Source organism: Drosophila sechellia, chromosome 2R, assembly GCF_004382195.2.
Source record: "Drosophila sechellia strain sech25 chromosome 2R, ASM438219v1, whole genome shotgun sequence".
Lineage (NCBI taxonomy): Eukaryota > Metazoa > Arthropoda > Insecta > Diptera > Drosophilidae > Drosophila > Drosophila sechellia.
In genome coordinates, this window is record NC_045950.1 from 7109970 (window position 1) to 7353762 (window position 243793).

At 42.8% G+C, this 243793-nt stretch overlaps 10 protein-coding genes, 1 long non-coding RNA gene and 1 pseudogene across 13 annotated transcripts; 4 read left to right on the plus strand and 8 right to left on the minus strand.

Moving 5' to 3' along the window:
- Positions 1–25721: 25721 nt before the first annotated feature.
- LOC6608586 (serine protease inhibitor 42Dd) lies at positions 25722–27581 on the minus strand. The gene is made up of 4 exons (XM_002033284.2): positions 27222–27581; positions 26245–27149; positions 26046–26190; positions 25722–25980 (listed from the first exon to the last, which is right to left on the minus strand). The coding sequence occupies exons 1-4, from the start codon at positions 27235–27237 to the stop codon at positions 25856–25858; spliced, it is 1191 nt and encodes a 396-aa protein (XP_002033320.2). The 5' UTR covers positions 27238–27581; the 3' UTR covers positions 25722–25855.
- A 32269-nt stretch (positions 27582–59850) lies between these two features.
- On the minus strand, positions 59851–173161 carry LOC6608587 (Krueppel-like factor luna). 2 transcript variants are annotated; one of them, XM_002033285.2, is made up of 5 exons: positions 172271–173161; positions 166037–166609; positions 66985–68272; positions 66777–66923; positions 59851–60718 (listed from the first exon to the last, which is right to left on the minus strand). In XM_002033285.2, the coding sequence occupies exons 2-5, from the start codon at positions 166136–166138 to the stop codon at positions 60543–60545; spliced, it is 1713 nt and encodes a 570-aa protein (XP_002033321.1). In that variant the 5' UTR covers positions 166139–166609; positions 172271–173161; the 3' UTR covers positions 59851–60542. The 2 variants fall into 2 exon arrangements, with proteins under 2 accessions (XP_002033321.1, XP_032570057.1); XM_032714166.1 differs by lacking the exon at positions 172271–173161 and adding an exon at positions 171916–172244.
- On the minus strand, positions 112971–130988 carry LOC116800288. The gene is made up of 2 exons (XR_004361219.1): positions 130584–130988; positions 112971–114902 (listed from the first exon to the last, which is right to left on the minus strand). It is a non-coding gene; the product is annotated as an uncharacterized LOC116800288 (long non-coding RNA).
- Positions 152360–152681, plus strand: LOC116800287. Its single transcript, XM_032714168.1, has one exon. The coding sequence runs from the start codon at positions 152417–152419 to the stop codon at positions 152549–152551; it is 135 nt and encodes a 44-aa protein (XP_032570059.1). The 5' UTR covers positions 152360–152416; the 3' UTR covers positions 152552–152681.
- LOC116800286 lies at positions 153244–153420 on the minus strand. Its single transcript, XM_032714167.1, has one exon. It carries the CDS (start codon positions 153418–153420, stop codon positions 153244–153246), a length of 177 nt encoding a protein of 58 aa, XP_032570058.1.
- Positions 173162–186345: 13184 nt separating the features above from the next.
- Positions 186346–188201, minus strand: LOC6608590 (probable cytochrome P450 12d1 proximal, mitochondrial). Its single transcript, XM_002033288.2, has 4 exons — positions 188076–188201; positions 187697–188022; positions 187520–187636; positions 186346–187457 (listed from the first exon to the last, which is right to left on the minus strand). The coding sequence occupies exons 1-4, from the start codon at positions 188175–188177 to the stop codon at positions 186437–186439; spliced, it is 1566 nt and encodes a 521-aa protein (XP_002033324.1). The 5' UTR covers positions 188178–188201; the 3' UTR covers positions 186346–186436.
- Positions 188202–188998: 797 nt separating this feature from the next.
- Positions 188999–191640, minus strand: LOC6608591 (annotated as a pseudogene).
- Positions 191641–204044: 12404 nt separating this feature from the next.
- On the plus strand, positions 204045–208329 carry LOC6608592 (Bardet-Biedl syndrome 4 protein homolog). Its single transcript, XM_002033290.2, has 10 exons — positions 204045–204654; positions 204732–204871; positions 204956–205068; positions 205485–205775; positions 205835–205991; positions 206075–206197; positions 206260–206344; positions 207386–207472; positions 207702–207913; positions 208095–208329. The coding sequence occupies exons 1-10, from the start codon at positions 204576–204578 to the stop codon at positions 208266–208268; spliced, it is 1461 nt and encodes a 486-aa protein (XP_002033326.1). The 5' UTR covers positions 204045–204575; the 3' UTR covers positions 208269–208329.
- A 283-nt stretch (positions 208330–208612) lies between these two features.
- LOC6608593 (sex peptide receptor) lies at positions 208613–241296 on the minus strand. Of its 2 annotated transcripts, XM_032714370.1 has the most exons (8): positions 241051–241296; positions 228558–228646; positions 211833–212127; positions 210844–211015; positions 210369–210495; positions 209959–210153; positions 209680–209862; positions 208613–209367 (listed from the first exon to the last, which is right to left on the minus strand). In XM_032714370.1, exons 3-8 carry the CDS (start codon positions 212076–212078, stop codon positions 209046–209048), a joined length of 1245 nt encoding a protein of 414 aa, XP_032570261.1. In that variant the 5' UTR covers positions 212079–212127; positions 228558–228646; positions 241051–241296; the 3' UTR covers positions 208613–209045. The 2 variants fall into 2 exon arrangements, with proteins under 2 accessions (XP_032570261.1, XP_002033327.1); XM_002033291.2 differs by lacking the exon at positions 228558–228646.
- LOC6608594 lies at positions 215286–215939 on the plus strand. Its single transcript, XM_002033292.2, has 2 exons — positions 215286–215366; positions 215499–215939. The coding sequence occupies exons 1-2, from the start codon at positions 215355–215357 to the stop codon at positions 215784–215786; spliced, it is 300 nt and encodes a 99-aa protein (XP_002033328.1). The 5' UTR covers positions 215286–215354; the 3' UTR covers positions 215787–215939.
- On the minus strand, positions 216685–219036 carry LOC6608595 (otolith matrix protein OMM-64). The gene is made up of 2 exons (XM_002033293.2): positions 218583–219036; positions 216685–218498 (listed from the first exon to the last, which is right to left on the minus strand). The coding sequence occupies exons 1-2, from the start codon at positions 218757–218759 to the stop codon at positions 216918–216920; spliced, it is 1758 nt and encodes a 585-aa protein (XP_002033329.1). The 5' UTR covers positions 218760–219036; the 3' UTR covers positions 216685–216917.
- LOC116800311 lies at positions 223800–224242 on the plus strand. Its single transcript, XM_032714371.1, has 2 exons — positions 223800–223962; positions 224043–224242. The coding sequence occupies exons 1-2, from the start codon at positions 223842–223844 to the stop codon at positions 224132–224134; spliced, it is 213 nt and encodes a 70-aa protein (XP_032570262.1). The 5' UTR covers positions 223800–223841; the 3' UTR covers positions 224135–224242.
- Positions 241297–243793: the final 2497 nt, after the last annotated feature.

Below are 243793 nucleotides of genomic sequence, written 5' to 3' on the forward strand. Positions count from 1 at the left end.
TGATGCAGCGGCAGCCAGACAGGAATGTGCAGCATTCCGGAATGCGAGAGACCTTATTCCCTATGCCGTATTCCTTATTCCCAAGAAGCTGCATTCCCAGTGCCGTTGCCTCGTCTCCGATGGTTAATGAGTTATGTCAAAGGAAAACAATGTTTGTTACTTCATTTATATGCCATTATTATTTGTGTTGTGGTCGTCCTGCTGCTGCTGCTCCTTCTGCTGCTCCACTGCTGCCACTCCCTGCCTCTCCTGCCACTTCGTCATCATCTTCATGGCCATGGTATCTTAGTTTTTCTTTCAGCTCCAGCTTCAGCTGCCTGGCAGCCATGCTCCATTATGCTCCTTGTTATTCGCCATCTCTCTCTGGCGGCAGCTAGCCATCTCGCTCGGCTGGTTGTTTATGGCAAAAGTTTTCCTCCATATTGCTTTTTATTCTCGGGTAGTTTGTTGTTGTTGTGCGGTCGTATTGTGCCATGATTATGATTGTATTTCGTCATGTCACTATTATTTGCTATTTTTCGCTTCAACTTTCGCCCCTCCAGCGTTCTCATTTGTCTTAGTTCTTTTGCTTGGATTTAATTTGCTACTCGCAAATCCATTTAAAGTTGAATTTAATGCCCGACCCACTTGGATGATTCTTTTTGGAGGGCTTCAATTAAATTATGCTGATTTGTTACGCATTGGTGTTGAGCTTAAAATATATTGCGCATACGCCGTGTATGCAGAGTGCAACTGCCGAAGGCCTAAGTACCAACAATTAAAACTAATTAATTGCGCAAATATTTGGCTTTGCTAATGAGTTTAATGAAATGTTATTGTTGGCTGCCACTTGTCCCAGACCAGTTCGCCAAACAAAAGATGAATTTACTTGGTTAATTATGCCAGGAGTGAGCATAAAGTGCTGCCATTTGAGGTTTGTCTAATATGATTTTAATTAAAGTAACCTAAGGTTGAGTTTCCTTATTTGGCCCGAGTGCGAGTTCATTTTTGTGTGTGAGAAGTAATTGAATTATGACTGGAATTAACTTAGGCTTTACATAATTAGAGCATTTAAATATGCACAAAATCAGCGGAACTCATAATTGATTGAAAATCTCGTAAGGTGATTTTTTTTTTTTTAATTTCATCTACATATCAAGATAATAATAGTTCCACTATCTCTGCCCATACAAATATTGATTCCAGTTGCCATATGCTAGGGAAAACTTAACAAATTGGGTACTAAACAAGAGTACACATGGAAAGAGATGGCAGTAGGAGGCGGGAGAGAGACGGCAGTAGACACCTGGCCTTCTTCCCACACGACTTCCTGACTGAGCTCCTTTAACTGTGATAAAGCTATCTCTCCTTGCCAAGGATCTTGGGGAGTTGCACGAACGTGTGGAGGCCCGTCGGTGGTGGTTGTGGCAACTGCGACATGTTGTGCACAACAAATAATAAAAGCAGCAACAAGGGCAGTCAGGCAACAACAATAGCAACAACAACAACAGCCATCAGGAGCAGTTAATAGAGGGAAGCGCAGTTTATCAACTTAACATGTTGGCGGGGAAAAGGCTAGCGGGGGAATGGAATGGAGTTTTTTTTCGGGGGAAATGCGGACTTGTAACGAGTTGTAAATGTGTGCGTGAGCGTATCTGTATCTGGATGTGTGTGTCTGTCTGAGTGGCTGTGTGTGCGTGCGTGCGCTCAATGATTAATTGCAATAAAACACTCATGATCCAGAAACTGGGAAAACTGGGGAAGCGAAAACCGAATACGAATATGATAAATGGTATTTTGTATTGCCCACACTCGGTGCAAGCACATACAACGGTGCAGAGAGAGAAAATAATGGTACTGTTTGTGTAATTCGATTGATAAATTATGCTAATTAAATTGCCTATTTTTTATATAACTTAAAATAAATTTGTTGTTCCGAGTCAAAAACACTGAAGCCTTGAAAGTATTTATAAATGGTGTATAAAAGTAGACAACAATATATTTTCTATCTGAAAACGTAGCCTTTTCTTTATTAGATAGATATTATTAGATACTTAGATACTTTTTTTCTGTGTACTAAGAAATTGTCTCTTCGGCTTGTTGGCACTTGGATCCGCATAACCGCGAGCGTCTTTGCTTTTTGGTTATTTTTCATTTTTCTGGCCGGCTCAAGCCCCATTTTTAGTTCGCATTCGTAGACGCTCAAATTTATGCTACGCTTTTGTCTGCCTCCCTGGTAGCTCATTCCTCAAAAGGGGTTGTGCGGAAAATTCGGAAAAGGCGGAAAAATAAGGTGGGGAAAGGGAGGGGAGAGGGGAGGGGCTTGACTTGTCTTGCCTTGCCTGCTTTCCTTACAATGGGAACACGTACATTTCTCGGGCGTACGTGATGTCGAGTATTCATCAACAATATTCGTTTGTTTGCCACGCCAACACATCTACTCGCACGCTCATATATAATGAAAACATTGTCGTGGCAGTTCATAGACATCTCAAACTCTCCAAGTGGATGTTTGTTGTTGATTATTATTTCCGGTTTGTGCGTTTGCGTTGCGTTGCCTTCTTCAAGTTTTCCAGCCGAGCGTAAGGGAAAAAGGAGCCAACTTCCCTGCCACTTGGCACGCTCATTTGCCAAGTTGTAAGTTAAAGTTGTTCGGCGGGAAAAACGAAACGAAAGAATATCGAATCTGATTTGGGCATGTTTGTTGTTTTTAATTAACGTTAAGTATGCAAATTTGCCATCAGGGACATGTCGGAAAAAGTGTGGGCAAACAAATTGAAAATGTTTTCTTGGTTTTCTCAAAGCGGAACTAAAAAATTTCCCGGCTGTTAGCAGTGGACAGCTATGTTAACTCTGCGAAACTGTTATATCCTGAGAATACCGTAAGTTCCCTCATACTTTATAGCACGAAATCAAGAGCTTTTCGGGGGACTCTCTTAGCTTTTCGCTGCCCTCTCTTGTGCATTCTCTTATACGGAAATTCCGATTTTCCGCTTCGTGTCGTCATCCCGGAAAGTCCATTAATTTCGCTTAAATATGCCGGCTAAAGGCGACATAAAACGAAATCAGTTCTGCAATTTGCACGACAGTATTATTTCAATTAGATGCGAAGAGAAAGCTTCGGGTTTCCCTCTCTTCCGGCTGCATTTGCCACTCGCCAATCGACGCCATGTTGTCTTGGCTGCCATTGGAACAGGCGTTCAGGACCAGAAGGACCCATCGATGACGCTCGAAGCGCCTAAAAACTTAACCCAGTTCCCGGCGACGTCGTCATGGCCAGAAAGCGAGCGATGGTGGCTGCAAAATCCATACAGTGGGATGAATGTTCGCATAGTGTGCATATGCATTGTGCGAATTCGTTTGCATTTAATGCAATCTCTCTCGCTCACAGGACATTAGCATGCACGTCCGCCGGCCACATAATTCCAGAAAAGTGTCCAGCTAATGTGTCCTTAATAGCGACATCATCCGCTTCTCGTGTGAGCCGCATCCTCCTCCTCCTCCTCCTCCTCCTCGTCGTCGTGGCCCCAAATGGAATTAAGTCCACTAAAAGCGAGCGGAAGCGAAAGAAATTAACGCTCTGGGATTTTTCCGAGTTCCATTACAATGTTACGCCAGCCATTTTATTTTTTTTGGATCTTTGCGCAGTCTGTTCTATGCAAATTTCGGTGCATTAGACAAAGGGTGTGGAAAAATGGGCTGGAACTGGACATTAAAGATTTCGATGGTGATAAATCTTCGCTAAGGCATATATTTACTATTCGTGCTCGCATGCGAATATATGTATCTTCCACATTTAATGGCCGACATGGAGCGGGTGTACGAACCGCAAGTGACTTTAGTGAAATTTACAAGCTGTCAATAATTTATAGGCGCTGAGGCAAAAACTTTACTGCCAAAGTGCCGTAAATTGGCAGCTCGCAGTTGCTTTTGTGGTTCTATGTAAGTGTGTGTGTGTTGCGTGCGTGTGTGAACGTATGTGTTAGCCATGTTCGGTGAGCGCGAGTGTGTGTAGTTAGCGGTAACGGTAATTGTAGCGGCATCAATTTCGCCAACATAAATATTCATATGCGCCACTTTGTCAGTCGCTGGGATTTTTGGGGCGCGTGTCGGCGAAATCGGCGCAACAGAGGAAGTTCTACTTGGCTAACACACACACTTAGGCTCTCAACCACACACTCACACACAGCACTATGGGGCATTTGGCCTGTTTATTTTGCAAAAATGTGTTTTTCACAAGTATGCAAAATTGAAGTATTTTAGTATTAATACATTGGAAATATGTTAAACTATTATGTGCGCAAAATTTAGCTTAACTTTCAAAGTGTTAAAATTTTAAAAGAAGATCGTAAAAGAGTAAAATTTGAAATGGATAATCAATATTCAGGTTTGTATTATGTATATATATTAATATATTGTTTATTGTGTGCGTCTATTTCTAACAATTTGTACATTTAGCAAGTGGTGTCAACATGTAGCTGTTAGAAAAAAATTTCAACTTTGAATAGAGCTATAACAATTTGTTCAAATTTGTTCAGTATGTGTTTATATCCATGTTGTAGTGTGTTCAATTCCTAACTCATATCAGGTAGTCTCAAGCAAAAGGGTGTTCGTCAAAAGGAAAATTCTTTTTGCACTTTTATTAGTGGGCATTTTTCTGATAGCAAGCTAGACTTTAATGAATGATTAACGAATAGTAATAATAACGAATGTTTTCAGTCAATCTTTTGCGAAATTGGAGAAAATGCAATCGAAAAATATATGAACTTTCGAAAGTTTTTTCAAAGTGGTTAGAAGAACACCTGAAGGTAAAAGAGAAAAATAAAAAGGAAAAGAAATTAGCTGGATGCCCGAAAACGTCATATTATTTTAAAAGTTTGAGTGACCGAAGACAGCAAGTAGATGAACTCGTATGGGCGCAGAACCACAACGAACGTCTTTTGGGTCAAGCTGCAATGCTAGCTGCACGGAAGCGCGGCCTGCTGGATCTTGCAGACATACTTAAAATTCTTTTTTTGAACCCAGCCAAGGCAAATATAAATAATATCCCATAATATCATCAATAAATATAAAAAAGCGCGTTCGAAAACATAAGCGACTATCTCTTCCACCAGAAGTCATTCAAAATTATAATTTCAAATGTTAGCTTGCGAATTTGAACCTGACACCGATTCTTCAGACTCTATTGATTGTACAGACGAAGACGATTATGAATTTGTATACAATATTCAAATTAAAAATTAACTTTAAAAAAAAATAAAAAATTGGGGTTGGAATTGGGGGCACGCCCACTTTTCCAAAATATTCCTGGGGGCATATGTAACACATAAAAAAAAATTCATCCAAATATCTACCATAGTTTAGGAGTTATTAATTTTTGTAAAAAAAACAGGCCAAATGCCCCATAGTGCACAGGCAGTAAGTTCTTCAGCTTGCGTGCGCTAATTTGACGGCACAGGATTTATTTAATTTTCGGTTTTGCGTGGAGGCTCAGCTCAAAAAATAATACAAGTCCTTGAGACAATCGAGTTGCTATATATGTACATATATATGTATATGTGCGGGAAAGTCTGCGGCCAATTTATTAAAATTAATTAGCTGCTATACATCTATGCATGTTCATGTGTGCGATTTCCCATAGACGCCAGTTAGAGTTAATGAGATGCCGAAATTGAGCAAATTTCAAATATTTGCCAAAGGAAAGAGTCTTCCAGAGAGCCAGAAGCCACAAATGCACATCTGTACCCAAGATGGGATAAAAGTGGTATTACTCCCAGTAGCAAATTAATAATTTCCTTTTTTAATATTTGCAAAAATAAGTCTTGCAACAATAAAATCTAGTTAAATATGTTTTTTAAAACAAAGAAACAAGTTTAAATAAATACACTTTAAACAGTTGAAAAAGCGCCAGAGCATCAAATAATAATTAATGAACCCTGCTTGCAAACTTTAAATGTTTTGGAAAGCAGTGAATGTGATGTGACGATAAAATAATGAGGATTAAAATATAAAAAGGGGGGTTAAAACACAAATTGGCATATAAGAGGTAAGCATTTAAGGCACTTAAAAGCCGATGAATATTTAATATTTGAACAAATACATTTAGCCCGAAACGAGGCCCCAAAATCAAACTACATTTTTGGCCGACCTAGAGCTAAACTTTTGCCTGCCGGAATGTTTGCCGTGCGATAAGGAGAGTGGGTGCCAATCCAGACTACATATATACCCCTTCTTAAAGTTTGTTTAAGTAATTTGCCCAAAAATGTTGCACAAAATGCTCCACACAAAATGGGAATAAACAAACAAATTTCGGTACGATGGTATGGGGAGCAGGAGCAGCTTACGATGGAGCAAAGAATGTAATGTCAAGGGGAGACTATTGGACACTCCCTATATAGACATGGTGCTGCACAAGTTTGGGAAATTCCTTGCTGCAAGGACAAACAAGGCTCCGTTGCTGGACCATTAGTCGATGTTGCTGTTGCTCTCGGTGCGGCTTCATTGCCCTTATTGGCTGTTCAAAATAATTACAATAGTTTCGCCCTAGTACCCGAGCTGGGGGAAGCGAGGAGAAAAAATTCTAAAAATTAAATTCATGTAGTGTCGAAAGTTGCTGCCTTGATGGGCGATGAGAGCAAGTTGCACTCGATGTTGCTACATATATATTGCACTTCATGTTTCCAGCTATTTAACTGGTTATTTTTTCGTAGTTTTTGATGTTTTCATAGTACCATTCATTTGGAAACTTTTCGAAGTATCACAAATGAAAAGTGCCCTAACGTGTTTTCTAGCTGGCATCTAATGGGCATAGCTCTAAAGGGATATAATAGGGCATTTAATTTTTATATTATTATGTCAATTTACTCAAAAGTTTCGCTTTATTCTATGTGTTGAATGCCTAATGAATATGAATATATATATATTTATAATATATCTCTTTGTATTGAAAGCGATACTGTTGACCCCCATCGAAGTTTGGTTTATCCATATAGAATTAAGCACAACACCTATGTACTTAACTAATTAAAAATGGAATGCAAAATAGGAACGCATTGGTTTTTAATACTAAACTAAAATCCTAATTAATCCCATCAAGGGGCAAGGTGCTTAATTCAATATAAAAATGGTTTGGTGCTTAGTAAATATCTGTATAGATAGAGTGGGTATTTGATTCGCTTTCGTAGCTTTTGAAACATTCACAGATTGAGCTGTAAACTGAGATCCAATTGATCCCCATCGAAGAATCGCTTTTGCTCTGTGTAGAATACCCAAAGAGCTACGGCAATCTACTTAACTTCAAACAGACAAATGTCCAGCACTCAGGTGTCCGATGGCAGAAGACGCATTGCTATAATTACAAAAGTTTTTTAATAAATACACAACCAGAGCAGAGCAGTGGGAGCCAAAAAGAAAAATCAACACTGCGGATGAAAGTTCTCCACGCTTTTCAGTTGTTTGCCAGCTTTTATATTTTCTTTTTCTTTTTATTTTTTTTTTTTGTTTGTTTTCTGTTTGTGTTGTGTCATCGACAGCGACAACAATGAAAAGAAGCTTCGTTGTCATTTTGATTTGAAACTGAGACTGGGTTTTGGGGGCGGCTGGCGATGGGGGGTTGGGTTTTTGGCGGCTGGGGCTACCAAGTCGTAAGGTTTAACTGGCAGACATTGCCTGGACATTTTCCGGTAATAAACAATTTGTGCGACAAGGCATTGTCAATATGGCCGATCAACTTGAGCCTTTTGTCCACTGCCACTGGCTGCTCCTTCGGCGTGCTCCATTCCCTCTTGGCAAAACTGAATGTCCAGTGGAGTGGGGAATGGCTTGGAGGGGGTGGGGGGTTGGTGGCAGCTGCACTACTGCATTTGCATGCTAAATGGATGGGCGTGGCCGTGCCTGGGGCGCTCCTCGCTTGTTTTTCGCCATTTGTCAAATGTCAGTGCTCATGAGCTGTTATTATTATTAGCTGCAGCACCCCAGGATGATGATGGCTTTTTCCCCTCCATTCGCCATTTTCCCCGCTTTTTCCCGCATTTTCCCTAGCTTTTCGCACGATCTTACTCCATGGCCATTGCTGTTAGACAACCGACATAATTGCGTTTTGAGAAATGTGCATCATTTTTTATGCAGCACTTTGCATTTTCTATTACTTCATTAGAGGAGCAGGCACGAAATTGCAGTTGCAGCACGACAATCCTGTTTTCTCTCATTCTAAAACATACATCTTCAGTTTCCACAGGAATATATTTTAAGAGTTCAAGTCGGTGGATATTGAGACATTATTTGAGAAACTATATTGCAGTTCAACATCTTTGAAAAGAGATTTAACATCATTACTGATTAGAAATTATTTTTATGAATATCTTAGGAATTTGCTAAATATTTGAACGTTTTCGAAAGCATTTTTCAATAATATTCCAATTGAAATTAATCTGGGCTTAAAGTCACTGACCTTTTGGAAAACCCTGACTCCCGTAAGTAGGCAAAGATTGATGTCAACGGTGGGTGGTTGGGTGGTTGATGCACTTGTGCCTTGTGTGCTTGGCAATTGAAACTCAGAATTTACCAGTTAATTTCAAGCGTAAAGAAAAACAACGGCTAAAAAGCGGTAAAGCTGTAAAAAGGCTAAGAGGGCAAAAAAGTTTCATTGCGTTGATGCTGGCAACGTTTTAAATTTTCATAATTCATGGCTCCTTCCGTTTCCTCTACCTCTCTCTTTCTTCTAGCCCCTCGCTTTCTTCTTCTACTTTTGGCGTTTGTTTGGCCCACACATACATATAGTCACAAACATACATACACACTCAAGGTGGAGTCAAAAAAATAGGAAAAGCAAAAAGCAGGAGCAAAAAAATCTGCGCTGCGCTCTGCGTTTCTAATACCGCAAAGAGTTTATAGTTTAGACCGCCCGTCTCTTTCTTTGCCCAATACCCGTCTCTTTCTTTCCAGCCAATGCAGTGGTTATTGCGCCGCTTTGTAGGCGTTAAAGTTGAGCGTTGCAGCGCTGAAAGTTGGGCAAAAACTTTTGTTTTATGGTCTTTTATATGCGCTGTCAAAACTCCACCACATAGGAAAAAGACAGAGAAAGAAGGCGAAAGAGACGGAGGAGGGAGGCTCTCCGGAGCGAAAGAGAAGACTATAGCCAGACAGAATTTAGCCGCTCACAATCCCACATACACTTGTCGAGATAAATAGTCGAACATGAGCGTCCAAATAGTCGCCAATGTTTTGGCTCCCAGCGAATCCCACACTGCACTTCTTGCAGCCAAAGCGAAAGTTTTGCCACCAAAGTTATGAGTTATGTGTGAAAGTGCCAACTTTACACACGCTGTCACACAATTTGCGCAATTTTCTCGCGCGCCATCTAGCGGGCGGAAAACAAAACCGCGAATCGCCGCCAACGGACTTAAAGTGCGCCATTTGTGTGCGAGTGAGTGGAAAAGGCGACTTGAAGCTGCCTCGCCACTTGCTGGAAAACTAATTGACAAGCAAAAAACCGAAAGCGAGCTTTCGATTTTTAAGACCCACCCGACTTTGTCTGACCAGCAGCGCTGACATGCCGTTAAGCACTTAACACTGAGCGCAAACAGCAAACATCCAGCTTGGAGCATCAGCATCGAAAACAGGCAGCAGCCAGCGGAAAACCGAAAACAGAGCACAGCAACAGTGGCGGCCAGAACGGCGACATCAGGGGGAGGGGGGATTTTATGCAAACGCAAACAGGAGCTGAAAATTGAATGGACCAGTGGCCACTGCCCACACACATCCGTCGCAAATAGAAAAGAAAGGCAGCTGGAAGTTGTGGGGAGCACCAGTGCGATATTCGAGTCTAATAATACCCTAACTTTAGTATAGGTTAACTTTTAATTTTTTGTGATTTGCTTTGGCAGCTCTGTTATTATATTATTATTATATTATTATTGTTAATAACAAGTTAAATCTTTAAAACCTAAGCGCATCTTTAGAACCTATGGCATATTAAAAATGTATTAATCAAGTGCTGAGCTTGTGAAGCGCGTACTGCGCATATACCTTGATGTTCCAGGGTATTATGACAGGGTATCAAACCCCGCCCCGCCGCTCAGCTCCCTGTACTGGCTGTTGCCACGTTGTTGGCATTTTTAATACCGCACGCTTTGTCGTGTTTGACATTTTAATCGCCTTAAATTTTATGTTGAGGTGCGCACCCGCTCTCCGTTTTGGCCGCACAGATAACGATATTCCTTTGGGCCCCTCGATGTGGCAACTTTGCTGTGCAACGGTCCACAAGTAAAATTTCCGTTCGAATTACTTTCTAATTCTATAATGAATTGTTTTTTCCCCTAGCGCGGAGTGGGGGAGGCGTTAGCTAACGAGCCAAATTTACATTGAGCGGCATCAAAAGTTGCGTATACGCCATGCATCACCGCCAGACTTTTTCGGGCGGCGTTGGTGGGAAAATGCGCGATGCAAAGTTCCGTAAGCGCCTCATATAATTTTGCTGCTTTGTTTTCGGCTTTCTTCCTTTTTTTCGAATTTTTTTTTTACATTTTTCCCTCTTAGCTGCTACTGGCATAATTTGGGGCATCTTTCGTCCGTTCAGCATGGCCACCACGGATTTTTCCGCCTTTCCACCCCGCCCACTCAGTCAGCCCGTTGGCCAGTCGGGAAACCCAGGCCATTTATTTATGATGGCCACCCGGGTGCGGGATGCTGGATTCTGGATGCTGGATGCTGGATGCTGGGTGCTTTGTATTTGTCGCATTCCATACCTATATCTCTATCTGCTGAGGGTGTGTTTGTAGTTTGCCCCAAGCCACTAAGTTTGTTTAAGCAGCTGTGGTCCAGCTGTCGAAATCCCTTGCATAAATTGCCGGATTAGTATTGTTAACCGAAAGTTTTGTTTTGCATTTTAAAAAGGTGGCCCCGGCATATGGCTAAAATGAAGTTGCCACAGAGTTTGGCTCGTATATATGAGTTTGTATGAATCTGGTTCGGGCATTTCTGATTATAGTAACCCGAAACGATTGCTCTGCTTTGCTCTTCCGCAATTTGTTTGCCACACCGCGGGGCACAGAACCTTCGATATGCAAAAGCATTCATATATCTATATAGTGTGGGTGCTTGTGCTTTATAACTTCTTGATTGTTGCTGCTGTTTTGCCGCTTCTGCCAGACAGGTGGAGGGAAAACAGCTTGCGGCAATTATGGCGAATGCGAGAACTATTTGCACTCTCTGCGGAGTTGGAATTTCCACCAGCGAGGTTCAGTTTTCAGCGCTCTCGTTCGCTAGGTGTACGGCAACAATGAGGCAGCGGAAGTACTTAAGCGCAACGCAGAGCACTTCCTGTTTTTGTTTTGCCAATACAAGAAGCGACGAAGCACCTTCGACTACCCTGTCGAGTTGAATTTGCAACGCTTCAACTTGTCGGCGAACCCATTGGATGCAATTTTGCAAGGGTATATTGGGTGTATGAGAAAGTAGCAGGCATTTGGAAAATCAGGACTTCGTATTTAAAACTTTTCAACATGATTATAACATTATTGAAACACCTATAAGATGTTTATAAATTTCCTTTAAAGTTTGCAATACCCTTTCTTATAGATTGCATCAAACCCAAGACATCCATTAACCTTAAGCAAAGTTGGGTGGTGATCTGCCCTGCCAAACCTTGCATTCTTAAGTGAAGCAAATTGAAAAGTTTTCCTCGTGTTCCAGGGTATCCCCAAGACGTTTCTCATTTCCTGGGGGGTCCCGTTTTTTGTTTTTGTTGTGCAGCTTGTTTTTAGCATTTCTCCTTTGGCTCGCATTTGTATTTCTTTATGCAGGCGTCTTGGACCGACTTATTCCGCTCCTTTCGCGCTTGGCAGCGACTTTAATGCGCATAGCCGGCATTTTCGTTGGTTTTTGGCGCTGAAAGCGGCACATCGGTGCGCGCCAAGGATCTTGCTTTCCAAGACCAGTGTCCAGTTGGCGCAACCCGTTTTGCAGGCGGGCTATGGCCAAACCAAACTGACAGTCCGACTGGCAGCTTCTGATGGAGCTTCCACGGGAGCTGCAGCTCCTGCACAGATCCTTGTTGGCAACCAGCAAACATACAAAGCATTTTAATTTCTTTTATCCTTCATTACAGCTGCTTCCTTTTGGCTATTTCATTGCGTTCCACTTCGCTACCCCGACGAGTCCTGCCGTCATCGCAGTCGCCGGAGTCCTTGGAGTTTCCTCGTCGTCTGCTGTGTCAGATTACATACACTCCATTAACATTTTATGCGCTTGTATTATCGCAATTAAATTTTTAATGTTTTCATTTCGAGCACATTGCATTTTCATGTTCCGCCCCCGTCCCGCTCCTTTTTCCTTTTGGCCAACACCCCTGCCAACCGCCGTTGGCATTGGCAGGAGCCAAGCAATCAGCACACGCAGCACCGCAGACAAACACCTCAGTCACACACACACATACACACAACCTGGAGTGCCCCTCACATACCTTGTAACGCCGCCATCATATACACTGAAAAAAAACTGCAAGAAGACAGCTGGGTAAGGAAATAAACTAGGCAAACATAGAGTTGTTAGAAGATATGAAAAAATGTAGGAATTACTTATATATTTTTATGATTTATACTTTAATAACAATTTATGGATTATATACTTCTATTACAATTACATATGCTAGCGAATATTCCATTTAGTACTTTTTGTTTCATAATCTGCTATGCAAAATTACAAAATGAATTACAAAGCTTATTACAAATATATATTTTAAATACATATTTACTATTCAATTACAAAGATTTGTTTCCGAATTAGAAACTCTGTTTTTTTAGCCCAGTGTGCCGATGGATATTCAGTTTGCCGCCTTCGGCCGACAGTAACAACAAGCGGCAACAATGCAGGCAACGCAGTGAGCCAAATGTAAATGTTGGGGCCGGGGCGCAGAATGGGGCAACTGTTATGGGTGCAACTTCAGGTTCAGCGCGAGACGAGTGGCAGCAATTGCAAACAGCAAAAAGCATTTTGTGCCGTAATAACTTTAATGAAAGTGTTGGCAGTAATCGCACACTGTGCGCGACTTTCCCGGCTCCCAATTTTCCGTCCAGCCCGCAGGTTGGTGCGTGGAAATTGGCGCTGCAACTGAAGCTGCTAATGCGCACGTGTCGGATTGACGAGTCTTTTAATTAATTTAAATTGCATAATTTAAGCACTTTAAGCGCGAACGCTGAAAAGAGACAGAGAGAGAGCTGCCAAAGAGCAGTCCACGCAGTTGGCCAAAAGACAATGGATGCTCATCAGTGCAGATTCTGTCTAGCCCCCCAAATTTCCAACCTCCGGTCAATTCTCGGTTACATGCATGACTGGGCCGGAAATGAAGCTTTAACGACTTTGGCCACGCTGCCAAAGTGAACACAACTTCCGCTGGAAAACCTCCGTCTGTTTCCAGTGTAATCAGCGAAAGTCCGAAAAAAGGTCGTCGGGAAATAAATTTGCTTAAAACAATCGAACTATCCATACTATTACTGCATTAAAGTTAATGGTCGCATACCCAGTTGCTTGTATTAAATAGTTTAAATTTCACCTCATTCGTTGTCTCTCCCTTAACAAATATTGTTTTAATTGCTAGATTTGTAATTTATAACTCAATAATAAGTTCCTAATGCCTTGGTCACACAAGCCGCATTCAAACTGAAAATTCATTTTGTGAAAACAGCAGCCATTTGAATGGAAAATGTAAGTTTCCATTCAGCAAACTTTCCCGTTTATCCCACTGCACACGCACACTGCCAAGCTGGCGGCTAAATCAAAGATATTTCAATTACGCCACCCCTTCATCAGGCGAATAAATCAAAGTCAGTTGTAAAGTTGACACTTTGTGACCGCTGTTCTTGCACTTATTAGACCTGCTTTTGTGGCAAAAGTGGCTCTATGGCTCTGTGACTCTGTGGCAGTGGCACAGTCTCAGAAATAGAAATAGATGCTGATGCTGATGCGGCTCCTTACAATCAATTCCAATGATAATAAATTCAATTTTTGCTGCGCACGCGACTCCGTCGGACTAAATTGAAACGTTCCACACGTACGCCTAAAACTATCACTAGCCAAGTGTGACCATGACTATGGATTAGCAGTCGGCAGGAGCAGGAAGTGCGATGCACTCTACATCTATCGCTGTCTCACTCGCAGCCCATCTTGCCTCACCCTCTCTCTCTTTGGCCGGGCTGTCTGCTTCACACTTTTGTATGGCCTGCTAAACACAATCCTCGTTGCGGTGTCGAAGGCAAAACTTTTGCTTTTTCCGTTACAAAAAGTTTTTCTTTAGAAAATTGTTCGCCTTTGTATTCGATCAGCAGCAGTGGAAGAAGAAGCAGAGGCGATAGCAGCTGCGGTGGGAAAAGTGCACTCAAAAAAATCTATAGGTATATATGTTATGTGGGTTTCATCAATAAACAGTGTGGGAAATGTGGGAAATATCAAAGCAGGTGTGACCATTTACACCTATATAGGTGTAATATAGTTTCCTATCCAATATACATATATGTATAAGTTTAGGGTAATTGTTTTTCTAAGTGTCCTGGCAACATCAGCTTCGTTCGTCGGCGACGTCAGCACGTGTGGTTTGTGGTGGTTCCACCCACTGGACCGCCGCCCATCAACACTTGGTCTGCTCATGAGCCCTGAAACGTGTTTGACATCGCCGAGTAGTTCCCACTCTTTGCGAGACGGCTCTTAGTGCTCGCAGATCCCACAGGTCAATGGCTAAACTAACCTCAATTATTTGTCATTCAATATGATTATGGCCGAGAATCTGGCGCTGACTGCGATTGCGAATTGCGTTGCGGCTTGCATATTGAATAAGGCTAAGAAGGATGGCAGGAATTTCAGCTGCGGGCCTTTCGCTGCTACCCCCTTCCCAACTTGCCACCACCACCAGCTCCTTGGCTAGTGGATAACCGGAACAATAGTCTTGGCACAAAGACTAAGAAAGCAAACTTGGCCATTGTGCTGGGCAAACATGCTTAATTATTCCATTAAAGTAATATTGCCTGCTACCTGGCTGCATCCCATTTTCATTTCCATTTTTTAGCGCTGCCCGGTGAGTCTCGTTCTTTCCGCTTTCTGTCCCTGTCTCTGTGCTTGTTCATTGCTTTTGTGGCTTTGCTGTTGCGAAGTTGGCGCTTTGGAACTCACTAAAGTTCAATTAAAACTTAGTCAGCTGCTCGTCTGGTTTTGATCCCGACGATGACGATGGCGATGGCGATGGCGATGACTGTGGTGCGGTGCAACCAACTCCGCAACTCCGATTTGCCGCCTTTTCCGAGTGCATTGACCATTAAATGAATTTTAATGTCTGCCCTTATTGGCTTCTGATGCGACTGTCGCCCGGTCTCCGTACCCAGCACAGTTTTCTCCCGGAAAATCTCCATCCACCCCTTGGGAAAGTTTTCACCTTCCTTTTTTGGCACGTGAGGATGTCGTCAGTCAGCTTGACGCGCCAACTGTCTTTCACGTGAAAAGCGGATGAAAGGAGGGGGCGGGCCAACGAGGGTCGCTTGATGGCAAACTTTAAGCACAACTTAATCAACATCAATGCGAGAAAATTATGATTCGTTGTTGTCGTGTGTGAAATTATCGTTTCCCGCAGCCCAACTGCTAGAAAAGTTTGTCTTGCCAAATTCGCATTATACACATTAGTGTATCTACAGGAACAGTCAGTTTCGAAATCGTAAAACGATTAAGAGGAATATATAGTGCTTGCAAAATCTCCTATTAAAATGTATATGTTAAAATATTTTAGCATAATCATCTTGCAGCTCGCAAACGATAAATTAATTTAAAAATTCAAGCGCAAAGTCCCACGTTGGGCGCCATTAAAAATAATGGCGTGACATGAATCCACGTTGGACGCCATTTTGTGCATGAATATGCATTAGGTGAGTTACTTAAGAGTTTGCAATCTAATAGTCTTTTGGTTAAATTAGTTAGAGAGCCGTTGCTCAATTGAGTCGCCATATTACGCTGTGTGACACCGTACATGTGTATGCTTATCAGTCATATTCGCATGGATTCAAGCGCAAAGTCCCACGTTGGGCGCCATTAAAAATAATGGCGTGACATGAATCCACGTTGGACGCCATTTTGTGCATGAATATGCATTAGGTGAGTTACTTAAGAGTTTGCAATCTAATAGTCTTTTGGTTAAATTAGTTAGAGAGCCGTTGCTCAATTGAGTCGCCATATTACGCTGTGTGACACCGTACATGTGTATGCTTATCAGTCATATTCGCATGGATTTGGCTTTGACAAAGTCGGAAAAAACGTGGTAGATGTCGCAGGATATAAACTTGCACACAGACACTAGAGCACAACGGCGACGGGCCAAAAAGCTTAAGCCAACAACTTCCCTAAGTAGATCCACACAACTTTTGCAGCATCTCAAGACGTGGGGGAGTGTGTGTGTGCTGGTGTCTAAGTGCTGGGTAAGGAGCTACAATTTTGACAGCCATTAATGCGAAGCCATCATTAAAACTGCACGAGATACGCGCTCACCGTGAAGTTGGGAGTGATGCAGCCGAATTTGATGGTTTTTGATTCATTAGAAAATCACTTCTCGACATTTAATATGCAAATCAGCGTACTGTGATGGGGATGGGATGGGCTTAGTGTCGCTCGTCCGCATTTCTAATGCTGCTCTTTCGACTTGCGCGCATAATTTTCTAATTAAGTTTTCCTTTGCAGCTGCATCTTCACTTCCCCACTTTGTGCTCTTCCTGTTGCTGCTTTTGTTGCTGCAATGACTTTTAAGTAGCTTGCCGGGATTAACTGGAAGTCAAGTGCAGGCAGCCGAGTGGAGAGTCTCAGGCTCAGGCTCAGTCTCAGTCTCAGTCTCAGTTCCAGTGTCTCAGCGCCGTGCAAATGTCGTGAATAATTTCTATAAATTTTTTTGCCCGCTCCAAACGCTCCTTTTTTTTTTGTCTTCGGTGTCTGCGCCTTTTGCACTTTTAACAAGATTTTAATTTGAGCTCATTATGTTAAGCTCTGTTCAAAGAGAAGAAACTTGGACTTGACTGGGTACTCAACTATTCCGTATACACATCCGTGAAATAGAAAATCCCGGCCTTCACGTGCCATAATATTGCCATCAAGTTGAAGCGATAAGTTGCCGATTGATGTTTCTGACAGCTCGAAAGGAATGCCGGCAGTAGGCGTGTCCATCACCGCCTGCACTTTACGCATAGCTTTATAGATTTTCCCCTGGCAGTGGCGTATGTACATACAGACATACTGCCATACTTTTTTGGATCGTCCGCACTCATTAATTGCAAACCGTTTGTGAAATGTTCACAGCTCTCATTGCAGCTCGTTGGCTGCGTTTTTGCGGCTCTAACGAATTCATTTCATTTCCGCTGCATTCATTTGCACGACGTGCGAAAGAGATTCCAAGTGGGAGGATGGTGCGGTCGCCATTTCATTGCATTGCGGCCACAAGTCCTGGCCAGAAACCGAGCCAGTATAAGGACCATTCCCGGATCCTGTGCCACTGCCACTGCCACATTGTGCACGCGAACTTGAGCGTTGATGATGACATTCCCGAACGCAAAGTCCACATAGCACCGAGTGTCCGATTTGGAAGGTGCACTGGGAGAAATAAGCAATCGCTTGTAACAAACGCTTCCAACAATCAAGAGAATAATATTTGGTATTCAACATAGTGGGGCCTTGCTAGTAGCAAGTCTACTATTATTAAAGCAAAGAAGTTTGGAGTTAGGAAAAATGTTTCTAACTTATACATATGCCTATGAATATACCCATTTTCTCTCAGTGCATTTTGCTCTCTGTTCTCGCTGCTCTGGGCATTTCCGTGTGCCGTTCCATTTCGCTGCGCGTTGTTAACCAAGCAACTTCCGAGGGTAATTAATTCGAGTACTCCAGCGTTCGTCCAGCTCCTGCCACGCCCCCCTAACCGTCCGAGCCGCCCACCGCCCGCCGCCCACTTAGAGCAACGTTCGTTGTCTGTTTTAAACGACTTACAACTCGGATTACAATTAGACATGCTGTTCGTTCGCTTGTTCTGTTTGCACAAATAGTTGCCGCTGCTTCTTGCTCCGCTTTTTGTGCAGTCTTCACCACAAAATTTGCATGTTACATTGTCCCCATACAAGGCGAAAAAGTGGGAAATGGCGAAAATGGCCCAAGGAGAGTGGGTGGATTTTCGCATTTATTTGCGCAACGGTTTCGTTCTGCAAAATTTAGCTAAAATATTCACACTCACTTTTCCCATTTCCTCTGCTCGCGCGCTTTTCTTTTTAAACTAATTGCCATCGCTGGCAGTCTTCTTTTCGCCCCCCTACCACCGTTCAGAAATATGACAACAATCAAAAGCAAATCACAACACATCAAACTTCCCGCATTATATCAAAATGAGCGTAAACCAAAAAAAAAAAAAAAACAACAAAGAAACCGAAAAAGTTCGTCCACGCAAATCTCATCAAAATTTCCGGGGCAGCGGGTAAATCATAAAAATATATTACCCACTTTAAAGCTAGCCGGCACTTCATCAACGGAGATTCGGTCCCTGGGAAGACAAACATGTAACTAAACACCGAAATCAGGAAAACTGAGCCGTGGGCACAGGACGCACAAAATGTCAAATTGTAAAGACTACAAAAACTTTAAGTCGTACACAGTGAGAAAAAACTAGGACAAAATATAACGAATGCTACAAATTAAATATTGCACCCCTTCTATTTATTGTTCACAGCAAAACGGGTAGTGACGAAGCACACCGTTCGAGTGACCAAAAGCGACAACTATTTACTATTTAATTTTTAAAACATTTTCTATAATGCTTAGTTATATAAAAATTCATATAAATATTAGTTCAATAGTTTCTATACTTAAATCACACATTAGTTGATTATAGCTGGTCTGTATATTGTACATTTTGCTACATCTATGAATTTTGTGAAACATTTTCGAAAGTGTATTTTCCTTTGTTCTATCTGCCCTTCTCAGGTTTATAGGGTCTGGACACAGGCTGTCATAAAAAATGGCCCCGAGTATTAGTTTTGTGTGACATTTGCTCAGAGTGGCTTTCCCCCTCCTCGCCCCCAGTGGCTGCACTTCTTATCGGAAGGACCAAGCAGTTTCGACTTTTGGTCCCACAGCTCGACTGTCAGCGGGCAGCTGAGATATTTTCCAGCTCGTTGTGGCACAATCTACGGTCCTGGCCAGTGGACGCCCACCACCCACCTCTAATGACAACACAAAAATCAACAGTATTGCAAAAGGTGGACGCTGCGAATCTAAAATGCAAATCCGCTTTTTATTTCATGCAATTATTCTTGGCCATTGTTTTTGTTGTCGTTCATCTTTGCCGCGAGTGCTTAGAGACATAAAACAAAAAGCGACTGGAAACTTTATGGTTTTACGGAATGACTACTGAGATACTCTGAAAAATATTCATAAATGTCTGCTGATTTCAGATTATTCATTGTGGCGAATTAACTCAGGTTGTGTACAGGTACCAGTGCGCAGAAAATGCTTAGGGTGCTTTAACTTATAAATTTAAGTTTATTATTATAAAGGTGTATAAATGAATCTATCGGTCTATTCTTTCTAAATATATAAATATTGTTATTTGATTCCATGTTTGTGTAAGATCTCAAACATTTGGGATATAATCCTGAATTTCTTTACTGCACATATAGTGTACCGGAATATAAAATACATTCTGTGGTCATTTATCTCTTGTTTCTGAGTTTCGTCAGTTAAATTGCCCAACGCAAAAAGGTGCGTTTCGTCCTTTTTGGTCCTTTTTGGAGGAGGCTGATCCTGGTAGCCTGGCTCTGGAACGCATTCATCATCTGTTCCGCTGACGTTTGCCAAATGTCAAAATGTTTTGTGTTCTGTTGTCGGCGAAACTTGTCTGCTGATTGACAGCGCGAAATGTTGGCCCATGTGTTGCAACTTGAATGCCAGCGAGTGACTTTCAGAATGTTATGTTAATGAGTTATTGTCTTCAAGTGGCAAAGTGCAGCGAGCTGCAGTTGCTTACAGTTTCTGCAGGCCAAACAGTCTGATCCCCCGCCCCCCCACAGTCCCCCCAATTTTTCCTCGCCACCGACAGTCTGTAATGAAAAAACAATTTTGAGAATTTGCCAGCATGCTGGCAAAGCAAACAAGAGGCGACATCACTTGTCATAACATTTGCGACCCGGACGTGCCACCTCCATACCCATACTCATCACCATCTCCATTCGCATCCGCATCCCCACCAGCTCCTTGTGTTTTGTATATTCTGTATGTTTTTAGTCATTTACCAGACCCGGGCTGCATCGAGTCCTTTTCAATTAGCACCAAAGCGTGCAGGTACACTGCGAAAAATTGAACTTGAATAAATGGGAACAAAAAATCAGATCCATATCAAAGTCAAATCAACAGTGTGCAACTTGTTGCAATATAATTAAGCTGCCAAGGTGATGGTATGATTTTATTGTATTTAACTTGTATAAAAGCAGCTTACTATTTTTCTCAGTGTGCACACGTATATTTATATTTGTCATTGTTATCAAATCGGACAGTTAATTGCTTTTGTGTGTGCTCAGACAATGGGCCACAGCAATTTTAATTGTTGCCATATTTTTGCAACAGCTTTAAGTTGAGGGCCTCCTCCAATCAACGCAGGTCAGGATCGAGGCCCATTACCAGAATCCAGCCAGGCAATTTTCTTTCGCTACTCCATGCTGGGCACTGTTATTAATCAATGGACGGGCAACTTGGCTAGGTGGGGTCCTTTCATTGGGCCTGGAAATCCGGTGGCTTATGAGTGGTACACACAACCATGCGTTTGGTTTGGGTTGATTAAATAGGCGCGTTAGGACAGCTGCCACGCACACACATACACACGCACAAAGGCACAGCGTTGCATGTGTTATGTAATCAATGAATCAAATGATTTGATTTATGATTGCTTTTGATTTGCTCCACTCACAACCACAACTTCCCGCTGCTAAATGAATTATGTGCGCGACTGCGGATAAGAAATGCGGCCCCCTTCGGTTAATGATAAGATTTTGATAAATAGTTGGGCCCATGCAGTGCCAATCATATTTTATTTTAAACTACACAGGAAACCAAATAATTTAAAGGCTAAAAGAGGTAACTGCAAAGTTAAGTATTCAAACAGCTGCAAACAATAACTGAAATGAAACCAATTAATCAATAAGGACATGAAACAAAAGTTGACTTTTGGCGACTTAAAGACCCATTCTTTAACTTTCACTGAAAATTTAAGAATTTGTGGCAGAACTTATGTTACATTTAAAAATACACCTGGCGGCGGCGAATGAACATCAAATCCTGAAATGATAAGTAAGAAATGATTGATTGCCTTTGGAGAGCGGAATTATAAGCTGATTGAAAATTGTGATGGGTCAAGGTTGCAGAATTATGATTTCCGTTTCGTTTTCCATTTTGCGAGATTAGTAAGAGGCCACGCCAAGTGGGACCACGCCCCTTTCTGGAAAGCTGTTTATTTGCCCGTCTGCGTCTGGGTCTGCATTTCGGTGACATTTTCGCCATTAGCCAAATGTCAATGCTCGTCGGCGAGTGGTAAGCACTTATAATAGATGGGATATCCAGTCGGTTGCCAGCGGCGACAACAAATGGGGCCCACGGCCCACGACTCATGGGTTCTGGGTTCTGGATGCTGGCTACTGGTGCCTGGCTGTTGTCAACTGTCAACTGGAGGATTGCGTGGAGTGCAGACGCGGATGCGGATGCGGATGGGCGATAAAAGAATGCCACTAAGGCCATTTGATTGCCGCCCCCAAACAACTGCAGTCGTCTGCCAGAACCTGACAGCGAAATCTTCTCAGGGATAATTTGAATAATTTCACTGACCCAAGCCAATCACCCGGACCCAGACCCAGACTCCCCCCCTCCCTGTTCGGCTGACAAATGGCTTTTAAATCACCTGTCCAGACTTGAGTTAAGAGTTCAGCGTTCCGTTCGCCGCCCGCGCTCTGCAGATTTTCTTTTTGCATACTTAAGACACTTGGCGTTGACTCGCAATTCGTTGCAAGTGGAATGGATGAGCCCTGCCATTTCCACTTCACTTCAGACTCGCTCCCGCCATCCGCTATTTATGGCACGCACGTCGGCCAGCGGGACAACGCGGCGTATGCGTAACCGCAATGAAAGGCCATGCGCCGTATTCAACTATGAACATTTACACAGAGAGAAATAATAAGATAAACTATGATTGAGCAACTGAATATTTCGTTTGTTATCTCCAGATAAATAAATATATAGAAAGCAAAAATTATTCAATACGGATGACTTCATTTTTGAAACTTCGAATAGGTAAATACCATATCATTTATACTGTTACAATTATCATTATTGATTCTTAAAGATGGAGTGTTGTATATCCTTGTGCTGTTTTTTTCGGTGCCGCTTTAGTTTGGCCGCAGTTGCTGCTCATCAGGAGTTTTGCCTGGATGACGGCTTATTATCAGCAACGGCAGCACTTTGCACGGCCCGCAGCACATGGAAATTGTGGGGGTTGCGAGGTGAAGTCGAGTGGAGTGGCGTGAAGTGGAGTGGAGACGAGAGGATAGGGGATAGGGGAAAAGGGGTGAGGAGGGGAGGATGCGGTGCTTGCCAGAGGAATGTATGCACTTTTGTGATGGATTAACCGGCGCTTAAGCTGCAGTCGAGCGATAAGTGCCGCTCATGGCAGGCCATTTTGTGTGATGCCGTTCCCTTTCCGAATCACCTGCCCCGAAATGGCACGCCTGCCGCATCTGCCGCACCTGCCACACCTGCCACACTACTTGCCACACGGCCACCTGCCGCGATGGGCAAATGGAGGTGAGCAACTGTAACGGAAGCTGGCAATGAGAGTCGTTTTAAAATTGAAATGTAATTTCCTGCAGCATGTGGCACGGGCGCAGATCGAAGGACTCGGGTCCTGGGAAATGGTAATACCCACACGAACCCAACAGGACAGAGCTCATATGAATATGATTCGCAAGGAGCGAAACTTCATTCGAATGGCAGGCACGTAAGTCAAAGTCAGGGATACCCATAAATAAGTTAGTTTTAGCCCCCCAAGAGATGCGCCCTATTTTGCAGGGGCGGTCAGGAGGAGTGGCTGCAGAACAGTTAGTTGATTAACTTCGCCCAGAGTCGATGGCAAAGGATGTCCTAAAGACATCTTGCATATTGATTTAGGTGGTCTTTCTAAGGTTACAAATAGCCGGTAGGTAAATATTATAAAGTTCGTAATATGTAACGGCATATTTAACAATGACATTTGTAACATTTTCAACCTATGTATGTATTTTACTTTAAAATGCGGCAATGTTTAAATGGGAGTTTGCTGAAAATTCTTTAAATTGTAGCAACTATTTAAATGTTAAGAGCTATTAAAGTAATTCATTTTAGGCGGAGCTGGTGTTTAATTTCGATAAGAGTAGCTGGTCTGCTTGCAGATTGCATTTGAGATATTCCAGCCAAATTTCTTGCTTATTAACATACAATATCCTTTATAATTGGAACAGTAGAGGCTATTGGCTCCATTGTTCAGCCTTATAAGTTAAGTTAACCCTATTTTACACATGGTCAAGTGATTGTTTCATAATGCAGATCCGCTTACCCCCATTGTTGCAACTATTAAATGGATTGCTTGCCCCATTGTGAGGCAATTGCCTCCACCTACATACGATACGGGTTATGTATAGATAATAGTGATGCCCCAGTCCACCACCCACCCACCACAACTCATCATTGCGAAGCCAACAAGGATGCTTAATACATTTTCTGACCGCCGGCACTTGCCGCTCGTTGTTGCATGTGGATGCGTTTGATTGGTTTTAAATTACATTCCGAAATGGGTCCTAGCTTCGAATTTGTTGCAAGCGACCGCCGTTGCATTGCCCCACAATATTCATATTCAAATTAATTATGCACAGAAAAAGCGAGGTCAGTTTTTTCCCATAGATTATGCATCTGCGCAACTGTGGCCATTAGATATTGGCATTTCGAGTAAATCAAACACGAGCGTATGCATAGCAATTAAATTAATTGGATTGTATTTGTGTGTGTGTCCTGACCAAGTATTGGCTATATGAAATTCCACATTTATTTGTAATTATTCATGGCCCTGGCCTGCAATCGAATTAATTTCGCTGTGCCCAGTTTAGGTAATTTGATTATGGTGACATTTCGCATTAGCATTTGACGGAGATGTCATGGCCAGAAACAGTTCGATACCAACAGCACTTTCCCCCAGGGTCTTTTCAAAGTTTGTGCAGCTGCACTTCCGCTGCGCTGACGGAAGAGCTCCAACTTCGCTTCCATTGGGGCAAAAATTGGGGGAAAGATAAACAATTGTGCCAAGCCGGCTGCTGCTGTTGTTGCTCCCGCCAATGGTCATCAATGGCAGACGACGGTGCCGTACTCAGAATCAGCATCAGAATCAGAAACAGATTCACAACCAGAATCGCATCGCGTTGCACGACAATCATCGATGAATTGGACGGGCAAAGTTTTCGTTTCCCAACCGGACGAGCGACTCCATCTCCTGCGATTCCGATTCCGATTCCGATTCCTGTTCCTATTCCGATGCTCCAGCTCGGACTTTGGCTGCTTGTTTCAGCTGCTGCTCCACCCACTCCAGCACGTCCTATTCCTCCTCCTGATGCTCCTCCGATTCTTCGGCGAAGTTCACTACAGTTGAGAAATTACTTATTTTTCAATTGTTGGCCCTCTGCTGGCCGGAATGGCATTTGGCATTGTTGTAGCTGCGCCGGCATTGCCGTGCAATCTTGATTACTGTCAGTGGCAGCAGTTGTATTTAAAATTGGCTAACAAGTTGGCTTCCCTGGCCGGCAAAAGAATCCCGGCGATGCTCGTTTGCTGCCGCTTTTCTCTACTCTCACGGGGGGTAAACATATTTCTGGTGTCCTTTTTGGTCCTGCCGGGCGGCTTTAAGCTTGGATTGCACTACAGAGATATGCTTATTAAATTGTTTTCTTTTTTATTGCGCTTAATTCAACTTAAAGTGCAGGCTACACGATTTGCTAAGTATCTATTTGTTTTATAATTGCATTTACTTGTTTTATTGGATTTCAAAATGCGAAAGAGTATTTAAAGTCTTGCTCAGCTGCTCACATTTTCCAAGCTACTTTCCATTTGGTTTTGGCCAGCCGCCGTTTCTTTGTTGCCTTTCCCCCATTTTCCCTACTCCTTCTGATCCACCTCCACCCACTCTCCTCCCACTCCCATCTGCGAATTTTTGCAATGATCTGTCCGCGACGGTCATGTTGCCCTTTATTTTGCACCCCAAAAATCTTCCCACCGCACAAATGTTAGCCTGCGCCTGCTGTTTTTATACCCGTTACTCGTTTAGTAAAAGGGTATACTAGTTTCGTCGAATGGAATGTAACAGGTGGAAGGAAACATTGTAAAGTATATGTAATCTCAATCGACAAGACTTCTAGTCTAGTCTATCTGGCCATGTCCGTTTATCAGACGAACGTCTGTCCGTATGAACGCTTCGATCTCAGAAACTATATTTGCAATTCCAATTCTCCTTTCTCTAATTACATTAGGACAGGTCAAGGTACTTTCAGTACCCTGCAAGCTTCAGGACTTCCTGGGTGTCCGTGGCATCCTTGGTATCACGCCCAAAATCGTACCTATTTCAAACCAAATTTTTAAATATCCCATTAGCTGAGTTAAGGGGTATCTGATAGTCGAGGAAATTAACAATATCGTTTTCTCTTGTTGTATTTCGCATTCATTGTGTACATTTGTTTGGCAATAATTTGAAGTTCATTGGGATAATGCCCATTTTGGCGTGATTGCCTGTGGGCCATCACCATCAAAATACATGCAATTAGGGCTTAATGAAATGGCCAACGAAGTAAACGTTTTTCTTGTCGCGTATGGCAAAAACGAAGGGGCGGTCGGCCTTGAAGAACTTGCGATCGGGATTCTTCTTGAGGACTTCAGGTTGGACCTCTGATAGTAATTTAATTTTGGATATATTAGAAGTAAAATAAAATAAGGCATTTCTGTTTCCTCACCTGCTTCTGGTGCTACTTCGCACCCAAATTCAGTAACATTTAGAAACACTTTGTGTCTGGCCTCCGAAATCTTTTGTGGTGTTTTCATTTCGAAAAGATCGCTCAAATCCGCTTGTCCAGTCTCAAAAACACTATTTATACCCAACTTAAATATAGAATGGTTAGAGGTGTAATTCAAAGTAATTAGATAGCGACCTACCTTTTGTAGTGGAACCTTAAGATCAACGGCGCACTCGATCCTGAATTTTGGAATAGTTACATCCACTTCCTTCATAAGACTTTTGGCGGCTACCTCGTTCATGTCCAGTTGACCAAGTTTTTCCTCCAATTCGGGCAAGCCATCGATAGCAGTCGGTAAAATAATAATCATGGTCAAGTTGGATCTCTCAAAGGGCAACTGCAGGATCTGTGACTTCAGTTTCTTGGACTCCCCATAGCGGAACTGACCAATCTGCCTCATCATGGAAACTTCCATTCGCTGGAGAAGATTGATCCAGAAGTCATCGACCTGGGTAAGTTGCTGGGGGAATATCTTGTCCCATTTGGCTCGGAAGAACAGTGAGTTTACAAGGATTACACTGGACTCGGAATTGAAAACCTCGGGCGTAAAAAGATTTCGTACAGTGTAAAACGTTTGTTTTTCTAGCCATTTGTTAACTTTTTTGACTGAATCTTCCGGGTTCAAGTAGTTAAGAGAATAAGCCTCAGCATTGAAGAACTCCAAGGCCATGTCATTAAAGTCAGTCCGGATTTTCTCCTCTTCATTGACGTACAATCGGGTGACCAATCGCAGCGCTACTCCTTTTTTTGCACAGGAGCACTCATCTGTCCATGACTCCGCATGTTGTTTGGCCACTTCCGATTTATTCGACACACCCAGGATCAATTTGGAGCGCAGTTCTTCTGCACTCTTCCCGCTGGCCCCCATGAACACCAAGGTCATGGCACTGCGGGCACCAGCCGGAGATACCATCATATTCACGGGCGGAACTTCATCGTTGAGCGCCCGAAACAGATTCCGGGCGAAGACTATGGGACTGGCACTCAGCGATGGTGCCGTAGTGCCCCCGGCGGCCATTGGGATCAGACAGAAGATCAGAAATACTGTGGAAAGCAGGAAAAGCCACTTGTGACTTTTAAAAAATACAACAATCTGTAGATTACAAAATAACTTACCCCATTCGCTTGGCATGTTGCGATCCAACTAAAGCTCATTGATGCTCTGTAAAGAATTGAACAATGGATTGTGCGAGCTGAGTCACCAACTTGTTCGAGATCATCTCTAAAGATTGAGTCGCATCTAAACCGGTTGCTGTAGGTCAGCAGTTAATCAAAATATGGAAGCCCTTCAATCTTACGAAGTTCATTATTCGTTAAAACAGAAAAATGAATTATTGGGTTTATTTTAATGTCCTAAAAGCTTTCAAATGTTAATATTCTCTTATAATTCACATAATTTAGTACGTTTGGTTTTATAAAGTTAACGTAAAGTTTGCTCGACTTAAAGCAATCTGCTAGTGGAATTGAACGTTTGTTTTGGATATCAGTAATATGGTTATGGAATTGTTTATTGTTGGCTGTTGACGCTGTTATTGATGTCAATAGCTTTTGTTATTTCGTTATTGTTTAGCTAGTTTTGTTGTACCGATTCGCATCGCTGCCAATTTTTTATCTCGACTGGCAAATATTTTTGCAGCCCTCGAGATGAGAGTGTAGAATTGTGAGGCGATGGTGGAAAATCGGCGGGAAATAGGGGGAAAATGCATTGGGGCTTGGCATTGTTATTTGCATGCCACGACAGCAAGTCAATAATGTCAATGTATTGGCAGTTGCCTTGGCGGTTCACCCACCGGCCATCTCTTTCTATTGGCAGCTGTGTGTGCTTAACCCTCTCTTTCTAATAGCCCAACTCTATCCCCTACTTTGTCTGCTTATGTGGGTGGGTGCCTGTGCTGATGCGGGAGTGACTTAAATGATGTCTACAGTGTAGACTCTACACATTCCTAGTTGACAGTGAATGTGAATGTGAATGTGAATGGCGCCCTCCCTTTTGTGCCCATTCTACCCGTCTCCTCGGCATTGTTCTACCCGTCCCTTTCTCATAAAGAGACTGCAGTTATGCATTGCTGTGCACAGATTTCGCGCTTGATTGCTCTGCTTATGCGCCTGATGCGTTTTGTATTTATATTTCAATTTCATTTCGTTCACCTTTTGACGTCACGCTTTCTACATGTCTAGGCACCTGATTTCTGTGTGTGCCTCTGCGTGTGTGGGTGAGTATCTGTGTGACACGGCTCTGTCCCCGTGTAAGTATGTGTGTGCTTTTCATTCAATCAAGCATTTGTTCATGCACTCGGCTGGCGCAAATGAACAAATTTCACGTCTGATTGAGCCATTTAAGTGCGACGACTCGCCTGCCTAATCGAGCCCCATTCCCCAATTTTCCATTTCCATATTCCATATTCCTTTTCCCATTTTCCATTTACCCAATAGCGATGGCAATTTCAATGGATTTTCAAATGCGTTTAATTTGCAATATTTTGATCGCATTATGAGCCGAAACTTTTAGCCATAATGCAATTATAATTGAATTCTTTTGTCTCTTGCGAAGGAAGGCAACTTCGGCCTGCCGCTCTCTGTTCAAGTGCGAATTCGCTTGGGTATCAAATTCAAATCGCGCACTAATTGCATTTTCATCAAGTAGCAAGTACCAAGTGGCAAGTACCCAAAGCGCCCCAAGGTAGGCAACATATTCGACATGGCTTCGAAATTTTCTGTATTATGCGGCTTTGATGGCTTAGGCATTGCCAGCGAAATGAAACAATTCGCCAAATGGCAAGAGGCATACGGGCTGGCAGTGGGATGAATTTCCCGGCAGCCGGGTGGGGGTTTTTCGCAGCAACAGCAGCTGCTGCATTGGAAACTCACACAAATTTTCTCGGCTGCCCCCTTCAGGCTATCATTTTCGATTGCAAAAGTTTCTGTGTGCTGTGTTGCGGTTGCCGCGCATCGAGAAGTACTCAGCCAACTAGTTTGCGGCTCAGAAAATCCCACTCGACCCGTCCCAAAAACCTCTTTCGAGTTCCTTAGAGCAGACCGCAATAAATACGAAATTTTCGCTAGAATATTGAGCAGCAGCAGCAGCAGTGAAAACCGACAATGGCGAGTTGATTGGCTCAACTATGAAGGGAATTAACCCTTTTTAGCCCGGTTTTTAGCATATGGTAATTCGATTTGATGGCCGAATCAATGTTGCAAGGCAAATGTAACTGATACAGAAACTGGGTCTTATTCACTTTGCCTGCGACTAACGTATTCTATTTGACCAATTCTCAATCGCTCTGGCCATCCGATGTGTGACTTTGCAGCTTTGTCCATTTGATTTGTGGTCCATTTTGCAGTTGAAATCAAACAGCAGGCGGAATCTGGAAAACAGTAAACAACCGACTAAATGGCATAGTGGGTCGAAAGCTGAAAGCTTCGACAGCAAACGGCAAACTGAATCTGCCAAATGCAAACTGCCATCGACAATCGGCAATCGACAAATGTGTTGCAACACGTTGTCACGCATACGCACCGTTGCACCAGTGAAGGGAGTTTGAGAACAAGACGCACAACGGGCTCAATAATTAATTGTTGTGCCACACTTGTGCTGCAATTGAAATTTCGCTTCGTACACCGATAGTGAGACACGTATTTATTTATTAATTAAATCATTCATTGTGTTCGATCAAACTTCTGGGAATTCTATTTGTTGAGCTCAGTCGTTGAGGTGAGTTTAAGTCTCTGAGCTATTGTACCAGGCATTCATCATTTAATTAGTTGTACGGTTTGTGCGCGAATTGTCTGATTTGTGGTATATGATTTCAATAAATCAAGAGCAACAGTTTTGTGTCATTTCGTACTGGGGTTTTGTGTGTGTGGGTCCTGCGATTGGTTTTCGCTTTGGGTTTGAGAGCTGTCTGAGCTGAATTCAATTGATTTTCCTCTGTTTTCACAGAGTTTGCTCATTCTATTCCCGTGGTTTTTCCCCATTGGACTGCTGATTTCTGTTTATATTTTTTCGACATTTTTACAATTTGTTTTTGCAGCAATGCCCTGCTCTTGTTGGCTGTACTAGTGTTTCCGCTCCTCTCGTGAGTTCCCTTTTTTATTTCTGTTGAGGCAAAATTGTTTGTATTTGTTTAGGCTTATGGCCAAGACGATAAAAACGTCTCAAGCGCAGACAAATGCCCAGAGAAAACAAGTGAATGACGCTGACTTGGCGCAATCGAAGTTCGGTTACTCTTCAGAAAATGAAACAAAATCGACTTGAATCCTAAGGAGCTATTGTTGGGCAGAAGCATTTTGCTAACAAGAGTCATATTAAGCTATGAATTTCGGGGATAATGATCTAAAGCTCAATGCTTAAACGAAATGTTATTGAACTTTTTTTAATTACAAGTTCTTAAGCGATTAAACGAGTTTATTCAATAAGGTATTGTATATTTAAAGCTTGCAATGTCTTACATTCTTACTGAGGCCTGATTTTATCCTGGAGGATTCCTTCATAATACAATGAAATGTAGAATGTATAGATGCTAGTATTTTTTATAATCTTACTTAGAAGAGTATCGAAAGGCACGTTGGAAAAACAATGAAAACACAATTTAATGTCTAAGCTTGACTCCGACTGGGAGTGGGATCTACCTACCTATAGCCATAGGTATTGCGAACGACACACTGACATGTGTGCTAGTACTAGCAAGCACATACAAGGAGCCACGTGGAGCGGCAAGGACATTTACAAATACATTTACAGATCCAGACGGAGAGAGTTTTGTAATAGACAGTGGAGAGGCTCTCCAGCAGTCACTTCTATAGGCATTGGCTAAATTTAAACAGCACACACACACACAAACACATACACACAGCGTTGAAGTGAAAAGCGAAGAGCTACATTTCCTGTGCCTTTCTTCGATTTGATTTTTCATTTCCGCTGCAAATGGTGACAAAGTTGGAAATCTCTCAAAGGTGAGTGGACCGGGGAAAAAGGTGGCAAGGAAGCCTGTGCTTGACTATTTGTATGTTGTGTTGATTTCTCGTGAAATATCAATACAAGCCAAGCAGCAAAGCAAACATACCCGCTTCAGTGGCAGTGGAAGGCGGGGGACAACCATACTATACAGCCCGGACTTCGTCCACTTGAGATTTCCAAGTTGCAGCCGCTCAAGTGAGCCGGCAAGAATTGTCCTTGGGCTTCGTGGCAGAGAGAAAAATCACCTTCAGCATGATATTGAGTTGAGTTCCAATTTTTTCTAATAACCCAGCAACTTAAAGACCTTTTCTATACTTAAATACTTAAACTAGGCGCTCTATTACTCACACACGGGATAACTAATATAGCCTAAATAATAAAAAAGGAGCTTATTAAGCAAAGATATACAATTATAATTATTATCATTAACAATTTAATCCCATTTGCCTTTGTGGTCACCTATTTTTATAACGACACCTATAATTTTCCGCACTGTGGCGGAAATGCGAGGGTCCCAGCTTTTGTGGCCAGCTGAAAATTTAAACAAAGCCCAAACTGAATTTAGCACCTCAGCTGGCAGCTGTTGTGGTCTTTCATAAAATTTGGCTCCCAGCGACCAGGGACGGGAACCGTAGACCAAAGGCCAAAGACCAGTGACCGCAGTGACCGGATCCGGAAACGGCTCCCGATTGGTGGCGGGGGGTAGCGAAACGGTGGCGAGGTCAAGGGAGGAGAAGCAGGCCCATGGACATGGGTTCCACAAACAGTTCTGTCAACAGTGTCAATGACAATCATTAACACAAATCAATGGGATTAACAATATTTGGGTCCCAAACGCAAGCACACACACGAAGCAGGAAAATCGGCTGGGGAAGTGGAGGGTAGAAAGGTTGAGTAAAGGCAAACGCCATCATTCAACTTTTCCGACACCAACGCAAAATGCCAAAAGCGCTGCAACCGCAGACGTGGCCCAAACACTCACACTCACACTCGCACTCACTCATCCTGACGCACACTCACACAGAGGCGTACAAATCAACATGACAGGCGCAGGACTTAATCCGAAAATAGTGCAAAGTGAAATGAATGCATGAGCGAAGCAGGAGGCGAAGGATCAGCGGCGTGGGGATGCCATGTCGAAAAATGGTCAGCACTTAATTTCCTTCCCTCCAGGACTCTTAGACTCCCCCGTAGTTTTCCTTTGTTTTGCGTGTGTGCCGCAGGGCGATTTTAAATGCCCCGCATCCCCGAAGAGATGCAAAGACACAAGCGATTTGGGCGCTTTCTGCGCCTTGGCCAGTGACAACGGAGAACGATTTGCGACATGGCCACAGTTGTGCGGCCAAAAGCAACCTCGAAACAGGCAACCCTAAGTTACACCCACTTCCCATATTCTCCGGTTATATATACCGGTTCAATAACTATCCGCCGACAACCACGTCCTCGGCAGCTGCGTCCCAAAAGCAACTGACGTGGCTGAAACCGTAAATCCTAGCCGGATTGTCTCAAGGATTCTTAAAGATGATCAGAGCATGTGGAAGGGGAGAATCTTTATTGAGGAAGAAATTAAAGGTCTTGGAAAGTACAAGAATTTGTTGATTTATCATACACATCTAAAGTTTACTACGAGTATATATTTTACATTAATAATATAATGATATTTTTACGACGTTTTAAAGAAAATATCAATAACATATATACTTTAAAAGGTTGGAAACGATACCTGTCTAATAATACATATAACAAAAAACATATTTAAGACATTAGAAAATCAAGTGAAAATATGGTGATTGTATCTTAAATATATCAACAGTAGGAACTATTCTCCACAAAATCAAACCAGATGGCTTGATTTTTGCTTGTATGATAATTACCAAAGCTCATGTTGTGCAATTTCGCAGACAAGAAACTGGGATTTGGTCAAAAACCAATCTGTGATGCGATCGAAAACAGTTATTAATGCAATATCCCTGACCAAAATTCAAGAGAAGAGCCGACATTGAGTTCCTGCGGCCAATTCGATTGCCGGTAAGTGCAGTCGGCTTGGCAGTGGTAAAATGCTTTTAATTAATTTACTTAGCAGCCGGAATGTCAACAGCAGTTTCAGCAGCAGGAGACAAAAAAAAATGGAAATCTGGTTGCAGAATGAAGTTGTTTGCAGTTTGCAGTTTCTCACCTTTGTCGGGCACGCACGAATGCTTCACTTAATTTTGTGGCCCATTCCTCGGCTGGTTTTCCCTTTTCCCGGGAAAACATGTCCTGCTTTTGGGCCCGACATAATTCTCTGTCAATGGCAAACATGTGCCAAACTTTTGCAACGAAATTTGTTAACTGTCAAAATTTGGAGTGTCTCCAAAACGATGTGTGTGTGTGTATGTGTCTGTATTTTTCGAGCAAGGGCAAATCAGGTGAATGCCACAAATTTTACCGAGAAAATCTCCGTGCGTGTGCGTGTGTGTATGTATGTGCCAAGCAGGTGTTGGCATGCTTTTAACTTTTCAACTGTAAACTGTTTATGTGCATAGAGAATCTTTTTCCCTTTTTTTTTTAATCTTGCAACGGGCAAAGTTTGTAACCCGGCACTTGACTGGTGGTGTGTGTGTGTGTGTATGTGCGTGTGTGCGTGTGCGATCCGCTCGGTGGCCATTAAATAAGTTTGGATTGTCATGGCAACTGCAATGGGAACATTGGCGCATAATTAAGAGCCCACCCAGTCTACCCGTCTCCTTGACCGCTTGCCAACTAATTGATTTGTCCGAAAAGGCAAAGAGATTTCGTGTTTTGTGTGTTTGCAGCTTCAAACCAAATGACAACGCACGTGCGCACAGCTCTACAGAGGAAAAAATAATCTAATTCGGCTCAAAACTCTAGAAGAGTTCATAAGGATTCAAAAAGAAGGATTATAAACACGACATCGAGCACTTAAGTTAAGATTTTTAATAATTTTGTATAGCTTTATTTCATATTTGGCTGCTTTTATATGCATAATGTTACTTTAACAGAAATAATATTTTATAACAAAGTTTGAAATATACTCTTCTTGATTAAGAGCTTTGAAACTCGTTTTTCTCTCTGCAGGACTTCATTAGTGGCAACAGGAACTGGAGCTTTTGCTTTGTTCTCTTGCCGTGTCCAGTGCATGCTGATTTATTCATTAGTAAGCCGACTTCTTGCCCAGTCCCAAATTGACGGGGGCCATGCGGCGTATGAGCGATCCGCAAGTGTTTTGCTTCAATTATTTAAACAAAACTCCGACTCGAGCCGAACCGAGCAGTGCATATGACAACTGGAACTTCTTTTCGGTGCCACCTTTTCGTTCGTTTTGTTTAGACTTTGCCAGCTGCATGCTGTGCGCAAAATGCCAGGACGGAAGTCACCAGGATGCAAAATCCGGAAATGTGGTTAACTGTAAATGCTGGACGCGACACCAAGTACAGAAATCCGTGGGAGGGTGGGGGGTGCTTGTTGCAGAACGGAAGTGTCGTTTGACTTGATACTGTATTCCGTCAGATTCCCATTTCCCGCCCGCCGGGTGGTTGGGTTAAGCCCCAGTCCTAAAACCTGGGATTGCCTGGAGGGGTTGGGTTGGTCGGTGTGGGGGGGAGGGGGCTTTTGATGTTGTTGTCAACCAGTTAATGGTCCATTGTGGCCTGTTTTTGCCGACAGGCAGCGAGAGACACAGAATCGTGCTGAGCTGCTGGCAGGCTGCAAGTTTTCGCGCTTTCAGCCAAAACCACCGCCACTTGCGGCCAACGCGGCGTATACTTAACGCTGCTCACGCTGCACGGGGGATTTTTGTGTTTATTTAATTGCTGTTGATGAACCCAAACAGCAAGGTGACTGCCAGCAATTAGCATAGAAATTACAGCAAGTTTTTCACCCGCTCTTCTTACCTATTATTGCCCTTACTTATCTTTACTTTATGTTTTCGTTTTTTCAAAATCCTTCTTGAGGGCAACTGATTAAGAGTGACTAATTACAGGTGATAAAGCTTGTGATGAGGAGAGTTCTTATGCTTTTTAAGAGTGGCAAGTGAGCCAGAACTGAGGATATTTAGTTATAATTATTTTTGAAGCAAGGCTAGTAAGCGGTTAAAATGTAAGTCAGACTTTAATTATAACGAACAATGAAATTCCACAATACCAAATAGTAACTTTCGTAGTAACTCAAATATTATGGTGGCTTAACTGGCTAGCGTTATTAATGTGAAAAAAATACCCAATAAAAAGGACAAACTTGTCAACCGTCCGTTCGCTTTTCCGTAAATATTTAAAGTGAAATTTGAGTTGCTGCTAATTAACCATAAAGGGGCGGGCGGAGCTGCTAAAGTATTTCGCACAAAAAGAGGTTATGACAAAGTTAAACTTTCGTAGCTGGCCAGCCACCCATAGTTTGCCAACTTTTAAGCGGCTTGCGCCGAATTATTTGCTATTTATTTTGCATCGTTTTCATGGAGTGCGCAGGGGTCAGTGGCAGAAACTCCGGAGCGTGTCAATGTAAAGTGACTCCATAATTAAGAAAGCAATAAAAATGAGACGAGACGTGGCACAAGCTGCACAAAATGCAAAAAAAAAAAATGAATGGAAGAAAAAATTGTACGGGCGAATAAACCGAAGCCAAGCCAAAGTTATGAATCTCATAAAACTTTCGCCATGGGCGGAAATGAGTAAGCTGGCTGTAGGAAAAAAAAGCAGGCGGCGCGGGGCCAGGGGGCGTGGCTAGAATGTCGCCGCTAATGACCGGCTGGCCATGCAGATACTTATTTCATTTCTATTTTGGTCAGCGGATAAAAACGGAAAGTAGAAAGCAGGCAGGCAACTTACCAGAAGGCAGCGGAAGTTGCACGAAGCCAAGGAAGCCGCGTGCCCTCTCTTTCGCTCGCCATCTGGCTGTCTCTTTTCCTTGTTATCTACTACGTTCCCTTTATGTTAGTGCATTTGATTGGCGCCAATTATGCAGGCAGAAAGGGGCGTGGTGGCCGGCCTGTGTGTCATGCAAATGCGGCTAATGTGTGTCCAACACTCATGAGTCACAAATCATGGGCGGAGTGGAAACACTGCGAGAAAAGTGGGATATTAACTGAAACGGAAGCTACCATTCACCAGGCATTTTAATTAGTTATTAGTATTCTCCAAATCGAAGGAAATAATATTGTTATGTGAAGGGGTGAAAAGTAATAGTCACTTTGTGCGATGGGAAGAGCAGTTGGCCACCTGAGTTGATTTTCGGAATGAATGAAATTGCTTTAAGCTGGATAATTAAACGCGCCTTCCCCCAACGAAACACTAAATCGCCGCACGCACACGCCCATTTACGTGCCACGCCCCCTTCGCTGATGAGGCCAACAAACTGCAGGCAAAGTTGAAGCTGAAAACCGAAGATAAAGCTAAAACTGAAGCCCAAAATGAAGCTGGTCATGTGCCATTTGGGTGAGCAAACTTTCAATCACGTAGCGTTTAATTTCCCAAAGAGAATTGTGTGGGTAAGTGCCACGCCCACGCGACCGGCGTCCGCCCCCCATCTGGATCTGCGATTTTGGCGCTGCTTGTTTGTGCCATAAAATTTAAAAATGGATGAGTATTCTCTGTCTGCCTTTCGTGTGGATTGCGTTGCCAGAATCGTTTCGTTTCGCCCCGGCGAATTTCTGGCTGTTGTTTCGATTTCGGTTTTGGGTTTAGGGCTTTCTGATTTCGGACCTGCTTTGTTTCTGGCCAAAATTCGGCATGTGAGCTGCAGCAGCTGCACGAGTGCATTCACTTATTCGCTGGTGCGTTGATTGTTGACGTTTCACGCGTGCAAACATCATAACATTCATGCAAAGCGTACCGAAAGGCATTGAAAATATTTATTGAAATTTATTAACACAGCTGGAAATGGTTCAAAACCCTAAACAAATTATTCCCCATGCTGCTTTAACTGGTCATTGAAAATACCGATTCAGTTTTTAACTTCAGGTTTAGTCAAGCAATCAGCTTTTGTATACCTTAAAAAAAACATTAGAAAGTTAGAGTCTGTGCGATGCAATAAATCTCTTGTTTATTCAACCAAGAATTAACGAAATAAATTTGAAATATATTTTGCTGTGTTAGTAATATTTATTAGTTGTTATTTAAAATATTTCCTCAAAATAACTGAAATTTGATATAAAGTGGGACTTAATGAATATGTTACTTGCTTTAGGTTTTTGTTTACCTTCTGCCTCCTCTGTTTTATGTCCATTCATTTCATTCAGCCGCTGGCCAGCCCGATTATTGCAATTTTTCTTCATTAACTTTTCCCGGAACTCATCGAGCTCTCAATAAACACTCACAAAAGTCTGCTGGCCGCTCTTTCAGGATCTCGGTGTATTCATGCCATTGACAAACGAAGGCCTTCCAGCTGGAAGACCGCAGGATGGTTGTGCAAATGTAAAATGTTTGAATGAGGCTCGAGTGTGGCCAGAGCATGGTTGAGTGAATTGCTAAGGGCCGGCGCCTCATGAGTGTGACCACAGTTGAGATTGCAGCAAGTGTTGCAGTTGCCATTGCAGCGAGTTTGCTTTTGGGTTAAGGCAATGGTAACGAGCAAAAGTTGGGAGTTCGCTTAAATTTTGCTTTCATTCCTCTCCTCTGGTCAGTCTCCGGTAGAGTTCCCTTTCTACTTCTATCAGCAAGTTTTTTCACGCGAAAACCCCATCTCTCTGCCGCTCCTAGCCGGCGAAAATTGCAACTTTTGTGTCAAGCGCTAAAATTACAGCGCAAAGAATGATGCAAAGGCAACAAAGCGAGAGAGGCGAAAGAAGCGCCAGTTAAGGGGTGTAAAATGGGGCAGAGGGTTGGCTTTTAGCTCGGCTTTAAGAGCTGTCATCTCGTGCGTTGCCTGCTGTGTGCGTGGCAGCGTTTGAAATTACACCCAAAAGGACAATTAAGCATGAAGTATTTATGTGCCGACGCCTCGCCAGCTGAGGAACCGTGGCAGCAGCAGCAGGAGTAGCAGGAGCAACATCAGCAGCAACAGCAACAGCAACAGCAGCAGCAACAGCAAGTGGCAGCGATGCGTTGCCATCATCCTGTTGTCGTCGGAGCGGCCTGAGAAATAATTTCATTATGCTTGCAACTTAATGCCAACTTACAGTTTTACAGCCTGGCAGCTTCTTCTTCATCTTTTTCATTACTGCTGCTGGCCGCATGACTTTGCTTTTAGTTCTTAGCCCTTTTTAGTTGCTGCCAAGGGGGCGGGGGAAGTAGCAACAGGGGCAGAAACAGCAACATAGAAATCCCGAGCTGGACAAGCTCCTTACCACTTCTCTCATCCACGGCCGACTTTATTATGCGAGCTCAGCACTAAATTTTATTTTCAGTTCATGTCCTGCTGAATTATGTAGCGCGGCAAGAGCAACAGTAACAACAGCCGCATCACAGGACCACAGAGAAAAAATGTGGGGATGGTATTAGGGATACATTATAATGAATTGCTAAAACGAGGCTACAATTAGAGTACGGAGGGCGAAGGAAGTTAATACAGTCGTACTTAATTGAATAGTTTGTTAAATACTTTAAGCAGTTATATCTAACAACTGTTCTTGTGCGCCTGTTGCATGCCCACACATACTCCCACTGTCATACTTATTTCTCCCGGTGTAAGCGCATAAAGTCGGCCAGTAAGCAGGACAGCATTATCATTGTAATGCATTTTGCTTAGCTCTGACTTGACTTTTATGCATTCGCGAGCACTCAACAAGCCGGCAAGGGGCGGATAGCTAACGTTCTGAACCTTATTAAAACCCATCAAAGCCGGAATCCGAACCGCTGATAAAGCGGTGGGAATGGGGTGGGGACGGATGAGGAGGATGGTTGAAGGGAAAGGAAAAGGTCGAGGCGCGAAATGCCTTAATTAACATTTGTCACTCCGGTTACAAAGCCGAGTTCGTCGGGACTGATTTTGCATACAGGCGCGTAAATTGAATTGTGCATTGACCTGATTCGGAAAATGGAATGGAAAATGGGTGTGGGTTTGGGATTGGGAAAGGGATGCGACTGGCAGAGCACAAATTTAAGCATATTTAGTAAACAATTTTAATTAAATGCCAGGCCGCAGCCGAGCACCGAAACAAAAACTATGCACATTAATTTGCGGCATTTTACTTGGAGTGCTTCAGTGCTGCCACCACCAACCACCACACCAACTTTTTAATTCAATCCTCTCAAGCAGCCGAACTTGGGTCCTTCAAGGGATGCGATGGCGGCCTCTTGTACATGCAATTTAATTTGACAAATTTGCTGAAAATAGTTTTGACCAAACGAAAGAACGAACCCAGCTGAAGAAAAAAAAAACAAGACCAAACCAAAAAAATAGAAGAGGAAAACAAAAGTTGACTCCGCAAACATTCCGTTCCACTCGGGACTTTGGCTAGCTCATTAAATTTTCCATTCCATTTTTTGAGCTCTGCTTTGGCTGCGTTGTGTGCAACAAAATGTTGCCATCGACCACCAGTGGGAATCCCCGGAGCCTTTGGACCCGGCCAAAAGCAATCAAAAGTCAATGGGCAACACTTAAAATGTCGATGCGGGCGCAACATTTTTTGCAGTTGATTTATTTATTACATTGGGGGCGAACAACGACCACGAGAATGAGATGGAGAGCCTCTCCCCTCCGGGACGATTGCATTTTCGGATGGTCTGGGTTTTGGTTTGGGTGCAGATGCGGGGTCGAAGGATCTTTAAGTCAATGTGTCTACCTTGGAGTCGCTTGCGTTTGCCGGTCACGATTTGAGGGAATTTTTTATATTAGGCTCTCTCTCGTTTATGTGAAAATTATGTGCAACATACGAGGGTGCAGCTGGGGAAACTGCAACATTTCAAGTGACAAACCTGGTCGCCTGGTGGCCCTCTGTCCACGTACTCAAGCTCTCAATAACCAGCCAGGCTGCAAGGCAGCCAGGCAGCCAGGGCGAGAAATCCAGGCACGTAATTTTAAATGGCTTTTACTGGCGGCAGTCAACTTAAACTTTTGCGCGGTACCCGGCATTAGCCGACTGCCGATGACAGTCTGTCCATCCGTTCGTCCTTCTGGTTGGACGTCCGGAAACGCTGTCGATGGCAGTGTTAAATGCAGCTGCCACGCACACACACGGAGTAAGTGGCAACTGGCAATATGAGATGCCGCTATCCGCAGGCGATGCGGCAAGTGCGAAGGCAATGCCACTAACCGCAATGTTAACGGCCATATTAATGGCACCTTTTTTGAGGCACACAGCCAGTCCCGGCGCCCTTAACCCATGGCAGCCATACCGCAAGAGGGTGTGTCTGGGGTTACAGCTGCTTGACTTGGATTGCACGCCTCATCAGAGTTGAGCCGTGATTTCCGACTCCTCCACTCGGCCACAATTAAAGGCCTTCAAACGGGCCACGTTGCGTATGAGTGATGTGAAGTATATGAACTGGTCAGCACAAGCAATGGGCGAAGTGGGTGCCAAGTGTCCGCTGGAAATGAATGTTTCTCCTGATAACAATGTATTTCTATTGCTATTATCAAAGATTGAGTTAAATTATAAAGATATATTTCGAACGAAAACTAAACTTATTAAATGGTAAGTACTAAGGAAGCGATCATTTATAATATGTGCTAACACCAAATCTAAAACTATTTTTCAAGCTCCTCAAACTGAGCTGTGCTTAAACGGAACTTCCGCTTGAAAGGATCTGAATTTTACGTTTTAACATTAGTCTGCAGGGAGGATAATCAACCATTCAAGTGGCAGCCGGCAGCCGCGGATTCCGAATCAAAAAAATCCAGAGTCCAAAGTCCAGGGAGCAGCCACAATTCCACATTCAATTCACCTTGAGCGAACTTTTGGCCGTGCCGCCGTCGAGTGCATCATTTGTTATGGCCCAAACGTGGCCAGACAAGACAATGCAGCACATATATGCAGGAATGCCATATCCATATATATATTCAACTGATTCTGGAGCAAAGGAAGCGAGTGCCTAACCAGGAGAACGTGACGCGTCACCGCCGTTGGGCATGCAAAGTGGATGCCTATGAATTATGAATCGAATTCGGAATGTGAATCAGTTTTTGAGTCGGAATGCATTCCGTCTGAGATGCTGAGGAGCTAGGGGGATCGTCGGTTAAGTGGAGCTAAGAGGCGGTTTTAGCCACATCTGCTGCCAATAAACGTGGAGGCCAGCGCACTATAATTTGCGGCAATGATAGCTGCGGGCGTGTTTTATTCCCGGCAGTCAGCTTTTTGGGTTCGTTGTTCCTTGTTCGTCTGTGCAACATATGCTCATCAAAAAGAAGTTAATTTTTGTGTTCCCTTGTCCGTGTGTGCGTGCTGTTCTCTCTCCCTCTCTCTCTTTCTCACTGTGTGGCTGTGTGTGTGTGTGTTGCTCTGTGCTTGTGTTTGTCTTGTGTCGACTGACATTAAGCTGCTTGTTTGCACAACATCTCAAAGGACAACGGCAAGCCAACAATCAGCCAGGAGCCAGTCAAGTCTTGTGCTCCCCCTTTTCCCACGCTCTCCATCTCGGCCTTCCACATATATATAAATGTATATATATATATATGTATATATCCGAGTGTGTGTGTGTAATCCCAATGCAACTTGAGCCAAAGATGGGGACAGGCTGCCATTGGAGCTTGTCTCCTTCGCCTCTGTTTCTTTTTCGTTCTTTTTTTGATACTCTTGCCAAGGGTATAAGTGTTTTGTTCCGATATCTTGTAGTTTATATATATATATATAATAGATATAAGAATCATAAGCAATGGTGACAACATACCGAAAGTTGGCAATGAAAACAGCTTCTCGTTCTTGTGACCACTATTATGTACCAATTTTTAAAGATTTTAATCCTTTCTTTTGCTACCAATAGGGACTTTTGAGCTTCGGCTTGCTGCAGGTTAGCTGGATATTTCCGTTGTTTTTTTCGAGTCGCCTTTGTTTTGTCCTTTTGAGTTGCTACTGGTGCTGCACTGCTTTTATTATATGTTGCATGTATCCTTAAGGGAAGTTAATTAAATTTACTGACCATGCTATTAAGCAAACAGAGCTGCTGTTTGCAGACATGCTGCATCTTCCCGACTCGCCCACGTCCCATAAACCCAACCCATCGCTCTCCATGTGCAACAGGGATAATACTCAATTAAGCATAAAGCAGTTTGGTCCGCATGTGTTTAAGTGTCACGAGCAAATACGCTCCGTCTCGTCCTCGTCTCAGTTTCTCAGTTTCAGCTTGCCGCTTTTCAGTTGCCAGTTACTGGTTTTCCGCTGCCATTGCCATTGCTCCTCCATGCCGTTCCCCCACTCTCCATATGGCCAAGTCCCGGCTGAAGTTAATCGAATGAGCCAGCAACAACATCCACATCCAGCTGGACGCAAGTAGACGTGGATTTAATTACGTTGGGCGGCGACTTCGTTAAATTGAATTTACTGCATCGATGGCAGTGCATAAAAATGCAATCAACATTATGACAACAACCGCTTGACCTCTTTCTGTACCAAGAAGTAGGCAAATATTCTTTTTTAACCCTGAAAACGTGTCGGTCCGTTTTGCTAAGTGTAGAAAAATTGTTATTGCACATCTCTGTTTATTGGGCTGTCGTGGTTATTCGAGTACTTTTACGGTGGCAAACTTACACGGTTTTCACCTTCCAGGATGAATACTATTTTTTGTATCCATAAACGCAAAAAACGCGGGAAAAAACGTTCATAATTGCCATCACACTTTTTATTTAAATGAATATAATTTATTACCTGATTAAACGTCCCAAAGGACAGAAAAAACTATTCAAAAAGCGGTTATAACAAATTAAAATCGGAAAAAACACTACGATATTTAATTTATTTATTCTTTCATTTTTAATTTGTATAACTATATATGTTTGCTTTTGAACAAAAAATATTAAGAGTATTAAAGGTTTTTTTTAAATTAAATATGTATTTTTAAATTGGATATGGCTTCGTTTCCACTTTATTTGAACGATTCTTGACAAGATTCCGAACGATTACAAGTCAACAAGTCTCTGGCCTTAAACAAGCACATCTATCAGCCATCGAAATGTACATAGCTTACGGGAAGAGCAACACGAGTGGATTATGTTAATTGCCAGATAAAACGTTTTAGTGCAAACAGACTGGCTTTCATATGTAATTAATAGTGTGAGAAGAATTTGGTATTGCGAGACAAGTTGGCAATCGAATGCTCAATATCACTTATGCAGGTCAATGGCTCAAGTACATTTGCGGATATGCAGCATCTCTGGCAATCCGTAAGCTAGCGTGCAACTTAGCAAGCTTCCGTTCCATTCCATTTCGTACCAATTTCCGTTCCATTGCCATTACCCCCCACCAGCCATAGCACACACACAGTACGAAGTTAAATGCAATCAGCATGGCGAAGGAAAAAGTTTTTATTTTGATTTTTTCTTGGCACTTTAAACTTTGGCCATGCAGCGTACATATTTATTTGTGTTTTGTTTATTTTATCTATGCTTCGTTACACACCAGCTCACACCCGCACACTCGCACTCACAGCCCGCCCACCCAGATTTTTACAGAATTGCACTGTTTTAGCCAGAGTTCGGGGGCTCTGAGCCAAAGTGAACTGAACTAAACTGAACTGAGCTGAGCGCTGTGCTGAGCAGGACCGAAACTAAACTGAAACGAAAAGAAACGAATCGGAGCGAATGCGAATGCGAATGTGAATGTGAATGCGCACCCCTGACGAAACGTAGGAAATTCTACTTACGAGCAGAATTGGCCATTTGTGCAATTGCTCTGCCTGAGTGAACTTGCCTATTTTGGCATGACGATACGATGGCAGCTAGGATACAAAAGCACTCGGCACAGAAAGGGTTCCCCACCAATACCAGCTCGCAGTCAGTTGGTGCACTGAAAACAAACTACAGGTATATTTAATCAGTAATTGAGTATTTTAAATATCAATTGGAAGCGTTGTTTAAATGAATCCCCACATTTTAATAAAAGCTAGCAGCTGGTACTATTTCTCTCAGTGATTGAGTGCTTTAAGGCCACGTTATCATCCCGCCCACAGCGGTCTGTCTGCAAAGGTCCTTGGCAAAAAGTTAACTCGCTGCGACGGCGACTGCTGTTTATTTAAATGTATTCCATTACACATACACACACATGCGCACCTTGGGGGCAGCTGGTCCCCTTCAGGCCACCGGCCTCCCCACACAACCCACTTTGCCCCGCTGCTGCCATGAATTATTTAGTTTGCAATGCGCTCGAGTGAAAGTTGCTTGAAAATTTAATTTCAAGATTTTTTTTACCCGCTGCCAAAGCATTTCGACTTCGAGTCCTTCGCTCGCTCAGCAAACGGTTGATTTTGAAAGGGCCAAAATGGCAAATGCACTTTTTGGTAAATAAATAACACACGGGCCAAATGAGATAGAAAGTCAGCTGCAGTTGGCAAATTTATTTTGAAAATCAATGAGCAAGCCATGAAGTTGTCTGCGTCGACAACTTTGGTACCGAAATGCCATTACGTCCAAAGACACACACACGGCCATAATTTGAATCAAGAGTCAGTTGAGAAGGTAATCGAATAGGCAGAGTTTGCAGGCAAACCGAATCAGCAAAATTACTTCGAGAACTGCCTGGAAAATATCAGATATTCTGCCCGAATCGAGTGCAACTTCTTCTCGTTAATGGCAACACATAAAAGGTCCTGTCGAGGCCCGAAACTGAGGTAATGCACTAAGCCAAATGAGACCGAGTCTGAGCCAAAGAAACGCCAGCTCAATTGTCTAGGCGTAATTTCCATGTATGAGGGTCCACAAGGACAATCCCTTGACAAAAGGCACCAGCACCACCACCACCGAAATCCCAACTTTCAGCTCACAGTCCCGCCAACCAGCTGCGGCTGCTTTTGTGTATTAAAATTCAATTTTCAAACGACGCATGACGTAAAGGCGTGTTTATGTTTGCCCTGCCAACAAACTAGTCAATGCAACTAACCAAATTGCTAGGGTAAAGAGTGAGTGAATTGCGGAATGCCTTGCAATACAGATCCCGAATACCCTACATCGAATGGAATTCACAGTATTCTGCTGTTCAGCTCAAGACTCGTTTGAAAATAGGTTTCATTTCGATACTTCAGGCCTTGCACTGTTAAAAACTAATTATTATTTTTAGGTATATGCAAACGATCAATTTTGAAATTAAATTGAAGCCATTTTAAAAGGGTTTAGAGTTTATTTTTGTCGTATGTTTTAAAATAGACGAACACAATTTAAACCTTTGTATGTTTTAGTTAAAGGTTGTTTCTATTCATAATAAATACAAAATATTCTTTAGTGTAACAAAAAAATCAGGCATTACTTAACATGCGTTTCTTTTCGTGCATAGCTCGTCCTGACTCTGGCAGGACGAAATCAATTTGACGGTGCTCGTATGTGCTGGCAAATGTTGACGCTGCGGCCAATGCCGGCGCATATTGCTCATCCGCCACGTGGAGCACATAATAAGGCGATGCGGCAGTGCGCGCTGCGCAACGCTGCGAATTGGATTAAAGCGACAGCAAGGCAAAGCTGCACTAAGCATAATGAGTTCAACTTGGAGTTTTGCAATACAAGGGACTTGTGCGGAGTTCGCCGTCGGCATTTGGAGTACATCAAAGGCATAGTTAAACAGTTTTTGCCAACCTGAACTCAACCCAACCGAACCAAGCCAAAGCCAACTTCTCATGCCGTCCCCGCCCGCTGCGCCGGCCACTAATTTGTGTGTGTATCTTGAGAGTCTTTACCGCCAGCGATTCCAACGATGCTCAGTGCTCATATTTAATAAGTCGGCTGATGCCGATGTGATGCTGCTGCTGCTGCTGCAACCTCACGACTTTTGACATCAAAGCTGTCTCATGTTTGGGATTTTAAATAATGCTGCCTCGAAAATTGGTTTCGCATTACTCAACACTAACGTTGATGCCGACACGGGTCCCAAGCGATGCCAGGCGCATCGACAGCTGGTCCTTCTGCCCCTATATATATATATACATATATAACATGTGTGTGTATATGTTTGGTACGGCCCCAACCAGCCACACCCCCTTTCGACAACATCAGGCGCATACTTTGCGCAAGGTCTTCAAAGTGAATTTCACCAAAGATGTGAAAATATGTGTGCTAAATTATTAAAAATGTTTTTGGCAGCATATCCTGTTAGTGAGCATAGCTATTTCTCATGCAGGACGACAGGAAGGATGGTTGCCCGTATGGCAGGGCAGGACCCAAAGCTGAAGTTCTGTCGTTACATCGTTGACTGGCAAAAATATTTTCGAATAAATTTTTCAAATCGCTTGCAAAGCCATCTTCGCATCGTCATCCCTGCCCTTCCTTCATCCGCCTTGTCTTGTCCACTGGCATTCCAGGTGAAGGTCAAGCTGCATTCCACCACCGCCATCTGTCGCAAAAGAAAAAGAAATGAGAGTGCGACAGGCGCATCTGCATGGAAAGTTGCACATTTTTATGCCGCTAAGCGCAGAGCGAACACTTAGTGGCCATTTGGCTAATTTTCCAGCAGTACCCACTCCGAGTTACCTTGGTAAAGCATATGCTGCATTTTTCTATCTAGCGATGGTTAAGAAAAATGAATTGATAAGGCACAATTTTTTGTAGTCGTCATGTGCAAACTTTAAAAATTAAACTACTCTCAAGTAAATAGGAGTAAGCTGCATTTATAGTTATGTAATAATCTGCTATATTTAGACAAATTTACAGTTGCATGGTCACACCGCGCAGTATATTTTGGTTTGAAGTGCAGCAAGTAAAAGGCTGGTCCCATTTAAAATAATATAAGGAGCAGTACAATCATGTAACACACTGTTTATCCCATCTCTAGGTAGTTGTACGCCACGGGATGCAACTTTAAGTAACAAGTTGACCTTAAAGTTTTGCGGGCTAAGCTCGGGCAAGGGCGTCATCTCAGCTCGGCTTTACAACCCCATTGCCAGCAAAGTTTCAGCAGCGCATAAAATTTACGTAGCAATTGCAGTGCACTCGAGGCGCACCTGTCCCCCAAAAGGAAGGAGGAGGAAGGAGTCTTCCGGCGCAGGAGAGCCCGGGACTCACACACTCACTCAGTTGGCCACATGGGGAATGCGTGTGTTTTATTTTTGGCTGCGCTTTTCAATTAGAGACGCCCACTTAAAGGCTCGTGTGTCGTCGGTGTTTGGCAACCGCAGGAACAATGTAGCTGCCAGTTCTGGGTTTGTTTGCTCAACTCCAGTCAAAAGTACAGTGGAATGGGAGGGGAGAAGCTGGTGTATACACGTAAAGAAACATTTAATCCTTTAAATTAAAGAAGTGAACAAGCACAAAGAACTGCCGTATGATCATACTACCAATAACGAGTGTGACCTTGCAATCAAAGTATTGGTAAAAATAAAGGCATAGAAACTAAATCAAATTGAGTTACTCAAATGGGTATCAAAGGAGGATTTAGAAACTCTATATAAAAATGAAAATGTTCTATTTTTTGTTCGGTGCCGTAGGCTTTTTGGCATAGCATCAAATTGTTAATTGTGTGTAACAAAGTTATGAGCTCAGCTTTGCCACCGCCCCACCTCCCCGTCAGTCCATTGCGGTTGAGCCTGCCAAAAAGGAGCGTTGTGGAGCCTGTGCCAAGAAATTTTAAACCAGTTCAAACAAGGTTCAAAACAAGCCATAAACAAAAATAAAAAACGAAAAGGGAAACAGACAAAAAATGGTGAAATGAAATGAGAGCGAGGGGTTGGGCAACCAAAGACGTAAGAAGAGACATAAACAAGCGTCCGGCAGTCGAAGCGAAAAGAACAAAGGAACGACAGCGGCCGGGCAGGAGGAAAATCCAAACTAGGTGTGTACTTAAATGGCAAAAGAAATGCGAGCGGAAACACATAAAGCACGCCAAGGAGCAGCGGGAAGGCAGCGAAGGTTGCGCAGGCTGGGAAGCCAGGATCTGCGTCCTGCAGACAAACTTCCGCTGGAGGAAATTTTATGCAGGGCACGGCAAAAGGATGCGCAGCGCTTAAATAATACATGGATGCCATGTTGATCCTGCTTGGTTAAGGTGCGGTCGGTAAATGTCTTATAAGGAAGTTTGCCGCCATCATTTCCCCTCGTCCCTCTCTCTCCCCATATATTCCCCTATCGGAACAATAAAGTTAAGGCGAAACCTGCCCCGGAGAACGACGCAGACTGACCGTCTGGGTTAATTGTGAGCCATTGTGAGGCAAGTGGTTTACCAAACGGTTGGCGTGCATTGTGGCTGGCTTATGAAATACGAAGCTGAGAAGTTAATTTCTGTCTTCAGTCCTTGATGAGCTGGACTTCGCGGCGGACTGTGACTTACACAAGCTGAGTTCCGTTGCACATTAAGCAATTGCTTTCAATGTATAGGCATTGGATTTATTTATGTAATACTGCGGCTAATATAAGATAGGTATTATCGATTTAGACATTAGAGCGTAATTGCACATTGGAAGAAAGTAACCAATATGTAATAATTTCATGTGCATGATCCCGATGGCGAAAACTTTTCATTTATCCTTGAACTTCAGCTAAGCGTAGGCATGATTATTCACAGACTGCGTTTGATTCAGTGCCCATGAATCCCGCGAAGCCATGAAAATCACGGCGGTCTGGGTTGGCATGCCCAATTGATGACCCTGACCATAGTGCTCTGGTTTGCAGGTTCGCTGACGCAGACCTATTTCTGCCCTCTGAATCCGAAATGGACGTGGGGTGCGTGATTACTGGAGCACGAGGGGCATTCATGAGCCGTGTCTGGGTCAATTAGTCAGCTAACCGGCGGATGGCGAAGGTGGGGTATGGAAATGGAAATGGGATCGGGAATGGCAATGAGAGTACCTGTGTACATATGTCAGTGCCGACGAAATTAACATTTGGATGCGTGCGAATCGTCGGCGGTCCATCGAGTATGCAGGCGTAGCCGCAGACGCTAATTCCACATGCATAACGGTGGCTAAAATCCCTGGTCCATCGTTGCGACGGATTTCCCCCCCCCCCCCCCCCCCCAACGAATTCGCACACTTGGCACGATTATGTAGCCGTCGGGCTCAAGGACATTGCGAGTGGTCGAGTTCCTGTTGTTTGCCGTCCTGACCGACATCAAATGTCAACGGCAGAGTTCTGTAAATGCCAATATCGAGCGAATCGAGATGAATCAGTCAGTTAAGTGGGTCACACCACACCCAGGCGAGGGCATCAATCAAGTGCAGAGGATCCCGAACGCAAATTAAAAGACAATTTATGCCATTGTCATCGCATAGATGTTTGCAATTAATTTGGCACACGCCTTCTGAAATATGCATGAAAAATTATACCCGTCTCATATCCGCATGTGTGACATTTCCACGGAAAGCTAACCTCGATGCGTGTGTATTTGCACTTTGGAGCGAAATTAATGTCCACCCGTGTCCACAGAGCTTTGACCCCTATTACACTGGTAAGTGGGTGAGTGGTAGCCATAAATGGATATGTTTTCCTCCTTTTTTTTGGGTTGGTCCGCGTTTCCTTTTTTATTGCGAACAGAAAAAAGTTACCGACTGGGGAAACCGTATGGCTCATTAAACCCACGGTTTGGTAAAGTCATGCTTCCGGCTAATTGTCACGGCCAAGTCCCTTATATCTCATCACCTGGCCACCTGAGCATTATTTAAATGAAGGCTAATTGTAGGCGGTTGTGAAATAAAAAGCGATTTAATTAACACTAAACTAAGTGATTCACGTTGCTATGCATTGGAAAGGAGGAGCTTCTTTGAGGTTAATGTGGAGCATGACTTATGGAAACTTTTACATATAATATGAGTGATGTTGTAATTGTGACGTTGTGATATGGTGGGTATGATTTAAAATATATAGGAATAGAGGGAAGATTGCCATGGGCAATAACATAGTCAGAGTGTTTAGTTTAATCAACCAATTTCAATATGTTAGTTTCTAGAAGCACATTTATCTTTTAAGGTATCCACTAACACTCTGAGTTTTGAAGCGGACAATGTGCAATCAGGGCCAGATGATCGAACCGGAAGTGGCACATCGGCGGCGCTAACAAGCGCATTGACAAAATGGCGGCCCTTGGCTAGTGGCCATTTTGCATGAGGGTCGAAGAAGAAGAGTGGCACAAACAACAACGATGTCAACAGCATTTAAGAGCGGACGCGACATGCAAACAGCCGACGGGTTTCAAGTGTAGGGTGCCGATAAGGGGTAATAAGGGGTATTAGGTATCGGGTACGAGGTATCGGGTAGTGGAAGTCTGGCAACGCCCTGATGGCTGCGCGTTAACATTTAAATTAACGTTAGGTCGGGCACACGTTTGGCTGCACTGCCATTCATTTGCAGTTTCCTCTCGATACGCAGTCTACCTTTGTCCCCACTTTGCTCCTCATTGCACTTGCTCTTTGAGAAGAGCCTTCGTCCCGGTTTTTCCCATTTTCCTCCGCTTTTCCGCTTATTTTTTTGCATTTTCGGTCTGCGCCTTCTTGCCTGTTTATATTTATGCCGCTTTTAGTGCAAATGAGTGTACGCCTGACTTCGGTCAGACATTGTTGTTGTTGCTGCTGCTGTCGCTTGTCGCTCGCCCGTTGTTGATTTTAAATCTGTGCACTGACAACGGCCAATAACAGAAACTGCGGAGCTCAGGAGCCTGCAGTATCGGCACAGTGTCCTGAAACCGATAGTGTGAAGACCTTATACAAATTTTGCTCTTAAAATGTATAAAGCAGTCAATTTCGCATAATAAACTAACTTCACAATATTATCGATAATAAATTTTATTAGCCACAACTCCAAAAATGTTTAAAAAAGTTAATAACTATCGAGTGAGTTCGAGCTTCCGCCCACTGTTAACTTCTGGTGGGGGCGACTTCACTTAGGCACTTTAGCAAATTGGCTGGCCAATTGAATGCATTATCAATTACGCTTCGCCAAACAGGCATTTAGACGAAGAATTATGAGTGGGTGGGTGCACTGAGATAAATTGATGGTGCGGTGGTGGTGCGGGATGCATTTAAAGCGGAGCGGGAAGCTTGGAGTGGCGGTTGGAGGCTCGGATGGAATTGGGAGTGAGAATGGGAGTGGGCCAGCACACGTCCGCACAAAAGAAGCGGCTACAACTTTAATGAGTGGCTGTCGTGACATAAGCGATGTCGAATTGTGGGGCTTTTGCTGGGTTATGGCTGGTTAGCCAGGCCCGTTATGAAGTGGTGCCACAAGGACATGCCGGGCCACAATCCTTAGAGCGCGCATGAGTATCACTATCCCCACTTCGCCTGGGGAATCCTGCTGTAACAGACTTACGCAGGCCACAGGAGTCGTAAAAAAGTTTTATGTTATTTTTATGGTGATGACAATTGCGTTGAAGTTCGCTTGTGTTGGTGCACACATATACTACTCGTGTGTGTGTGAGTATTATTGTTGCTTACTCAACATGCATTTATGCCCACACAAACAGACTGAGTAACACAATCTCGTGTGAGCTTCCTTGTTTATGGCGCCCTCGCGTGCTGGCGATGCCAACTTTTATTCAAGAATCCGCTCTTTTTGGTTTAAGAGACCCTGTGTCTTATAGCCCCGTCTCTTTCTGACTCTCTCGTGCCGTCTCTTTCACTTCCCGACTGCCCGATTTCGTTCCACTTGCACGCAGTGCAAGTGTCAAATTATTGGCTGCAAGCGAAATCCATACAAATTCGATACACTTCAAGTGCACTTGCCGCCAGTTGCCAAAAAAAAAAAAAAAACGGAGAAAAGTATGTGTGAAGGGGGAGTTATTCTATACCCTGGCAAAAAGAGCGAGATGGCGATGGCGGAAGGAAATGGAGATGGCTGTGCTTGCACCTGCGGTCGTTGTCGCTGTTTTACACAGAGAAAAACATTGGTCCTTTATGTGCTTGAAAAAAAGGAAAGAGTAGCACAGAAGCCAGTAGAAAGATGAGAAGTCATTCGCTTGTCTTATATATATCTAGGAAATAACTAGCTATCTTCTTCTATGTGAGCACTTAAAAATTTGTCTAAACTGTTTAAAAAAGAGTAGACTTAGTTATTACCATTTGGTCCACTACTATAAGTTTCCTCTTGCAGTGCACTGCCTGATGCCATTGGCAGTGAGCAGGCAATTTCGGTATCGAAATCAGACAAGTATGGTAAGCGATACCAGAGTCCCAATGGCTTGGGGCAACTGCCAAGCCGAAGCATTTAAACGTGCCACATTTGCATGACATCACACAAAGCAGCACCCTACCCACCACAGCCCACGTTGCGCCTGTCAGGCCAACTTGGCAATCTGATTGTGCGATTTTTGCCGCGCCTCTGGATTAGCACCTTTAAGCTGTTTAGCCAGCCAGTCGGCTACTGCAACTGCAACTGCAGCCGCTGGGTGGCAACTTTTGTGGCAATCGGCAGATGTCTCCGCTGCGAAAGCCGTTAATCCCACATCGGATTTCCCAAAGAGGATTTATAAAAAGCGAGTTGGGCTTAAAGACGCCAAAAGTTTGTCATAGATAAACTAATTTTTAACGGCACAGGTCGGACAAGGGAATTTGGTTTCTACAAGTTGAAGAATTTAGTAATGTTCGTAGAGCTTTAAGAGGAATTAACGGATACACGAGAAAGTTATGTAATATGCTAGGCTATGTATTTTCAATCTATCCTACACCTAAGGATCTGTTAGTCTATGCATTTGATGTAAATGAAGCATATTTATTTTAATTATTTGATTTAACATAACTATTTGGTGATTATATGTTTATACATAAGTCCAAAAGAATTTGAGCTCTGAGCAGCAAGCTGAATTCACCAGACTTTGTGATCCAAGTGCTTTGGAAGGCTAACAACGCCCTCGACTGCTTTGGTTTGCATTTGGGCTGGGTTGGCTTGTTAGCCTGGCTCTATCGGTCTATCTTTGTAGTTCGAGCCCCGTTTCATTCGCCCCATATGGGAGCTACCCCATTCCTATTCCTATTGCGGACCACACCACCCCCTTTTGGCCATTCTGTGTGCCATTCTGTGGGCTTGTCTGCAGTTGATGTCATTGTCATTGGCACTCGCTGGATGTGTGTTATCTTGGGGGCCAGACATTCAAAGGACGAACCACCAAGCCACCCATCCAGCTCTTTATTATTATCCATTTTCGGTGGGGGAGTCGTGGCTAAAGCGCTCCATAATCGTTATGCTGCAAATATTATGGCAAATGACAGTCTTTGCTTGTAATCATAATTTTCGTGTTGCTACAGTTGGAAGGGGCACGCCCCCTCTGGCAACCAGCCGCCCATTTGCAACCATCTACGCCCCCGATTTGCGTATGTGAACATCACATGTTTCTCGAGCTTGTCATACCAACGCCAGGGTTTTCCTTTTCAGTTTCCCACACACTTTTCACAGTTTTTCCCACACGTTTTCCGCTGCTTTTCCTTGTCGTGTCTAATAATATTGATTTGGTGGCAATTTTGTGGCGGCTAAAACGAAAGAAATTGCATTCGTTCACTCCCTGTGTGGCTCTGGCGCTAAAAGCGCCTTGGGTCTTTCTGACTTTAAGGATGCGCATTGCGCACCATCACCATTTTCCGAGCCCAACACGTTGCACGAGCACTCCTGAAATACACAAGCACTCATATGCCGGGCTGAGCTGAATTCTGCCTGTAATTTATACAAAAAGCGACTACAGAGCAAGAGCTTTGTTTCCAAATGAACTTGGGGAAGAGTCCTGTCCAAGGAGAAGTGGCGAATAAACTGTGCTCTATGTGGAAATGTATTTGGGGTTTTAGCGTTTTCCTCTTTAAGGCAAAAAGCTCACCCAAAAGCATGATATTAGGTATACCATTTTAAAGTGGGATGCATTAATTCTTAATAGAGTTATAGAGTTAATAACATTCTTTTTGAATGTGTATGAAACCAAATTTTACTCTAAAGTATTGAAATTCATTTACTGTACTATACTAAACTACTATAAAATTTGTATTGCTGGAATTTTATAATTAATGCTCTAAAAACAAGAAAAAGGCAATGAAAAGATAAGTTTATTTTTTAGTTAAGAAAAATAACCAAATTCCTTATTTATGCCTGGAACACAAATGATGATGTATATCTTTCTAATTAGTTATTGAAACAGCGTGTCATTTACCTCAATTGTTGTAGTTGCAGGGTACCAAATTGGTCATCAATCCGTCCTGTGTGTTCACCTTGCATGTTGGCCCTAATCCCCCCACTCCCCACTACTCCTTCGCCGCAGGACTACTAGTTAGCTGATGCAAGTTGGCCGAGGCAGGAAAATCAGCAAAATAAGTTAACATGCCGGGCGTGTTGAGCCACTTTGACAAGCTACAAATGTTGTGCAGGGCATAGCAGCCACGGCTCCACATATCAGCCACAAAAGCAGCAGCAGCAGCAGCAACATACAACATGTCTGCCGAGGGTTGGGAAAAACCACCCCCCACCCCCTTCGGGAAAGCGGGAAAACTTTTTAAAAGTCATATTCCCTGCGCACCGCTCGCAAAGTGGTTTGAACTTTAGAAACAATTTTGATAAAGATGCAGCGGGCAAACTTGGGGCCACGAAAAGGGAAAGGAGTAGCGGGAATTCCCCAGCCAGCTTGGGTAAGAATGCACCCACAGATTTCTCGCAGTGCATTGCTCTCAGGCCCTCTACATGTTCGCATATATATGTGTGTGTGTGGGTTTCTGTGTGCAGGTCATGTATGTAATTAGAAGTTTCGCTGCAGCAGCAGCAGCGCACAACAAAATCAAGAAAATGAAGAAGATGAAAAGTTTTTCAACCTTCGGTTCGTTTCGTACTTTCGGCCTTTTGGTCTCTTCAGGATCTGGACTTGCATGGCGTTGCATGGAAATAAAAGAGTTACGTCTGCGGGCCAAAATTAAGAGAAACGGGCTCAAAAAGGACGAAACAAACTTGCTTGCACTTTTCTCGTTGGCCATCTTTCACCGGGCGTCTGCCATGTGTGTGTCTGTGCGAATCTTCATTAGCAGACTGAAACAAAGTCTAAGCGATTTCCCATTCAAAGTTTCTCAAAAAACAAAGTTTTTGGCCATCAGGAAAAATTGATTTAAATTCAGGACACACACACAGCTGACCCGAAAATGACTGACAATCCAATTAGCCCTGGCAAATTGTGATTTACTATAAGTACGCTCCACGATCCATAAACACATAACCCGGGCTTAATGCAGACGAAATGCCAAGGGCCAGGACACTTTTGTTGATGCCCGCTTGCCATAAAAATATAATTAAAAATTAATACACCAACTTGCGCCGCCTGGCCTTTAATGTCATTTATGCAGATTGCCAGCGATTCGAGTTGTTGTCTTTGGTACGGATGCCATCAACCCGTTCCCGTGGGGCTAATGATGTGAACTGTTTGCCGAATGCCGCCTGCAATCACGAAAGTTAAATATATGCAGGCCAGCGGACAGGCCAAAATCAACATCATTTAAATGCCACAACAGCTTTACAATGCCAACCCTCCATGGAAATGAGAGCGATTTATATATGTTTTTTTCTTTTTTTTAATTTTTTCTATATTTCAGTTTTTTTTTTTGGGATTTTTTTTTTATTTTTTTGCTTGTTCACAGAAATTCTCATCAAAATATCAAGTTACGTACAATAATAGTTGTCATACGTGGAAAAATGCCTTCGGTTTATACTTATACAAGAATAAAAATAACGTTTTTCTAATGTTGATGGATCTTGTTTCGCCTCCTCACTTATTCACTTTTAGCTGTTATTATTGGCTTCATTCGGCCGCTGTTATTCTCGTTTTGTATAATAAACTAAACCTAAGTACAACAAATGTCCTCCTTCGTTTTTCATTTTTTGGCCTTCGTGTGCCCAATTGTTTCTGCTATGTTTTCTGTGTTTATTATTTTCTAGATTCTCTTATAATTTGATACCCCATACAAAATTATTTCCGAATGGAGATGCACAAAAAGCCGCAACAAACAAGCTATAATAATAATAATAATAATTCATAATGTTTAATGATCAATAATTTTGTTTTGTTTTCGCTTCTGCTTTTGCTATAATTATATAATCTAGGTGGCTAAGGGGCGCGGGCGAGGCTGAAAATATGCTTATCGAATTAAATTCTATTAATTATTCGCGCAGTTAATCAACTCATAATCTATGCAAACATTTCGTGTCAGCTGCGAAATCATTTTCGAGTTCAGTTATTAGCTCTATTTTATATAGTTTTTTTTTTCATTTTCTGTTTGACTTGCGAAGCGCTAAAAACAATCAATCGTAAAAAATACAACTGCCAATTTGTGGGATTGTAGGAACGTGGAAAATCGGGAAATAGGTAAACGGGATGTTTGTTTTGTGAACTAAGCACACATCGAATGCACATCAATAATAGTAATTAAACACTGACAATTAGATTTTTCGCTATTTGCTATTAGCTAAGAATTTTTCTGTTTTGCACAAGCATTAAATACAATTATTATTTTTTGGTTTTATTATTTTTTTTTTTGATTTACTTACTCCTAAAATGTATTTTTCAATTGGGTTCTCCTGTGCCGAAACTTGTGAATTTTCCTCGTTACTTCTGTAGTTTTTCTTTCTGCTTATGTTTGATATCAATTACACTGCCTTACGATTACAATTACAAATATGAATGCATGCCTGGGGTTGCGATCATGTACAGAAACGAGGAAGGGCTAAACCGAGTTATCGCGTAAAAGTCCTAAGTAATCACCACTTGCTGCCCCCCAAAATGTCTACTACCAGGTGAGTTGCCCCCACTTCTCTAAGCCTATGACCTATGACCTCCGCCTCATCTGCATTCCATCACCGTTCTAGCTTTAGTAACCGTTCGTGCGTTTGTAGCTTAAATAAACGTACTTCATTAGTTGTAATTTATAATGCTGTGCCTTAATTTGTAGATGCTTTGCATAATCCTTCCAAAAAACTGACTTCTTCTCGCCGGACTCGTCCCTTCGACAGATACACATCAATTTAGTTCACACGCACCCACACTCAAACACACACACACAACTGCCAAGTAAATAGGTTCGCCATACGCACTAAGTATATTCTCTTAATACCATATCCGATGTATATATTCATATATTTTTATGTAGTTTCCTTTTGAGTTCATTTAACATTAAACTAATTCATTTCACTAAACTATACACAAAATCTTTTACGAGTTATGCCCTTATTTGCCTACATAAAATGTTTTACTCCTCTCCTTCCCCAGACTCCCAGATCCCCTACCCCCCTGTCACACCCTTGCCCACGTTACCGATACCATTTCCCATTTTCAGACCCTATACATGTATGTGTGTGTGTGTATATGCCTATCTCCTTCCATATATTTCTGCTATACTAAGCTTGGCCCTGCGCCATTTAGTCTACTCTTAAACTAAACGCTTATGATATTCCGCTTCCGTGTGGAGGGAAATGTGGGGGAAGCTGGCAACGGGGGAGGAACGGGAAAATTGCTAAGCACATTTGCAAACGAAACTCTAAACGAAATTAAAATGTATTTACTCTAGTTTTAGTATACTTTATTTATTTTTATGTGTGCCTGCTGCCAAATATTTTCCTGCCCTGCGACTTCTGACTTCCGGCCTCTGTGCGCTTGCCTTTGCTTGTTTTGCTCGGCTGTAAATCTGTAGAAAATGTTTATAGATTTTCCCTCAGCAGCAGGGCCCCCAGACTCCAGGCTGGTTGACTTCGCAAAGGCAGACCCCGGGTAGTTAGCCGATGTAAAATGCTCAAGTGTAGACATTAAAATATATCCATAGTTTCGGTTTAGTACTCTCTAGACTCACATTCAGCGTTACTTAAAATTCGTACTTCATTAACTTTAATTGGGGGATCGCGGCAAGGCCTTCCCTCTTACGTATGCGTAGTTTTGCTGCCGAATCGGATAATCGAAATGATCGAGTGGGTCTTAAACTAATCGCTCTAATGGGCTCGCACATCGAACACTATATGCTATTGGGAGTACAGTAGCTTAATCCTTCGGGTTCAAAATCTCTTACACTCGTACGTGTACATATATATATGTATATATATATATATATATATTTGTTTACTTTTTCTATTTTGCAATTGTTGCATAAACGCGGAACACCTCGTTGACCAGTCTTTCATTTTGTTTTACCTTTTTACACAATAATTTTGTTTAATTTTCTCATTTTAAAATACACTTCTTCGGTTGTAAAATACATATATATATATATATATTCTTGTTTATCCATATCTATACTGTCTCGCTCACTCTGCGCTCGTGACTATCGAATATCTGCTTTAGGATCTAAATTTGCCTTACGCTTTCGATTTTAGTTTAAAGGTTTTCTATACAAAATATTTTATATATTCGGGATTTCTATTTTACTGCTTTTGTTCTTTTTTTTTTTTTGTTCGTTTTCGGTTTTCTCTCAAAAGTTAGACTAAACTGATTGAAGCATTTTTGACACATCGTATTGGTATTGGATTTGGATTTGGATTTGGATTTTCACGTATTCAATAAGTATTGTTCAGTGCAATTTTCGCTTGGAAGCCAAACGGGATTCTGGAACTGGAAGGACCCCATGGGGTCTATTGGGATTATCCGTTTTGTGGCGAGTTGATCTGATTGATATACAGATACATACAAATACGATAACACTCAAATGACACAAAGCACAAGCAACACCGTACATAATGATTTCGATCACGATTGCAGTCGAAATCGTCAAAATTCTGTACCCATCATCGACAATCAGTGAGAATAAAGCTAGAAAAGGAGTCAAACTGTATTTCGTGTTTGTATGTACATAAACATTTATATATATATATATATGAAGAGCTTTCTAAACTTTTATGCTCCTCTTTCTTGGGAACAATTGGAGAGGACTTCTCCCCACCATAAGCCCCATATACGTTTTTCTATAGCATTTTTAGTGCATGTGTGCTGCAGTTGATTGCCTGCTTGTCATTGGTTTTTGGTTTTCCCATTACTTTTCTTTGCCTTAGCTATTTTGTTGTTGTTGTTCTCTGGATCACAGAATTTCTCATCACACAAACCATAATGATTGACCGATATCTCGATCAACGTTGTATACTTTGATGTCGTGTTTCATTTGCTGAGGGGTGCTGGTATAAAATGATAAGTCCGTGGAAACATTCGCTTTTCACATACTTTTTCTTTATTTAAAAATAATTAAAAATAAACAAATCATTGTAAACAAGAATGAGGAAATGATAAACTACAAAATAAGAAGCAGCACGCAATAAAAAAAATAAAAGATCCAATGAAATTTTTAAGTCTACCGCAAATCAAGAGGGTTCCGAAAAAATGTGGGCTTAGCTAAAAAGGTATTGATTGATTTGATTAAATTAACATTAATGAGGCACGTAAAGAAGAATTTGTATGTTAAGTCGAAGGTAAATTTTGTTTCGATTTTCGATTGAGAATACAAATTTTGATTAAATTAGTTAATCGTATCAAAATGTGTTCGTAATACTTTCCATCACTTAGGCAATGCATAAGAGAAATTGTTTACATTAAATAATTACGTATATTCATTAAAAACAGAGCAACCAAATTGCATTTATGTCATATTCCGAATATCAATTAAATTTAATTTAGGCATTCAATAAACTTTATGTTTATAGCTTTCCAATTTTGAGTGGTGCGGTGAAATGTGAAAATTTTCAGACCTAGGCAACACTTAAAATACATTTAAAATTAAATTAAGAAAATAAGCATTTTCAACGTTTTCTGTTTTCTCTCGTTTTGTTTAAAACATATTTTGCACTTTTACTTTTTTCTTGTATTTGTGTTTATTTTTACTGATGCTGACATATGAAACTAATTACTTATCATAATTCTTTACATGTACATATATTTTTTCTAGCTTTTAGTTTTTTGTTTTTTTTTATTTGCTTTTTTTTAGATTTTCATTTTGGCAGTGTTCACATTATGAAAACAAAAATATTATTTTTAATTAAGTTACTATTTTTTTTGTAGTTTTCCTAGCAAATGCTGGATTTTTGTCGCTGCTTTACTAATTAAAGAAATCAGCTTAGCTTTGGTAAATTGTACACAATTTTTGCTGTTTGTTTAGAACTTGCGGCTAAATGCTAGGTGTGAATGGGGAAATGCGATCAGGCTGCTAAAGCTTAAACTTATTCTTAACAAGGCATTGAAACAAATCGAATTTGCAATTGAAACGATAACGACGATAACCATACGATAACGAAAACGATAACGGCGACAATAATGGCAACACAAATGTCAATCGGAATCAGAGAACTTGAATTTCCATCTTTGTGCTTGTGTTGTGATGTTTTCCTAGTTGGTTTTTTCCTGGATTACTTTCCCACCCCTCTATGCTCCACGAATAAAGTGGTTTTGATTAGCGTTACGCAAGTTTTTCATCGTTCCTTGATGGCACACAGTTTCCGCTGGATTCCTCCTCCTCCACTCCGCCTCTGGATTTCCCGGCTTTTCCGGATGGCCCTGCTTAAATCTCGCCTCACATGTGGCGCTTCATGTGCAGCGCCAAGTGATCGGACCTCGAGAAGCAGCGATCGCAGTTGCGACACTTGAACGGCTTGGCACCTGTGTGTTTGCGGTAGTGGCGGGTCAGCTCGTCGCTCCTCGCAAACCTCCATTCACAGCCCTCCCAGGAGCACTTGTACGGCTTTTCACCTGCAACGGGAAGGAAGGACGCAAAACTCTTATTAAATAAGTTACATTCACAATGGCAAAACTAAAATGTGCACAAAAAACTTATAACATATCATAGGTCCAGAGAATATTCTTCAATTGTATACTATTGGTGTTATTTATTGCATTCGAGTTTACTTATATCGGTTTTATACTGTATATATTACAATATATCAATGGTGATCATGCACCATTTTCCCGCAAAGAATCGCCGCATTCGGTTCCTTTGCTTATTGTAAGAGCAATTATCCCGAATCCTTTCGAATCAAGAACATTTTTTCCAGTGTCTAGAAACTGCCGCAGTAGAAAGTGGCTGCAATTTCACCGCTGCTTCGCTGCTGCAGCATAAACAATAAAGCGCATAAATATGCGTGCTCTGGGAGGAAAAAAGGGCTAGAGTTTGGGGAAACATTTTTTATTTAGCACGCGCCTGCCAAATGAAAAAACTTTTTCGACGCGTCCACGGACGAGAAATATGCATAAAGTAAAACACGAGTAAACAGAGGGCGGGGTGGAAAGAGCGGGTGAAGCGGGCAAAACGCACAAGCAGTCAGGAATTTAAGACAATTAAAAATGAAAAACTGTAAAATTAAAACCGAACCAAAACGAAACGGAACGAAAAGATGCTAAAGTCGGCGTGGACGGTGTGCCAAGCGCGGTCCTTTGCCAACATTTTTCATGCGTGCCAAAAGCCTCAAAGGATACAAGCCGCCGAGTAGCGCCAAAAGCCAACCAGAGCAGGATCCCGAACCAGAAACAGAAACTGAAACAGAGCCAGGGCCAAAACCAGAATCAGAATCAAAAGCAGAAACAGAGCCATGGCGAAAACCAGCCAGCCGAAAGGAAAAGGAAATGCAGAAGTTGTAATTTCACACAAAGCAACAAAAAACGAAGAGGAACCTAAAAATGCGAGGGCCAGAGCGAGAACGACCTGAATAGAGCGGGGTGTAAAGCCGGCCAGTGCCAGAACGAACACACTGAAAAAATACGAAAACCCGGCCCGAACCCCCGAATAAAAAAAAAAAGAAAAAATGGGAAAATTATTTCAGTTTAAAAGACAAACAGCAGCCGAGGCAGGAAATTGCCGCCGTTGCTGCCGCTGGAGAAGAAGAAAAAAAAAGATGGAAAATGGAGCGAGATAACCGGCAAGTAGACGACGACAGCCAAGAAAAATGCATAAAGCTGAGTGGAAAACTTTGTAACGCATACCATACACACACACATACACAAAGACTTGGCTTAAAACTTAATGCATGCGGAAATGTGTGATATTTCCGTGCTCAATTTCACATTATGCACTTGCGGCTTTCCTCCCATTTTCCCGCTGCCATTTTCCCGCTACCATTTTCCCCAGCTTTCCAACCCTTCCGTTGACCGGAGCTCGGACTTGCCGGCTGTCTTAATTTCCATTTGTTTACACTTGGCCATAGCTCAAGTCGCAACTGTGCGTGTGATACTGGATATGTGTTGGTGAGTTCTTGATAAATTTGTCCGTGAACGCCCTCGTATTGATCATACTTGTTTTAAACTTTTAAGTTTTTGATAGCTGGTAAGGAATTTTGGTGAATTGTCCAACAAGGACAAGGTATTGGTAATTCATTTTTAAAAATGATTGGTGAATTACTATTAAATTTTTACAAATATATATATTAAATTTTCTAGATAAATATGTTTTTGATATGTTTGATTCATACAGTGAAACCTCTTTAAGAAAATGTTGCTAATTTCATTGGTTCTATTCTTTAGCTAAATCTGTTGTTGATTTCGTTGGTGAATACCTTGGTGAGTGCCGATTGTGTTGGAAAGTGCTGTATGTACATAGGTGCATCTAATGGCAGCGAGTGTGGGTGACAGCCACTTGGACTTTGGCATGTTGTCAGAACTGTTTGGGAATCGAAGCATTTGGCAATAAATAAGGGAATGCACACTCGCACACACATCGTTGTCTTTGGCAGTTGGTTGGCTACACTCCTCTCGCTCTTTATCAGTTTTTCTCTGTTTCTGGCCATCCCTGCAGTCATCCTGCCGCTCCTCTCTGGCTGTGTAAATCAGCGTCAAATGCACAAAGTGCAGGCCCAGAGATCTAGGATGCGACCCCCAAGAGTCTCGTATTGAAGTGCATTTAAACGGCAAAAGAGCTGGCAGCAGGCGGTCGGCAATCCGAGGGCCAAAAGCAGCGATAAAGCACCCAAAATGGCCGTGTTATCTGGCCATTGAAGTGGCCCGGCAAAACGAAACGAAACCAAAAACGAAATGAAACCGAAACGAGCCAACAACAAAACGTAGGCGATGCGCCAATAACTGACTAATTGGATACCCTTTTGTTAAAGAATTTAAATATGAGAGTTGTTAATAAAGTGTGTGTGTGGTAAGTTGGTCTTAAGCTTAACGAGTTAAGCTTTGGGAATTATGTATGTTTTCTACGGGTAAATCCAATTTGGCTATTGATTAAAATATACTATTTACTTAGTATAATATATATATATGATATTAACAGACAATCGGCATACCCTTTCCCTACCCTCTTTGAAGCACCCGGCGGACCTGGCCCAATAGTTGGCCATTACTCAGACTCTGGATATTGGCCATTTCAACGGGCCGGGCCCTAAAGTACGTGTATGCAATGACCGCGCATGTGGAGCAAGATGGTTTTCCGCTTTCGCGTTTTTCCGCCCAATGCAGCGGCAGCCCTTTAATTAGTTTTCATGGCAAGTCATCTGAGCTGACATTGTTAGCCGCGATGCAGCTCCACGGGTTCGGGCCAAAACGCCAAAACGCCAAAAAGCCAAACAGCCAGCCAAGGCAATCGGCAACTGGGTTAAGCGATTTTCGCCTGCTTTTATTTCCTCCAATCGCGCCGAGACGTCGCCATGTTAATTTATTGAGCCGAACGCAGTTAAAACTTAACCTCAGCCGTTTGTCCGCATATATACACATATATATATATTGATAGTTTCAGCTGCGATTCTGTGGCACTGGCAGGCCATAAAGCCAGCACTTGTAACTTGTTTAAAGGCAATAAGGAGGCGGCCACGATGGAGGACCGCCAATGCAACCGCTTAGCAAAAAAAAAGTGGAGAAAAAGGAGCAGCGAATGGAGCCAGTTAATATTTTATAAATTTCACTTGGCGCGGGGTTTTAATTTCGCCCGGCAATAGGAAAGAATGCACCGGCGGGACATGCGATGTGGAAAAGCGGGGGTGGGTGGGGGAGCGGGAGGTCGGGAAATGGCTGAGGAATCCCTTTTCCTCGGTGGCTCGCCTTTTTATGGAGCTGCTCGATGCCTTCTCGGCTTTTGCACTCAACACAATTTTTATGGTCTGTTTGCGTCTTTTCACTTGATTGCACTTGTAATCTTTTCTTAACGGCTTCGGCGTCTCGGCGCTTTTCCTGGTTTTGCCGGCTTTTCCAGACTCTGCTTGCATGCCACTCTGGCACTTTTATAGTCGCCTGCGTTTAACTAATTGAAATCGTTTGTGGCCAAAGTTTGCGAGGAGGATTTTATTTCGCCAAATGTCGCTTTAATTGATATTCAATTGGGCCGATAAATATATATATATAGATATATACGTGTGTGTGTGTGGCCAGTGTGCTCGAATGGGTTTCTAATTAAATGGCGACGGGCAGATGGAAATGCAAATGGAAATGGCAATGGGAATGGATAGATGGCAAAAGCCACAGGAGGAAATGCAGGAAGTGCGCTCGAAAACCCAAATCAAATTAATTTCACTGTCTGTTCCGCCCAAATTCCCCCGGAAAATGTTCAAGGACACTGTTTGGCAACTAAATAATAGCTCGTCATCAATTATTCGCATGCGTCCGCTTTTCAAATGCGACAACATTTAAAGAATCCTCCATCTAGGCGCTCTAATGAAATTCTCTGCCGAGCTGAGCTTCATTTGCCATGCAAAAAACGTAATTCATTAGGTTTTCTTTAATTTAAAAAACCTCGCCTGGTCTCCATGGTATCATTAAAATAATTACGTTTTCCTTTTTCCGCCCGGCTCCCCCCCACCATTCATAAAATTCTTTTTTTGCCCGTTTTTCCCCGAGCTTTTCCGCTTTTCGGTGCCAAATCAAATGTTTCAATCTTATCGTCGGGCCAACACCTTGGCTTTTGATTTATTGGTCTCACCGGGGGTTTGCCTATCTGCCCCGCTGCACTTGCCAGTAGTTGAACATGTGTAATTAATTAAAAACTCCTCAGGTTCAAGGAACACTATAGAACTTTTCCTGGCAAAATTAACACTTAAAGCTGTTGAGGCAACAAAACAAGGCGCCAACAGCAGGAAGGGCGCTTATATTCAGTTAAGTTTGGCTTCGACTTCGGTTTTGCCCAAGATAAACTGAGAGTTATGAGCAAAAACTTTGACTGTTATGGATTTTTATTGGGCCAAAGGCTTTTGACTTTCCTGTGGCAAGGGCAAACAACAGCGGCAGCAGGTCCGGAATTCGATGTTAATTAAAATGTTAAGCCCCAGCGGCCCGGGGCCAAAGTAAATTTATAAATTGAGCAATATCCTGCGGCCGTCACAGAAAGCTGCTGCTGTTGACACTCGCCACAAAGTGGCAGGATGGGCCTAAGCCTTGAGCTGCACATGAATCTTCCTTATGCGCCCTCTGTGATGGCCACGCCTTCAAGGGGCCATTTCGGCAGTAACCGAGTAGCTTTGACCAACATTCGGGCACTGGACAAACAAGCCCACATATACATGGCCATAACCATTGTCGACTTGAGTGAGAAATTTGCGAGGCCTGAATTTCATTTGCGGACCAAACATGGGCTGTGCTGGCAAAGAACAAAATGCGACTTGGGAACACTTGCATGCATAAGTAAACAAAACCCCACACATAGAGGCAGCTCTTTATCCAGGGTATCATCGATTCGGCACCGCTCCAGAAAGTCAGTCTTCTCTTGGATATGAATGGTTTGGCAACGGCATTGCAAAATCATTTGCCTGGCATTTGAGTGCGTGCCAAATGATTTGTTGGTGCCACCCCTGCGGTGCCCCAAGCCGAAAACTGACAAGCCAAAACAAAGAATGAATCTACCACAACTCATAAAGCAAGCTCCTAGTTGTGCAGATGGAAAAATCAGGCATAGCTCTCAGTTTTCATGGGGTTACGAACTGAAACTAAGTGGTACATATGTCTAATTTATGTGCTTGCTAAAATGTTTTCCTAGCTATCAATTGAACTGAAACACCTTTGAAATTAGGAAAATCCATTCCATTTTTTTCTGAGTGCACAAGTTTTAACTGAATGCGCACAAATGTTGTTCGCCAGCAACTGCAACCTTTTTTTGCCCACTTTTTGGCAGAACTTGAAATGGATTTTGGTTTTCTATTTTATGGGTTAAGTGTTCGCTGGCAAAGCTCTTGTAAGCGCACACGCACACAACCAACCGAGTGGAGCCCAAATCAATAGATTTGCTCTCTCGTGTTCGAATGTGGTTGTAATAAAATTACATTTCAACGCTTGCTGCACGAGTGTGTGTGTGTGTGACCAATATTTCATGTTTGAATTATGCGATTTTTATTGAAATTTCAAGCATCGTCTGCTGTCAGGCGATGAGGTTGTTTTTGGTGCCCAATTGCCGGTGCCCCAACCCCGTTTGCTTCCTACCCGGCTCCTGCCACTGCTCCATTCATCGTTTACATCATCCAGCCCATTGCATGTTTTTGCCTGGTTTTCCCGCCCCGACTGCAAGGCTGTGGAAAGTGGAGCCTGGACAAAGGACGGTGTCGCGCAAACAATGCAACATGTCACTCCTGTCTGTCCCAGGGAACTCTGCCGAGGACATTGTTGTCGCAGGCCTCTGATTTATTGGGCAGGAGCACCGGTGGATGAGGAGGAGGATGGGCAGGGGCTGGCGGTGATGCAGGTGCGTTGGGGATTCGCTGGCCCCTTTCCCGGGGCACACGCTTTTAATTGCCGACTGTGGCAGTTGGAAATTCGGATCTGTCAGTGGCACACACATCGCACACACTTCTTCTCACCGCACTCATTCAGTGCATTCATATTTTTCGGGGCGACTCACCTGTATGCGTTCTTTGGTGGGCCTTCAGGTGCGAGCTCTTCGTGTAGACTTTTTTGCAGCCCAGAAATTGGCACTTGTGTATCCGCCGCTTGGCGTCCGGGCTGTGATCGCTGTGATGCTGGCGCGGGTGGTGCGGTTTCGAGGAGCCTGCGGGTCACAAAAAACATGGATGAGGTTTCGAACTGGGTCAAGTACTAGCCAAACTCACCATTCGTCGACTTTTCCGACCGTTGCGAAAGCACCTGTTGCTGCGGCGTCGCGGTGTTAATGCTGTTGCTGCTGGTGTTGCTGGTGTTGCTGCTGCCATTGATGTTGCTGCTGCTGTTGCTGCTGCTGCCGCTGTTGGCTGCTGCACTGAGCACGGCGGCAACATTGGCATTGCCGTTGTTCTGCATTTGGATGACCCGGGCCAGACTGATGCCAGCCGCTCCTGGCTTCCCGTTGGCCGTCGTCAGGCGGACGATGGTGCTGCGCGGAATGTTGCTGTGTGTTGGCTGGTCGCTGCTGCCGCTGATGCTGCTGCTGCTACTGTGGCTGCTACTGCTGCTATTGCTGCTGCTGTTGCTGCTACTGCTGCTGCTGCTCTTGGGCGAGTTGCTGTCGATGTTGTTGTGGCTAAGGGCCTGTGGCGATATGCTCAAATGCTGGACGGCCAGCTGCTGCTGCTGCTGCTGCAGTTGCGTCATTGTGGGATTGCTCTGGCTGGTGAAGCGCAGGATTGCTGTAGCGGGTGTGGAGTTGCCGGGCTGTGGATGGAGCTGCTGCTGCTGCTGTTGCTGCTGCTGCTGCTGCTGTATCAGTGCCGCCAAATCGTTGGCCTCCAGCTGCTGGGCGTAATTGTTGCTGCGCAGGTTGGACTCTGGCGAAGAGGGCGGCGTAAGCGTGGGCAGCACGAAGTCCTGGACATGCCCCAGGTGCATTCTCGCATTGCTGCCCGGGTGATTCTTGGCCTGGACCACGCGTACCTTGATGCCCGGCGCCGAGCTGTTGCGGGAACTCACTGTGATGGTGCTGCCACTGCCCAGACTGCTCAGCGGGCTGGCGATGATGTTGCTGCTGCCGGTGGTGTTGCCGTTGCTATTGCTGTGGCTATTGCTGCTGCTGATGCTGCTGCTGTTGCTGATGCTGGTGGGCGTCATGTTGCCCGCACTGCCGATGCTGGGATTGGGGGAGATGGCCGAGGGCGGAGCTGCGAGCAGCGCGCTCAGCTTGTCGTCACAGCCCACGTCGTCGTCCTCCTCGTCGATCCGCTCCTGCTTGACCAGCACCGAGCAGCTCAGTGCCTGGGAGCCATTGCTATCCCACGAGGTGCCCGAGCAGTTGGACGAGACCGAGGAGGTCGTCGAGATCGTGTCCAGGTGCTGCTCCTTGATCTTCAGCTCTTCGAGCAGGCGGGCGGGTGTGGAGAATATGTCCCACGGATTGTCCAGATTGCTGTGCATCTTCTTCTGCAGCTTGGGCTCATCTCGCAGATAGCGCTCCAGTTCGTAGCAGGTCTGCAAATGGAGGAAGCAAAAAGCGAAAGTTCATGAAAATGTGGGTCCATTAGGGCGGTTAGGGTGGCTAATGGCTGCTGTGGCCCAATTCAATTTGCCTGGCTTACACATTGCCAGCATTTTCGAGCACATTAAGCTGATAATTTAGGGACGCTGCCCGCGGCCAGAAACATAAACATAAATTTCAAATTATGCTTTATGCCTGCCGCAATTACAGGTAATAATTTTGCGCATTGGATTTATTGCCGGTTGCATACTTTCGGGCGCCTGACTTTGCCTAATGGAGGCGACAATTAAGTGCACATGAAAGGGGCCGCCGCCAGGTGATTCGCTGGAATGGGTGCTTCAGTGGCTGACTGGGCGGTTGGATGGGTGGACGGTGCGCCGCCGGCGGGAGGTACCTTTGATCTGCGCTCCACTCGAGCGGACTCATTTCGCAACTCGTTGCAAGTGGTGTGCGCACGGTAAACAGCAAACTGCAAACATGCCGCCGGCACTTGCCACGCCCCTTCGATGCACTGCTACCAATAAGGGGCGGGTATTTTTTTTTTTTTTGGGGGAAGTGACTTGGGGGAGTTTCGGTGTCCTGCAACCCGCTTAAAGTCACCCAAGTCAGCCACAAATTGAACACATGAACGGCAATTTGGCCGGCCATTTGTAGGGAACCCCTGTTCAAATACGAGGAATCCCAATTTGATTTGGGCTGCTAACAAATCTTATTAAGTGCGATGCAAAGCGCAGAAAACCAATGAGTCGGAATAAGCAGCCGCATCAGCAGAAGGGTTGAGCCGGGCCCGCTTTGACCATTTTTCCGGATCTCACACATGCCCGCCGCGTAAATCACTTTAAGTGTTATTTCAAGAAAATAATTGCAACACATAAATTTGCGCAACCCTTTCTGCCACGAATGTAGCACTGAGCTCGCCCGAGAACAGGGAAAACTATAAGGGTTTATGAATCGGGATAATGGCTGAGGGTCTCTGGATCGGGCTTAGACTTTCGGTTTTGGCCTCAGCACACACAACACATGATTAATGGGCGGCTGCTGCTGCCGTTTGTGTTGCTGCTGCCGGTGCATTTCCCGCCCGCTTTTCCTCTTTTATTTTCACTCAGACAATGCTGGCGGGGGGCAATCTTTGAGCTGAAATCTAAATAAAATGTTACATGCGCGCAATGCAAAAGCAATTTGATATATTGTTTTGGGTGGCCTTCGAGGGGCGTTTCGGGGGGTGATGGGTGGGTGGCAGGTGGCCAAGGGAAGTACTATCAAAAATGGCATTTTGATTTATGCCCCGCCGCTTTTGCTGCTCGCGGCAACGGCGATGCTGCAAACAAATCACGTGGGCCAACAGGCCAAAGATTAGACGCGACTTTCAAATTGCTGCCGGCGAACAAGGACTGCCGTGTAGATACAGATACTCGCACCTTGGAACACCTGATTGATGGCCGGCGGGAGTGTAGTTCAGCTCCTGGCCAATTTATAGAAAACAATGACAGCTTAGCTGGTGTTTTTTTTTGTTTTTGTGAGGGTGGTACAACAATATGGCGAGCCGTTCGCCATGTTAAAACCCAATTATCAAACTAATTATGATCCTTTATCTCTGGCTCGGCAATTAGGATAATTAGCAGTGTTGCCAGAACGGCTGGCATTGTTGCGGAGAGCGCTGGCCAGTTCGGATTTGGCCTAAATGCAAGGATTTTAATTAATGAGAGAAAACCACAGGCAGATATTGCATGCTCTGTGGGCGGTGCAAATGGGTTCGAAAATGCGAATTATTATTGTAAGTGCAAAATCTAATTGCAACCACTTTGAAATGCCAGCCAGTCATCCGTCCAAGCCTTAATATATGCCACTACCTGTGTGTTAATAATTCATATGGTCTAACCATATCCAACAAGGAAGCCCAGGTTAAACGAGTGTAAGCCGACTAGTGGGTTTTATGGCCAACAATTTGGTAGCTGCGTTGAATAATAACCGTAATTCTCACAAACAACGTGCATGTATGTATATAATTATGGTTATTGACGGGTTTCCTACCTAAACCCTTAACAAAAGCAAGAAGTACACTTAGCAGCAGATTGAAGAGGCCAAAAGTTGACTCTTTGTTGTAATCAACATAATTATTGTTGGCGCAAACTTCTCCCAAAAGGGAAGAAAACATTTTCCCCCCATGTGTGAGAGGGAGTAAAACTTTTCTACTTTCTTAGGAAAACTTTTTTTCTGCTCCTCATTTGTGTTTAATAGAAATTTATTTGCCCGTCTAGGATGCGTGGATATTACTGGAGCGGAGGGTGACAACAAAACACTTTTGCGCACTTTTTGCCAGCAATTTATTACGCTCCACTTTGGGCCACATAAAAATCCTCATTTCCGTGGCATTTATTTGCCGTCTGCCTTATGTTTCGTTTTCGTTTTCTATTTCTATTTCTATTCCGGCTCCTGTTTCTGATCCTAAATTGTGGTTCCCCATTTCCCATTTGCTTTTTTCCACACTTTTTGGACTTCCCCGGAACTGTGTTTTAACTCCGAGCTGGTTTATGCGATGCACTTAGGCGATGTGGTGACAGCTGCGGTTATTAAAACCTGCAAATTGTATTTATATCCCCATGGCAAAGTGGGACCCAGATTTTGACAAGCCGGAAAAAAAGAATAGACATATTTCGGCATAAATTTATTGGCTCACAGATTACCAGGCCAGACCAGACCAGACCAAAACGGGAGATTCTGCAGATGCTAAGGATGTTGGCACACTTTTAGGCTAAAATTGATATGGGAAGAACGCTTGTGACTGAGCCGCCGCCACAATGGAAAGTTGGAAAAAGGAATACTGAAACGAAATCCTTAAATTTTTGCAATTATCTAGCCGCAAATTGTTTGCCGAGTCTAGAGCATTTGAGTTCTCAAGAGAACTCCCATTGTGTGCGGCACGAGCAAATAAAATTTTGAGCCAAACCGGATGAAATGAAATGTTTGCCCAAGGACCAAGCGATCCAGGACTTTGGTGGCAAATTGAATTTGGCCACAGCAAATAGAGTCTGTCATTTCCCGGGGTTGCAAGTTAGTGTGTGTGCCCGCCACACATGCTAATGTAAAATAAAAGCCTGCGATTAAATTTAATTATCTAGCATGTTTATTAAAGTCCACAAATGCGATGAGGCGGTGGAAGGGGAACGGAATGGATATGGATATGGGCGGGAGTATCGCACAATTGGGAGAGATTTCGAGTATTTGTCTGCTTGGCACACTCACACTTACTCGCACAAAGAGACATACTCGTCCTGGCACGCACTGGAATGGAAAATACCGCTGGCTTTTTGGGGCTTTCCCAGCGGGACGTCCTTGGTGGGCGGAACATATTTAATTATGTGTGTAATTGAAAAAGACGCAACGGCAGTTAAGGAACATACGCATGCCTCAAGGAAAAGCTGCTGTGTGAGAAAAATCAAGCCGTGACTATTATGCGGCACATGTCTGCGAAGTGTCCTGAATGTCCCGCTGCGATTTCAGCGCCCCAGTGTGTGTGTGTGTGCGAGTGTGCGAGTGTGTGAGTGTGAGCCCCCCCTCTCGGTGCGTGTCTGTGTATTAGAAAGACATTAGCAGACAACAGCGGGCAGCAATGGGCCTGTGGTTACAAAAATGCTTCAACAGCAGCCGAGCAGCAAGCCCCAAGGACCCAGAACCCAGTATCCAGTATCCGAAATCCAGGACAATGGTGCCGAGAAGCATCTGCCGGTGCCGAGAAGCATCTGCCGGCGCCGAAGAGCGCGCTACACAAATACAATTTTGGCTTCTCCTCCGCCGCCTGCATTATGTCATTTAATGAGCCATAATTCCAGAGAGAGTCCTCGGCCCGAGGGAAATGTTTGCCGAACATTTTTCCGTTTTCCATTTGTGCCGTCGTGCTGCCCGCCTCCATTTTTGAAAGTTTTAATGAAGGAAACGTAATGGAATTATGCCAACAATTAATGCCGCCCCAAGTGGAAGCAAGGAAAGCACTTTAAGACAGCACTGGTCCATTTAAGATGAGCGCAGTAAACCCAAAGATGTCATCTCCTCTTGTAAGATAGTTACTTCTAACGAGCATCGAAACCAATTGTATACGATATTCCATATTTTTCCTCTAGAAGACAATCAAGTGCTGGGTCCCTGTGCTTGCAAACATGGAAATATATATCCCTTTGATTTCTCCTTAGAATGAATATGTTTATAAGCAATCATAATATGTGGAATTACAATTATGTTGTTTATTCACAGGTCCCTGTTCGGGCGCCAAGTAGTCATACCAAAATTCCTTTACATAGTTGTAAATTCCATTCAAAATCATTGTAATTATTGCAGGTGTAAAATTACGGTCAGCATGTTTGGCACATATTGCAGCATGTGCCTCACATATTTATATCTAAACACACACATGCCTGGAGATTACACACAGATTGATACGTTTCATGTGTCGTTTGGATTGCAACTATTGTTTTCAATTTACGTCCTGCTGTGCAGCTTCCAGTCACCCCCACCAGCCCATCCTCCTTTACAGAAGAGTCCTGGCGATGGGGATGCAGCTCCTTGTTATCTGGCTGTCAGCTAAGTGACTTCTTAATACGAGGGTGTGCGGTGGAGGGGCGAGACCAGAAAGTGGCTGCAATCTCTGGAGTTGTAAGTGCACCACCAGCAGCAGTAGCAGCAACAATATCAGCCAGTCACTAGTCACTCGATTTGGCAATAACAATAAGCCAGACAAGGAGCTGTGGGCCAGCGGGTGGGCTGATGGCTGATGGCTCTGGCTCTCCGGCTCTCTGGCTAGGAGGTGACAGACGACAGGGGCAAGGACGCAGCGGGATAATTGAATTATTGGCATTATCACTGCATTTGCACTTATACACAAACACGCTCCAACTCCTCCGATTCCTCGCACCAACGGCTTCTGCAACTTCTCCTGCTTATTCAGCCACATTACAAAGTGTAATGCGTTGATTTACTTGACCTGCCCGCCCCGCAGAAAACCCGCTGCAGTTGTTTGTCAGTTTGTTTGTTTGTTTTCGGGTGGAAAGTGCACTTAAGCAACTGAGCTGGAGAGTCGGCAAAAGCGTTGCATAATTCCAGGCATTATGCTAATTTCGAAAAGGAACTTGGCACGCACACACCCACCCACACACAAGTAGTGCTGCTTGAAAGGAGTCGCAGGAAGATCACTTTCGCCCCGAGCGAAATTTCTGCCTCGAAGGCAATCGAAGGACTCTCGACGGCGAGCGCGAGAGCCCAAAAGTGTCGCCCGGAAAAGTGTGCTATCGGAATGAAAGAAAACCGAAAAAAGTAGTAAGTAAGCAAGGGGGATGAGCGGGGCAACTAATGCGTTGTACGCGCTGCTGAATTTAAATGAGGAATTAATGCGTACATTATTTCCAACCCTCAATTCGCCAGCCCAGCGCTCCTGACTATACAAACATTTTGCCACTTTCCACTTGCCACATGCATTGTGCCCCGCTTTTCGCTTTCGTTACAATTTCGGTCTTCCGTATTCTTTCTCGCTGCCCTGCCCTGCTTCGATTACGAGCTCCTTGGCTCCTTGGTGCTCCACTACCACTCGCAGGCCATTCCACCACTCCACAATGCCACCCAGATTGTCTGCCTCCGCCATTAGCTTTGAACTTGATGTTATTTGTGCGGCAGAGGCAAATTGCGATGGCTTTCCTTGTTCCTTGTTCCTTGCTACTTCCTCCTTGTTGCCGCCTGCTTCCCTTCACGCTTCGTTTCGTCACTTTGCGGCATGTTGCCGCCTTGGCCCGGCCTAAATGACACTTTGCCCAAATGATGACGCTGACAATGATAATAAATAAATTTAACGCACTTCTAGCGACTCGCGCCCTCTTCCCGAAAGTCAGTCAAGTCCAAGCCAATGTCATTTGCATTTTTTGTGTGCTGTAACCAAAATGGAACTTTATTAACGGCCCAATGTTTCCATGTCGTGGTCCATATTGCCGGCATTAAAGCCAGGGTAAACTTTTAAATTCTGTAACAGCTTATCGGGTCCGTTCTGCTTGGTCTGCTTCAACTAAATCGAGTAATCGAGGGGCAGAGCCAGAAACAATCACAATTTGCACATGACTGCCTGGGAAAATGCGCTTGTGTGTCCACTCTGTTTTGCAATTAAGAGTTGCAGGCACATTTCGGTAACTACTTTGAGTTCGAAACAATCGATGGTATTGACCATCGCCCCATCTACATCCACTTAGTAGGCAATTACATTTCATTCCGATCTGAATCGAAATCCGAGTCATAAGCCATGAACCCACACACATACAGCCAAAATTATTTAACACATTTAGAGGCGGCCACAAAATGAGCACACATTCAATTGGAAGGACCGCACATGTCCTGTTCCAGGAATTGGATCTGATCCCTGTCCTATGGCTGTGGGTGTTAGTGTCATCGACGACACAGAGATTGTAAAACGTATAAAATAAAGACAAAAGCTTAATAACTGAAGTCCGCTGCCACTGCCACTACCACTTCCACTATTACTGCCACAGCTGCCTGCTGTCCTTGTCCTTGTGTGACAATAAAAACTAATTTTTTGGGTCGCATTAAAGGATACACGTAAATGACAAAATAAGCACATACACATACACACACACATATTACATCGGATTGTCTGAGTTTTTGGGGAGCCCACAAAACTGTCGAGACGAAAAATGCAATTTCTGTGGTTTTCATTTTTACGGCAGACCATATGAAAGCCGAAAGCCACCCTTCCTTTCACCGAACGGCGAAGGTGGAACATTCTCAGTGTCTATTATGGCATTGAATGGATTTTGTGCTGAATCCCCTGATCCCAAAGCCCTCCCCCCGCGCAGCTATACCAAAATCATCGTTCAGTGTCTGCTTAAGTGTTTGTCTAACATTTTGTGGCTTATAACTATCATGGCTTATGATATTGACCCAAAACATGTTTAACAACGCATTTTGTCTGTGCACAAAAACCGAAAAATGTTTCATTCTCTATACGGCAAGTGTGTGTGCGAGGGTTTTATCGGCTCAATTCATCGATTGCTGGTTGCCAGAATGGTGGAGAATGGAACAGAAACGGAAACGGAAACGGAGAGGTGACCCCACATAAATAGCAAATTTGTACACAAAGCAGGTTTTTTTCCTGACAATGTCGCACGATAAAAGTAATAATGTTGGGGGATCCCAAACACCGCCAGCTCTTAACAGCAACATGTGTCCGTGTCCCGAAAACTTAATTGCTGGCCAAGTATTTCTTTGGCTGGGAGTAGGCCAAATGAAATGAGATTACACTAAACAACCGAGTTTAAGGTCAAGTTTTTGGCCCTCCTATGTGGGACAATCAAATAATGGCAACAAGCCTAATAACATTGCTGTGCGACCAGTAGATCCACAAAAGTTGCCCGTCTGAATGCAAAACTAACATAATTGGACAAAGTTTACCGCTTCCCTTGGCAGGAGAGAGATTATGTAACCGGAGAGGGCCAAGGCATAAGATAGGAACATGGCCATAAAGTTCAGTTAGCAGCCCCTGCTCCTCCACCACCACCTCCTCCATCCCATCACCATCTACAGCTACTGCCCAAAACCCCGATATTTGCATACTCGCAGAAGGAGGCAATTCCCGGGAACAAAAGTGGACAAAGCCCGGAGTGGAGCTTGTAGCCTGTGTTCGTTAACTAAAATACGATTGTATTTTATGCAGCGTGTCATGAAATATGCGACACTGCTTACATTTCATTTACACGCAGTGCGGGGCTGGAAACACACACATTTGCATAGGGGGCGGTGGGTTGCACAGTGGGCGATGGTGCGGGGTTTCCAGCACTTTGTGTGGGCAAAATTTATGCGAGAATTGCGCCAAATGCTGCAGTTGACATCGACCATCCAAAAATTGGCAAATATTTGACCGCTTTTCAGTTCGCATTTGCAATTCTATTGCCCGGAGAGCGAGTCCTGCGAAAGGATCAGGAAGAGCAAACCACAGGATACAGGCTGAGCCGTTGTCTTTAAGCCGAGACTCCAATAAAAGTGGCCATTAGTTGCACTCCATTTAACCAGCAGAACAGCAGGGCAAAAAAGGAGTGGCAAAAAGGATACATAAAAGTCGAAACAGGTGTAAAAAGGGACGAAGCAGCCAGAAATTGTGTAGCAAAATGCTGCACCATCGCCTCATTCGCATTCATCAACCCTCGTTTTTAATCCATTATGTGTCGGCGACATAAAGATTTAATGAATCGTAAACCTGAGTAATTGCCATGGCAGCAGCAACAGGTAGTGCGAGTGGTAGCCAGCCATCCCTGGCATATGGGCCACAAAGGGAGGAGTTCCTGTTCATTGATTTCCTTGAGTGCACAACCGTATCAGCTTGCAGTTTTCTCAGCTTTACTGCCAGGGAAACCACTCGAAGTAAATCGGCGCAAAGGTAACAAAAAAAAAATGTATTACTGAACTGCAAATCGCTGGGAAGCCGTGGAAAAGCGTGCGAGCGGATTGTTGCTGCAAGTTCGGTGGAGTTCGTGCGTCCGTGCAACTGGTGTCCATTGAACCCCCCGGCAATTAGCAAGTACACAATTTAAGCCCAACTAAATCTAAGCACATCAACATTCAATTCAGCTCGATGGCAAAGCCACCCAAAAAATAAACGAAATATCCGAAACAGCTTGGGAGATTTGCCCATTTGCGTGGCACACACGCAAAAACACAACTGTTTGGCAGCCAAGTGACCCGAGACTGAACCCGAACCCGAACCCAAACCCAAACTGCCGGCCATCTTTTCACCTCCTTTAAGCCACTTTGAATGCAGTTGGCCAACGGCAACTAAGCCGATTAGTTGCTGCACTGCCAACGAAACCGAAACCATGGCAAAGCTGTTGCTCCATGGCCATTAAAACGAAATTGCAAATACGATTGATCCTACTTTCTGGCGCTTGAGTGCCAACAATGTCGGAAGTTCATGGGTTCAGGGGTTCAGGGGATCAGAGGTGTGTTGTTCTCGGCCGGCCGGACAGGTGTCCTTTTTGGGGGTCAAGGCTTAATTAATGCACTGCCGGCTCGCCGACACCAAGCCATTCGGCAATTATTTGAGCAACTTTGCGAAACCGGAGATGAGCTGTTTGCCTGACACCTACTGCATGTGCATATAGAACGAGCTCCGCCTTTACGGCCTGTTTTGCGGCAATTTTCACCTGACCACCTGGACTGCCAACCCCCCATCGCTATTCTATTTTTCCAAACCGCAAATACAGGAATCCTGAATCCTGCGCTCCGTTGGCCCGCCGTGTGTTTTTCGCCCATTGTTTTTTATGTTTTCTTAGTTTTCCCCAACAGCTGCAACCTGCCCGAAGCTTTGGGTGTTGATTATTGAACAACAAAACGCCGATACAACCAAAACGAAAAACCTGGCTGGCAGACAGCAGGGGCAGGGCAATAAAAAAAAAGGTGGGGGGCATAAAACAACCACAATGTCAGACGGCAAAAATCGAACGAAGCGAGGATGTTGCTACCAATGTTGTTGCAATGTTGAATTGACCCCAATCAAGCCGGTTGCTGTTTGCAGATAGCCATTGTTTCTGTTGCTGTTTTGGCTCGTTTTACACATTTCCCCTGCCCCTGCCCACACATACGCTTTTCAAAATGGGGGTGCAGGCGGAAAAGGGATGAAAATTGAGGAAAATCCACGATAGGATGGGCAGCGCGAGCCGCAGGGCAAGCAATTGATATGCTCCGTGAAACTTTATTGCCAACGAGAACGGAGAATTGACCATTGGCCAGCTGGTATTCCCGTTGTTGGCCCTTGTTGTTTCTGGCCGCTGCTGCATGCACCATTGAATGCGGTTATTTAGATAAAAGTGCTCGAAATTACAAAACGCCATGCATGCCGACGATGTCGATGTCGACTAATTGAGGCTCTCGAATGGTTCGGTTCCTTGTCCTCGCTTCCTTTAAATGCAATCTCGGCTCTTTAAGCCAGGAGGCCAGTAGCTGAATAATGCACGAGTTTTGGGTTAAAAGCGCACCCAACGAACTTCGGTATGCACAAAAGCCCAAAAGGCAGGGCAAAAAAGGGCGCCAAAATATATATTCCACAAATACATACAGTATACTATAGTATATAGTATATGTATGTATGGCCGAACAAATGGAAAATAAACCCCAAAGCCAAAGCGAAAGAAGGGAGCCAGATAGCCACAGTTCGTCGGACCGCAATGCTGAAAAGGAAGTTGCTTAATTAAAAGCGGATATTAGCAATTACAAGCCACAGTCGAAAAGGGAGCAGAAGCCAGAAAGAGAGAGAGATTGAGAGAGAGAGAGAGCGAAAGAGGGAAAGATGGAGGGCAGTTCCAATGAAACGGAAGTAAATGAAATGGCATTGAATGGCAGCCAGATAAACTGTGGGGAAATTAAAAACGCGTATGCCCGGAGAGAAAGTGGAGAAGTGGAGCGATGTGGGGCGGCCAAAAGGACCTAGACTCTAAGGCCCAAAACATGGAGTCTTTGGCTCTGACTCGGTTTTCCTCCCTTCTGGCCTGGTTTCCATTTCGCTTTTGACATTGTCGCGCTGCCTGTTTAATTTCACTTTGTAGCACGGGGCTGCAAGGAAGCGGATGGGCCAGAAAAAAGGCAGCGAAAAGGTGCGCCCCCAACATAATTAGGTTATCATTTTGCTGCTGGTTTTCCCCGCTTTCCCCAAAAGAAAAACCCAGAAAAGGTTGACAACAACAGGCCGCCGCCCGGAGTCCGTAACAAGAGCAAAACGCAGCGCGTAATTGTTAATGGGTTTTACAGCTCTGTTAGCCCGGATTTTTATATAGAGTATAATTTTTGCTGTTCTGCGCGGCTTCCTTTATGTTCTGGCTGCTGTTTTTGGCCCTGATTTATGCTGCGACCCAAATGTACAAGGCAAATAAATTATGCATTAGGTGGGTGGGTAGGCTTGTTATTCGCCCGTTTCACCTGACCCTGGCTCAGATTCGCCGGGCTGCTGTAATTGAATCGAAATGCTAACAATCCAATCCGCAAATGAACATTCATCAAGGGATATTTATAAACATGTACATGTATGTGGGGCCACCACCAGCTCCAAGCCAAACTCCATCGGGGATTTTCCCGCCATTTGTCTTTCATTTAGTGCCGTTCCTTCGCCCGCTTGACATTCCCTCCCCTCCTCTGCCCCACTGTCGAAGCCGTTTTAATACCTTAAATTTGCAACAAATCGCTGACAATAATTCGCACATGGCACTCAACAGGAATAAATTACGAGGACACATTGCAACGCAGCCATATGGAAAAAAACGCTCGTCTGAAACAAAAGCGAGAACGAAGCGAGTGGAAAAACGAGCTGCGGAAAAATAAAGGGGGCCAAAAGGAAAAGCCTGTAATGGCGCATCTGTTGAGGCAGGGCTTTTCCACAGCTCCACACTCCCAACTCTCCCACCACCATTTCCATTACCCCTCTCGATGGCAACAATTGATGGACGTCAGCGCTTCGCTGCCCCAAAAAAGAATTATTAAATTGATCGATGGCCATAAAAAATATGCGAAGAGGTAAACTGAATAGCGCTGAAAGGCTTCGGCCAGGTGTCGACAACAAAAGGTGGCGGCAATTGATGCAATTCCCGCAGCACCAACTCGATCAAATGTCCGCCGTTCCGTCTGAAGGACAAAGGACCGTCTATATATATATTCGGAACTACCAAATTACAGGCAGTCAAGAGATATAACTTGAAAAAATGTTAAATAACTATGTTGTCTATGTAATGTTATGCAAATACATAAACTTATTGTGGGACCGAAGTGAAGGTTACTTTAATATAGAGTTTAATATAGATGATTAAGAAAATCTGAAGCACATCGCATGGCAACTGATAAAGTACCCAGATCGGAATAGAAAGGAATCCAGGCCACTTCTGCACTGATAGCGGCAAGCAGGCTTTTGGCCTCAGATTCTTGGCCATAGTTTTACGAGGGCCAAAGTTTTGCACGTCCGCGGCATAAATTCAAAACATGTCGCACTCATATATGAACCGCCATCCAGCAGCAAGTGCCCCGTGCTACGTGGAATATGGTAGTGGCGTGTGGCATGTGGCATTTGGATGCGAGTGCGGATTTGGAGCGTGCTCTTGGCCAGAATGTGGGCCAAAACGGGGAAATTATGGACGCGTTACTTATGCGTGACTAGATGCAGGAGTCACCACCAGCCAGCAGCAATCCGAAAACGAGTAGGAAGTGTGTAATTGCACATTACGCTTGTCCTGCCAAAGGCAATGGATCTGCCGCTGCAACTCTCGTTGGCTTTTGTTGGCTTTCAGTTCGCCGTGTTAACAAATATTACGTATACGCAGTGCTGCTGCCAGCGAAAGCAATTTGGCAAAGCAAAGTTGTGCTGCATCCACACGAGCGGGGTGGCGGGGCGTTCAAATGCGGGCTCGCATTCGAGTTGATGAAATTGGAATACATCCAAAATGAAAATTAAATTCAACAATTTGCGGTTGTTTTTAGCTGTTTGTCTGACGAGCAAAAAAAGAATGGAAACCCCAAACAGCTATGAGCCAAAAGGGGTAGTGCAAAAGTGGGCTATCACTCCCCCACATTTAAAGTGTGTGTGTGTGTGAGTGTGTGTGTGCATTTACATGCGGAAATGTGCAATTTGCCATTTCTCTGATTGTTTTTTGAAACTCAGCAGCAGCTCGTTCTCGGTTTCTGGCTCTATGGCCAAAGTGAAAGTTGCAGTCAGCTATTCATGCCATGCGATGCTTTTTTCATTTTTCGAACAGCTTTTTTCTGCTGCTGTTTTGGCAGGACAATCCAGCTGTTGTTATTATTGTTAAATTAATTGAGTGCATATTTGTTCACGCTGCGCTGGCCAACCGCGGCGATAACTGAAACTGTCAAAATCCACTAATAGAAACACTCGCAAATCGCCGCTCAGGTGAGTTAAATCAAATGTGATTGAGTACGCTGCTGGCCACCCACGTAGTTTGGCCCAAATGCCGTGTGTAATTTAATGGTAATTACGTTTTTAGCATACTCTTGGCATTGTAGCAAATTTCATTGTTAGCGTTAAGCTTTTCCAACCATTTTCCCAACGCCCACCCCCGCAGGCGCCACCCGCCACTTGCATTTTTGGGGCGGCAGAACAAACCGCAGCGGCAATTGCCGATGTCATTTCCATGGTTGTTGTTTTTTCTTGCTGCTGCAACCGTGTGCCAAAAATTTGTAAAATTTTGCAACTGGCTGCTTGGCGTTGTTGTTGTCGCCGCTCTTGCGGCAAACAGCGAATGCCATAAATTAAGTGCGGCGACAACGGCGACAGCCAGTGGAAAAGCAGCCACATGACAGCGGTTGAACGCAAAAAGGTAATTTTGCGAGTGGGAAAATGCAGCAGAACCCACTTTCAGTAACAGCAAATACAGCAACTACGACGACAACAATGGCTTGGTGGAAAATGCCTGGAAAGCGAAGGAAAATGCACAACATTTGCATCTGACAATTGCAGACATGTGGAATAACATTATGAACTGCAGGCAGAAAGCAAAACTAATTACGGGGAAAGTTCTGAGAAATCGTAAGATAAAGCTGTGGCAAAACTGCAATGGTGTCACAGTCACAAAAACTAATTAAGAAATAAATATAAGCAATATTTTTGAGATTTTTGTTTGTGCAAAAAACCATAGCTCAGCCCAAGCAGCTTGACCAATTAAGAAATAAATTAAAAAGTAAATAAAAGGCTGAGCGTACTAGTTGACTTTTGTAAACACATCCATGCAAGCAATTTAAAACTTGAAAAATTAAATCACTTAAATTTCGACCAACGCCCCAAAATAAAGGTCTATTTACCCGGGTTTCACGAAATTCTAAAACGTAAATAATTAAATCGAATGAAAGGAAGCCATTGAGAGCGGTGGAGATACAAATGTAAAATGCATCAAAACATTTTAAATATTTATGGGTCAACATGGAAATATGCCGAAAATATGTGCAGCGACCTCAGTAAACATTTTCCGTTTTCAGTGGCATCTCCGCACCTTGTGAAATGTGAATTTCTCGTTTAGTCGATGCTGTCAGTGGAAATTTAAATTTACTAACTGCATATTAGACCGCAGCAGCGCTCCGAATGGCCGATATGAAGAGCCCTCGACAAAACGAAAATAATTCATCGTGGTAGCAGCATGAAAAAAATTATTAAATTGCCTTCCACACACACGCAGATACAGAAATACGAGATGAGGTGGCACACAGAGAGATTGCCCTGTGGCATACAGGCAATTTGTTGCATGGCATCAAATATGCAATAAATCTAACTGCTAAATCAACAAACAACTGCAACGCACCACAGAAGGGCAGACATTCGAATGGACGAACGGACAGACAGTGCGGCCCAATAAAACAATGCAACACATTTTTGCAATTGAAATTGTAACTGAGCCGAGCTCAGCTCCATGTGCACGTGTGTGTGTGTGCTTGTGTGTGCGTGTGTGTGAGTGGGCCAGCCCTAATCTGATTTACCATAAAGTCGAAAATGCATAACACTCGGGGGCGCGGGATCGGTATGGGTATGGGGATCGGGCCAGAACTAGCAATATGTGGCATACAACGGGACGCTGCATATGATTTCAGCAGCCAAACACCGACAAACGCTTGGTGATGAGGCGGTGGTGAGGGGGGTTTAGTCCCTTGTAAGCCCCTTGGTTTCATTTTATTTTTCGAGCTTTTTTCTTATTTAGTTGGATTTGTAAACACGAGTACAGAGAGCAAAACGTGCAGCACAAATAAAATATTCAAGCCACATAAAAAAAGGTGGTTAAAAAAGCGTAAACTATAAACTCACTTGTAATGGTGTCTAAAAGTATGCTGTGAAATATTTTTTGTATATATGCCACAGAGTTGGTTAAAAGCAAAGTAACAAAGGCCACTTTAAAATATAATTGAATATCATTGAAAATGTTTTTGAACCATTTTTCATTAAATTCTTTTTTTCTGGTGTGTGCAGTATAATATATTTTAAAGTACATTTCATATAGATACTTCAATGAAAATTTATTAGGGCTACTAAAAGAATGCTTTTAATTGAGCACACATTTTAATTTGATTTTAAAATGGTTTCTCGATACATCAATCTTTTTTTTCGAAACTTGAATTATTTTTTCGAGTTTCTGGGCACTAAGTTTGCTAGTGTTCAGCTGATTTTACTGGCTGCCGTTGCTGTTCATGCATAAAACATGACAAAGTGCGTTGATGTTGCTATTCCTGCTGTTATTGTTATGGCAAGTTTATTTGGCTTCGTTTTACAAAGTACACCAAACGTTGAGATTTTATGCAAATTCGCTTATTGCGTTCTACAACAATCAGAGTTCGCCAAATAACACAGACCAAATAAATAGAATGCATTGCAGGACAAAAACGCTAAAACGCAAAACAAGCCCCGGTCAATTGGCCATAATGTTGGGCATTAGTCTGTTATAGCAGGTGGCCCGGATATTCAGTTTCAACGGTTTCAACTCAATCTAATGACCTGACAAATGAGCCAACCGATTTGGGCCTTTAGCGGACAGCCGACAGCCAGCCAGCCAATAGCCCGACCGCTAATCGATTTTCCGGCTGCGAAAACTCTAATTGGTCAACATTTGGTTAGCTTCAATTAGGTTTTTGGGCGTTCCAAACGCAGTGAGCTGCCACTCGCCCATCTTGGAGATTTACCTTCTGTGTGAGAGGTGTCTGTGACTGGAAAAGGTGCAAGATAACGTGGACTGAAACAAAAGCCACCCATGCCATGCCCCATATGCTCCAAGTGGATTCCACTGTTGTCTGCTCCTCCGAATGTAGCTTCCTTTTTGCTTTTGCTTTCGGAGTCCCGGGGTCCGGCAATCAATGGCAATTGCATTTGGCAATTGGCAGGCCATCAAGATTAGCAGGAGCAGAACAGGTGGCTAGTGCAACTTCCACACCGAGTGTCTGTAACTCTTAAACCTCTGCGTCTCTGTGCACTTGAAGAAAAGTTGGGGGAAATGCAGGGATTTCACAAAAATCAACAGGAAAATCTTGCTTACTTGAGAAGTTATTATTAAAAGGCATTTAGAAAAACTAAAGTTTACAATAGTAACACATTCTAGATAACAAAGGTGTTCCCTTTTTCGGTCAAATGTTATTGATGTAAGGTATTTCCCGGTGTACTTCTCTCTATCTCAGCCCAACTTTTCTCCTCCGCCAGTTTGGTGTGCAAGTGCATGTGCATCCATGTGTCCTGAGTGCGAACAAAGGCAGACCGGCAGAGGAATTTCCCCGACTCGACATGCAATTGTTGCGGCTCAAGTGCACCGGCGCTCCCGGATTTTCCACCCCCCCTTTCACCCAATCCCCACCACTCCGCTCAATCTCGTCGAGCGGCTGGAACTCGTGTTTGTCTTAAGTGTTGCCGGCGATTAACAGTTTAGCCCGGCTTTGTTTGCCTTAAGTGAGCTGCACTAATAAACCGAGTGTGCATGCAACAATTGAGTGAATGACTCACGGCCCGAACAGAAAACGGAAAAGCGGAAAATGGGCGAGGGCACACGAGCACGGGGCTAATGGCCTAAACAAACAAAGGTTTCCGCCGTCGCCCGGTCAATTATTTACCTTGCGGTCGGGGCCACGGAACGAAAAAAATAAAAAAAAAACTGTCGAAATTGCTGCAGAAAAACTTGTGCAAATAGAGTCGAATTATGGCCCCAGGACGAGATCTTTTTCCATCCTTCTGGGCCAAAGTGAAAAAATGCAGACAGACATTTATGCATAATTAAAATGGACACCACGCATGGCTGTATTCCTATATGCATATATATATATATATATGTATGCCAGCCGAAATATTAATTTCCTTGCGGGGAGCTGAGCTGTGCGAGAAACTATAAACTATAAAGCCCGGGAGCCAGCGGCATGAAAATTTAATTTTAATTAAAAATTGAAATGAATTTTTATTAAACTTTTGTTACTGTTTATGCATAATGCATAATGCATGCGGCGCTGGCTTCGATTCATAATCATTATGGCCAAAGAGGAGAGCCAACTTTCTGCCCGCCCAGCGGACGAAGTGGAAGAAGGCGGAGCTCGTGTTTATGGCTTCTTTAATGAAAATCAAAGTTAATTAAAAGTAACGGCGTGCTGGAAAATGCTTCCATTTCGCCCTTAACAGCCAGCCATTGCCATTTGGCCAGGGCCATTCAGAGCCAGCATAAAAGGCCACCCCACGCCCACTTTCCGCCTCCCAAAACCCACGACTGCAGTTTTGGCCTGGTCAATAACCGCAAACTGCTCCACATAGCATGGCAAGATGGGTCCACTAAATCATCCCCTTTTGACCTTTTTAGCCGCCTGGAAGAAGCTGCCGCAGTCGAGAACCTTTGTCAAAAGTTATATGGGGCAACGATTACATAATTATTGGCTTTTCCGCGTAATCAGTTTAGCGTGTAAATTTGTGTGCGTGCCTTGATTAAATGCTTCGGCGATTCTTTTGACTGCCAGGAGCACATAATAAAATGCCAACAAAGGCGGCACAATGATATCTAAGGGGATAATATGGCCCGAAAACTCAAAATCCGAAAACTGGTTCGGGGCGCTTGGCCATAATTGGTTTATGTTTGCATACTTTCGGGCATAATGCTTTTGATTTTGCCAGACGTAACCCCCCACCCCCCCCCCCCCCCCTCCCCTCGCACACTAATGATTTATGGAAAGTCAAGTGATTTATTTCTGCTCAGCGAAGTTTGTAATCCAATTTTGGCCGATTCGCTCTGCGGCTGCTGCAGCCATCAATGTGTATGTGTTAGCCCCACTTTGGGGGCTTTGAATTGTTCCATTTGGATGGGGGATTTTTACCTGCAATGAAAGCAAATGTTGAAACTTAGCCAACGAATCGCAGGAAATTTCTGTAGAATTTTACTAGGCTAAGTTCAAAAGGAAAACTTTGCAGCAGCGCTTGAGAGTGTGTTACAATAAAATTTGAATCCTTTTTGTTCGAGAGCCCGGTGTTGGGGTCATTTAATTTCATTCGATTGCCATCGATTTTACCTTTTCTAGGTGCTATAAAAGTATATTTTCAAGTACTCCGATAGACATTTGCGGCAAATTGTGGAAATAGCTGTGAGGCAAACTAATTGAAAGGCACTTGCTAACAACTTTACAGACATGATGAAGATTATGGAAAAGGAAAATTTTATAAACTAATTGAATCTACTCATATTACACTATAAATATTTTCGAAAATAAAAGACTTATCAAGTCTCTTTTAAAGTTAACAGATAATGCGCCTGCCAAAAGTTAGAAACCTATTTTGGGTTAATGATTCTGTCGCTTCAGCCCTAATCTGTTCGGGTAATCACAGTAATTGGCATTAATAATTCAGGCCTTAACCTGTCAGGTCAATAAATCAAAATCAAGCTGCCAAGCCAAGTGAAACACAAGATGATAGGAATAGGAAGTCCCTGGAATGGTGGGATCGTTGGGGGAACTGAATTACCAGTAACTGCCACATTCACGTTTTTTAATGAAAACGATTTGAAGTTTGTTTGCTTTCTGCGAAAAATTTATTACTTTGCCCGTCGGTCGGCAGACGACATAAATAAATCCACGCGCCACACAAACAAAAATGAAGCAGATAGCATACACATCCTTCGAGGGGGGGAGGGACGTCTGCCAAAAGCTGTCAAAAGTCCTGATTTGATAAGAGCCAGCCACGGAGAACAACAACAAGCGAGGCTCCAGGCCAGATGTTCTTATTTGGCATGACAACGGAACTAAAGATTTGGCTGCTCTTTAAGGCGTCACATTTGACAGCTTTAACAATTAGTTGGCTCTGCTTTCAAGTCCTGCGAGGCCAAAATCCCCAGGAAGAAAGCCAACCAAGGCTGTTGCCGGATAATCAGGAAGCGAGCGAGGAGCGCTTTATCGCTTCACTAAGGCCGCAGTTTTTGTGGCACAATTATGTGTGGCAGACGGAAAAGCGGCGAGGACATAAACAAATACAATGCCAGCCAGTCGGGGAAAGCGAAATTTAATATGGCGCCATCTTGGTTTCGCCGGCAGTCTAATAGGCTTTGGCCCCCCACACTCGGCACCCAACTTGGCCAAATAAAACAAAAGGACCTACATGCCAGCAGTCGTATGTGTGTACCATGTGTGAGGTCGAGAAGGCAGGCAGGAGCAGGACCTCAAGGTATGTGGGGCTTTCAGCGCCTTGCGGCTTTTAAGCGGCTTTGGCAAATTGTTTGGGCCGCCGTCGTCCTTAGTCGTAGATCCTTAAATATTTTTCATATGCGTCAGCTTTTCGCGCCTGCAAATATGCAATAAAATTTATACAGGCCACCATGAATTTGCTAAGGTGGAATTAAATTTATAGACCCTGCCGCAGAGCACATAATTTAGCATTTTAAGCGGCAATCCAATAGAAATTCCATAAAAAGGACGGCACTCAGCGGGGCGGCGGCTGGCAGTGGCCACGATAATTGAATTAAATTATGGCCCCGCACAGAATAGCGCCCTCGGTTATTGGTTTTTCGGCCATTCAAACGGCTGGCTAATCCTGCCAAGGGAATAAGAATAACGACTGGGGACTTGCAACTTGAAACTGGGAACAGGCAACTTCGACTTGAACTTCAGCTTCGGCTGGGGCTACCTCAAAATCAAACCCGAAATACTTTACGCAAACTTTTGCTGCGCGCAAATTTACATAGCAGATAATAAAATAATGTCGGAGTTTGGCCATCGTCATCATGGACCCCATATCCATCCTCATCACCATCGCCACTACCATGGCATCATCATCAGCAGCATCCTCGCCGAGCGTCAACATTTTGAAAGCACTTAAACCGTTTGTTCGTACATGCAAAGTACGCAAATCGTGAGCACAAAGGGATTTCCCCGCCCACGGCCACAGTTTTCCCCGGAATTTTCCACTCTTTTCCCCTGTTTGCCATCAGCGACTGCATTCATGCATAGACAACATTTCATTTTTCTTCTCGACGCTCGATGCTGGCGGCAATTTTTGCGCTGAAAGAAAACAGACGAGAGGGCGGGTGTTTTCCCGCCCACCCTTGCTTTTCCAGCTTTTCCGGGCAAATCTGTGCGGCAAAATTTACGCAGCTACTTAAAAACTATGCAGGCTTCAGCTCCAGTAGCTCCAGATTCGGATTCTGATTCAGATTCTGATTCAGAGACAGCTTGCCGGCGGCTGGGAAACATGGCCCGAATCTCACCAAGACTCCGGTTCAAGAACCCGGCATAATCCAATTCATGAAGTTGAAAGTCTGACAGGGGGGGCGTTGGGTGGAAAACGCAGCCAGCTGTCTGCGCAAATTTGGCGTAAATTTAATTTTCAAATAAACTGCACTTCTCCCCAAGGCCACAGAAAAAAAAGCGGGCAAAAAAAAAAACATTGGATAAAAAAACAAGGAAGGTACTTTCGGAAATATTATGCGGCGGGGTCAGGGAAAATATTCAATGCATTGCATTTACATCTTGTTATCGCTTGATTAATTGTCATTGTCAGTGTCAGGCAGCCTGCACTTTTCGTGGAGGGGGTGGGGGTAGGTGGCAGTGAGTAGTGGGTGTGTGAAAAGCTGTGCCATTTCCCATTTTCATGGATTCTGCATGAGAATGACATGGAGCAACTTCAAAGGGAAAACTTTTCCTGATTGGCAGCTTTTGCGACTGGCGGCTGATTAATTTCCGCCTGGCTGGCTCCTAATTGAATGCCGCTTGTTTAGCCAACTTCCTTCCTTCCTTTCTTGGCCCAAAGAGCCGCGTAGTCGAGATGAGCCGTCTGAGATATATATTTTAACGCGCAATTATCGCGAACACACACACAACCATCCGTTGCCAAATTGGCAAACAATTTGCACCGAAAACGGAACCAGAATTTGTAACTCATTTTGGGCCGAATTAAGTGCCGTCAGGTGAGGTTGCCACTTGGCAACCGAATCCTAGCCATAGCCCCGAATCCTCAGCCCTGCACAACAACAGCCCTTTAATGTTCGCCGCATAAATTTCCCCAATTTATTTCGCCCCGAGAACAAAGCTCAAGGTGGCGCCCCGGAAAAATGCCGTGGAAAACCCGGCTCCCCAAGCCATATAAACGCAGTAAATTAGAATTAGACGCGGTGGGCAATTTTATTGCAGACACACCCCACTTTGGGTGGTGCTCCTGGTGGTGCTTCTGGTGTTTTCGGTGGCCGCACAACTTTTAATGACATGAGTTATGGCTAGTGGCCTTTCCCGTTTATGATTTCTTTTAATATTTTAATTGTGCTGCAGATAAGATAGCAGCTAATGCGTATACATTTAGATATCTGCAGGATACGCTGTCCATTTGGGCCAAAAGTCATTAGGTTGCCTTATCTTATTGTGTAGGAATAGCAAACTCAAGCGTTTTAAATTGCACTTTAATCAAAACCTATTCTATTTCGATTTACCAAACTATTAGCCATTATACAACCTTTAAATATCCTTAAATATATTCTCAAGGAGCGACCAAAATTCGTTTAGGAAATTTCAATTTCCAACTAATAAAACGTAATTTCTTTTTCATTATCCTTCGCACTGTCGTACACACACACATACACATCGAGTGAACTTGGGTCGTGACTTGCATTTCCTTTCGATTATTAGACAGCAGAATCTTTGGGGGAATTTCAATTAAAACGCCATTCGATTGCTCTTAGCTGAGAGCTGCTGCTTTTTGTCACCCGAAGCAAATCGACTCACCTCTCTCTTTCGGTGGCAACTTTTAATTGGCAACAAATTCGGCTATTTTGCCGTTGCCAACAAGTCCGAAATCCAAAATGAAAACTTTCGCCAGCATGTGCTGTGCGCTGAAAGCGAAAGTGTTGCTCTTAATTAGCTCATTAAAAGTTCATAATGATGTCGGCGCGAGCATTAAAACTATGTGCATATGTCGAGCTGTACATTGTAATTGAAGCTGCCAATTTCGGTGCATAACTGCTGATTGCCATTAATGCCCGAATTTAAGCCCAGTGCACAATGCATAGGTATTCCGTTCTGGCCAAGTTATTGTTTTGCCAACACGTAAGCTGGCCAACACAATGGAGAAGAGGAAATACCGAAGGAAGCCTTTTCCTTTTTTCTTACACTTCGCCTTGGCTTCGACTTATTGTTTTCCTCAAGTGCGAGGAAAAACGACTGGAAAATCTATGGGCGGACAGCAAAAACAGAAGTCTGGCCAAGAAAATGAAGGAAAAAGAGTAGAAATATTTCCACAGCTTGTTATAAACACATGGACATGGAGATAGCGACTCCAACTACCAACTATGTAGGTAACAGCCATCCATCCACTCATAAAGTTCGCCGGCAGAGCAGAAGGATCCTTTGGTCCTTTGGCTCGATGACATGCATATTAATGATACGAGCTTGTCCGGCTCGGGAATCCGATTCGGATTCGAGTTTTATGCTGATGGTCATGGCGCTCACTGTACACTAGTCTGCACAAATATTTTCATTAAAATTGGAAAAGTTTACGTCTGTCCGACTGCCTGGCAGGACTAAACTTTGCCCGCGGCCAAGTCGGGAAAGCGTTTTAAGTTCTTTCAGCACAAACTTTTGGGGTCAACTTTTCTTCGCCCAATCGAACGGCCCAGGCTGACTGGGAAAAAGGGGTTTTCCCCCGGCCCCTCCACGGCACAGAGGGACTTACCAGGCCTTAATGCGACGGGGCAAATCTGATTAAGCTGCGCTAATTGTTTGCACTAACCAACTGTGACTTCAACAAGCCAAGAAATGCAGTCAGAAAGGACAGTTTTCCCGCCCATCCCCGCTCAGCCTGCTTATCTCGTCTCCTTCTGTGTTCCCTTTTCCATGATGAATGAGCCGCAGCTGAATGGTGAGCGGGAAAGGGGCGGCGGGAAAAGCACAAGCCGGGCAAATAAAAGAGCATCCCTTATGAGGCTGCCACTCCTCCAGTTTCCTCGCCTTCCAGCTTGCTAGCTCGCCTATGCCTCCTAATGTACATAAATTCCAACATTTGCTCATTTTAATGGGCATATTTTTGTCATTTTACAAAAGTTTTCGCAAAATGCAAAGAGGAAAGGCGGGAAATGCGGGAAATGAGGGAACAGCGGGAATGGAGCAGCCCGGCCGTCGTGCAATGTAGACTTTTCCTCCACCATGTGCGCACTTATAAATTTTTTAGAGCGCAGGGATTTTCCATAAGCACAAACATGCAGCGCAGCCAGCCAACCAACTGGCATCTATGCACTGAGATAAATATATGATGATCCTTTTGGAATTATCCAAAATAATATTAGATAGGCGATTTGTTAGTAAGTTGACTTGAATATGGTTCATAATAATAAGAGCGAGCTATCACGAACTTCCGGTTTTTAAGTCAGTATCTTCTATATTATTTCTATTTCTATAATAGAAAAGGAATTTAAAAATCATTTCATTGGAAGCAGAATTGCATTTCATTTGTTTTGAGTTCTTTACATAGATATGCGTTGAGCCTAATCAAAATGTAATGTTTTAGAATGCAAATTCTCTAACTGTACAACGTATCAGTGTCTCTGTGTGTGTGTGTGGGAAATCCAGGGGATGGGCCTTTTAAGGGTATATGGCTGCTGTCGTCGTCGGCGTGCCACAGAAAACACTGGGAAAACTCTTCAAGGCAGGCTCTAGCCATATATATATATATATAGACAGCAGGCAGACAGACATAGAGTTAGAAAATGGGAAGTGGTAGTGGGGTGCGGTGGGGATTCAAAAATACAGGAGGAGGACTCCACTCTCGGCAGCCAGTTGGTTGTCGTGCCGCTTTGTCTGACGCTGTCTGGTGCTGTGGGTGCCTGCCTGCCTGCCTGCTCGGATGCCTTTATATATCAAATGCGGTTTTTATTTCACTGCAACAACAGCCGCAACAACGGGGCGCATCATATAGCATTTAAGCCGCTTGCCACTGGCTTCAAGCGAACACTTTAAGGCGGCGATTATTTGCCATATCAGGCCAACTGGGCGTATGCGTAATGAGTGCAGCTTGCCTCGCTTCTAATATCCTGCGTGGATTGGCAAACAATGGCCGCCAGTATCTGTTGCAGTTGCAGTTGCAGTGCCGTCGCCGTTGCCGTTTGAGTTTTCCGACACGGGTGCAATGAACGCTCAAACAGACAGGCGCAGATCAGAGAGTCAGTCAGAGCAGAGAAGTTTATTTGAAAAGTTGCTGGGCCTGTTCGGGGGCGCAATCATTGTAAAGGCATTACTACAACTTTTCATTCAGTTTGTTTCGCTCGCTGCCTTTTTAATATGCCAGATACAAGCAATCCCCCAGGAGGAGCAGATGGAAGCGATGGAGGGGATGGAAGTGATGGGGGATGGTTGGCAGTGGGGATGGTTGCAGTGCAATTCCACATTAACAACTTGGCTCAGACACTGGGAGAGTTTTACGCTACGAGGCTACAACTGTGAGGCCGCCAAATGCCGGGGGCTTTTCATTCATGGTGCTGGAAAGTATGCAATGGAAATGGAATGCAAACTATGCACGACTATGCGGTGAAAGTGGATAGCGCGAGGGAGGGAAATGGCCGCCTCATGTCCTGATTAATCCTGAAAGACTCACTTTAATTGCTTCTCGTTCGCAAAAATGTTTTCGATACAAATACTGAATTCAACTTTTTACAGCCAGGGAGCGGTGGGCGTGGCACGCCTTCCTCCCCCCAAACCAATTTACCGCAACGTCATCATAACCGTAAAAGTTAAATGCGCATAAAAGCGTCAGGAGCGCGCTAAAAGGATATTCATGCAGCAATTTCTGTGATTTTACTTGTTTCTGTTTTCTGTTTCCTGTTCCACACACACACACACACACACACATCCCCCTCTGCTGTTGCATAATATATATAATAATAAAAATAAAGCTCGCTTCATAAACTCGATGGTTGTTGAGGCTTACGTAGCTCTGCTTTTTGTTTTTGACAAATTACTTAAATTACTTACGAGCGAAATGCTTTATGCGGGCCACAAAAAGGGTGTTGTAAATTACCTGAAAATAAAGGGTGAGAACAATTATTAGATTATTTTGCCTACAAGAAGTCAATTACAGCGAGTTTGCATGGATATGGGAACAATTTTCTTAGTTAGCTGTGGTGTTTACAACACTGTTTTGCTGATTTACTGCGTAAGGGAAAAATAACCAACAACGCGGCGGGGAAAAAATGGAAACATTTTTGTTTATAGCCTCGCTTTTCCGATTTCCCGCCCCATTCAAAAACTGCAAATTTATGAGCATGTGCGTTGCATTTGTTTGACAAATTCGCATTGTTTTGGGGTTTTTCGGCGGTTTTGCTGTCTGCATTTTTGAACATTTTCCCGGCGGCGCTTTTCACGCTAGATGGTGGAAATTCATTTCTATGCACTGGCATTTTGTGCCTTCTTTTGGTTATTTTTTGCCTCCCACCCCTCAGAACACTCCCTTTGACATGCTTGCTGTTTGTTTCGGTTGAACAATTAAACAAAGCACAATGCTGACAATTGAAAAATGCCATCATGCAGCAGGCAGGCCGTGTTGTTGCCGGCCATAAAATGCGGTCAGAATTGGATAGCCATGGCCATAATTAAAAGCCATTTACAGAGTGCTGCCTGCCAGCCTGCCAATAAATATGCAAAACACACATACCGATGCCGTACAATAATAATAATTCCATCAAAGAATTATTGAGGGGCTCAGCAAACATTCGTCAATCGATGTTTGCCGCATTGATGAATTGAATTGAATTGAAATGGAAATGGAATGGGAATGGGGAATGTCGATGCTTTGAAGTTCATTAAACTTTGGTACGCACACAACGCCCACGCATAGTTTCGCTTGCCGGAGGGGGGCATCACTTGCGAGGGGAGTGCGGCTCGAAATGGGGGGCAAAATGGGGGGTTTGTTGCCGGCACTTGCCACTTGACTCGCTCACGACGCACTTAGGCATTCTAAACACGATTTCTAGCCCGCGGCAAGTTGTTGCTCCCCCTCTGCCACCGCCTCTGTCTCCATCAAACCGCCAAAAGGTGTAGGCCTTGTGGACGTCCAGGCACGTACTTTGACATAAGCTGCCATATCGGCAGGCCAACATCCCCCACCATGGAAACCATTGAGGGGAGGAGGGAGGCATGTGTAAATAAACAAATGCGGTCGTAATAATAGTACTAAATACCACACCTACGGACTAATAACGTATTGTTCTACACAAGCTCAACTGATTATATTTGGTGGCGTGATTTTATTTCGATGGCCATAAATATAAATATTTACTACTTAATTACAGATACATATGTATGCACATAGTTTGCTTTGTTTGCTTAAGGATGTAGGATTCTACCTACACTGAATTCCCTGAATAATTCGCACATTCAAAAATAGCTATTTTTATGGGTTTTGTAGCTTAATTATATTCAAAAGATACATATATTCTAGAATTCAAAATTAATTAAATAAATGTTGAAACGTTTAATTCAACCTGCTGCTTAGCAACTTAACCGCCACTGTAGAAGTAAATAATAAAAGAAAGAGATGGCAAGGAGACAAGATTTAAATTAAGCAGAAAGGGCCATCTTCCGACCCCCTTGCCACCCACAATCACCTTTGTCAAGTTTGCCCATTTCATTTTATTTCTATATAAGTCCAAAGTTCTTACGTTCTTACGTTCTTAGGCTGCGTAGGCGTTTGGAATTTTAAACTTTCCCGATATATTGGTTCGGTTTGGTTCGCTTGGATTCGGTTGGCTGGGAAAGTTGCGGCCAGGACGTGCCTCTACTTGGAGGGTAAATATTTCGCAATAAATCAGGAATGCGAAAATAGCAAACGGATTTAAAGTAAGTTGTGCCATTTTTATGCAACCAAAAACACAGCGTCGCACATAGCAAATATTTTATTTTATTATTTCTCGCTCACATTGTTATATATTCATAATTTATTTACATTTCCGCTCTCATTGGCCATTATGCGAAATTGTGCTTATTAATAATGAGTGGGGCTTACAAATAGGATTACACACGCCCACCGCCCTCCGCCCATCGCCCTTCGCAGTTCGATGGCTGTTAATTATGCAGGAGGCAACAGCAGCAGCAACAGCAGCAGCAACAGCAGCAGCAACAGCAGCAGTTGTGCTTAAATACTGCACTCTAAACTTAAAGGTACCTGCATCCATTTGAATTGATTTCGGGCTCATTGAGCAGCATGGAGGCAAAATCGGGGGAAATCGAAAAGCACTTAAGATGCCAAACGGGGAACATCGCCAGCTCGGCACAATCAGTCAGGAACCCCACAATATAAACACCAATGGATGCAAAATGCTTTTGCTGGCGTCGAAGCATTTATGGCATGCCTTCAAAAATGCTGGAGAACTCCTCGTTCAATGCCAAAGACCGAAATGCATTCGAGGGCAGCGATGTGTGTTCAATATAAGAAGTGCGTTCAACTCGCTCCTGCAAATATGTAGTTTCAAAATTGTATTTGCATTCACCACCACCCAATGGATCCGATGGATGCCACTCCTTTACCTTTCGAACACCTGAAATCCTTTTGCGGCGTCTGCAAATATGTCTGCGAAACACATATAAATACCCTGATGATGGCTCCCATCTCCAACCGTGGTGCACAATTTAATACGAAAATAATGTTGCAACATCCGCGCGACGGCCAGGGCCACTTGCAATTTTAATAAACTTCTCAACGAGGCGGCAGCATCAACAACAACGAAACGGCCACCAGCGAAACGAAATAAACGAGGAATCAGTAGCAGCAGCAGCACTTGAGACATTGAAAAGGTTCCATAAATGAAAATTCACTTCGCATAATAATGCGAAATTGTAATTATTTTGTCCGCATGCCAAACAGATCGGGCAGGCGGTTCGGGGGGAAATTGGGGAGGGCAAAGGAATGCGGCACCGATTGAGTAGAAGAGCGGATATCCTTCTTAAAACCGGGGAATCATCCAACGCAGCATCGGTTCTTTCTTATGCACTGAGAAAAATAGCTAGGGTTGTGATGCAGTTTGATTAAAATATATCATAAGCTACAAATGTAATCTAATAGGGCTTAAACTACTGCATATTTTGCACTAAGTATTAATAGACTCCTATAAAAACTAATAAAATAACATATTATAACTTTTCATCGTTTTCTCTCAGTGCACCCAGAACCGAAACACGACAACGAGACTGAAAACGAGAGCAAGAGCCAGACAAGTGGGCAGTGATGAGTAGGACGACACAATGCCACAATGCAATTACAATGGGTCAGGCTGCAGCATCAGCATCATCATCATCATCATCATCAGCAACAGCAACAGCAACAGCAACAGCAACAGCAACAGCAGCAGCAACAGCATGCACAGCAGCAACATGCAACATCCACAGCTGCGGCAGCAACAGCAACAGCTACATCTACGGCTTCCCATTGCGTGACGCAGGCCCTCAGCCTTGAGGCTTGAGGCATGCCACACAGGCGTCCACATAGGTGGACAGTGAAATTGCCTACACAATGGACGATGGGTTGCGATGCGATGCGATGTGATGGGCCCCTGTGTTGCAAATATTTGCTGAAATTCTGCAATTATTGCTGCAATCGCTATTGCGCCCAGACTCTCACGCAAAAGCGGAAATTTTAATTTCACTCCGGCTCGCGTGCTCCCGATTCGCTTTTCGGCTCGTAATGAGCGTGGAACACACTCGACTGATGTAATGACGAACTGCCGGACTGTCGGAGTGACTGACTGACTGGCTGATGGCATGGAGCTCCATGCGGCATTAATGCAATTAGGTGGAGTCTCAATTTCAGTCGCCGTCTGCGGCTCAATGCGATGGTGTTGCACTTGAAATGGGTTTGTGGGCCACACACCGAACATCCTGCCATCCCCGCGCCCATCGCCGCCTCCTCCCCAGACGCACTTCATCCCTCATCTTAATCGAATCAACACACTTGACAATGTGGCGTGAAAAATCTTGCGCCAGCATCAATTTTCATTTATGGGCAAAGGCGAAGGCAAGGCGATGGCGATGGGTAAGGACACCTTGCCAAGGTGGAAGCAAAATGAGCGAATACATCAGCAGGATGCCCCTGGGGAGGGGGCGTGGCACAAGGACAAGACGTATGTGGGCGGCCGGGTCACATTATCGTGCTGTGGCAACATAAAAAATTCACCAACTAATTTGTGCGCGGCACAAGGACAACCAAATGAAGCCACGGCATGGGGCATGCCTCATCCCGCTCGTTCTCCCCATCACTCCCCCTGAACTGTCACTAATTTTATGACAAACGACAGACAGACTCGCTGAGAGATATATTTATGGGGAGCGAGTGCTCCTTCATCACCTGGCACATCGTACATCAATTTCGGGGGCAGCGACAGGAACGAGGCCGAAGGACATGCCTCATAATTCTCAACTAGCTGGGAGCAGTCCAGGTCGCCAGTCCAAGATAAATGGCAAATGGTCCTACAAATGGTCCCGTTTGCACCCAACAAAAATCAGAGAAAAGGTGCCAGTAATTCGAAGGAAGAAGTTCATTTTATTTATGGCATATCCAGAGTTGTCAGAGTGCGCAATTTATGAATGAACTTCACTTTAAGAAACAGTGCACAGATTGTTTAACTTTATGGAAGCGCTATTGATTTTGATTTCCTAATTGTTTATTGGTTACCCTACATTTTAAATAGTTTGCTTCGAGGTGAAGTGTGTACAAGTTAGTAGTTTTAAGTGTCCTTGCTCCCGAAAGGTGTTCAAATATTAATTGATACAATTTATTTATAAAGTGAAGCTGAAAACTGCTGACTAACAACTGTAATAACTGGCGTAATGGGAGAACGTTTGCGCACACTCGTTTATTTATTCGTGTAGATTCCACCTGGCAAACATCAGACGTGAGTCAAAGTGAAATAAAAAATCATTTACATTTAAATGAAATATTTTATACTTTATTTTAAGTATTTGCTCATGCATAAAATTGGCATTTTTGCACTCTCCGCTCATGGCCAACGCACTCCGCCCGCCGGCGACCCTCTTCATCAAATATCCCACAAAACATAACCTGAGCCTGGGTCGCATCATCGAAAGCCAACAACGACGGCCCAACTTCACCTTTGCCGGGGAAAAAAAAAGAAACGAAGGGAAATTCAGCAGAGAGCGGAAAAAAAGAGGAAACGAAAATGAAAAGTGGAAAATGTATTTTCAACAAATAACCCACAAATTTTACAGCTGCCGTTTTCGTGCGGCTTCGGCGCCCCAAAAAATATGTTTTATTATTTGAAAGTCAAATGGGGAAAATGGCCCCATCGAATCTCGGGGAGGGGGCTTGGGGTGTGGAAAGTCAAGGACGTCCTCGCAGACAAACAAAGAGGGGCTACACAAAAAGGACAAGCCGCCATTACAGCGGATGTAATGGGAACGGGAAATGGAAAATGGGAAATGGAAGGAGCAGGTCTTATCAAAAAGCCTACGCACGACCGATTGCGGGTGGTTTTCGAGTTTCGGGGTAGCTACCAAAAAAGAAACAAAAAATTCAGGCGCAGATAGAGAGATTGAAGCTGTCTGGACAATTCACTTTAATGATGGCTAGGTTGCTTCCCTCACAGCAATTTGCCAACATTTTTGAATAGTTAATTAAGTGCGACGTGTTCTACTTAAGGTTAAATGTATGCAGAAACTGTTGCTGCCCGAGCTTGCTTACATCGAATCCGACTTGCAAACACCCTGACAGGATAACAAATAATTCAGTTAGTGCCATTGATCACTAAACAATTTAACTGTCAGCTTTCACACAAGCGGGCTTAAACCGCATAAATATTCAAAAACTTGTTGCTACGTCACAAATCCTGTCACCTGTTTAAAGTGCCAAATTAGGCGCAGAAGTTTCCTAAAGGAATTACTTACAAGTTCGGAGGCTTTCACAATTTTCTTGCTCACTCTGTTAAATTGCTTTGCTAAGCGGCACTACGGAGGGCGTACTGTTTTGGGGGCGTGGCTGGGCGGGGGGCGTGTCACTTAAGTGCGCACATAGCGTCTGCTTAAGTGCCACGAAATTATGCACAAATTTCGATGGTATTAGTCAAAGTTTGGTAATGGCTTCGACAGTCGGCGCGAAAGGGGGGCGGCCAAAAAGGTGTGCGCCATAATTGTTAGCCTGTCTGACACTTGATCCCCTCAGCCGGCGCTGTAAAGTATTTTAATTTTTCTATTATTTCAGCTGAAGCAACATTAACCGGCGGCCGAAACGTGGGGGGAGCCCATCAAATTAGCAATTGTTGCATATTTTCCGAGCCTAAGCTCTTTGTAATTAGAGCCGCCTTCTGTTTCGAGCTCCAGCCACCTGGGGGCTTGTGCTTTTCCTTTTGCCTTTGCACTTGCTCGGGATTGGGATTCGGTTACGTCCGTCCGTTCGTCCATTTGCTTGAGGACGTGGACGAGGTCTAGACACGGGACATCGAAGTTGCCATGGGGAAGTTCCAAGAGGAGGCTCACAAAAGGCGGCTATAAATAATTTAATTGCCCTGGCCACAAAAGGCCGCCAAGGAGCCCGGGGCCATTGCATACTAGAGAATATGTCAATAAGCCCCGGCACAGCCCATTGATTATTTACACAAATTATTGCGTTGCCCTGGCGAATTCAGCGAAGCGTCCTGCAAGATGGCGACACGAGCTAGACACTCAAACTCAAATTCAACACGAATGAAGAAGGCCGAAAGCTGAGGGCTGAAAGCCAAGCAAATCAGGGCCAAGTCATTCCCCAGAAAGTCAACTTCAGATTGGGGTCGGTCTTTGCTGCCCTCCATTTGGGGGTGTTAATTTTGGGATTTAGCTCGACGAAGGTGGCAAACAAAATTCCTCAGAGGCTGATTAAATTCGACTCGACCTTAAAGCGACAATCCGTGGTCTCTCGTCAAACATAACTTTGATTTCAGAAAGTTTCAGGGTTATTTGGTTAACCATAACTTTTGCATTTATCAGTCTAAAGCAATTGGGTTATCTGGAGGAAAGTGGTTCATTTAAACCAGAAAGTTTTTCATCATTTAAACTACAATCTATATACAGCGTTTGTTTGTTCTAATATGCATGCTTTTTATTACACGATTCGGAGTCATTGATTCGATTTATTTGCTATGTACATTACAAGCAATCAATTTTTCAGCCTCGATGGCTGCGCATCTGCAAATAATTGTGTGCAAATATTTAAATGTATTCAGCTAAAGATAAGCAAATGCGTACTAAAAAAAAAAGGCGAATGCCACAGGTAATCCAATATCGCGGCTATAAATGGGCAAAAAACTCATTTCGATAAGCGGAAATCAGAAAACGAGCTTCAATTAAACGTCACTTCATGTTTGCGTAAAAAAGTGCCATTTTTTTGCAATTACGAGTTTTTGTGTTTCGACCAGGAATTACCTTTTGAATTTTGTATGACCGGCAACGAATACACTTCATTTCATTTTCGAAGCACCTTTGACCGTATTCTTTTACAAACATTACTTGAATGGTCCTTTTAATGAACTAAATCCTCGAATACTGAACAATCGCCGAGTTTTATCTGATTACTTTGCCTTTTCGCCCCACAATTACCTTAATCACTCGAGCCATATTCTCCGTGCAACCACAAGTACCGAGCACATGAAGCAAAAAGGTGTTGATGGTATAAATAATATTGTTCTGGTGTCAGGTTAAAACGCTTTATCCCCCGCTGCGGCTGACTGACTGGCGGCAATGTTGGCATTGTGTGTTGTGTAACACAAATATTCGAAAACGAGGAAAACGGAATAATGCAGACAAGCCAGACAGACGGACGGACAGACAGTCGGAGTGTTTTGCCAAATTCGCAGGTTGCCTCATCGCCGCCCGTCAAATGTTCGTGCTTTCGTCCTTTTGGTCCTTCAGGCCGAATGACAGGCTGTTTGTGGGGTATTTGTGTTTTCGGCTGACATATCATACATCATATTATACGCACGAGCTGTCGGCGGGCGTCTGATCCTGGATTTCACCAGCGAAGGCGAGCAATTAATGTCAATAACCCACTCATTATGCGGTCCTGTATGCAGCCCTCACATTTTCCTTGCCCATTCTTTTCCTTTTTTTTTTGCTCAACCGGACTACAATATAAATTTAAGTTTATTTGTGCAACTGAAATCTACATAATTGCTGTCGCCGCCATAGACAACAAGCAATAAAACTGAAGAAAGGACGAAAGCAAGCCACATAATAATAAGACTTCGGCAACAATGGGCTAACGGAAAAAAAGGAAAGCAGTTGCGACGGAAGGGGACGGGCCGAGTGAAAAGGAAAAGTGAGTAAATAAAAAACGCGTAAAGTGGGTCAGAAGTGGAAAAGTGGAAGTGGAGGGCAGTGTGCAGCGGGAAAAGCCGGGGAGAGCGCTGCATACTTCAGGGCTGAAACTGAAGCTGAAGCAATAAAAGCCAACGAGCAGAAGTCCGTCCGCCGGCCGACAGAGGGGGTGGTGGTGGTGGTGTTGGTACTAAAGTGGGTGGGAGGGGCGCAAAACTGTAAGTGGGTGGGTGGGTAGTTTGGGTGCTCTCTTACGAGAATCGAGGACGCTTCTAGCCTAGGCCAACAACAACGGCGAGATGTGCGTGCGTTTGCTGCCCCCTTGTTGTTATTGTTCGACTCGCCATTGTTATTGTTGTTAAGCCATTCAGCAGCAGTGGCAACAACAATGACGACACTTTTACAGTCACAACAACAGCAAGCGGGAGGAGAAAAAGCCATAGCAGTGAGCCACATTTGCCCACTCAACAATGGGCCAGGGCCAGCCAGTCAGCAAGCCAAAGTTGGCGCCCAGATGGCGTCCATCAACTAGGGGAGCACATATAGCATGGCCATGCTATTCGCACAATGGCACCTCCTCGCAAGAAGCTTGTGCTACTCCTAAATAAAAGTCTGTTCTATTTCGATTCCGATTCCCATTCCCCTTACCAACGACTTTAAAGCGGCTTAAAGCCAAGCTGGCGAACATTAATTACCGCAATGAAAGCGCTAAAAGCTTTCCCGCCACATGTGGCACACGGCTCGAGTGGCAGAAATTGTGCGAATCAGCGGGCGTTGAGATTTCCGCTTGCAATCGAGCGCTTAAATGGGGGATACACTTGCGGAATCATTTGTGAAATGAGACTTTAAGCGTTATAAGTTCCAGATACGTTTGACTAAAGTATTGATCCAGTCAGGGATATGCTCCGTCTTAGTTTTGTGTTCAGCTTAAAGCTTGATCATTAGACTTAAATTTAAATATGCTTTACATTTAAGTGTATAACAACCCTTTTTCGATGGCCACCTAGAAAAGCAGTTGAGGAGCAGAGAAAAGCTGTCGCAAAAAGTTGTGTAATTTTCCCATTTAAATGCATTAAGCTATGCCTAAAAAGCCGCCAGCAACAATTTGTATGCCAAACACTAACGCCCACTAGCACACCCCCAACACACACACACACACACACATAACCATACTCTGTTTACTTTCATTTTGCATAACATTAGCGACAGGGACAGGTAGCCAAAGTTCCCCGCCTTTTCACCTTTTCTCGGGCATTTTTCACTTTCATCAAACACACACAAAACTGTGAGAGGGGCGCAAAAAACCGAAACCGCATAAAAATTGATGAGTTTCGTTTATGGGTTGTGTGTGTGTGTGTGAGTTGGTGTATGGGTGTGGTGTGACACACATGGTGTCCTTCCTTAACCCTCCGATGGGCCCCGCACTTGGCTGCATGCATTAGGCACGCTCTACTTAATCGCAGCGCTCATCAATATGTAAGAGTGCCAAGTTTTCCAAGTCTGTTGCCCCCGAGAGCAAACACAAAAGCAACATCAACACAGCAGCGACATCTACAGCAGCAACATCAACAACAAAAGCCGCAGCAGAAATCCTTGTATACAAATTAGAAAAGCAAATTGACGGGCGGGGCAAAGGCGATGGGCGGTGGGCGGTGGGTTGGGTTGGTGACAGCACATAAATATTTATTAAAGATGAAGATACACCCACCTACGAGATATCCTTGCAGTCCTGCAGCCTGCATTAATATCCTGTGTGTGCTTGTGGATACTGAATCGCCAGATAAAAACGGGAAATTGCCAAAAACCAACAGCAGCAACACAAGGTGCCAACATTACAAACTTTGCAACTTTTCCAGTGCTTGGATCCGACACTGGAGTACCCCCTTTTTCGGTAATTTTATGACGGTCCCTTTTTCGCCCGAGTGACAAAACTATTAGCATATGGTGGGGTGGCTACCCCAATGCCCCAAAACGAGTCCCACACCCTTGGCCCGAGCAGTTAAGCATTGTAAAACAAGGCAATTTACCATAATGCAAAGGGCTCTCAGGGCCACACAAACATTTGAATAGTTGTGAAACTAGATAAAATAATGAATTGCGGTCATTTGATGGTGGAAGTTTCGGGCTAAAACTATTTTCCATTTGATGCCAAAGCTCTTGAGTGCTGTCAATCTGCATGCTGAGTATTCCGGATTATCATAAAGTGGCAGAACAAGCCTTTAAATTTAATTCGATTAGCATTCTTGGCCAAGATATAATTGCTGAAGTGTAGAAATATAAACGTTTCGGGCTTGGTCATCAATTTGAGCAGCTTTAAATAGCTTATAATGTATGTTGAATATGTTTTTAAACAGACACATTAATCACTTGTTAGACGGACTATCTCCACCTTAAGTTTACGATTTAAAGGCTATTTTCTCGGAGGGAACCCAAGCTGGAGTAAGTAAATTAGCGTATCCTACTTTGCCCGGCCTCGCAAACAAAATCAATAATGGGGCAAGAGCACTTTGTTCTTTCATTTTTTAAAGCAACCGCTAAACGCTAAGCATCAAGCTCAGGTGCAAAAAATGGAAACAGTGGGGAGCCGGGGTGGTTGGGGCGGAAGCTGACGTGAACTGACATTACATGCATTAGAAGCTATTAGAACGTTTCGAAAGGATGCGGCAGAATCGAAGGGGTTCGAGGACGAGGCGCGGGCACCATCGGCATTCGATCCCCCGCTGATGGCTGTCGTAATCATCGGGCTATAGATAGCAGGAGCTGGTGCAGAATCAGGAGCCGGTGCTGAGAGCTGGAGCTGGAGCTGGAGCAGTCAGGCATCCCGTGTGACAGCGCTGGGAAAAAGCAAAAAGTTGCCACGGCGCACACTTTGCCGTGTCATTGAACGTCGTAATGGCTTCGGTATCCATATGTGTGCCACATCCTTGCACACACACACTGGATAGCTATCCGACGGCGGATGTCGGCACATCTGAGTCTGAGTCTGGGTCTGTGCCCGGGTCTGTGTGGAATTTAAATAAATTAATACGCTGTATTAGACACATATTATCGGTGGGAGGGGAGGAGGTCCTTCGACGAGCGATTTCCGCACTAGAAATCAGCCAAAAGTTAAAGGTGAAAGTGCATGTGGGGCATGCCACACACGGTGTGTTAGATACGCTTGAGTGCCCGCCGGAATGCCACCAGCCACATGGCCACGTATAACCCGGGCAGCTAAGCACAGCTACATATGAAAAAAAAAACTCTGGAAGTCAAACATTATGATTAAGTTTGAAAATGATATACAAGCTAACAAGTACAAAGCAGTGTCATAACTTTAATCACTGAAGCATAATTTTAGTTTGTAGGATTTTACTAATAATTTAAATACACTACAAATTTTCTCAGTGTAACGGCAAGGGCATGCCAGCCAGCTGTTACTAAAATTCAATAACAAATGCATATTTAAGCGGTTCTGCGAAGTATGCAAGATATAGAAGCCGTAAGCAAGTGAACAAGAAAGATACATATAAATATCAGGAGAGTGAAAGAGACGGGCCGCGTGAAGGAAAGAGACGCACTACCTTCTGGTTGCAACAAAATTTTAATGACACCACAAATCTTCGCCCTTCACCACCTCGTTCCTACCCATTTTAGCCACGTCGTAGCCAAACTCCCGATTGAAATTCCGATGCATTTCACTTTTTGTGGAGCAACGGCAACTGGAAAATTATTTTATAGAGCCATAAATCAAAGCAAGAGGTCGCAACCCTGATTTTCCCGTAGCTACGCTGTGTAGGTACGAGTATACGTATACCTTGGAGACAAATGTCGAGCCAGGGGCAAACTTTTAATGAAGGCCTAAGCAAGCAAATATGGCAAAGTTTCTCGAAGGCGGCCAGGAAAATGATTTCAATAATCAACAAGGAATAGCGAAGCGCAAAAGTTTTCCCTCGCATTTTTCACAGGGGGTGGGGGTGGGTTGTTGGAAAATGGGGTGGTTTGTCTGCGAGTATATTTACAAAATGGAAATTGAAAGCCAATAAGTGCGAGAAGTTGTTTTCTTTTCGCCCGCTAGATAATCTGCATCTTGCATAAAATTGTGATACTTTTATGCCAGAAGTTGTTTTGCCATTCCACATTTTAATGCCCCGACCCCAACGACCATGATTTGCGCACATAGGGCACAAGTCGGGGCATTTTATCAATGTAAGAAGTTTATTATGCAATACTTTACGATCTCCATTGAAGCGACTTTATTTATATGCAGGCAAGTGCAATTATAGCGCCCCGCACTCCCCAATCGTGTAGATAAAATCTGCATTGAGATAAATATGCGCAAAGAGCAAACCAATCACCGATAAATTCTGTTTGACAACGACGAGAAGAAGATCCTGGGTTCTGGGTCCTGGGTCCTGAGTCCTGGGGCCAAACCACGAAAAGAAATCAATTTCCTGTGACTCGACTCCAAACATTCGACTCCATTTCTTGCGATTATCCTGATGTTTCTCCACGTCCCCATGTCCGCTCTTTTTCATTTTTTTTTTTATTTTGTTATACGGCCTCTGAAGGACCTCCCCGCATCGCGGACACATTTGCCGCCCCAAAAACTTGTCGAGTCGACTAAACCACTCAAGGCTATATGGCCATATAGCCGAGGACATGCAAAGGAATATGTTTCTCCCTCCGTATCCTGCAGTATATTCAAATGTGTGTGTGTGTGTGCGTGCGGCGGGCTTTTGTGTGTGTTAGTGCTTTTCACTTCCTATTACCAAGGTAAACAAAAATTTTATTACCTTTTTATGAGCATGCCGGAGTCACAATGTCGCAGCCAGTTGGCAGTCCGCAATCCGTGACAGACAAAGAGCCGGGGTCCTGCGGATCGGGGATTGGGACTTTGGGGCGGGCACAGAGAGTAAACTATGCATAAACCATAAAAATTGGTAGTAAAAACGCAGGAGAGTGCAGGGCGTGCTCGGCCTCCAGTTGTATAAATTCCATTTGAACTGGATAAATTGAATTTGCAAATGATGTCAGAGCCGCAGACAGAGATGCAGATAGGATACATTCGAACTTCGGCCGCCCGCTCGCTCGCAGATTAATCAGTTTAAACCCAGCCTTTCATCTCGCACAACACACACACACCACATACACACACACACACCCCCATGCCATGCGCCATGTGCCATGTGGCAAGCCATATAAATGGCCTCTCGCTCAGATCTTTAATTTGGGAATTATCAAGGCTAAATAAATTTGCACATTTTGCGAGAATATCTTTATCCGTAGATGAGCGCAAATAATTTACTTACTACGAAAAGAAGCATTTGGTTGAGTCTCAACTACTCGAGTTCAAAAGCCAACCAGAATTTATACACATTGATATGGCTCACAGTGGCTATATATAGACGAATTTGGCGATGTGTACATAGCTTCAGATTCCCATTGAGTGTAAGGGCATATTGATGAGTGGCACAATATATTTACAGTGTCTGTGAACTGTACTTCATTTAAGTTTTTTAAGTTAAGAATATGTTATTACGTATGCGTAATGTTTTCAATACTTTCTAGCCTTGTATTTAAGTTGGTGGGTATTTGAGTAGAGGGTACCCACTTCTCGACTACACTTACCTTCTATACAAAATTTATTTATCCATATCTATGACCATCTATTAGCACGCCTCAAGGTTGGCAAACAGCCGAAGAAAATAAGAAAACTCTTCATTGTTTTCGTTTTTGTTTGCTTTAGTGTTTGGCAAAGATGGAGTCGAGAAGTTTGCCTTTGCCGCTGCTGCCTTAATTAGTCACTTGTTTGGCAGTATTCACAAAATATTTCCAAAACTTATTTGCCAAAAATAATGTTGACTTCGCTCGACTGGCTTCACTTGGCTTTACACATGGCTGAACTGGATTATTTTAAGAATTAATTTAGAGCCAATTGCCAGCTTGGCATTTGTTTGGCCGGCCAGTCAAGTGTGCCAAATATCCTACTAATTGGACAGCATCAATAAACAAAACTGCAGCGCTTTCAGGCTGAAAAATAGATAAGGCCGTCGTCTCGCAGTGGGCGGGAAATCTTCAATTCAGATTTATGTTGCAATTTGGCCAGCAACAAATGGCAGGCGGCATTGGCGATGACACCGAAATTGCAGTGCAGCAAACACACGCCGAGACCTTGAGCCACAAATCCAGCGCTAAATGTGGCAGAAAGAGCACAGTCCCCCCAATCCTGCCCCCAATTTCGTATAAATAAACGGACGACTCTTGTGGCATGCAACAGAGGCATGCCTAAGAGATTGAGTGGTAATGAGAGCGGGGGCAGAAGAACGCAGCAACAGAAGAGCCTTCTTCTTGTCGAGGGCACGAGCCGGGTTGTCCCGCCTGTCGTGCTGGGCGTTCTCCACCAGATTGCTGCAATTAATCAAAAACTCTTGAAATTCTGCGGAAAATGCAGGCAACTGAAAATGTCAGTCGGATAAACAGGGAGAAATCGGCTGAACTAAGGGGATTTCAGCTAAGCATGAACTTCAGTTCTTTTGAAGGCAGCAACTATAAAATAATTTTGCAATAAAGCCAGCTAAGAGTATTTACTTCGCTACATGAAGTGCCCATTTTTTTAACGTGCACAGATCTTGGCTGGTATTAAAAATTTATACCGGTCTAAAGGGAGAGATATATGCGTGCACATGTATTTATCTGTGGAACATATGTTTGCTGTTTGGCCAGCGGGTTGGATGTAAAATTCTTTGTTTAAGTTTCATTTCATCGCGCCTATTAAACATTTTCTTGACGCCTCTTATTGCCATTGCATCTGTGTTGGTGGATGGAGCGCGTTGAGGGTGGTTCATAATTATTTGTGTTTATTTTTAATACAGCTGCTGGCAGGCACGGCTCCTCTTCACCCTCCCCCCACCACGGTCCAATTTATGTTTTGGCTTAATTAAGAAAAATAATTAAGCAATGTTGAAATTTCGCAGATTCTCTTATTAGTTCTTTAAAGGGCCGAGCGGCACTAAAAAAACATTTAATTAGCATGAAACTAATTGTATACATTTCGTATTCGGTTGGAAATGAATTCCAAGGCGACTGACTCAATTGCAAGTGCTCCATTCATTCATTGGTTCCGCTCCTAAGACCCGTAAACGAGTCTTGTCAGAAGTTTTCCACGAACTTTTCCCTGAGTCACGAGCACTTGCAGTGTCTAGAGAGAACAGTTCCCGCAACTTAGTCATCGGCATCATCTGTTCTTGGCTTCCAATTGCTGTGTGAACCTAGCTGGAGAAGCAACAATTGGATTGGGGGCCATTGCCAGTGAGTCAACCAATTTCAACTCATCCGATGGAAGTCACATTCTCACGCAGCACTGGCTGGAAACACATGTTAAGTCATTCGGTGGATCGCATCGGAGAATTATTTACTCGCACGCGTAGGCTATGCAAATTTAATTAGCGACTGGCATTCGCCGGCAACAAACGGCACTTATACCCTGCACCTTGAAGGGTCCATGCACTTGATCGAATGCTCTTTCAATTAAAAACAGCAGTATTGCAACAATTCACGTATACGTAAGACAACTTAGCAGCAGCGTATCTTAATAATGATATAACTTAAAACCTAAATGAACGCAAATCTAATCAATGATGAGATGAAGCGTAGAACTTAATGTAATGATTTACCTAATGTGTTCTGATATACTAAAAATAATATATATATTAAAGTACCAAAGTTATATAAATATTACTAAATTTCCCAGGCTCTTATGCTGCAATCTCGGGCAGCAACAAATCGATTAAGTGAATCATTATGTGTTAGAGCCCATATAAATGAATAATCCGGAGCAGCGTAAGCAGGCTGTCACTCCCCCTTCCCCCTCCACCCGTCACGCCTTTGAAACTTGGCCGCTCCTCAAGTGTTTCATCTTAGCAAACACCAAATACCCCGCTTTCGCCCCAATCGACTGTCATTAGTCTGGGTTCGTTATCTCCGCAAATACGGACGATGTGAGTCCGTGTAGCCATTGGGGTTTTACTTTCGATTGGAGGCTTGTTCTGATAGTGATCCGAGGCAATCGATCAGCGGACAACGCCAGATAATCAAAAGAATTCCAAGCTATTTTTTTTTTGTTATTACGCTTGGCATTTGCTCATCGGACGGGTCGGACGGATCCCCGATGACATCAGCTCGAGATTTGTTTTTACCCAGGCCAAAGCAAACAGTTAAAGGCATTCATAATCCAGTTTGCCAGTTTATCAAAAATAATATGCATGCCAAGCCGCACGAATTATATAACACAGCGGAGAGATGGGCGAGAATACCATCATGATATCAGCCAACGAAAAACATTTCGCGTTATTAGCATATTTTGAATTCAAGGCGACAGTCAGTCAGTCAGTTTGCCAGTTCGGCAGGTAGTGGAAATTGAAATTCAATTTCGTTTTCTTTTCAAATTAAAATTTTGTTTGTGCAGGAATTTGAATATCAAATTATGTCATTTGTTTGCGAAGCTTTTGTTTATAAGAAAAGCGCACAGATCGCGACGGACAGCGACAGCAAGCCCAAAATCTGTTTATAAACAAAAAAACTTGTTTCGGCTTCTCGCAGCGCGCCAAAAAGCAGAAACTGGCCAGCAAAAACTCTCAACTGGCAACAAACAACTGCTGCAACTTGTCTTTTCATACGAGAGTTGATAATATCGTATATTCGTATCTGGCCGGCTTTTATGTACATATATACATACCATATATATATATAAAGCTGAATTAACTCAGCCATCGATTTACTACGGTCGCGCATGACGCTGTTTATATTTTTAGGAATAACAGAATACAAAAAAATATCAAACTGGCTGCGCTGATAAATCAGTTCAGTCGGCTAACCAGTTTTTTAGCTGACTATGCGTTTATTTTTCATATTTAAGGCCCGAATAACACTTTGCATGGTCGTGAGAAATTCCCAAGTCAAAGCTCAAGACCGCTAATTAAGCAGAGAGTACTGCAGATGATGATGACAAAGAACGGGCTACACAGAGTTGGGGGCCCACATACGTGCACTGGAAGAAATAATGGGTTGCAGCCAGTACAAAATATCAAGTTTATATTGGAATTAAAGTCATTTTAGTGCTTAAGCTACTGTTTGGAGATATTTTTGAAATTTTATTATGTTGCTTACTCAAGTTTGTTGCACCAAGATGACTGCAAAATGCAAGATTAAACTTCAAAAGAAGTGTTTTTTAAAAATTTTGATACCAAGAATGCAGATCATTCAGAGATCCCAAAGTTTCCCACCGTGGCCCAAAAACAAGCTGAAAACGTATGGGGTCGCCACTCGTACTGGCCACTCTGGCTGGGCCGTCAATCAAAACGAATGCTGGACATGGCCATAACGACTTCACAGTGCAGCAGAAATGGCAACAGCAGCAGCGGCGGGAAAATATGTTCTTTTTGGCCAACATTTTTGCGAGGCTGGCTGGCTGGCTGGCGGGTTGCGTAACCTTTTGGCCAGCCGTTTGCACGAGCATTGCACACCGAAATGCCATTAGAATAAATTACAATCATGGCTTTAATGAATTTCTGACGCCATGCACTTGGCCGAAAGAGCGAGATGGACAGACTGTGGCACATGACTCATTAGAGCATCCGCTTTTGGCCAAGCTCCCCAGCGAGCAGCCATTGACTATTAACACAAATAGGCAAAATGACTGCCGTTGCGGTGTCGTTGGCAGGTGTTTCGGCTGCCACTGCGGCATTACCATATTTAATAAGCCGAAAAATTATGCGACTTGAATTACAATTGGCCAATGCACTTCCATCTCCGCAGCGAGTCAGAAGATAAGGCCGCAATGAAAGGCATCCAATAAAAGCCAAATGGCTGGGCGAAAATATTTATGCAGCTGTTACGGCATTGGCGTGAAAGCCCTACAAGGACTCGCTGTCCAAAAGGAATGATAATGAGAAGGCCACAAAAGCGGGAGACACCAAAAGTTGCCATACAGGAACCAAATCAACCCTGCAATAATATTCCACACTAACCAAAGGATGTTACAGTGTACTTTCACAAATGAATTACAACTGCTCTGCGTACATTTTGTGATTTAAGAAAGTTCCTTAGAACACGATTTCATTTTTCTCAGTGCATATACAAAATATTCTACTTTTTATCTGCGAACGAATATAAAAGAAAGGAGCTTCAAGCGCATAAAATTTCACTGCAGCTCAAGTGTCAAATAAATGCAACTTCTTACCATTTAAACCACTTACAAGTTCTACTGACTGCACTAAAAATTATAGCATTTGAAGCAGTGCACTATAAATATTTCATAATTTACCCCCAGCCGGAAACACTTACAGAGTGTTAAGTTCTTCGGTACATACGCCTTGATTTAGTTGCCATCCTATTTTCGTATTCAGCTTGCATAATAATTATAAATAAGGAAGAGGGCTGCTCGGCTCAGCGGAATGAGGGGAGCTTAGCAGCGAGTAGCCGTAAATGGAAAACTCTTTAGTGGCATTTTCTTGGGAAACTGCACGCAGTGCTTTCGGGTGCTGTCTTGGCCTGGTCTAATCTTTAAGCGGCTTAAAGTTTCATGCAAAAACTCAATTTGCCACAATAACCTTCAGCTGGGGTGGCGGCAGCTAAAACCAAAATAGCAAAAAGTGGCAGCCCCCCTTTTGCAACCCCCACTGCGGCATGCAATTTCTCGTGTTAACGAAAGTTTTTTGTGGCCAACGAAAAATTCGCTTTTCTTTTGTTTACTTTTGGCCGAGAATTGAGCTAAAAAAGGCAGGAGGAAAAGCCAGCCAGCGACAACATGCAACACGGAAGAAGGACGACGCCAGGCCTAGAGTCCTTGCACCGCCCAACCACCGACAATCCTGCCACCCGTTTCGCGTTTTTTGCCCCATCGCGTGTTTTTGCTGATATTGCCACTAAACGCTGAGGCATACTTTTAGGCGTCTGACTGGCGCGCCTACATGACGTCGCACGTTTCCTGTGCCAGGAGCAACAAGAAAAAACAAAAGCAAAAAAATAAATATACTACCAGAGGAGGCCAACAACAACTGGGGCCCAAAAATAACAATAATAATAGCAGTAATAATAGGAGACGGGCCAACGGCCGCGGCGGCACTAAATTCGAAAATAAAAGGAAGCTCCACTCCTGCGTCCTGTGTCTTTTCCCGGGCGCCGCTCTTCGTCAACTAGTTTATGAAACTTTGCCCGCTCTTTTTGTTGCATTTTCCCACTTTTCCCCCTTTTTTCCAATGTTTTTCTTTTGTGGGAGGCGCGGCAGGTGTTGCCAATGTTGTTGCACATGAGCAGAGTTGTCATTTCACCCGCTTTTTGTTCAACGCCTTAAACAATGGAAAAACTTAGGAACCTAAATATAAGTTTAATGGGAAACAAAAAAAAATAGTGCTTTTTTGAAAATGCTTGTAATGTTTTTAAGCCTTTAAAAGTTATGTTGCTTAAAATATATATTTATGAAAATTCTATTTCCATCACTTAATTTCTCGCTCTGCACTTTCTGTCTTCCTCCATTGTAAAGGTTCAATAGTTGGTAGGATCAACTTTATGGCCAACTTCTGATTTTTCCACTGAAAGCCATTTATTGTCATCGCTGCATATGTGCTGCCTGTTGTCTCTCTCCAAGGACCTCTACCCGTCTCTGTCAGTTCGGCCTGGTGTTCATGGTGTTGGGTGTTATTGTGTTTGTGCAGTCGAGCCTGACACCCCAAAACATGGCCACAAAACGCCACCACAGCAGTCACTTAAGAGTCACGTCCTCGTCCTCAACCTCTTCGTAGCAGCACTCGTCCTGGGTTCCCGGTTCGCCAGCCACATCCTCGCATAGCTCCTCATCCTGTTCTCGGTTTTGGCCCGTGTCGTGCACTTGGCCAACGACTCCTGCCTGATAATGATCAAGGCGACCAGCCGTTAAAGTTGTGCCATTGTTGTTGTGCAATCTCTGTATGTGTGTGTGTGTGTATGTAAGTGTGTGTGAGTATAGGTTTAGGGTCCTTGCTCCGTTTGTCTTTTGTAATTGCTCTTGAATTGATGGCGATGGCAAAGGGTGTTTGGGTGGCTTTCAGGTGAGCTTTGCGGCGCCATTTTTTGGCCAGCAATTTGCAAATTGTTTTGCAGCAACAACAACGGCGAGAGTGAACTAAAACAAAAAGGATTTAGTGGCAGGACGAGTCCGCTTAAAGAGCCTCTATGCATGACTCCATTAAACAGAAGTGTGCAGCCAGGACCCTCGTCGCCTGAAATATGTACAATTTTCCGTTGCATGGCCGCCGGCAAGGCTTCAATGGAGGGGCTTTAAAAGCGTTGAAAGGGACACGATGGATGGGGGGGGGACGGTTGCAAGCCGCCCCATTCCCAACACGGCCAACCCCTCCAACTGTCTGGCACTAAAGTTATACAAATTAAAATTCAATTGTCTGCAGGCGGCATACAATGCAGCCTCAACTTCTTTTCACTGCAAAATGAGGTTAGGCAACTGCAGTGGGGAGGGATTTTTCACAGGATTCAGGACTCACGATTCAGGACTCAGTGGAACTTCGACTCAGAACAGAGACACCAACCATATGGCTGCAGGCGGGAAAACTAATGCAGTCGCAGGCTTTGCATGCAATTTGCAATTTGCACCCCTCTTTAAGCTTTAAGCATTCACAACCACCCAACCACTTTCCATTTTGCGATTGCCGGCAAGACAATGAACTTTCTAAGCCAACAGCGCCGGAGGGCTCGAAACCCAGAGCTCATCCATATTCCTGCAGCCACTATCATGACGTCGTCATCCCGGCAATGACAAACCACAGTATCGCGTGCCCTGCTGTCTCTGTCACTCCCCCCATAGCCCCCTCTCTTTCTGTTTGTCCAGCCTTGAAGTTGATGACGTCGATTGTTGATTGGGGAGTGCCCTGGGTTCTGTGTTCTGAGCATTGTGGAATGGTGGAGGGGGGTTGGGGAATGGTGTGGGTGCGGGTGTGGGTCTGGGTCACACCCCTTTGGCTGGTTTTTGTGCCCGTTAAAGGGTTCCCGGCCGGGCTGACATGTGGTTTTTTGTCTTTAGTCATTGCCCTCACTGTCTGCCGGCTGCCACGCCCCCTGCTTTAGGTGGCCATTGGGGGGTGGTGGGCGGACAGTGTTTATTTGCCGGCTTTGGCTCAGTTGCCTTGTGCTCCCATGAATGCATTTGGCCCACGAACGACGGAGCAGCACATGTTGTTGTTTGGCCAAGAAATTTGCATTTCTGCCAGCCGCCAGGACAATGCAGTGACTCTCGATGAGAAGTGTTTAAAGCATGCCAAACAGGGCTTTAAGTAAAGCTAGTGGGCTTAGAAATTGGACACCAACCTGCAATGAGAAGATGAAAAGGAAAATTTGGCATCAGTTTCGAATTTATACTCATAAAAGGGATAAATATATTTTATTTCCTGCAATGCTTAAAATGATTGAGGAATTATCCAAATTAGGCGAAAATACTATAATATAACAGTTTAGTTTTCTTGCAGTGCAGCAATAATAACAATTTCATCAATAAATACGCAAAAATAGCAAAAGAAAGTATGGAAGATTGCTTGACTAATTGAATGCCTTGCGGGCCATTAATTTGTACTAAAAGGAAAACAATCAAAATGTTGTGCCAGGCCCCTTAGTTGCTCGATTTGATTACGGCTAAAAGGACTAAAGGCCGCAAAATATGTAGAGACAACCAAGGGACATCGAGGAAAACAATCAAAGTGCAGCTTTCCGAAAGAAAAACACGACCAGAAAACGAGGGTTAAACAAACACAGGACTCAGGACTCTGAGTCCAGGACACTGGGCATTGAAATGGACAACGCGAGGACCCGTCGCACATCATTGACGATGTAATTGAGTTGAGCGGTCGAAGCTCGACTTTATTTGCGCTCGGGCTTCATAATTTTCGGCTTTAATAAATATTGCAGGATCTTACGGGACATGAAGGAAATCCTCGTTCTTTCAGTTGCTCCTCTGTGTGCCTGTTGGCGTTTCTCATTACTTGAGCAGCAGAAAAGCCTTGAGGACACATCCCACACACACACACACACACACAGCAAAAAGCAACAACTGTGGCTGTAATAGAGTTTTCGTTTTCGCGCTCGTTTTCCTCGAGTTTTCCTTTTTTGCTCACAGCTGTGCTTGCTTTTCTTTTCCCCCTTTGTTGTGATAAAGTTGCGCACTTTTTTTCGCCTTCTTTCGCTTTCTTGGCCAATTCCTTGTTGCCTTTTTATTGGATTTCGTTTTATTTTCTGTTCTATTATTTGTATGTTTTCCATCGTTTTCCCCACCACTCACACCACTCTGCTCCCTTGGCCACTTGTGCATTTTCCGCGGGCGGCAGGCGAAAAAAATTAATTTGCAAGTTTTGCCTTTGGCGCAAAAATATTTACAATAAATTGAATTTGCAGCCACAGCGAACCGAACCAAGTCGGAACGAAACGAAACGGTGCTCAGCAAAAGGCTAACAAAATGCTCGACAAATTGCGTATACGACGCTTGGTCGCCGCTTGACAAATGAAAATGCTTATTGGATTTCCTCCTTGCCTCCTTGCCGCTCCTTCGACAAACCCGCAAAGCTGGCATATTTGATTCGATTGCCCAGCGCTTCGTGTTTACCATCAAAGTGGTGTGTGGTAGGGGCTAAAAAAGGGGCAAAAATACATGCAACATCATAAATTGCAACAATGCGGCCAGCCAAGCCGAGCGCCCCCTGGCGACACAACCTGAAAACAAAGAGAGGTATATGCATTTTGTGCGGTATGCGGGCTAGTGCGGGGAGCGGGGGGCTAACTGCCAGCCAATATCTGCATTATTGAAGTTTTTCGCGTGAAAAACAATTAACCGCAAGCAATTTCACTGCTGCCAACGGGGCCAGGAACAGGAATATGGTCAGATCCGCAAGGACCTGCCAAAGTTAGGGGGTTCCAGTTGCTGCAGTAAGCGCAGGCAGCGGGGCAGGTGGCTCCAAAGGGGGTTGCAATAGGAGTGGGGGGGGGGGGGGGGGGGGGGGGGGGGGGCTGTTGCCAGCATGTGGGACCAGCAGCAGCAACCACATAGCCACCGCAGCAAGTTAAACAATGAGCGTGCTTTAACCAGGAGTCTGTCTGCAAAAAGGGTCTGCCATTTGGCCATTTTCCGTGGTTGCCTATGCAAATATGAGGTAAATTACCAAAAAAGCAAACATATTTGAAATTCTTGAAAACAGAGCAGTCAAGCTGAGTTTTCTTATACACAACATTCAATGATTCATAATTAATTTGTTATTATTTTGGAATTTATTATGGTTCTTCAAAAATAATAATGTTACGCTATTCAAAAGTGATTTAGTTCTCTTTAATGAATAATTGTTTAGGAAGGAGTTAGCTGTCATGGGTGGCATACCCTCCATTTATCAACTCAACATTATGGCATGTCATTATGAAAATCGGAAAAAATCGTAAAGTTCAAGTAAACAAGCCGCAGATAAAAGACGAATGGCGGAGTGGCGATGAGTGGGCTTGGCCTGCTCAGCTCCTTAATTTTATCCTTGATCTGCGCCCGAGGACTCGAGTGTTTGCAGCTGAAGAAAAGCATTTGATGTTTTTAATTGAGTGCTTTTCGCAGCACTTGAGGGCGACACTTGCCCAAACACACACACACTCGCACAGCAACTGGCAACTGCAAGGATAAAAGCAGGAGGCAAACACCTATACACACACACACTCTCTCACTTCCTCTCACACAATGACACTTTGGAACTCTGTTGACACTTTAGCACGCTGCTTTGTCTCCATTTTTTTTCGTGTGCGGCATGTTTAGCTTTCGAGGGGCATAAGAAATAGGGGTGGTGGGGGGAGGAAAGAGCATCATTTACCCATTTCATTGCACTTAATCATGTCTAGGAGGCAAGTTGCTGCTTCAGCTCTAATGAGTTGCACTTTGACGTTTAGTCAAGGGCTGCCAAAGTGTCGGAGGACTAAGCGAAATAAAAACACATGCATCACACAGCAAACAAATAGGATCAAAGGAAAGAAGGGCGACATTTTACTCGGGCACTACATTTAAATTATAAAAATGCTTTGGACATACAACAAGAACCAAAACTTTGCCCAGCTTCGCTCTCTGCCTTTTAAAGAGGAAAATCGTTTACCTAAGTTTATAGCCGCTACATCGTGAACTTTGCAAGTAATTCTATTCTTTTCCTGTATCCTGCATGGTTTTTTTTTTTCTTCGTCCACACTCGAAATCTTTTGGAAGGCGGACAACCATCTATCTATTCCCTGGGGTGCTGGTGAGTTTACAACTTTTTAATAAAATCACGTTTGGGCAACAAACCTAAAATGGGCGCACTAGTGACAGCCGGAGCAACAGCAATATATTTATGGCCAAGACAAGAAAATTACTGAAGGCCAAAGGACTTAGTGTTTTATGGCCAACTCAGCCAGCCAGCCAACGCTGAGTACTCACTTTGGACCCACCGCCCACTCTGTCCGCTCATTTTTGTGTCTACTTTGTCGCATTGAAAGCCACAAGGGACCGCTGGCGCACAGACAGATACACATGCAAATAAAATAAGGACAACTATATATCCAACACATACGTTTATATCCTGGCTGGGACCGTGCTCGGTGTGGCGTGAAAAGTGCGAGACGCCGCCATAATGTGCGCTCTGATGCATGTCGCACACACAAAAATACGAAGAGGAAAAACGCCGAAATAACACACACACACACACACGCTCGCAGAGGAAAAGGAAAAGCGGGGAAAAAATGAAAATATGACTAAATTAGCCTCGAAGCGGAGGACCCGAGCTTGGGGTCTCGTTTATAGTGCGGCACATATAAATTAAGTCCCCGGCTGGACTTGCACATGGAAATGTTCGAAGTACAAATCTCTAAGGTCACGCTCTTGCCCGCTTCCCCTCCGCCTATGTGTCGTGTGTTTTTACTTAACCGTAAAATAAAAACAGCCAGGACATGCAAAAAAACGAAAAGAATAATAATAATAAAAGGAAAATGCGCACGTAAGGCTAAGAAAATGAGTTCGGCAAGGCAGAGCCGGGTGTGAGAGTGTGGGTGTGGGTGTGGGTGTGGGTGTGGGTGTGGGTGTGGGTGTGGGTGTGGAGGTCACGCATCGAAGGCGCCCGCTCGTCCTCCCAAAGGACTCGTGTTTGGCGGGAACACGACTGCCGGCGCATCAGTACGGAAATAAAAAGAAATGAAGGGGCTAAAAATATATGGTAACCGATCGGGGAATATCCAGCAGATCCACGTACCTATTGATTCTTTTTTTTTACTTTCTAAAACATATTCTTAGTTTTCCCGAGGGACACCCTATAAAACTGCGAGCTCGCACTTGAAATGTAATGAAATAAAGGACAAAGGACACCATGCAAGCCATGCAGATGGGTCCCCAGCTAGTGGTAGCCACCCCTCTAAAGTGCTGCATCCCCAACACAAAAATGTTAAATTAAAAACGCACATCAGGAGCGGCCATAATACCATACCCCCGCTGCCCCAATTGCTGGGGATATGTGAGCTTTTACGATTTGTTTGCACGGCGTTTTATTTTATTAATACAATATATATAAATTTTGCCTGGTTTTTGAGCCTTTACCTTGCCGCATAAAAATTGTGGAGCAGCAGCAGCTGTCTGAGTGGTAGAGTGGGTGGTTGGGTGGTTTGGGTGGTTTGGGTGGTGCGTGCGGGGGTGGTTGCACGCACACCCCTCGGAGATAGCAAGCAAGGTGAGACACATACACAGACACAGACTTTGCATAAATGTTGTTAAGGGGGTTGAGCGAGAGGCGGAGAAAACACCGCACCCTGCCGGCAATAAATTTTCATTTGTTTGCCGTGTGTAATTAGAAAATTAAAACCCAGTTTATATGCCACTAACAGCCATGGGGAAAAATGTGGAGAAGCAGTAAAGGCGTGGGGGGGCGAAAGCATGGCCATTACCAAACACAAACAGCGGCCTACTCAATTGACCAGCTCAGGGGTTGCTGTTTATTTACGACCAGCAACATCTAGAAGGGTTGCTAACCTGAAACACTGAGCCAACGAGGAGTGGGTGCTAAAACTAAGGGCACCTAAAACATTTTGCAGCAAATTTCTGGGCAAAAGCATAAGCATAAGCATAAGCTGCACTTTCACCAAAAATTATGTGTATATACATTTTACGACTATTAGGGGCGGCACGCCACGCCCATCCCCAACCCTCCTCGCAGCCAGAAAGTGCGCTGGAAAATTTTTATGCGTAAACACGTCGCTCAAATAATCGCAACGGGAATGCCAAACGCATCGCAACGCTTCGCCTGGCGAGGCGACGCATGTAAAAAGTAAAAACTCATAAAATTGCATACAAATTTTATGAAAAAAACCACTAAGCAAAAAAGGGAGTTCAAGCACAAAACTTGACAACACCGGAACGCACTGCATATTGTTACTGTTGCTCATGCTTTTGCTTTTTGGTTTTGCTGCTTTCGCGGCGACATTGTTGCCAATTTGAATATGCGAAATGGCAGAGAAGGAAAACAGGGCCAAAAGTGGAGTGCGGCCCAAGTATCCCAGGGCATCAACTTCAGCATCGGCGGACCGCCATGCTCGTATAATTTGTGCAGGCAAACATAATTTGTGAGAAGATGGTGGGGCATCCTCGCCAGACTGCCAGTCTCGTAAACCCGGAGCACCATACGACCCCAAACGGGAATTGTCTTCCGTGTTATGCTCTTTGGACAGCATTACCAATTTTTATGGTATTCCGTCGTGCACCTGACAAAAAGGTAACAGCGGATTTGGGATCTAAATTAGGATCAAAGCCGATAAGCTCAATTTGGAAAATATTCCACTAAGCTTTGTCATCCGCATCACGCATTTGCATTTTCAGTTACTTTTTGTAGTGCTCTGTAATTTTAGAATCCTGGCAGCAAAGCACGCTTTTCAAAATTCTCCACAGACTCTTGGAGACATTTTGAAAAATGCTTACTCATTTTCGAACTAAAGTTGATAAGGGTAAACAATATTCGCATTTTTTATGTAAAATTTTTTCTTCCTACTTTTGTTTTTATAGTTTTTCTGCGAAAATCAAATGGTGCTTCGTGTATTTCTTGTAAACTAAAAGTACGCGGTCTGTGTACGCATAATACTTACACGCACACATGCACACCCCCACCCACACACACACACACACTCGCACACAGGCATGCCTGGGCACTCATACATGTATGCACATCTTATGGACCATAAAAGAGGAGTGTGCGCCTGACAAATGGGGCGAACCTGGAATGACTCTCAAAGTGCGGCCTGTGCTGTAGGTTAGCCGTTGGAAAAGCCGGGGAAAATCGGATGAAAAGTGCCAGGAAAATTTGAAATGGTGGTGGCTGGGCGAGCCAACATTTGACACTAGTTAAAGGAAAAGGAATGCCTGTGAGCCGAGCTCCGGTGACTGTGTCATAAAAGCGTTTGCATTTTGCGGTGTAACACCTTTTAGTGTGATTGTATTGGGGACACGCCCCCCTCAGCTGCACATACCGCAAATGTTCCATGGGCAATACTTTAAGCCCACGCACACAGGCACAGCCACACACACTCGCACACACGTGCAGCTCGCAGTGCGCCATTTCAATTTTGTAAATTCACCCTGCATTTTCATTCATTACCTTTGCAGTAGTGAATACCCAACTAGTATTCATCTCGAGTGCATAATCACAGATGACTTTGTATTAAAAATAGAGTTGATTTAATATAGGATGATCATCACAAACACACATTCTTTCTCCAAGTGTAGGCTTAGAGTAACATTGTGAGTACGAAGACAGTTCAATTGCATCTATTGACAAGGTTTTACGCTCAACTTAGCTGGCAACTTCTTGCGTCTTTGGCGGTTGATGTGATTTCGGTATCGTTTTATTTGGTGCTTTAAATGCTCATAAAACTTGGCTAGCCCCGCTGCCACACGCCCAAAAAGTGGCCAAAAAACATGAAACTGCAATTTGTCGCAGCAGCCAAACGTTGATTTACTTCCTGCAATTTGCTGTGCCAAACTTCCTTTTATGGCTCCATAAAAGTGCGCTATCGCCATGCGATTCTATTTATTTATTTATCTCACCAACTGCCCCATTAAACATTAAATGGTCAGCATGATAATAATAACAACAATCGCAACGCACAGCGCTGCAATCCTGAATGCGACATTAAATAATAAACCAAGTGGGGGTTAAAAAAATAAGCTAAATCAAATTTAGCCACATGCAATTTGTCCGGAAAACGAATTAACAACTAATTGCAGTCTGGGGTCAGGCGGCATCAATCAAGTGGCGATTGCTGATTCAATTTCCAATATCAAATATGAGCACAAATAAATATCCCCTGATAATTGACCGTTTGGCATACAAAGTGTTGTCGATAATGTAATTATTGCAAAATATTCGAATGGCATCATTCGAAATGAAATTTTGAGTGTGGAGGTTGGGCAAAGGGTTATTATTAAAGTCAGTTGAAAGCATTAAAAACGATTTGTTAGGTATTTAATAAAATGCAATCGACTTACTTGCACTTTTCCCCTAGATTAAAAACGCATACCAGTGCTTCTTTTAAGCTCTTCAAGTGCAAAACACGTCAAATGCAATGAAATCTGATGAAGGGCATATACAAACATACATATATTGGCTTGGAAACCCTTAACTTCAATTACATTAAGTAACTAAACTTATTTACAACTCAAGACGCACTCCTTGCCGCTTGTCAGTGGCATTTCATAAATTGGCTTTGCCAGCTCAGATGAAACAAAACCAAAGGGGGGGCTACCGAAAATCGGAGTGGGTTAGTTTGCTGAAAAATCCATTTTAATGATTTTGAACATGGCATCGGGCGACAGGCAATGCCAAAGCCAAAAACTAAAGCCGGCGAGGAACAGGAGGGGTTTCTCTGCTATCATTAAGCGGCTTTGTCTGCCAGACAGTCACTATTTGGATGTAAGGATGTGAGCCACCAAGGAGATTCACCCAAACGCAGCCACTGCGCTTCGTCCCTTGGTAATTTTAATCCCATCTGGGAAGAGCACTTGCCGTCGGGCAAAAACCAACACCACTTGTTTGGGTTCCGGCGGCAGCCCTTTTGTCTATCATTAGTTTCCGGGCTGGTGTGTGATGGCCCTTTGAAGTGCCCCCGACATACGCAATCCGAGCATCTTGCCCTCACCAAACGCACGTGGTCGCACCTTGGCCTTTGCTAGCCCCCCTTTTCAGCTTGAGTTTCAGCGGCACAAGGACCCTCCTCAGCAGCTTTCTGCCTTTTAGCCCTTTCTCAACCCCGCAACCTTCAAAAACATCTAACCCCCGGGTCGCTGGTGTCACATTCGCTCATCTCAACTTACGGCTGCTGTTGATTTAGAGCTGACTTCTCCCGGGCATAATATCCTCAGCTTAGCGGGAAAGGTGCGCCTGCCAACACGGAAAGGTGTGCCCAGTCCCAGGCCCAATCGCAATCTCAGGATTTAGGTAAATTAAAGCCAAATGAGATTTGCGGCGAGCCCAGGCTCTTCGAAAGGTATATACAGACATATAATATATATTGGAATATATATATGGCCAGTGAGATAATGGCGATGGCACGCGCGCTGCGCTGAAAAGGCTTTCAAAATTTATTAACCCGCTTAAAGTGTCAAACGAATCGAAATGCCGAAAAGGGGTAGCCATGGAATGTGTGGTGGTCAGGCCCCAATGAGGCATGAAATTCATTCGAAAAACCGAAAACAATTCCCAAAGAATTCGCGGCCAATTAAAATGACGCCGCTCGTGATTTACATCGAGACAAGAATCTGTCACTGTGGCACATCGTAAATTCAGTCGTCACATCGATGTAATAAAACACAATCATAAATTCCAGGGCGGCGTTTCCCTTTCAAGTGGAGTAGGTCTCATGGTTCTGCCTAACCTAACCTGCTAACTGGAGCAGAAACGCAACAGCCGAGCAACCAAAACTGTGCCAAAGGCTCAATGACATCAAAAGTCATTTGCATACATCAAACGAAAGCGAATCTCTGCGAGAAATGTGAGCCTGTTCTGGGGAAGCCACGTTTAATTGGCTAATTACGGGTCCGGCTAAGGCTAAGGTACAACATCATCATAAAGTACTTGGCAATTTTTGCCCCCATGCTTTTGATTTCATGCCATGTCATATTAATTAACTACTCCCCAACTCGGCAGCTCCTCCCTTACAGCTCCGCATCCCACGCCGCTAATCCCCCGCTCCATTGTTTCCAGTGCACAGGTGGACGAAGTTGCCCAACCGGCAACAATCATAAATGTCATGGATATGTTGCCGGGCCGAGCTTTTCCAGGCTTGGCCCATAATTAAAATGCCAGGGAGAGTAGTAGGGCCATACAAAATACAAAAACCAGACTCTATCTCTATGATATGCTGTTGGCTTGTCTCGTCTGCTGTGGAGTTTTCATGGCCACTCGCTTTTCGTCTGTTTTATTTCATTTTGAGGGATTTCTCGGCATTTCAAGCTGATCATTCGATTCGAAATGGTATTACAATGGCTAGCACATAAGCACAACACTGCAATGGATCAACTCAAGTGCTTTTGTGTTGTACTATATGCACACCCTTCAATCACAAAAACGAAAATCGAAAAAACTACTATAACAAAAAGTTCTCAGAAGCCGAGGCTTTTATAAAAATTCGTTTGCATACGAGCCGGCGGCTGAAACGGCCGGCAATTAGCCAAATGGACTGTGAAAATGCTAAAGTACTCCGTAAAATGCCATAAATCATGGCCAGGTTTGCGTCTGCCTGGTTCTTCTCTCGGCTCCTGGCGCCTCCATAAACAATCGAAAAAATTGTGTAATATGCGAAAGAGATTGGACACACACGCCGCCTATATGTATATGCATCCATATACATATATTGTGGGCAAAAAACTCTTGTCTCTCGTTCGATAAAAGTTCAAAATACACAAAACATGAAAATTGTGTCAATGAACTGCAAAGACAACAACGAGTTTTTCTCACAATTGGTATTTCGCTCGGCTGCCAGCGATTCAAGGTCTATTAAATGCACGTTTTTGGTGGTGTGTTGTTTGTTGTTTGTTGTTTCGACACAGAGCTAATGCAGCTGCATTTGAAAGTTGAAGGTTAATTCTATAATAAATTGTACAACAGCCAGATCTTGACTGCAGTTAGTCAGCCAGTCAGGCAGTCAGTCAGTCGTTCAAACCGGGCTCTCCATTAAGAACATGACACATACTTGGCACGTATAGCTACGACATTCAAGCCAACAACCAACTACCAATGGCTTACAGCATACTACTACTTGGCCAGAACGAGAGAGGATTGGCTTTTGTGAGCCGGCTGGTTAAACAAAAAATAACAACAAAATAAGAAAACAAGAAACCGGCACGCCCACATTAAAGCAAACACACGGGCAGAACAATAAGCCATACCAATATCAGGAATGTTTATACAAACTACGAAACAAATTATAATTTCGCTCCCCCCACTCTTGGCATTCCAAACTGGTTAGTAATACCCATAATGAACAAACAGCAATAGCAACAACCGCAGCAGATATGAATAAATTGAGTTGAAACACTTAACCGTAAAAAAAATATAAAAGCGAGTGCAAATTGCCTGAAATGCAGGGGATTTCAAATGTCAAATACCCATTGCATGTTTTTTGTGGCACTTTGATGAAAATTTAATAAAGCTAACGTTCTATGAATGCATAAGTAGCCAAAGCATATGCGATCCCAAACAATTTCATACTAAGGTGCCGAAGCCTGGGCTAAACAGTAACATCATACCTTCAACGAATCACGTATTCCAGGGTATTAATATTTTATGAATTTTTTGTGCGATTTGTAGAACTCGAAATGAAATCAGCAACAATAACAAATAACAAAGCGAACTGTCATGCATATAAATAGATGCATTTAAAGTGGGCTTAAACGTGTGAAAAATGGTTACATTGCTGGATAATGAAAATGCCAATTATGCCAGTGAAACAAGTGATGAGGCACAAATTTTCCCATGACCGACCGTAGCCTAGCGGACAAACTTCAACGGTTTCCACTTCCTCTGCAAACTCTCGGCCGTTTTGTCTTCGCTTTGCCTTTTTAGCCCGGCCAAAAGCAAAGAGCCAACTCAGTTATTAGCACATTCAGCGGGCAAATTTATGGCAAAACAAGACTCAGCCGGGCCTAAGACCGAAAAGTTAATTTCTGGTCAGATAAAAGTAACATAGCCATCATCATGGCAGAGCCCAAGTGGGCTTGGGTTTGGGTTTGGCCGTGGGTTTCAGGACCGGAGGAGTAGCCTCAGCTGAGCTCATAAATTTTGCAGGCCAACTGCGTAAATCTCAGTTGATCTTTGGACCTCGGCGACTAGAAGTTGGTTTATGAAAATTGAAAGGCTTTCGTCATAAATATTGCTGGCAAATTGCTCCGGCCAAGGGCCATTTGGAAAAGTACGTGAACTCACTCAGATATTAATTGCTGATTTTATTGCAGCAACTTGAGTTGGCTGACAAATGGTGCGAAAATGCGTGTAAATCCTTGAACAAATCTGCACGAAAAGTGAAGTTGCCAGGATGGGGGTACAGTATTGCAGATGGGTGATGGCTTCAAAGTGAAAGGAGTGAGTGCAAAGAGTCCAACGGCACGTGCCGCGGCATGAGCATCGCGTGCCACATTATGCCAGTTCACGGTCACGTTGGCAAATATTTGTGGCCCATTGTTGCTGTTGCCGTTTCTGCCGCTTTCGCGAAATGTGGCACAACACACTGCAACATGGACATACATACATACAAGTGGACACAAACAATGGACCACTGCAGTCCACTTCGGAGTTGGACTCGCTGTCGCCTCGTTTCAGCCATTTACCTGTGCAATGAGCATAAAACATCTGAGACGCGTGTCTCGCCGTTTGCACCGCGACATGCCACGCCCCCTGCCCACTGGAATGCGCCCCTTTTCGGGGCAACCGCACTACGGGTCTTCCGCAATGTGCCCATGTGCTCATGTGGCCATGTGGCTTTTATTCCCGTTTTCGGATTCACCCAGCTGATGACTCAATGGTCCGTTGCGAGTGCCGCCAAGTTAATTGGCAAGACGCACACGCTGCGTATGCTTAATGGCCGACACTCGAGCGATTTCTGTTCTTTGTTCGCTGTCTCCGCAAATCGAAACAGATTTGGCAATACATACCATTGCCATGAGCATGGCAAGATCAAAAAAAAAAAAAAACAGAAACGGACAAACAAAACGGATTTACTTGCCAACATCTATCAGGGTTGCTCTTTCGATATCTAAGATGTGGCATCTGCGGAGATTAAAGACAGCCAAATTCTGGAGAAATCGTTGCTACAACTGCAGATTTAAATGGAACATTTCAAGATTTTCGATTTGAAATATTTGATAGCAAAAATCGCTGTCTGCTATCTTCGGTCTAAAGATCAGATTTTATAGGGAATATAGTTTTAAGAAATTGTATTTTCAGTATCAAGTTTTTATCAATTATACAGAAATTTTCGATTTAATTTAACACCTATTTATTATCATAATATATTCTATTTCTATTCTCGCCATTGTTCCTCTCATTTCTGTGATATATGATACCCCAAGCTGGGAAACTGGCTTTTCCTCTTCCTCGCTGCGGCCGTGTGAAAAGCCCGGGAAACTCGAGCAGCACAGAATGACCGACCGAAGGGTACTTTCTAAAAGTCGCGTCTGGGTGACTTTCTATTAGCCCAGATGCGCTGGCCGGCCAATAAAATTGCATAAATTAGCTCAGCTCTTTGGAATGCGCCTGCATCCGCTGCGCTGTGGCAAAAATGCACGACGAAAATTGTGTGTGTTTTTCGTATGCAAATGGCAAAACAGCAGAGGCGAAGACAAAACTGAAACTGAAATTGTGACTTCCGCTCGCAAAAACGAAAAAAAAAAACAAAAATTGAGCGGGAAAAACAAATCACAAAAGCGTCCGAACGAGCGTGGCAGTAAATATGCAATTATGTTGTTTATTTTTAGCTATAAAAATGCCAAACAAGGAAAAGAGACCGAAAGCTAAAATCATTTAGTTAGTTATCATGGAAACGTACAAAAAACTAGTTTTCCCCACATTGCATAAGCACGAAACACAAAACACGTTAAATGCAGAGGCACAGAGATGCCGAGCTAAACTAGAAACCCAAATACCAAATGGCAAATTCGATTTCGACTGGAAGTGCGGCCTTTGTCTAACATCGCGATGTCTCCTCATTAAATTGCAGTGTAAATGCATGTCAACGGGTTTATGAATGAAACAGTGTGCCCATCTCTTTCTAGAAAGAGACGCGCGATCCGAAGGCGCGAGCAAGCATTTAATGGCATTTACAACAAGCAATAACACAGATGAAGAAAAACGAACAACAACAAAGAAGCACAAAAACAAAAAAAAAATAAAAATAAAGGAAAATATCTCGCACATGCGCTCATTGTTTGTTTTTGCTTTCTGCTTTTGCTTGGTGCTTTTGCTAGCTGCTATTTGCTTTTTTCTTGCTTTTGCCACTGCAGTTTGCCGGCAAAGTTCAACGAACGGCGCGAATTGAATGCCATAGTTGTTGCTATTGTCGCTGCGGTTGCTATTATTGTTGTTCTAATGAAAGTTAGATAAAATAGCAGACACAACGCGCTGTGCTCCCCTTTTCGGCTTTTTGTATTTTACATGAAGATTTATTAACTAGCACAATACCGAATGGTAGATAAATGCGGCAGCAGCAACAACCACATCGCCTGCATATGTTAAACAATAGCCCCCCTTTCCACCGACCCCATGCATTTTTATCTGGCGATTGCATTTAATGAATTTATTTGCATTTTAAATTTGCTGCACTTGTCCACGCTGCGTATGCGTAATTTATGCCAAACTAACAGCAGCCTGCCACTGGCTTTTAATTTGGCTCTTTTTTGATGCGATTGCAATATATATTTTACAGGATGATTGATTGACTTGCCGGTATAATTGCCCGTGCGAGTGCCTCAAGTGGCGAATGTCAATTCAAGTTAATTAAACACAAACTCAGCACTTGGCAAATAAATCCGTAGAAATGTAGCTAAATCACAGTACCACTGGCATTGGCAAACAGGTCAATAAACATCAAATTAAATACTTCTGAGTGCTGTCAAAGAAAGTGTTCATCATAGTGATGAACTTCACTTCATCAGAAGTGTTTCCCTTTAAGTCGAGACTCCGGACATCGCAGACCCCCCTGCCCCCGCCCCACTGGCTGGCCTATTCTTGGTTCACTGCCTGTGAAATTGCGGAAATGTTCGAAATTTAATATAGCTCTGTTCAAAGATTGATTCCCATGTTAACCAGACACTCGCACACACATTTTGTCGCTGTGCTCTCGAGCAGAACTGGGGGCAAAAAAGTGGGCAAAGTGTGGCCAGGGGCTTTCAAATGATCAGGGGAGGGGGTTGTGGGCGCCCTCTACCCACTCCACTTGTACACTCAGGAAAATAATTTATAGAATTAAGAATGTAACAAATTCATAATATAAGTTAATATTTGATACCTTGATATACTTAGTTTCCAAGAACTTTCTTACTTTTTACTTCCTAAGATACTTTTTGCTTTTCTCATAAAAGCTAATGTCCTGCAAATTTCACTACCATGCTGTGTAAAAAAGTTGCTCTTAGCCTGATGTTTGAATATGAAAATACGTTCCTGACTTTGCGGTTTTATCCTCAGTGGACTGTTGCCTTTGCGTTCTGCTGGTTTGCGGTTCCTTTTTTGCATTGTTTTAGCACCATTTGCGTTCTGCCATCTTTCTAAAGCGCACTCTTTGTGCTGCAACTGCTGTTGCTGCTACAGTTGCTGCTGCTGCTGCGCCTCCAAGTTATGGACTGCGGTTTTTGATTAAAAACATTGCCCCAGCCTCAGACTCAAACGCGCTACCCATTGTTCACTGAGCGTAACGTGAAAAAGGGGTCTTAGGTGGGGAGGACAGCACAATGGAACGTCGCCTGGATGATCGGTTCATAAATATTTTTCCAATGCCACATGCAGCACCCCTACGTTTCCCCTCAACAGAAGCGGTTGCAAAGATATTGCTACTGCTGGCCGCAGTAAATTAATTGACAACTTTTATTAGAAAATATCAGCAGTGGCGAGCGGAAAATGCTTTCAGCCAGTGGGGGCGTTGCAGAGGGCGGCGGGGCAGCAAACCCACGAGGAGGCGGCAGCTGCACAGATGAGAAAATGCCGCTGGCCAATGCTCAACAAAGTTGCTTGAGAAATTAGCAAACAAAGAAGCAGCAACAGAAGCAGCAGAAGATGAAGAACGAAACAAATTTGGAAGCCAATTGAATGGAGTGGAGAGCTCTCGGGCTTCCTCAACTGACCGGCAACTCATTGAGGTTGCAAGTTGCAACTCCATATAATGCCACAGATATATATACGTACGTACTATATAGTGAGTGCTATGTTGTTGGCCATCTTGGCCCGAGGGCCGTTTCCAAGTACTTAAACTTTCGCTTTTGTTACTCTTCGCTCAGAGCACTTATTATTTTTAATTAATTGCGTTTTTTGTGCATGTGTGCGAGATAATTATAAGCGCCACGAGCAACTAGTTGGGAAAACAAAAAGATAGATAAAGTATATGAGCAGATAAACCTCAACGCTGGAATGTTGATGCTTAGCATAGCAAACGTATTTGGAAAAGTTCAGTAAGGTGGAATTTGAGCACTTAAAACAGTTTGTTCATACAGCTTAATAAGCTTAAATGGCTTACAAATATGTGCAATTAGTTGAGGGGATTAAAGCTACATATGTAGACAGATCAGCAGATATTAGATGAAAAATAATCCAATAGACATTTATTGGAATTTTTCCCTAAAGCTGGTAACTAAATCTGAGTGGCTAGCATTTATTACCCCACTGGCTTTTCCCACGCGCTTGATCTTCTCGCTCAGAGTTGACTGCCAAATTAGCACTTTTTCAGCTGCATTCCGCATTCGACTGACTCCTCGCTTTTTTTATTACTTACTAATTAATGGCAGACAATTTGTTAATTAGGGCCACGCCCACTGCCGGAATAAGTGCCAGTGAAGCGTGCCAAAGCTGCAAATGTCCTGCTGCCTGGCTGACTGGCATCTCTAATTACCTGTAACGAGAGCAAGAAATGAAATCGGGATGAGAACTTGCGATGGCTAGAAGTTGCCGGAACAAATCATTATTTAAAGTGGCGAGGGTTGGATCTGCAGTTTTTGTCTATTCCCTACATTTTCGAGACCATATCTGGGGGAGTTTCCCGCTTGTCAAATGCAAATGGAATGTGGCTGGGGTGATGGGCAAAAGTGCAGCGCACTCGCTCTCCTCGGAGTTTTTAACTAACCAACCTGCATTGATGATTAAGTTCGGGTCGTGACTGCGGATGCCACGCCGCTGATGATGACGCAGCAACCTTTCGGGCTGATCCGCCATCACACCCCTTCTCCTCCTTCCCCCCCTCCATCGTTCACGGCCAGGAGTGGCTCGGTTCTGGCCTGGCCTTAAGTGCTGGGCGAAGTGCCAAAGTGAAAAGGGACAGCAAATTGCATTCAACTTGGAAATAACTTAATTCGAAATGAAACGCATTGAAAACCAAACCCGACTGAACCAAATTGAACCGAGCTGAGTCAAGTTGCATTGCGTGGCAGGAGAGAAGAGAACCGCCGCTTTGAAGGCCAAAAGGCACTGCAAAAAGTTATGGTTATTAACCTAAAGTCAAGCTAATCCAAATGAAGATATTTAGTTTGATGGCCGTATAATCAATTTAGACTCTTAATTCCATGAACAAAGCTTGATAAACTCTTTCAAATATTACTATGTCGTAAACTTTAAGTAGAAATCAAAATGAATAGTTTGGAAACCTAAAACCCTTTGATTTCTGCCTCTGATTTCTTGCAGTGCATCAAGCTCTAACAGAGCAAACACCAGGCTCTTAGCGCTCAGCTCGCTTAGCTGTTGATTATATACTCAGGAGAGCCACGCAGCGGCTTGGGGCTGTAGACAGTGGGCGGTGGGTGGTGCGGATTGTGTGGCAGTGGGCGGGGCGACATATTGATGAACTGCATTACTGGTATCTGCGGTGTAGCCGGCATCTTGGGCTGATAATGATGCTGATGCAGCAGGGCAAACAACACCCGAACAACTGCGAGTGCAGTTCAAACAAATTGCAGCCGCCCCGCAGCAGATGACTGTATATCTATAGTCTATGGACCCATGGACCTTATCGATAGGACCCACAGCTCGGTGGGCTAAAAAAGGGCACTGGAGGACTGAAAATGGCAAATGGAAAAAGGCAAAGCGCAGCAGCAGCAGTGGAAAAATAGCTTCACTCAAGCTCCTGGCATTGACAGCTAAATGTGCGCGGCAAATGCAATTTGCAGTTTGCAGTTTGCAGTTTTGCGGCCAAAGGAGCTGCAGCACTTTCTAAGCAAATAGCCCGGCCAAGCTCTCAAACGAAAGGCAATCGAGAAAGCCAGCTGCAGGCCACACCAGCCATGTATCTGAATCTGTATCTGTAGCTGAATGGGAGACAGAGTTTTATTTCGGGGCCAGACAGATAGTCAACACGTGGCCCAGCGGATGAGGATGCTCGTAATGATGAGTCCAAGGAGGAAGCAATTCGCCGCACCCGAAGGGCCAATCGCAAATGCGGAAACATGCGAGAGAATGCAGTGAAATAGAAAAATTAAGCAACTGTCAAATCCTGTAACGCATAACGAGCATATCGGGGGTTCGACATACCCACTACGCAGTCCGGGGCGAAATTTAATAGCACTGCCAGCAGTGGTGAGCGAGGCAGCTCGGTGGACTCTGGTTAACTGGAGCAGCCATAAAAAGCAGCAAAAACACAACTGTTGACAGGCGGGCGGGTTAAGAGCCGTGGCGGCGGGGCGGTGGGGTTGGCAATCGGATAGCCATTCCATCTCCCAGCCACTTCACTCCGCATCCCCATTCCCATTCCCATCCGCTTGTGCTGCTCTTGCAGAGCTTTTGTTCTACCCTTCTGGCCAAGTGGATGTTATAACTTGGTAATTCGATTTGCACAAAGTATTTTCCCTGCGAGCCAAGCGACAGAGAAAGGCGACTGCGCTGCCGCTGCTGCTGCTGCTGCTGTCTCTGTTCATTGCATAAGCGCATTTCACAGTACAGTTGCCGCGACGGCAGTGGCAACAAGAGCAGCAGCAGCAACATCAGTAGCAGCAGCAAAAGCAACAGCAACACCAACAACAGCTGCAACAACATCATCAAGGGGCAGTATAATCAAACGCAAACGACAAATCGCTTGCCAGTGCCGGCATCTGCTGTTGTTGCTGCTGCTGTTGTTGCAGCTCCACTAGCAACATCTACAGCAGCAACATTGCGGTTGCCATTGTGTTGCTGCTGCTGCTGGATGTCGCTGCCTGGCATCATCATCGAGTTACGTTCTTGTCTCATTGCCGCGCTTATCGCGCCATGTTTTGTTGTTTCGCAAATCGATTTGACGCCGTCTCCTTGGCTCGCCATCGCCATCGGTCCGTCGTCGTCTTCACTCAAGTGTCAATTTGTAGTGGTTGCTGCCGCTGTGTTGCAGTTGTTGCCGTTGTTGTTGCTGCTGCTGATGCTGCTGTTGCTGTTGCACATGGCACGCAGTGGGTCTTGCATATTGATGGGGCAATGGCAGGCCACAGGCCCACTGCTCAATGTTAATAATCGCCGACTGCAATCAACATTGCTGGCGATGTTGGTGTTGCGAATGGGGGGGATTGGAGCTGGGTGCCGGGGGATTCGTGCTCTGGTTTATCCCTCTGCGGATTCGGTCCCTTCATTAATTCCTCTACAAATTAATTGTTTCTCGTGCATTTTTTGATGCTCGCGCCGAAGGGCCATTCATTTGGCCGGAGTCCCTGATCAAATTGAAAATCGTGCAGCTTCATCGCATCCCACTAATGACAAATAATAATTGCTGGCAATTTCTTTAATTCCACTTGAGTATAATTACTCGGACTGGCTGCAGCACAACAGCAACAACAGAGGAGAACGCCTGGCATTATTAATAAATTGCTATTGGTTTCTCAGGCTTCTGGTCGTCGGTCAGTTGGAAGAAAAAGCTTAGTGGTTTCTCGACCGTTTACACAAGGGTTGCCGTCTTTAATTCACTTCATGTCCTTTCAGCTCAAGTCGATTTATTATGATCAAATACACCAGGTTTGTGGGAGAGTAAATTATTCATGTTATTCCGGCGAACTCACTTCATTTGAAAGAAAGTATCCTGTTGCCATTTATATACCCATACACATCGGCATACACATACATATAGCCCACATACCAACTTGTTTTCCGATTCGTTTGGGTGCCGTTTTTTTTTTTTTTATAGGTTTGATACAATGAGCGCAATGAATGGCTGAATGAATGCTTGCCGACTTGAATGGATGAGCAAGCGTACAAATTAAATTATGCCATGACATACACTCCATCCCTCTCTTTCGCACCGCGTAGCCCCCTCTCTTTCGCGCCGGCAAGTGTTTGGCGGAGCTCAAGCTAATTGAATTTCTCACTGTCGCTTGCAATTTTCATTATTATTAAATTTTCAACTGTCTCTGTGTGTACACTATATACGCGTGTGTGTGTGTGTGTTCGATGGTGCGTTTGTTTCGAGTGTGTTTATATTTAGTATCTGTAGTACAAAGTTTTTGCTTATTCAGGCGGAAATGAGATAATGAATGGGCCAGTTTGAGTTCTGGAAATTCAGCATTCAGTTGAGCTGTTCAACTGACCGACTGACACCGAGAGTCATAAACGTAAAGTGCGTTTGCTCGAAATGCGAGGCTTGTTTTGTTTAATAGAAACAAATTGAAGGCAGAGCACGGCTTAATTAAATGAATCTAAGCGACAGCAACTACGACAACCGAAAGTACAGTTGACATGGGGCGAACCAACTTGAAATAATTAAAAACCGCAAGTGCTGGCTGCAAAAGAAGCCGCCTGGGCCCAAAACTCTCGACTCTCAGGACGCAGCCACATGCGAAAGCCATATGAACCACCGAAAGGAGGCGAGATGCGATTCACTCCGTGAGTGGAGGATCGGATGAAAAGCAGCCAGGAAGGCCAGATGCCGAGGTGGATTACAAAAGGGGTTAATCAACTCAAGGGGAGGGAAACTGTCGTGTTTATTTATGACAAGATGCTTCATCATAATCAGCCCCTGACACTTGTAGAGGTCGCCACAGAAAAGGGCAACCCACACACACGACACACTGCACTCTGCATGCTGCATGCTGCACGCTGTATGTTGCATGCTACAGGAGGCACACACTGCACGTGCAGCGTGAAACACCTCGCCAGGAAGATTCAGGACTCGGGGGCAGAGGGAGTGGGCTGAAAGGGGCTAGAAAGGCCCGAAGAGCAGAGTGAAGTGGCTTAATTGAAGTGATGCTCAGCAGGAGACAAAGCCCCCAGCCAACACCGAATTAATTAAGAAAGTAACCAAGGAAAGGCAAGAAAGGAGCAACATCTGCCGGCGTCTTGGCTTTCGAATTAAGCTGAACAGAACTCTAGCTAAAACTTGTTTCGGGCCAACTCTCTCTATCTATCTAGCTGGCCTGTGGACTCATCAGCATAACAATAAAGTTCTGTGAAATACGTTTATGGCCACCCCGAGAGCCCCCCACCATACGAAAACCCTTTTTAAATGGCTCTCTACATAATTCTGGTCAAGTGGGAAAACGTGGCAGCAGCAGCAGCAGCAGCAGCCAGTTGATTTTAAGTTCCTCGGCTAGTTTTGCAACAGTTTCTCGATTGAGAGCAGATATGCCCGATATGGCACCACTCAGAGCACTTTAAACCGAAACTCTGGCAAATTGAATTTTTATGCCCAAAAGAGACTCGAGTGCGAGAACAAGCAAATAATCAATTCAGAAGAATCGGGCGCGGGGTGGAAGACATCAGCAACAATATTGGAACATAAAGAACACAAATAAATCACATCGTTGCCCGGAATAACAGTTATGGAGCGAGCAGTCATAAAGACAAGTATTCTTTTTTTTACATTTTGTTTTTGAGTAAGAGCAGGGGAAGGAGTTCGAGTTCGGTGGAACATTTTCGCGCCTTTATGGCTGAATAAATTTTTATTCATATAATTCACTCATACACACACGCACGCAGTTCCAATAAATTGAGGAAAATCAAGTTCTCCTCGCCCTCGGAAAATGGGAAAAAGCACACGCATGGTGGCATGGCCACGAGGAAAATGCTGAGCACAAGACAAAAAAAAATCGAAAAAAAACTGAGGAGAATTCCGAAAGAAAATTCATCATCAAAATCACTGAACATCCACGGCGCGGGAAATGCCGGTCGACAGGGGGCGTCTATGCAAATGGTGCTAATTTTTCAAAGGAACTGTTCGCAATCCTTAAAGGAACTGGATTTTTCTATCGTTCCTGCTCCTTGCACGAAACTAATATGCGTAAAATTAGAGGATGGCAGTATGAGTGCCGAAGTTGCAGCTGGATGGGGTAAAAGCTAATTTCCCAGCAAGTTCCGAAATTGCGTTTGTCGCGCACTTGGCTCTATAACTTATGTGGAAACTCAAAGGATTATGCTCTAATCCAAGTCAGCTTAATCTGTCAATACACTCAACAAAAATAATCTTTCCAAAAACGATTCTTAATCGCTTGATTGTTTTGGAGAATTCTTCAGGCAAGAAGGAAGCATGCTTTAGTTTTCAAAACACTACCAACGAAATCGCTCTTCAAATTTAATTATGCCTTCTTGCGATACATTTCTCATGCATTTTTTCAAGTGCACCCACTCGTGCGACATGTGGAAGAGCTTAATCAACCCTCGCATGGCCCTTTTGTAGCTCTGTCAACAGCCAAAAGCGATTCAAAAGAAAAATGCGAGCAGCAAGAGACAAAGGACTGGGCCCAAAAGCAACCAGGATACGAGGATGCCCAGGCAGGAAAATGAAAAAAACCAAAAACATGCCTTTTGACAGCTGCCGAAACTTTTGCATGACATTTATCACTGTCGCATAACAAATGAGCGACAGCAGCAGCAGCAGAAGAGGCAGCGGAGGCAGCGGCAACAAACATCGAAGAGTGATAAACCCCGGCATTGGCGGCAAAGTTTTTCCTCGAAGCGGGAATCCATCCCACCTACACAGCCCGGAGTCGAGGAGGAAAGAATCGGGCCCAGCCTCCGTACAGCCGGGCATAAACTTAAAGATATCCAGAGACGCAAACAGAACCTGAATCTGGCAAGTGGGCAGGGGACTCGATTGGGGACTGCTGCGATGAGGATGAGGATGAGGTTGCGGCTGAGACAGTAAGCCCGATCTCCCCAGTATCCCGATGTATATACACTCCTTATCCCTTTGCCCCGCCCACCTACTCACACACACACAGACGCACACAAGCCCATGACACATGAGTTGTCAATGCAATATAATAAATACGATTTTTGACTTTGTTAAAGCGCTGCCAAGGCGTGTCGTTGTCCCAGATGTCTCTCAGGCCCCCATCCTCATCAGAAAGTGGGGAGCGTGTGGGCGGGGGAAATGCGCATTAGGCCGCAGGCGGGGCAACGGATTTGCCAGCTCTGGTCCTGGCCGCATACAATAAAGGATAATATGCATAAAATGCTCAAGTTTATACGCACCAGTTAAAATGTCATTTCGAGCTTATGCGTAAGAGTTTGTGTGCGGCAAGTGGAGGGAAAAATTGAAAGAAAAAAAAACGATAAACGATATTAAGAGGGCTGCGAGTGTAATACGAGTATGCCGAATAGAGCATATCCTTGGCTACGTCACTAGAGATCTAAGACGAACTTAAAGGGAGCATCATAATCCTAATCGGTGGAGCCCTTGGTTCTTGCACTTAATTATGCCATTTGTGTGGAAATAAAGGACTAGGGTTTATCCACTTTATAGATACGTCGTGTTAGTGAATCCTTGGTTTGGAATTTTAGATCAAAAGAGAACTTTTAAACATACTACGCATAAAACATATTACCTTGTACTTAACTATTATTCCTTCTTGGGATATACCAAGTGATAGTTTTAACTAACTTCATAGCTAATATACCCTGCTAAAAGAAAAGAACACGGCAATAGTGGGGGAAAACACGAGAAGAGCATGTGACAGGCAAACAATGTTGCCTTTATTGATGTGAGTCTGAGGCATAGACTGAGATGCGACATAGAGCATAATGTGGTTTCCGAGACATGCAATATAAAATGGATTACCGAGGAGAAGGAGTTGAGAATGCGACCGGGACTTAATCCACAGGGCCGTCCATCATAATAGGGTATCTCTGCCCGATTTCCTGCAGCAATTTCCGTTTAATTATCAACCGGGCTGGCCAACCGTAATCCGGCAAAGACAGAGAGGAGGAGCAGGGCAACTGGAAAACCTTAAATCCGCATTCCATAAGCAAAACTATGCAGTTTGACCTGAGTTAACATCTACTTTAAGCAGACACCGGCAGACGACGGAGAACTCTTTGTCCAAGTTTGTGGGTTCGCCGATGGTGCCAAGCGAAACGACCCCATTAGGTGATAGACAAAATCGTAATCCCAAAGCAAATCAGTGGCTCTGCCCTTTGTAGTTGCAAATAGATGCAAAGAGCTCGAGAGCTGACAGCCAAGTTACGGCCATAAAAAGGGGCACAGACAGCAGATAGCCCGAAATAGAGTTGGTAGTTTGGTAGAAGGTAGAGAACGAGGATGTTGGTCAAACTGAACCGGCGACTTTCCGCCACACGTGCTGCAAAAGCTGGAAAAGCAGGAAACTGGGCAAGACCTCTGCAACTGTCGAATGCAAAACGGGCGGAGGATGAGGAGCTCTTACTATCCAGACCCCCAGTGACATAAGTACGAAATGGCCAAGAACGAAGGGGATCGGTGGGCACGGAGAGGGGGGTGAATCCATGGCACAGCGCGGGACAAAATTGGCAAAACGTCAACACAGTTCCGCCCCGGTCGCGAATGCTTTTTGGCCATATTTATGGAGCGCAGGAAGGCCGACCATATTGGGCATCATTAAGCTGCTTTTGACTTCGGCCTCTGAGGGCGTAAAATGAGCAGTCTCATTCGACTTGAGATCGTTGACCTGTGTGGCCGACCCCCTCGACAAGATGCAATTGCCATCAAGTGACCTTGATGGCCCCCGCATGTTGCCATGAATGCGCATATACACATTTAGATAGCTAGCCAGATAGATAGATAGATAGATAGATGGATAGATGGAGAAAGAGATTCTTGGGTGAGAGCACAGTCTGATGGTGACTTGTGTTTTACACAAATTGACATCTGAAATGGCAGATTCATTTGAGTAATGCGGAAGTGCGTGTCTCTGGCTCAACAGGCGCACTCTGTATCCGTATAAATGTATTTGTTTATCTGTATCTGTATCTGCATCTGAGTTTGGTTCTCCTTTCCCTGGCAGCATATCTGTATCTGTATCTGCTTTGTCCATTTGCGGACGCTTCGCTTTTGCTCATCAATGCGCAATTATTTATTTATACAACATGTCTAACGGCCGTCTGTCTGTCTCTCTGTTGCTGTTGCTGATGTTGCTGTTGCTGATGTTGCTGCTGCTGCTGATGTTGTTGCATGTTGGCATGGACAAAACCCCAACAAGGACGCCCACACAGATGTTCCAACACCTCTGAACTGGCTCCTCCCCCCCCCCTTTTGGGGTATCCCCCCACCCAGCGCATCATTAAATTAAACTTGTATGAGAATTGTTGTTTGCGTAGCTGTTGCTCTTTCGGCCTTTTCACATTTCATTGCCATTGCCGGCATTCGGCTCTTGCCAATCAGTAATTCCACTTTTGTATGCCATTGCCCCGCCGCTCTGCGTTGTTGTTTTCTGCAGCTCCTTTTGTGTTCCGATTTGAGCTATTTCCGGTGCTGACAGCAGCAGGAACCCCCTACAAACATGGAGTACACTCTGTATTTCCACTTGCCCGCCTCGAAATCGTTGCGCTGATATCTTAAATGACATTCGCCGCCAAATAAAGATTGACGTCAAATTCATTATCGCCCGCAACAAGGGACCTTTCAGCAGGGGGAGTGGGTGAGTTTGGAGTGGGTTTCCACTGTACAGATGTGTCAAGTGCAGGCGCACGCAGTTGTACCATGCCAAAAAGTTGAGCTATGTGCTGTGGCCATATTTGAAAGCAAACATTCTGTACATGCACAATAATTGTTATCGATTTTTAATTGAAGTCAGAAAGGGAGCTGGTCTATGTGCAATTAAAAAGGCAAATAACAATATTTCGAATATGCAGTCGATGCTTGCATAGTTCATGCCAAGACGTTTTCTTATTTAAAATGGTTTACAGCAACCAACTAGTTTTTCGGAACTAGACTGCATCTAATGTTTTGAGTGCAATAGTTTTTCGTACGACCCTACTTTTCGTACGACCCTACTATGAAAAGGTGATTAAATTCATCGTTCGTATGCCATTAAATTGCTCAATTTGCTGCATTCCGATGAGCTTTTAGCGAAACAGTGCCGCCCAATATGGGCATGCCTGCCCCCCATGCAACCCCCACTTCCTTTCGCCGCCCGGCATTGCAACACGAACAATCGCTCCATATACGCGCTGTTGCTATTTTTAATTCAATTAAATGTCATTTGCGCCACTCAACTTTAAATTTTAACTGCAGCATAATTTGGCCAGGCGACACGTCGGCAACAAAGGGGAAGCTGCGTTGTTGCCGTTGCCGTTGCCATGTTGCCATGTTGCCATGTTGCCATGTTGCCATGCTTCCATGTTGCCATGTTGCATGTGCGGCACGCGTGGGCAGGATGTGCAGGATGCACGACGCCAACGCGAGACCTGCCAAAAAGGATGGCTGGGGGATGAGGGCTCGCAGGCTCCGCCGAATGGGAAAACCGGGGCACCTCGAAATCGGGCAACGACAAGCAGGCAGAAAAAGCTACACAGACAAGCCAACGGAGAGGCAGTTAATCTGGCGATAATGACGGCACATAAACAGCAACGATGATGATGGGGAACTGGGTCCAAAAATAAACAGAAAGAAAACGTTATAACTGGGCTCCCTCCCTTTTGTGTGTACACTGTGTGTGTGGGAAGTTGACTTGCTTCGCTGTACTGCGATTTCCTCACCTTCAAAGCACCAACTGAAGCATGCACTTTTCGCCTAATTTCCCAGGCGCTTTCACTTCAACACAAATTAAAATGTAATCAATTTGGTCCGAGAGCAAGTGGTAGTGCGCCGTGTCGCTCCTCAAGTGACATAATTCCAGCAGATATTAAACACTTTGTCATTTATGTGTCAAAATCATGTCAGCACAAGAAGAACGCCAGCCGTGGAACAAGCCAACGAAATTGTCAAGTGTAATAGAAATCAAGTGAGTGAACAGACCGAGCAACTGACAAACTGCCACATGGACAGACTGACACGCATCGCGGGAAAAGCGAAGGAAAACTTGGTGTAGGGCATTGAGTAGGGTGGGTTGCAGAGTGGTATGTTGCTAGAAAAAGCCCCGGGAAGCTGCAAAGAATTGCAGGAGCCGAGCGAGTCCGTTTAAGTGGCGTACTCGCGGCCTAATGCTCTCCGACATATTTGGGGCGTGGCACTACACTAGACTACACAACACACAGTGCAACATGGCACCTGTCACGATGCCGGCGCAGTGGCAACTTGACGTCGCTGACAACAAAGCCAAGCACCAGACCACCCGCCACCCACTGAATCCTCTGGATGTGGAAGTAACGGCAACTGCGTACGCTCCATTTTCCATGTGGCACAGTTTCCACGCCACAAGCTGCTTCGCTTGCTCCCGCTTCCCCCGCTTCACCCACACCAGCCAAGGCATTGACCAACTTACCTTAATTGAATCCAAGTTCTTATCGCTAGCCAAAGTTTCTAAACAATATCTTATCATGCTAGCGAGTGCAAACTTTGCCGCACTATCGCCAGGTTTTTGGTAAACACAGTCAGCTGGCCTAATATCAATTAATTAAAAGCAAAAGTGCTTGAAAACGACATAAATAAGCTGGTCAAACGTTAGTTAAACTTTGCTAAGTAAAGTATCTTAACTATTTCATAGTTTCCGTCTCTGCAGCAACTTCAAAATCGATTGAGTGCTTAAATGATCCCCATCCGGGCGCCAAGTACATATTTTTTTGCTGGAATACAAGGAGCTTGAATATTGGAAGTCCAGTTCTCACAAAGTTTGCTTGCTTAACTTCAGTTAATTAAAAGCGAAAGTGCTTTTGAGCGAGAGAAATAAGCGGCCCAAAATAAATGCATACTTTCAGCGAGAGGCATTAAATATTGAGGGGCCAGGGTCTCTCAAACATTTATGAGAATTTCTTATTTTCTGGCCCGCTCCGGGCAGAGCTTACCTCATTTGAAATGCATCCAAAAATTGACGCAGCCCAGCCGCATTAAGTAATGGGTGGCACTCGGTACCCAGAGGAAGTCACGCAGCCACAACGCCAGAATATTCATTTAATCAAGTGGCCTAAGACTCGGCTTTCCTTACAGCTTGTTTTTCCCGCTACCCCCTCCTCCATCCGTTTTATTTCCCGGTCACGTCAAATGGGAAGCAGCTCAGATCATCTTGTGTGACATTGGGGGTGTTGGTGGTCGTAAAAGCGGGCTGAACGCCTTTTAATCGCCGCTGTGTTAACGTGCAACGTTGCGTATGCGCAATTTTCTGTCATTTTTATTGCTGATGAACATCGCAAAATTACAGCAACACTCAGCCACACACACACACGTATTCAATGTCAATCATCATTTGCAGCAATTTATTATTATAATAATAAATGTTCAGGGCTCTTCCCTTGGGTAAGGGGGGGCCGCCCCAGCTGAAAAAATGCCTGCCTTCTTTTCTTGCCAACGAAAAGTGTGTGTTTTCTTTCAAGTAGTTAACATGGAAAACGTTGAACAAATCGCATTAATTGCTGTTGTGGCAGTGGCGGGTAGAGTGGGGCAGGGGAATGGCCCAACTAAATGCTGAGGATGTGGGGCTTAATGCGGAACAACTTTTGTCGGAGCCCGCATGTGAGCATGTGTGCGAGGATGTGCTTTTTAAGTACCGCTATGACAGGCAGTAAAAACAACTTAACTTGGCTTGCCAAGCCAAGCCAAAGCAAACCGAAAACCCAAGGCATTGTTGAGCTGTTAATGAAAAGTCAACTTGATTTCATGCCAGACCAGCCAGCCAACCATCCAACCAGGCAGCCAGCCAGCAAAGTAGTCACCCAGCCGTCCAAAAGCCGAGGCTTTCTTCCTTCCTGCTCGTTTGGTCCTTCAGCGCCTTCACAACTGTGTCGCATGCAAAGCCAATGTGCAACAAGATGGCAAGAAAAGCAAGGCTCTCTGAGCCCAAAAGCGTAGCAACTGGAAAAACTTTCACTTTATCATTAAGCCTGACGGGTGAACTTTTTCGAGTGGCTGTGCTGCGTCGTGTGTGGCCAGTTTCCCAGGCTCTGGCAGGACTCTCTATATTGAAACATAAATAGAATTATAAATACTCTACAGGCATCGTCCTCACTCGGCTATATGTGTGTGTGTGTGAAAAATCAGTTAAAGTTATTGCATGTCGTCGCAGCTCGACATAGACAAATGTTGCTCTTGTTACAAGTGGAGGAGGCAGCAACAGCAGCAGCAGCAACATCAGCCACTCCTGGCCCACCCACGTCAACTGGCTGTCTTCGTGTGCCTGTTGCCAACTTGACGAAAATTGAATTTCGAAACATGCTGGCTAAAAAGAAAATGTACAAAAACGAACCAGCAAAGGACTATAAAAAAACGACGGCACCGAAAATGAAACAAAACAACACTAGCTGGCAAATAGAGAAACATTTCAGCGGCAAAAACGACAACAACAACCATGAAAATGACAGCGTAAAGCCGGCAAATGCAACAACAATAGCTGCTGTTGCTGCTGCTGAAGCAACAAAAACAAATGCCAACAAAATGGCGGCTGTTAAAGTGCGAAAAACGCGTGGAAAACTGTTTGAACAGCAAGGAGCTGCTGCGGCAAAGGAATTGAGCGAACGCAGCAGCAACACAACAACAGCAACTGTATTTAGTGCCGCCATCATCCCTAGACGTGTGTGTGTGTGTGTGTGAGCTGCGCTAAGTGCCTTTGCGCTTCGTCCTTCGTCCTTCTACTTACCCAAAGGCACCCCTCCCCCTATTACTTATGCCCCCCCTTTTCGCCATCGCCCTTTATTGTCCTTGTTTGCCTGTTATGTTTTTTAGCTTTACGTAAATTGCGTAAATTGTGTGCATTTTATTACGCTACACTTCATGCTGTCACGCCCCCCAAACTCCACTTCCGCTTCCGCCGCCACCTCCGTACGTCAACTCTTTTTTCATTTTCGCAAACATTTTGCCAACATTTCTGTTGGCTCCTCTGTCAGCACGACGAAAATGTCTTCGTCAGTTTTATTAGGTGAGAACTGTGAGTTACACGGGCGCACTTATGTGTGTTGCTATGTTGTGTGTGTTTTGTAAATTGTGGGCATGTTTTATGGTTTGATTGCCTCGAAAATAAGCCTTCAGTTTTGACCCATTTCAAGCCAAATTAATGTACACTTTTCGTCCATCTATACGAAGACAGGCAAACAAGCAGCTCAGCCCTGCCCCGTCACTCAATTCCACCTTTAATTTTTTTTTTTTTTTTTTAATTTTTTTATTATTTATTGAATCTTCCCTTTGTGTTAAGAGACTAACAATAAGTGTTCAAATCTTAATCTAACTTAATTAACTTTCACTTAGTGATAGTTTTTTTTTTTTTTTTTTTTTTTTTTTTTTTTTTCATTAATGCCCTAATAAGTTTATTGCTGGGCTGGGAGGTCGTTGCGGTGCAGCCGGCTTTGACTGCATACTCGGATTAGTTTTCTTGCGAGGGGATTTGTATGGGTGGTCAGCTTTTCGTTATACTTCGTTTTTTTCTCAGCTATTACTTCGATTACTAATTTGATTTTTAGGTCTCTGTGTATGTTTTCGTTTCGAAGGTACCACGGCGCTCCAGTGATAATTCTCAGAATTCTTGTCTGTGCTCGCTGAATAATGTCTATGTTACTTCTGGATGCGTTGCCCCACAGCTCGGAGCCATAAGTCCAGATAGGTTTTAAGACGGAGTTGTATAGAAGAGCTTTGAACTCCAGACTAAGTGGAGAGCGAGCATTTATGAGCCAGTGGAGGTTCCTTGCTTTAAGTTTTAGATGTTTCGATTTGGCTTCTATATGTTTGCGCCAAGTGAGCCGCCTGTCCAGATGAACTCCCAGATATGTTACCTCGTCGGCTTGTGGAATGCATATGTTATTCAAGACCAGTGGTGGGCATGTTTGTTTGTTTAAGGTAAAGGTAACCTGCTTGCATTTTTGAACATTTATTGAAATTCTCCAGTCGGCAAGCCATCGTTCTACAGATGTTAAGTGTCGGGATAGGAGTGCCGTGGCTTTTATTGGGCATTTCGAGCGACTGAGTATCGCGGTATCATCAGCGAACGTGGAGGTTGTTAGATTGTAGTCTATGGGGAAATCCGCCGTATACAGGGTGTATAAGATTGGACCCAGTACACTGCCTTGCGGCACTCCAGCTTCGATTGCGCAATCGCGTGAAGTGCTTGTATCGCATCTTATTGCAAACACTCTGTTATATAGGTATGACTTCAGTAGCTTATGTGTGTTTTGGGGCAACAGCTTGATTATTTTAAACAAAAGTCCATCGAGCCACACTCTGTCAAATGCCTGCGCGACGTCTAGAAAAATGGCTGTGCAGTATTCTCGATGTTCAAAAGCAGTACGAATTTCTGACGTGATTCGGTTGACCTGTTCGATGGTTCCATGTTTTTCTCTAAAGCCAAATTGATGTGTTGGAAGTGTGTTGTTTATTCTAAGATGAGGGCTAATCCGAAGGAGTAGCATTTTTTCAAACAGCTTTGAAAGACATGTTAATAAGCTTATCGGTCTATATGATGATGGCTGCGTTTTATCTTTTCCTGGCTTTGGAATCATTACTATGGTCGACTTTTTCCATTTTTGAGGGAAGTATCCAAGCTTGGCGATTGCGTTGAACAACAGGCAGATGTGAAGAATAGCACACTTTGGGAGTTCGATGAGCATTCTTGGAGTTATTAGGTCGTAGCCAGGCGATTTTCTTGGGTTCAGTTGCTCTTTGATAACCTTTGCTAGTTCACATGGTCGGAATTCAAAGGGTTCTTGAGGATCTAGATTGGCTGCTATTAAAGGAGGGAGAATAAATGTGTTGGTAGAGGGATTTGGTCGGAATACATTTTGTAAATGGTCAGCGAAAGCACTGGCTCTTTCTTCATCACTTCGAAACCAAGTGCCAGAGGGACTTCGGAGTGGCATAATTGGCGCTATTGGAGTCTTTAGGTTTCTGTGAGCTCTCCAAAGAGGGTACTTAGTGCTGGTGGGAGAGAGTTGCTCGATATATGAACGTTGGCTGTTTTTTTCCTCTTGTTTGAGAGCATTGGTAAGCCTGCGTGTGGCTATCTTAAGCATGTGCTTAGTAATTGGTGATCTATTAGACTGCCAATCCCTTCGTAGGCGTCGTTTATCTAATACCAGCCGCTCGATTTCGCGATTAGTTTTGATGTAGTTTGGTTTTGCATACGTCACTGGCGGGGTTGAAGCCTTTGCAGCCGAGACTAAAATGTTTTCAAGAGTTTCCGTTGACTTGTCTATATCCTCCTTTGAAGATAATGCCGTCGTTAGTTCTATGTGTGAACAGACATACTTTTGATACCTTGGCCAGTTTGTTCTAAAATTTGTGAGTCTATACGGTGGGTCGACGATGTGGGGGCGAGTTAGCATATTTAGAAAAACAGGTGAGTGATCTGATGATAAATCTGCTAGTGCTTCGGCGGTGACCATGTTGCGGGGGACATGTTTAGTAATTGCAAAATCGATCAGGTCTGGGATTTTTCTTGGGTCTGCTGGCCAGTATGTAGGCTTACCCGGGGATACATAGTCTAGCTTGTTTTCTGGCTTCGTAAGCGCATTGTACAATTGCTTACCCTTTGGCGACACAAGTCGAGATCCCCAATGGGTGTGCTTGGCGTTATAGTCACCCGCTGCGATGAACCTGTCACCTAGTGTGTTAAAGAATTCCATGAATTGATCCTCAGAGATTGGAAAGCGCGGTGGGCAGTAGACTGCGGCTAGAGTCGTTGAACCATTGTTGAGTTGTAAGGCTATGGACGTAGATTGTAAGTAGTTTTTGTCAAAATTGTTTAAGTGGTGGTGTTTTATGCGATTTCTGATGAGTATTCCAGTGCCTCCATGAGCTTTACCATCTGGATGATTTGTACCATAGAACAAGTATCCTGGTATATGAAAATTGTTTTTATTTGTGAGGTGCGTTTCTGATAGTAGCATTACGTCGATGTTTTTTTCGTAAATGAACTGTGTGAGCTCTTGTGTATGCCGTGAAACGCCATTTGCGTTCCACAGAGATATCCGTAGGGAAGCCATTATGGGGATTTTGAAGATACAAGAAGTTGAATCAGGATATTTTGGTTTTTCATGAGCTCTTGCAAAGTATTTTGCATGAACGTCATGAAGTCTTTCATGCTTTGCTGTAGGGATAGCATCATAGCTTCGATGCCACTTTGTTGTGTTTGTTGGATGTTTGTCGGTGTATGTTCGGAATGAGCAGTTCTTGTCGGTGGGGCGGGCACTTCTAGTCCGGATTTTAGGGCGCTAGCGAAAGAAATTGTTGGAGTAGTGTTTGGGACAGTTAGGGGTGGTTGAAGAATCGGTTGCGGTGAGTAGAAATTGACTTTGTTGTATGTATGTGCTGTGGCAATACGTTTGTTTAGGCGGCTCTTCAATTCTTTGTACACCACACAGCCTCTGTAGTTTGCAGTATGTTTTTCCCCGCAGTTACTGCATTTCTTCACAGACTTATCGTCCTTGTTTTTGGGGCAGTTTGCGGTAGTATGAGGTTCGCTACAGACAACACATACGGACTTAAGGGTGCAGTATGCCTTGGTGTGGCCGTATTCTTGGCAATTAGTACATTGAACTGGATTGATACGTTTGTGCGGCTCCTCCACGGTGATCCTCCGATGTAGCAAGTACTGTAAATTGTATATTGGGTGCACTTCGTTTTTCTTTAGTGCCTGGAGCTCTGGTTCGAGTTCTATTTTGAATAGTGGCTGCGGAACTTTGTCTTTGTTTAAAATATTAATAGCTGTCTTTGCAGAAAAGTTTTTGGCCTTCAGAGCCTCAATTATCTCAGCTGGTGTCACTGTTGCTTCAATGCCCTTAAGTACTACCTGTAGCCCTTTGCAACTTTTTAATTGGTATGTGTAGTAGTTTTTACCAGCATCATTTAGGTATTTAGTCACTATACGGTGGTCTGCTTCTGTTTGGATCTGTAGTTTTATTTCATGAATATTTCCTTTTTTAAGTGGGATAATGTGGAACTTGCTGTCACCAATCAAAGCAACGAGTTTATTTACAAGTGCATTTGTACTTTGTTCTCGTATGAAAATTGGTGGAGGCCTGGTCTTTTTTGGCTCCCCTACCGTTTTTTCGTTGGGTTGTTCGGTCGCAGAATCAGCCAAGATAGCATATCGGTTTGAATTATTTACTGCAGAGTTTTCATTGCCGTTGTTGGTTCGATTGATTTTGGGTTGATTACCTGCCTTATTGTTTTGAGGGCTGAGCTTTCTCTTGATTTGGATGTAGCGATCCATGCCAGTCTGCACAGTCGAAATCGACTTCTGCTTTTGTTTTGATTCTTCTTTACGTGCATTATTGTTGTTGCAAACGGTCAGTGCTGCTGAATTATTTACAGCTGGCACAGCGATAATTAGTTGGGCCGCTGACGAAGTTGATGTTGTGGCAGTTGCCAGTGAGGTCACTGCACTCGTTATTGCAGTGTTACAGTTACCCGGGACGGTCGTTTGGCGCTGCGAGAGGAGCGGGGTAGGAGAGGCGGTCTCTTCGCTCCACGACTTGTGAGCCGAAGCAGGCAGAGAGGGAGAGCAAGAACGCGGTCTGTCGTTCGCTGAGGGCAAAAGTTTCGAGTTAGTTGAAAGTGAGGGTGCTCGATCACCGATTTGCGGTGAGACGAAAGAAAAGTATGCATTGTTGCGTTGTAAAGAGAGCCGGCGCTCGTCTTGTTCACATTGTCGCTGAGAACGTATGTCGTTTTGATTCATTGTTCTAAGTCCACATATAACAATTACCAGAACAATATGGAATAATTATTTATTTTAGTAAATAATTACTATAGTCAATAATTGTTAGTTGTGCAAACTGCACTTTACACTTTGTGTTTAACTTTCACTATACTGTTGTAGTTTTTAGAACTTGCTATTCGTAGCTTGAAAGAAACACGTCTCCACCCGAAGACTGTGGAATGTCGACTGTGACACCTTTAATAACAAATTTTTCTTTTGGGCTAATTGATACGCCTGACGGCATCGCGTGACCAAAACTGAACGCTAAACGACAAAGATAAAAACACAAGAAGAAATAAAAGCGACAGAAAAAGAAAACGAAAACCAAAATCAAATCGCAGGGCGCCGCCAACAAAACTTCCACGCGACGGCGTTCAAGTTCATTGCCATTTAGGCCAAAATTGGCGCAGGCGGAACTTGTCTTTGGGCCAAAAAGCACGAAGGAAGCCAAAAGTACAAAAATACAAAACTACAGCAACCGCAAACGAAAACAAAACCAAAAACAATAACAATTCGAATACAAAGTACAAGGAAAACACACACACACAGGGCTATTTTTGGGAACGCACGTAGCATTCGCAGCCGCCGAAATTGCTGGTGAAAATTGAGGCATTAAATTGCACTCGATCGACGGACGGATTTTGTGCGCACGGATCGAGTAGAACGGTTGCCAGCACGTTTGTGCGGATTCCGAAAAGAAAATAAATAAATAAATGAAAGCCCATCACTTGATGAATGCGGCGAGCATTTAACGCATTTTGTTGCAATTAATAGTTGCCGCTTGCTGGTCTTAGGGAGTGTGTTGTGGTGTGCGAAAATTGTTGGTTGCTTGCCAACCGCGGAAAATCGGCATCTTTCAAAAAGCGAAAATCTCACATTCCGCCATCAAGTGGTTGCAAATGAGATTTTTGCCCGCCAGCTTGCTGGCGAACTCATTGCTCTCGTAAAACACGGAAAATTCACTCAAAATGCAGTCGAAATTGCATTTAACACCATTTTGCGGCGGGTATGAGGAGGGGGGAGGTATGAGGGATGTTACTTTTGATTTATTTGCATGACAAACGGGTTAATTACAGCATGTTGCGGCGACTACAGCACGGCAGTAATACCACCATCAGAAGGCTAACAATAACAGGATTTTTTGTTGAGCTTGCATAGCCTCAATTGTTGCATGCCCCGCTGCAGTTCGATGATGCAACACCGAGCTGGGACATTGTGGGCGTTTGCCAGTGGCGCCAATGATCCAATGCGAAGCACACATGTATTTATGGGAAAATGTTTTTGGCAATTGACAAGCGAAGTTTCGGAGCCCCCAAATGGCAGCAACTTGGCACCGGTAGGTGCAACGTCATTTATTACACACAACACGGACAGCCAGCGTTTCTTTGTTATTTGATTGAGCTTGAGGCCGGCATTGAGTGTGTGTCCATAATGGAATTTTTATTTATTAAATGCGAGTCGCTGGCCATCGCCTGTGCCGTTGTGTAATTTATCACAGCCTGGCCGGTCAGAAAGGAATTTTCTGCGGGATTTAATGCCATGACAATGGGTGAGAAGCGGTGGAAAAAGCCACGACCGGCGGGGAGGAGCGATGCTGGTGGGGGGGCTGGCTGTGTGTGGAGTGTGGCAATGCATAACGCATTAACAAACGGCTTTCAGCTGCATATTGGCTTTTGTGATTAACGCTCACACATGCAGCGCGGCAAACGCATTAAAACACTGATACGCTTGTTGCTGAAACAGGCTATCGATAGCGTCCACTTAACCCATGTGTGGCCGAAACTATCGCAAAATATGTATTATGGAAAAACTTAAATATAGGAAAAGGTTTAAAATTTAAGAAGGGCTTATCACAGTTTATTTTAAAGCCATAATTAGTATTTTGCTAAAAATAAATTAATATAACTTGCTAAAGTCGCTGTTTGGGCGCCGCGTAAAACTTTGCAGCTTCAGCTTATGGCTTAACTGCGCAATGGGTTAACTGCGAACTGTTTTTTCAATATTATAACGACTGTTAAATGCCACAAATTGTTTAATGCGTCGGGTTGCACTCTGCCCACTCATGCACCACTACCCCCACAGTATGGTCCACCTCCAACTTGCGATGGTGTTGAATCCACCTCGCAACCAACGAGCGATTTATGCAAATGCAACCAATGCACTTAGCGCCGTTAAATAAACAAAAGCATTATCAGCACCAGCTCCAGCATCAGCAGGCAGACACAGAATGCAAAATGCAGAAATGCAAGACAATGCATTAAATTCCCTTTGCTGATGTGTGGAGCGAAGCCACAGAACGGCAGCAGCGCCAGCAGCAGCAACACACATCAAAAATTCACTATGCAACTTATCTAAATGCACTAAATTACACATTAAGCAAGTATCTTAAATCAAGAACTGCACACACATAGACACAATCTAAGCGCATAAACAACAGGAACAATCCGGCCGGAATGCAAATTCGCAGTAAGATGGCTGGCAAATTGAGTTGGCACGGTCAGGGACTTCGGATTGCGGATTGCGGATTGCGGACTACTTGCCCTAGCTGCTTAATTTGCGTGCGAGCTTATATTTTTTGCTCCCACTGTTGCCGAGCCAGAGCCACTCGGCCTGCCCTCCATCGATTATGTAAATGCGAAAATGCACATTAAATGCATTGAATTCCATTACGAACGCATCACCATCATCATCATCATCTCCAGCTTCGCAGTAGCCGCAGTAGTCGAGGTAGTCGTATGAGTGAACGTTGTAAGCCCGGCAACAGCCTCCACCGACAGGCAGTGGGATTCGGTGGCGGAGATCTCAGCTCTGGGCACCCATTGTCTTGCGGTCTGGCGAATTTATAGCTTGGCAACTACTGGCCGGCACAATGAAGTCATTTGCTAGGGGGAATGTTCGGCGGTTGTCGCGGCAAGTGAAAATGCCTGGCCCGAATATCGTAAATCGTTTGCTGGTTGCTTGTCTGTTTTGCGGAGGTATTTTCATTAGCCAAACACAAATTGAGGCAACACGACACGACACACAAAACCGAAAGAAAAACACTTAACATCAACACGAAAAAGACTAAGCAAGCAACAAGGCTAAAGGCGAACGAACAGAAGGGGGCTTGGCGGGGTTTAGGCCAAGTCGAGCTCAACGTGGCTCAGATCGGCTCAGTGGCACTGAGCCACTCGCTCAGGACGAGAAAAACCAACAGAGACCAACAGACTGTTCAAGCGTCTGTGGACCCGCGCTTGCCACGCATTTGTGCCTGGTTTGGGCCCTTTTTCCGATGTTGGCCAATGACCAAACAGAAGCTTACAGGTATTCATGGCCGCCTGCCTGCCTGTTCGGTGGTTATAATTTGCGTACTGGGCAGCGTGCAGCGCCCATAATTTGGTGGTCTGTCCGCCGAGAGGATGTGTGAAAATTTCAATGTCGGCCTGGGGCGTTTGAAAGCTGGCCGCGCAAATGTGCATTCAAATGGATCTTTTGTTTGCCGGCTTTCACTGCTGACGCCGCTTGGCATTTGTGTGTTTGGCAACGCATTTCACACTTTGAGTGGTGAAAATCTCTCTGACGCACAACTCAAAAACTGAACCCAAAGCTGAAATCATCGAAAATCTCTGGAAAATAAAAAAAAAGAAAACCCTGAAAAATGGTGTGGGATACTCAGGAGTGCAGCAATCAAGATGACGATTTCGAACGGCCCAGCAGGACACTGATTTTGGTAATCTTCACCCTCGCCGTGTTTCTCAAGTTGTTCATCATTCTGTTGGAGATTATGTCCTGAAGGAATTACCTGCAATGAAAGAAGGGAAAAGGTCGTAATTAGTTGCTGTTTTCTTTCATTTTCCCCATTTACAAAGATACGTGTAAACAAAGAACTATAAAAAACCGATTCAGTGGGATCAAATGTTGAAGTGACTGCAGTTTTAGTTTGATCTTTTCTTTCGCAGGACTCAAATTTCACGGCGGGTGAGTTGCCTTTCCGTTTCGCTTCGTCACTTCTTCGCTCGTTTCTACATTTTTTGGGTATTCGATTACAGAAAGGTTTTCGTTATTAGCCTTTGTCCTCATCAGCGTTTGACTTTTCCCATTTCCCGCAACAAACAAAGCGTAGGAATGCGGAAAAAACCGCAAGGGTAAAACATAATTTCACTTGGACTGCTGTGCAGAACAGTGAAAATAATTTGACAACTTACTTAAAAATATGTCACATGAAGAAGGTTAAAACTTGGTGGCTAGGCAGCCGTAAAAAGGGTTGCCACCCCAACCCCAGAAGCCCCGCAGCAAAACACACGCAAACGTCCCTCAAGTAGCCTCGCTTGTGTCTGGAAAATCAAAATGAAAATCAAAAAAAAAAGAAAGGGGGTAGCAACTTTTATTAAAAGCTGTCAGCGCGGCAAAACCCCAAACATATTGCTCCGCTTGGGTTTCACTTCTCCGCCAGCCAGCCAAATTTGAAACGTCATCGTGGCTTCATTACGAATTCTTCGAATGCTCCGCACCTTTTGGTGAAAAAGTTAGCTGCCTGCGTGTTGTCCTTTGATCAAGTTCCATTTTGATTCTCACCTGTCTGGCGGCCAGCAGATGTTCTTTGATGTCCTGTGCCGGCGACAAGGACTCAAAAGGACGAAGATAAGCCACGAAGGAGCGCATCAGGCATGCATAAAGCAAAGGCCCAAATTAGCCCAATTGACAACTCGCAAAAGGGTTGGCTAACTCTGTTAGGAGCAGGGAAGGATCGGGCTATCCCTGATATGGATATAGCCATGCACAGTCCCTAATTAGAATCGATTTGGCTCGAGGGAGATCCTTTTAGCCCGCACCCGCGCCCGCGACCCATCAAAAAACAATTAACAATTAGAGGCACTCAATAAAATATTTAAATGCTAAAGCAAAGTGAATCTGATGGGCTGAACCCTTTTTCCAACCTTCGAGTGGTAAGCGGGAAAGTGGAAAAGGAACCCAGAGCGAAGGCAAACAATGATAAATTACAAATGAAATTGTCAAAAGGCGCAACAGCCAGAGGAAATTAAGAACAAAGAAAGCGCGGATAACAGAAAGTGGTAGACGAAGAACATGGCGCGCAATTAACGCGGACAGAATGTGCCACGCCCCATTTCGGCTGACATTTCGGGGGGCGCATTCCATTTGGCCATGTCGACTCAATGATTACTTTCGCCTTTGATTAATTTGAGCTCATCGATATTCCCGATGTGCAACCCTTTTTTTCGACATTCGCCCGTTGGCCTAATTGCTTGCCTAATTTAATTGCCACTAGTGTAATTTGTGCCGGTCAACTGACATCTGTGACAATCGGACGACAGGGCATGGAACTCGAAGGCAGGACCTTTGCTCTTTGGTCCTGTAGACTTCCATTCACCGGGCTGCAACTATCTAATCAGTGCATTTGATTAATGGTAACTAAGCTCCAATTCTCGGAGCCAACTTTTCCTTTTTGAGGCGACCAACTTGGGCGGAGGTGTTTCCAAGCACACCTTGGAGCTAACCACAAAGTCATTTTCGCACTTTTCGGCCCTCATCATTAATTACAAAAACCAATAAAAGGGTTGGCCGAGCATTTAGGCCAAAATAAGTTGTCATCATTAGTAACAGTTACAAGTTGACCAGACAAACAGGGAGAATATAAAAAAGGCAACGCAAAAGTCAGCGCTCGCAGAACTCGACTAAGTAATACTCTCAGGGGAAAACTTTAAACTTTTAGGTTCATGAAAGAAATATTATCGTAATGTTTTCATTTGTTCATTCAAAAGTTCATTTTATAAGTTGATTTTTACAACACTCTTCTTGGTACACTGTTTTTTCGCTAGCTAGCTCTCAACCTTTCACATCCTTTTCAACTCGAATACTCAAGGATGGCCCAGATGAAATACGGGCAACTGACAGAGACAAGGCGCCTCGGTTACTTGCAAACAAATTGCCAACAATTGATGAATGTCTGGTAATGAGACGCGCCGCTCAACATGGTCCAAATAAAATGGTAGGAAAAAACTTAAGCTAAACGCAACTAAAACTCTGTCAAAAGCGGCGAATGGGGAAGGGAAAGCGGAAAAACTCTAGGCGCCAGGCGGAGGAAAATGGCCTTTTGTATTGGGCCTATAAATAAATAGGCTTTCCAATATATACACACTCTAACACACACACACACACAATCGTGTGTTTGGTACACTGAAGCCATTCGGAAAGCAATCTGTGTAAAAGTAACGTAGTCATTAATCATTATCATATAAACATCAATTGGTGTATAGAGTGTTTGAAAATTGGGGGTAAGGGAGAGATGTCCGGGGAGCGGAGGAAAATCTCGTTTTTTTTTCGGAAGGGGCTGCATGTCTTGGCCAATGTTATTGATCGGCCATTCAGTTGGTATCGCAGTCGTTGGCCGTCTCAAGGAGCGCAGACAGCCGATTCAGCCAAAAAATGAAAACGTAAGAAATTGGAAAAGAAATCGAAATGAAATTTACCGTAAATAAAAACATACCAAAATGGAGGGAGTCCCAATGTAAGTAGAATGAAAAATTTAATTTATAACTGTATATATATTGGCCATCTCTTCCGCAACTTCCACTTCCCTTCGATTGGCCCCAAACAAGAAAATACGAGAAAGAATCTTTGGGAAGCTGCTTCAAAGGTTTCCTGTTTGGCCCGATTCAATGCATTAAGGCGAAATCATCTTAGCCGAAATCAAATAAAAGCGACAGACACACACACACACTGGCAAACTACGCTGGCCAAGATATAAATCAACAGAAATAAGACAAATTTTCGGAAGCAACTTGCGGAGTCTCCTCCACAGCTGGCACCTAATCAAAGGAGCCGACAGACAGAGCGACACAGAATTACATGTAATCAATTTGTCATAATAACCATCAGGAGGGGTATATATGTATGTACACGTATATCATTTTATCAGATAGAATGGGTCTTTAGCTGAGTCATTTAGCGACAGTTAACCTTGAACCTCTTGGAATGAAAACGAAACCCTTCAAATGAGGCGCAAATCTTTAAGACCCACTCCTTCGGATGGCCACATACAATTTATCAACTCCCACACACTCATACTACTCATTAATATTTCATATTTATTTCGAGTTTCTGTTTTCCTTATTCACATCAGAGCATTCGACTCGATAAAGACAGCCGAGAAATGAACTTATCTGAGCTGGAAAAAAATCCCATTCTTGCTTTCATCTCCTTTGAAATGTGTATAAATATAAAAAGTCAAGTTATTCTTCTTTTTTATCTGGCAACAGTTCAACAACAAAATTCCTTTCGCCGGCGGAACCAACAATCATTATCATTGGAGGCCTATGCTGCAGCCTCCACAACTTCCGAGTTCCATCCTGTTTGGGCTCTATCTCGTTCTGACTCAGACCTCCCATTATTTGTACACACTTACATATATATATTTAATTTCTTTTCAATTCAACTTCCCCTGCCCACTTGCCACTTGCCACTTGATAAATTGCTTTCGCTGGGATCAATCCATCGACTAGGCGATATTATTTTATTTGGCTTATTAATTTTTCTATATTTATATTCGGGTCTAGCGACCGCAGAATTCAATTACAAAGTGTCACGGCCACTGATGGCAACGAAAACTTGGAACTTAATAGAATTTCTACTTTAAATGGAGAATGCTCTCTCATGCTCTTCAAGCATTTTCAATTTGTTTAATGCAATTGGGGGAACTTTCCATCTGAAAAGCGCGTCAATTGATGCACTTAGGCGCTAAGATCTCTTTACACAAAAGGCACAGTGGGGTGTGTAAATTGATTTCATTTTTGGGCTTGCCATCATCAGACAGTGTGAAACGTACTTTACATAAACTCGGGGGGATGGCGAAGAGCCCAGACGCTTGGATCGCAACGGATTGGATTGGATCAAGGGGTGCCACTGTTTGGAATGGCTCTTCCAAGTGCATTCGATTCCCAGGCCCACAAGCACAATATCCACACCCTGAGAACGCATTCTTTCGTGATGTTATATGAGCTGAAAACTGTTTGAATGGATGATTAACATATATGGATGGGTTTTTTTTTGGAGGGCAAACCAAAAAGAACCGATCCGAACCGAAGCGAAACAAAACAAATTATCTGTTATTGTTGCTTGGCGCTGGCAAAAGGCCATCGCATTGATATGGAGCATACATACGACACACACACACAAAGGGTTCGCCTGATTCAACAAGCCCCTGTGATTCACGCCTTATCATCCCCGCAGGAAGCTCCGGCAGTTCACAGTCCTCTCCAAGTCGAATCCAAGTGCAAATCGGTACCCGAACCCATATTAACCCATGGCCGCCGGCCAGCATCGAAATTTTAGCACCCAATGCCGATGCCACGCCCCTATCATTGTGCAAACATCAACACCATGCTCAAACTATAACAAAAGGCGTTCGTCCGGCCCTGCAATTGCAGACGTGGAGGAAAACTCTTGGAAAATATTGAGAAATAAGGGAAAACAATTTACCGCCATATGCAAGCAGGCGGGTCGGTTCGGTCCTGATCCCTTTTATGGCCAATGTGTCAGCCACCGAAAATTGCTTTTGTATACACACATCCAGCACATAGTAGTACTAAAGGAAACAAAACATAACAAAACAGCCACACAAATTGTTCTTATCATTGTCGCCTTTGGCCGGGAATTAGGAAGCATTCGGCGGGCGGAAGACATTGGGTGTCAGTTGGTCTTATCACTTATCAGACAAGCGGGCAGACGACAGGCCGCAGCCTGTGGGCCTCTCCAAGGTCGAAGTTCAGTTTTTGCTGGCATTCCGGGCTTAGCAAACGTAATTTATGACTGCGTCCTTTAATTAGCCCGTTTCGGGGCAGCTGACAACTGCTTTTGTATTGAGCCCAACAGCTAACCACATCGCACAAATCACCCGCCGGCGAAACACCCACGCACATCTCATCGCTTCCACATTTGACATACATTTTTCGCCGGAATATTTTCACCACACAAGCGGGGAAAACTCGTTGGACTGTGGGCGAGGGGTGGATCCAGGGGAGGATCCAGGACTAGCGTCTAAACACCCCCAACCAGCACCCTACAAAAAAAAAAAAAAAATACTGGAAACTCATTCCATTTGCTTTACAAACCCAAGTACAAGGCAATCATATTGATGCCCTTTCGAAGGGTATGTCATTCTGTCATCCAGTTGACATATCAATATCCCCTGAAACCTAAATGGGATGAGCAGTTGCGTTCTCGAAGGATAAGCAGGATTGTATTGTTAGTCCCTAAAGATCCATTTAAATGCTGTCTTTATTTCTAATCGGGGTAGTATTTATTTATTTTATTTCTACCTATTTTAGTTCGCTTTTATTAAGTAAGCAAGAAATGAGCATTTTGATAAGCATTTTATACATTTCAATAAGGGTCTGTTTTAATTTCATTCGCAGCGGAAGTGAATATATTAAAAAAAGGAATTTTAAGTGCAAACTTTCTTTTCGAGATAAGGGTAGAACAACTTCGACCACATTTATTTTCCCCAATTTCTGGTTTCCCCTTCTTGCGTGCCATAAATTATGTACGACTCACACAAGCGCACACACATCGCCGGCACCCTCCAAAAAAACCAAAAAAAAAAAAACATAATAAATAAATAAAAACTCACCCACTCGTCTCGACGTGTGCAAAATTAAACAAAACAGCAAGTGTGCAAAAAATTTAAAATACACAATTTTCAAAATAAAAATGTTCGTGCAATTTTCGGCTCTTGTTCTTGTGGTTCTACCCTCCAGTTTTTCATTTTCGGGGTTGCTGCTGGTGGTTGGTTCTGGTCTGGTTGGCCTTTTCCAGTTGTTCTACACAATATTCAGACCGCTTATGCTTTCTTTTTTTTTTTTTTTGGCTCAGACATTATTTGCCCAAGACGTTGACGATGGCGGCTTGGCCCGTCGCTCGTTCTGCTCGTTTACCCGAAGAAATGGAAAACAATTTGTACTTGGATTCTTATTCGCATTCGTATCCGTATTTGTATATATTCAAAATTTACATAAGAAATAAAACAATGACTGTGCAATTGGCTGTGGCATAATGAAATTGTGTATCTGCCGCTCAAATGAGTTGGCAATGAAAGATGACGACGTGGTAGGAGGAGGACTGCTGCCCAAGGACTGAGGCACGTGGCTCTGGAGTGGAGAGTGGCCTGCGGCCATTCGCATTATTAAAAAGGGATTAGTTTGTGCCGCTCGTAAAATTTGTCAGGACTTTGCTGGCTCTTCTTTTTACGACCAGAAATCGCACTTTTTCCGAGATCGAGTTGGCCCGGAAAAAGATTAATTTCGGGCATAAAATGGCCCTACAAAAAAATATAAACAAGAACAAAATCAATCAATTGCTTAGAGAGCCGATTTTATGGGCCAACTCTGGGCCAACTCTTTAATGGCCAGAAGTTGCTTAAACACGACATGCTGCGAGATATACGGGTGTGTGTGTGTGTGTGTGTGTGGAGGGAAATTAAGAGTCAACCCACACAGTAGGATTTTTCCAAACGGCGAAAGTGGGTGTAGTCAACCCAACCCACGTCGTCAGATTAGCAAGCGACTCACAATCAGTGAACTCCTCTCGCTAACAAGGCAGGAAATACTGGAAGGATGGATGGGACTGGGGGAAAAACACAACTGTAATTAATACGAAACATATCCACTCATTACTAAGAGACTTTATCAACGGCGCACATCTTGCGACCCGAGGAGCAAAAGAGCAAAAAGAACCAACGACAACGTCAACCTCGAATGCCAACAGAGATGGGTTTTAGGAGCATATAGTACTGCAACATCCTCCACACACACACACACACTCGCACACACTCGCACACACTCACACCTAAAGTATACCGACATAATGATGGGGATGCCAGGATAAGAGTTCTTTCTGCGGGGGGAACAGGGATAACGAGTGGGATATAGACGGAGAGAGACCCACAAAGATGCCAACTTGATGTATGAGTCTAATAAATACAAATTTATCAGGCAGCAGCCGAAGCATACATAATTGTACAGCCAATTAGGAATGGATATAATTCAAACTTAAAGCTCAAAGACCATCGAACGAAGTCCGAATCATCATCATCAGGGGGTATTTGTATCTGTTAGTGGCTCCGATCAAAATACAAAGTCCAAACCTAATCATGATTTATACAGTCTGGCTGACTCACAGTTCTTGGCAATGCGGGTGGTGCGAAAATGGTAGGAAAATGGCGAGGAAACCGAGGAAACAGCCGACAACCGGCAACTCAATTATGCGCAATTTAGACGAGTCCTTGCCAATCTAATTGTAGGCATTGCATTGCAAAAAAAACCAAACGAACACACACGCAAAGTTTACTTTACTGGGGTGGCTGAGGTACACTTCCGCCGTATTTCCGCTTTCCTGCGAATTATGAAACGCCACAACAGCTGTGCAGAATTTTAAACGCAGGCGGGTGGTTTGCCTTCGAAAATAAACTTAGGGAACTGGAAAACTTCAAGGCGGGTCTAATTGTAGGCCAGTGGAGCTCACATGCCACCGGCGATTATGACAATAATTACGGAATCAGAAGGGTTTGGCTACGCAAATGGATGCCAAAGGTTGGGATGGACGACGACGACCTAATCAGCTTAGAAGCATAGAAAGGTAATCCCTGGGGAACCATTACATGCCTGACCATTTTTAATGATTTTTACGCTTTCTGCCCTCCTTTCTATTGCCACTCGCTAAGAAATGGCTGCACTCGAGCGAGAGAAGACTAATCGGAGTTATGCAAGAAAATCCCGAGTACGGAGTTCGGTGCGGAGTCTGCGTTTCTGGGGTTTCGAGTTTTCAGTGTGAGTCTGGTTGGCCCGCCGCAAGTTGCAGCAACTTTTCTGGTTAACTCTGCGTGTGGCACAACTGCAGGATGGCAGTAAGCCAATGTGCCAGTGCAACCGCAAGGCAGTCGAGAAACGAGATGAAACGAGTCGAGACTCTCAGCCAAGAGCCATATCATAAACTTGCACGTAACCAGTGGGAAAGAACCGAGTGCACTGTTGGCCAGATCGAGCAACGAACCGTACCGCGCTGATGCACTGAGCGAAACAACTAACCTTTTTGAAATACCAACGAGGTATCTGAATCATTAATGGTACAACTACCTTTATACGAATCGATAAACACAGAATCTTTCAATCAAAAAAGATGCTTTCTTAATTATACGAATCGTTCAACCTAGAATCTTTCAATCAAAGAAGATGTTTTCCTAATTATCTTCTGTCATGAAAGTCATTTATCAACATTTGAATCTAGTTTAGAAGTTCTTAAAATGTAATATAATATAATACGCTAGACCAATTAAGCTTTTAGAACTTATAGAATTGTATTGGATCTTCCAACACTTTCTTTCCGTGTGCTACAGTGGTTCTGCTGCTGCTCCTGCTGTCGCATAGTTAAATGTGAGCTGTGAGCTATGTGCGCCACATACGAATAGAGGAATATGTACGTACTTACATACATATATGAGCAGCATCTATTGTAGCAGACGCACACTCCGCACTCCGCACTCTTGGGCTCCTAGATAAACATACACTGGCATTCCGCATTCCACATTATAAGCATAAATCCAGAGGGCAACCCACAAAAACTATAAAAGGACTCTTTGGGGTGGGTGCGACTGCGAGAGCGCGCATTTGATGATTAATTGCAGCCCAGATGATAAATGATTGAGGGTAATAGGAGTAGCAAACGTGGTAGCTGCTGCTTAGTCGGATTTTGGGATGTGTTGCGGAAGGGGGGAGTGTGGCGGGGATAGGGGATGGAGCGTGGTGGGTAGGGGGAATTTTAGGGGGAGTGCCGCATGGTGGCAAGTATTTAAGGCTCACGGACGCCTGGGCCGCACGTTCGTCTTGCCCCTCACGTCGAGCATATTTTCAGCAATTGCACGTATTTCGGATTTTCCCATTCCCAGTCCCATCTTCGTCTCCATCGCCCAAATCTTTCACTTCCTTCGCTGGCTTCTTGCGACTCTCTTTTTTTTGCTGGCTCTGCTAAAATAACTGTTTTCCTCATCCCGGCTAGACTTAGATTTGGCTATGCACTGAACGAAAAATGCTCTTAGGTTGCAACAAATGATTATCAAACATAGTGTGATTTGTAAATCAGGCAAATCATTACGCTACTAGTTAATTAGCTCATTTCTGGGAGCTGGTATTTTGCAAATTTCCCTATCATTTCTCTCGGTGTACTCAATAAAGTGGGTGTGTGTGAGTGTGTCACTCCGCCTTTGGCTTATTAGGTGTAAGTCTATGTGTGTTTGTGCATCTGTCTTCATGAATTTCCCAATGGCAGCATCGTTTTCGGGGGCATTTCTTTTTTTTTTGCCATTCCCTCATTTTTGCCACACTTTTTTGCGCGTGTGTGTGTGTACGTGCCATTTCGGGTTTTGTTACGTTTTTGCGTGTGCTAAATGTTAACTGCTGATTGCATATTGTCCGCTGGGGGCGGCAAGGTGGCTGTCGCCGCTGATTTCGCCACTTGTGCGGCGTTTCTGGCCGGGAAAAACAATTGGCAGTGAAATAATGTAATATACGAATGCATCTTTTTTATGTTGCACATACATACTATGCACATACAAAGCGGCTTAATTCGAAATATTTTAAACACATTAAATGGCAACCGCAGTTGGGTAATCGCTTCAAAATGCGGCAAATGTGGCATTGGTGATAAAGCCACATCAATGGACACTGATAACTAAGCGTAAATCCAATCGAATCCGCTTAGACGCTTGAATTAAAACCAATATTCTATAACAACATGTAAATCGCCAAATTCTATAAATGAAATGAAATTAATCGCAAATAGATTGGCAAGAGCTGAATGGCATTCCACACATTTTCACCAGTTTTCACACGCATGGAAACAAAAGGAAAAATATCCATTGAATTCGGGATTTGGTTGTGCTGTTTAAACAGAAATGAAAGAATAACATGCCGAGGAAATCGAAATCAATCTGCAGCATATGAAATAAATTAAGAGTAAAATCCAAATACCATACCATCGGTTCTATTTATTTTTGTTCGCATATTTCTGCTTTCTCTGCGCTTTCAAATTGTTTTGAGTGTGCAGCATATTTTTCCCAGCTTAGATAAACATGCCCGCAGAGCTCAAGAAATAGATACAGATACAAATACGGACACTGGAATACTGGGATACAGCTCCCAGATGCGTATGTAAATTCATAAATAATACATATGCAGATGAGGAATGGTGTTGTTTGCTTTTGCCACTGCCATCAGCGGAGCAATTGTGATCCAGCAGCTGTTCAAATGAGAAGACACAAGTGTTCGACCGACTGACTGAGTGACTGACTGACTGAATGACTGGCAAACCGAATTACGCATCATAACCATAACATAACACAACATAGCAAAACAGTCCCCTCTCCAAAACAATTACAATAAAACAATAAGCAACAGCAAAACGCAGCCGCCGCATCGGAAGCTGGCGGAAGTCAACGGAAATAAACAAAACATCCGCAAGTTCTAATTACAAAAGGCACCAAAACAGCTACAGATACAGATACGAGTGCAGATACAGATACAGATACAATGGGGGTGAAAGGTCGGGGTAGAGAAAGTTTCAATTCGGATTGCGTCTCCTTTCTTTACCCACTCCCCCCCAACCCCTCCCACCTGCCAGTCTCGCCGAAAACTTATATTAAATGCTGCAATTCAAAGTTTTTAACCCCGAATCAAATTTAACCGAAGAAATAAAACGCCTAAATGATTCCGGCATGCTGCAATCAGATTGCGAAATGCTCTTACTGAAATTTAATGCACCATATTATAATTTGATATCAATATAATTAATAATGGGAAAATACTATGATTAATTTAAATATGCATATACCGATGAAAATCTGTGTGTCAAATAAAATAATAAAGTTGAGACTTAAAACAACATAGCATATAATCAATCACATAAATTGAAATTTAAAGGCATTAATCACTTCAATCCTAATGCTTTAACAAAATAAATAAAACTGATTTATGGTAAAATTTATTTGTGCCTAACATTTTAGGACTTTGAACTAACGAAACAAGTTTTAAGTGCAGCGACTAACGAGTATTTAAAATAACTCATAGTTCGGTGAATATCATTCCGTTTTAAGGGTATCCAAAAGCACTCGAATTCAACGAGCGGGCAAAAACCAAAAAACGTCAACCTCCGACGAGTGTCGGCAATACAAAATACGAAAAGTTATGCAAAAATGTGTACTCGAGTTCAATTAAAAGTTTTTAAGTTGTGCAAATGGAACGAGTGCATTGCGTCTTCAACTGCGACTTCCAATTCAGACGGCGAATTCAGAGCTGCAGACTGCGAGTCGCAACTTTGGCTTAATTGCCGTGTGCCCGCCTGGCCAAAAGGAATTTAAATACGTCGAAATTCGTGTAGAACAGAGCTCTGAATTCAGCGCAGACGATAAGATTAGTACGAGTACGGGTTTTTTATTTCTTTATTTGGCTGCATGCGGTAATAATACTCAAGATATTCGTTCGCCAGCAAGCAGTTAAAGTTGAAGGCCAGCTGGAAATCGAAGCGAATCGCTAATTTTAGTTAACCATTCACAGGGGCGGGCATACATTTGAATACTTTGAATTGGCGAATCTTTTTTTTGGCACATTCCGCGAATTGCTGGCTGGCACTAGTTGAGGTTTCAATTGAGGCATGCAGCAAATGAATAAAATAAATCAAACAGCCACACACACTGGTGTTGTGCGTGTGTGTGTAGTGTGTGCGCTAAACAAATAAACTGGAGGTGTGAAAAGTATCTTGAAATTGGTGCGAGCATCAAGCGGTAGCCGAGTGGGTATGGATGGACTCGGATGAGATACAAGATACGAGCTACAAAGTGGGAGGTTGAAGGAGCAGCCGCTGGCGGCGAAGAACCCTCCGCCTTATCGCAGATTTCCCTCGCCGAGTGAATTACGACTTTGCGTTTGATGGGCAAACAAAAAATAAATATAAATAAAAAAAATCAATATAATATAAGTAAGGGAAAGAGAAAGAGAGAGAACGCAGTGAAACTGAAAGCGACACCGAATCCGAAACACAATCTTCTTATGCGTCAGGTTTTTGATAACACCAGACCAACGAGAATACGCCAACGGCATTTCTTAACAATAATACAACGCCGAGCAAAACAACGGCCAACAAAGCTGTCTGCAATCAGCTGGCGGCGGCTTCGATTCGTTTTATCAGAGCGGCCAAAAAAGCCAAAAGAAAATAATAAATAAAATACAAGCCAAACAGAAAGCAGAAATGCTCACAAACAACGCTACACACACACATATGCATATTAAGTGTGCGAAAAAAATTCGCAAAAAGCACAAGTATGTGTGCCATGTATTTAGTATATATATTATGCATGCCCTCAGATGATAACCGCCTCTGGTCGCCGACTGCTGGCGAATTTTACTTATTTATGGGCCGGCATCTATTTACTCGGGGCTCTTCCTCTTGTTCGCTTTTTGCACACATACATATATGTATGTATGTAGTATACATATGTATATAAAGCATGCCATATAACACACAGTTTCGCTTATCAAGAGTTTTATAATTTTTAGCAATTTAATTTTAGACCACGCTCGTTCAGGTAAATTCAAGAGAGTGTGGGACCTTGAAACGATTTCTTTTCATTCACTTTTTATTGGGCAGAGAAACAAACAAAAGATCACGGGCCCCAAAAGCGAATTTTCATGAGTTTATTATAAATTCCCGATCGCATATGTAGTATGTATTACGCAACGCCTTTCAAGGAAGTCCGCCTAAAGTCGCTTAATGCTTCGATAAAATACCAGCGACTGGCCTAAGAAGTTGAGTCTATGATAAATGCCTAAATGCTAAATAAATAACGAACAAACTAAAAGAGGGTGACGTCAACTGGGGGAAAATTATAGAGGAAAGTGGAAAGGGTAGAAATTTGATTTATGTTTATAGACTTAAAAGCCACAAACACAATAGGAATGTCCGAAAACAAAAAAATTATGAAATCGAATAGGGCGCACTACTTATTTTTAGATGAATCCAAAGAGTATGAGTATGAGTATTTAATGAATCGGAAAGTATTCAATGAATAAGACAAAATGCTTTAAGATTTAGTTTGCATTTTGATTAAAGTTCTAAAAGTTCCTGCAAGACATCGTTAATTTTGAGAACAAAGGGTTGTTGGCTAACTTAACTTCCATAATTTATTCACTTCTATTCAGTTCAATTCAACTCAACTCACCTGTTGCCATTGATCCTCAATCGAGGGCTGCGACGAGTAGTAGCCGGTGGTGCAGATCCGCTCCAGCTCGCTGAAGATGTTGCCACTCGGTAGGATATCCATCTTGATATCCTCTTCCTCGCAACGCAGAAACTCTAGGGACTCCGTTTTGAGGCCGTTTTTAAATGTTTCACGAACAGGAACAGTGGTGCCAAGGTGAATGTGCACTCAAACTGTTGGTGGGGCAACAATTTGAGTTGGCTTTTGATGCAATTTTGATTTGATTTTGGCTACGACAATTGATTACTTAGAGCGACAGATATATTTTGATTTATTTTCTTAATTTTGATTTCAGATTGATTTCTGCATCCCGACGATGACCGATGCTGCGGAGGACAGCATTTTAGCACTCGCGATTGGATATTGCCCTATATATGAACAAGATACAACTAATTATCTACACTCTGCACACGCTCGTCATTTATGTGTGGTATTTTTCGGTTTCTTATTCACTTAAAAATTGATTTAACTTCAGCACTTTCATTCAGATTTGTTACATTCCAATTAATTTCGTGACCTGTTGCGTGTTGGTTTCTGCAAATAAAAAAAAAAGTGCAATATATACATTAATCACACTGTTTTCCATAGCTGTGTTGCTTAACCCCAATTATTTTCTAGGCAAATTGCTCCATTTTCGTGGTCCGCCTTTTCCCAAACATTTTCGCCGACTCATCGAGATCGAGAATTAATAATTCTCTTTCATATTTATGTTTTTTTTTTGTTTTTTTTTTTGGAACTATGCAAAGCTTATTTTCCCACCTAGCTGTTGGCTGACTATCCAGCTTGCTCACATTTTCGTATCGGTCTCGGATCGTTTTAGCCAAGCTCAACACTTTTTCACTATCAAAACACAGTTTTGGGTCAGTAACCCCGATTCGAAACACACACACATTTGCATGTACGTATTTATGTATACCCTGTATGCTCTATGGCCATGCAGTCGACGGTGTTGGGTTCGAATTTTATTATTATGATAGTCAACAGGGGCTCGGTTTGAGCCACGGACCAGGGTTTCGGCCTCAGTCAGTGTTTTTCTTTAATTTCTAAGCGTTGTCCCTCACTCCTCTCACTCTTCCTGCCACAAATACATACAAATAATTACGTGTATGTGTGTGTGCTTGTATGTGTGGCGGTGTAAACCCGGTCTGTTGTCGATTTTTACTACCTGTTTCTTGTTGTTGTTGTTGTTTGAGCCGGGCTCTTTCACAACGTTTTCGTGTTAACTGAAAAAGAACCACCAGAGCCGAACCCAAATTCGTTGACCGTCCGTGTGCGCTTTTGACTTCTTTTTCCCCCGTATTATGTTTTTGAACTTGTTCTTTTTTTTTTTGTTTCTTTGGTACAGTTTTGTTTTTGTTGCTGCATGCGGCATTCGGCAGCGGTTTCCCTCTCTTTTTTCTGGCCAACTTAGAACTTTGCAATGCATTTTCTGTTGGCCGTGGTAAAAGCAACTTTCATTACTCAGCCGGCAGTGGGAGAATTATGTGGGGGGGCGGTCGACGAGTGTAGACCTGCACCAAAGGAAAATCTTGGATTTTCCATGATCTCAAAGCCATAAATGAGGCTTTAAATCTTACAATATAACTAAGTTCTAGATAAATGCAAGCAGCAATATCTTTACTCTTATTTTACGGATGCCAAAACTATGCAATTCCGGATGTTGCATCTTCTTTGTGGAACTTCCTTTAAAATTGTTTAGAAGTAGATGCTTATTGTCCTGCCTAATTCATGTTGCATAACTTGTCTATTTTTCCGAGTGTACTTCTCTCCCTTTCACAATCACAGACGATGGGCCACAGTCAATGGCATTTTTATGTTCTTGACTCTGCCCCATGTGTCTCCTCTGTGTGTCTCTGCCATATCATTTCTGTGCTGTCCCGTTCTGTTCTTTTCTTTTCTGGTCTGGTATGTTCTGTTCTGCTCGCTTTGTTGGCTGGCTCCCTGGTCTTTGACAATAAGCATGGCTTATTGATTTTCCAGCAGCATTCGAAGGCATTTTCATCCCGAACCTTTCACACACTTGTCCTGCGCTCTGAACTCTTCCTGTTTTATTGTTAGCCATCCAATCGCCCCCGCTCCGTTCCCCCGTCGGTCGTTTTCATTTTGATTATCGAACATTTTTATCGCTAGACATTTTTACAAGTTTGTATTATATGTATATAAAATGGAGAAAAAGAAACATTAAATAGAATAGGGGTAGCGTATCCGAAACAAAAAGTTATGTCTGGAGTACAGTTGTGGGTCCAGTCCAGGTCGCTTGTGTTTTTTGGCCCTTGTCCAAAGGGTTCGGCTTGGCTTTGGTTTTGGCTGAGCATGAAATGAGCGGATGGCTGGTTCGCATTTCGCAGTTTGCTCGAAACTCGAAACTCGATACGCTTTTCGTATTGAACTTTGAGTTTTGCGTCTGGCCGGAATGGCCGCCGTTTGGTCTAATTAACTGCTAACCCAGTTTCGGGACGCTATCGCCCAAGCGAAATCAAATAAAGGAGCGTGCTACGTACAGCTGCTCATTAAGTTTGCGATACGAAAATCCCCAGCCCACTACCAGACATCGAAAAACAAAAACCCACATAAGCCAGACCTTTGCCTTCCGCCCCAAGGAATCTCTATTGCCTCGCCGCCCAGCTGCATTTATGATTGCAACAACAGCAGCGGCAGCAGCAGCAACATCCATGGCAGACACACGTAAAGATACTTTACTCAAATACCCTTCAATCAACAACTTAACGCGCCACGAGGGCAGACAACCACGTTAACTTCCCCGATATTCTTCCTTCGCCTTCTTCTGCCTACGTGCGTTTTAATTTTAATTTTTTTCATTTTTGTTGCGATGTTGCTGCTGCTGCTGTTGCTGCGTGCCCACTTCAGCGCTCAAGTTGATTTGGATGTGAGTTTGGAGTCGCGTTTGGAGCCACGGTCTCGAGCAGTTTCTTTTTGTTTTGCTTTCCATTTTCGAAACGGAATTTTAAGCGCTAAGAAAGCGCGGGATCCCTAAATGTTGCTGCTGCTGTTGCTGATTGTTGTTGCTGCACATCAGAAACAGAAACAGAACAGAACCACATCGCAACGACCTTAACGGGCAACCAGACTTGCGACTTGGACTTGGATTCACTCAGCCGACAGCAGCAGCAGCAGCAACAATAGATAGTGAAAACGTCATCAGCAGTCCAACGGGTATTTGCCTGCATTTGTGAGACTTTGTAGCTGCTTTTCATCTTCCATTTCTTCGGCTTGGGGACAGGCACACAGAGAGAAAAACTCCAGAGGCATGTGAATAATGTTTTTATTCATTCTTCATTCATTTAACATTTTCCATCCGCTTATCAATTAAATAATAATAACATTATTTCTGTCTTGCCAAAAGCATACAATTTAGACCGCTTTTTGTGCATTCTGTGAATTTTGAAGCATTTTCTTGCCGTGCACAATGACATGGCAACAGCAACACGAACCGAAATGAAATGAATTTCATTCCCCGAACTTGATTTGCCTGCTCCTACGCAAAAGGGGACAAGCTCGCTTTTCTCACATTGTACGATTTCCTGCTCTCGTATTATCTCCCATCCTTCAGCGATCAGTCACCCACATACGAGTGTATGCTCTTAGTTATGTGGCACATAGCATAGCATAGCATAGCATACTCGTAGCATAGCATGGCGCACACAGGCCAGAAACAAATCAACACTTTGTTCATTTCACACGTGAATTGTTGCCGAGCAAAAGCAGGCGGTTTGGAAAGGGGGAAATGTTCATGGCTTGTCTATTTTTATATCGCATTTTGTTTACATTCCAATTCGAGTGGGAATTTTCCTTTAGGAATAGCAGGCACACGCATTCTCAATTAGAAAATCCCATTTCATTTTCTCCTGTTGCGGTTACACGCGGATTGACATTGAAAACATTGAAAACACAGGCAACACAACTTTCAAAACCGAATTCAAGCCCCCTTGCCAGATTGCACATAGAGAAAATTATTTCCAAAACTTATTCTCAATGCTCTTCATTTCAATTAAATGCAAGTTATTAAAGATATTTCGAAAAAGGGAAACTCCAAAATTTCACAACTATAATTTGTTCTTATCAACGCATTACTCATCATATTTTGCTCGACAGCTAGTGTTTATACACAACTAGATTTATTTCAATTTACTTTAGTATTTATTTAAAGCGAGTATTTTTAGAACAAGTTTCCAGATGGAAAATCTCACGTTTTTCTAACTGCAGAGAACACCGTTTTGAAGGGGGGGAAGGGAATATTCAAGAAGGGATGGAGTTCGACATTTTGCTGCGGCTTCTTTGCGGTTGCCGGCAATTAATTCATATTAGGGCAAAAATCTTGCTTTGGATTTGTACCTGTTGGCAGGGTTATGTTGCTGTACGTTATGCCACCGCAAAAGGAAGTTCGGAAATGCTGTCAGGAGATTTTCTTGCCATTTCCCATTTCACACAAATTGACCAGCTGAACAAGAGGCAATCCAAATCCAAGCCGGATGGAAATGGAAATGGAGATGGAAAACTGCTGGAAAGCAGATAAAACAAATGAAGAAGTTCCCTTTCCTTTACTTTCGGTTGGGCCGTTCGCGTCATTTATTTTTAGTTGCCAAACTGCTTGTGTGTTTATAAACAAAGCGTTATTTATGTTCTCTATTTTATTTTCGTACAGCCAAATAAATATTAATAAAGACCGTGGCGCGTATATATCAAGGCGACGGGGGCACTTTATTTTCGGCCGCCCGGCACATGTGGCATCCCCTATAATTGGGTCTGGACCCATAAATATAAGACTAAGTCCTCCGAGAAAACGATCTTTGCGCTGGCGGGAGTGATTTTGAAAACCATTAGCGGGTGCTAACCACATTCCCCATTTCAGTTCATTACCACCAATCTGGTGGAACACTCAGCACTGAGTAATTGGATTACCAAGCGAAGCTATCAGTAAATATTTAGTGTACCAAGAACCCCCAATACAACCTGTGCCACTCCATTCGTGTTGACATTCGATGGAAAGTGTAAGGCGAGACCGGTGCAAGCTGAGCTGAAAGCGATTCGTTTTAATCGCAGAACAAGTGGAATTGCTGTTCAATCTGCCAGCGAAAATATATATCACCATATATAGATTGCCGTATAAATATGTGTTTTCCTAGCTATTCATATTTATACGATTATGGGTGACGGCGGCGCCGGCGAGTCAACCGCATATCAAATCGAATACTATCCAGACAGTGCATGAATCAGATGCAGAATACGTGATCCGATCGATGCAAATGCAAATGTATCGCCAGCTGAAATTACACGCTGTAATAATAGTCACAGTACGAGAATCTGGAACGGAACCGATTAGACGTCTCGATTTTGGCCGCAGTCGAGCGATGAGTGTTGGGAAGTGCAGAGGAAAAATGTCATAAACTCTTTATCACTCGGGTTTTTTGTCCTCAAACAGTACACATAGATTGTTTTTGGCAGGCAAGCACGATAGACTAGAATGTAAAGCATAAAATGCTATTTTTGGGCTATCTATTACTTTATTTCGGTACTACGTCGTTTACTTTAAAGTGATTAAGCTTAGGAAGTCTACAAAAACCAGTTATGTTTACTCATTCAAAAGGTTATTTAAAGCGAATTTAATTTATTTAAAGCAAAGTTGTTTTTTCTTAAAACGAAAAGTAGTGACAAATATTTTTTCAGCCTGACTGTTTACTCTCTGTTTGGATAGAGAATGATTAACGTTTTGAAACACAATTATTTTTTTAATTTTCATAAAATATTAGAAACACAATTTTCAACAACATCTTCATTGCTTGAAAAGCGAGCAAACACTGTGTTTTGTAACTATGGATTACCATTTAATTATTTGAAGTTCACTAATTCGCATCATTTTTTGACAGTTGAGTGATTGAAATAAGATTTTTTTCGCTGTGTTTCGTTCACCAGCTTTTATTACCATGAGTAATTGTGAATTGCCAGGGTGGCGGGGGAGGGGAGGGGTTTGTCGGTTGTTGATGGGGTGGTGGGGGTTGGCTAGTGATTCACTATTCACAACGGACGTGCTAAAATTTACACTTGTCTACAGGATAGCGGTAAATCAAAGCCGCACTTCGCACTCGCCAGTTAATGAGCTTTCAATTTCGGTCTTTGCTTTTATTTGGCTCGCTATTTTCCAACATTTTCTTGCATTTTCCTTTCGGGCCATCGTACCTGGCTAACTTGTTGTTTTTGTTGCTGTTGCTGCTGCTGCTGGTATATCTGCAACACTTGCCACCGTAACTGCAATAATTTTTTCCTTCCTTTTTTGTTGTATTTGCAAACTCGTTTGCACACAAACACACCGACACACTAACACCGACGCGACGCCGGCTAAGGCAATAACAACAACTCAACGAACCAGCATATAGATTAATAATATAAACAACAACGATTGCACACCGATAAGAACTTAGTCGTATACTTTACACAATAATAGCCTGCTGCTGTTGTTGTTGTCGTTGTTTGTTGTTGTTTCAGCGAATTTTTCACGGCTTTAATTGGCACCGATACCGGCGATGCTATTTTTATGTATATTTTCCAATAATTCCGCTGTATTTACAATTGTATCTTGAATTTCACTTATTCCGCCAGCCGGCGCTATTTGTTTGGATTCGTAATTCAGATGGCAGGGTGCGTCGAGGAGGGGGGCGGGGGGCTTTTCTTATGCAGTAGCACTTGTGTTTTCCTAGCTGTTAACAACAACCATCGGTTGGTGTTTTACCAAACTTGTCAGCTTATCAGAGCCGAAGAAGATACACTGCTCGTTTATTTTTTTTATTTCTTCTTTTCTTTTTGTTTACATGCGCTTCTCACACAGATACTCGCGCACACACGAACGCAACCATGGCATATAAACAAATTGGCAATCCGTTGGGTTTCGTATTCGTATCTTTCAGATCGGCGATTTTTGTTATTTTTGGCCAAAATAATTATCTGTGCGAGTGCATAGATTGAACCGATAACTGCGATTGCGACTGCGACTGCGATTTCCCGAATAACCGGCAGAAAAGAGGACGTGAGAAAAACGCGTCTTTCCGCTTCGACTTCTGAAATTTGACTGTTACGCGTCTGTAAAGCGAACTATGTTAGAGCCCCGAATCGCTGAGTTATGTTAACCGCCGTGTTATGCGTCGGGTGCACGATGTTAACGTTATGTTAAGTGCATCTGATGGATTGAGAGATAAGAACTGCAATCGGTGACGATTTAAGTTGACTTTTGTGGCAGCTATTCTTATTAGTACATCGCCGATGCCATTTAACCAAGCTACTGTTATTTACAAATTAAGAAAAATGAACACATATATATGCAATATGCTAACATAATATATGTACTTAGATATACCAGGTACTAAAAATGGTTAACTAATATAACTATTTTTTAAAACACCACATGAAATTTGATTCCGCTTAGTAGAGGATTGTATGTTTAACAATTTTAACAAAGCAATACAAGGGTTATTAAATTTAAATATAAGTTTAAAAGGTTTTAGCGGTTTAGTTTTGTTTATAGAAATGCATTTAACATATTAAATTTAAGCGCAGGAATAAAACTGAAGAAATTATTAACAAAAACTGAAAATTTTTGCTTAAATATTATACTTATTGTTTATCTTAAGGTTTTATAATATTAATAAACAATACGTGTGCTGAATACGTTTTTTGCTGTATTTTTATTTAACAAAAACAATTTATTAAATACTAACAAAGCAACGAAATATATTAAATACAAACGTTGCTTTGGCGCCAACATACATAGATGTAATTTCAAGCAGCCACCGTTAAAACTTGACGAAACTCTGTTAAGCGTGCGCTTCTCTCGGCACGTCTTAACGAAACTGTTGTCGTGAATAAGAAATAACGAAGCCGGCTAAGAGAGCGAGACGCTCTCTTAAACTGGAAATTTAAGGAAAATGTTTACCATAGTTGGTTAGCAAAAAATAAATTAAATAAAATAAATTAAGTGTAAAAGAAACCAACTAAACAAAATAAAATTTGCTTTTAATCAAATACTACACTATTTATTGAGATAAAAAATACATTTGTTTTGACTGTTATACATTTACGATATTGGCTGCTATGTTAGCTAACAGCCATCTAACATTAAATTCTGACTATGGCAATCAATTTTGATCATTTGGCTAATTAGCCAAATCTGGCCAAAAGCCCTGCTAAAATATTTATGCATTTCCTGTGGTGCTCCAATGGTCTCCATATTGCTTCAATAATTGACAATCACATTGCGTATACGCCTGCCAGCAAAATTATGACAAGCGTGTAATGCGCAGGCAGCTGGCAGTTGGCATAATTGCAAATAAACTAGCAACAATAGCCCCCAACCCAAAACAGCAACTAAAACAGAACAACAGTCGAGATTTAATAAGCTGAATTTCTTTGAGTCGAAAAGTTGTAGCTGCTTTTATAGGCGTTAAGAAACGATGTGCGTCCTTCTGATTCAAATCATTACATTATTTTTGTAAGTATTATGAAATATTAAAGCAAAATAAATATTAAATATGTCCTTCTAAGCTATGCATGAAATTTAATTGAAATTTAAAACGAAAATTGTAAGGCTCACATATCCTTAAAATACCTTATGGTGTCCATATCATCATTAATCATTTTTTCAAAAATAATTAGTTTATTATAAATTGTAGATGTATGTGATTTATTAACTTATAAGTAGGTAATAATGTTATTAGTTTTATTTTATGTTCCTTTAAAGTAAATTCTGCACTATTACTATAATTGTATATAATATAAATTTAAAAAAAACTTAATTTCATAGCGATGTTATGGTAAATGGAATTTGTTAAGAGTTAATCTCACGTTGAGGTTGCTTATACGGAATATTGACTGTACCTAAGCACATGTGCATAGATATCCCCCCTTCGAGATTATGAGGCGGCAAAGGTGCGTTGACAATTTGACATCTTGCCCTTCGTTTGGCTCCCTTCTCAGTTCTCGGCTCGGAATCAGTGTTCCCATTTCCCCCTGGTTTTCAGTCCCGTCCCCAGTGCTCAGGCCCCGGTTCTCGGGTTTCCAACAGCCGACGGCAGGCGGAAGTCACACAAATCCGTAAATGGCTCAGTTTATGCCACCAAAAGCTCTGGCCGAAGTTCGGGCCAAGTTAGGAGAGGTAAATTGTCCATTATTGGTGGTGGGCTGCGGGAACGGCCGGAACGGTGGGGTCCAGTGCAATCGTTATTAATATTGATTGGAGCATAAACTGGCGACGGGACTCAGATTCGAGCGGCATCTCCAACGCATACAGACCGAAATGTTGTCGATTAATTGCGATTATGTAAATGTTAATGTAAAGCGCGTTACAATTTATTATGTTTGCTGGGAGGCTTGCATGTAAAGTGCCCTTAGCCAAATACACATGTGCATGCTAATGTGCGTATCCGTTAGGTTGCCAAGTTTGGCTTATTGATTTAGTAGACGCTGCAAATTGCGCCTTGATAGCGTCTAATGTGACGTTTGTGCAATTGTAATGGAAATTTATGTTTGTCGGTCTATGTATGTTTGCCCGTTTCCAGGATGGACCCCCTCGCACTTGTAGGGCTCGCCGGTCCACCTGGCCTTAATTACAGGTGTGCCTGTGTCTGTGGCTGTTACTGTGGCTGCCCACCTTGGGCCACTGCATTTTGAGCACTCTCTGGAGTTTCGGGGGAAACAATTACGGTGGCCAACTTGCAGATTAAGTGCAGTCGAGGGACACATAAGCTCGGAATAGGGAATAGCTACAGTACCGATCGGGAACTAAATATGTCAATTGAAAATTAGTTTCAACTTTCTGTAGTTTTAATGGATTAGTATATATTAATGTATAAAGAAATTATAGTGACATATATAAGGCAAAAATCAAATAAAATCCTCTAAGGCAGAAGGAAAATAGTTGACAAATGGATTATCGACAAGTAGACCCTGAGAAAGTAAAAAGCCACGTCTGCTTGTACATCATCTACCAATTTGTGACTCCAACGAGGCGCTTGTCCATATTAGCCATCAATAACAGCACTTTAAGTACGTATCTCACAGATACAGACTGCTGGAAGCCACCTACTCAACTGGCAAACTGGTAAACTGGCGACCGGCAACTGGCGACCGTCTTCGACCGACTGTGCCATTAAGGAAATCATAAAGTGCATAAAATCACAAAGCAAATTGCTCAAAAAACAGGCACAATATGCGCTCGCAGTCGGAATCGCCAAGCAGACCGAAGACGACACTTTCCAGCTTAAGCCAATGGCCAAAACCAAACGAAGCCAGCAGCAGCAGCAGGTTGTGGGGGCCATGGTTAATGCTACTCTTCTGGCCGCCGACGTCGCTGCCAAAGCGAAAATATTTTGATGTATTCATGGAAACATTTTATGCATGTTAAGTAACAGACAAATCGACGGAAACTTATGCTACGCAGGGTTTTTTCGGCTAGCGGGGGTGGCGGGGAGGCCCATTCGGGTGATTAATAATTTACGTGGTAATATTTCTGTTGCCTGTTACCCCCCGAAAAAATGAAATAGCAACAAAAGGCAGGAACGAGGTACAGTGGGAGCACAGTAAGCTGATCTGACTTGGTGGAATATTATAAAAAAATAAAAATATATGATCATATATAAACAGTCTGTTCAATATCTTTATAATGTAAATTGATGGTTACAAGATTATCTACCGCAAATCTCGAAGTTAATTACATGACCATCCTAAAAATGTCAAAATGCGAAAAAACCATTTAATGTTTTATAAGTTTATTGTTTATGATTTAGTAATCTAACGAAGCCTGAAATTTATTAGGCAATAATTTGAATTTATAAAAATAATGTTATAAGAAAACTTTACTATCCAAATAAAACTGTGTTCGAAGATCACATAATGGGTTTTTCCTGTCTGCCAGGCGCATTAAAGGTGGAAAATTGGCCAAGAAGCCGAAAGAGATGGGGCGCTGTGTGCGTGAGTGAGAGAAAGAAAGGGAAAGAAAGGGAAGGAGAGACATAAGGAGACAAGGCAGACGCATATGAATTGGAAACTAATCGTGGAATATGAGAATGATTATTATGCACATCACACTAATCATTATCTCTGTCATGGACAGTCGGGGGATTCGCTACTTCTTGAGCAGAGGGTGGAAAACCCAAAGAAAATCCATAAGGAAAACGTTAGAAAGAGACGGCTAGCGGCAACGAGACAGAGACAAAGCGAGAGTTAACATGTGTGGCTCATAAAAATCTGTTGATATTCATTGCATGTCGCCAGAAGAACCTCACACCATCTACTTTTTTTTCTTGGTGGGCGAGGTAAACTTTCCCGGCTTAGCTTTCGGCTTAAAGCACATACTTTGCTTGATTTCTTTCGGGTCTCCCCCTTAATGGCCAAAACAAATGAACATGGCAAGGCATTCATTAATTAACTGCTTTGTCATCGCAGCCAGCACGCGCTTTAGGGCCGAAATTAATTTAATTTCTGGCAAATATAAACACTTGCCATCCACTTAGCTGCAGTTCATTGCGTCGAGCAAACAGACAGCGGCACAAGTTTCCAAGATGAAAAACTTCTTTCAACCAACTTTCAGCCAACTTTTAGCCGTCTCTGTTTGCACGTCTTTGACAATTTCAAATTGTCGAGCATGCAAATAGGCGCAGCAGCAACAATAAACCATGCGAATCACATGAGCAAAGTAGAGGGTTAAGATACAAACAGAATAAATGACAAGTTCCACAAACTCCGAGGATGATGATTACGCACTGAGGGCGGTGGGGAAGTGGCAGTTGGCTGCCAATAAAGAGCTAAAAATAAGTTATACGCACGCCGTTTCGCATATCAAAGAGATAACAACCGCGATAGCGATTCTGGAAAAACTGACCAGCGCAATTCGCACAGAAGATATCAAATCAAAAAGCTATTGAAAAGATTATTGAGGTAACATAAATCTAGAATCAAGTCTATACTTTGCGTGCCTAAATGCGACTTTATAAAGAGTTAACACATTTATAGCAGATTAAGTATTAGGCTAATCTATAAGCATTATTTAATTTGTTAAGCTTGCTGCTTTTAAAACAGAAAAGTATTAACTAGAAGGCTATGAAATACTTTGCAAATAGAATCACTTCCATGACACATTGTATTGAAACATGCATTTATATTCGGCGTCAATTATGTTGTACAAATTATTTTGAACAAATGGGCCAAGATAAGCTCAAATCAGCGCAACAAAATGTGTGAATTTCAGCGAAACTTTTGCCAATTTTATAGACTTTTTTTACAACCGCAGAGCAGTGCATTTAATTATGAAAGCCAATTGATTTATATGGATATCGTTTTCATCTCCGGACTCATTCAGTGCGATCGCTGAGGGAAAAAGCTTGTAGTAGAGCGGCTTAATGCAGATTAACCCGGCCATTAATTTGCCGGCCAGCAATTAACGAGCAGTTGGCTTAGAAGAGAGCTGTGTAATCCTCGATTTCACGCCACGTTAGATTAATTAACTTTTTCATAAATAATGGCGAATGCAATTTAATTAAAAGCAAACATTTTTTTACTATTATTTGCCGACGTTTGTGCCGCTGTAAAGCGGAAAGCTATTAAAATTGTGTCATCGCGCATTTAATACATTTTGAAATAAATTCGCATAATTATCGCTGGCGGCCTAGGTCGGCTAGTGGGATTTGTGTTGCAATTTGCACTTTTCAACTGCCCCAAAGATACGCCAACGAAATGCTTATTAAAGTATCAAAAACAAATACCAGAAAGCTGTCACCAATCCCGCCCCACAGAAAACATGCCCACTTTGCCGCAGAATTTGCATATTTGTCTCCGGCGGCGGTCGTCATTTTAATAAAAATGTTTGTATAATTTCAGGTCGTGGGATGCGGCCGCTGCTTGCTTATAACATTAATTTTAAATTAAACAATTTTAATTATGATTCAATAATCAACAAACACACTGCAGCTTCGTCAATGTTGTCGCAGACTTTCAACAATGCAAATATTGGTTTACGGCCATAAAGGCCCAGCGACCAACCCATTAATCCAACTCAGCTCGACTATTGCAAATTGTTTTAATAGCCGCCTTTTCTTTTATGTTTGCAAAAAGAATGTATTACCATAATGTTGCCGCTTTATGTTTCATCTGGTACCACTTAACTTTGCCTCTGCTAATTCAATTAAACCGAGACTTTAAAAACTTGAATAGCTTGTAAAATGCCACAAAAAATTCAGTACTTCCTTCATTGAGTTAGTACCAATATCAATGCTAATTCAATTCACAGATGCTCTTGTTTGCACCAAAAATTAATATAACTACAATGCAAAAAATTGATTTGTTTACATGGCTTATAATATAAATTAAAATTTATAGAAAAATCTTTATTTTTTCATGTGATGATTATGTTCCTTAATCAAAACTTGCTGAATTTCTTTATGTGCAGAAATATTTTCGATGGTAATTGAATTAACTCTTAATTTGGCAATTTGCCTGTGTGGTCATAAAATTTAAAGAGAACATTAATTGTCTAATTGAAAAAACGGTTTCGCTGCATAAATTGCTCAACAACTTGCTCATTTTTCTCATGATTATTTTAGTTATGGCAATCATTTGTTAAAGCTAGTTACTATGCCTTTTGGGGCGACTTACTAAGGGTATGTTTCCCTAGTCATATGCAACTGATATTAATTAAATATTCAGTGCTTAATCACTTTCAACAAGTTAAATGTTGATTTTTGCCCAGAGCCCTCTGTGACTTTATTCAATTAGCGTTTGTTAACTCCCGTTCCCGAACTTCTCCAGATTTTTTGCCGATCTTTTTCGACGCCGGCGGGCACATCATTACATATGCCACGCCCACCTCGCCAATGCCCGCCCCAAGCTTTATGGTTGGTGTACGTACAATTTATTTACACGCATAATTTAAAAACCTTTTGCGCTTTGCTTAATGGCCATTCATTTATTGCACACATACACACGCACACACTCGCGGGGTGACACTTGCATTATTGAATCTGCCACGCCCACCAAAAAGGCGGAGGCCCATAATGGGCTGATTTCGTTAGTTGACAGCCACATGTTTGTGGTACTCGTTAAGCTGAAAACAGGCCTTTTCAAGGGGTTTTGGGGTATATTTTAAATTATAAGTATCTATGCACATGAAGCTTTTCATATAAAATCGCTTAAATCATTTAAAAATACGTTATAAATAAACATTACATTAAATAATGAAATCAATTGAAAGTACGAAAGTGACACATGAACAATAATTTAGGAATGTACACAATTCACACTCAAAAAATTTAGAATTTAAATGAAAGGCTATTAAGTACAAAATAAGCGTATAAAATATGTCCAATTATTAAAATATTAAAACAAAATATCAAATATCAAGGCCGCAACCTTTGTTTAAATCCTTCAATTGCGAAACAGTTTGTTATTTGTGCTGGACATTAATTGGCTGTTCGATGAAAGGTAATTGAAGCAAATCCACATTATTGTCCTGAGTTATCAATATGCCAGCAAATTAATTATGATGTGTTAGGCAGATCAACGACATTCATGCTGAGAGCCAAGTTGCAGTAAGTGAAATTCGTTTCGCTCGCTTGCCAAAGTTAAACGCACTCACTTAACCCGCACCATTCAGCTTTAGTCACCTGAATTTGATTCGATTTTGTCATCTGCCCGGGCAACAACACATATATGTATTACACATACAAACATATATATGGCCATATCTATATGGCCAACTACACCGATTCCTGGCCTTTTGTACTGGCCCCTTTCGCCTGCGGCAATGCTTCCTGTCTGATGTTGCACGAGTAGATGTTGCCGCTGTTGCTGTTGCTGCTGTTGTTTCTGCTTGTGTGTCTTGAGTTGGCAGGCCACGTTCTGGTTTCGGTTGCGGTTTCGGTTTGCTGGCTGCGATGGGCGCCTGTTGACGCTTTCGGCTGCCAGACATGGGTATCAGCCAGGTACCGACTTGGCTCTCCAGTTTATGGCCGTTTACATGCTCACCGCCCGTTTCTCATATCACTTTATTTTGCCAGCGGAATTCGCACGCAACTCCCTCGATAATGATGCTCAAGAATTTTTAATAAAAAACTGCCAGCCAAGCAGGAGGAGTTTTGCTCGTGTTTTTGCTGCGAGACTGATGAAGGCAATTGAAAGGACCTTAATGACAGGCAGCCTTTGTGGGTTAAGCAATATATTAATCAGCATATTAATTATGCAGCAAGGTAGTTTTGCGAGTGCGGGCGGGCATGGCCAGTGTCGAAGGTCAACGAACTGCAGCGGCCACATGCATTGTTGGGGCATATAAATTGTTTAACCAACTTTACAGACAACATCCGTTGGGCCAGAATGGCCCGAAGGCGATGGGAATTCGAGTACCAGGCTGCCAGCCAGCCAGCCAGTCAGCCATGTGACAGGCAGTCGGTCATTATTTCGCACTTTTGTTGCCGCTGCGGAAATTTCACAGCAAGAGGCAGCAGCAAACATGCGACACGTGCAACACCGGAAGTCGGGAGTCTGGGTGATACAGTGTGCCATAACAATAATGCCAAAACAAAGATAGAGTCCCTGCCAGAGGAGCATTCTGGGCGAAAAGTGTGCGGGAGTCGGGTGGAAAAGATGCACAAGTCGGTGCCAGACAAAATGGAATTTTAATGATATGAGAAGGCGCGCCTTCTGAATATTTTTGCAGGTGAAGCTGCTTACCAGCCAACTACTTTGGATCCCCTCCGCCAAACAGCCCCAAACTCTTACCCTTTGAACCCGCGTAGTACAACCGGCACTTGAACTACGCCGCTTACTACGCTCTTGGCGCTCTTTTCAGTTTGTTTTTGCTGCTTTATTGTGCCCGTTTTTCATTTTTTTTTGTCCTGGCTCTGGCGCAGGCGAGTTGGCCCAAAAGAGCGCAAGAGAACCGCTAAGAGCGCATTTCCGTTTGGCAAGCCGGTAAAAATAGAAAAAAGAAGTAGTTTGAACACAGTTTGTATGAAAGTATGCTGCTTCACTGGAAATTCAATGCACTTTATATTTCAGAAATAGGAAGCTAACCAATTAATTTGTTTATTTTGGTATTAAATAAACTTACACTTTTCAAAATAGTTCATGCAAAGCACTTGGCGTTTTGGTGGTAGTATTTGCATAGTTCAGGTGCTTTTTGTATTTTAAAACATTTTGAAACCCCTTTTACATATCACAAGCACAAAGGCGCACTCACACCACCGCAAACGGCAAGCGCCATGTGCGCCTGGCGGTATGCAATAGTTTCTGTTTCTCTTTCGTTTCCGCAAATGACAGCGAGTGTTAACAGAGTCCGTGCGCGTATGGTAGTGTGCGTTTGCGGACGCGTGTGTGTGTGTGTATGTGTGTGTGCGTGTTAGCCGACAAAGTGCAACACACAGCGCAATGACCGACGTACTCGAGCGTTGACTCGTTTCTGCGACAACTTTTCTCGCTCCTCGCCGATGGGAATAATGATCTCAGCGTAATGACGATTTTTAGCAGCCAGTAAGCTTGTTGATGCTGTGCCGATGACGTTGCGAACTCGCCCTCTCTCGCTCTCTCTGGGGCTCTCGCTCTCTCTTTCCCACTCTCTCTCGGCCATTTTGCGGAAGTTTCAACTCACCGCAAAACGCTCCAAAATGAGCAGCCAAATTGCGAGTTCCTTCCTTAATTGCGCACTCGTATCGTTCATTTGTATTTGTATTTCCTCCCTTCAGCATTTTCTCTTCGGCCATATAACAGTTTTCTCTTATACTTTCGCTTCGGTTTATAGCACGCACTTTCCCGGTGACGTCACGGAGGCTTTCCCAACGCTTTTTCCATAGAATCAGTTGTTGTTTGGGCTGCACAAGCCGGCAATGTAAACAAAACATAAAATATATGAATGGGTGAGTGAGTTGTGCGGGTGTCTGGGTTGTTCGACTGCTTCGGATGAGTGGGTGGCTGTTTTGGGTGGAAATTCGGTGACCCCGATGCACTGGTGTTGGTGCAAATTCGGCAATGCGTGTGCGCTGCGCCTGATGAATGAAAAGTTCGAGTGGCCGCGTGGAAAGCGGGAAAACATCTGAGCGTCAGCTGCACGGACATATGTTTGAAATTATTCCTGTGGAAGCTGAAAATGATTTTGAATATTAAGTAAATCGATACGAAATGTGTTAAAATTTGTAACGTTTGGAGTATTAATGTTGATTAAATGTATTTGTAGGTATTATAATCACTGAAGCGGCAACTGCCTTACAATGTTCTTAAAGAATTTAAAGTACTTAATGATAACATTGATCATTTAATACATTAATCAATTAATTGATCGCTAACATGTTAACAATTACGTGTACTTGGAACATTACTTTCATTGTTTTTGATAAGCTTGGTTGTTTCGTTGACCTGTTTAATAAAAATGATATCTTAATCAAATCCATGATAAATTAAGTTAGCCATTTGGTATATTGCTTGTTACATTTAATTAAAGTACCTAAGTAAATCAAACAATTTTCAAAGAGTTACGAACAGCTGCCCCTATTTCATTTTTTTTTTTATATTTGAATGTCCCACCAATCGATTCAATTTGAAGCCAATCCGTGATGCGGAAAGCGCAGAGTGTCCTGTATTAAATTCAGCCTTGCAGACAAATGCAAAAACCATCGACAGGCCGTGTCAGAAAACACACGAAAATCGAGTGAGCCCCAGAGCAATCGCATTTTAATTTGAATTCTTTCTGGTGAGGCCCTTACAAAGCCCCATGCGATGTGCACGACCAAAAAATGAACTTAAGTTTCGGCCAAGAATCTTGTTGAAGAATTTCTATTTGAGCATTTGTCATGTCTTCGCCTTAGTCTATAAAATATATTGTCGGTGGATGGGGACGCGGGGTGTGTGCAAATATGCGAAAGCTAAATGTCAGAGTCAACCCTTTCGCAGGCCATTCTGCCTGCTTTTTTTCAGCCTTTTCTGGCCGGTGTTGCCGCCTTGGCCCCTTTTTTGGGTGGAAAGGAAAGTTTTTATCTTAAGCTGCGCTGACAGGCAGCAAAGCGGCAAGCGAGGCAACACAAGTATAAGCCGGACAAAAGAGCCAGGGGAGTGCGGGTGGGCTGGCCGAACGGAAAATGGGAAATGGAAAATGGGCAGGGGAAAGACGAGGCGGGGGGCAATGGCAAACGTCAAGTTATAGAAAATGCTAGTGCCTGCACAATAAGAAAAGTGTCATCCGAATGCTAATCAATAGAATGATGCTTAGGAGCCTCCACAAATTTTAAGGACCTCTTTAAAGGACACAAAACAAAAAGACATACAAATGTTTACTATACAAGCATATTTATAATATAATTTGTGCAAATTTTAATTGCTTAAAACAACTAAATATACATATATAGTCTTTCAAATTTTTAAATAATTTATTCAATTAAACAAGGTCGTTTTGTATCTTTTCACAAGTATCTGAGTTAGAAATAGATTCATTCATTTTGCTTATGCAAGCTAAGGATTTAGCTTTTTGTCAAAGTGCAGAAAAGGGGAATGAAACTGGTCTTAGAGGAAGAAAAAATTAAAGGACATGCTGAACGCATTCCTTGGGACACGGGCTGACAGTGAGTGATTTGACCATACCCTCATTTGCGTGCAGCAAGGACCAAGATCCGAGCTCTGGGTTCCGGGGTTCCGAGTACCGAGATCCAGGCACCAATGGATTAATGTGCAAGGACGCGACTCGTCAGGCAGGCCAAGAAAATTACGTCAAGCTACGCAATGGGTCCGTCCCTTCCCCACTGGCCCACCACCCCTCAACCTAACCAAATCCAACCCAGCCCAGCACACAACCCAAACCATTTTCCTTTTGGAAATCTGATGATGAGCGCCGACTGCTGCGGGCGGGCGACTCAAAATGGGAGTGACTCATTTACGCGCTGCACTCGAGTTTCAACCGGCAGCCGGCGAAGGAAAAGCGGAACTCCGAGAACTTTTCCAAGCTATTTCTGCGCCCAAATGACAGCGAAATGTAATAATGAAAAACTTTTTCTTTGTCAACTTGATGAGTATGAAATTTTTCACAAAAAAAAGAAAAAAAAAAAAGATTAAATAAAATAAAAGACGAGCGGCAAAGGAAAGGGTTGAGCTTGGGTGGCAGGGCGGCGAGCTAGAAATATGAAACGTCAGGACTGGTCCTTAGTCCTTGGTTGGCCTTCGAGATTAGTTATGGCAAAGGAATTTCCAAGCGAAGGCGCACGCAAATGATTGCATGCCGCATTACGCATACGCCCGGTTGTGCGTGGCCCGTTTTAAAATTGAATTTTAATATACAGCAGACACAAAGAGATGTACTTGGCCATATGTATGTACATAGCTGGCCCTGCCTGTTATAAGTCAGGTTACCCAGCCACCCCGAAAAAACACATGTTCTGCATTTTTACTTTGTACTGGACCAGGACCCACGGTCCATCATCCCCACCATTTTGCTGCTGCACCGCATCGGGGATTGCGGAATTCATAAGCTGTGTGCGTTTGCTACAAAAGTGGAATTTTCGCCACGCCAAAGGATACCCGCTTGCAGGCTCCCAGTTGCCAGCTCACAGTTCCCACTTCCCGTTTCCTAGATCCTGAGCATGCCATTAACCCACTCGCAAAAAGCGCAAAATCGCTTAAATTATTGTTACAAGCTGCCAGTGCCAAGTGGCAGGCACAACAGCAGCAAAGGCAACAGCACCAACAACAAGAGCAGGGGGCAGGTGGCAGGTGGCACAAGGCAAACCACCTGAGCTTTTGGCCGCGCTTTGCTTTGAGTGCCAGTTAGCATAACTCCACAAGCCGCAGGCGAATATGTCTACCGTTGCTGCTTTAGCCGCTTTGCTACTCCTGATGTTGGGTGCTGCTCCTGATTTTGCCGTTGCCGTTAGAAATATTTCTGCCGCGGCAAAGGACATCCTCTCACCATCCCGTTCTCACCTGCCTGCCAAGCTGCGAGCTCCAAGCGGTGGCGTTGCGCCAGCTGAAAGTGTCTTTGGTGGGTGCTACCTATTGCCTAAATATACAAAATGTGGGGGAAAACCAAGAAAAATAACTATCTCCACTAGTCTTTCCTTTGTTACCTTTAAAATAAAATCTAAGATAAGCACACCTTGCAATTGTGTTTTAAAAAACAAAATGATACGAAAAAAAAGCTATGGGGATGCCACAACAAAGCGCAATCTTATCAAACGTATTAAACATTTTGCTTATCAAAACAGCTAGGTTTGCACAACAATGCGAAACAGGAGGAGGCAAAATTCTTATCTGCATTTCATCAGCCAAACATTTACTGTAATCAAAAATCGTAACTATAAGGAACACAAGTAAAGGAAATGAATACAACGCGAATTATTGTTCGACATCCGTGAATTTGAAGGGGAACGTAATTGCCGGTTCCATGACGAACATGGTCTTGAATGGCCGGCTGGCATCCCGATTGAACTCCACATGGAAATTTCGAATCAACTTGGCCACGGTGGTCTCCATTTCCAGATCCACCACTCGCTTGCCAATGCACATGCGGGGTCCAAAGCCGAAGGGAAGGAAGGTGAAGGGGCTGACCTGCATCTTCTTTCCGGTCTCCGGATCCCTTAGCCAGCGCTCCGGCAGAAATTCATCTGGTCGCGGATAATATTTACTTTCCTTCATCAGCACATTTGAGCCGAGCAGCACAGTCGTTCCCTTGGGCACCCGGTAGCCCGAAAGTATCACATCGTTTTGGCAGGTTCTCATGGTTCCCAAGCCATTGGGATAGTATCGCAGCGTCTCCTTGATCACAGCCCTCAAATATGCCATATCCTTCATGTTCTCCTCGTTGAGTAGGGAATCCTTTGTGGGCATGATACTCAAGAGCTCCTCCCGCAGCTTCGCCTGCTTATCCGGATGCTTTGAGAGGCACAGTAAAACAGCCGACAGAAGCGTGGCTGTGGCATCCACACCAGCGAAGAGGATGTCCAGACTCATAATCACCGCCACCTTGGTATCGATCTCCATTAATCTCTCCAACATACTGTTACTATTTATTTTTTCGCCAGCCTGGCGACGCTTTTCCAGTGCATCCTGATTTTCCTTCAGCATTTTCTGGGCCACATTCAAACTGTCATTGAGAGTTCGCTTCATTTTCCTGTAGGTGGGCGTCGATATTATCTTCCACATGGACGGCTGTATGTCTAGCTTGAATGTGAGCCGGAAAATATCTCTCGAGGTCTGGAAGAGGGTCAATGCATCGGGATTATCGCGGTTTTTTCTAATCAGACCCATTTGCCGATCGAAAGCCACCAGGCCGAGTGACTCGAAAACAAGGCGGCTTATTTCATCCGTGAAATCTTCGGGGACTTCCAGAGTTTTTGGATCGCGGATTTCCTTTATGCTGCAGAGTAAAATGGATTTCATTACTAAATATATAAAACAAATCAAAAACAATCTCCTTACCGCTCTATAAACTCATTATTGATATTAGACAGGGGTTCATAATACATTCTTAAGCCCCGGGGCTGCATGAAGATGGGATTAATGGCTGATCTTAGTTTTCCCCACGCCTCGTTTTGTCTGAAATATCCAAATGCTATTATTGCCTTGCTACTTATTAATACTATATTTTATACTCACGAAGCCACCAATCCTTGAACCTCACCGTAAACATCTGGTCGAACGTGTTCGCGGAAATATATTATGGAATCCAGGCCATCACGACGTGGCCAGATACCCTCGTTTCGGAATACCATCTCAATGTCCTTTGTGTTGAATGTGGTGACCCAATCCTTACGGCCAAACATACCGGGCATTACATAGATATCTCCATAGCGTTTTCGCATGGCACTGGTGTATTCCGTAATCGATGCATTTTGGAATTCACCACCGGGCATGAAAGCCCTCATAAATTTGAATTTGTTGGGCCGCGGAATCTCATCGTAGGTCTTGTGTTCCTCCGCTATCTATAATTAATATCATGATAAATCTATTTCGACTAGATTTTCTGCATACTAACACTAGATTTAGCTTGATCGTGTGCCAAAACGGAGGCTGATCTTAAAGATCGAACGGGGCCTACGTATATCGCCACAGATCGCGCACTGCTCAATGTATTCATTCTATTCCTTTTGGTGTTCAACTGCAACTAAAAACAGTTCCACCTTTGAGAGCGTTCTTATAGCAAAGTCTTATCTCTAAAACGTAAAAAAGAGAGCAGAGCGGAATAGCGTGAAATGCTTCAAAATGCAAAACTCTCAAACCAAAACAAAAGCCAGCAAACACAGCATGAGTTTCAGTTTCTTATCAGCTGAACGGTAAAATCACCGTGAATCGCCTACCACACTCAACTGAAAAAATAAACAAATGAACGTGACTGGCTAGAAAAACCAGTTGAGAGCGTTGGAACTTACAATAAATACCTCTCAGAGAAAATGATACAAATTTTGTATTAGAGCGTACAAGACTTTTGATTGAAAATGTTGAGAGACAAGTGAGAACGCTGCAAAGGCCTCGACTATCAGATACCCGTTATTCAGTTAGTGGGATCGCTAGAAAGATATTTTAAAATTCTTGTTTTCTCAGCTGGTCGCAGTACGAGAAAAATATATAAAATATTTTTTAAAAATTGTAAGAATAACTAGGATTAATAAAAGAAATTTCCAAGATACTACAAAACTAAAAATAATTCTAAGAATTGATCGTTGAAGTGGGAGTGTCAAAAGTGTTCTTTTGCCAACCAATATTTTTTTGCCAAAGCTCTGGGGTGTGATCAAATCGGCAGCGACCACAATTAAAAAAAATTTTTCGAATTTTATATGAAAGACTCCCACGCTCACACTTTTAAATTAATACCGATTTCCAAAAAAAAGTTAAACTTTACCGTCACACTCCCACTAGCTGAACAACGGGTATCTGTTAGTCTTGATTAATAATAAAAACTTAATTTCAAAAAGATTTTTTATTTAACGTATTTCTCAAAGTATCTTCATATACTACAGCTAAGTTATTGATCGATATCAGTGAATTTGAAGCGGAATGGAATGGCAGGTTCCATGAAAACAAAAGTCTTGTAGGGTCGACTGGCATCGTAGTTGAATTCCACCTGGAAGTTCCTTATCAACTTGGCAACACTCGTCTCGATTTCCAGGTCCACCAATCTTCGGCCAATGCACATGCGCGGTCCAAAACCGAAGGGCAGATAGCTAAATGCGCAAATGGGTGTCTTCTTTCCAGTCTGCGGATCTCGTAGCCAGCGTTCTGGAAGGAACTTATCAGCTTGTGGATAATATTCATTGTCCCGCAAAATGACATTGAAGCCCAGAGCTACATGGCTGCCTTTGGGCACATGGTAACCAGAAAGGGTAATGTCTGCGGGGCAAGTGCGTAGGGTTCCCAATCCATTGGGATAATAACGTAGAGCCTCCTTGATCACTGCCCTCAAATAGGGCATATCCTTCATGGTCTCATCATTGAGAAGGGTGTCCTTGGTGGGCATAATCTTCATGAGTTCCTCTCTCAGCTTCGCCTGCTTCTCTGGATTCTTGGCCAGGCAAAGGAGCACGGCTGACAGCAGATTGGATGTGGCATCCACACCGGCCAACAATACGTCCATGCTCATTATCACCGCCAGTTTGGGATCCACCTTCAACATCCGCTGCAACATGCTATTCCTATTTACCTCTTCGCCTGCCTGGCGCCGCTTTTTCAGGGAGTCCTCGGTGTCCTTTATCATTTTCTGCGACAGCATTAAGATGTCATCGAGAAGACGCATCATTTTCCGAAAGGTTGGAGTGGAGATAAATTTCCACATTGACGGCTTTATATCCCATTCAAAGGCATATCTGAACGTCTCCTTCGTGTTTTGGAACAAAGTCAAGGCATCTGGATTGTCTCGATTCCGACTGATCAAACCCATTGGGCGATCAAAAGCCACCAGGCCAAGGGACTCGAAAACCAGACGGCTTATTTCCTCCATGAAGACATTGGGCACCTGGTGAAGAAGTAAAACTCAGGTGGACATCGCAATATACAAGTATGTATTGATTCTTACCGCTCAATGAACTCGTTGTTGATATTGGAAAGAGGTTCGTAATAAGTTTTCAATCCTTTGGGTTGCATGAAAATTGGATTCACGGCTGATCGCATCTTGCCCCACGACTCTGCTTGCCTTAAATTATAGTTTCCAATTTAAATTCCGCTACTGAAATGCATATTTAAATATTTGGCAACTTACGCGGATATCAGACCCACACTTTCTCCATAAACATCTGGTCGTTTATGAGTGCGGAAATATGTGATCGAGGGAAAGAAATCCCTTTCCGGCCAAGTTCCCTCGCTTCGGAAAACCGTCTCGATATCCTTTGTACTGATGTGGCGACCCAATCCTTGCGACCAAACATTCCAGGCATTATGAAGATGTCACCATAACGATTCCTCATCGGAGCTGCATAATCGAAAATTGAGGCATCGTAAAATTCTCCACCAGGCATAAATGCCCTTGCAAACTCCAGTTTACTGGGACGTGGAATGTCCTTATAGGAGCTCGCTTCAGTGACTTCACTATCGGCTACCTTAATATCCAGATCACATATGTTAGTGAAATACCCAATTGTGGTGATAGTATTTCAAGTCACATTGGCCAAAATCTGTGCCGGCTAGAAGATGTCCTCACAAGCTGAATGGATCCATTTGAAAAGACAGCACGCTGCGCATTCTGCAAAATACTCATTGTTAATTTAATTAACTGCTTGCCTAAAGTGACAACTGAGCTGGGAAGCCTGCCAAATTGCTTATATAGCCTCGCCTTATCTTTGGGGAGAGGAATAACCCGAGAGGAAAAACAAAACGATTCTCGACAACTTGAAAAGCTGCAAACAAGCATGACTCTTAAGAATTTTCCCTATCACCGTGATAGAAAACGAAATTATTGCCGTGAGCCAGAAAAGCTTGATAATTGATAATGCTATTCAATATAAATATTTTATTGTTCACACTTAGGCTTATATGCTCAATATAAGATTGGCTAACTTTAAAAGGTTTTATTTTGATTTTTGTCGGATTATCTTTTAGTAACATCCCTTTATCTTTGAAGATTAAAGTATATCTTTAAGATATATGTATTACCAAGAGAACTGAAACTCTTAGCCTCTCAAGTCTTGGCCAAGAAGTGCTTTGCTCTGCTGCGGTGCCCAAAACAAATTACGCCAGCCAAATGCAATCCAAGAAGAGGCTGTAAATCTTGGCGGCATTGTTGTGCTATATCTGCGTCAGATCCCGGATCCTTTAGTCCTTTGGCCTCCCATGTGCATAATCAGTGCACTCAGGCATTGCACAAAAGGCGGAGCGGAGAACAGAACCCAGTTATGTTCAAGTGTCACCAAGGCTGGCCGCAACTGTCGGCAATAACAAACCCAGTGTCGAGTTGAGTTGAGTCTGAGACTGGGACTGGGACTGGTATTGAGGAGGCGGTGGAAAAGGATGGAATCCCCCGATTCCCATTCTCCTGCATTCTGCTCCTGACGCCAGGAGACGTGTTGCTGCGGCTCCGTTTTGTACCTGCTACCGACGTACATGACAGCCATCTCGGGGCCACCGTTCCACCCCCCTTTCATTGGTCCTGAGTGCGTGTGGTCTCCGGTTGCAATTGGAGTTGCAGTTGCTCATTTTCCGAGCCATCCTCGCATGGCCACATGGCCTAAAACCAGCTGCCAACTGGCATCTGCCGACCGACATATCTCTTGAATCCCATGCTGAATTCAGACTTTGGCTTCTTTAGCTCCTGCTCCGCTCCTGCTGCTGGCCCCTTTTGCTTTCCCGCTCCTTTGTTTCAGTGCCTGGTGAAAGGTTTTTAAATTTCGACTGGAGCACCCTTGAAGCTGCCTTTGGCAAGTGGCACAACATCCTGCCACGGCGCCCATTCCCACTTAGCTGCTGGAATTTCTCACGTGTGCCGAGCGTCTTTTGAAGACCGGGCTCTGAACGCATCAAGCGCAACGACTTGAAGTGTTTATATTCCATGCCGACAACTTTATCCACGCCAAAGATGCACTGAGAGAAACGAAAGAAACCAAAGTGCTTAAATGCATTTCATTCAAATAAATGTAAACTGAAAGCTGAGAACGTCAGCTTATCAGTGAAGATTCACTTTCAGTTAACCTAAAGTCTGCATGTATGTATATCCTTTACAGCAATGAGTTTTATCAATATTCGTCTGCTTAAGTAACTTATCTCTCTGTGTACCAATAATAGCAACAGTAGCAAAATCCCTGGCAGCAACATCAAGAACCGCAGAAGCAGGAGCGCAGCACGCAGTTGCCTTGTTTATGGTAATTACTTCACAAATCCTGCAACTTTTTAATTAACTTAATTTGCTTGGAATGCAACAACCTCCTAGGCATATGTATGTAATGTGTGTGTGCAGAACAACAAAATTTTCCACAAAAATGAAACTGCATTTTATGTGGCCTTAATGCTCCTGCTGTTGGCTGCTGGTCATCAAATCAAGTGATTGCCCGGCACATACGAGAGGCACCTAAGACTCGGCAGGACATGTGGTTAACGCTGTTTTTCCATGTCATGTCACCCAGCTGACAACGTTTCGTGTTCGGATGCGGTCTGTGGGCGGATAGATGGTCGGGTGGAGCTCGACGCACATTGTCAAAATTCGTCACTTGGCCAACACGCATACATTAGCAGTGTGCAGCGGAGGGGGAGGGGGAGTTGGGGATGCCCCATCCACATGCTCACCGTCTTTCCGCTTAACACCTGGCCTAATGAGCTGTCAGTAACCATGGCTGCTACCAACTCGGCAAAGCAACCACAAGATTTTGCAGACACTTCTGGCCAGCACACAGAGACAACTGGGCGTTTTATGTACATGTGGTTGGCCCATTGTGTGCGTGTGCCTTAACATGTCTTGATTGCCAAAAACTAAGCGTTATACCAAATATTGCAGCTGCAGCAAACAAACAAAACAAAAACACACCCACATCGCAACGAAGCTTTTGACCATTTTCTGTTTATGGACTGCTAACTAATTTGGCAAAATGGATTTTCTGGCATCGATATGGCCATCTAGTCTGTGCTTCCTTTGAGCAGCCAGCAACAATAACAGTGTTGATATGAAGGCAAGAAATACCAGCAAGTTTCACAAAAAAAAAAGGTTTTCCTGGACCTATTTAGGCCATCTTAAAGCTTAACTGTAGGAAAGTTTTAAACCGAATTCACATGGTTAATCTTAACTTCCAGCTCTTAAAGTTTTTGAGGTCTCGATGGATAATTTTACTCAGCTTTCGATAATAAGAAGTACTTCTATAAAGGGTCAGTAACATTATCCGCAATCTCTTGCACACTTTTTAGCTTGACCTTATACCCTTTTATTTAGAACTCCCTTTGGTTGATTAGACCCTTATCAAAATTGGTAGAGTTTCGCAGAATTTTTGGTATGATTTGTGCCTTTAAAACCCGTTTCACATCTAACGCACTTAACCGCTAAATGGCCGCCGGTTAATCTAAGCCCTTCGGCACATTGTTTGTTTGATTGACCGCGACTAATTAATAAATTGTGGCAGTTTCGACCGTGTTTAACTTGGCTGGCTGGCAAAAAAGCGTTGCCCGCATAGTTGACTTCACGCACACCCCTGGCATTTTGTTGATTAAATTATAATAAGCGATGGCAGCTCTTCGGAGCGCTTAACCCTCTGCTTCTTTACGAATTAACCCAAAACCCACCCATATAAGTCAACAATTACAATTATGCTTTGATGACCGTATGACCAGCACACATTAATTTATAATTTGTTCAAATTATAATTGCCGGCCATAAATGCAACAACGCACGCCAGTGGCATTTGGGGCATTAACACTAACACCCTGGGGACATGACTAAGCCCCTGACACAGCATACGAAACAAGCTGTTCAGAGTGGGGCCCACACGAATTTAACCTCTTCAATTGACCAGGGCTCGGCGAGCTGGAGGTGGGGGAGGAGGACTGTCGTAAGTGGGGGATTGTTTGTCTGTTGACCTTCATGACGTCGTCAGCAGCAGCAAACATCCAGACAACCATCCAGATACGCATGCACACACCCATCTGCGATTGCACTCAAGGGTTGCACGCACTCCCGCTCGGCTGTCAGTCAGCGCTCATGGGGGATTTTCCAGCTGCCCGCATACCCTGTAATCGAATCAGCTCCTCGTAACGAACCAAATCCCTGAGAACATTTTCGGACAAAAAGGAGTCCCTTTTCGCAATTAATATCAAGTGGCTTACACAATTAATGTGTGATAAAAGGCATTAAATTATAAGTACCCTTAAAATAATACCTAACGAAAATTTATTTTTTTAACATGTCAGCTCTTATAGGTTGTGTTTCAAATTCTAGTCGCTATGTAATATATTTTATATAGATATATTCTAGAACTGATTGTATAAATAGTGACTTCAGCTGCTGAAATATTCCAGATTCCTTTTCATTTATTAAAATTAGATAAGGAATAAAAATGTTTATATATACAAAGCATTTGTTTAAAAGTATGTAGTGCGAATAATTTGATTAATTTGATAAAATGGTTATACTGTGCAATTTTCGTTGTTCAATCCCTGGCTGAATTCCTTCATATAAACCAAGACCAGGTATCATTTAGTTGATAGACTCCCTGATCTTTAATTAACAGTAGATGACGCATTCGATCTAAATTGAATTATTTACTCGCTTTTTATGAATGAATCGCTCGTAAATGATTCAGCAGTTGGAATACGAGTGTGAGTGTCGCAAGCATAGTACCAGAATATGTATTTTTGGTTCATTCAATAAATGATTATTTATGGGGCAGATAGAGGCGGCTTCTGCCAGTGGTTAAAAGCCACTCTCGGCAAGCCGAGCTCATTAATTTTTTTTTTATGAACGACCCCGGTTACCCTGCGAATTTGACGCCTGAGGTGGAGTTCAAATGGCAACCGGGCTGAAGATTTCTCAATTGTCGCTGTGGCGCCCGAGGGGGTATGACAATTTAATTAATTAACGACACAGAACTCACTTTCCAGCATGTGGTGGGCCGGAGAATGCTGCTGTAAGGAAGTAAAGGCAACCTAGGAGACACACATTGACTTGGCCCCATTGGCCCCGTGGCCCCTGCTTATTATTCGGGAACCGAAAAAGCCACAAACTGGATGTGAGGCAGCCACTTCTGTTGCTTCTCGAGTGGCACCCGCCCATTCCGCTCGATGGCGTATTGGTGGTGGTGATGGTGGTGGTGGTGGTTTCATCAATCATGGGAAGTAGAAGAAACCTCGCCCGCAGGCGCCTAACCCTTCGATGAACTCATTGAACCCGAATATCACATTCTATGAGGGCCCCTGCCTAATTGCATTATTTGCTATATTAAAGTCAAATTAACGGGGCAACATCACAGGGCGCAATATGCACATAGAATTATGGAAGCATGGAGGTTACGGAGGTAGAGCCTCTTCTGAAACTCAACTGCTGAATGTTTAATGGGCATTTGGCTTTGATGTCTGCCGGCTATCGCATTTCCCATTCGCCATTTAAAGCAATTTGCATTTATGTTTTCTAAAATGTATCCATGCAGCAGCAAATAGAGTTATTACATGAAGTGGCCGTTCCGTTTCTGGGAATGGATTCCATTGCTCTGGTCGAAAAATTCTATTTCATAAGCGTTGCATGCCTCAAATTTTACAGCAAATAAACATTCCGCATCGCCGCATCCAATTCTATATGTATCTGTTTCACCACTGTGTGTGTGTCATTTCCTCTTGTGTTTGTGTTTGTTTTTGCATATCTGCATCCGAACAAAGTGCTGCTCTCGGTTATGTGCCACAACAATTTCGTTGTTTTTTGTTTGGCTTGACATAAATTACAGCGACAGCACGCAAAACTTCAGCACGCATATTTTCCAGCTACAGAGTTTTTCAGCTTTCGGCTATTCGGGGCACAGGATACCGAAACGCAGGCCACAGGACCCCGGGCCTTTCATTGACATTCCCACCGCACACGGAGCACAACACTCGCCCTGGGTATACCTTTTTGACAAAATTTTGTCAATTTTTAAACCGAAACATATTTCTGCTTGCTAGCCCTGACATGCCATAGTTATATGCTAATGCAAAAATCGGGTCGCAAGTGGGCGAGAAAGTGGCTGGGCTGTCACCTCTGTCACTCCACCCTACGAAATGTGTCAAAGATTCACCGAACAAAGTCCGGCAGCAGTGAATTCAATCTGCCACACATTGGGCAACAGAAAAGCGAAAGGATAACGTGGCCAAAAACAAGTGGCAAACAAACATCAAAGCCTCATTAAAGCGAACAGCAAGGACATTTTCGCAGAGTTATAATATATTACCACAAGATATGCAAAATACTAAGGAATAGGGAAAAAAGAAACAGAAATATTACCTTTCATATTGAATTAAAGAAAATTATTATTTAGCATTTATAATAATAAGATATAATTGTTAATTATGTGTAACTAAATTATTCCCTGTGTACTACATGAAAAATAGATACTAGCAGGCGTGTAAACATCAATTTGCGATTTAATAATATAGTGAATGGGAGGCCAATTGCTGAAACGCAGATTTTCATCGCCAGGAAAGGGGAAGTTAGTGGCAAGAAACAAAGCATACTTATTTGGGTCACTCACGCATACATGATTGTTTTCCCTGTTGCTGTGTCTGGGCACAGATTGCCGAACAAGTTGGCGGGGGGGAAAGTGTTTGCAAGGACTAGACGGCAATTTGGTAAACAAGTCGGCCACGACTATATTTAGGTGTCCGATCATAAAAGTCATGCAGAAACAATAAAGTGGACAATGGAATTGCATAAATTGGGCCAAGCGAACGGGCCAAAGTCAAAGCCAAAGACGGATTTAGGCCAAGTCGCGCGTATTGCTGCACAATACACATCTTTACGACTCGACTGCCTCGTTTTTCCCAAGTGAATAACGGCCTTTTGGGCGGAAAAACAAACGTGAGCGCCACTTGCAATCCCCATGAATGACTCTTTCAGATTTTGGGGCGGATTGGTATGCTGCGTAAGTCGCTTTTTTATGACCTCTGTCCCCACAAATATGTGCGTAAGATATGCGTAGATGGAGCGTCCCCATCGCGGAGGTCGTCGGGTGAAGTGTCGTCGGGTGTAAATCATATTTACAGTGGTACTCTAATTCAATTAGACCTTCCCCCAGCTGCCCAGCAGCCTTCCATGACAACAAGCGTGAATAAAAGAGAATTCAATTGTACATATAGGGCCATATTTGACTCTTTGGGTGCAGATGCTCGGATGGAAAAAAATAATATGGTTTTTGATTTCTTTATTTTCAAAAATGTCATAGATTTTACTTACTGTTGTTAACAACTATCTTAAACCAAAAGTTGGGCCGTAATTCGACAATATAAAATGTTACATTACTATTATTTTAAATATTAATTTAATATTTTTATGCTAATTTTACACAACACATCGTGCTACAATATAATTATATTGCAGAGTGAACTGCAAATATCAATTTCTGTTTTATATTATATATTATATATGTCGTGGCGAAAATAATGAGTATGCGTGTAGTCGCTGTTTACTTCTTCTCCATGTTCTCTTTGCTATTACGCGTTTTCCTATTTATTGTCAATGTGTGAGGATAAATAGATGAATTATCTATGAACGGGATTTTGCAAAAACGAGAGCGATAGAGCTGTTGCTGAACGTGGCCACTTGCGCTGCTTGGTTAGAAAGGGAAAACGATATAATGAAAAGGGAATGCCAAAAATTGAGAAGAGACAAAGCAGGCTGCACGAAACTGGAGTGAGGGCATTAATCGTTGAGAAGCCAAAGCAGACGCAAGTGGACTCGTTGACTGCGCACAGCTGCATAAAATTATACAGTGAAAAGAGATATAAGCGACGCCGATATGGACGGACGGACGGACCCGACATCAGAAGTGGGATCTGTGCCACACCCTGCATTTTCTGAGGATCAGTGGCATGCAATAGTCGAAATGCAAAATCGGAATTTGGCTGAACTTGTAAAAATCATGCAAGTGACGCCGGCACGTGAGCAGCAACCTAGTTATGATGTTAAGCTACCCAAATTTAACCCTGATGCTGCATGCGTAGAGGCAGCAAAGTGGTGTTCAACAACCGATATAATTCTAACTGAGCACCCCCTTAAAGGAAGTAAATTGATCATGGCACTAAGTAACTGCATGGAGGGAACTGCATCTCAGTGGCTAACACAAATTTCGTACCATGGTATGACTTGGCAAGAGTTCCAGGAATTATTTCTGCAGCGCTTTGAAACCGAAGAGACGCCGGCCGCTACGTTTTTAAATTTACTCAACAGCCGCCCGACTGCCGCCGAATGTTACGCGGTGTATGCGAGTCGGCTGGTGACGACGCTAACTACGAAGTGGCGAAATATGGAAATAGAAGAAATTGCCGTTACAACTGTTCTTGCGCATATGGCAAACATTGACAGTCGTTTGCAGCGCGTCCTCTTCACATCCAATGTGCGTACCAGAAGTAAGCTACAGGCGGAGTTAAAAGTGTTTACGTTCGACAAGAAGCGCCATGCTCGAGATGACAACCTTGGACCTGATCAGAAGAACCGTAAGGCATCGCCAGTTGTATGCCACTTCTGTTCAAAGCCGGGACATCGAATTGCTGAATGCCGAAGTAAAATGCGACAAGGTAGAGAGGCGAAACCGCAGCGTGAAAAATCAAATGTTACGTGCTATCGGTGCGGCCAACCGGGACATTTCTCCAACCAGTGCCCGAAAAACGGAAGTGCAGCCAAACAAGATGTGACTCAACAGAAGACTGTTAACCAATGTTGTGTGACTGAGCCAAAGGGAAGCTTGCATCAACGAGGTGAGATCTATCCAATTTGTTTCGATTCCGGTGCAGAGTGCTCCCTTATTAAAGACGACATTAGCAGTAAGTTATCTGGTAAACGTATAAACAATACTGTAATGATAAAAGGCATTGGTGGTGGCAGTGTGTGCAGTACATTGCAAATCCTGAGTGAAGTCACTATAAACGAAAATATTATGGAAATATTATTTCATGTAGTCCCGAACGAGCAAATGAGGAATGATATTCTGATAGGGCGAGAAATACTTAAACAAGGCTTTTATGTAATTTTGACATCCGATAATTTTAAAGTTGTAAAATCAAAAACTGTTAATAATTGTTCCGTTACTGAGCGATCGTTTACTTTGTCCGATATTGACACCGAATTAGTCGACAATGAGAAAGCTCAATTAATTGAGCTACTTGAAAAGCACTCAACTTCATTTACCAACGGGATACCTCATACTCGAGTAAATACAGGCGAAATGAAAATCCGTTTGATTGACCCAACTAAAACTGTTCAGCGCCGACCTTACAGACTTAGCCCCGAAGAGAGAGAAGTAGTGCGAATGCAGGTGAGCGAATTGATAAGATGTAATATTGTTCGCCCAAGTTGCTCTCCCTTTGCTAGCCCCATGTTGCTCGTCAAAAAGAAGAACGGAACCGACCGTCTATGTGTTGATTTTAGAGAGCTAAACTCGAACACGATTTCGGATAAATACCCCTTGCCGCTTATCAGCGATCAAATTGCTAGACTTCGCGGAGCAAATTATTTCACATGCCTGGATATGGCAAGTGGTTTCCACCAAATCCCGATTCACCCTGAATCCGTGGAATATACTGCATTTGTGACCCCAGACGGCCAATTTGAATTTCTTACAATGCCTTTTGGCCTCAAAAATGCGCCATCTGTTTTCCAGCGCGCAGTCATAAATGCACTTGGTGACCTTGCTAACTCTTTTGTAATCGTTTACATGGACGATATAATGGTAGTATCGCCAACCAAGGAATTGGCTTTGGAAAGGTTAAAAACTGTTTTGAATGTTCTTACAAAGGCTGGTTTTACCTTTAACCTTGCTAAATGCAGTTTTCTCAAAACAACGGTTCAGTATTTGGGCTATGAAGTGCGAGCGGGAGAAATTCGTCCGAATGTGCGAAAGATAGCTTCATTAAGCTCCTTGCCTCCTCCTCAAACTGTCTCCGGCGTTAGACAATTCATTGGCTTGGCCTCTTACTTTCGCAAATTCGTGCCTGGATTCTCCCAACTTATGAAACCATTGTATTCACTTTCGTCTGGTAGCGGCAAGATTACATGGAGCGCTGAGCTGGAAGAGATCAGACTTAAAGTTGTGACGATCCTCACAAATGAGCCTGTTCTGGTAATCTTCGACCCGCAATATCCTATTGAGTTGCACACTGATGCAAGCACCGTATAGAAAGTAAGCCCCATGTAATCGAATACTTCAGCAAAACAACTACCTCTGTTGAATCTAGATATCACTCCTACGAGCTGGAAACCTTGGCAGTGGTAAAAGCCGTTAAACATTTTCGCCATTACCTAATTGGCCGTGAGTTCGTTGTCTATACAGACTGCAATTCATTAAAAGCTTCTCGCACAAAAATATCGTTTAATTTCGAAATTCAGTATAGAGAGGGTAAGCGTATGGCTCATGTGGATTTCCTATCAAGAAATCCTTTATCACCCGAACACATTTTGTCAATAAATAAGATTCCCGAAAAACGAGTAAATCTGTCTGAAATTTCAAGTACTTGGCTTCTTGCTGAGCAACGGTTAGACCTTGAGATAATAGAAATTGTTAATAAATTGGAGTCAGATGAATTGGCCGAAAACTTGGCCAAAACGTATGATTTGCGAAAAGGTGTATTATATCGCAAGGTCCAAAGACGAGGTAGAACAAGTTATTTACCAGTTGTACCCAGAGCTTTCAAATGGTCAGTAATTAACCAGGTACACGAGTCGATAATGCATTTAGGGTGGCAAAAGACACTTGATAAAGTGTACCAGTATTATTGGTTCGCTAAAATGAACAAGTATGTTCGAAAATTTGTTTTAAACTGCATAACTTGTAGATCAGTGAAATCATCTTCCGGGAAGGTTCAGGCGGAACTTCATTCCATTCCGAAGACAAGTATACCGTGGCACACCATCCACATAGATATAACGGGGAAATTAAGTGGCAAGAGCGATTTGAAGGAGTATGTCATTGTTCAGATCGATGCCTATACAAAGTTTGTTTATCTGTATCACACCTTAAAGATAGATGCCGAAAGCTGTGTTAATGCTATGAAATCTTCCATATCCTTATTTGGAGTACCAAATCGCATCATCGCCGACCAGGGCAGATGTTTTACTAGCTCTAAGTTTTCAGAGTTTTGTGTATCGCAGAAAGTTGAACTTCACTTGATTGCTACGGGAATGAGCCGCGCAAATGGGCAAGTGGAACGGGTGATGGAAACACTGAAAAATTTGTTGTCAGTGGTAGAATCAAGTCAACGATCGTGGCAGGACGCACTTGGCGAAGTCCAACTTGCACTGAATTGTACAATTTCTCGTGCCACTGAGGCAAGTCCGTTAGAAATGTTAATTGGTAAACAGGCTCGACCCCTTGGATTAGTTCCCCCATGTGAGACCGAATGTGAAATAGATTTGGCAACTGTTAGAGCTCATGCGACAGAAAATATGAATTCCTTAGCGTCTTACGACAAATCCCGATTTGATAGCAGTAGGGCAGCCGTTGACAAACACCACGTAGGTGACTATGTGCTATTGAGGAATGAAGAAAGACACCAAACTAAGTTAGATCCGAAATTCAGAGGACCGTTTTTGGTGACTGAAGTATTAGAGGGTGACAGGTATACACTAAAGTCGTTGACGAGTAACCGATCGTTCAAGTATTGCCATGAAGATATACGTAAAATGCCGGATGCAGAAATCCCGAATGAGTTAAACGAGAATGTAGAGCAATAGCTGAAATATAGAAACAGTTGAATGAAAAGAAAAGCCCGCCAATGAGTTCTTTTGTGAACGAGAGATATCCGTCTAGGTGAGACGATGAATTGTGAGTTATCCGTCTAGGTGAGACGATGAATTGTGAGTTATCCGTCTAGGTGAGACGATGAATTGTGAGTTATCCGTCTAGGTGAGACGATGAATTGTGAGTTATCCGTCTAGGTGAGACGATGAATTGTGAGTTATCCGTCAGGTGAGACGATGAATTGTGAGTTATCCGTCAGGTGAGACGATGAATTGCGAGTTATCCGTCCAGGAGAGACGATGAGTTTGGATTGAATTAATAATTAAGTGTGTGTGAACTGGCGGAAGATCGATTTATAGAAATCGATAAATGATAATGTTAAGATAAGTTGTAAGCTGATTTATTACTGATCAATGGAACTGAATATGAAAACAGAATAAGTTATCCCAGCAACAATGAAATAAAAGCTGTTTTGTTTCTTCACAGAATTAAGATTTAAGAAATACACCTAAGAAAGTCAAACTAATGAAATTAAATGTTATTGAATTGTGATGAAAGTATGTGATCTTGATATCTTGGTATCTCGGTATCAAAAGCTTACACGAGGACGTGTAAATGTCAGAATGGCCGTGTCGTGGCGAAAATAATGAGTATGCGTGTAGTCGCTGTTTACTTCTTCTCCATGTTCTCTTTGCTATTACGCGTTTTCCTATTTATTGTCAATGTGTGAGGATAAATAGATGAATTATCTATGAACGGGATTTTGCAAAAACGAGAGCGATAGAGCTGTTGCTGAACGTGGCCACTTGCGCTGCTTGGTTAGAAAGGGAAAACGATATAATGAAAAGGGAATGCCAAAAATTGAGAAGAGACAAAGCAGGCTGCACGAAACTGGAGTGAGGGCATTAATCGTTGAGAAGCCAAAGCAGACGCAAGTGGACTCGTTGACTGCGCACAGCTGCATAAAATTATACAGTGAAAAGAGATATAAGCGACGCCGATATGGACGGACGGACGGACCCGACATATATATTAAGTAAAGGCATTCTGAGAATTCTAAAACAAAATTTACAGAATATCAAACATGAACAACTCAAAAAGTTAACAGTGGTAAAACATTTTCTCACAAGCAAAGGGTTGTACTTGTAAAACGCCATCTAGAAAATTTTAATCGTACTATTTAGCTTACGAAAATATGAGACGCGTTCATGTAAAAGATTTGTTTACATTTTTCCGTGAGTGTAAGCTTGCATCTTTCGCCGCTAGGTGTCGCGATAAATGTAAGTTTACACAGTCTGGCAGCACTTGGCCTCTTCTGCACGGTGGGTGAGAAAAATCAATTTAGGGAAACAGACGAAAGTATATAATATAAAATTTAATCTAAAATTTAATGTAAAATGTAATATAAAATTTAATATAATATTTAATATAAAATTTAACATAAAATTAAATAGATTATTCAATCAAATAATTTTTTTTTTATTTTGTTATTAACCAACATTTTGATTTTTTAAATGTGAAAATTACCAATTTATTGGTGTAGGTTTGTTAAGGACGAATAAATTTAAAATAAAGAAAAAACTTAATATTATCAAATGACGACTTATACTATATTTGATACCATAAAATAAAGGATTATACATATAAAAGATTTACAAACATTTTTAACGAAATTTAAATTTTACCTAAAATAAGTTTGTAAATTAAGTTGATGGATTGTTTTCTGAAAGAACTCGTTAAGTATTATTTACTGTGCCGCCACACTGTACTTAGAACATTGTTTATTCCACGTAATTTTCGTTAACTGCCTTGCAGTAATTGATTTTTAATCTGTTGCAATTGAAACCCCGTTTTGGCATCGAATCCATCAAGACTGTCAATCCAAATGGTCCGTGGACATTGGGGCCAAGTGTTTGGATACTTCCGACTAAAGAAAAAACCGCGGCCATTTGGTAAAAAAAGACGTCAGGTGGCACTTCCCGTTTGAGATCTAAGATATAAGATCTCAGATCGAAAGATCTGAAAGCGGCGCCGCCATCGATCGATCGATTTGATACAGATATTGGTAGTGATCTTGTACGATATTTTTCGTGCATTAATTGCTTTGGTGTTTTGGACTGGGCCGCGTAAACGGTTTGATATGTAGCTCACGATCACATGTTGTCTTTTGGCTCGAAATGGCAACAAGTGCAACAGACTTTGCCACTTTGGCCGGTGTGAAATAAATTGAGTAATTAGGCGGTGTCAGAGTCGGGACTTCGTGGCGAGTTGCAAGGAACTGGTTATCCCAAGATCTGCCAGCTTGCCTTTTTGTCTCGCAAATTATTTGCCCAGTTTGAGTTTGTTTTTATTGCATTTCGATTAGTTTCGAATGGGTTTTCGACATGTATGTCGCAGCTAATTAAAAATACACAACGCGGAATTTTCGTACGCTCTTTTTTGGGCGTTTTGGCCCGGCCGAAACGCGCACTAATTCAGTTAACAAGTTAATTTCCAGCCCGTCTGCCTTGGCAACCTTAAATGCTAAAAAACCATGGCAACGCAAACTCGACACAACAAAGTTGCCGGCGGCCAAAACAAATCGAAACGCAATATCTGCAAGTTGCCTTTGAAGTTGAGCTTTTGGTCACAGTCCTGGAAAAACACTAAAGTAATCCATGTACGAGCCGGGAACGGAGCAGATCAACTGCAACGGCAGACTGATTGAATTGCCCACCTTGGAGGTTGTGCGTCCAGGTGAAGGAAATTCCTCGCCATTTGCTCAAGCATTCACTTCATTGTCCTGTGTCCTTCGTCCTTCGTCCTTCGATTAGCTCCCAAAATGCCCAGCGATGCCAACATTGATTGGTTGCTCCACATTTATTTCACTCGCCGCGAATTCACGCGCTGCCGCCTACTCATCGAACGTGAGCTAAATCGTCATTTGAATCCCGAGTACCTGTACATTGTCCAGGTGAGATAACGAAAAACATGGGGCTCTGCGGTCGCTTGGTGTGGTTAATGCTCGGTGTCTTTTTTAATTGATTGCTTTCGCCAGGGTCTAATTGACCGTGAAGAGGGCAACCACATCGAGGCTCTCAGACATTTGCAAAAATCAGCGGAGCTCAATCCCAGGAATATCGAGACTTACAAGGAAATCGGCCGAACACTGTGAGTACCTCTGTATATATCTTCGCCCAATTCACATATTTACATTTTAAACATTTAGTCATTTCTTACTTCGAAAGGTGTTAGTTCTAATTATAATGTTGTTGTTTTGCAGCGAACTTTCAAAAGCGCTTTAAAGGATTTCATTAATAACCAAGTTCATTTACTAGTTAATTAATCATAATCAGTGTTAACGCCCCAGTGTAGATACATTAATTAAAACCTTTTTTCGCGTATTTTTAATCTATTTATGATTATATAATTGCAAGTATAAAAGGCATTTCTGGCTTTAATAAGATTGATGATTAACTGTTCAAATTCCTTTTTTTTTTGTAAAAATAATTGAATTTGAATAAATTTGATTAAATATTATTTCAAAAGCGGCTTAAAAGCTTGATGCCAACTCGTTTTCGTTTCAGATACATAATGGGCCGTTTTAGTCAGGCTTTGGGCGTTTTTCGGGAGGCGGAACAAAGGAGCAGCCGGCAGGACCACGAGATATACCATTATCTGGGCGAGCTGCTCTATAGAGCGGCCACGACGCAGAGTCAAAAGGATGTGGCCAGCCAGCAGCAGGACGAGGCCAGGTCCTACTTTGAGTTGGCCGTGCAATCCGGCCGGAAGCTCGAGAGCTATGTTCGTTTGGCGGAGTTGTATCGCAAGGACAAACAGTACCAAAAGGCCATTGAAATTCTAGAGAACTGCCTACAGTTAGTAGTTAATCTGCCAGTCCCTCGCTTTTTCGTTGTACACATTCGCCCCTTTTCAGCTTGACTCCTGAGAACTCGGAGGTCCTGATTGAAATCAGTGTGCTGTACCTGAAAATCAACGAAACGCAAAAGGCACACGATCGTTTGGCGGAAGTAGTCAGCATCGAACGGAAATGCTCGCCCAAGGGACTTCTGGCCTTTGGCGCCATTTTGCAGGTAAGTGTGGTGTATGTATTTCCTTTGCCATAATCTGTTAAGTCATATTTAATGCTGAATTTGTGTGAATATATTGTGAACAGTCCCGCAACGATGTTGATGGTGCCCTCAGCAAATACAGCCAAATCGCAAACGCTGAGCCGGAAATTGCCGAGCTGTGGAATAACATCGGATTGTGCTTTTTCAAGAAGCAGAAGTTCATTGTGGTAATGGAATGACAAGATGGTGTATCACTTGTGCGTACATTTAAATGTTTTATAACCAACAGGCCATTTCATCGCTGCGCAAATCCGTTTGGCTATCACCACTTAACTACAATGCCCTTTACAATCTCAGTTTAATCTACATCGCCTGTGAGTTTTCCGAGATCTAAGTGCACTATAAGACATTAAATATTAATGGTGGGGAGTATTATCCTAGTATCAATCAAGTTATCTTACTGTGACGCTTGTGGAAGGGAATTTAATTATATTTTAGCACAGATTTATGAATTTTACCAACATGTCTGCTTTTAAACTATAGATATGTGCAGTATTCAAAAGATATTACCACTAGCATTCCAGATTTCATATTATTCACTTGCACAGTGCAGCCTGTGAAAACTATTCTATATTCTGAGCTGGCATTCTATTTTAAACATGAAAGTTAATTAAGATATTAAAAGCCCGAAGCTTATACCCTAGAACTGGGAAGTTTAGGTAAAATAAAAGAAACGGACGGACAGACGTACATACACGGCCAAATCTACACTGCAAGTGATTCTAATCAAGAATACATATACATATTATAAAGTCGTAAATGGTACCTTCTTTAGTTACACACTTTTCCAGGAATCTAATATACCCATACTACTCTACGATTAATGGGTATATTAATATTGCTGAGCATACAAGCCATGAGTTCCGCATTGTTAAATGTAAATGTTTCTCATTACATATTTATTATTATTTAGAATATGAATAACAATATTACTAGATAAAAATGTGAAAAGCAAACCCATAACTGCTTGGCATTCAGATCTTTGGTCTATAAGTGAATCCTTTGAAATGTCTCCTTCGTTTCACCAGTTTTAAGATTTGCCAACAACAGTTTGGAATTTGGTCAACATTCATCTTTGCAATGCCTTGGTCAAAAAAAAAGGGTAAAATGAAACCCGAATAAAAAAAAACAATAGGAAACCAAACTGTATGAGAAGGTTGAATTTCGGGGACAAATCTACACTCGAGGCGAGCGAGGAGCACTGTAGGTTGGAGGTTTTAATAAATTTCTTAACAGTACCAGGACGCATCCGACCCGTAGGCATTCGTGTTACCCTTTCTCTCCAGCATTGTTTGTTGCCATTTCTTCCGTTAAGAAGCATCTGTTGTTTTCTATTTGCCCCATCTTGGCTGCAGCCGAACAATACGCCAGTGCCTTTCACACGCTGGCCGCAGCCATAAACCTGCGCAAGGATAATGCCGAGTGCTACATGCTCCTGGGCCGTAAGTTTGCACAAATGCACTCGTAAAATATAGAGTACAAAAATATAATACTTTCTAAATTTCTGATCAATTTTTGCATCTTTATTCTTATTCATTTTAATCATATAATGTTATATACGGCTTACCTGTATGACTTCTATCATATCTCAAATAAAATCTCTTAACCAACATCCCTTTTTAAAGTGTAAGTTTTCCCTAAAATAACAGCTTCTTCCTCCGTTACCCGCAGTTTGTTTGCGAAAGCTGGACGATATGGAGAACGCATTTGTGGCACTCGAAAGAGCCAGTTCCATGGCAACTGGCCAACAGGGAACCGGGCGTAATCCCCTGGTTGTGCTGAACTTTGCCCTGTTTTGCTACGAAACCGGCCGACTGGCCCTGTCCACGGTGCAGTACAACCGGTTCATGAGTCAGGCGCAGGATCTTCTGCTGCCCACGGAAGTAAGTCGTCCGAAATACCATCATTCCCAGTGGATGTATGCAATGGCACGTGAATAGAAATTCCACCGCATAATTGGCCAGAAAGTCTAGCGAAATTACATACGCCACGAATTCCATGCACTGTTACATTGTGGTCGAAACTCCCTCGAGAGCAGATTTTATCAATCTTAATATCCTGCAGTACAAATTCCAAGCCACCAAGCTGAAATCCCTGCTGCGCATCTCGAATCAGGGCAATGGCATCCTGCTGGATTCCGCGGATATGGGCGACTCTGATTTGGGACACAATCGGGCCACGGAACTCCTGCCTGATGAATTGCCTCTGGAGGTGAATGCTGTCGTCAGTCAGAATTAGATGTTCATTTTTTGGTAATTGAAAGCAATAAACGTTTCATTTGTATGCAACTCACATCAAACATTGTTTTGAAAGTGTTCACATTTATTTATAAATAGTATAAGCGACTTAAAAAGTATTCAAAATACGGTTATTCAATTAGCCAATGTAAAATGCATTGGCACTTTTGTTGAAAACCAGTTAACGCCATACAATCAAAATAGAATTGTTTCGTGATTCCAGCTAAGAAGAAAGAGCAACTCGGGGCTCAGTGAGTTCTTCAGTCCTCTTAGCATAGCTACAGTTTTGCTGATGGATTCCTGTTTTTCCTCGTCATATGGAAAAGTAAATGTCTCGTATTTGTACAGCTTGCACTGACTTAGCCTATGAAATTTATATACTAATACGAATTTGAAACACCAACTGGTAAACTAATCAATGTAAAACGTAAACGTTATTATTTGGAAATGAAATGGCACTTTGCGAAACAGCCAGATCACAAGCAGAATCAATTTCTAAACCGATCGATGCACCAGTCAACCCCTTAGGACTACACCTAAACGTAAACCTTCGTGGAAATCAACTGATCAACTGGTCAGCCCGTACATTAATTCCACACTCACAGTTTCTCATATTTTAGTTTGTTTAGTCAAGATAACGAAACTTTTATAAAGTTTATGCTTTAGAAAATTCAAATTCAATGCCGGACCAGAACATCTTGGATGTCCCTCACCTACATCATCCCTCCCCTCACTAGTGTTTGCTCCTGCCTATGATCACATCTTCAGATGTGCCCAATTAGACGCAAGTCGTGGTTACGCGGGTCAACCTGGTCATTTCGGTGCTGCCAAAGTGCCGCTTCATGAAGAGCGACCGGAAGGTGGTCCGGAACTGTTTCGACATCAGACCGTAAAGGACGAATCCCACGGCGGCGTTGATCAGCGCCAGCAGATCCATCAGCTCTCCAAACGGCGGATAGCAGTGGGCAAAGAAGCACTTCTCCATCACCCCGGACAGCAGACCGAGTAATCCCTGCGGGAACTCCGTGATCAGAAACAAGACCAGTACCGCAACCAGCAAAAGGGTAGTCCGATCGTTTCGGCGATCACAGCGAGGCGGCCTAGAATACAAAAACATAGATAAATATTTAAAAAAGATAGAAAAATACATAATAATTAAATCATACAAAGATAAATGCAAAAAGCTGATAGAGAAACTACTCAAATGACCGCAGTTTACATCTAATTTTGGAAAATGGCTTTTAGGTGTACAGATCCTTGGAACAAAGGATCCTAAACTTGAAGAGATTTGACAAAATCCACGACCATTCAAAAACAGAAAAATCTAAGATCCTGCAACTATCAAGGTTAACTGCAAATTACTTTAGCAAACGTGAATTCTTAAACTCTAATGAAGTCAAGTGTGTACTTACTTCTTGGATTTGGTTTCATTCAGATTTAGCTGGATGGCATATTTGGCGGGATTGTTGTAATCCCTCAGCTTCAAGCGACGTCTCGATGCCTCGCACAAAACGTGCATAAGTACTGCACTGATCACAATTAATATGCCACATGGCAGAAGTTTGATGAGCACGGAATGTATCCAGAAGTTAAATCTGTAAAGGATTTTCACGATAGAGGATATTACAAAGCCTGCACAATTGGTTTTCGCAGGATACATAAATGACATTAGACTTCTTATCTAAGCGCACCTGTAGAGCACCGAGTCCTTATCGAAGTAAACGTGATACATGGCCTCCGAGTTGACCTTGTCCACGTCGTACGTCTCGCGCACCTGGAACACAAAGTACGTGGGCAGGCAGAGGATCGGCGACAGGATGAAGGGCAGGAGGATCGCCTCCCGGGAATGTGCTAGCAGGAAGTTGGCACAGCCCCCGTTGGGATGTCTGTGGAATAGAGACGGTAACATTTGGCTATAAACAAAAGACGGGGGAAGAGAAGAGAAGCCACATTGCCACAATGATGTGGTAGTCAGATTAGCCGGATGTCTGTTCGAATTGCGGATGTGGATTATCATGAATGTGAACCGGAGACAAACTCTACATGGATGACGGCGGATTCCGGGATAAGTCATGCATAGCTGGCCGATGGATCTTCTCACCTGATAGCCACATACCGCCATACCGCCAGCGTGACAGTCAGTCCGATGGAAATCGTATGCAGGATCTGGGTGAAGTGCATGTGGACCAGCAGACAAACCGCCCAGGTGTAGCTCAAATCTTTTTCACCTGCAACAGTCATACAAAGAATGTTATATAATTCAAAAAACTTTATACGGTTTAAACGTAAAAAGAAAGAAAACCTACAGAGAATGCCATACCCGATTGACTCGACTACCACATACTCGTTACTCAACTAAAAGGAAGTTACTCAACAAAATATACCCTTTAACTCTGTCATACGGACGGACATAGAAACGGACAGACAGGCATGGGTAGATCCACTCGACCGAAGATCCTGATCCAGAATATAAAATAAAAAAACCTTTAAAATAATGTAGCAAATAACACAAACTAATAACAAATCAAACTATAACCAAGACTATTGTTAAATATTATTACTAAATGTATGCTTACCTGGCCCCATATAGATGTACTGATAGGATGTATAGGGTATATATTCCAGCATCACAAACATATCGGCCACCGCCAGCCATTTAAGTATATTATTTATGGGCGTCTTGGCCATTTCCTTTCTGGTCAGGACCATTATGTTCAAGATGTTTGCTATTGTCCCGAAAATGCAAATCTAGGTGATTTAAAGAAACAAGAAGAATCAACATAACATGCGTCCTTTGTCAAATCGAAACCCAGAGCGCTCACATACTTTCGACTGAATGCACTCCCCTTGGACACCAAAGTGGATGAATATTTTATTTATTCAGCTCGTGAGCAGCAACTCAACTGTCGTGACCTCTCGTATTTACATTTCTTAACAATGCTCACACAAGTAAAAAATGGAACTACAGTAACCGAAGTTTGGTCCAGAATTTAGTTTCAATTTTAAGAGGTAAACTATTTTTGCGGGAACGAAGGAAAGCAATAAAGTCACATTTTTCAACTGTATTTGATTTATTGTATTTTTATTTGAAACTAGCCTTGAGAAATGGTTTCTGTATTTTCTGACCCGATTCCTGTGGCAAAGGCCGTCTGCTACAACGTAAAATGGCTTATGACTGAAAATGATAATGAAAAAAAAACAACATTAACGCCAAAACGCTTTAACTACATCTAATATAATTTATATCCTTTTCAAAAAATCCCTGACAAGGGAAACCCAGACAAAAACAAAAGACCGAGATTCCCGGCCCCTAATTTGATTTGTGATTTTGATGGTTAAGCTGAGCGCATGGAATAATTTTAATTCAAAAAAGGCCGTTCTGCCCAGGACTTTGGCAAGAGTTCAAAGGTAAAGAAGTCCCTTACATTCATCAGTGGTCTGTCGGGGAAAGGCTGGGTGGAGCGTCTTGGCTTCCCTTGCTCATCATTAGTCAACAGATTCCTTTGTTTTGGACAGGAGTTCGGGTTTCGTGCCCGGTGGGGTTGTAATTACGAGTATTACTTACCATCAGCGAAACGTAACCATGGATGCTGTTGTAGGCTCGCAACCAGTTGTATATTTCCCCCTGGCAATAGCCCTGGCACTCATCCACCTCAGCGGTCATGTTCTTCATCTGGAACTCCTGCCATAGCTTTACGAACTTCTCGATATCGGTGCTAGTGAGATGATAGTCCTTCAGGACCGTGTCGTTGAAAGGAGTCCGCTGGTGCAAATGGGTATGTCCCATTTGACTGCCGGTCTCCTGCATCATTGCAGACTAACTAGTTCCTTTCTAATGATGTATATGTGCTAATTAATAACTGGAACAACATTTTAGGGATTTTATTAGTTTGACTAAGAATTATTTATTAAGTAACCCATTATCTATTCGAATTTTAAAGGACTTCGTGCCATGGAAATGGCAGTTCCAGTGACCATTATGTTTTACATGTTCAAAATAAAAGGAAAATTATGTCACTTATGCATAAAATGAATACCAACATCAAAAATGAATTAGACGTCAACAGCATCTAATTTATCATTACTTTGATATTATCAATGCCGTTTCTTCAATTTGGGCATATGGTGTCGAAATTGCTACTGCAACTCTTCAAAGCGATAAACAATTTTCAATGGCCAAAGTGGAGCTGCAGTGAGCTGAGCAAACCTGTCCAAATGTCCACCTGTGATTCAAAGCAACCTGGGCGTTGTAGGCAATTAATTGGCAACGCACTTGAGTACAAAAGCAGCCCCATTAATACACATACTTTTTGCAAGAACTACACATTTTGGCATTGAGAATATGGCTAAAAGTGCTAGAGACCCAAGTAAAAAATTCTTCAGATACTTCATAACATTCTTAATGTTAGTGGTGTCTGTACAAATAATTCTGTAAACAATTTTAGTGGTTAATCCATGTCCGTCCGTTTGTCTGTCCGTTAGTCTGCCTGTCCGTCCGTATGAACATTGTGATGTCAGGAATTATTATTGTTTAAAAGCTGAGCATTATCATGTAGGTCATGCAGCCCAATTATACATGGTTATATATGTAAATCCTTTATTAATTTCTTTCAGTGCTTAAGCAATGTTGGCATATGACACTACTACCCCGGATCACTCAGTTGGCCGAATCAAAGTCGACGTGTCCACACGTCGTCGAAGGTGTTGCATTTGGCTAATGGCTAGTTTTGAATATAAATCCTGTTCGCAACTCATTTCGCAACTGAAACGCATTGCCGGACCTCAATCGATTGCATTGCCTCGTTCAATATGCATATTTAGGTAACTCAAAATTGTCCAATGTAGTACCATTGAACTGAAACTAACTGCCAGTCAATCCAATGTCTGTCAGCCATTTGATCTTGATCGATTGGCCTTTCGTTTTCGTCAAACGTTTACATCTGTTGCGTTGCGGGCAATTATTAGTTATTGCCACACATTCAATCAAAATGAAATCGGTTCCAAAAAAAATCTCATTTCATTTCGATCATTTCGTTGTTTCGACTACGAAAGTATTTTTCTGCAAATGGCGTTTGTAATCAAAGGGACATTTCAGGAGGCAATAATGAAAGAAAAATAGGCAATTATTAATTTCCGGGAGTTTTACAGAAGACTCTGTGGGAACAATTTTTTTGGGAAGTTAGAAGAAACCTCGACTATCGGATACCCCAGGTATCCAGATCTAGTTTTCTGACCTTATTAATACCATAGTTAAAAATAAAATTTTCGAGATATCTGTGTTCTTTGGACCGATCATAAACTTTGTTTACATTTTTTCGCTAAATTTAGGACGAAGCAAATCAAGATGTTTGGAAAAAATTTCCAGTTTGTCAACAAGTTCGTTTGTCCGTTTCTATGCACAAATGATGTTGACAGTTTAAAACCCCTTAAAAATTAACGCCACCAACTGACAGCTGCAGATAAACAGCAGTAGCACTCCAGGCCGTCCTTTGCAGCTCTCGTTCCTCATTTTCCGCCATTTGAGGGGCCGTTAATTAACATTTCGCCAGTCAAATACACTCAAAAAAAAAACTATCATAAAAGGTAGCCCTAATGTATCAGAAGGAAGTGGTATTTACCAAATAACTCAGTGTTTAAAGAATGTGTTACGAGTATTATTTAAACAAATGTTACTCTTATATTAATACCTAATATACGAGTATTTGTTAAAGAAAAAGATTTTATAAGCACTTATCTTCAACAATAAATTTAACTTTTATAAAGAGATTAGTAGAGTAATTTTTCTGAGTGCTCACAGCTGTATAAGTTCGCTTTCCTCATTTTTTATTGCCACATTTCCGCCGGAAGTATTAGATAAAATGAGAAAGCGAGAGAGAGAGAAGCGCCCTTATCAGATACAACTCTGACCACATAACCCCCGCTGGGCCAATTGATTCAACGATCCAACAGCTTAGCTCCCCCGTCACTTTTGGCCCACCAGAGGGCCCAATTATTGAGTAACGACCTCAGTGCTGTAACTACCACTAAAGCGCTCCATATCAGCTGAGAATTTAGTGAACGCCCTTGTTGTAACTCAAAGTGTCTTTTTCAATTAGCCCGGCCAAACAGTGTCAATCATTTGTTGCTGTCGCCGGCAGGACAATGCAAAATGGTTTTCAGTTATGTCAATTCATTTGCAGGCATAATGAAATTCGTGCCCTTGGCTAATTTATTTAATCCATTGGTTGGTGGTCCTATTTGCACAGCCTTGTCTAGCTTTCTATTGGATTTTAGACAGGACAAATACCAGACTGTGACTGTTTGTATACTCCACATTATTTATACCCAAACTTGCAGCGATTTGCTGCTGGATTCAGTGAAATACTATCTTCAAGTTGGAAAAATGTACATCTTTTTGCCATTTTTGTATAGGCAACGAATCCTTGGCCATTACCTTTAGTACACAGCTAATAGCTTTTAGCTTTTAAATGCACCATTCCATTTGATTGTAGATTAACTTAGAATTAAGTGTTCATAACTCACATACTCAGACACTGCGACAATTGCTGACAAGTATCTGGCAGATAGAAATTATTGTTATTAATGGCTTTGGCATTTAGTATTAGAGATGAACACATTGACCACAGCAGTGGCTAATAAATTGAGGCGCCTATTGGCACTCAAACTGAGTACTCCAAATAATTTGCTGAATTAAAAAACAATTTATGTGGACTGGCGATCCGTCGGATACTCAGATACTCAGATACATTCGGCCCCACTCGGATACGCACAAGCACACACATCTATCTACATACATATGTATGTATGTACATATTTCTTGAGTCGCTTGGCTTGTTTGTGCAATTTTGGCTTGATGTGGGCATATTTTTCTCGATGCGTGTCTTGTGCGAATTTTACTTTATTTTTGGGCCTAAATAGTTTTCGCCTAATGGGTGCGTTTGACTTAGTTTTGAGTGAGTTTCTAACAATCCGAATGGTATAAATAACCAGGTTCTGGCTGCCAGCATCGTTAGTTCAATTAAAGCCAGTGGTGTGCGAACAGTTTCAAGTCGAGTTACACATAAATCCTAAATATATCCTAAACAACATGAAATTCACTGTAAGCATTTGCCCAAGCGAAGAATATAATTACAACATTGTATGATATTTTCTTAAGAATTTCGAATAATCCGTCATTTTTTCCCACTTTTCACCGTCAAATGCCAATGAAAATTGCTTGGAAACGGCACAGCTGCTGCTGCTCATCGCCAGTTTGGCCTGCATCCTGGCCGCACCTGCTCCCGCCGCCGAGGAGCAGCAGGAGTCCTCGGTGAAGGCAAAGCGCGGCATATCATTGGGACTCGGCTACCATGCCCCCTTGGTCACCCACTCGCACTACATTGCCGCACCCACGCTGGTGCACCATGCCCCAATCATATCGCATGCCCCGCTCATCGCCCATGCCCCGCTGATTGCCCACCATCCGGTGTCTTCGGTCTCCTATCACCTGCCCACCTACCACTCCATCCACCACTTCTAATTAGGCACGCACACGCGGGCCGGCGGATCAATTAGACACCTTTGTAGTGCAGCAGCATTCCCAAGACATTCGCAGGTGCATCAGATTTCCTGCCCAAACAATTCCCGATTGCTTTGTAAATAAACGTTGAAGTCCAACCGTGTCTTAATTCAATTTAAAGTGTTTTAAATTTAAACTAAAAACCTCACTGCAATCACAACAAATGTAGCCAAAACTTCAAAGAGAAACACAAAGAAAAGGTTAACAATTTTGCATAAATTACCCGGCAGTAGGCTTAGGCAAATAACTAATATATAATATATATAATATATAATTTATTGGCTTGCAGTTTGAAATTGTCTCTAAAAACGTTGCAACTAAGTTCGTTTTCCCTCCTTCCATGAGTAAAACTTTCATGGAAAAGTGCAATTTTTGTGGCCAAATTAGTTGCTTCAAGTATTACGGATTTTTTTCTTACCAATCCTTTTTGAAATACCTGATCAGAAACGTTCGCAGACCTGGAAGTTGTGAGTAACCACACTTAGTGCTCCGCTTATGTATATGCAAGCAAGTCGACACTAAAGACCCCCAGCTTGGGTCCAAAGTAATCCCTATAGTTAAACACTCCTAGTTATGCTCCACGAGCGAAATTATAAACACACATTATGGCCAAGATTGTGCAGAACTGCAGTTGGTTGTGCTCCAGCTCGGCACTAAGTGCTGCCATTTGGCGAGCAAACGCTTTGGGATCCAATTAAAAGGGGTTCAAAGGAAAGCATTGTGGGTCACTGAGGAGCGTACTCCATGTAAGTTACGACGCACGTATTCCAAACATAGTGTTTATTTTAACAGCGAATCTTTTATGTTTGAAGTATTTATAATCTAGTGGTGTCCTTAGGAACGAATGAAAGTCTTAGGGTCTAAGTCAATAACTTCCAATCTGCCATTAATCGACGTTTTTATTTTGCCTTTTTGCTTAATTACTTAGCTTGAGAAGTTTACATGTACTCAAAACTTCCACACTAGTGTTATTTTTTGTATTTATTACAAATGTGATTTATTTGCACTGAATTCTTCCTACAGCTAGAGAAACTTAAAATCGTTCATTAGAAATATTTGAAATGAAATCCGCAAGCCGCCGCACCTTGGTTTTTAGTCCGAGAAGCTATCGCTCCAATAGGTGGTGGTTGGTGGGGCCACCGCCTTGAAAAGATCCCTTCCTTCGCCGGGACGACGTTTGCTGCTGTTGTTGCCATGATGGCCCATGCGGTCGTCCTTGCTGCGCGGCTCCTGCTTGAACCGCGACTCTTCCTTGATGCGAACGCTGTCCTCCTTGTGCCGCTGACAGCCGACGGCCTGGTGACGCTGCAGTCGCTGCTGCGTGAGGAACGTCCGCTGGCAGCGCTTGCACTCGTAAATGAAGCCGTGCTCGTCGTGCCGCTGGGCCATATGGTGCTTCAGTTCCGCGCGCAGGCGGAATATCTTGGGGCACAGCTCGCAGCGGAAGTGGGCGCGCTCCTGCTCGTGCCGTTGCATGTGCGTCTTATAGGCCCACTCCACCTTGAACTTCTTGCCGCAGATGGGGCAGGCATGCTCTATTCTCTCGTGAGTCTTGCGGTGCAGCACATAGGATTGTTTGCGCGAGAACGTCAAGTCGCAGTTGGGACACTCGAATGGGCCCACTGAAGCCGTCGAAGAGGGCTGGTATTTCTTCTTCTGGGCGCTTGAAGGCTCCCCATCGCTGTCCGTGCCTCGCTTGAGTGGCTTTTTTCGAGGACGCCCACGTGGGCCGGGCTTCTTTTTCTCCTTCTCACTGTCATCCGAGTCGGCAGAATCGCTGTCTGCACTAGTGGTTCCGGCCACATCGGATACCTTAAACTCATCATCGAGCTCATCCTCATCCTCGCTGGAATCGGTGACAGGAGCGTCTATTACCACATAGCCGCGGGGTCTTCGCACTTTATTCTTGCTTCGGGACAGGCGCTTGCGCAGCTCCTGGTCCGTGGTCTCCAGCTGCTTCCTCAGCTGTATGGCAATGGTAAGGCTGCCCATGCACTTGGTGCATATGAATTGCGGCATAAAGTCCTTGGGCAAAATCGAGACATTTGGACAGATGACCAGCAGCATGTCCGCGGGCGTGGCATCGATTTGCTTCTTAAACAGGCAGACTAGCTCTTCCTTGCTGGTGCAAACGCGGCACTGGTCCTCGTCCACGGGTTCCTCTTTTTTGCGCTCCCTAATGGGCACATCGGCCAGATCGCCGGGCTCATCGCCAGTGATTAGTTCACCTTCTGCATCGGTGCCAGTCTCGAAATCTGGTTCGATTTCCTCGACTTCTTCGGTGGGCTCCTCATCCTCATCGAGGGCGTCCTCGTCCTCTTCAATGGCTTCGTCCCCTTCTTCGGTGCCATCCTCATCTGGTTTTTCTCCATCGTCTTCATCCTCTGCGTCGGTCTCGTCGCCATCCTTTTCGGCATCGTCGTTGTTATCCTCATGTAAATGAGTTGCTTCCTTTTCGGTGTCTTTTTCACCATCCTCGCCAGTTTTTTCCTTGGAAACATTATCTTTAGCTGCAGATTCTTGCAAATCCTTCTTATTGCTTGATTCCTGGCAACCTTCATTGGCTTTCTCCGTTTGCGGAGTCTCTCTCTCATCCTCCTGCGGCATCTCGCCATCCAGATACTCCGCCTCGCCCATCTCCGCGTCCTGGTCGGCAGTTGCACCGGCATCGTCCTATAAAATAAATAAAAATAAACAAATATATATATATAAATATGATTTTCACAAGCTTTTCCAAGTCTTTTAAGCCGGGCGCACCTCGAGGTAATCCATAATCTGTCCCACAGTTCCGGAGACGCCATCATCAGCGGAACCCACCGACTTGCCCGCCAAATCCTGTCGCGGTTGCGGTTGCTCTGGGTTTTGAGCGCTTTCCTGGGGATTTTGGCGCTGCTCTCCGTTGGTTTCCGCCAGGGGCGTTATGTCGGCTTCCATTTTCGCAGTATTTTCCTTATTCCCACAGAGAAATGTTTTCAAGTGGAGTGGGGGAGTCTTCTTTTTTTGGCGGGGCACCGGCGACTTTTTCGATATTCACTTTTTTGCTTCGATTTCTTGGCGCGCACTTGATTTTCGGGTAGTGTTCCACTTTCGTTTGCACAAATTCACATTCCTCGCACTTTTCTATCTAATACTCAAGCGGAAAATGCAATTGAAGTTGCAGTTTTTTCACAGCGTTACAATTTTTTTTACTTGCAGCCATATTGGATAAGTATAGGTACACAGCTGTTTGTCATCGGTAATCGATAGTTGTGCGCATGCCCGCTGACAATCGATAACGTGCGCAGGGTTGCACATCGGGCGCGTAATTTGAAAAGTAAAGAAAAGTCGTTATTTAAGGAATGCTCGCAAACAACATAATTCAGCAGCCCAAAATAAAAGTTTAAATCAATAAAACTGAAATAATGTTTAAGAAAAGGCACAAAGTGTCAGTAATATACGTATATCCTGTCGGCAAAAGGGAAACCTACGCGCGTGTTTGCAATAAAAGTGGGCACAATACATAGGCCACCCCCTTAAAAGCAGCCGCTTGAAACAAAAAGCATGTCGTCTTGACTTTTCAACACGGCGAAATAAAAATTACGTGATTTGCATAATTTTTCACCCGCTGCTGTGCGCATTAATTTGAGTAATGCCTCTTACATTTCAGCATCAACCATGCAACACTTTGTTTTTTTCCTTTTGCCACAGCACTTAATCTGGCTTTTAGAATTCCAAACCTTAAATGTCGGCAAATACCCCGTATTACTTGAGTTTACATACTTCCATTTCAATCAATTCGCTGTACAAGAAATGCACATAAGCAAGCACATTTCAATAAAGTGGCTCTTCAAAAATATTTCCCCCGCTCTAAAGGGAATACTACAGCACAATATTTATTTCAATTACGCCGCAAAGAGAAATGTCCGCGGAAATGCTCGAACCTTACGAATGACACAATCCATTAGCGCAGACAATACACTGTTAGAAAAGGTTGCACTAACTAGAAATGCTTCTATGAAAATGGATCGAGTGAGTAATTGAAACGAAATTTCGGACTAATGAAATCTATTAATCGTTCTGTTTTTTACTTATTTCTTTGTTTTAGAGTATCCTTTTGGCTGTATTATAATTATTATTATTAATAATTATTATTATTATTTGCACATTAGTTGATCTTATTCCATAGTTACTTTTTAAAGTTGAACGAAATCACTCATTTAATGTGAAGTATCCTCGGGCTAAAGATAGAAGTGTGAGTATGACACATTGATTTCTCTGTGTACAATATGCCCACAAGGATAGTATGTGTCTGTCTGGGACGTAATTCAGTTGCTCTTCGGCATGATTTACGCCAACAATTATCGCAGCAAGACGTGCTCCGAGATCTACTTGACATTAACATCGTTTTACCGGCTAGAGCTTTTCACCTCCTGGTCGCCTTCACGTCCACCCACTTCCAGCGAATCGCTTATGTTGCCGGATGTTGCATGGACAGGGATGCGAAGGCGACTCCTAGGAAAGAGATAAGTTTAGCGGCCAGGAGTCTGTGGCAGTGATAAAAAAAAGCACGGCCATGTCAGCACAACACAATTCAACTCCCGGCGGCGTCACTTAGTGATTAATTATGCATGAAAGACAAACAGGCAGCATATGCTCCTTGGCAAGGCTTAAGCCTATATATATATGTGCATATGTACATATATATTCCTGAATCCGTCGAGGATTTGAATGGATTTGAACCTACCCACTGGCATTCACGTACGCACATTAAATTGCACATCAAAAGCGAATAATAAAATGCATTCTAATTGTGCTGATAATTAGAACGAACTTATAAACATTTAATTATCGGTTGAGTGTTTTGAAGCAGCAACATTTCTTTCACCTGTTGTCGTGTAATTACAAAAAGATGCCGCCAGCACAACCAATGTTCAGTTACATAATAAAAGGGCAATCACTCCGGGCAAAAAACCTTCTTTAATTATCAGGCTAATTAATCTGATTCCATATTCAAAAAATTAAATATTGACATGGCATGTGAACAACTTGTTATAGAGTGTTTTAAAGGAGCTTTGTACAAATTAACTATCTTTTACCCACGGGAATGAGTTCTGAATGGCATAGACGAGATTTATTTTGCCACTTGATGTTTTGCACAACTTAATTTAATGAGTTGCACCCCCTCTTTAATTTCCATCCGGCAACGCAGATGCTTTTAATTTTCCATTTATACTCATAACCTGTAGTGAGTGCTCGAATAGCTAAGGAAATGTAATTAAAATACGTCGTTTATTTAGTGCAAATATTAGACTACACTTCAATCGCGCAAACGAACACGAGTATGTACAAGTATATACATATGTATGTGAAGACCCCCAATTACATGCATATATGCCACAAGCCGAGTGGCACTGAAGGTGCCCCAGCGGAAAGTTTATTAACTGTATAGCAGGGGGAAAACTTTGAACATAAAAATTAACTTTTCCACAATGGGATTTCCACCTGGCAGCTGATCCATCAATATGGGCACGTATCTGACGTGCCAGTAAATCTAATTTGCACACGCATATCGACGTGTGCACACACACGCACTGATAATACATATATTATATCTATATATTAGCTTTAAAAATTCGCTTTAATTCGTACGGAAATTATGCTTCTTGGAAGAAACCCAATATGAATGCATCAATGATTATTACTGACACAGTCGTCGATGTATCACAATCAGTTGCATGTGTTTGCGCCTCCTAATTAAAGAGGATGAATTTTCTTGGCAGTTCGAATCTGACGTGGAAGGGAAAAGCTACGTCGAATTAATTACGCAAAACTGGATTCCCTAATTATGTTAACATGGTATCGTATTAGCCAAGGACTTTTGGGGTGTCGTTTGATTTCCATGGCAAAGAAGATTTCATTTTTTTTATTTTATCGAATTTCAAAGCTTTTTGCTAATGGCTCTCATAATTAATAATACATTTATCGCATTGTGTTGCTGCAGATTACATGGCTGTCGTGCTTTCACTCCAACATTTGGGGGTTGGCTTAATCCGTTCGCATATTAAGCATACGCAGCGTGTGGCTGCCTTGGGAAAATGCAAACAATGTGAAATTATAGCATAAGCGGATCTTATGCGTAGCTATCACTTCTGGGCATCAGCATCAGCATTTTTATATCCCGTGAGAGGAAGTCCATAAAGAAAAATACTTATTTATTAACATATAATTTAAAAATGCCCTAAGGGGCGAGGGGTGTATGCGTGTTTACGCTTAGCACCTATCCATTTTCACCCGTTTTGCCATGCTTTTCTCGCATTTCCCCAGTTTTAAGCACACAAAGCTAATATGCCAACATATATATATGTTTAACCATGAATAAGGGAGCCGCAGTGGGAGTCTGATTTGCGCACGACCCAAATGAAGCGCCTAGAAGTGTAGATAAAAAATCGCTGGCAAATATACTAAATATGAGTATAACTAAGTAGCGGGCTCAGCGCTATTATTAATATGAACTCGCACTCGTTCGATGCCATAGATCACGATTATTTGCGGGTCCGGACAGGCCAATAAATGGGGCGATAAGAGGCTTTACGGCTGCCTCATTAGCCGTCCGTACAAAAGGTACACATTTCCGTGAACAATTGGTGATTGTCGGGCGGAGTACTCCAATTTCCTACGGCCAAACACGGATTTATCAGAATATACATGTGTATCTAAATACGATCCTTTGGCAATCTTGTTGGCAGGACACGTGTTCTCCTTAACATTTTACGTCTGTTTTAGGCGATACACGTCTTGAACTGATTACCGAACTTTGAGGCACAATTTCACCTCCGCTCTGCGTTCCAATTTCAAATCCAATCAATTTTAATAGACATTGGCCTAAAGAATTTTGCATACAATTTGCGGCAATTTATTATTTTGTTTTTTTTTTTTGTTAATTTGCCGCCATGCTAAGAAGGAATTCCCAAGCTGAAGTAATTTATGAAACGAACAAAACACCGACAATTTTACTTTCGATTGGCCTGCGTCCAAGCGGCAAATTAAGCGAACCGGTTTGTTTGTATAAATCAACACCAAAAAATCGCTGCCAAATGGCGACAAATAAGCGAAAGATTCTCTTATTTGTATCTTTCATGTGGCCGGCATATTTTTGAGGTAGTTGGAAATGCCCAAAGCATCTGAGGCATAACAAATGAAATAAAAGATCGCAAAACAAAACATAAACAGAGATTTTTTTTAGTCGCACATTCGTACAATGAACTGTCATATGCAAAACATTTGTGTTACGGCGTAAATATTCAAAAAGAATTCTATACACTTTTATGTATAGAATATTCAATACCCATTCATGGAATAACAAAATACGATGATACGACGATTGTATCTACAAGAATATTGTTGGGGAAAATAATATTTGATGAGTATATATTTACAATTAAATAAATAAATAATATATTTACAATATTGTTGCTAACATATTATGTTTATAAAGCTAAAGCACAGAAATATTTAATAAACTGAATTACATTCTTCAAATATATTTAAGGATAATAAAGTAACCAAATTGAAAGACTATTAAATTGATTTCATGTATAAATGGGTGCTTTCTATAAACCCCTTCATTGAAAATTCAACTTTTGGAGTTCATAAGCGCAACCTTTAGCCCAACTATTAGCATTCAAAAAGATTATACATTTGCATTAAATGTTCGAAAAGCATTTTGCATTGTTATGCTTTCCTGCAAGGTGTTCAAAATTCCCAACTCAAATCGTTTGTTCTTTCCGAAACTTGTTTGCCCTCGTCGAGTGCGGACATTCCCCGGATTAAGTAGCGCCAAAGAAATTGGCTGGCAGCGAAATCAAAACAAGAAATCCAATTTCCAAAACAGCTGCTTCAGAACAAGAAGCTCATCGCCAAATCGCTATGCTGGCTTTCTTTCATCATCCCGGTTGCTTCGAGTATAAATATCTGCGGTCGCAGCTATTTCAATTAGATTACCATCCAAGCTCCAGAATACCAAACCAAAGCCCCAGAATGTCGAAAATCCTTGTTGCCGCCATCGCCTTCGTTACCATCTGTCTGGTCCTTGTCAGCGCCGCTCCCGCCCCGCCCACTCAGATCCTGGACGCCCGGACGGCCATCCAGAAGATAATCGGTGAGTTGGGCCAATAGTTTCCGTGAACTGTTACCGGATTGACCCCCTTCCGTGTTTCTTTTTTTTTTGGGTTCTTTCAGACGCATACAATCGGATTCCGGGTCCCTCGGTTGTTCACCCCTGGGAGGTGGCCACTTTGATTGACCCCAACACCTTTGTGGCCCACTTCTGAAGTTCCAAGCACTTCCAACTCTAACTGACTACCTTAACCAACTAAAATGCCCAAATAAATCCCATTCGAAATATAAGTTATACGAAAACAATATTCTAATGATTTAAATTCGTGTTATTTGTTTAGCTGACTTTTAAGGTACATGCGAAATCAAATTTCACAGAATACTTTCCCTGTGCGGAGTAACAAAGTTTTTTGCTCGGCAATGATCTTTTTTCATACTCTTTGATATATCACCATTTCTGCAGTGAGGTTTTTTCATTGAAAAAAAAAATCCAACAGATGCGGTCGAATTAACGTTGGTTACACTTTAAAGTCTTTCTTTTATCCCATAAACTTTTCAATTGAAATAAACATAACTTAGCCTCAGACTAAAAGAGGACTTGGCTAAGGATAACTAAGTTTTTAATTCTGTAGCCTTTTCATTAACTTTATTTATCAGACAGCTTAGTTTGTCTGCCTTAAGTATCAGCAATTATAAATTTATATCCTTACTATTGCGGATTTTAATTTACAGTCACAAGAAACCTTACTTAAATAGGTATTACAATTCAAATAAAATTAGAAAAATCTTGTTTTTTTTTAGTTAATAATTGCATACATACATACTATATTAAAAGACATGGCATGAATGACATTAGAGTATTAAAAAGGATTATAAGCCCGTTACCCGTTAAAAAGTATGTAAAGGGATTTTTATATACATTTTATACATTTTAAATTTAGCATGCATTTAGATTGATTAATTTTCTGTTGTTTTGAGTTGTTTTCCATGTATTATTTCCCTTACAAAATGCCATTGATATGACAGTCGCACTCCCATCAGCGAAATAGCGGGTATCTGATAGTCGAGGAATTCGGCTACAGCTGTCTCTCTGGCTTGTTTTAGTTTTGGCCAGAAGGGGATTTCCGTTTCGAAGTGCACAAAAGTTTTGCCGCATTTTTGGTGGCAGCTGAAGAGCTTAACTAAAGTTGTGTACCTCAACTAAAGTAAAGTCTCTTTAGCCCGGCGACTTATCGTGTTGCTGAAGTTTTTTCTGGTCATTCGCCTTTTCCCCGCAATTGGCTACAAGGACAATTTGATAACAAGTGGATTACCAAGTCATAGGACAAAGTTATCGCTCCCAGCTCAATCTCATTCCGATGCACAAGATGCCCCAGATGCCAAAGATGCCCAAGATGCCCAAGTGTTTGCTCAGCTCTCGATTCGTGGAAAAAATGCTTCCGTTCTTGGTGGAGCACTTAAACGAGTTGCAATATTGTTATCTGGCGATAGGCCCCACCATCGATCCGCTGGCTTAAAGTCAATGCCAATGTCAATGGCAAGGTTAAAGCCCTGCTGATATTACATATTAGCCTCGCCATAAATGCATTTTAGATAGCTGCACCGGCCAAATGAAAATCGTCCCAACACCGAGCACTCCAAACCTAGCCAAGTGAAATAAATTGCCGGTCCGGGTCGTAAAAGCGTGCTCATATCGTTGGATATGGACCGTGCTTATCCCATACGCTACCGCACTTTTTTTTATGGCCCACACGTTTGACGTAAGGGAGTGAATAATTTGTCAGGACTTTAACCATGAATATCCTAACCTAAACTTGAAGGACGTCGGATCAAATTTAAGGTTTCTGCCGCTAAAGTTTCTCAAAGTGAAGCGCACAACGTAAGCGGCATTTCCAACATAACAGTAATTGCTTTGTATAAATAAATATTTTTAAATAATACCCAAAACGCAATTTGGTACATTTTAGTGAAACCCTTGAATATCCCCAAATAAAAGTTTAAGATAGCATTTTTGTTGAGTTATAATGGCCTTAGGCTCGTTAGCCAAAGTTAAAAGTCAACTACGGTTTGTTGTGCAATCGTAAATCTCCCTAGCAATAAATTAAAGCGCTTACAAATAGGTGCAGCAATTAATTATTCCAGGAAGGGATTAGTTGTGGATTTAAGAACGTTAAAGGGGGTAAAAGCATTTTAGTTTGTGGGACTAGTGAACATTTTAAACTGCATTAATTAAAATCACCTTAAAGTGTTTAAAATGCTAAAGGCGTCTGCTGCTATTTCTTTAATTCTTTGTTTTTTAGTCAGCGACTAGAGTGTATTATAAAAGTCCACCTCTTTCATAAGGATTCACTGATGCTCTACACCGCATTCATAGCTTACATCACAATATTTGGTGCAACACGAGTAAGCCGTCAAAAATAATGACTGCATCTCCAATTAGCGATAAAATTCGAACTGCAAGCTGTTGTGAATTCAGAGCAGACAGCCTTTAATCCAACCAAAACCTCCAACTAAACGGTATGCTAACGACAAAAGTCGAAAAAAAGCTAAAGCCCTATGTGCTAAAAAATATTTCTGTGCTCAACAGACAATTGTTAGAAAAGGTTTCAATGTAATTCATATAATTCTTTTCGGAGAAAGCAAGGCAGTTTTAAACAATTTAAACAATTTTAATAGCTTCTAATTGACATACAAGCTAGCTAGCTAATGTTTCTTAATAAAAGAGTTTATTATCGATTACTAGATACCCGAATTAACAAATTCTTTTGTCATTTCGATATAAATTGGCAATTATTAAAATAAAATATAATAAAGCAACACACAGTGTGGTCGTGACACCTTTTTGCGGTTAGCGCCATTCGCATAACAAATAATAAAATAGAAAAAATATTCAAACATTTTTCTAAAGTATGGTTTTGACAGTTTTTGGCGGTTTGTTGGCAAACTTGCACTGCAACCGGTAGAATCTGCATTTCTAAAATACGCATTTCCAATATTTCAACTTTTATAAGGACGTCCGTCTGTCTGGACGGACACATGAGTCTTTCTACCTTTAACATGCTTTTAGAACCTACTTTTAATCTACAAATGATTATTTTTTTTTTAAGTTTTTAATTTTTGTGCACGCCACATCGGCTTTTCTTTCTGTACCACAAAATGGAAAAGGCATTGTTATCATTTCCTGAATTTTTAGTATGAATTATGAGTAAAATGCTGTACGCATTAGAAGCCAAATTCCCGTTTAAACAGCTTTTACGAGCCAAGTTGGCTCAGTATGGTCAGCAGTTTGTATATTTCCGAGCTTTTCCAACCATGTTTCCCACTATATTATTTGCTACCCTATGGGCTTTTATTTTTAATTACATTAAACAAGGGTTGGCCAATTTGTCATATAATCTAGATTAAGTTTCTTTCTATTTGTTACACGCAGAGTTGACAGCTACTTGTTTGCATCAAGATTGGATTGACAGAATTGAATACCAAAGCAACCAATGCAAAAATCGATTTCTAACCACTTAGCCAAAAAAGTCATAGTCAATGTAATATTTTCAGTTTGATTTAAATACAGTTAAAGAAAAAACAAACTACAAATTTTTATAATTTTATTATATTTGAGGGTTTCAAATTTAGATCAAATATCAGTTATATGCTAATTACTTGTGGAGTAAACCTAATGAATATTAGGGCAAATGAATTGATTAAATTGCCTAGCTGAACATCAGGTATCTGAAATTCGAGACACTTAACTAAAGCGTTTCCACTTGATTAATTAAAATTTTAATGGTGTCTGTATAAAAATATTGCGCCAATAATACCAAAGTAATTACTTTACTTAACTCTTTCCAAGAGCCATGAATAAAATGCAATATTTTATAAGAATACACATGGAGGATGCATTTTTAATCAAGATTAAACGTCGAGACATCGGACTACAACTTTGAATACGCATATTCCAGCACTTGTTAAAAATGAAAAACAACTAATTAATTAGTCTTGACATGCAGCTGGTGCACCACATATAGTATAATATATGAATAAGCTCCGGACTAGACAAACAAAGTACAGTGGACTGGCTTTTGGGCAAGAAAGAACTTTTTTAATTACAAATACATGTGGTTTGTTCGGTGTCCCCCGTTTCACTTTGAGATACATATTGAAAGTTGGAAACGTCGCCAAAGTAAATATCCATGCCAATACTACCGCAGCACTAATTATTCCTTAATTGGTAGATAGTTTCTAGTTCCGCTTCGCCGGTTTTATTGGCAGACCCCAGCAATTAATTTGTTTGCGCGGTCGCCTAGGTTTTTTATAACCCCGACAATGGCATTTTACGAGCTCTTTTACGACTGCCGCAGAGCCAGCATCTTGGACAGCTGTTGAGCTGCCAAAACAAAGTTTATCTCGATCAGGAATTCCCAGTGGAATGCAGAAAACTGGGTGGCAAACTCAACGAAGCCGAACCCAATCAATTGAGAAAGACGGCCAAAGATTTCTAGCATGAGCCAGTCGTATAAATTTGTTAACCGCTTTTAAACTACACCGATTCGCATCGATTTGCATTGCAAATTGGTGGGGCCCCCCTCCCCCCTTTGGGCCGCAAATACCCAGTATAGACCGTATATATAGACCGTGACTTACCTGCCATCCTCCAAGCCACTCCTAATCTCGCCCACCATCTAACCGAACGGCTTTAATTATGCAAATAAATGGCGCCACGAGAAGAGCTGCTAAAATAAGGAGACAAATAAACAAATGACATTTTTAGAAATCTGATAAATATCAATTTCAGACGACAAGTTAATAAAATTAATTGATTTCCACTCCAATGCTCGACCAACAGATACCCACTAAATGTGTGTTAGCAACGGTATTTACCAAATAAAAAAACATATAAATTACCCACTTTAGTACACTATAGTCTAGATATGCGAGGCTTATTAATTTTAATAAATGAAGCCTCAAGTGTGGAGCAAAGTTTCCCGAAGCATCATCAATAATATGTATATAAAATACATTAGAGTGTACCCATCTGATATCTGAGTGGGGGCTGCACGTGCTTTCACTTAAATTCCATCCATATGGTGGGATATCAATTACCGGCAGACATTTACCATCAGTCAATGACTCCGTTTGCTTTACCAACAGGTTTGCTGTGCAAACAGACACTTTATCTATGTATGTATATCGTTAGCCGGGTGGCAAGTTTAAACAATAAAGCCAAATTATTTGTTGGGATTACTTTTTTCTGTTTGCTTATGGGAATATGTGCTGGTTATTCATTAACGTTAAATCCTTTTAGGTAGTTATATTGTTATTTGCAGATTAAATGTAAAACAAACAAGTCAGATAATTGTATTATTTAATTTTGCACACGAGCTTAATGCGAATTCCTCATAATATATTAATCACGCATTTATGCAATAAAAGTTGTGGCACACAAATGTCTGAAAGGCAATGATGCGCAAAAAAAAGGGCCCAAAAATGTATGCTACAAAAATGGGTATGAATAAAAATCCTTTCCCAGCATCGCAGTATAGGCGGAATGGTACCTTTTTGTGGCTAAAATTAAATTCAAAAATATTAACCACTGTTGTTAACCAGATTAAATAAAATACTAACATCTGTAACAAACATTCTTGTACCTATATTTTTAGCCCAATCTGTATGTGTGCGAATGCAAACAATTTGAACAACAGGCGACGGGCTGATTTATTAATAAGGCTTTCTCAGGGCAGATAGCCAACAGTTTTACACAGTCTGATTTACCACCCTTACGCGCAGCCGCATTCGCTGATTTGATTAATAATTTAATATTCCCTGCCGTCGATTTCCCCAAACTTGACGCCTTTCTTCTTTGAGTTCTTCCAGTGCATTGCACGCATTTAAGGGTTTAATCAACCCTATACTCACGTATGTATGGTATTCAATCTGCGGGCAAATGTTTTTTTGCAGATTAGCAGGTGATAAGGTAAGGTATACGAGTATCGAATAAGCAAAATTGATGCAAACTTTTAGCTCGTTGGCGGAGAACTCTTACGGTAAGCAGATTGGCAGCCACGTGCGTGTATTGATGGGCATAACGAGTCCCACTGCGAGTGATGAGAAAAGATGCTTTGGCTGTGGACACGCAACGTTAACCTCGATGATGGGTGACAGTTTTCCGGCATTTGAGGCGCATCTCGGCCGAAAGTTGCCTGCGTAGGCTTAGCCATCAAAATTGATGGCTCACGAAGCCCAGTAACTCATAACCATAAAGGAAACTGATGCCAGCTCGACAATGAGTCCTTTGTTCGACGGCGCAACGACCGTAAAGGACCGGCTAATAAAGGCGAAATCAAATAACATTCATTGCAATTACATTGGGGACATGTACCGAGGCACATAAACCAATGCTGAACCGACCTAAACGCGTCTGAAAATGTGGATCCAACGATATTAGCCTAAGTCCAAGGCACTCTCGATTCATTTGGAAATCCAACAAGCGGCAACTGTTGCCTGGGTCAAGAAACTGTAAGTGAATTTTTTATTAAATTCCATATGAATGTATTCTCGGGCCGGGTTGGATGACTTGTCTGCCAATTTTTTGTTGTCTACTCTCATAGACCAACAATTTGCATACTATTTAATCCGCTGAGCTGAAAATATTGTGAATAATCCATGACAGATGGAAACAAATAAGCCAGTTTTCATTATACATGGAATGCGTTGAAATTAGCTTAAAGGTTTTTTTTTATTTTTATCTCGACTATTAGATAAATTTCAATACCTACGAGGGAGATTCCTTATAAACTTAACTAGCATCCGTGAAATAATTGCGTTTAACTTTCGGTGGTCTGATTCAATTAATATATAATCCCATTTAAGCTTTAGCAATATATTTAAGCGTGGGTTCCATGCAGATTTTATAGCCATGGGCGATTTATAAGCTTTAGAGCAGTCGTGGCCAAAATGTGTTAACAAGATTAATACAATCCAATTTCAAAATTAAATTTGATATGCTTATCACCGATAGATGTGTGTGGGTATTAGTATTTGTATTTACTTTCATACGGACGGACAGATATACGGACAGTTCATTTCTAAGGAAACTGTTTCCCGTTAACTTTTAACAAATCTAATTTACTAACATGTGTAAGTATGTATACATAAGCTTGCTTCGTACCTGTTTTGCCTATTAATTATTAAATGCCTCTAGCATAACAACTGTCTATGTAATATTTTTGATTGTCATTGATACAAATAAATAATGAGGCACATGTTATTAAATAATGAGATTCCTTCGATTTATGCCAAGTTCGTAAGAAGTTGGCTAAGGAATGTTGTCCCAACTTAAAGTCCATTTAAAGATCGCAGAGATAAAGATCGCGAACAGCGCTTTTCGTTATTGAAATCTACCATTTCAATGCTTTTTGTTCTGACTTTATTTCAGCAATAAAGACAGACACGAAATAGTCGATCATAAATCAAAAAAGGCTCCCCTTTTATGGAGGGTCGCTAAAACAGTGGGATTCGACATCCTGGCGACACCTGGCAAAGAACGTGTTCGTCCATGCTGGACACCAATTAATCATAAGGGTATATATCCCATATATATACCATATATACACACATATATACCTGAACAACAACAACAAAAAATAGTTTCAGGGAGTGTCGTCCACTCGATTTAACAGAATTTTTCCACAAGGAGCGTCCATTCTGTTTACGCTTTTCATAATCTATTTGACAGCAATCAGGGAAATAATGTTGCAGGTCATTCAAGAGCAGCTTGGATTACTTGTGCAACCCGAGAACCGATACTTTCAGATATCCTCGTCGTTCGTGGTCACCAATTGAAACCACAAACATTTATTGCGCAACCCGCTCGAAAGTATCTGATAAATCGGATACGCCCATTACTTGGTCAACCCACGGCATTTGACGGTTTTTGTTTCTGGCACATGACAGGCAAGTTATGGCTGTACACAATTCAGATTTATGTTTGATTACATAAGCTTCCTGGCCATTGGACCTCTTCATCTGGAGCTTGTCCTTTTCTTTTTGCACCACCAACTAGCCACATCCTGCGAAAAGTAATTTAAATGGCGACCGCATGCTCAAAGTGATTCAGCTCCTGTGTGCTGCTCATCTTGTCTATTCGAGTTGCGGGCTAAATGCTTTTTATTGGTTTTTACACTTTGACAGATTAAACTGCTGATTTGCATTTGCTGATTAATGTTGCCGATCGAAAATAACCCACTGCGCAGCGAAACTCAAGCGCATTCTTTGCATTATTTGATTTAAGGACATCGAGGAAACACCTTTAAGGTTCGGTGTTGTGTTCAGAAAAAGTCGTAGGATGTGTGATTTATTAAAATTATTATTCGAATATGAATACATAACAATCTGTTCTACGCATTAATCGATTAGACAGGTTGTAATCCTTCAAGTGAAAAACAAAAGGCTACACATACTGTTAAGTCACGTTTAAATTATAGGTGTTTTCAAGGATACGCCATAAATAACAAGGCTCTTTAGAAAAGCCATTGCGATGGCTTAACAATTGCGTGTTAGAACCTAGATGGCCTTATCCTTGTCGAATGGCCCGGCTTTTGCCAATTCATCCAGCTCCGATCATTTATTGCGCCTTACGTTTTGCAAAATAACAATGTCCTGAATGGCATGTCTGCAATGACTTTCTGGAAAATGCAGCATGTCAAGTGGAAATTACTCACTAAAGTACAGCTGGATAGCCCATGAAAGTTAATCAACTGCATTGGGGCTTGAAATATATTCAAGGCAAAGACGATTAAACTTGCACAGGCTAATTAAATTGTATCGTATAAATCAGGCGGAAAATTGAGTTTGTCTGCTCTGTTATGGCATCATAACATTTTGGGTTATTAAGAACACAATCGAAGCCAGATGTGCGTTGGCTTCAAGCCAGGAAATTTAAGAAAATTCACAAAATGCATAACCCACTTTGTCTGTTTTCCACGAAAAAAAAATTATGCAAACGATTCAGGAGCAGGGGCAGAGCTCCTTGCTCCTTGGTCCTTGGCACCGGAAAAGTTGGCAACATTTCTGTTTACAATCCCACCACCACCACCCCTATATCATCATCACGAACTTCGACGGTACTTAACGCTTTGCGATGTTAATTTTGTTTCATTTCATTATGTTCAAGTGTTCACTTCGTGCGCTTTTCTCTGGCTTAATGGGGATTTTCGACCTCGTCTTCTTTTCAATCTGCGGCTGCAGCTCAACATAAATAGGAACGGCGAGTCCTTTTTGGCAAGCAAACATGTTCAAAACCACAATCCAGCTAGTCTCGTTAATACATCAGCTTTCTTGCCAGCTACCCCTATACATACCTACCTGTCTAACTGGTAGACAAGCTGAAAAAAAAGGAAATCCGAATGGAAAAGGATTTGCATAAAATGTTGCTAAGCCCAGCATATAAAACCCCTAAAAAGGTTTTTAAATTGTGGTTCCTTTAGTTGGAATGCCATAATGAATGACACGGTGACACATTTTTGAAGGTTTCATATGTATGAGGAATCAAATCAATGAGATTTCTCAAATGCCAGAATGTGAGCAAACACACTATAAATAATTTTAAAAAATTTTCATATTAATTAAACACGCCTATAAAATATCTAAATTGATATCAGCTTAGGAGATAACAAACCTTAATTAAATGATTTCATTTTCTAAATATAACCAACAATTTTTGTTAGTTTGCCTATCAAATATCTATGATGCACTTGCATCATTAAGCTCACTTATAATTTATTTAAGTTTTTATTGCCCATATTGAGATCCAGCCAAGCAGAAATGTAGATCGAGCTGAAAATTCCTAAATATATTAGTGTGTGTGTGTGGATATTCTTAGCTAAGCGTCAATAAACTAAATTGAACGAGAATATTTATAAATTTGTTTACAATTGCTCTATGAAAATATTGAAACGGGGCAGCGGAATTTCCAACAGAGCCACCCCATTAAATATATTTCTCAATTTCTTCTTGATATGCGAAAAGGCATATTTATTTATTTATTTATTTATTTTGCATGCCATTTCCCTGGGGCTGTCAAAGCGCGGGGGCAGTATTTCAATCACTTAAAACTCATCCAGCCAGATCGCAATAGATATAAGTGGGTATGAATGAGAGGGTTTTTTTTTGTATCCAAAAATATCTATCTACCGAATTTAAAAAGAACTCAATTTCCACCGTGCGCCACGAGAGCCAAAATAAAACTGACGGCAAATTGTTGTGTTTTTGAAAAACACAAATTCTTAAACAAACTTGTGCCACGTGCTGATTCAAAAACTTTGTCGATTTCACTTTTTGGGGGCGTATAACAAATTGCCGAGTGGCAACTTTAACAGGAGCAACATTATGGTCCATTTTGGTGGAACACTTGAATTTCCCTAATTAATTGCTCAAGATACAGATTCTTTTAAGTTATAATGACTTTGGACAAAGTTCAAACACTTCAGCGAAAGTCAAAAGTTGGCCAAAGGGAAACAGTTCGTTTCTGAGCAGTTAATAAAGGCGTTTAAAAATAGATGCAATAAATAATGCTCCCACTCATTTGCAGTTGAGCTCATCAGAAATTCGGATTCCTATTTCGCAAAACCAAAATCATTCTATAGAATTTCAAACTTGTATTGGTGACATAAGCTGCTCTGAATGCTTTAAGCCCTTAACATGGTATCACAAAAATAATCCGGCATGAAAAAATACAAAAATACAAATATTGCGATGATGAAACACGAACTGCAGCTCGTTTAAATACATCCAATTCAAAAAGTTACTCTGGACCCTTTATTCGCTTATTGAAATTAGCCCTGTTCACTTGACTATGGTAAAATACCTTTAACCATGTCGACAATATACCGTTGAGAGCCATTCCGAGTTAAACAAGGTTATCTCGATGCAAATAACCAACTGGTCATTGAGGGTGTGACAACTGGCTGGAAGCGAATGTAGGTTATCTAGATTGAAAGCAATATACGCAGTCAAGTGACTCGACTATCAGATACCTGTTATTCAGCGATAGATATATGCAAGCAGCAAACCGAGAGACCACAAACTAAACAGCTGAATTTAAAGATAAGTGTTCAACTTTTATTAAGATTATCTTTTGCAGCTACCAAAACCTTTATCACCCAGACTCGTAAAAACAAATTACCAGTGAACATGCTTTTTCGCACTCTGCAGCTCATATGGAATTTGAAATTGTTACGAAAATGAGAACATCATAATCATGTATACACATTTAACGCATATAATGTTGTATCGCAAAAACTGATTAAAAGTTAGTGTGGATTTGGCCATTGGCAGCCATGAGGAACATAAAACGACAATAGGATGCACTCAACTGTCGTTTAATCATTGATTTTAATTTGCTGCCATTATTTTGCTTGTTACATTTTCCACTCAGAGTCAGGAGTCTACAACAAAGTAGAAATAAAGAAATAATTTAAAGATAAAATGCAGTACGTTGAGCAGAGATTAAAATTTAGGGAAACGATTCGGATAGTGGTAAATCCTATATAATTCAAGTTTGTTAAGTAAGCAAAAAATAAGTCTGCTGACAAAAATGTTCAAAAAATAGGGCCATGTCACAAAGCCTTCACCTGTTGTAACAAAAAATGGGGAAAGCAATGTTCTCTTTTAATTAGTTTTTACGAGGCAACGTTATGGGTGTTTGTTTTTTCTCAAATGCTGTCCACAGCAGAAGCCATATTCTCTGTCAAATACTTTTTACATATTCAGGTGCAGACCTAAACTGTTGTTTGTCCATTGTTTATTTATTTATTGGTGTTGGCCACTTTGCCATGTAATCTGGACCCTGTTCGAAATAATTGTACCACCCGAGGTGACAGCTAGCGGTACCAATTGATAACACTTTGTTCAGCCTTGAGCAACGCATAACTGGCTATTATATCTGAAAAAAAGGAACAATGCCAATACAACTAGTGCTACAGTTTTCTACACCTCACCATTTGAATGTACATGGAATCACTGATAAAAAACAATACATTGGATTATTTTGATTTCATATATCAGTATCAGTTAAGCAATTTGGGAATGGAACAAAAAAGCTTTGTCTAAAATGTATAGCTTTTTTAATTTTTTCTTTCGGATGGACAGGCGGACGGACAGGCGTACGGACGGACATATCAACTCGCTTAGTGTCAAGAAAAGAAATAATAACTTACACATTCTACTATTTAAATATGAAAATTGTTTATTCCGATTAAATGATCTTGCAGTTTCATTACTTTCAGAATAAAGAAAAAATCATTTTTTTTATTTTCCCAAGAAATTTAATGAAATTCCCAGAAATGCGAAATATGAGAAGCACTTGATGGCCTACACTTAACTGCAGCTCCCCCGAACAATGTAGAAACTTTGTTCCGTTGAGGGAAAAATTCCACAGCCACTGGGAAATCATCTTAATTGTAAATCATTCGCAGACTTGAAGCGCAACAAGCATTTCCCAGCCGCCTTACATAGGCAAATTTTGCAAATTTGTGCATGAGCTCTGGCCATTTATCTTCATTGAAAGGCAACCCAGGATTCTGCCAAATGGTTCCTCTCAATTAGAAAAGGACCAATGGATGGATCGGGAGCGGGTGGCAATGGCAAAGGAATGTGCACATTACACTTAGACATAAATCAAACTGCCCCTAAAAAATAGGTCCTGACATCCGAAGAAAGCTCATCTCTCCTGCAGACATGGCAACGTCGTTTCAGGTTCGTTAGGTGCTAGACAAACGACTTGTTGGCCTGAACACACTTAACAAATGCAGAAATTGATGGCCTATTGTTTCAAAAGAAAAGTTAGTTTGAATCGGCAAAACTTTGCGCAGCACAAGATAAACTTTTTGCATACAATCTCAAGAAACTAACGAAAGGAAAAGGCGCTTTTGTTGCTAAAAAGTATATTAGTTTTAAATACAACTAATAAGTGTATATTACAACCGAAAAGAAGTAAAATAAAGCATAGTCAAATCCATTTCATCCATGTGCATTAGATAAAGTATCTGTTACATGTGTTAACCAGTCATGGGATATCATGTTGTTCTTTAATAGCTACAAATCATTTTATTACCAAAAAAGTTATACCAAATAAAATGATACTTTTAAAGGACACGGTCCTTGTGTCTGCCCCTTGTGTTTGCCCCTTTTCACGGTCCCTGTTTGCGCCCTTTCAGCTTAAAATTTCACATTTCCGTCACGTTGGTCCTAATGCCACCCGAAAACGTATCCAACTACACGGTCGTAAAATGAAGAGCAAATGTTCGGCTCAAATGAAGTGATGCAAACTATGAACCCCGCGTTGGAATTATGGAGCGGAGCGGTCTGATCTGGTCTGACCTAAGTGAAACTCTTTGTTTGGTCGAGTTTTGAGTAATGCCACGATGACAGCCATTCAATGTGATTTGGGTCTGGAAAAACTTTTAACGCTCACACTGCGTATACGTAATGAAACCGACAAATGGCCAAATGGCATTGGCCCTAATTCGAGGGGGATTTGGCAGCGAAATGCTTGCTTTGAATGAAGAGACGGGCCAAGCTGAAAAGTCAATTCACTGCGAGGCGGAAAATAAGCCAATTGACGAGGGCGAATTCAAGTTTTTATCATTTAATATTTGTGCTGAGTAATGACCACTTGGTAATGTCCTTTTTGTGGGCAGGCAAACACTTGACTTTCAATCTCGCTCTCTCTTCGACTGTTTGCAATGAATCTGCCATTTGAGGAAAGGCAAATTTGGCCTACTACTACTACTTTATGTCCCCTGGACATAAAGTACAATTATCAATGCCCACTGGCCCCATTAGACAATTTATAGGCAAACTTCAGACGGCTAGACATTCAATGCTAATGAATGCCAGCACGCACCAATAAAACAGCAAATATTCATTGGTGAAAAAAAAAAGAACAACAATTGAATAAAGTGAAAACGGCAAGAACAACCAATAAACGCGATACTAAAAGTTCAAAAGCCAAACCCTGAGGTCCTTCGCCAAAAAGGTGAGCACCCAAAATGTACAATAAATAAAATTGCTGTTCTGAAATGGGGTGCTAAAACAAGCCACTTATGTGTTGGAATTTTTTAAAAGCTGTCTGGTGGCGGAGGAGGGGTGGGTATGGCAATTTGCAAGAATTATATAAACTACTTGGCAAAAAGAAAATAAGATATATAAATTCAAATAACTAAATTTAAAGAAACAGCTGCGTTACAGACAAATGTTTTAATACTTTATAAAGGCATTTACATTTAAATATAAAATAAATTTTCATAAGTTACCCATTCAACTCGAAAATGAATTTATTTTGCCAAACACGAGGTATCAACAGTTGGAGTCATTAATATGCCCGGCAACATTAATTTGTTTTTGGCGTTTTTTTGTTTCTTTTTTTTTTTTTGGTTTCTGACTCAGGTAAATTGGCTGTTCCAACAATGCCAAATCTTTCGACATATTCATAAATTAACCTTCAACCTTAAAGCAAACTCAAAAACGAAAAAACAGCAATGGAGACGGAACAAAAAATCCCAGGAAAAAGCGCCACGCTTTGGGAAAATCATGGTAAAATCTCGTGAGATGTATACACGACTATGTTTTCGTACCGTTTGTGGATGCCTAGTGGGGAAATTGAGTGGTGGGTGGACGGGTGGATGGGTGTTTGGGGTGGGTGGTGGCTCTTATGTACACAGACATCTGCTGAAAACCTCGAAGATTGTTTATTGTTTACATTTTGCACTCAACGTCTTGTTGAAAAGCATCCAGCCGTATCAATAATGCGAGAACGGTAGGAGATGCTAAGTGTTTCTCGGAAGGGCAGAGAAGTTATTTATTTAACTGGTACCGGAACAATATCGCCATTCCCACGCAAAACGGCTTTACATTTTATTATGATTTGCCCGAAATGCAGCATACAATTGAGATTGGCGGTTGTCTTGACGGCATTTAATTCTGCTTTCATGGAAAGAAGTACCTTTCTCGATGGCATCATCATCAAGAGGATCGATTACACAAAATCAAAGCAATCCCATTAGGTGATTTCTCGTTTCAACTTGAGGAAATTATTCGAAATTACTTGCTGTTTAAAACAAATGCCAAATGCTCAACTCTAACTTTGAAGCCATGAATGAGCCTTTATATTTCTCACCCCAACGACTAATACTCCCATTGCTCTGCCTTTGATTTATTCAGTTCCATTATAAAGGCTTATTTTACTTGATTTCTTGTCAGTGGTCCAATATTTATGCAATGCCATGTTCGTAGTCCTAAAACTGATTACTCACTGCTGTCAATCCGGTCGTCCTGGAAGCTTGGTAGCCCAGCGGGAAGACCACTAATGAGACAAATCCCTTCGATGGCCTTTGTTCGTGGCGAAATATTCGTTGACGGAAACCAATCATTGAACCTGACCGACAGCAGAAGTCCTTGTGGCCTGGCTAATTAACTCCGGGCCACTGTCGTCATAAATTGCACCCCTGTCCCAAAGACCGGATGCCAGAATTTAAGGCACATAAATTGGGATTTATGTGGGCGAAAGGCAGCACCGTTTGGCCAGCAGTTTTTGGTAAGTACCAGCATCATGCAAGCATTACTTATTTAATTTAGACTATGCCCCTTGTAATTGGCGATAATGAAGTCGCTGGATGGACAACAGAGCTACCAGGCCAGCCCTGCTTTTATTATGCAATATTAAAATGCCACATGGCGTGCCGCAAGGCTCGACTTATTAAAAAACATCCAACAGGGATGTCACCTCATGCTGGTGTCTCAATGATTTACACTATGGAATGCTGGCGCCATTGTGTGTGCCAGAAAGGAAGACCATTTCCATTTCCGAATTGTCTGGTTTTTTTGCGAATTTTTCATCTACGTTTAGTTTATTCTTTTATGTCCCGAGCGTGTTGCTTTGATGTGCCCACAATGGCGGCGCCGCAACTTTTGCAACCGACATACATAAATACAACTTAAGCAACCCACAAGCGGCAGCCACATGAACTATGATCCATGTGTTCGTTCCATCCTGTTGAGTGCGGCTTGGGTTTTTGGACGGGTTTGCGATGGCTGCTGATGCGGTCGGGCATCAATTTCCTATTGTGGTAGGATTTCCGCCTCGAGATTGATATTTTGTGTGTTCGCCCGAATACCCATTTGGCCCAAAGCGTGGTCAATTATTACACACACAACCCTAGGCCTAACTTAACCGGGGGCAACGCATTCACACTCCTCGGGAACGCCATTAGTTATGCATATGATCAATTAAATACAGAACATTTAACAGTAGCCATTTTTGTGGTCCGGAACTAGAAGTTCGTTTGTGCGACGGCAAATAGTTTACCCCCAATTTACCGAAACATAAAAAGCCATGGCGAACAATGAATTTCCCTTTTCCTACTTTCAATCAATGGGATGACGAAAATAATGCCTGTTCATTGAGGATTTTCATTCGCTGCTCTGGGCGTTCAAAAAGGACTATTTTAATTATTTAAATCAAATGATTTTTGGGAAAACCACATATTTATTTTTTGACTAGTTCTTATTTATGACCAACTGTGTATTTTACAAAGCAATCCTTTCCGCAAAATACAGATTTGAATATGGTCTTTATTAAAATATATCTTGTATCTTTTCAAAATGAAAGATTCCTTTCCCTTTCACAAATTCAAGAAATAGGCTTTCTTATATTCAAATTATACGTTATTTCCCCTTTTTTTACCCCAGTAACCAAAGATAAAAGGTTACGAAAAAATGTCATTCGTCATTGAACTAAACCATTTTGTTTACCAACCTAAAAGAATTCCGATACAAATATTCCAATATGCAAATTAATGTCATATTTGAGAACAAAGCCCAAAAAATAATTAGTTACATCAAACGGGCAATCATCAATCAAATTAAATAGATTCCCAGAAAAAAACTCTTTTAGTATCAAATAAAACACCAACACACGAACCTTCTTCCGCCCAAATTAAAGGTATGAATAATATTTCACTTTTTTGCGCCAGTTTTTCATTCAAACACCCGCTGCGGTTTCTTTTGTTCATTTTATAGAAATTAAAATGAATGATATTTAAATTTGGTGATAATTGAACATTATTTTTATGGCACTCACATTTGCGTTTAATTTCTATTGCTGGTTTATTTGGTTGGAATGGTTCTGTTTAGATTGAAGAATATATATATTCTTTTTTGAAACAATGTGTGGAATTGTCATTAGGCAGTTTGTAATTAATATTTTTTTTTTTCAATTTTGTTACTATAGTTTTTTCACTGGCTTTCCCTGACTTTTCACAGACCGGTCTGTTTGATCCGCACTGTGATCCTTTCACGCGCTCTGTAATTTTCCGACTGCAAGTGAAATTCCGACGGACGATTTTCATTTGGCGCCAAAGTGTTCGGCACTTCGAATTTCCCCTCCTTCCAGCTTCCAGTTTCGAACTGCTTTCGCACTGGAACTGGAAGGCCTTCTAGCCGGGCGCACACACACACGCACACACACGAGCAATTTCCAATTGGGCGCCTGCGCCAATTGTAAACAAAGAACAGCTGTTCGGACATAGTACGTATATATTCGTTTTCATTGACGATGGAGCATAGTATAACAAATTGGGGGGCAGTGGGGTTAACTCTGAACATAAGGATGAGTGATGTGATTAGGGTGGTCACGCGTGCGGCTCTAATAAATAAATATAAATGATTTGTGAAAATTTCGAATAGAAAGAAACACATTTATTGAAAGTCGTTTAAGCCAAACATCGCATATCTTCACATATGAATTTAAATTGAAGGGCGGCGGGTGGCGGGTTTTGTGGGCCTGGCAAATGAGGCTCAAGGCCACGCCTTTTACTTGTCTCTATGGCTGGGAATTCTCACAGCTGTCAGCCAAAATCCCATCCACTTGACATCGCCAATGTTCGGCGATGTGTTCTTTTCTTCACATATTTTCGCCAGCACTTAATTTCCTTTTCACATTATTTCAGCCTTTCGACACCGGGCGTTGCGAGGCGTTACGGCTCGAACGAACAGCTTTCGACTGGGCCCAGAGTGTCTGCCTGAAATGAATCGGAAACATTGATGGCTGTATCAAAGCCTTGAACGCCTTCATTTTCGCGTCTTCATTTAATTCATCGAAATTGCTATATATGAATATTAAATTAAGTCGAAACATTACTATCATTGTAAAGGATTGCATCATACGATTTTATGTGCAATAATTAAATGTGTTTCAATATATCACAGCTCTGTGTAAATACATTTCCTGTTATAAAACTTAATTTTTAATTTATTATAATTTTTAAAGCCATGTACTGAACTGTTTTTCTCGCTACGATTTGCAGCTTCGAATTTAAATAGTTTGTGTGTTCGTGCCACCAAATTTTTGATTATAATAATATATTTTAATGACATGTTCTTATTTTTAGCAGCTCATTCTTATAATTAATTTAGCAAATCGCCCAGTTTGTTGCTTTTCCATTGAAGCACCGTATTTTTATTTGATAATGCATACTTTTGGGCATAGATTGGTATTACCTTTTATCAATTGTGTGGATAAACTTAAAAATGTAAATTAGAAAACTGATAAAAACAGACACGCCAGGTATATCACAGCGCATTAAGGCAAGTAAATAACGCTTATCAACTGGGGCTCCTGCTATTGGCACTTAAGCTTTGGCCACACACACAATACTGATAAGGCGGCTCTCTTAACGAACTCTCTTTGCTTCTCTGCGAGTGTGAAAAGAAAAAAGGTAAACAGACAAGTTGAAAGACGCTTTTCGGTTGAAACGAAACGGCTGGTCGAATTGAAAGACACTTACGTCGCTCTTTGGCTCTCATTTCTGCGCCCAAAGAGAGCTCACTTTGGGTGTGCTCTTGGCGCTCGGGCTTTTGGCTTTGGCTTTTGGGGGCCTAACGGATTCTCGCTGGCTCTGTTTGTCCGTGAACGCCGACGTCGACGCACGCCTCTCGTTTTCGCGCGCTTCTCGCACTTCTCGGTAAATGCGCAAAAAAGCCAGCAACGAAATCAAATCAAGTTAAATCGCAACGCATGGTGAATACATGTCCGTTTTATTAATAGATTCTGCAACAGCCATATAGCGCATATTTCGAAAGAGATATAATATATATATATATATATACATATATATGAAATAAAGTGAGGCCCTCGTATGAAACAGTGTTGATAAAGAGTGTATATACATATAAAACTGAAAGAATTCGCGGCGCGCGCGAGTTAGTTGCGAATATTGCGTATACGCAGTGTCTGCCGAAAGTAATACAAATCAAACAAAACCTACCACAACAAAAAGAGGAACTCGCAAAATCAAACGGCATATCAAAGCGAACATTTCCCAATTGAGGTTTTTTTTACACAGCGCGCAGAGGATACGCCTACATGGATTTATATAGCACAATTACAGCAACCAAGGATACTGAGACTTGGGCAGGATAGCAGCGATGCCAGCCAGCGGGTTGCAATCTCCACCAGGTCGACAGGCAAGCGGCATATCAGGATAATACCAGGGACTTGGACATCATGGCTCCTCTATTTCTCTAGTTGGCAAATACCAGCGAACCGGGAACCAGGCCACACATACACACACACCCATACACTCGCTTACACACACACACACACACACGCTCATACGCTCAGACAAACAAGGACGTTTGTCATTGTGTGCGTCAAGGACGTCGACACACGTACCAGCTTTGTTTCTGTTGTGCCATACAATCAGACCAGAACCAGTGTCCCAAGTGGGCGTGCCAGCGGGTAGGCGGCCTCTGATTAAATATACATCAGTCAACCGCAAGGATCCTAATTTCCAGCAGTTGTCCTGTGCAAAAGGACAACGGAC

Bases quoted from the DNA above. Each gene is read 5' to 3' on its own strand.
- LOC6608586 (XM_002033284.2), bottom strand. The intron at 26,191-26,244 runs GTAGGTCGCTAT...TCTATATTTAAG, and splicing joins TTAAGGTTCCACTACAAAAG to TTGGGTATAAATAGTGTTTT. The intron at 25,981-26,045 runs GTGAGGAAACAG...AATTACTATCAG, and splicing joins CGAAGTAGCACCAGAAGCAG to AGGTCCAACCTGAAGTCCTC.
- LOC6608590 (XM_002033288.2), bottom strand. From the start codon at position 188,177: ATGAATACATTGAGCAGTGCGCGATCTGTGGCGATATACGTAGGCCCC. The intron at 188,023-188,075 runs GTTAGTATGCAG...TATTAATTATAG, and splicing joins ACGATCAAGCTAAATCTAGT to ATAGCGGAGGAACACAAGAC. The intron at 187,637-187,696 runs GTGAGTATAAAA...TGGATATTTCAG, and splicing joins GTTCAAGGATTGGTGGCTTC to ACAAAACGAGGCGTGGGGAA.
- LOC6608587 (XM_002033285.2), bottom strand. From the start codon at position 166,138: ATGGATATCCTACCGAGTGGCAACATCTTCAGCGAGCTGGAGCGGATC. The intron at 66,924-66,984 runs GTGAGTTTGGCT...TGTGACCCGCAG, and splicing joins GTCGGAAAAGTCGACGAATG to GCTCCTCGAAACCGCACCAC. The intron at 60,719-66,776 runs GTGAGTCGCCCC...TTCCCGTTGCAG, and splicing joins CCACCAAAGAACGCATACAG to GTGAAAAGCCGTACAAGTGC.
- LOC116800311 (XM_032714371.1), top strand. From the start codon at position 223,842: ATGTCGAAAATCCTTGTTGCCGCCATCGCCTTCGTTACCATCTGTCTG. The intron at 223,963-224,042 runs GTGAGTTGGGCC...GGGTTCTTTCAG, and splicing joins GGCCATCCAGAAGATAATCG to ACGCATACAATCGGATTCCG.
- LOC116800287 (XM_032714168.1), top strand. From the start codon at position 152,417: ATGGTGTGGGATACTCAGGAGTGCAGCAATCAAGATGACGATTTCGAA.
- LOC6608592 (XM_002033290.2), top strand. From the start codon at position 204,576: ATGTACGAGCCGGGAACGGAGCAGATCAACTGCAACGGCAGACTGATT. The intron at 206,198-206,259 runs GTAATGGAATGA...TATAACCAACAG, and splicing joins AGAAGCAGAAGTTCATTGTG to GCCATTTCATCGCTGCGCAA. The intron at 206,345-207,385 runs GTGAGTTTTCCG...TCTTGGCTGCAG, and splicing joins CAGTTTAATCTACATCGCCT to CCGAACAATACGCCAGTGCC.
- LOC116800286 (XM_032714167.1), bottom strand. From the start codon at position 153,420: ATGCGCTCCTTCGTGGCTTATCTTCGTCCTTTTGAGTCCTTGTCGCCG.
- LOC6608595 (XM_002033293.2), bottom strand. From the start codon at position 218,759: ATGGAAGCCGACATAACGCCCCTGGCGGAAACCAACGGAGAGCAGCGC. The intron at 218,499-218,582 runs GTGCGCCCGGCT...TTTATTTTATAG, and splicing joins AGATTATGGATTACCTCGAG to GACGATGCCGGTGCAACTGC.
- LOC6608593 (XM_002033291.2), bottom strand. From the start codon at position 212,078: ATGATGCAGGAGACCGGCAGTCAAATGGGACATACCCATTTGCACCAG. The intron at 210,496-210,843 runs GTAAGCATACAT...TGACTGTTGCAG, and splicing joins GTACATCTATATGGGGCCAG to GTGAAAAAGATTTGAGCTAC. The intron at 210,154-210,368 runs GTGAGAAGATCC...TCTATTCCACAG, and splicing joins TGGCGGTATGTGGCTATCAG to ACATCCCAACGGGGGCTGTG.